This window comes from Rissa tridactyla, chromosome 10 (genome assembly GCF_028500815.1).
Source record: "Rissa tridactyla isolate bRisTri1 chromosome 10, bRisTri1.patW.cur.20221130, whole genome shotgun sequence".
Classification (NCBI taxonomy): Eukaryota; Metazoa; Chordata; class Aves; order Charadriiformes; family Laridae; genus Rissa; species Rissa tridactyla.
Window position 1 is genome coordinate 12,369,125 of NC_071475.1, and position 288,358 is coordinate 12,657,482.

At 40.8% G+C, this 288,358-nt stretch overlaps 1 protein-coding gene and 2 long non-coding RNA genes across 4 annotated transcripts in view; 2 read left to right on the top strand and 1 right to left on the bottom strand.

The window, feature by feature from the left end:
* The first annotated feature begins 21,334 nt into the window (after positions 1–21,334).
* LOC128915794 (uncharacterized) lies at positions 21,335–197,208 on the top strand. 2 transcript variants are annotated; one of them, XR_008468753.1, is made up of 11 exons: positions 21,335–21,452; positions 61,043–61,267; positions 164,302–164,497; positions 184,233–184,325; positions 192,767–192,866; positions 194,093–194,214; positions 194,487–195,006; positions 195,118–195,221; positions 195,413–195,464; positions 196,142–196,659; positions 197,194–197,208. It is a non-coding gene; the product is annotated as an uncharacterized LOC128915794 (long non-coding RNA). The 2 variants fall into 2 exon arrangements; XR_008468752.1 differs by having other exon boundaries at positions 194,093–195,006.
* Positions 197,209–197,862: 654 nt separating this feature from the next.
* Positions 197,863–288,358, bottom strand: part of LOC128915792 (contactin-3-like) — a 113,483-nt gene continuing 22,987 nt past the window's right edge. Inside the window, exons 2-21 of the mRNA XM_054216568.1 lie at positions 281,092–281,226; positions 252,206–252,301; positions 239,013–239,216; positions 238,592–238,694; positions 237,403–237,587; positions 229,257–229,393; positions 226,837–226,966; positions 225,483–225,633; positions 215,366–215,493; positions 213,752–213,927; positions 209,916–210,033; positions 208,853–209,011; positions 208,597–208,746; positions 207,748–207,818; positions 206,626–206,860; positions 206,335–206,450; positions 205,199–205,385; positions 201,816–201,928; positions 200,152–200,320; positions 197,863–199,581 (exon numbers count right to left, since the gene is read on the bottom strand). Coding sequence (XP_054072543.1) covers positions 199,481–199,581; positions 200,152–200,320; positions 201,816–201,928; positions 205,199–205,385; positions 206,335–206,450; positions 206,626–206,860; positions 207,748–207,818; positions 208,597–208,746; positions 208,853–209,011; positions 209,916–210,033; positions 213,752–213,927; positions 215,366–215,493; positions 225,483–225,633; positions 226,837–226,966; positions 229,257–229,393; positions 237,403–237,587; positions 238,592–238,694; positions 239,013–239,216; positions 252,206–252,301; positions 281,092–281,146 — 2,784 coding nt within the window. The 5' untranslated portion in view covers positions 281,147–281,226 and the 3' untranslated portion in view covers positions 197,863–199,480. The remainder of the gene's footprint in view (positions 199,582–200,151; positions 200,321–201,815; positions 201,929–205,198; positions 205,386–206,334; positions 206,451–206,625; positions 206,861–207,747; positions 207,819–208,596; positions 208,747–208,852; positions 209,012–209,915; positions 210,034–213,751; positions 213,928–215,365; positions 215,494–225,482; positions 225,634–226,836; positions 226,967–229,256; positions 229,394–237,402; positions 237,588–238,591; positions 238,695–239,012; positions 239,217–252,205; positions 252,302–281,091; positions 281,227–288,358) is intronic.
* Positions 206,366–213,754, top strand: LOC128915795 (uncharacterized). The gene is made up of 3 exons (XR_008468754.1): positions 206,366–206,588; positions 206,688–207,085; positions 213,641–213,754. It is a non-coding gene; the product is annotated as an uncharacterized LOC128915795 (long non-coding RNA).

Consider the following 288,358-nt stretch of genomic DNA (forward strand, 5'->3'; position numbering starts at 1 on the left):
TTCCCCTGGTCTTTCCCAGCTGTTTTTTGGCATTGATCTAATACTTCCCCAATGAGCAGTTAGCATTTTTGTGACATTAAACATAGTGGGGAGGTTGTGTTTCTACATATGAATAAAGTGACTGCTCTGATTTTTGGAAGAAAATATGTTCAGTGTTCTTCTTCAACAGAAATTGCTGCTCCAGAGTGTGCTTCTTAAGCACGTGGTTTCTTATGGTCTTTCAGGGTTGTCTGTGGCTTCTCCAAAGGAAATTAGGTACTCTTAGTATTTCAATTCAGACCACTCAAAATACATAGCATATGACACTTTGGTTTTCCACCGATATCAGTAGGCTTTGGGTCAGGCTCATAATATTCTACATAACATTTAAACAGATTACCTGAAGTGTTTTTCAATATACCTGAGTGCTAAAGAAGAGATATCTATGACAGCTGTCTACGGAGTGAGGAATTTTGGTTATTTGGTTATATGGTTGTACAGTCATGCAAATCTTACTTGTCTTATGAAACAGTTTGCATTCATTTCACCAACGGTTCTTTTCTCTTTTCTTCCCTATAAGTCATTTCTAAATAACATGACCCTAAGAAAGACTGACAAGACCTAATAAGCACAAGTTTTGTGCTGTTTGCTTAATGCTGATTGTTTCATTGTAGTGGTATTGCAGTCATGAAGCTCATCACCTGCTTATCTGAAACCTGCGACTTTGGGAAGCACAAGAATCATTATGCAGAATCAGGCCTCTAGTTGGACTGATAAAATCTTGGTAATGCATTGTTGCTTTAGCAGGGCAGGCAAAACCCACGGTACAATTTGCAAAGCTTGTTGTGTTTTGGGGACAAATATTTCCAGGAAGTATTACAGGCTCTTCAAATCCATTTCTCCATTTCATATAATCGGTAGAAATGAACTTGTACCATTTTTATAGCTCTAGTAGATGTCATAAAAAATGTTCCAGGTAGATCTTATTATGATCTTAACACAACATTGAAAGGGACTGTCTCTTATCAGATATAATGAGCTCTTCTTGCTAGAATACTTCTACACTCAAAAATGGCACTTAGATTTGGACTATGCGATGTGAAACTAGATAAAGTCTCTATGGACAGAGCATTCATCACTCTGGTATCTGCTGGATGGCCTCTTTTTGTAAAACATTTGAACTATGAGAGTGAAAGTCATCGCAATATTTTGTGTATTCAATATGTTTTCTATTAGGAACATTTTACGCCACTAATGTAGAATTAGTAAATTCTACATTAAACTTATGTTATTAAGACCTGTGTTGTATTTCTAGGCAAATACATATTAGTATGACGTCACGCTGTGCAGTACAAGTTGCTCTGTGCATACCCAATTGAAATTCATTCATGATTTCCAAAGGCAAATACATCAGTGGTCAATGTCAGATGACATCAGATGCTCAAGCAATCATCTACCACCACAGTTAGCAGGGTGGCTGGTTTCTCTTCAGATAACTAGTGAGCTGTCTGTTTTCTAGCTCATTTTCAACAATTGTGAGGGGAGGAGGGGAAGGGAAATCTGATGCATTGATACTCACTGCAGATTTTTGATGGAAATGCATATAAATATAGTACTATGTTCTTGCTCTTACTGTACAGGAGGTGCGTTTTAGGATTCAAAGATTTTTAAATGAGGAAGACATAAACAAAGGAAATGTTATTATCCCTGACCAAGATTTAGCAAATGAAAACTCTTGCTACTCTTACTGGTGTTAGTGGAAAGCTGCTGCTGCTCTTGACCCCTTTCGCTGTGCTTCCTCTGCTGTTGCCTTGGACTGTACCAAGTTATCGTGTTTTATGAGTATTTTGAGGAGTATTTTGTGAACTTCAGCTGACAATAGGGCTGAGTCATATAGACATAAATACACTGACGTTACTGCAAAGAAATCAGGTGCTCAATTCATTCAACGACATAGAAACTGAAAGTGGGGAGATTGAGATTAGATATTAGGAAGAAATTCTTTACTGTGAGGGTGGTTGTATTAGTAAGAATATATGTCTAGAAGTTATAAGAAAAGTTCAGACTATAAAAAGTGTATGTAAAACAAGAACATATAAGAGCAAGTCAGAAGAAAACAGAGTTAATAAATAGAGACTGAAAAATTACAAATTGTTGTAACTGTAATGCGGTGCTTAAAATGAGAGGTCAGGGTGGAGTCCCTCTCTGTAAGTAGTATCTGCAGACTCATACAGAATCATTATGAAGAAGAATTACTGTTGATTTTAAAATGACTACTACCAATTTATGCTCTGTTTTTGCAGTCTTTTTTTGGTGACTTGCTTATTTGTTTTTAGTACTGATTAATTAGAGAGGAACCATAATAAAACAGGCTTCAAGGCTCAACTTTTGAGTTCCTTAAATCAATCTAGAGAGACCATTGCTCCAAATAAACCTAGCTGTATAAATATACTATTGTATAAATGTTTGAGAGATAGTATTGGACTGGAACAATATCCCAGACATTACTTCTAAGATTTATTGTCTGGGAGTCTGAATAATATTCTGTAGAATCTTTATTATCAGAATCAGGCCATGATCCACTTTACTTTAATTGGCTGGCAACATGCTCTGCAGCATGTTATTCTTGCTATCTACTTAATCCTAGCAAGAATAAACCAGTCTCTGGAAACAGCAGTCTTATGAAAGAAAACATTAGATTTTATATAAACCAGACTTAGGGCTCATAGAGAAGGGCACCCTTGTCCTCGCTAGACTAAGTAGTTGCATGAATAACCCGTGCCAGCATACGGAGCACCTTTGTTGTCTTTGTTCCGTGATGAGCTGAAATGAGACGTCAAAGTTCATTTGTCTCCTGCTGTGCACAAGTCAAGGAAAGAAGCACCTTTTTGTGCTACTGGCAATATTTGAATGTCCCTGGGCTTTAAGCAGCACAATGTATTCTGCAGCAGTCACTGTGTGTTTCTTGTTCAAGGTTGATTTAGTCCACTTTAGTTGGCTGTTTGCATGTTTTGACTTTTTAATGTATTCATTGTCAACGTACAGCTGAGAAAAAGATCCAGGTTGCAGATGACATTGGGATGCCTAAATAAGAAGACAAAGTGTTCTGTACTGCCACAGGGCGATGGCAACTGTGTGAGTTCACAGTTAGTTTTCACATTTCACATAAATGAGTTTACATTTAGATCCTTCCGTAGGGAGCTGTTTGGCATCCTTGTATAAACAAGGCCTTCCTTGCCCAGAATGGGCTTCTATCCCAACCTCAGCAGGCATCTTACAAAATGTGAAGAAGTCCAAACCATCTGTGTGAAGGACCTGCATCCCCGTAGAGCTTTGCTTTCCTTGCCTACACCTTTACTATCATTTATGCTGCTGCCAAAACACCTGAAAGGTTTCAGTGCCAGAATTTCTCCAAAAGCGGTTGAGGAGTCCCTGCTACTCCCAGACACACACACACCCCCCCCCCCCCCTCCATAGAATCATAGAATTGTTGCGGTTGGAAGAGACCTAAGATCGTCAAGTCCAACCACTAACCTAGTGCTGCCAATTTACCACTAAACCACGTCCCTCAGCACCATGTCTACCCATCTTTTAAGTACCTCCAGGGATGGCAACTCAACCACTTCCCTGGCAGCCTGTTCCAATGCTTGATAACCCTTTCAGTGAAGAAATATTTCCTAATATCCAATCTAAACCTCCCTTGGTGCAACTTGAGCCTGTTTCCCCTTGTCCTGTCGCCTGTTACTTGGGAAAAGAGACCAACCCCACCTCACTACAACCATCTGCAAATACCTTCAGGATGGTGGAGAGCAGGCTGCAGAATGTTGCGGATCCTGCTGTCTTGTTAGCAGCAAGCAGTAGAAGCGGGGCTCAGCGTGCTGCGGCACAGACCCATCCTCTACTGGTGCTTTGGAAATGGGCTGTGTAGGGCTACTTGCCCTCACGGGTAGCAGGTGGCCATATCTTCTCAGTATTTGTTAACCATGAGAACATTGGAAACCAAATGATGACTGGTGATGGGTCGGAGTTCCTCTAACTTGTTAAGTAATTTTGTTATTTAATAATTAACTGGATAGACTTGCCCTAAGGAAAAAAACCTGTATGACCAATTTTTTTTAATGGAAAAAAAATACAGTTGCCAGGAAACGATAGCATTAATTTGATGAGGATGCCCTTAGCTGATGTATTTTAGGTGGATTGAACAGTGGGAGGCAGGTAGGAAGATAAAAAAAAAAAAGTAAGTTAAAACAGTTCACAGCGCACAAATTATGGTATTTCAGAATCCAGTCTGGAGTCTGCAAGTGGTTAGTCCTGTGTAGTGCTTCCCACGAAAGACTGAAGGAATTGTTCTACTTGTGTGAAATCCTAGGGCTTTTAGTAAAAGGCCTAAGCAGGGTAGGACCTCGCACAATATGTATTGTTCTTAATACTAGTCAAATAAGAATTTTATGTGACAACTGCAGACTATTTTCATTTGGACTCAGAAACCATTTTGTTCATAGAAATGAATAGCAAACCACGATAGACATCTCTTGAGTAATTTAGTAGAAACTTCTCACTAAAACTTTCCTGAGAAATGCTTTCCAACTGGACCTGCCTGTGGTTGCTAATGAATGCACCAACTGTGCTTAGGTGCTTGTAGTGCAGTTCAGGTCCTTCTGTCGCCAAAGGAAACAAATGCGTTGTCATTTATCGAAGGTAACGGTCCACCCAATTACTACTTCTGAGTGTGCTCGTGGAGATATCCTGTGATTCGTGAAACACTTAGAAACCGCAAGTATTCTGGTTATCTTGTCCAGTGGTCGTATACAAGCTTTGTGTAAATACACATGTATTCCTTCCTAAACTCTTTGCGGTGTGGTAGGGAGTTATTTATAACTGGGTTGGATGTTGTATCATTGTCCAAATAACTGATTTGTTTGGAGTGGCAAAATCTTTTAAGGCAAAGTAATTTTCCATCTATTATTGGACCAACTGATTTAGTTAGAAAGAACACGAAGTTTTCTGGCACACAAGCCGTTTTCTAAAGGATTTTGTGGGATTCTTCAGGGGTTCTTCAATGACATGAAGAATGAATTATGTGTCCCAAATCTGTGTATTTTTTCGCTGTATCATTTAGTTTACTAAACATTATTACATCCTACAGACCTTGCCTCTCTTCTATTCTTGGAAACATTGCAACTTGAACTCATAAACCTTCACTTGGGAATTGCTAAACCTCACATTACGTATCTTATTCTTTGTAGAATTTTAAAGGAATCCCTGGAGTCCTACTTGCCATGTTTTCATAATGTTTAAATCTGATTTGTTGTAAAATTCTCCAGAGCTTAATTGAAAGAGTTTTAAATTGGGTGGAGAGAAGATCAGGGATTTACTTTTAAATATATCCTGGAAGTTGCTTTATTTCCTCATAACGAACACAGAAAATTGTGGTTGGACACGAGCCTGATTTTGCAAACGAAGGCGCCTTCAGCTGAGTCTGGTAACAAGTTTCTGAGCTGGTGTTTAGTGACCACGACGATTAGAGATAGCATAAAAGATCAATTTGATTTGCCAGTCATTTTTTGGAATTCCCTGTCTGATGCTTAAAAATATGTCTTGGAGTAACTTTTTTTTTTTTTTTTAAATACCTTCAAGTCCTCAGTAGTTTGAAACTTAGTTGGACTCAGAGTTACTCCGAAGGTGTCTGGGATAACAGAGGTTCATGCTTATGGGTTAAACCTGAATGTGAACACAACTTACTTGAAAAACTGATTTATTTCCAGAAGATATCCCTCTCCTCCATTTGGAAATGATATTTCAACCAAAATCAAGTTGATACACTTTAATTTGGAGGAGAAAAACCCCAATATTTTAGTAATGTAATTTTCCAAATAAAGCATTTAGATATTTTAAAATTAAATGTGAGGACAAGATGGCTTGTTCTTATGGGAAATTCTTTTGAAAGTTTTGAAAATTCAGGATTTCTTAAAAATAAACAGTGAAACATAGCATCTGAACATATTTTCTTTTTCTCTGAAAACACTGATGTTTTATTATATAACTCCAGTTGTAAGTAGGAAGAAAAAAAAAAAAAACCAAACCAGAAAAAAACCAGAAACTGTCAAAACAGCCTAGAAATGGAAAAGTCAGTGTCCTGCCCATCTGAGGGTTCCCTGGAGGAATTCTGTTCCTCCTCTGCTGGTGGAAGTCTCTGGCCACTTCACTGACATCATGACAGTAGACAGCAGTGGCACAGAGAAGAATGGTCACAGTCTGGTTCCCCTTCAGGGTATCCAAGAAAACAATTTATACCCACAGCTGTGTCAGAAGGGAAATAGCCACAAGGGTCAAATTCACTTGCAAAGCAGCAGTAATGATGAGGTCTGCATGTGGTTGTGTTCTGGAACTATTTGGAAATATATTCTGGAATTTAGAAACAACTAATCGTATTATTTTCTTTAGTCTCACAATCTACCTTTATCTAAAGTTGTAGCAAGGCTATATCCACTGAAGGAACGTAAACAAGCATCGCGCTTGTAAAGCATGGTGCTTGCTAGAAACAGTAACACCAGGATCAAGGCTGCCCATGATAGTGCACAGATCCACCTCACTGTGCAGTTTATCTTGAAAGGGGTCAGTTAAATGGTTGAGTAAAAATCACTTTTCTGTTTTAAGTGGAACCTGGTTATGTTAAAGTGAACCAAGTCATTATGCTCAGAAGTTTTCCCCCATGCAATAAGACATTCAGAGATAGATCGTATGGTTGCAAAGAACATCAAATGATGTGTGGAACTCTATTACGTTTTATGTTGGCTGTGTGATGCTTTACTGTATTCAAATGTGCTTGTGGGTTGTTGGGTTTTTTTTCTTTTTTAATCTGAGACAAATGCGTGGTCACCGCAGCATGGCACACACAAGTCACAGAAAGCTGTCACCCATTTCCCAAGCTACTAATGCTAGAGGAAAGCTAGAATTACAGGGATATTTAAGGACGTTCCTTTTAAAAATAGTAAGACACTACATGGAATTCATCTGCAGAGGCAGCTTACTAAATTCTTAGAGAACTTTCCTCACATCAGAAAATCAAATGTATGTGGACACAGATGTGTGCTAAACTGTATAATCAGGGTAGTTTACATCGTGGTATTTAATACACCAGTGAACCAATGATCATATATGTTCTGCTAATTTCCTCTTGAGCTACGACTAACATCATAAGCCTAACTGAGATCTGAAAAATGTAGCAGTAATTTCAGAAAAGCTTCCAATTTTATCCTTCTTTGTTGCTTGGTAACAATAGTTCTAGCCCAAATAAAACCTGAAAATTAATTTTTTTTAATCAGAAAATAAAAAAGACCACTCTAGAAATAATCCAGACCTCCTTGCATAACTTCATTGGTTTTCCCCAAATGCTGCAGGGAAAAAACTCCATCTCTGGCATATTCCAGTGGAAAATGTTTGCGGAGTTTGCATGGGACGTAAATTAAAGCGGGAGAAAGTCATAGGAAAGCTGACAGCAACTCAGTCTGTTTTAAAGAAAACAAAGTGAAAGTCAGTGGGAGCCTGGCTGCCCTGGAATGCCTGCCCCAGTTGTGAACTGTGAAATCCAGATGGTTTTCCTCCCCGAACGGGGAGCGCTGCCGCAGCCTGGCCAGGGCTCACCAGCACTGATACCTGTGCCCCCCGCCGGACCCCCAGCTGGACCGCTGCGGCCTGAGTCCCGGTTGTGCCTGGAGCCCTGAGGTTTCAGCAGCAGGCAGGAGAAGCAGCGATGTCCCTGCTTCCGTGGCGGGAAGAGGAGGAGAAGTGCAATTTTAAATGTAATAGTAGCTGTATTGAAATATTCCAGTTATTTAATAGAGGCAAATGTCCTGTGCTCTGCAAAAGGCTATTTCTGTTCAGTAGTAATACAGACTTTCCTGTGTTGCCAGCATGGTTAAGCTTACTTGGACATAACATCTAAAAGGAGATGATTCAGACTTCTCCGGTATCAGTAACTGGATTATAATCACATTGTTTATTTTGGGCCATCCTAAGGCAGCATCGCTCCAAGTGCAGAATCTGCTTGTTGGAATCACCGAGTTCAAAGGACGGAGGGGCAGGTTCTGCCAGAGGGCGGGCGGAGAGACCAGGGTGTGCTGCACGTACGGATCTCTCGATCCATAGTGGCAAACTGCACGTGTGATTGGGACATAAATGCATCATTGTTTTCAGACTCATGTTAAAATCCCAGTGTATGTCCTCTTTACTGACAGGGAGAGGGAGAGAAGGAGGTAGCTTCCTAATTTTGGAGCCCTCTAAAATGTTAATGGCGCTCATATCATAACTGAAAATTAAAGAACATGCTTGGAGGACTCACTGCCTTCTGCCATTGCCATGACTGCCATGGGCTGCAGTGCTGCAAGGTCACATCTGATGCTGGAGATCTTCCAGTATTTTTTCTGAGGTGTTGATGTTCATCAGCTTTCAAGGGCAGGGTGGCATGTTTAATGATAATGGAAATGTCTAATACTAGTGCTTTTGCTAGCTATCTCTTGCATGCCTTAGTTCCAACCCATCCATCAAGATTAACTAGAATTTATGATGTTCAGCTTCCTTTCAAGAGGTGTCATTAAAGGCATATAACCATTTATAAGATTTATTTATTCACCTCAAGGATCCTGGAAAGATGTGCAAGCTCAAAGAATGCACACATAACTTGATTTGGGATGGGATGAAGGCTACAGCTTATCAGAAACTTTGCTTAATGAAGAAAAAATACCAGCCCAGGGTACCATTCTACCCGACATCAGTCTCCCTCTAAGGCAGATGCTATCTGGTCCTGATGTAGCTGTGTTTATACAACTGCTTTTAACGCAAATTTGATTGCCACCAGGATACTTGGAATATGCTCAGTGCTGCCAGCAGCACGTCTTTAACTTTAACTGTGATGAATCTCTTCTCAGAATTTGATCCATGGTCTCCCTGCCCTGCCTAGCTCGTACCCAGGAAGGGATGCAGAATCCGAGAAACATCTCTGGTTCATTTCGGTAGTGAACATGTACCAGAACTGATGCTTCTGTAAATGTTACACTTATGATATACAGTGTGCTACAGAGACGATTTGCACATGCTCGATAAATCCATCAGTCTCTGTTGACCTTCGCATACATCACAGCCTGGCAGTCCCAGAGGCGCTGTGCTCATTACAGGTGCACGGTGGAGTTGATCCATATGTGGTCCGACAGGGCTGCTTGACATCTGGAAGTGCCAGATAAATTTACAAAATCCTCTGTTTTTTTTCCCCAGCGACGTTTGTGGGTGGGAACGTGGGATGTTGCATCATTCATTCGTTCATACGTACACTTGTAAGTAGAGCCTAAGGCGGCAAATATGTTAGAATAAAACAAGAGTTTAGCTAGAATTTCTGAAGTATTTCCTTTGAAGGGAATTAAGGAAATGGAGTATTAGTAGCTGCTTCCTTTGTTTCCAAAACTTCGTAGAGGACTGAATTTAATACGAGATGCTTGAGTAATATCACGACTTCTTAGCTCTCTTAAGGAACTCTGCAAATAAAATGTGGTGAAGTCATGGAATGTTTAATGTCTCCATGACTGAGTGGAACATTCTCTAGTAGCATTTAGGTTCTTCAAACCAGATCATGGCATTGGGAAAATTAAGTCAGGCCCTTAGTGATACTGTTGATATTCTCGAGTTTGAAAATCCACATACCTGAGTAAAATTTTGGCAAACTTACACAGTGTCTGCATCAAGACCTCGAGGCAGTCGCCTGGAGCCCATACGTAAATTATTAAATACTACATGTAATGGAACCCACTATTCTTGGAACACGAAGCAGCAGCTAAATGGAAACTTTGGCTATTACCATATTCATGTTTCACGCTAAAGTATTTTCAAGATCAAAGTTCTGTTATTAAAACAATGGGCATAAAAATAACAAAATAACTTTTTGTAAAACAAACAGATTCTTTGTATCTGAGAGGCTTTTCACAGAAATCTTTATTTTGAAATGGTAATACGTTACAGATTTCTTTGCTGTACTACTTTGATTCATTCATTAAAATATTTTTAATTTTGGCATGTTGCAAAGGTCTAAATAAAAGCATTTTAGTTACATAAATACAGACTCTGTGGACTCAACAGTAATATAGTAGGTTTGGAAAACTGTCATTTATTCTGAAAATATACAAAGACCAAACCACAGACAGAATTTTCTCTGCATTGTAAACATTCTCACAGTACGGGTATAAATATCCCTTCTTTGATTCATTGCATGCCAGGTCTTCAAGTAAAGAGATAGAAAAAGAAGCTAAAGAAAAGGGATTATAAATTTACCAAGACGCTTAAAGGCAGTGAAAGCCAAACAAGAAAAGAGCTTACAAAGTTTTAAGACACTGTATACAGACAGGACCATAAAATTATAATAACAATACTAGATAATATACTCTCATATTTACATCACTTCCATCTGCCAAGATCCCCTCAAGCTGCTGGTGTATTTAAGAAGTTGTGGTGGTGGCTGTATGCAGAGATCACTGTGTCTGCTGGGGCCTGGGCAGAGCTGGGCAACTGTTCCATCTCCGAGGGAAGTCTAAGGACAGTTTAACAGGGTCGGTGAAGAACCTTCTCCAATTTGCTGCATGGAGTGTGTGCGTTTGCAGTATGAAATGTTTCAAGTCCAGGTTACCAATTCTTATTATTCCGTAGCAAAAGTTTCCCCCTCCTTCCTTTTGAGGTTTTTGCTGTCCAATTTCTGTTAGGCTTTAGGGACCATCTTGTCTGATATCCTTCCTCCAACAGTGCAAAGTGCCACTTGCTTTGCAGGAAAGGACACCCACCAGTTGGCAAATGGTGGGGTGTCTTTCCAAGGCAGAAGATTTTCCTAACTTTGGTCATGCAGTGCATACCAGGAAGCGTGAGCATTTTTAAGCTGATTACCTTAAGCTTACCTGATGTGGCGGCAGATGGTCTCGTTGTCTAGACCCATATCCAGTTGCTGATTTGCAATACCATTAATATCTCTAATCCTCCTCTGTCTTGCAGCAAAGAGCTTGGTGTTTGGTGTCCTGAAGTACTTTTGTTGTTCAAGGGTTAACATGCATATGTAGATTCCTCCTCCTATGAACCAAAACCTTTTTTAAGGAGAGGGTAGAGATCTGGGCAGTTGTCCTTTCCCCCAGGCCACACCACCCACAAGAAGCAGGGTCCATTGGGTCCAGCCTTTTGGCTTCCCCACCCAGGAGAAGGTCCTTGGACCGTGGGGAGGGGGCAGCTGAGGGTCCGGGCTCCCTGCGGGGCTGCTAAGCAGGGCTGCTGAATAATGCTTCGTTTTAAATGTTAATGTATGTAAATTTTGGTGGGTCTAAAGCAAATTTAGGCTTCAGAAACTAATGATTTTTGGCGCCTTTTCTTTTTTCCTTTTAAAAGCACGTTTTCATTGTCTTAAAGATGTTTAAAAATGCATCGTTTTATGCCCAGTAAAGCAAATCCTGAAGCCTTTCTCAAGCTGAACTCCTCTTAGGAGACGACTTTGCCTTTTTCCTGGCAGAGCTCCCAGTGCCTTGATAGCAGTTTTATCTGAGTAAAGCCCTGCGTATTTGCATGACACTGAAGAGCTAAAATTATCTCTAAATGGAGCAAAAAAATTGCCAATATGTATTGTTCTAAGAAAAATTGCTCTTTGGTTGGCCCGGAGGGGACATATTGTAAATATGATTTAAACATGTCTCTGCTACTACTGTCTGATCTTATCATCAGATGTTGCTGTGGAATTTATCTATGCAGACCCTAGAAAAGAAAACAGATTGAGAACATTAGCTTATGCTGTGAGAAAATATCTCCAACTTGCTTCGTCTGGCACAAAAAAAACCCAACCCAACCGACCCCGCATTAGAAATATGCCATAAAAAGGGAAACAAACATTAAAATGCTGTCTATCTACTTTTATCACTCTGAACTTAAAATGTAAGTGCTGCTTATTGATTCTTTGATGTCAGGAAAGTGACATTTTTCTCCAGTCCTGTCTGACTGTTGTGATGAACTTCAGGTTTTCATCCGTCTTCCTGACACTAACGGTACAACATGCCTCTGAGCAGAATCACTGCCTGGAATCTGATTACAATAGAGAAGAAGCAAGCACTTCTCAGGGTTCTTTATGTTAAAAATCTTGTATTTGTCCAATAAATCATGTCATCTCACAGACTGGTCTAGAGAGAGGCTGACTTTTTGTCAGTAGAATTTTTTTTCAGCGTAAGCTAGCAGCGTATCACACTATATATGTTATGATTGGGTTTTTTGAGGAGCAGCTCAAAATGCTCAGTAATACAGCACTGGGAAGTGAAGATGACAAGGCCTATAAATGTCTGAAATTAAATGCAGTTTAAGAACTGGAGTGTGTTATCAGGAGGTCACAATTAGTTTTGCAGGGCCAAAACTTTTTACATTTTGTCATTTTCTAAGCTCTGAAACATGAAGAAGTCCTGGAACATGCTGTGTATTGAGAATAATATTTTCATTTTAAAGTTGTTTCAAATGACTCAAGGAAAGATAGGAAGATGATTGGATATGAAGGAATATTTACAAAAATCTGGCAAGATTACTAGCATGTCTTTTATTTAATTCATACCTTAGGGTATCTCTTTATAGATACCAAAGATATGATTTCATAGGCAAAGTGCCTAGGACAGTTAATATTATTTCTATGGTTTGCAGCAACATCAAAGGCAGGATGGTGAGAATTTCAGTACGGACACACTGTGGATCTCAGAGAGTTGATACGCATGACAGTCCACTCTGTCATGTCATCATACTACATGGCCTCGCTGTGTATCAACGCTAACATAAGTCTGCCAGTACTTGTCTGCAGTCAAACCACCCGCTGGAGTGGAGACATCCTACTGGGGAAGCAAACTGAGATCCATCCTGAATGCCAGTTCTCATTAAACATTTAATGAAGATAAATGGAAGGAAAAAAATGGGTATTTTTCCTGGTTCTTTTTGCATTGAAAGATACTTGGCCATGTCCATCCCCAGCCTGTATGTTGTACAACAATCCATAGGGAAAAGAATCTGTTGCTGCTCAAAATGTTCTGATGAGGCAAATACTGTGCTTGGAGGAGGGACTAGTGACCCTAAAAAAATAAGTCTGGGACCTGGGACTTGGATGTAGTCCCAATTTTGCCGCTTGCCTGCTAGGTGACCACTGGAATCTAGGTTGAGGCTATACAGTCTTCAGGCTCATTTCCTGATTTTAGCCTAGACACAACTGATACAGAAGAAATAGAAATAAATAACCTGGCCTTGTCTTCCCCATTAGTTATCTGTTTCAAAGATACCAGTTTGGTGAAAAGTGTTACCTCTCCATCCCATCCTTCTCATTATTTACATGGACAGCCCTTATGGTTGCATAGTCTCACGCAGATGAACCTAATCAGTCAATTCATCAATCAATAATACCAGAGCATCCTGTATACGGAGAAGAGACGGGACTGGAGACCGTGTGAGATCTGCAGGTACATGGTTAGTGCTCTGCAAGGCAGCTGAGTGGCAGGGTGGTGGGTGCGACATGTAGGCTTCAGACAGATGTGGGAATGAACGAAAACACAGGCTGGAACGTGTTTTAGACTTTAGACTTCAAACTGTGAGACAGGAGAGGTTACAAGGAGCTTCTCTGACTAGAATTGTGGAATTTAGGGAAAAGCTTAGCAGAAGTTGGCATGGTTAGAAAAAAAATAAATTTCACCTACAGGAGCTCTGAGTAAGAGTATAATAAAAAATAGAGCTGAAGGTACATGACTATGTGAAGAACAATAAATGAATGAATGAAAAGTCCTTACAGATTCTCTGTAGTCCTTATACTTTTATAGGAAAATATTTATGGTTGAAGGAGTCTTGCACTTGTGTAAATAGAAGTTTCCATATGGTAAGAATACTTAAAAAGGAGTGAGGTTTGTCTATTTTGTATTATCTCGGCTGCTTTTTTGGCTTCTGTATCTGCTGCTGATGCATTTTCTAACTCATCTTTTTTTCTGACTTTATTCAGAGACAAAGGTGGGATGCAGCAAGTACATTATAAGGAGGAAAATGATTTTGGAGTGCTTCCCAAAAGTGCTATTATTTTAAGCAAAACTTGTATGATCAAACATTTGTAAAAAATCTATCATCCTAAAACATTCATGTTTTGGTAATGTATGTTTTCTGCTCTTTTCTCATTTTCACTGTTTTACTTCAGGAAAATGGCAGAAATCAGTGAAGTTCTTGTTATTTCCTCCCAGAGAATAATCAAACAGACTAAATGGCAATGGCAAGAAAATTTCATATACAGCAACAGTTAGTATATAGGCATTGAAAAATCTACATTCCCTAAATTCTGATTTGAAGTTATTTTGTTTCTATGAAGGTAGTTTAAGAAAGAGTAAGAATAAACTTATTTAAGTTTATCCCCACTGAGAGTAGTTTTCAAGTCAGTGATAGTCAGTAGCTGTATATACCTACGCTCTTTTAGTCCAATTATTTTGTGTATTTTGAAACGCAGAGCTTAGATACAGTATATCTCAATAAATACCATTAGAAATGTCCTTTCTTTTACCCTTGTGCCTCTTTTGGAGCAGACTGAAGAATACCAGTGATGGGGATGTGTCATTTTGCCTTTTGTTTTTCTGACTATTTGAATTCCAAACAGAACATGACAAGGGCAAACTACACTTTTGAACTCTGACCTCTACTTTAAATTGAATGCAAAGTCTAAATATCTTCCTCTTTGACTGTATCCAAAGAGAGGTTTGTCAGAGACATCTTATAACCTTGTGGCTCCAAGGGTATCCTCTATTAATTAAAAAAAGTTTTCTGAAGAAGTTCTGACTCAGTAGAATAGACAGGGGGCAAATGTGGAGAAGAAAGGCACATTGTTCCAGTAGACAAAGACAGGGTATCAATTTTCATAAATCTGCATTCCCAAGACAACTGTTCAAATCTGGTAAAAGGTCCATTTCTTTGAACTTACATACCAGAAAGCTTTTATTCCTCTGCTCCGCAGCAGACAAGAGTACAGGTTAACTGTGGCTCATCACTGTTACGCTTTAGATGATTCGGTGAGAAATTCTTTAGTTTAATGATGGAAGGTACTACCTAGTTCAAGAAAAAATAAAAAAGAGAAAGAATGAAAGGGTTACCTGTGGTGCTAGACAATGTTTTAGAAGATTCACTTTCTCTAAATTTTCAAACTCCGGCTTTTAAACTTCGTGGTTTAAATTCCTAGGTGTTATAATTAAGGATTTAACATTACTAAAAAAAATGCATATTTATTCCTGGAATAGCCCGTACCAAAATTTTAATGATGAGTGTCCTGGCTAGTCTAAAAATCATTTGGTTTGGAGTTCTTTTTGCTATTTCTTCTCTCTCTGAGACTAAATGATAGTATAAAATAGACATTATTTAACCACAGCAGAAAAGAGATTCAGGGTCTCAGCTTCTGTTATTTGGTACTGTGGTATGAAGCTGTCTTTCACTGCACACAGTTTAGAGAATAACGGTGTTTACACCAGTTTACAAGTTCTCAGCAGCATTGCATTAGAATTATGTGCTGGCCACTCATGCAGAATAAGCATATTTCACCAATTATTCCCAGTGCTTGTGAAGTACAAACATTTGCCTCAGTATTTACTCCAATATTTTTTGCTTATTTTTGTTAAAGAGCTTCTGCACTGAGTGAAAAGAGGCCTTAGGTACCTACATTCATATAAGAAAAGCAGTGCATCATCTAAAAAAAAAAAAAAAGTAAACAAAGGGTTGAAGAAAAGAATTAATTCCTAGACTGAAATTCTTTTTGTCTCATGTAATGCTTGTTTGGTGTTTGTGCAGCGCCTTCTTTCTTCTTCTGGGTCCTTGGGTACAGAGATAATAGGAGAAGGTTTTAGGTAGTGGAGTAACTACAGTGTGTAGAGGACTATGAAGACAGCAAAAGGTATTACTTCTGCAGTAATATACAATGACGTCCTAAAGCCCTTATCCTTCTGTTTACCTTCTAGTTTTCAGTCCTTTTTTTGTTTTTAATGTTTTCAAGCCTTTTCCCACCATCAGGAGGGCTAGGAGTATACTTTCCTACAAATGATAGAGTCCTGGCACAATCACAGCAATTCCATGACTGGGACTAGAAGACAGAAAATCCATCAAGATCAGAGCTATAATTGAGATCTCTAGATACAAGTTTGTCAGTGTCAGGACAGAAAACTGCCAGGAGCAATGCTGGGGTTCATAGGATGAAGAGGCAGGCAGAGCCTCAGCAGAAGTTAGAACACCAAGAACTTAATTTATAAATTTCCTGATCTGAGTTTATGGACTACAGAAATACTTGCATAAAGTGAATGCAGCAAACCCATGCAAGGAATGCAACCTGTAAAAAACAAAACAAAAACAAAAGCAAAACACATCTAAAACAAACTGCTGAGATTTAAAAATACAAATCCCTTCCCTCCTTCCTTTCTTCTCTTTTTCTCTTCCTTAACTACTTGCCCCTCTAAGAGCTTTCTCCTCACTATTCAGATGGTGGTTCTGCCAGACTGTAGCAATGTCTGTCTTGGGAACCTGAAAGAAGCTGAAATCATATCACCTTTGCATCAGGTGATAGGTGTGTGCATCTAAAAGTGTCCTTTTCTTCTATAGCTACAGGCAGTTAGACCAAGTAAATTGTTTCGTGTTTTTTAGACGTGTTTGAAATGAACACAAAATCATATACCCAGCTTCTTTTGAAATGAATGTAAAGGCCTGCAGAGGAAAAAAGAGCGTGCCAACTCATTTTAAATTGCAGTGTTTGTTTATAGGAATATATATATATACACACATGCATTTACGATTTAAAGACAATTTGATAAATAGAGTAACTGATCAGTCTTTACTGTTTTAAATAGGAGAAGCGTCTTTGAATTAATGACATTTTGAGCAATTACAGAATCAGCTAATTAAACCCAGTGTCCATAAAATGATTTGCTATCAGTAATAGTTATACTCTGAATGTGTATTCCTGTCCCGCAGTGTTGATAATTGCAGATGCTCTTTTTCAAGGATAAAAGGGCACATTAGTGTGGTGTAGCTAAAATTACACTTCTCACCACTTTAGCCATTTGTCCTTTGATCCTCGTATCATCACAGACCTTTGTACAGCACTTTGGGGAATCAGCTTAATTCTCAGAAATTCTTGGGCACTTACTCTTCTGCTTTTTCACATACATTTTAAAGTTTCTTCAATTGCATCCTATCACTGTCTTACAGCCTCTGCTTATCTGAAAAATCTAAAGAAACTTTTGACGGATAAATTCTGTTCCTTGTGGTGCAATCTGCACATTGGTGCCCTAATTCGTGCTGTTGCTCCCCTTGACTTGCGTAAGAACTAAACTACTTGAACTCTTGCACAGGATACTCAGCAGTGATCAAAACCTAAATAGACTGTCAGTTCAAAAGGTTCGTCATTTCCTTGGAAAGAATTTAAATTAAAAAAATAAAGAAGACTATAACCCAGGTAATGTCTGGATGATAGAAAAGATTTGGAATATTCCACAGGAAAGAAGAAACTCCGAAGCAGAGGATTTATATTGTCTGGCTGAACTGTTTGTATGTGGAATTATTATAAATGTTTTTCATCAATAGGAAGAGTTGAAATATGGAATTAACTCTTAATGAATTGGAGACGGGTATGCACTCCCAAGTGGAGAATGTAACCTAAGCTACAGTGGCCCTTTAATCTTCAGGTTCATAAAATAAGTAATGTGTTCCTGACTTCACATACTAGGTCATCTGAAAGGCAACGGTTATTATGTTTTTCATTAGGAAAGACTGAGGGAGATAAAGACTAAGTGAGATAAAGGAGATTCATAGGACTTCCTAGGCTTTAAACAAACACGTAACTGATTTGTTAAGGGAATATCTATTTCTTTCTGGACAAAGCAATAAAACCCCAGTTAGGGGAAGGGGAAGCATTGGTCTCAGGAAGCATAAGATGTGTGAAATGGGAAGGTTTCCAGTATAAGAAGGTGAAAGATAAGGGTGTGCATGGTTGCCAATTATTTTAATGTGCTATTGGATTTCATTATGTGTTATGCTATATATAATACGTACTGATGGGTTATTAAAGTAGCAGGAGGCTTGCTGGCAGATCTAGGCTATATTTATGGTGTGGTTTGCATAGAGAAGGCACTAGATAAGGTGCAGTAAATAACAGATAAATTAGACTGTAAGAAAGAAAGGTCATTCATGTCATTTGTTGCCCAAGGACTTGGTATAAACGGATGGCCAGGGCTGGCACTGCGCAAAAGGCAAAGGGAATAGCCGGGGAGAAGTTAGAGCGAGACTCCAGGCTGCTCGAGGAGTGTGGGAAACCCAGCGGTCTGGAACAAAGGATCTTATAAGTATCACAGCAACTGTTGTTGTAGTTTGTGCTCGCTGTATTTGCTGAGGATGGTCAGTTCAGGGCTGACACAACTGGTTACAGATTTTATCTTCATCCATACACAAGGTCGCCTGGGCAGAAATCCCAGGCTCTTTGCAAAAACTGGTATTTTTAGCTTTTCTCCATTTCTCAGGGCAACGTGCTGGTAACTCTCTGTGTCCTCCTGGACCGGTGTGAGGTTAGCAGGGTTGGGTTTAGTGCCCTTCTTCCCTTCCTTCTCGCCACTCCCTGCTGCTCCATCTGACAGCTGTGGTTTGGTTCTGAATATGGGAACCACCTGGCAAACAAAGCCTCTAACACCCACCATTGTCTTCCCGAGGACAATACATCACAAATATGTTGAGTGGGTCAGAGAGGGAGCTTCGCTTCCAGACAAACACAGACACAATTGAAATGTTGAAGACTTGTCAGAAAACCTCATGGGTCTTTAGCACAGCCCTTTTCTTGGCCAGAAGTGATTCTAAATGTCTGTGTCTGACATCCAAGCCGTGTTAGAATGGCAGCTGTAAACAGGGACATAAAATTGGATTTCAAGGAGAGCTCTGTTCTGGGGGGTCTGCTGGAATCCCGCTGAACCCAAGCTCAGTGCATGCCACAAGCCCTAAGAAAGGGTGATTTCAAATCTGAGAAACTCTAATATAAGGGAGAAAAGAACTTGAAGGAGTCTGTCTTTTGTCTTTGAAAATGCATGGCACAATTTTTTTGTGTCAAATATTTCCTTCCAGCTGTTGTTAAGGAAAAGAAACTGAGGCGGTATGAGTTGAAGCCACGGCAGATGCAGATGGCTGGTGTCTCTCAAGCTGAGCATCCAAATTAGAAGTCCATGGTGAAGGCATAGCTCTGATCCCTGAGTGCTCACCAGCACGATTGATTGAGAAAGCAGAGAAATAACTATGGTAGTAAAGAGATTTGACAGAGAAGGGTTAGCGTATGGGTAAAAGAAGAGAGAAACTGTGGGGTGATGTAGAAGTGTCTATTTAAATATTGCCACGAGGTCCACTTCACAGTTTGGTCATGCATATGAGCTCAAAACTGACTGTCAGCTCAATGCGAGTATCTGTCAGCAGCACAGTCCTCACTGTTCCGGCAGACTGAACGACAGGCAGGACTGTTAAAAGCAACCTGTGATGGCTGTGGAAAAGTGTCCGTTCAAATTACATGATATTAACCTGTTTCTTTATCATTTACATTTATGGAATTGAATTATGAGAAATATTTATCACAGATGACTCAGGTTGTCACGGTCTCGTTAAAAAAAGGCTTAAATGACTTACCACAGTAACTGGTATTTACAGAATGGAAGAGTTATGAAAATCCATATTTTTTCAAGTGAGGCTTCCTGTGCATGATTTTGGAGATACGCTTTCCGTGTTTACAGAAAACTTAAGTTTTAGAGAGTGATTTCATAATTCCCAAGGAGAACAACAACATCACGCTTCTGTCCAAGGGGAAATGGATCAAAGGGGTTTTGTTTAGAGAGACGTTACATTTCTTCACATCACTTCCAGTTGTTGCCGGGCTGTTGTTGCCACATCATCACTCCTAGATGTGCATCAGGCTTGGAATGTCATTAAACTTTGTGTTGTGGCTTGCAAAAATGTATTCTGCTTTCTGCTCTGTGTGGAGGGGAGGGGTAATTTTTCTGAGTCCATTAAAAGTGTGCTCAAAATGATATGAAGAGGTTTTCAAAATGCAACATTTATACAGAAGTGAAAAGCATGATCAGAGTGGCTCTTTCTGTCTGTCTTAGGTTGTAGAAGCTTTATGTTTCCCTGAAATAGGGCAAATCTTACTGCTGTGTGAAATATATCCTACCTAACTGATGTACAAAGGCTTTCTTTTGCAGAGGTGTTAGAGAAATCCTGAAGGAAATGCTAACGGTGTGGCCCTCCCTCTGCCCCAGCTCCAGACCATTAGTCACAGCAGTGGTATGCAGCTTGCACAGGGAGTTGGACTGGCTGGATCTGCGTAACCACAGAGTCTCTGGCCTGCCTGGGGCTTTTCTGTCTCCAATACGTACTGGCAGTATGTGCCAGCCTGTTCGGGAGCCAGCTTGGAGTTGCAGCTGTATGATGTGGGAGTCTCTTCAATTGGTGAGCAGCGTTGCTGGACTCGAGGGGTAGGAAGGCTTTGGAGCAGGTTTTGCCCTGCGCAATTTGTTCCGAAGACCAGGTCGGTTGAGCAAAGATGCTGCCAAGGCTGCAGGACTGCCTGCCTCATGTGCTTGTTCCATACGAATTTCACAGCGGCAGCATTGCTGGCTTTTGCTTCTTTCTTCACAATATAAAAAAAAAAAGCTTTACAAGGCTGTTATGGAGGGATTCTGGCTTGTAGGTGAGCTAGAGAGCTGCCTGTCTGGAGAGGGACTAGAGGCTGCCGGTGCTCCGCTGGATGCAGCTAAACAGTCAAAGCAAAACTAATATTTATCCTTTAAAAGCTGTGAGTCGGTTTAATGGAAGTTGCAAGCAGCATTCAGGTTATGAGAAACAGGATAAACCATGAGGTCATGCATTGTCCTGAGTTTTGCTATGAGTGCAGTAAAAGCACATTTTTTAAAATGAAGTAGTGATGATTTCTCCTTTTATCGTCAATGGAAAAATCTTTTAAAAACTGGACAACAGTATGTTTTGTTTGCTGCTTGTTTCACAAAACCTTAGACTATTTTGGGAGGCCAATAAAGATTCACTGACGTCAAAATGGAATATTAAAGGCAGATGTTTCTGGTTAGCTTATTTATCCCTAACCACTTTTCCTGATTTTTTTTTTTTTTGAGATAAGTCTAGACTAGACAGAGCACATTTCTGAAGTGTACTTTTAAACTGATCAGTTGTTTATTCAACAGTTTCCAGAATAAGACTATCAATTTTATTTCCTCTACCTACTATCATTGTTAATTAGATCAGTGTGTGGCATTTTGATAAGCCAACAGTATTACTGTGCTTGATCCAGAAAAAAAATCTCTTCCATAACAATTATCACAAACATTATTAGATACAGATGCAGTGTGCCACCGGTATGAAAAATTAAACATCTGGAGAAGATGGATGTTCAGGTAAGTGATACAAAAGAGCTTTAAGATTTAGATAAAGCAACAAGATTAATGTGTATGAAGAATTTTGTCTCTGTGAACTATTTTTGGTTCATCCCCTGCCCTAACCCCGAATATACTGTACACAGAGTAGTTTCTCAGAGGAGGCAAACTCAGGGTTGGATGTAACAGCACTGTTGCTTCAGATGAGGGTGAGAAAAGCTGTGTAGCAGCACAATGCAGCTCTCCACAGCACCCAGACTCTGCAGCAGCCAGCGCTGATAGGAGAAGAAATATTGCTCCATTAGCTCTCATGGTAAATATGCTCTGGATCGGGAAAGCAATAAATATAAATATAGACATTGGTTGCTGGAACCAGTCTGGTCCACTTGCAGAAGTAAAAGCACTCAAGACTGCTTCCAGTTATGCCACCTTTTTTTTAGGCAACTGGTATGGTCCTGTCTACATTTCTTTTCCACCAGAAAATAGATATTGCCTCCAACAGAGGTTACAAGAGATTAAGGCAGCAGACGGAGGGGATGACAGACTGCATACTTTGCCTTTGCTTGAGGAGATGAGGATCAGCTGTTGCAGACTTAAATCTGTGTCACTGCCTCTGCTGTCCCACTACACAGCCCTTCCCTCTGCTGGGAGACTGCCGCAGGGCCCCAGGACAGCTGTGGCTCCTGGGCAGCGGGAAGAGCTGTTCTGCATCAGGGGGATGAGGAGGAGGGAAGGGCTGGAGGATGGAAAGTAAGAGCAAACAGGATAGGCACGTCCTCCCTCTGCTCACACTGCAGCCTTCCTGAAACACCTCTGACTGTTCATGGTCATCTTCGCATCCTTTAGCAGCCATCCGTTCCTCCTCAATGCCTTTCTTTATCTGCATCCCCAGCCTCTCCATCTACTTCAAATCTCACTGGCCTCTCCCAGTCTTTCTTACCCCTTTCACCTTCCCCAGGAAAAACCCACTGTCAACCAGATTTTGTGATCCTTTACCTCAAGCCCTCTATACCCACCTCCCACCCCAGAATTTGGTCTGAATTTTGGACATATTGCTGAGCAGCCTCAGCACTGCTTCTCTCCTCAAAGCCTCTTTACTCACAACTTCCTGACATTTCCCACTTCTCAGCTGCTCCTGCCCATCTTCACCTCCTTCGATTCCTGCTGGCTCTTCACTGTCTTTTCTTCTCGCTCTGTCCCCAGACCTGATCTGTGACCAGCACAAAATTAAACTTAGCCAATATTTCTGGGAAACCTTTAATTAGCTTTGGGAATAGAAACAACAGTGTCAACCTCAGACTAGCCAAGGATCCTTCCGCAGTTGGCTCTAGCACTGCTCGTCTTGCCAGCATGCTACAACAGCACCCTGGATTTGGCTGAGGATACGGCTTGGTCATGAGGTTTTTGACCTTTTTTCCTGCCTAACTTAATGCTATTTTTAAAACTCTGCCAGGATTTTTTTTTTTCCCTTTGACAGCTGGATTTGGCTTAGTATTTCTGTATGATTCCATAACATCTTTTTGCAGTATTATCGTATTACTTATTTTCATTTTTAGCCTAGGGCTTCATTTGAGGGCGCTGAAGGAGTTGTTGTAATAACTAACATTCCACCAGATGTGTAGCACAATAGCCAATAGCTTCAGACAAATCTTTTTATGGTTTTTCTATAATAATAAAACAATAAACTTTCAGTTTATGTGAAGACACATTAATGTAACTTTCCACATGTAATTCAGCTTACAGGAATCTTAAACCTTCGAGAAAATAATGCTTAAGTAGATTACCATGAGCCTTACTGGACATTTAAGGGAATATATTTATTAAAATGTACTTTGGTCATGAGAATATGCTTGACTTTAAACAAGTAATTGAAACCATATCGGACCGGACCCTGCCAGCCTTGTGCTGTTGGACTGAGCCTTATTCTAACTGAAATCGAGAGGTGACTTCTGGAGTCAGCGATTATTTTATCTGAATTTGGGTGCCAGATCTGGGTCTGTTATTTAGACAACTGCATATTAAGAATTATTTGATTATGTGGAATGTAGGCAGTTGTGTCTAGACATGACCTACATAATTCAGGTGATGTTATGTTCTCACAGGACTTACTCATTGCTTTGCTACGAGCTCATTGTATGGGGTCTCTGCTACCCCATGAGCAAACTGGGAACCAGTCTGTGGCTCTCAATCACAAGCTTTGTCCAATTTTCCCTAGTTCAAGGGTGCATCTGCTGTTTTAGGAGTGGGTAATACACACTGTCTAATTTAGGTACCCCAAAAAACAGATAGAAGGGAGTTTTCTTTAGACAGTGATTCATATCTCCTGCCCTGATCTGCTTTCTGAAGATGCTCAACTTTCCCCTGAGCATACAGGAGAGGAGACAAGTTTCTCTTGGGTGCCTAAATGAAATGGAGCCATACTCTTCCTTCCATTTACCCTCTTTACCTTCCCATCCCTTGGCACATTTTACTCCTTAAATGCTAGGAAATTGCCCCTCAAAACCTGCTACTTTACAGCCCTGGACATCCTCTGCTCCTTGGTTCTGACCTCTGCTTGCTCCACACCATGTTCAGGTCAGGGAGTGCCCATTGGTCATGACCTTCCTGCTGCTATTGCTGAAATCTTCCCTTTTTTGTCTGAATGCATTGGGTGTGAGGGGGGAGAAATTCAAGAGCCTCAGAGGGGCTACCCCCCCCTAACTATAGTATAGGACAATAAAAAAGCACCGTATCGCTGCAGCGTGGTCCTGCGGTCCTGCATCGCTTGAGTGAAAACAATGAGGATTTTTGATCTCTAGAACTGAGAGTTGTTGAAAAAGGTGTTGTTATATTAGGAGTTGTAGAAACCTGATGGGAACGTCTTCACAGGTAGACTTAACTTAAAGATCAACTGGAATGCTAATATTATATGGTAAATACATTTTTTCTAGGCTGCCTGCATGCTCACTGTCATTAATCCCATCCAAACAGCCCCACTAAGAGTGTATTCCAACTTCACAACTAAATGCTTAAAAATCTAGAAAGCAAGAGCCATGTTAGGGTTTTCCATGCGATCAGTGCTTCCCTGTTGTGTGTGTGTGCATATAGAGTTTGGGATCGTGCTAGAAAATGACAGGTGGAGTTAGGGCTACAGTTCCTGCTAAAACACTCTGCAAATACTAAGACAGAAACTGAAGGAAGAAATCCTATTTACCACCCTCAATATCTAATAGTCTAAGTGTCTTCCTGAATTAAAGAGTAAAGAGGTCTTCCTAACCCACTAGAGTGCATTTGCATGGAGCCAGGATAAGAGGTGCCGACTTATCTTTAACTAGCAACTAGTCAGAATACTGCACAGCCTGTTTTCTTTTATTCATTGTGCTGTTAGCTAACTGATGAGTTTTCAGCTTAATCATGTAGCAAACACAGACAGTACATACAGGGTTATACTAATTTGAGGTTTATCTTTAACCAGTATATTATCTGTAGATGAGAAAACATTGTTGAAGTTATGCTCTATATAAATGCTTTGATACTTTCTTGGAGTCTTTAATTTAAGCTTTTCCATTTCTCAGAACAAAGGGACTAATTTTAATTATACAGCAGGCAGGATTGTGGTTCTGTATGCAGAAGCGGAGAGACTAGACATTCCCCGAGTAACTGAAAAGGCCACGCAGGCTCTCCCATGTTTCCAAGAAGAAACCCTTTGTATTTAGCAGTGATCCCAAAGCCCTTTGTGGAATAAGCAAATTAACGGTCGTCTTTTGGTGCCTGGCCTGCATCTCTTGTCTGCTGGAAGATTTCTTAGATCCACGTGAAGGCAAATCAGTGTGAGACACTGAAGTGTTTGTGAGAGATCTTCACCTTGCCACTCTCCTGCAATCTGAGCAAAATACTGTGTTTCTGTGTCCACCTTTCCCCACCCGCCCTTTGGCTTATTTCACCATTTCATTGGGTGGGTCACCAAATGGGAAGTGTTTTCTGTGAATTATTATTTTATATTTTTTAAAATATTTGATGCCGCTTTTTTGTTCTTTGAGCTTTTATCATAATCTAGGGGGTCAGCTCATACATGTCTGTATCAGCAGAGTGAGCTGATGGCGATTCCTTTCTGTTGGGATCTTTTTGAGCAAATTGTCCACACTGCATATGGGTAGCGTCCACCTGAGTTGTTGTAGGGCTGTAAGTGTTCTACTCTTACACCTCTATCACTTTTGCTTCTCTTAGTCCTCCAGTCCAAGAGACTGCCTCTGCTCAAGCAGGACCGTCCTTTTCAGTATTACTCCAATTTTGTAGCTCTCTTTTTTTTCATATTAGAAATGCCAGAATCTGGAAACAGTCTACTGGAGCAACAAAGAAGCTTTGATTGCAGTAAAGCTTGGGCAAAATATATAGCATGAAATGATGGGATGATCCAAATAAGTGGGAATTTTGCCATTGGCTCCAACAGAGAAAAGATTTCACGCTTGCTTAAGTTTGAAATCTGAAAAGCTGAAGCAAGTGAAAATGCCGTGAAAGCTACTGGGAGAAAAAACCCCACACTTAAAAGGGCTAATTTTCTTTGAAGCTCATTTCTTGATAGCTAAAGAGGTTCTTGGATGAACATCAGGATCTCCAAATAAGTAGAAGTTGGGCTTGGTAGGGGAAGTTTCTTCCAACAAACATAAAAGAGCTTGGATAGCAGAATGTGGACCTTTTCTACTCTGTTTGTTGATCATTTAAAATTTCAGTTGATTCCCCCACCCTATTTTCTTACCTTGAGCTCTTCTAAAAGGACCAAATGTCAAAGGTCGGTGCTTGTAAAGAAATAATGTAAATGCACAGTTACTCCATTGAAATCCAATATCATTTCCTTGAGAGCAGAATTTGGTTTTACTTTCTAATCCGTCATGTCAAATTCTTTGGCACTCGCACATAAATAATCACTCCCAGGCAGTTGTTAAAAATGGGCACTGCACGAAATATTTGCTTATCCAATACTTCCACAAAGCCTTCTATTCAGCTGTAAATTATTAGGGAAGAAGAACGGATATGATTAGCTATGATACCCATTTCAGCTCAGTTGTTGCTCTTATTTCATATAGTCTTGCTCGCCCTCCAAATCTGAAGGCCCTTCAGCTTCTTGCCTGCTTTGTACAGCTTGTCCTCATGATTTTTCATGCAGGATCCATCTCTTTTACTACCAGTAGTTCAGATAAGGAAAACATACGTTGTTTTTCTGTTAGCTGTAGAATGCTTCATCATCCCTGAAACACCTTAGAAAAGGTCTTCCAGTTTGTATTGACGCAACTAACCCATAGTCTCCCAGGTTCTTGTTTAGTGGGGGAGCCAAGGCTGCATCCAGGAAAGATGTGCTGTCTTGCTATTAGGAACTGGTTCATTAAAGCAATTCTGTTTGGATCATGTTTCCAGCCTGGGGCTTTGCTCAGGCTCAGCTTTTCAGGTAGCGCTGCTCAACAGGAGCTGCAGACTGGGTGGCATTTCTGCATGAGGAGGCATCTGTCTTGTCTGACCATCTCATTTCAGGAAGGGGCTGTGTGTGGATAACCCAGCTTACACCCAGCAGCTTCTCTGGTCTCTCTGATTCCTCCTGTGTGAACTGATTTTGATGTAGGGTGCTTGGTAAACCTGTGTCAGAATGCAGTAGTTTTAACCTAACTAGATTGAAAATGGAAGAGATTTTATACTTCCTTCTTCCACTCCTAATTATGTAAATTTAAAGAGAAAGTTTTGGGGTTTGTTTTCTGGATAACTTTAAATAAATCTTTTTTCTCCATGTTCCTTCCCTCTTCAGGGTGAGTATGAGGGAGTGCTGTCTGTTCTTTCAGATTTACCAAGAAAAATTATTTGGTCTGTTTAGGTGGGTACTTTTTATCCCCAAACTGGCCTGTTTGATGACTCCTCCTTAAAATTAATCGTGTTCTCTCTGTTTTCTCCATTCCCATCAGTTCTGCATATTCCTATTTCCCCTGTAGACTTCATCACCATCCACCCTGTCCCTGTAGCATCAGCTTTGCTCATTCTTGGGCTTGGGCTGCAGGAGCAGGAAGAATTCCTTCTCTTCCCCCAGAGTCAGCAGAGGAATATATGGCAGCCCAGTTCCCTTCTTATTCTTTCAAACCAGTCAGGATGGAGAGAAGGAGAGAGGGAGCTGGGGGTAGAGGAGGAGCCTGAGGAGCTACTCCCTGTGCTTGAAATCTGATCCTATTTATCTGCTGATCTTTCTCCATCTCCATTCCCCCTCCTTCCTTGTCAGACTGGTATTGGGTTACTGATGGGAGCAAAGAGAGCATTGCCTGCTTTTGGGAACTTGCAATTGCTTCCATCCTGGGAAGCAGGCGCTAGGATAAACAGCTTGTCAGAAAGGTTGGATGACGTTTCCCTTAGCTTGGCTAAAATTTCTGAGAAAGTTGGAGGTTCTCGTGTGATTGGGAGAGCAGCTCTTGCCCTGGCCAAAATCTACTGCTTCCCAAAAATTCACGAGACTTGGCAACCTGGGTAATGGAACACAAGTGTTAAAAGAATGAAGGCTGGTGCTGTGTTACACACGTGTTGAGTCTATGTGATGATCCCTTCTGGCTTTGAAATCTGGGAGTCACTGGGTAATTGCAAGGACACAGCCATTTGTCTGCAAGCACGGCTGGTGCTCACCAGCTCTCTCGAGTCAGAGTCAACAGAGCATGAGGAGCAGAACTGGGGCAGAAACGTCTCAAGATCCTTTCAGACCTCTAGAGTCTTAACACTGCTGTTAGCCGTAGTTTTAAAATGCCTCTAGCATTCTCATATATATATATCGTATAAATCTACAGTTTTATAAGTGTTTCAGACCAGCTGGCCTGTTCTCCGGTGTACGTTTTGCTCCAGTTGTGAATTTAACTGAAAGCCATGAAGCCGTGCTGGAACAGAGGGTTCTATTTCACAGGAGTTTACTATGATTTCAAATCACGTTCTATTCCAAAATGAGGATGTAACACAGTTTTGGATACTTGTGGCATGAACTTTTGGGGGGAAGCATTATTTTAAGGCAACAGAAACTTTTTGGTTTAATATAATTTTGGTCTGAAATTGATTTTTCTGGTTTATGTTGTGTAACATAAGATTAAAAGGACTGAAAAAATGCATTTCAAAACAGAAAAGTTACACTCAAAGGAAGTCTGAATGTTCAGTCTCAACCTAAGCCCTATTCCAGCTTTTTTCTAAACACAGTGTCACTGAAACTGACACATTTCTGCAAACATTTTGGATTCAAGGAAACCAAATTTCCTCCTGGAAGAATGTTCTGCTGGAAAACTTCTCACCATCTCCATCTCGCGTTACTTGGCAGATTTCACATTAGACGTTGCTTGTTCCCCTAGCCCTATTTAATACTTTTCTTGGAAGTCTTGCCAACTTTTCAACCCAAATGTGGAGAACTATAACATGTGATGAAATTCACATCAATACTGCTCAATAAAAACCTCCTGAACGCAGTCAGTTTGTCTGTGGCAAGTCACAGCTGAAGGATTGGAGCCCTGTATTCAGGTAGTTGAAGGCAGAAGGCTCCTTGCATCATGCCCCACAACACATCCAAGGAGTATGTTTTATGGCACAACAGTATGTGCCCCACTGTATTTTGAGTACTGCTCATTGTGCAAGCATTTCTTTCAAACCTGTCCGTGCAAGGAGGCTTCTAGGCTATTTAGAATAATGTTAAACTCTGGAGAGCATGTAGAAAATGTTTCAGTAATATGGCTACTTCAACTCAGACAGGTGGTAAACCAATGACTAAAATCTAGATCTAGTCACTCTGTAATAACAGCAGCCCTTGTGCTTTTGGGACATAATCTGTTGGTTGGTCTCTTCACCTGTGTTATTTTCACATCATTAGTCTGTCTTCTTACATAGTAATTAAACTTTTGTCTTCGCAGTAAGCCACCTATTGTAAACTAAAGTTGATCCCCGTCATTGCAGTGAAGACTATGCTTAAGCAAGAAAGCCTTTCTCCTCCTTCCTGGCAAGTTGGAGATGTGGAATGAGCAGAGGTGAACAGGGAAGTCTGCCTTTCCCTGGTCTAGGGTAGACCCGACTTGTGCGTATGGACTTCAGTCTGTGTAAGAGATTGTCCCGCTCGTGTGATGATCTCAGCACAACGTCTCTTTCTAGATCTACATTCTTCACAGTCACCTCTGCCCCGGCTCCTGCAGCCGCTCTCTCATCACAAGGACAGACCTCCTTTGACTTTGGTGGTCCCTGCATATCCCTTGCAAAATTCAAATCAGCTGGCACTCTTTAAGCATGCCGTTAACACACACAAGCTATGAAAGATTAAAGGGAACTCACGTTCCTCCTCTCCACATGAAAAGGGTTTGTAAACTCTTTCAATGCCTATTCTTTTTATACTCGTGGTAAGGAAATAAAGCTGACTCAAATAGTTTTCCAAGATCTAAGAAAGAGGGCTCGGGGTTATTTTGCACCCTGCCTTGGCTAAGATAGCTAATAACTCTGATTTCACAATATGCAGTGTTATGAGAGAGCCACAGAGAGCTGTTGTCAGGGAAGTGCAAAGAAATACAGGAGACTTCAAGAGACACCTTGGAGCAGAGCTGTGAGCTTCTCAGCTGCTTCTTAGCAGCACTGGGAGTGAAATTCTGCTGTGAGTGTTAATGTCATCACCTCCACAGACTTCGCGTATTGTAAAGTGACACTTCCTGGAGCACTGGGTGTAGTTGTCTGCCTCCATTTGGGCTTTTAGGTGTTTGCTTTCTGTTTTTTCTTCAGCTTTGAAGTCATGTTTTTGATAGCTGATACATTTTGGAGGCCTTTGGGTGAGCAGGACCAAGCAAGAAGAAGAATAGACCTTACAAGGCCTCTCTAAACTGCTAGATATAAAATATAATTGTCGATGTGAGCACAGGCTGTATCCAAGCCCTGATGATGAGCGCATCTCTGAGGCGGACACACAGCAGCATCCTCGGTGCTGGTTGTCGAATGTCCTTTGGCTCTGTAGCCCGGTCCACACTGCAAATTAACGTGCTGTCGTGTGCTGAGCCATTACCCTGTAAATGCAGCATCGGGAGTCATACAGACATCAATAGCAGCTTTGGTGCATGTCCGTAGCTTGTGTACATTCGTTGTGATTTTGCGTATGGGTACGCATACGCACAGGGATTTGTGGCTAAAGGGCCACTGCTGTAAATCCTCTTCTACAGGGAAAGCCTAGGTGCAAATGTGCTCCTCAAAACTCTCTTTAGATTCAAACTGGAGCTCACATCTGAACTTCAAAGCTAAATGCAGTGTGTCTTGTTTAAAGGAAACTTTTCAAGTTGATTGTTAAGCAAAATTAATCCCCCCACTGTGTCTTTTTGTGGGTTGAAACCAAAGGCTCTTGCAGCAAAATGGTTGAAGTTTTTAATCCCTTTTTAGAAAAGTAACTTTTGTAGACCAAACAGGAAAAAAAAAAAAAGAGGAAATGTAAGATGATTAAACAGGATTCTGCTCTTTTCCCCTAGTGTTCAACATTTGCTGTTTCTGTTAGGTCATCAGCCACCATGAAACCAACATTTAACTTACAGACTGATTGCAGCAGCTGGGTGAAGCCCTGCTCATAACCTCAGAAACCAAACTAGAAAAAATACCATTCCAGATGAACTTAGTTTAATTTGCGCAGTATATTTGTAACGGAACACGGTATTGCAGATGGGCATTGAAGTTCAAAATTTCATCTGCATTAGATAAGGGAAGAAAGTGCTACTTTATACAACAGAAACTATTCTGTGTTTAATTCAATAAATTGTAATCATGTGTAGTATATTTGTGTTCACAACAAACGTCCCAGATATCCTGGAGAGAAAAACATAAAAGGCTCCATGTCTTTTAGCTTTAGAGTTGTTAATCTTTTTGAATTCATTTGTTTGGTTTCACTTAGTGTAGCACTTAGTGTATTTAGAGCATGACAGTTGGTTCACTGAGCGTGACTCTCTTGGGTCACAGCAAACAGTGTTTTTCTAGTTGTAAGAAAAATCCCATCTGTCCCTGGAAGATAGGTTTTGTCCGGTGTAGTAGGAAAAAACCCCTCTTTTCTTGCTTGTGTTGTTGCAAGTCTCCTAGACATCAGTACATATGCCAGCAGTTGGGTCATTTTGTTGTTGCAGTTTCTGAGCACCTCTGTGTTTATTTAAATAAAAACAAATTGAAGCACAACTGAAACCCTGATTGAAGTAGGTAGTGGTGAGGGGACTGAGGTGGAGAGGGATGTTGCAGAAGGTATGTTCGTGAGCCATTGGGGATTTAAATCCTGGCCTGAACTGCTGCTGTTAGGACTGCTGGACCATTTTGTTTCTTGTGGCTGGGCAAAATCGGGTGGTGATCTCTTGTTATTCATCTTGGAAGGGGAATGGGGCTGGAGGAGACAGATGGGAACTTTTCTCTGTATTATTCCAAGAGAGTAAAAATATACAGGCTCTTTTCCTGTGTGCTGGCTATTGGACAGGAGACACCAAAAAGTCTTAGCAAGTCCCTAAAATGTGTCCCCTGTCTTATTGATCCTTTCCAGGGGACCCATCTAGTGAAATTGTCCTTTGCCACTCATCCTTGCAAATCATGCAATAGAGTGGCCTGCAGATGGAGGGTTATACTGACGGCTCTGTGCGAGCTACCTTGTATGAAAAGAGAAATGCTGAAGTTATGACTACCTGTGGGCTTTGGTAGCTGCGCTGTGGTTTGCAGAACAAGCTTGCTAAAGGCAGGAGAGCCCTGACAGCGGGGTGGATGGCAGTCTGAGCTCCCTGCAGAGCCTCATCCCTGCGGAGGCAGAGGGGAGATGCTGAGGGCACAGTCCAGTGGGGAGGGATCACCCGAGCTCTGCTCTTGAGGCTCAGCATCCAGCAGCTGCTGCTGAAAGCCTGGCCATGCACTGAAACCCCTTGAATATCTGACAGAGAGGTATAAGAGCTAAGCTGTCTTGGAAATCTCCTCCGAAGACTCTTCCTGCCCTGGCTCTGTTAGAGGCTGAGGTCAGTGTTGGGCTGCTGGACTCTCTGGCTCTTTCATTAAAGTGAAGATTTCTGCAATTAGGATGATTCCAAATATTTCTATTTGCCTCATGTGCTTTTCATTATTTGTTGTTTATTTTCCTGCATGAAACACATTGATATTGTTAAGCTGCTTATGGCAGGAAACATTTGCATGAACAAATATTTTGCTAGTTGTGCTCCGATCAGGAAATCACCCAGCAGGGATATTGTTTTTAGTTGCTCTCACTCTCTCTTTTTAGGAACTAATTCGGAGCTCCATTACCCAGCATGGGGCACGAGTCATTGGCATTTCAGTGAGAAATTTCTAATGATAACTGAGTAGCAGTTGGCTTTCTATTGAAAGTCATTGAAACATCCCACCTGTCACAGCAAATTTACACATTCATATGCTAAAACGCTCTGAATCAGCTGGTGTTATGTTTCCTTTCTGAGCCAGACTGTTTGCCTCTCACTCGCACTGAGTAGCAGATACTTCCTCCAGTGTTTCCACTGGGGTAAATATGACTAGGTGAGTGAGCGCTTACAAGCTGGTCCTCAGTGATTTGGTCTTTCAGATGTGACATGAGGCAGAAGTTCACCACCTGGACGTGGTGCCCTAGGGTAGAAGGGCAAAATGCTAGTGTTTCTGTGCAAACCTTGAATCCAGTGTTGATTGTAGGACTGATTGTGGTGAGGTCTCTGTGCTCATACTATGGCTCGGGTTTTCAAGAATACCCAGACACATTTCCAATTGACTTAGTAACATGCATATAATTTTCAAAAGGCGTTCCTGAGTCTGGTGCCTAAGACATTGCACCCTTCACCCTGTGCAAAGGCGTCTGGCCTGCCAGGCACCTACATCGTCTCCCTGCACATCCCGAAGTGGTCAGGGTAGCTAGAAAGTTGTGGCCAAAATAATGCATCTTCCTCCTATGCAGGGCTAATTCCTCATGGCGAGGCTCCTTTCAGTGTTGTCACAGGCTTCCTGGGCTAGAGCTGGGCTACGTCTAGCCCTGCTGGCCTATGGGCAGGGGCCATACGTGTCTGTCTGCACCCCACAGTGTAGTCGAAACTTTTTTGAGCCGGGTCTGAGCCTCTAGGCCTCTGAGGGGCTGCAGTGCTTTCACTGTGAATAAACTTCTTCATAACTTTGAGCCCGCCAGCCTTTTGCTTGGTGCTCAGCATCTGCAGGATCAGTCGCTGTCTAACACCCCAGACAAAGTTACTGCCTCTCCCGTTCGCTGTGAGGTGACCAAAGGCTGATGTGGTCCTGTGGGCACCATCTGGGGTTGCTGTCCTGTAGTTTATCTGCTTTATTCTGGAAAACCTCATCCCAGAGAAGCAGAGCACCGCATGTCAGTGACTCTGCCCAGCACATGAGCCTGTGGGTCCCCATCTCCCCAGTACTGTGTTAGTGATTATTAAACAAAATGGCTATTTCAGTATTAAGGATTTCGACTGTAGCCACCTGACGGAGGATGGGCTCACAACATGAATGATGACTAATTGAGCAGCGGATGTGTAATTTGTCATTATTAAGGCCACATTTGTGCTGGCAGCTGCTGTTGGTGGAGGCTGGGCTGAGGCTGGAGGCAGTCGTGGATCCAACACTGCCACCTTCCGATAACCCAGCGGAACGGGACGGACAGCTTCGGGTCCCCTTGGGATGCCAGACCCTGCCGATCACATCCTGAGACACAAGGGAACACGCTTCAGGGGAGCTGCTCTGCCCGCTCTCATGGGACTTTCGTGTTCCTGCAGTTCCCCAGATCAGACATTACCTTTCTTAAATCTTGTGTCCTGCAGCATGTTAGCACGCACAGGCATTTGGTGTTAACTTGTGAGGAAAAAGAATAGTTTTAAGCCTTTCTGTGATAATATTAGGCATACATTTCAAATGTTTCTGTTGAAGAACTGTATCAGGGGATATTGTTGATACACAAAATGTAGTTCCACATTGTTGTGGTTTAACCCCAGCCAGCAACTAGGACCATGCAGCCGCTCGCTCGCTCCCCCCAGCTGGGATAGGGGAGAGAATTGGAAGAGTAAAACTGAGAAAACTTGTGGATTGAGATAAAAACAGTTCAATTAGTAAATCAAAAGCTGCACACACAGCAAAGCAAAACAAGGGATTCATTCACTGCAGGTGTTCAGCCATCTCCAGGAAAGCAGGGCTCCATCATGCGTAACGGTGACTTAGGAAGACAAATGCCATCACTCCAACTGTCCCCCTCCTTTCTTTCTTCTTCCCCCAGCTTTATATGATGACCATGACATCACATGGCATGGTGGAATATCCCTTTGGTCAGTCGGGGTCAGCTGTCCCTGCCGTGTCTCCTCCCAATGTCTTGCCCCTCAACAGTGTGAGGGGCAGAAAAGGCCTTGATTTGCTTAGTAACAACTGAAAACACCAGTGTGCTATCAACACCGTTCGCATTCCAAATCCAAAACATAGCACTATACCGTCTGCTAGTAAGAAAGTCAACTCTGTCCCAGCTGAAACCATGACGCACATATAAATCAGTTTGGATGCATTGAAAAGTCATTGAATAAGACAAAACAGTTATAATGAAAAGGTAAAATAGGTTAAAGTGGGAAATTTTCATCAATTTGCATGCTGTTGAGATAAACTGCTCTGTTGTTCTAGGGCAGACTGGGCAGTGGCTGATATTTCTTAGGGCTAAATTTCAGCATCAAATAAAAAGACCAGCTGAGAAATGTTTGAGCCTTAATAGATAATACAGCCTGGAAGGCATTCTTGTTGCATCCTAGGTGATGTACATTGATAAACGGAAGAACTTTGTACTGTTAGTGTTGGTAGATCCTCAGAGGAGATGTTCTCTGAGGAACTGTGATGGTGTGGAGTAAGGACCTTCTGATTTGATGCTGGCTGAGTAATGCTGACATGAGAAGCATTAACCTGCATTGGCTTCCATATGTGCGAGGCCTCTAAAGAGGTGGTTATACATATGTGCTTTTGCACATGGATCCGCTAATCTAAAGATACCTATGCAAGCATTAGCATTTGAGAGCGTATGTAAATTTATGACATTCCCCAAAGGATTTGGATTCTATAAATTTAAAATACTGGCAGGCTGGGACAAATATAATCCAGCATCCATATGTTTCCTGGTATATAAAAAAGAAAATAAGCATCTTTTCTTTACACCCACACAATGAAAATTCAAGCCACTAAACCATCTCTTTCCCATTTGAAGAACAGCAATTCATTTGATATCTTCTGCACTCATTAGGCTTCTGGGACGAGCAGAGCTAGTGCAGCGTTAATTAGTCCTTAAGACTACAAGCGAGATCAGAACAGTGTGTGAAATAGGGAAGAGGACGGAGTGGTTTATCTTTGTGTTGCACTGCTCTCTTCCCAGCCTACTCCTTGCTGTCACTCAAAGGATGGTGCTCCCATTCTTCCTGAGAAGATTCCTCTTCCACTCAGTCCTCTCTTCTATTCCTCCCCTAACCTTCCCGCTCTGTGTCAGCTTCAGATATGGTCTGGTTGCATAATGAGTTGGTTCAGTCTTTTCCACTCTTTTAGATGAGTAGCAATGGTCTGTCTACGCCGGCTACACGTGAGGAGGAACAAAAAAATAGGGGTGGTAGCAGGATACTAAATTTTCAGACAAAATAAGCCGAAACTCTGAAATGAAACAGCAACCTCAGCAGGTTTTTTCATAATCTCACATTTTGCTTACATTTTCCTGACTCTCTGGTACCTGCACTGTTCTCTGTCTTGTCCTACTATTGATGTCCATTCACTGAGGTCCCTTTCTCGTCACATTACCTGTGAACATCTTGGCTTTGCTTACAAGGTGCTGTTGAGGCCCGTTGTAGCCTGTCCAGTTGGTCATTTCACTGTCATTACCGAAGGGCTGACTCCCAAATGTGGATGGTCCACGATGCCCATCTCTGTCCTGTGCTGATTGGATTTACATTTGCATTTTTCTTCATGCTTATGGAGGAACTTCTCTCGTACGTTCACGAAGTGCATATGTTCCTTCCAAACTTCCATAAAACTCCTGTGGTTGTTTGATACGCATCAAAAATCTAAAGATTATACTGAGGCAGGCTTGGCTGGATGATCATGGTTACCTTGAACGCCCCCCTGGCTTGCCTGTAACCCTAGTTTCTCTCTCTTGTCTTGTTTTAATTGCAAACCGCCTCAGGGTGGGTTGTGTCTTCATGTCTTTGTACAGTAGGTCAAAGCACTTGACCAGAGCTTACAGGTCCTGCGGTAGTAGGACTAATAAGAACGTTCTGGAGGTCTGACAATATTTAAAAGGGTGTCTTTGGACACAAAACATCTCTAAAATTGTTTTCGGAACAGCAGGATTTTGCCTCTCATGTTTGCTTTTAGATCATTAAGTTCTTTTGAAATATTTACTGTGTTTTGGAGTGATTGAATGAAAGGATTTTGTTTGAGTCTGTTTTTCCCTTCAGAGCACGGTGCTATTAAAGCTGCTTGTGTAAGGCCAGACGTTGCCATTGAGGAAGGCAGTGCAGAGCTCAATTAGCGAAGCAGAGCCGTTACATATTGCACCTCCTCCCTGAAGTGCTCTATAGGTGAGCATGAAGTTTGAAGGGCTGGCTCTTGGGTGTGGGTTTTAAAAGACAATAGATGGTTCATCCCTGGAGTTTAAAAAGGGCTTGGCTGCATTTTTCACCGCTCTGGAAAGGAAGGTTGCAATGCTTTCCCATAACTGTAGCCTTCAAAGTTTACACAATATGAAGCAATATTAGCAAAGCCAATGTGATGTCAACGTTATAATCTTGTTGGGGTTTAAATTTTTGTATTTTCTGGTATTCTCATGCTTGAAAATAGGCACTTAATTACTTTGTGGGAGTGTTAGGAGGACGGTGGGACAGAGAGGATTAAATGTTTATCCTAAGATGACTATTTGATGATATCTCTGACATGAATTGCCCAAGCACAAGGGAGTGCTCTGATCTCTGCCCATGAGGCAACGATCTGAGAAAGACTGTCCACAACTGGAGAGGTCTATTGCTTTTGGCTATTGAGATTCAGTCATATCACAAGGGAACTGGTTAGGGAGAGAACATCACTGGCATAGTGTGTTTCTCATGGCATCAGTGCTGTGAAAAGCTCCTAGAAGTTGTATGTCTCTGAGCATCTTTATGTGATTCAGATACACACAATCCTTACAAATACTTATTCCATATTTACACAATATTTACACACAATTTTTTTCTTAGCAAAACGTTTGTTCTTTCACACAAGAATTTTCAAGGACTGCAGTGAAAGTGCACATTGCTGTAATCTGTTTTGCTAAATAAGACTTGCCCGATACTGAGTAAGATTCAGTTAGAAAGTGAATACACCATGATAGCTGCTGCACAGGCAGTTATGACCAACCATCTGCCAAGGGCTGCCCTCCAGCTCCTTCACGGATTTGAAATTCAAATCACTTGGATGGCCCTTACTGCTGTTATTCATCCAAAAACCTCAAAACCCCCAATCCGCATCTATCCATCTTTGAAATTATGAGGGGTGTATTGGTCTGGGAAGGGGAAAGAAATACCCTGAAATAGCACTGAAGGGAGCTGTTACGTGCAGCGGGTAGAGCCAGGATATTTGCTCCTCGCTCTCTGTCCTCAGCTCACCTCCTGTGGAGGGCTCTGGAGCATCAGCAACAGGCAGTAGCAGCATATTTTTGAAATTACTGTTTTTTGCTGCCATTCCTAGGCCTAGTTGCCATTGCTCATCGGATTATCTGCTACAGAAAGGCATGGTTCTACAAAAAATATAGACATTTGTGTAACTACAGCTGACTGCACTTGCTGGCCTAAGCCAGATGCAAAAGGATGTTTAAAGGCATGAGACTTAAGCACTGAAATTGGGCCTAAATGTTGCTTTGGGACTTTGAAAATTTGACTTAAGTTTCTAAGGCACTTGGGCATTATTGAACACATTCCCTTGGAGCTGTATGAATTCTGTTTCTGGCCAGCTTTGTATTTAATTTTCAGATGGTGGTTGGAACATGTATTACTGTGACCTGAAAAAAAAGAATCACATTAAGTAATGATGGGGGCACTGGGGCTGTTTTTCTTGCTGTATGCCAGAAGGTGTTTGAATAAATTGACAGCATATTTTCTTATTGTTCTTCATCTTGATTTATTTCCATTCTTGAACTTTCCCCCTTTGGAGAATCCAGTTATAGGTTTCCCTCCTGAGCTGTACAGAGAGCCAGCCTTCTATGAGTGGTCTCTAAACATATGTCAACAGATTGAATCACTGTTTTTTTCCATTTGTGTGGAACAGATAAGACAAATAGAGGTTACTCTGAAATACTAGATTTTGGAAAGAGGAGGGGAAAAAATTTAGAACAAAGACCACCCAAAATATTTTCAAGTTCAAGATTCCAGTGAAAACAAACACAACAAAAATTATGTGCTTCTGATTAGTTGCATAAATTAGCCTGTATTGTTCCTCTTTCCAGGCCAAATGATTTATTGTTTTATCCCACACAATGTTAAATGTAAATTGGAAATGTGTAAAATTACATTTGACTGCGGAGCACACAATATGTACTCAGCTGGTAAGCAAAGTTAGCCCCATATGTTCTATACATTACAGGTACATAGTTACAGTGTTATGGCATGAAATGCCAGCTGTTAGGCCATGATATGAACAATCTGCAGATTGAGAGCTATCAAATGTATAAATCTGTGACAACTGAATAATGAACATATTGAAAAGATTGGGACATCAGTAGACCAGCTGTAGGGTGCCCAACTGGTCAATTTTCCTGTTTGCTGCATCATAAAAGCAAGTTATATTCCTGACTTCAGAAAGAATAGGGCCAGATCTGCAAAGTAAAGAAAACTTCTGGGGAATTAGGTACCAAAATCCAGAGTGGGACCCTCAAGTCTCCACCTGCACGTCCTCCTGCCCGCTTCAGACACCCAAAGCTTTTGCTGCCCTGGGCTCCTGGCTGAAAAAGGGCAATGCCGGTTCCCTTCCCGCACCGCCTGTGTGGGTAAAAGGATGGAGGGCAGCTCCCAGAACAGCTTGGCCAAGATAAGTGTTTTGCTGCTGAGTTTGTGAATCCAGACTGGCTTTAGGATTTAGGGAATTTTGCCTCTAGGAGTTAGGATGCAGCCTAGTTCAGGAGAGGCTTCAGCCAGTTCCCACTGGAGCAAAACTGGGGCTCTGGTGTGTGCAACAGACTGTCACATGCTACTCGAAGCCATTCAAAAAAGCAGAGGGCATATAGAAAAGTGAAATTCATTACTCAGTATGCAGCTGTCACATCATATGCTTTGAGTTTTAACTTCATATTTCTTTTGTATTTGAACACAAACCACTGTCATTCTGGTGGAGGCAGTCTTGTTGTACCACCTCTCATAATCTTTGTTTAACCTTGAACATCAGGAGTTCATGATGTAGCGTTATGGGGGGGTGTGCATGTATATATGTACATACCCGTGTACATATGTGTGTACATTTGTTAGTGGTAGCTGAACAAGTCCTGCTATTACAACACTACTGCACAGCACCTGCATTTATGCAGAATGTTTACTGATGGATGACAGTTTTCAAAACATTTCTCTTTCCCACGTATTGAATTTGTGCTGTATTTATTTATTTACTATATAATTTGTGCCTCTTCCAAGTCATTCTGTCTCACATTTTCCTTATCGGTGTCAGTTGTAGTCAATTACTTGTGTAAAAAGATTGAGGACCTAATTTATGGCATGATGACATACAGTAGATACACTGCTCCCATTAGAACCTGATGAAACCTCTCTATTAATTTTCTCAGTGTGCCAAGTCAAGTCACAGAGGGTAGACCTTTGATGAATAAAGCATATTTTCTTACTTAGCTCCATTCCTAACTAGCTCAACTTCTAGAAATAACATTGGTTGGCCAATGAAAACACTTCTTTGATAGTGGTAGGAATTTAAGATAAAAAACAGCTGGGTAAGTTTTTTTAGACGAAAGGAAACAACTTTGAACTCTGCAGACAATGTAGTTTAAACCCAAACAGATGTGGTTTAATCTTGTTTTTGATCCTCTCGTAGATTTTCTTTTAAAATGCATGCATGTGCACAGAAATGATGACTTTCAGATGTCTTGACATAATTTGCTAGAGTATCACCTTGGTGCATAAATCTTCTATGCCAAATACTTCATGTCTTTGAACATGGACTGAAAGGTACCAGAGAGAATTTATGTCCTTCTTTTGGTGCTATCCTGCAACTGTGTAAAAGAAACAGTATCAACATACGAATGTAAAGTCTGTAAACTGAGAAACTCAGATGTGTTTTTCTGGTTCCCAATAAATCTTTTTACCGTGAGGGCTTAAAGTAACTCTAAGACAGTATCAGACTCATTCCAAATTAGCAGACCCCTTTGATCTGAGCCCAGCCCTATCTTACTTCGATAGCTGTTAGTCACATCTGGCATTTTCATATGCTAATTTCCCTCTCCTTTCCCTGTATATTAACAAAAGTGGAAGTAAACATATAAACAGACTTCTTTTCAATAGATAATCAACTTTTGATATACATGTGGTAGTGACACTGTCTTTCAGCACATGTTCCAATCACCATTAAACTTCAAAGCTCTGAGCAATCAAGACCTGCTTCTTCCCTGCAGCTGAATCAGAGGATTGAATACAAGAGGGCTGGCTACAGATGCAACTCTACACAGATGTGAGAATCTCTTGCTCCCAGTCTCCTTTCCTTACTAAAATCAGAGAGGTGGGATGGAAAAGGTTCAGAGCTGCAGGAGGAGAAGACCAGGAGGCAGCCAGCATAAAGAACAGCCTCTTTTCTGCTTGGCAGAAGTGAAGAGTACTCCAAAAATAAAAAAAGATGATATGGTGCTACCTTAAACTGAGGTTCAAGAGCTGAAGCACGTACCACTGATAGCTGCGAAGAAGAGTAACTTACAATTTTGCAAACAGGTACATATTTTTAGTGAGTCTTGTATTTGGCCCCCAGGTCTCAAAGATATTTAGGCCTTTCACACATGCTAAGCCCAAGGGGAATTAGTCATTCAAATGCCTTTTGAGTGTCTGAGCCTTGCTGTGTTTTCCTAAAGTCTTTGTTTCTGGGATGAAGATATTATATGACACTCAGCAAGGGAAAATTTTGTTTGTCTAATCTTCAGGGTGGAAGGAAAAATATTGAAGATGTAATGCAAATGTATATTAAAAAAACCCCCAAACCCTAGAAAAAAACCAAATTAATTATCTTCAAACAGACAAACAAATTTTCATCATTCTTTTGGGGGAGTTGATTTGTGATTTTAGAACAGAATGTTAATGCTGTGCATTTCCCATGTCTTCAGCATGTTGCAATAAGTACGTGTATAAGTGACCTTCCCTGCAGAGCCCGAGAGAGCTCGAGGCTCGTCCTGTGGCTGGGATGTGTTGGTGCTGTCTTGTCAGCAGAGCTCTGAAATTAGCCAGGCTTTTCCTGCTTCACCTCCTCTAACGCAGTCACTCAGAGTGCAGGGATCTGGAGGTTGGTCTTTTTAAAGCTAGAGATAAAGCCATCGCATGATTTCTTACAAGATTAAAAACATAGCTTGTAATAGAATAAATACAGCCAGATATCCTGGCTTTTTACCATGACCTAAGCAATTGTTGTTTTAGCAGATACCAGGAAACTATTAGTAACCCATTCTCACTGCCTGGTGGAAAAATGGGTAAAGCTGCTTTAGATCTAACTCTTGAAGCTCATCTGGACTCGCATGTTATTACCTACCTTGCCAGAGGAGGCACCTGCTGCTGCTCCATTTCTTTCCAAATCTTCAGGGTGGCACTGTATTTTGTCAATATTTTCTTCTTCTTTTTTTCTCTGACAGAAATAAGAGTTTTTTGTATACAAACGGATCTATTTTTAAGTGATCTTTTAAAATTAATCTATTGAGACATTTCACTGGTCCTTTTTTATAAAGATCTTTGCCTTATCTGCTACACAGGGTGTGGGTTACAGAAAATGCTCGCTGCAGAGAGCTGACAGTCCAGGCAGCCAAGTGGCACCCATTGCCTTCTGTGCGCAGACGTGGAAATACTTGGCGTATGGGATCTTGTGAATAAACGCTCCAGATTCACACAACAAGCTGATATTGTAGCTGGACTTTGTAAAGCATGGCCCTGCGGTGCATGTGTGAGGCTGCCAAAATACCCTTGGGTCAGCAAGGGTCAGGTCTCAAGAAGGACGTGGCTCCATGCCTGGCGTATGTGGAAAACATTGTGTTCAATGATGCTGTATCTCCAGAGATCCAACCATCCTTTTTACCCTGTGTACCTGCAAATACAAGAGCAGATGTGCAAAGAGCTTGAGACTTGTTCTAGTTTCTGACTTCTTGCTTACGGTCTCCATTTGTGCCGCACAGGAGCAGTGTGTTGTATTAGGCACTTTTCACAGCATCTTCCAAAAGTGCCAAAACGCCAGTGAATGTCACGCACCCCAAATTCAACATCACACACCTGAGAGGCCACATAGCTCTTGTGTGCGCTCCTCCGCTTGCACTTTCATTTGAGCTCCATCGCTCCACAACCAGAGCAAGAGTGAAATGTTATTTTGGCAGCACCAAGAAGAGCTGATTGACAGGCAGGTGGAAAAGGAGGCAGTAATGAATGGCAAGAGCAGTCATTTGCACAGATGACTACAGAAAACCTGTAATCAATTAATAATTTGCATGTTCAGAATAAAGATGAGTTGAGCAGTAAATTATTAACAGCAGTCTAATACTTCAGCTAGATGGTAGCAGATAATTTGCTATGCTTACATTAGTAAATAACTGAGGTAGTCAGGGTACATCAAAATCCCAAACTGTTGCAGTGGAATCTAAAACGTACCTATTCACCTTGAACAAAACTTCTCTATTGGCATTGCTCTTTTTGAGGAAAAAGACTTTTTTCCATTAAAGAAAGTTTTTATGGATTATCTATCTTTTACCCAAAGTTCTTGCTTTTCAGAAAAAGGAAAAGAATCCAGAAACCTTCAGACTTCCCCCCACATCATTGTTCCCCCAAAAGTCAAAATAAAATAAATTAAAAAAAAAGTATTTGAATTTTGATAGCCCCCCTGGAATTTTCTGAATGAATTCTTTAAATCTGCTCTCATGTGCTTCATCTGCATAGACATATAGTGTAAAGTGCCACTACACTCGATAGTTGCATCTGTGAAGCATCCTGCCGTCCTTGTCTTAAAGTCTGGGATAAATCTCATGTGGACATCAGTAAGGCTAATCCTAGACCTTTCATTTTCTTAGAGGTGGACAAGTTGTCAGTCATCTGCAACAAATGTTGTCTAGTAGCACAAATACAACTTATGCTTTTTTTTTTATTAAAAGCTGTGTAGAAATTGCAGGAGATTTAATTTTATGACAGGTATGAAAAGTCAATAAAAAGTACTCTAGGTGAGTAAGGAATAGGATTTCAAGTCACAGATTTTCTTCTTTTTTTTTTTTCATTTTCAGGGCCATTTCCCTTATTCTGCTGGTTTTCGGGTAATTCAGTTTTGTGAGGCATACTGTAAAAGCATAAAAATTGGGATTTATGAAATAATATCTGAAGCATTTAACTATTAAGCAGCTGCTGGCTCTATATAGCAACATTAGTATATGAAGGGAGCAACTTGGTCAGTATTATGGTTGAAAGACATGGTTATGATTATAATTCATGTATCACATCTACTTGAAATTGGTGCTTTAAAGTTTGTCTCTTCATCTGCAGGCAACACTTCGCTTGTGCATTGTGTTCTTAAGTTTTTTAATGGTTACACAATGTTATGACAAGGATACCAAGAGATGCTGGAATAGTTTGAGCAGCCAAATGGTGAGATCGGCGAATGAAGTCCTGGGATTGGGATACAACAAGCTACTGCTTTTCTGATAACAAGTATTTATCCTCCATTCTTTGCTTTTAATTCCGCTCTTCCCTGCCAGCTAATCAGAGCCAGCAGAACATGTTCTCTCTGATATAAAGGGCATCAGGAATTGCATTTCACCGGTGCAAATTTCTCTAGCAGAACTTTCCAGTCCCTGCCATGCCCTCAGGGAGCTTTGCTGCTGCAACACGTGGTCCCGTGCATCCTGTTATAGTCACATTAGGATAATTCTTGGCTTCAGTGAGAGCTAAGCTAGCCCTTACACTTCATAACTGGTTAAAAAGTGTGTGTCTATATATATATCTGCATCCTCATTTTCAGGTGATGGTGATTATGTTACAGAGGCAGAATTCCAGATTCATCCTTTTCCTACTTTCAATCTTTTTTAAAGACAGGAACTTTAGCCCACCTCATTATCCATCATTTACAGACTTCTCTCTCCTAGGGATGCTCTCTGGATGACGTTAGCATGGGTAAATTAGCACGCTGCAACCTGGGGGATGCAAGCCATATCAGGCCTGCTTATTTTTAAAGGTAATTAGTTACCCTTTGTAAATGTTGAGGGGAGAGAATTTCTGTAATTTTACGGAATTGCTCTTGATTTGTATTGTTGTTAGCTAAATGAGTGAGCTCACTGTCTGACATCGCCTTGTCTTGCTGTTGTCATGGTTCACATCGCCTTGTATTACACATTTGGCCCGGGCATCATTCCTGTTGCTGGCTGGTAGCATGGAGCGTCTGGAAAACTGTCTCGCCAGGGTATTTGCAAGCTCCACCGTCCCTGGGTGACACAATGCTGGCACTGCCAGCTGCATCTCCTGCTGTCTGCCCCAATGGGAGGGACACAAAGAATGGAGCCTGCAGGGGCTGGGTTGGTATCCGTGTTCCTGGAAATCTGGCTGGCTCTAGCTTTTGTGTGGATAGCTGCAGTTGTGTCTGGAGTATTTGTGTTTGTCCAGTACAGATGCAGTATTTGCAAAATGGGAGAACATGAACAGCGTTACAGAACCAGTATTTCCTGGTTTTAGCAGTCAGCTGCGGGGATTTTTAAACTTAGAGGCCTTTTATGATAAAGGTATTGAGTTAAAGAGCAAATCTGAGATATCTGCTTGGTGATGGCGATGCTTCTGTGTGCTTCTCTGCGGTGCATTTTATGCTGTGTTTTAAACATTGTTTCTCTCTCCTTCATTTCCTACTTGTTGGGAAAGACGTTTTTTGGCAGGAAGTTGTAAAAGAGGTTTAGGATGTACAATTTGGTTTTAGTTCAGAACTTTCTTATGATTCAGAGAAGTCTGAAGCAGGGGTAAAATTTTAATAAGCTCCTAAGTGACTTGGGAGACAAAATGGTGTTGTGATAGTCACTACGGCTATTTTTAGGGTGCTAGCTTGTGCCATGCGCTCACATTGCATTCACCGATGCAGTCAGTGTGAAACAACCATCCTTCTTCATGGGTGCTGTCACTGCGTATATGCGTGAGATACATTTCCCTGCTCTCTAATATTTAGTGTTTAATGGTCTATTAGTTTATCAGATTGACAAGAAAAATCTCATACCCTGGAAATGTTTATTCCAGATGTTAAGGCAGCTAAGTTGCATTGCTTTACTTTTACTGATAACATTTGACACAATTTTATGTTGAGCTAAGGAATGTCAAGTAATTACTTGCTGCTGTGGTGATAACATTTGAGAAAATTCTAATAATATTACGGGATAAAGACTCCAATATGCTTCACAATGTTTCTTTTTCTCTGTGGAAACTTTGGGATTTTTTTTCTGCCTTTAAATTCTTTTTTCTCTAAATATGTAGTCAAAATTGTTTGTCCGTATATATCCCTTTAGACAAAATACTTCTATGGGTTGTGGTTGTTTTTAATAGCAGATGTTGCAACAGACCTCTGGAGATGCAGGTACGAACCCACTTATCACCAGTGCATTAATTCAGTTGTTTCTAGAGCAACAACCCAGATCAATTTTGCTGCTGGAAACTGAACGTGTGAAATACTTTGGATGTAAAAGTGCTTAGAAGGGGCAGGAGGAGCAAACGAAGAGAGGTGCTCTCTCTCCCTGCACTGAGAGGGCTGGAATGACTCAGGACCCAGAGTTAACTCAAAACTGGCTAAGGGTAGGGTTAAATATCCTACTTTTTTGTCAGCTATGAGATTTGAGATGGAGCCCTACAGCACTGGTCTCAGTTTCTGGTCTCTGAGTCTTGTGCCATAACCACTGGGAACAGGGCTGCCCGACTGTGTAAGTTAATTCGATTGGTTACAGTCAGCCTATATTTTAAAAGCAGCAAAAGGTTAAATCAGAAAGTGTTGGGAAATCATCAGATGTGATTCTAGGGAAACAGAGGAGTCAAAATGCAGTCAGTGAGGACTGTAACCCGCAGCCAAGGCTTCTGGCAGGAGCCCTGCCTCCCGCCCAGCTGCCGATGTAGAATCTGTCACTTGGGGTGAAGGAGCATCAAATCATGTTCATTAGGCTGGAGCATGAAGTCAGAGAGGCACTCCTCCGCCCAAAGAGCTCTTACTACTCCTGTGATTAGTGAGTGTAATTAGAAAGTCTGTGTTCACTGGAAGGAAACTGCTTTGGTCTACGCTCCGGTATGGATTCAACTGAAAACCAAAACGTCATCGTGTTTTGACTAATTGCTGTTGAAACTTTTCAGCAAAATGTCAAAACTTGAAGTGAGACCAAATCAGAAAATTAAAGTACAGTAAGTACATGGCTGGTATTTTTAAAAAAATAATCAGATGGATAGATCTAAGGGAAAAGAAATTACCAAACACAGTTGCTTGGGTTCCATAAAATGAAATTCAAGTTCAGTATATTAAAAAACATGTGGACTGTATTTGAAAACATTTTATACAAAGGTCTGAGAGCAAAAATGGGAAAGATGTGGCTGCAGATAAGCTCTCATGTTCAGAACGAAGCATAGGTCATGGATCAGGCATGAAAAAGGAAAACTAAAGGCAGGATCAAGTGTATGATAGACTCCAGTAGGTCTCAGAGAACTCACAGAGTATTTGTTCCCAAACTCGGTGAAGGAAGGGCTCCTGTCAGCCTCGGTGGACTTTAATTCAGGACTGCACTGAACAAGGTTTATGGGAGAGGCAGTTACCATTCTCAGATTCTGCTCATTCAGAGGATGCTGGAAATTCCAGAGCTGACTGTCAGCAAAAGGTACCTCAGCAACATTTTCTGGTTGCAGTAGTGAGACAGTCAATTAAAGCTCTTGAGTTTTGACTGCTAGCTTAAGTGGAGACAATATTTTCTTTCTCTTAGTGGTCTGCATAGATGGTATATGCTGGGTCAATGGTACATATCTGAACACAAAGCTCTGATTCTGGTTGGTGTCTCTGCAGATCAAGTTTTTAGAGCTAACCATGAGCCTAAAAATGAAGGTAGAAACCTGGCGTTTTCAAAAGTACATCTCCTACTTTGGTACCAGGTGGGTAACAAAGTTTATCCTGGGCAGTTTTCTTGTAACTCCTTAAAGGTTAATGAAATGTAGCTCTCAGTATAACTAACAGTTTAATGTGAAACAATTGGAGGGAATTAATCCTGTGACTGACTGTCTGCTGGAGCCAGGGAGGGGCATTTCAGACAGTCTTTGCTGCTGAAGGCTGGTCCCTAAGGATCCTTTCTGTTAGCCCTTTGTTCACACTCCTCTTCTCCAATATCTGCCAGGACGGCTGGTATTTTTTATTCCTTTGCTTTACACCTGTTTTGTGTTAACAACCAGCAAAAGCTGAAGCATGACGAAGAGAATTTGTCATATTATTGTGGTTCTGACACCCCCGAGGTAGGATGCTGATCAATCATGTATGGGTGGGTGGCTCGTCAGATCGCACAGCCTGTGCACACCTACCTTGCTGCTGAAAGCAAGTTAAAATCATCATTGATTTGCAGGTGAATTAAGGAACGTAATAGCATTCCCTTGCTGAAAGCTAGAAAGTGGCCTGTGAGCAAACGTGGTTGGATGGTTTCGGTGGGCTGCTTTCGACGTCCCCATTTCTTTTGGTTTTATAACTTGAGGAAGGGAAGAACATTTCAGGTACCACCTGGGACCTTCACTTGCATTTAGGTCAGGAAGTGGGAACCAGTGGGAAAAAAACCAGTTTGCACTGGTCACAGTATTTCCAAAGGAAGAGATCCCCAGGCAAACAGAAACAGTTCCTGCCGTGTAATTGTTTTTTCCTCGAAAAAAAGCATGTCTTCTTAAAGACTTCATTCAGTACTGCTTTCAGATAAGAGCTGACCCTGCTCTTGCTGATATTGTCTGCAAATTACATAATTTTAATAACTAATACTGAAAACAGTATTACTGTACTTGTGTTTCTCACAAATGAACTATTGTCTATAGGTGACTGAAAGGTAGGTCAGGAAATGTAAGGGAAGGACTCTGTGCCACTTTAGTTTTGTTTTTTTAGAAGTCAGCACAATTTCCATCTGATGTGAATTACATTGTAGGCTTTATACATTTTTGTTCAAAACTAGCAGTACTAAAAAATTTGATTCTAGCAGATTCTTATCTTATTTTTTCCACGTGCATTATAGTCTCCCATTTACTGAAGGAAACGTGGAAGGATTTAAAGAAAATTGTTTAAGAGGGAATAAATAATATTCATGAGCTGCCTTCTGTCCTGTAGAGGAGACGGAGAATGCCAAGATTCCAGACTAATTCTTAGAAATAACTGATCAGCATCACAGTCTGCCTTGCAAATGATTTCTCCTGCAGCAACTGAAAATGGGAAAACTGTGTGGGAGCAACAAGAACAGGAAGCTGCTGTAGCATGAGACAGGACAGGTATTTGGAGTTTTCTGCTTCAGAAGTAGTCGCATGTGTTGAGCTGAGCTGCTGAATTTGGGTTACAGCTGAGCATTTTGTTGTGCTGTTTAAATTACATCAGTGTAATTTACCAAGTTTTAGTGTGGTTACCAATCTAAGTGAACACTTGTACTTTGCAAATCCACGTAGGCAAGTCTTTGCAAATTATAGACTTCTTAAATCTCTTTTTGTTGCTGTGTATGTTCAAGTGCTACATATTCCTGGTGCAAAGAAAAAAGTTAGAGTGTGTAAAATCCTAACACTTTCACACATTAAGAATACGGTATTTCAGCAATTGATTCTGAGTTGGGAAAAAACTTGAAACGTTAGCATTTGTCACAGAATAGAAAGTTCTAGGCTATCATGATGCCTTAGAAGAGCCCAAATCCCGGTGCTGTGTGCCCACTCCATCTATGCGCCAAGCTCCTTGGGTGCACTGGGGTCTTCATGAGAGAATCCCCCAAGGGAGACGTGACGGGTGGTACCTTGTCTGGTCCGTCTGGCGTGGGGGACCTGCCTTGGGAGCACACAAGGTAATGCAGGTCAGCTGCTGCTGCTCCGGTGGGCAAAAATTAACCAGGTGCTGGACTCCCACAGCTGCAGGAGATGATGAGGATGACGAGGAGCTGGCCGGGCCACACCCCACCGCTTGGGTCTGGGCAGCATTGGGGCTGAGCTGCTCTGAGGGCTCTGTGTCCTGTTGCAGAATGCTGTGAGAGTTTGATACTTCTTTTTGTCTCCAGTATGGCAGGTTTATTTATTTCTCTGGATGCTGGTCTCGTCCTTGTGGCTGGGTGAGTACAAGGCTTTTGTGTGCTGTGGGTGTTGTGTGAGCAGGCTGCCTTGGGGTGGCATGGAGATGCCAGTATAAGAATGAGCAGTGTCTTTGTTTTAAGAGGAAAAAGTCCTCAAAGGGCTCCAAGTATTAACTCTTCCGTAAGCCTAGCATTGATTCCAGTTGTGCAGAATATATTCTTGCAGATCTGGAGTGAGAGAATATTACTAATTAATGTTTAAATACCTTTCTCTACAAGTACTCCGAAATTGCTCTTTCAGCACAGAGTAACTGAACAATTCCAGGATTTGATATCTAAAGGTCTTTCAGCTCTAGGAGTAATATTAGTAAAACCTCTTTCCTTTCTTTCAGAAGTATTTAAAGGGGAAACTTCTGGGTTTAGGGTTGAGAATCTCTTACAGGTACAGGCCTGAAATCTGGCTGTTCTTGGTCTTAAGCCAGTGCAACGTTTTTGGGGGAAATAGCTTTTCTATTCAATGGAAACTGCTGGTTTTCTCTGAGGAAAATAGGAATGATTTTCTTTCTATGCTGGAGTGTTTGAGCCCTAAATACAATAAGAAAACATTTCACATCTAATCTCTGTAAAAACATAATTATCAGCTTTATAATAGTACTTCATGCTGCCCACGTGGATGGTGATGTAATTGGAAAGGACTGATCCAGAAGAAGAGGGGATTTAGTAAAGATACTTTTAGACTTAGCACTACTAAATGTGGCTCCTCTGCTCCACTGTTGTGCTCAGGGGTGCTCACAGCTGGCTCGTTTGGAGACCACGATCAGCACAGACAGGAAGGTCTCACATTTGCTCTTGAAAAATCTCCTGCCCCAGATGTGGACCCTATATAACCAGAGAGCAAAGAGAGGAGCTGTAACTCGCTGTGATTTTTCTGGAAAATCAAATTGTATGGCTATAGATCGTGCAACAGGGAAGTACTGAATAGTTTGTTTGTTTTGGACCAAAGGGCTATCTCACCCTGTCCCAGCCTGTCTCCATTCCATGACCCCTCTCATCCCTGCCAGGAGGCATCCTGGGTGCGCAACCCCCCAAACAGCATTTGTCTCCCCAGCCTCCCCAGGCCCTTGCAACACAAATACTTGACATCACATCCACAGGCTTCTCTTGTCTTTTACTGTGCCCCCTTCTCTCCCTGCATACCCTTGCCAGGTGTTTTCTGCTCAGCTGCAGAAGACCCTGTCAAGGGAGGGAGCGGTAATCTCTCTGGGTGGTGGGTCTGGAGCCAAAGGACCCAAGGGCTTTTGCTCCTCAAGGAGAGGTTTTGATCAATGTTATTGCAATTGATTAAGGAAATGGGTCAGGTCTTGTTTCACAGGTCTGGGGTTGTGTTTACAAGGAGCAGTGTTTGAGTATGTTGTCTGTTACAATAACCGGTGTCACTTGGTGAGGTGAACTTATATGAAGCCTGTTGGGAGGGAGCAAAATTCAGCAAGAAATGATTTACTTGGAAGCAATGCCTGAGTTTAGGACCAAAAGGGTTATGGAAGTGCAAGTATTTAACTGGAGTATCTTCTGTAGAAGAGTGTGGGAGAATGACAGAAGTGTGGGCCACAGGCTTAGTTTTTTTTCTAAAGCCTAAGAGCATATAGGTTATCATTATCACTTGTCAATCCAGAGCTGATTAAACATGGAGAAAATGTTACTAGGCTGATGCAAGCTCTTTATCCAGCACACACTTAAATGGCTTTCTTGGAATGACATACAGAGCTCTTAATAACACTGCGTATGTCTTATTTGGGAGAAATCTGAAGAACCACATCTGAAAATCCAGAGAGGGTGTATCCATCAGTGGAGGAAAATGTATTCTTTGGTTTGCTGGTATTTCTTGGATTTGATTGTTGCGAAGAAGAACAAGCACTGAAAAACTTCTTCCACTTCTCTGCTCTCGGCTGAGAAGCAAGAGCTGTGGTATGCAAAAATCAGAGCATGCAAGTGTATTGAAATTGGAAAGATACTTCTATCCAGATCTGAAGAAGCATTTGGCTGCACTTAGCAATTTTTACGTGCCTCAGCGTGACCACACAAGCTATTCTGTCACTTAAAGATTGAGTGTGGAGCTGGGATCCTCCTGCTGCTGCTGTAGCAGAGACAAAGGGTGTTATAAACAGAAAAACACTCTGCTGCAATTTCTTGTGGCCAACGTCAACATGAGGAGATGTAAACAAGAAGGAAATAAGGTACCAAGAAACCTTTTCAAATTGAAATGCCACAAGACTTTTGCCTGTTAGCTATGCTCTGCGTACGCCTAATGAGGAGACAGCCATGTCTATTTTCAGCCCAATCAGTGAGTCTAGGACTCTCAAGATGATTAGAGCTTGGGTGTATTGCAGGCATGGTCGAGCAGAGGAGGGGGGCTGGAGGGAGTGTTGTGGTGGGCAGTGCCCAGAGTTGCTGGCATCCCAGATGAGAGTGGCTGGGTGTGGGTGACACATTGTGGGTGTCAGGGCTCTGGAGGAATGTGAAATGTGGGAGAGGATTTCTGGCTTGTGTTTGCAGCTTGCTGTGACATGTTGTTAGGAGTGCTCTGCTCTGTGAGAACACAGCGGTGACAATTGTGTTATTCTGGCTCAAATCTTGTTGATCTTAACAGCAACAATGCCGAGAAGCTCTTATTGCTGTTATTCTATTATTTCCTCCCTGTGGCTCTGTGACAGCAAACTTTTGTCATGTATCTCTTCAATGTGGGAACCATCTTCTTGCGTAGAGCAGCAGGGAGGATGTGCCCGGTGCTGCCACAGTGGGATCTGTCTGTTTGACTGCAGACTCTCATCAGGACGATCTGTAATGTAGTAAGAAGTTATAGAACGCTTGGTAGAGGTGGAAAGGAGCTTTCCCCTTCCTTTATTGCTGACCTGTATCAGGTAACTCATGAGTGCTTGAGCTAGGCTGGCTCCCTGGTAGCTCCCAGGCAAGACATGTCTTTTCCTCCAGTCTTCTCCCTCCTGATACATGCACTTTTCAAGGTCTGCCGTTTGCCTTGCGCTGGAAGATGCTGACTGTTCCCAGTTGGTGTGCTGCTCTTCCCTTGTTTTGCTCCTTTTTTAGTGCAAGGAGTGTTGTGCAACCACCAGTCAATTTGGTTTCTTGTGTCCTTGTTAAAGAGGAGACCTTGGCTTGTAAATATTCATCTCTGAGGTATGATTATGCCTTAGACCACAGTGGGTCCAGATGTCTTCCTGTAATATATTTTGGCAGGACTGAGTTGATCAATGAAGCTAGAAGCATGAGAAGGAAAACTCTGGGAAACTCCTATGCTGCACTTTTAAAGTATCTCATCTAAATTAATATTTCTGAAACGTGTCTGTTTAAATTTAGTCCCAGGGGAGAAAATGTGCTGATGCTTATGAGTAGTCTGATTTCCCTCTCGAGCTCAGCAAGACTCTGTGCCAGTGAAGGGCAGCAAGAAGTTTTGAACAGAGGAACTAGAAGCTTAATGTTTCTAGCTGTTGAATGAACGAATTGGACCATGGAGGAAATGACTGAAGGATGGACTATCAGCACCTGAAAAGTCCTTCAGCATATTCTAATCTGTCCCTTTAAAAAGTGCTGTGCTGTTGTAATGAGTTCTTGAGGTAATGACTTTTTAATGTATTTAAGGGAAACAAGACCACTCTGATTAGCTGTAGCTTTATTTTCAAAAGCAGTTATGATTACTGAAATATTGCCAGTATGTCATGAATCACTCAGTTCTGTGGCCAAGGTCTCACAGGCTTGCTACATAGCTGTTAATTTTAGTGGTTAGGCTTCAAAATTTCTTTCCTGTTTTGAGGCAGTTTGGCAGCTAAACCAAGTTGTCCCGGTTTGGGGTACAGCAGTGCCATGTTTGGCTCAGGAGAGGCCTGGGCCCACACTCGTTGCCGTGGCAACTGGGGTCAGCTGACCCGGTGTTACCCATGGAGGGATCACACCTGTGGGGAGGGGGGACAGGTCAGGTGACCCAAACTGACCAATCGGGTGCTCCATCCCCTCTGCCATGATCGGTATAAAAGCTGAGGGAGCGACGGGGTCAGGGTGGCTGTGCTGGTTTGAGGTAAAACAGAACCAACTTCCTGTTCAGTAGTTTTACTTCTTAGCTAGGCCTCTTCTAACTCTCTGAAGTTAACAGAATGTTGTGCTGAAAACTGTTCGTTCTCAGAGTGATAAGACCAATGTTTACAGTTAGTGCCAAGAAATGGTACGCAGAGAGGCTCTTGCTTATACTTATGGGTATAACAACCTAGGTCAGCTAATTTCATTATTTGCCCAGTTGGAAGGTTGGAAATGGAAAAGTGTAGAGGGGTCCCACCTGCAGGAAGGAGCGGACATTACAGGTGACCCAAAATTGACCAACAGGGGTATTCCATCCCATCTGCCCCATGCTCAGTATAAAAGCTGAGGGATCAAAGGGGTCAGCCTGCTTTCTTCAATGGCCAATGTCCAAAGAGGACCCCGTCTGTTCATCTACCAATGTCCTGGTAGCATCAATGTAAAGACCATGAGATCCTGTATCTGCCAGTGGCTGTAGTGCTGGGAAAGGGGGTGCTGTGAGCACTGAGGAGGCCAAGGCACAGCATTATGTGGGTGCTGGGACTGGGGTTGGTGGTTCTGCCTCTGCACTGTCCTGTGGTCCATCCCTGTTAGCTGTACTGGCTGATAGGTCCCTGCAGCTGTACAGTCTGAAGACTTGACAAAACATGCCTTTTTTTTTTTTTTTCTGCTTGGATCACTTTGAAGATCCTGTTCATCACAAGCCCCTAAGAATTCCTGTTGGAGAAATATCCCCAGGAGTAATATATTTGTAGGGGAATCTACAGAGCAGTCTCTGCCTTGTGGAGAAGTGCACTGGAGCGTGTTCTCTGATAATTCCCTTCAGCAAAACCATGTATCTTGCCACAAAAATCTGCCATTGGATGTCGGTGCTCCAGGAGGTGTACTGAGCCTTCAAAAAGCTGCTGGTGAACTTAATTGCCAGTGGAAATCCTTCATAGTTGGGCTGTAGCTTTTTCAGGATTGTTATCAAGGGAAGTTCTCTTTCCCGTTTTGTTCTGTATTTAAGTATGTACGACACAGTTGGCCTAAAGACACAAAATGGAGATCTGCTAAATGTTGTGTCAGCACGTGTAAAGTTAAAGGCCAGTTGAATGGCTTGGTGTGAAGTCTTTAATGCTGTCAGTGTGCTGATGTTGGAGACCTCACTGCATGTTGGACTGAATTTTCTGAAGTGACCAGTGCCTGCAGAAAGACATGATGCAAGTTCTGGTTTCTTGAAGGTGGATACATCCTTTTAAAAGATGTTTCAAGCTAAACATGCCATTTAAACCACCTGGAATGCTAATTTTCAATTTCTTCTGCCTGGTGGGGGCACATGAGTGACTCTACACCTGCACTGCTTGACAACGACACAGTGGAGGTAAAATACCTCATTATGAGTTAAAAGATTAGTCACTCTGCAAAATCTTTGCAGTTAAATGCTATCTAGATAGAAATATCAGCTGAACTTTAATTCCAAAGGTGGGCACTGCTTCATTATTTGAAGATGTTTGCTATTTTGTTGTGATCAATATGAGTCATGCTTTTCATGAGTCTTCATATTCTGCAGTTCTGAGTGCAGTGCTGGGTGTGTATTTTGTTGTCAATCTCCTTTAACTCATTTTATGTTCTCCAGCATTAATGTTTTCATGTCAAAATTTTCTAAATCTAATCCAGCACAGCCTCTGGAAAATAATTGTTTAAATTGATGGTTTTGAACAAAATAAATCATAAATCAGTACATAATCTTTGAAACCTCTTTTCATCTAGAAAGTTTTGGTACTTGGTTTGTTGTTGGGGTTGTTTTGTTTTTTTTTTTTTTTTTCCTGCGGAATGTTATTATAGAGCATAGATTAGAAATACGCAAGAAGACCATGCCACCTGCAGGTGCTGGAGAGAGGGTGCATTTCTCAGCAGTGTCCAGTGTTGGCAAACCTGTGGAGCTGCCTCTCACAGCGCTCTGCGGGTGATCAAAGTTGCTCGTTTTTTCTTTTGTACTTCAGCAAGTGAAAGGTATGAAATATAATAGAGGTTGTTCTTCCATAATCCCTGAGTTAACTAGTCTTGACTAAATGTAAGTGCAAATGGCTCGGATGGGGCAGGATCGGTGGAGTATAGTTTTCCTTTTTGTCCCCTTCACAGAAAGCAGCATGTGTGGCTCTCGGTCTGAGGTCCCCCATAGGCCAAACCCCTGACGCTGTGGTATATTGGCATGTGTATTAACTGGTGTTCCTCTCTTATTAAGAGGCTGATGTCTTACAGTCTGAGAGGTAAAAAGATGGAGCTGTGTTTCTGCTGGGGGTGAGCTGGCACATAGCTCAGTGAAGCTAGACAGGGTTCTGTCTGCTCACTGTCAAATTTGTTGCTAGATGGAGCTACCCTCAGCCTGAACCCCAAACTTGTCAGGTTGCAAAGCCAGCATAGTAGTGTCGCTGGATGCCAAGCTTATTTTCACGTTTGAAGCTGCTTACCAGTAAACCTTGAAAACAGTGACGAAGAACATGGATGGGAAATGACTTAAGGAGAACAAAACAAATGGAAGACAGCGTGTGTTGCTAATTCCCTGCCATTCTGATTTCTGAAGTAATTTTTCATCCATGAGCTACATGGTCAAATACAGCAGCAAACCAGGAGTGTACATTCTGGCTTGTGGGCATGTTAAATACTGGGAATTGACATTATGTCATTGCTGCTACAGGTCCTTCATTTAGAATCGTTGCGCTGTAGCTTGGGGAGCGCCTCTGGAGTTGGGTAGTTCATCATAAATTGTAATTGCATAAAGATGATCTGAAGTAGCTCCCCAGACTCAATTTCCGCTCGTAATTGGGAGATGAGAAAAGACTCAGAACAATTATCTGATATTAATTACGTCAAAGACTTTTTGGATTCTCCTTGTCTTTAAAGTCTCAATTCTTAACATGACCAGGGAGCTTTGTGCAGGGAAAGGGGGAGAGAAAAGGTAACTCGCTCTTTCAGCAGTTCTAGTCAGAAGCTGACTTGTGCACCTCAAAGAACATCCTTTAGCAGCTTTAGCTCTTGAAGTCTCATGATCTCCAAATATCGCATTGGTGTATTAGGTCAGCAGCAACTGGGCCTGAAGCTTGATGCTGGACTTTCTGGAGAAGAAAGCAGAGGGCTCAGAGTTGAGCATGTGATGGGTGTCTTGCTGGGCATTCACAGAATCCAGTGTGGTCCTGTCTACTTATGCCTCTAAGAAAATTTAATCTCTTCACTTAAATGTTTATGCACGGTGGGCTGAAAACTATTAGCAGGTATGGAAAATTCAACCCTTGAAACAAAGTAGCTGTACCATACCCACTTCAGTGGAAGAAGAGTATTCCACAGCTGTGACTTTTATTGGATAATTTATGCTGGGAGGATAAGAAGGGAGATGCGTTTTTAGTATGGTATGGGCACCTCTAGTGTACTAAAGCTTTGAGTTCTATTTTTGCAGAAAAAGTCTGTATAAAACGTAACTATTCTTGCAGATGAGACTGGACAATAATTAAAATCTTATTTTGGTAGCTGTCGTAGTTTAGCCTCAGACGGCAACAAAGAACCACGTGCCGCTCGCTCGCGCCTTCCTAATACAGGAAGAATCGTAAGAAAAGGCAAGACTCTTGGGTTGAGACAAAGGCAGTTTAACAGAACAGCAAAGGGAACAGGCAAACAACAACAACAACACGGATAGGGGAATATACAAACGCGATTACGGAACCGCCGCTCCCCCGCCGCTCGCCGGCCGGACCCAGGACGCCCCAGCCCGCTTTTAAGCAGCAACTTCCTGCCCCCTCCCCCGGCAGCTCAGGGTGGGCGTGGCTCACATGGCATGGAATACCAGGAAAAATTAACCCTATCCCCACCGGAACCAGGACAGTAGCATGCTTTCATAATGTATGAGGATGTCAAGTAGGAGAAATTTTAACATAACTATGCCCTGATAATACACTTTCTACACTAACTGCTATTTGCGGTTACAAAGTCCTGTGCACTGGGCGGCAGCGAAGAGTTCCACTAATTCCAGAAAAGTCCTGGTTCAGAGAGCTCTCTGCTGCAGGTGTGTTATGCATGGGATGCACAGTGTATCTTCTGGGCTAATGCAGACTGTTCCCGTACTCTGATGGTTCTGCTTTTTCCTTGCCCTTTCTGATGTTTAGCTTTGTGGCAGCTGTGGTATGGGATGGCAAGGGAAAAGAGGAATTAGTAGTCCCTACACCAAGGAACTAATCTGTAATCTGCAAGGGCAACATCTTTCTTTCTGCCTTGTGGCAGAGGGTGTAAAGCCCGCTGGAGGATATCTATGGTTTGATGTAAAGCTGGAGCAAGCCTGCAGCCAAAAATGGACGTTGGTAACAACTCATGGTGTGGACGAAGGTCACAAAGTTGAGTTTTCTTGGATTTTTCACACTATGGTTCAGTCTCTAGTGGGCGTAAGCACTGAGTTGGTGTTTCAGCCTCCCAGCCTGTGGGGTATAAAATTTAGTTGCTTTTGTTTCTTGATGCCTGTTTTCATGAATGCTGTCAGCATGTAGTATGCTATGCTTGTCCCTCAGATTTACTGGAATCTAGGCAAAGGCTTCCATGCTATCAGAAGAGGACAGACAGAGATAAAATGTGATTGAATATCAACCTTGTTTTCTTAGTAATCCAGGCAGGGCAAGTGGAAGTAGTCAAAAATAAATACCTCCCTTGCAGTGCTCCTGTTTGATCAAGCATCCCAGTGTCTGTGGGGCTGCAAAGAGAAACTGTCTTCTGAGGGTACCATGAATAATGGCACTCGCATTCTTTTAAAGCAGGGTAATAATATGGAGTATTTATTGTATTTGCTTGAATGCTCAAAAATTGTTTTGCCTGAAAGCTATACTCGGCCTGGCCCCTGGAGGGCACCAACAGCCAACATTACATGTTTTTCACTGGTCTTGTAGCTATTGCTCACTGACATCCAGGGCTATGAAGATGGCAAATACATTCCCATGTATGGATTAAATTGAACTTGCTTTGCCTTGCATAATTTGGAAATTCAAAAGACCAATTTCTTAGTGTAATTGAAAACCGCTACATTTCAGGCTTATTCATTGAATCAGTATTTCCAGTTAGAATTCAAATTAATCTTTCTACCTTTAAACAAGATAACGAGGGTGTAGTTATATTTACTCAGCCTTTTAACAATCAGGTTCAGTGTAGCTGTGTATGATTAACTACACGTACACAATTGCACAAGGTTAGTATGGGCATGACTCAAGTCATAAGGGGAAATTCATCTCTTAAGGCTGAAAATCTGAACCGACAGTTCAACACTCAGCGTAATGCCTGAGTCCCTGTGGAAGGGAAGAGTAGACAGGAGGAGGAGGAAGGCAAAATGACCAGCCCTACATAAGAGCCCTGTCAGCTTGTGTATCCTTCCCTCTGGATTTTGTTTTGAAATTCAGCCTGGAGTCCTTTTGCTTTAAAGTTGCATTAATGCAACTTTACCGAATTACTTCCAACACCTGTCAAAAAGAGACATGACATCTGAGTGTGTTTGTGGAGCACATCTGTCTGTGTGGACAGGTCAGCCGGAAACACAAGGTTGAGGTTTGTGCATGGAAACATTTATCTGGAGTGTGCCCTGCTCTGCATCACAGACATCTGATGTGGTGGTGGGTAAATTGGGTGGAAATATCCCTAATTCTGTGGCATACCAATAGATGAGTTTTAAGAGCTCACCTCTTTGACCGGTACCATCCTAAGTTCAGGCATCAAACTGAGACTTTTTATGAGTTTGATCTTTGGAGGGGCTTGGACTGACTCTTATCTTCATAGATTGTGTAACGAGGCAGAGCTGCTGAAGTTCAGGGAAATGAAACCAGACCCACAAAAATGTTCAAGTTTTGGTAACAGAAGGCTTTTCAGTCTCAGTAGTACAAGGCCCGGAGGCTTAATGTTGAAAGGCATCAAACAAGTCTGCAGAAAACAAAGCAAGGGAGCAGCTGGTTGCAGGCTTTGGTGGATTCTCTGTGACTTACAACATCCAAATGGAGATCAGATACCTTTTTGAAAGCTCAGTTCTAATTCCAAGAGTAATTATGGGAAGTCCAATCTGCCCTATGTTATGCAGGAAGACAATATAAAGAATGTGGCTTGGTTGTTTTTTTTTTTTAATGCATTAATATGAAAGGGAAGTTGCACAAGGTTACATCAGGCAGATTTGAGGGCAGATGCTGTTCTGCTGCCCTGCCTTTCTGCAATAAGGTGCTGAACAAGTCTGTGTGCTCTGCAGCCGTTTTCTCGGCACCTTATGTGGGACTGGGGTTTTGTGATGCTGAAAACTTGCAGTTTGCCCAATAGCTCAGAGGCACGGTGGATAGATGGGCACCCCGGTTTTCACTGCAGGCTGACCTGCAGGGAGGCAGATGCCTCATACTATGGTTCTGATGGCAATGTGTGTTGGTGAATGTGAGAAGTTTCAGGGGATTTTTAATTTTTTGAGGGGATGGAAGTAAAAAGACTGTCAATGGAAACAATTGACACTCAGCACAGTTTAACTGCAGTGGGCTTGTTGTCTGTGACAGCGTGCCTATAATCCACGTGAGCTGATGCTCTTTCATGCTGGGGAGGCAAAGTTGTGTTTCCTTGTGTTTGCAGTAGTTTAAGACTGCACATAGGCAGCTGGTGCACAGTAACTGCTTAAGCTGTGCTTACTTGATTTCTGTATGAGTGTGAGGTTGCATACAGAGGGCACCCTGCAAAATAAATGTTGTTAATAACTAGTTGTTACAGCATCATGAGCAGCAGCCGTACAGAGATACCCTGCGGTGGGGTTTTAGGTGCGTGTTTGCGTTGCATAGTCACACCTTCTTAGCTGAATCTGGCCTGCCAGCTGGCTTATGCAAACGGGCATGAGGCAGTTTTCTACCAGGTTTCTGCTTTGTGCTCTATCAAGCAATCTATGGGTCGTACTTCATTAGCTGAAATTTGCATTCTCATTTATACTTGTGCAAAAAGTAAGCGAGTATTCAATTTTACATGTTTACATTTAAACACTGATGTAATATAATACGCTAAAGAAGGGTGAAGTACTTCTTTGTTGGCTGCTATGCTAATTGTCCTCCCTGTCATTCATTTACAGGTCTGGACTGGGTTACCTCTGCATCTATATCTGTTGCAATGTCAGCAAGCACAAGCCATGATGGCGCACAGATTATTTTAATTTGTGCTTGGGACTGCCTTTGGCTCTCTGAATAAAAAAGCATCTTTAAGTGCTCCCTGCCTCTGCTGAACTGAGTGCTCCTGATTTCCAGCTCTGCAGTGCACGTAGGCACTTGGCCGGCAGGATCAGAGCTGGGCCTACAAGGTAAGTGTGCGCAAATTTATAATGAGGTCATAAAATTCATGTAAGTTCTTCTTTGCCTGTCCGGCATCTCAAATTGGACCATGGATTTGATATTTCAAGTAGTAGCATCACTCCGCTGTTGAACTAGCATGGCGATGTTGGGTGGGATTTGTTAGTTCTGGCATTTTCCCTGTGGGACGTGACTCTATCAAGGGAAATCTGTGTTTTGGATGTGAGAAGAGAAGAAAATAGAATTTGCTTGGGCAATCCCACAAGCAGTCCGTGTGCTACTGTTAACTGTTACGGATTAAGTAGAGAGTCACCTATCCCTAATCCATCTCCTGAATGATTCTGCTGTGCCCAGCATAAACCAGAAAGAGAAGAGGTTGTGTCCTAATATACTTTTCACGACAGAGCAGCCATTGAGCTTGCTGTGTGAAATCCTCCCCTTGAGTTACTAAGGGTTTTATTCTGGATGGCATTCTGCATATGTTTTTCAGTCACAGACTGGAATAATTCCAGGGAAGATGCTCTGTTCTGTTGCCTAATTAATAATACATCTCTTTAAAAAATAAATAAAAAATCAATGCACATTTAACTGATAAGCTAGAGCAGCTTCAAAAGCACTGTTTCAGTCCATGAGCTGCATAATACAGTGCTGTGTTACTCTGAAAATCCTAACTAGAACAAAACTTTGGATGTGTGAGTTTGCATTATGTTTCTTAAGTAGTTGAATGGTTTAATGTATTGACTTTTTTTTTTTTCCTTCTTGGAGGATGAAAAATACAAAGCACAGTAGCTTAGTGAGTTAAGTGAACTAGTGAAGGTAAAAAACCCTCCTCCTTTCCCTTTCTGAAAGGGATTTGTAACTACAAGGAAACCTGCAGCAGCAAGGGGAAGCCGTAAAGCTGCTGCCCAGCACTACCTCAGCCTCAACCAGCTGCTAGTCAACAAGCTGCTCTGGAAAGCACCTTACGTGACCGTTCCCTTCTGTTGAGGAATGCAGAGTAAAATAAGGTGCAAAACTAGGATTTGGGATGGATTTTTTTATCTATTGCTATTACTGTCACTGTACAACACTGGCCAATGCTTTTCATTGTGCAGTTTCTCATAATGAGGTAGGAACTGTGCTTTTGGCATGAACTTGTGTCATTGTTACTTCAGCTGATTCTCATAAAAGCTGCTCACACCTTGTTTTGTAATGCTTAACTTTACTGGAGGAGAAGAAAAATTCATTATTGCAAAGCCCAAATAACTATGAAAAGCCCAGTTGTTTTTTGATTCGTTAGTGGCAGTTATTCCTCACCAATATGGAGTGTTGACGTGAGGAAAGTAAATGACATAGGTGTGGAGTCCTAATGTGAGCATCCCCAACAGACAAAGTTTCTTCTTGTTTGTTGTCTTTTTGTGTGCATGTGGTTTTGATTTTGCTTTGGTTGGTGTTTTGTTTTTTTTTATTTGTTTTTTGGGGTGTTTTGACAAATCCGCTTTTTGCTCCTTACTGTGTCAGGGAAGGGAAAAGGTGAGGTGATGGAAAGGCTCTTGCTTGTTTGTGCCGCAGTCTCTTACTGCTGCTCTGGCTGCCCGACCTGGTGCTCTGTGCGAATCTCCCAACCTCTTTTTCCAAAGAGCTATGCCTAAAAAGTCCCAGGGCACAGGGGATTTCCCACACTCTGTTTTTCACATGATTTGGGGATAGCGACCAGGACAAAAAAAGGTCAAACAGTTGTCTTCTCTGATGCTGAAGAGTGTACTTCAGGGGTGTAGCTGTAAGCAGCTGAGCAACACCAGGTACCACTTGTGGTACAGTAGCATTGGGGATTTAAGGCTTGGGCTATGATGAGATCAAAATACATGTTTTGCAACACAAACGAGGATTGCTTTGATGAAAGCTGAGGCTTTAATTTAATTTGCATGGGATCTAGATGTGTGTTGCCTGTGTGATGTTGCCTGTGTCTAGATGTTGCCTGTGTGATCGAAACAGATTGAGTTGTAAATAGGTTCACAGAGAAACTGAGCCATGCCAAGTGAAAGGAGCTCAGCTTGTGGGCTCAGAGAAAGGACTTAATCCTAACCCGTAGCAGGAGCGTGCGGGGCATGGTGCAGGCAGCTTTTCATCTTCTGGTCTTCAGTCATGATCTTTGAAAGCTTGTAGACAGTTCAGCTCTGTTATATTTTTGCTTGGGGGTAGAGGTAATGGAGAGGTAACTGCATGCTACGCAAGATACAGAAATGTCCTGTGGTGCTGTATATGCCTCGGGAGCAGGAGGACTGCTTTGATTTGGTTGTACCTGAAGTGCTCTCATGGTCTATCATAATGTAAGTTGATTTTATCGCCAGTTAACAAACAAAACTCAATCATCTTGATGATGTCCAAAAAGAATATATTAGGAGTCACAGAGGCCATTGATTTAGGAAACTCTAAAACCCGTCTCTTCCCAGTGTCTGATTTATTAAGAGAGTTCAGATTGCAGATGTTCAGAAGCACAGGTGGTCAGTGTATGCACAGGACAAGAATCATTAGGAGGATAGATTCTTTAAAGTCATTGCCAGCATTTTCTAAAATACTTTTCTTGAACAAATGACTTATTTAATAAAGATATTCAATCTCCATATTGCTATGAACTAGATCTCATAAAAGCCAAAGATTCATTTTTCAGTAATCCGGTTCATGGGAGCCTTCTGGCTATATTAAAGGTGAGAATTAACTTGCTCAGCCAGTAAGTTAATTGATCCTTATGGGTCCCTTCCAACTCAAGATATTCTATGGTTCTATATTAAGCAAGAGTGATTTGGGAGCCTTGCCAGTAAATGACTTGGAGGAGAACTTGCATTTAAATTCTCCAAATTGGTGTTTAAACTCTTTATTTGTTTCCCTGATATCTCTCAGGTTGGGTACCAAGCTATGTTAGTTAAACCTTTATCACCTCTGCAAAAATTAAGTCTTTCCACTGGACAACTTAAAAGAGTTAAAGATGTCTGCATTTCAAGGGCGCTTTTAACAGGTGTATCTTTGCTGAAATGGTCCTTAGTACAATTGCAATGCAGATAATCTACCACCCACCCTTCAGAAATGGCTTCTAAACTGAATAATGGAAGTTACCCCCCACTTCTGTGCGTGTTCCCAGCTCCTTAAATATGGTGATTGCAACAGCAGGGAAACCAATAGCTCTGTGGTACCCAAAAAGGACATTTATCTCGTACTGGGCATGAGTTCCTAAAAAATGTTGGAAACAGCGTTTTTAGTTATGAAATCCAGTTCCTGATTTTGTGAGCAACTGCATAACAGAATCATGGTAAAATAATCTGGAAGGATGTTGGAGAGGTCATGTAACTCATCCATCAGCCCCAAGGCAGGATCAACTATATATTAATCCTGACAGATATTTATTCAATGTGTTCTGAAAGATCTCCAATGGTACAAAGACGCTCAGCTAATCTATTCTGTCTCCTCATCCCTGCCATTAGAAAGGTTTTCTTAAAGTTTACCCTGAATCTTGTAATTAGTAAAGAAAACAGAGTAACTTGTCTTATCTGTCACAGGTGTGGAAAAAAGATTATATTCTACTCTATGTATATGAAGACTTTGAGGTCCCCCGTGAGTTGTCTTCTCTTTAGGGTACACAGCCCCTAACGTTTTTAATCTTCCTTCATGTCACGCTTTGCAAATCTCCGATTAGCCTCATTGCACTCCTGTTACTCTCTCAATTAGTCTGTATCTCTCCATCTAGAATATCTTTCTAGTGTCTAAAATAGCATCCATCACCTGCTTTTGATTCAGTAACAGCGTTTGAAATATGTTTCCTATCAAGCTTAAAGTAAACAAGTACTATTATTAAAATATTATTTCCTCCAACTGGGAGATTAGTATTCCATAGTAACAGAAGTCCTGGATAAAATTAAACCTAATACTAAATATTAGTTTGGAAAAGAATGTGCATTTTAAAATGAAATTGGGGTTCTAAAGCAGGCTTTAACAATATCCGATCTTAATATTTTTCCTGAGTGATTCGGACCCAAAGGGCTTCGGTCTTTGACCTTTTTAAACTGACATTTCCCTACCCCCTTTACCTGTTTGCTCTTCTGTGAATACCCAGTGTTTCAGTCATGATTGCTATTTTTGTGTGTGTGTGTTTCAGTTCTTTATAATAAGTTCCAGGTCTCACAGCCAGTCTGTGAGCACTTTATTGTTGTGGAATACATTTGCTCTTATTTGCACACACTCTATGACATGACAACTTATTTCATGACCATGACGTTTGTTGCTGATTTTTCCCACATGAAACTTCTGCAGAGCTGTGGTTTTTTTGGTTGTTTTTTTTTTTTTTTTTTAACTTTCCTCCTGCAATTAAAGCCTGCATCTTAGTTACTGCCTTTTATTTCTTTTGAACTCATCAGGGGAGGATTATAATCAGATAATATTTGAAATTACAATCTTGTCTAAGACCAAACATAAAAATGTGAGGTAGTCGTCACCTTAGATTAGCATTCCAAAGCTGATAAGTAGACAGGCCAAATAATCTATGCTCATTTCTGAGCAACAATTTAGGATTCTGGGGAATCAGATATTGCACTAAGCAGCTTTGAGGAAATAAGACTCAGTTAATCAAGGTGGGAGAATAAAGCTGCAACAGCAGAAGCTGGAGATATTTGCTAGTCAATCGCAGCTGAGGAATGCACGTACTCTTCATCCTGCTGGAAAATTAGGGGTGTGCAGAGATAGAACTGGCAATGATAAAATGTAGGTAAACATTTGGGATTAAAGGAGACCATTTGATCCCTTAAAACCAGTCCAGAAGGCTCCACAAAACCTCTGACTCTTGCCTGGTAAGCCTCCCCATGTGCCTGGTGTGGGCACAGTAACAAACTCCACATCTTTAGCATGAAAGTAGAAAAAAAAAGAAAATCGTGATGTGCCAGAGGGAAAGCAAGAAATAGGAAGCTCTTGCTGGTGTCTTGAACTACTGAATTAGCAGCAAATTTGCGAGCTAAAAAAAGTCCAGCTGGTGCTAAGAAATTTGGTTGCTTTCTGGACTTCAAAGCCTCCACCAGCCTGTCCAGGGAGGATAATTCCTTCTATGAGCAGTCCGTTTAACTCCCGAGTGCATGAGCGAGACAGGCTAAGTGAGCTCCTGACAGAGATATTTTATTTTTTTTTTTCTTGCATTCAGTTTCTGAATGTTGAATAGTTTGGGTTTAAAGTGAGAGAACACCTTTTTGAAAGGTTTTTATGGAAATTTCTTCTGTATCAGGGCCAGAGAGAAACTTTTCTGCATGGTGGTTGCAGAAGGAAATGACCATGAGAGTTACAGCTGAAGGAAATTTGCTTTATTACCTATGCCATGGTTATTTTCTCAGAAACTTTGTTCTTCAGGATGCGTGCCGGGGGCTTCTCCTAGAAAAGGTTTTGTTTCGAGCATGGCTTGATCTTTCTTGGTAAATCCCTTCTGTTGTGGGCCTGTTGTGAAGGAGGGAGAGTGGGGTTTAATTAAATGGGCTACAACAGTCTGCGTTGCAGTTAGCAATGCTCCAAAGCAGGCAAGGAGAAAGAAATTGTAGGCAGACATTGGGCTCAAAGTCTTATGTTTAGGAAATGTGGTGCACCGTATTACCCTTGCTTTGCATGTCTGCATGGGCAAGAAGGTGCTGAAGTCGGTAAAATTTTGGCTAATTTTTTTAACAGTGAGTCTTCCGAAATTGCTTCATCTTTATGCAAGCTGGCTTTCTGAAGTGTTGGCATTCCGTGACATTCTGCACATTATGCTAAATTCAGCAGGGTTTTTTTTCATGTTGAAGTTGAGCTACAATAATTTCTGAGGTCTGTGGCTTGTTTCAATTATTTACTTCTGTAAAAAGATTTTTATAAATCCTCCTTTCTCTTTCATATTATTAACTTTCTTGTCAAACTTTTATTTAAACTGCAGAGACAAAGATGGATCTTTCCTTTATAGCTCTGCAAAGTTAGATTTACTTCTTTGACCTGTTTCAGTGTGATTGAAAGCTAATCCGTCTCCTTTTTATTGGCTTTTGGTAAAGCATGTATTTCTTTGTTTCCCTTTTTCATTCGGCATTGTCTTGTGAAAATATGTAACTTCACTTCAAGCTGTAAAAAATTACCCTCCTACAGGAAAGAAAAAAAAGACAACCGTTAATCCAATCCAAGACAAGGTTTATGTCTTTAATTAGCTTCTTGGATTGTATTCATGTATGATTCAAATAAAATGAACTATGAGCAATAATAAAAGTACCGTGGTCACCTCTGACCTTGCAGAGAAGAATGGTAAAGCTGGAAAGCTTTTTTGGCTCAACATCAGTGACAACTACTTGAGTTTGTCTGTCTTTGGAGCTAACTTCTTGCCATAAAGAGCATGTAAGTGCTCCCACTGCAGTTAACTTACTTGGCCAAGGGCTTTATTTGGCTTGTGGGCTGTTAACTCCAAAGACTGATATTTTAAATAGTATTGCACTCCATAATTAGACCTTTCAGTGCTCTGATCCTTAAGTATATGTTTCCAATCCCTCTGCAAGAGTTATTTACTATTGTTTTTTAACACACTTAAAGACATAAAATAGCTTTTGTGTTATGCTACAGTTTTAATATTACTATTTATAGAGGTTGTTAGTGTTTTGCCTTACTTAAGTTGGATGATCCTGTAATCATCCATAGTATTATATTAGGCAGAGAAAATTTTGCCCCATATATATGTCATTCTTTTTGCTTCCAAAGAGCTGAATGAGCATGAGGGTTATATCCAGGGATATTGATCCGGGGACTGATTTTGATAGAAGGTGCTGACTCCCAGCAGCAACCCAAAATTGATCAGCGTTTCCTTCTTTCCACGGGGAAGCGTCTCCGTGGTGTCTCTTGACCCTTTACAGCAGGGCCAGCGCTTCAAAGGCATGTTGCCAGACATAATATATTGCTAGTTGCAACGGGTTTGCGGAGTTGCAGGTAGGGAACAGCAATAAAATCTGCACGCTTACTTATTGCAGTAGCTAAATTTACCAAGATGTTTTGTTGCATTGTCTATTAAATGTAGCAATTGTAACTTTTTAATGGCTTCCACTATATCGGAGTGCAAATAACTACTGTTGTCACTTTTTGCTAGACTTCAGGGATATAATACCATTTCCCTGGCATGCAAGGGGCAGGTTCAGGTGCCCCCATACAGCATATGCAGTGTATAGAGACTTTCAGAGCAGTATTTCCTCTCGCTTGTCAGAGTGTGTTGTTGGAGACAAAATAAGTGACTATACCTTGCTGGTTTTGTGGCAACCTTGCTGTGAACCAGAATTAAGAAAGGCCCCATGAGGGCAGATTAAAATAATCCTAGACCCGTGTTAGGTTCTGCGGGGAAGCCAGACTACGGAAGGCTCAAATACAGCATAAAGTCAAGGTTTGTACTATTAAAAGCGTGATAGAGCAGTGCAGTGTATAGCTAATATTCGCTGCTGCTCTATTGCTGAATGTATGGAATTGCATTACAAACAACAGAATTGTAAACAGAGTAGAAAAAATGCTGCTAAAATTAGCAGCTCTTCAACCTGCCAGATAGTGATAGAAAAATCTTCAAAAGACCTGTGTTTCACAGTGTTTTGAACATGGTCATGGAGTTCTGTAGTTCATATTTTTGGGCTGAAAGCATATGGATACATATTTTCATTGATGTTCCTGTTCATTCTTTAGGCATATTTTGCTCTGGTGTTACTGAGATTTAATAATGCAGTCCTGATATTCATTAAACATGCTCTTTTTATATGGGCTTTAAAAAATAGATGTAAATGGCTAATTAATAATGGTTATTTAGCACGTTCACCTTATTTATGAAATCATAATTTATTTTGATGCATTTGTTACAGTGCTGTTTACCTGTAAAACTGTATTTCAGTCACCTGCTGAGCAAACAGTCTACCAACAAAAAGTCTCCAAAACCAACCAAAAAACCCCAAAGGTCCTGTTTAGACAGGCATGTTGATGTAGAAGGCATCTGAGTGCTACAGTAACCTCCACCCTGAAATCAAATGGTTAGATAATATAACCTTGAAGAGCTGAAAAGTATTTCAGAGCACAGATGCACGTTTCCAAATGAAAAGTTTGGTTCAGAAAGCAGTTATGACAAAGTTCAGCATCCAAGGTTAATGCACGAATGTTGAGGCAGTCATGGGGTAAGTGGAAATTTCAGCTTGGTGAAACAGAAGGCTAAGGAAATAAAGAAAAGAAGGGAACTGGTCAGAAATGGATGACAGAAGAACATAAATATAAAAAAAAAAATCAAAAAGAATGTGTATGGATTAAAGCTACAAAGGGAGTTCAGTATTTTACTGGCTAAAAATGCCCCAACAAATAGAGAATTATTTTCTACAGTCCTTGAACTGCATTGTCTAGCTGTGGAATAATAGTGATCATCCACATACTTTATTAGATCAAGTGTTAATTTGTGCTCTGCCTTCACACAGATTACCACTGAAAAGGAAGATACCCATGGAAAAAATTCCCTGATTAAAAATCTGGTCATCCCTCAGAACGATGCCATAATTTGCCATAATTCACATGGTGTTGCACTGGGAACACGCTAAGGGCATAAATATCTTTATTTGTTGTGGTGTAAGCATACACATTTGTGTTTTAATGAATGTACTGTAGGGGTCACATCCATAAGGTGACGTGGTTAATAGGTTAGTATGATCAGTCTGTTCAGCCTAATGGACTTCAGGGAAAGGTTGAAGTGATGTGGGTAGTGATTTGAGGACATCAGTTAGTTCCTGTTTTCCTTAAGGCCACTAACTTGATATGATCTTTGCCACTTCAAAACTACACAACCACCTCTTTTCTCTTATGTTTGTGTCTGTCTTGTTTGTACTGCTTAATGCCTCTAGGTGAAGGAGCACTGAGTTAGTAAAATATTTGGGGTGAGGGTAAAGAAAATATTCTTTCAAAGTTGGTAGGGTGTGAAATTTCTCAAAGGTAGAGGGGGCTTTTCTCTGTGTACCAAATCTAAAATTTTACCAGTCTCTGTTACTTGTCAAGAGTTATCTTTTGGGATATCATTTTAATAAATTTATGGGCTGGGACTCAACAATGCCAAGTACTACATAGGGACACAGTAGTGAGGCTTGTCCCCAGACTTCATAATCCCAAGTATAAGAAAAAGCAACAGACGGATACAGATTTAGGAGAGGAAAAGAAACAACAGTGCAGTTCTGGGTGTGATGATTCAGCATCCTAACTGTCACCTTCTCTGACATGGAAGAGTTTTGAGTAGGGACTCAAATTTTGGGGGTGTGTAGGGGAAGCTCTGCCCAAGTATTAAGGTAGTATGGAAGGTAGTCCACATAAAGGTGGTACTTTGAAATCTATTAATTAGGAGATGTTGGTGGATAGGTTCATGGGGCAAAGACAAACTGACTACTGGCTGAAGACTTGCAAGTTAGGGACTGACCATCAAAGGCCTTGAAAATTGTCTCCATTGGCAGATGCTGTTTGAGAAGAAGAGGCTTTGCTTCAGCTTAGATTTACATGCTTTTAAAAGAGGGAAGAGCTGTTTTTGAGATAACGTGTTAATTGAGCAATACGGGCATGGGCAAACCGATAAATCCTTGAGTTCAGCAAAGACAGGCTTTACTGTAATGCTTATGAATTGGGGGGAAAAATGCCTCCTGATTACTGAGGTTGAGGGACAGTTAGTTATATTAACAGGTGAAAATCAGTTTTTTTTTTTTTAATTGACTAACCTCTGCCTTTCTATATAGTGGTGCATTGCACTGTAGTCAGATCACCAGCATGTTGACTAATATGATTTGGAATTGCCTTGACTTTCTGATTTGATGGCTCGGGAAGCAAAATATCGTAGCAAAAATTAATATAAATAAAAATGGCTGACTAGGAAGAGTAAATAAAGAAAATGAATGCAGCCAGATATAGCGAGTCTTTGATCATAGATTACAAAGATATTTCAGTGCATATAAATGTAAAGAGTAATGATGTCTTTGAAGAGTTTGTAACACAAAAGTCCGTGTACATCACAAAGTATAAAGGATAGAGAAAGGTAAAGGATTAAGAAAGGAAAAGATAAGACTTTGTGCATCATTAATGAAAGATGAGGAATAGAAAGACAAATGAAAAATTTCACTGCATAGAATGATGACTTTGATTCTTTCTTTTACTGATCTGTTGGCATAACACAATATGGGGATTTAATGAAGAGAACAAAGGCACAAAACTACTGTATGTGTATCACAAAGCGTGGGGAAATGGTGGCAACTGTTTCCAATGTGAAAAGGAGCCAAGAAGAGCCTATTAAAATGTGATGCGTATAAAATGAACCATGAATCAGAGCTGAAATCAACTGTGCTATAGGAAAACGAGAACAGCAAGCGGCAGCGTTGGTGTCTCTTATAGGACAGTTTTCCCAGTGGATGGGCAAAGGGGAGGCCAATTTAGAGTGTTCGCTGACACGGGCTGTGAGCCTGAGCCCTTCTAGAGGGAATATCTGCCAGGAAGACGACTGCTGGCAGAAGGTGTGCTGGAGAGGGGGAGCTACCCTTCCTCGTTTCTACAAAATGCAGAGATGCAGAAATCTAGAGATACAGCCCTATGCGTGGTGCCACGTGAGCTGGGTTGGGTTTTGGTACTGGGGCTCACCTGGATCTGCTCCAAGACCAGCCTTTTCCTTATTCCCACAGTGCTGCATTCCGTGCCAGAAAGTTTCTAGACATACAGATATCTATACTTATGTTTCTGCTTCCTTTGGACTGTCAAAAGTAACAAAAAAAAATGCGGAAGGCCTGCTCCTTGCTTTTTTTAACTCGGTATACTCCCAACCCACTCTTTCAGTCGTCTTACATGTTACTACGTTGCAGAGATCGTGCCCAGATGATAATTTAGCAGTGGCAGTGGGCTCCTCTCCCCTATATGATGTGCTACCTTAGAAACACATTTACTTTTCGGTTGTCTCACAGCAGGTCTTTTTTTCTCTCTGGGGCAACTTTGTAAAACAAGATTTGATGAATTTTGCTGCCTGTTTATTGCCAGCTCTAATCTTTTCTCTGAGGAGCTTTACTGCTCCTGCTTGAGCCAGGCAATGGGAGAAGTCTCTCTCTCACTTTTTTTTTTTTAAATCTGTATGAATCATTGGTGGAATCAATAGAATTTAATCCAAAACTTCTGCTGAAGGGTTTAAGGAGTCTATAAAACACATACAGCATGCAAAAAAAAAAAAAAAAAAAAAAAGAAAAAGAAAAAAAGCACCAAGACCCTTCTGACTGCCTGAGATACGAAGGGGGCTGGGTTGCCAGCTCCATCCGAGACAGTAGCTGCTCTAAGCCGGTGCTGAGTAGAGGCTGAGTTCAATTCTGGTCCACTTCTCCAGCTCGCACGAGACTGGAAAGAGCTCCACCAAGCTCAAGTAACATGGGGGTCTGTGTAAGTACCTTGTTGTTAGGATGTTTTTACCTCGCGGTGTGGGCTAGGATTTGGCAGCCAACTGCCTGCTCTCCTCTCTCTTTTAGGAGATTCATCTGGCTGTAGCTGTAAGTAATCATCAGAGGGCTTGAATTTCCAGAATATGAAGTTCACTGCATAACAAATGAGTAGCCTTAATAACTACTTTCTGCTTTTAATATCTAGCACATGGAAACGTAAGTCCATAGTAACGTGAGCTATTCCATATAGTTGTTAGGAGTTTTAGGAATACATATGGCTTAGCTGTAGGCACTGAGTTAAAGGAGTTGTGAAATGCCATCTGCCTGCTTGTATTGTGTATTCTAAAACAGCAAACAAGCTCGTACTTGGTTTTGCTGAGGTTTATCTCATTGCTTGGGGGTCTTTTTTCTTCTTCCAATAGTTTTGTTTGTGTTTTTTTTTTTTTTTTTTTTAACTCCATCTTCAAGCTTTTGCTTTCAGCTTTGGTCTTGGTCGTATCTAAAAGCAAACATTAAAGGTATGTGGACAAGGTACTATTGCATCCAGTGTACTTTAAGGCACACATTTTGAAGTTATTTTTAAATACAATATGTAACAAGTATTTTACTGTGAAACATGAACAAAATTTAGTATCTTTTGTACAGAAACTTTTTCTTTTATAAGTTGCAGAAAAATCGTACAACTGTGCTGCATTGCATCAGCACATATGTTTTGTGAATTAAAAAGTATACTTTCTGTGATGATCTCCCATCTGCTGCTACCTCTGATAAATTTAATGCTGGCTCCTGAATACTGAAACACGAGGATGCTTTACTCTGGCATGTGCTTGACAAGTAGATCTTGTGTCTCACACACTGACCCTCTTGCGGATGATTACTCATGAAATATGTAAACAATAGGAGGTTTGGTGAAGTCCAACAGGCAAAAGGAAACATGTTTTATTTGTATTTTAGGGATTAAAAAAACCATAAAAAACCTTTTTTTTTTTTTTCTGCTAGCCTATGCAATAATGTCTCTCCTGTATTAATTTATATTAAAGCAAATTTTTTAGCAGCTCGCTAGGTAGGCAGATGATAAAGTTTACAGCTAGTGAAGAGATCTCGCTTTTCCATTTGCTGTTAAATCACTGCAAAGCTATCACGGATGACTGCAAAATACAACTGATGGGGGTAATTTGCTCCCCACTGGTTTTATGGGTATCCGATCCACCTCCTGGCACCAGGCCGAGAGCAGGGAAGGGTGAACTGCAAGTCCCTGGAGAGGAGAATGGAACCAGTGTGGAATTGTGCTGGAACGAGTCCCACTTGTGGGGAAATGCTGCAATGTTGGTGTATGCTCTCCAGTACAGGAGAAAAGATAATGTAATTAAAAAAAAAAATTCAGTTAATATTTTGAATATACAGATTTAAAATTTGTTTCGTTCTCATCCTTCCTCCTTAAAATTGTTAGATTATTTGATTCCCTTAGTCCATTTCCAATTTGCAGAGGCCCCATTGCCACCTTCATTTTAAGGCAATTTTGTCTTACAAAATCTGGAATAATTCCATGGAGTTTCTGCAGAAGTCAAATCTTGCTCTGGTTTTGGAATGTTAAATAGCTGCTGCTTTGGGTTTTGGTTTGGCCAAAGTAATGAAATCAAATATTTCAAGTATTTTGCTGATGGCAGAGGAGCAGCTCCAGCACTTCTGCCACTGGGCTGCGCAGTATTCTGGGGAGATTGGTGCTTCCATTCTGGGCAATACTTCAGCCAAGAGCAGCAACTGTCCTAAAACATCTCTGATGATCTATGATGGCAGAGAAAATCCACTGTTATTTTTCACTTCTAAAAGCTGAGCAGTTCACCCCTGCAAACGTGGTTATGGATCGAAAATGACGGTGCTCAGGACACAGCTGGATCAAGCATATGATTTCATTGTGTCTCTATTTCCTTGCTTCTCCATTATCATGCACTTCTCCAGACATTTAATAACTTGTGGGCTGATTGTAAAGTGATTGCAAAATAGAACAAGCAGGTGGTTTTGACGGCACTTTGAGCTCATTTTAAACTCCCTTCCTGTAGCTGCAAGCGAACGCAGAGCACAAAGCAGAGCCGAATCAGGGCCCCAAACGTATATTTTATTATAGGAGTTTATTTTTAACGTGTATCAAAATTAAAATAATATTTTTATATTCCAATATCACTGAAAATTCCTGTAATATGATGAACAGCATGATGACTTATTCAGGAAGGTTCAAGGTATTTAAGACATCCCCATTATTGTCCTATAGCATCTTTTCTCCTCAAAATGCTGCACGAAAGTGCATCCACAGGGTCGGTGCTGGGCTCTGACCTACAACTCTGGGCAAATGAATAAAATGTAATGCCCATGAAAAAAAAGCCATGAAGGAAGTCCTTTTTCCTTCAAGTATTCCACTTGATGAGCAGCATGCAAGAGGTGAATTAGTACTGTGAGGAGAAGTATGGCACATCATCATAAACACGCTGTTTTCTCACTGCTGGGAGATGGTGTTTTGAAAACTGTAGCTGAAAATAGCTTAGGGCAAGGCCATAAAAGTTACTAAAAAGTCCAGTGGTCTCTTTTTTGAGAAGTGATTATGGTTAATTGGCAGGACTAACCAGAGAATAAAAAGATTCCCTTTAATCTCTCAACTCCTATTAACTGGAAATCATCAAAGTAAGGAAATCCCTATAAGTAAGTGTTGTCTTGTCTATGTCAATATCTCCAAGCATGGTATTGTCCATAGCTATTTGTCTAGAAAGGTATGCAGAAGCAGTGGAGAACTGGATACATATGGGTGCAAAAAATTACTTTGCTTTCAGCAGCCTGAAGATCAGTAAATAGAAAATAGTCATTTGGGAAGTACGTGTAAGGTGAAAATATTGAACATGTGTGGTAAATCGGTATCAATGGAACTGAAACACTAGAAAAAAACCTCCAAAATACCTTCCTTTCCTGAAAATAATGATGGTAGCTTCGGGAAATCATATAGCTTAAGGGAAATTCATCTGAAAAAGGTTTCAATCCTGGGCAGGCATCAATAACATCAGGAATTTCACGTGCTTTAAAGGAGTGACTTTAAAAAAGAAATCCTCTTAATAGACTTATCTTTCAGTGGGCAGAGGAGACAAAGGCTGTAACTCAAACAGCGTGGGAATGCACATTATTACCTTTCAAAAGATTTAGGCGCTCTCTACTGTAGCGTTTCTGCTGATACAGCTCTCGGGCAGGTACAATGTATGCCACCAAATGTTACCTGTTTATCACGTCCTTCATAGCTTAGTCCATGCTGTTTGAAAAGATGACAAAGGAATTTTATTTTTGTACGGTTATGACTGTCAGTGGTCTTGGCAATACAGTGCGTTTGCTGGTGCTTGTGGGTATCTGGTTTTCTCCATGAAAGGGCAGAGGATGCAACTACCTGGTAGAGGTTGGTAGGGGAGGCTGAGGCCTAGTTACCACTGGTATATGGTATTTGGGTCAACTATAATAAACATATCTGTGCTGGGCATACAGTTCTGTACTTCTTGCAGAAGATACCTATGTAGTATTTTTGTTATTCCAGCAAAGCCAGGCAATTGAGAGTTCCTAAATAAACTGAAAAGCCTGGGACAAGTAGACAGTCTTTGTACATGACAATGCCTGAAATGGGTTTTGGATGCTCAGAAGCACTGCTGAAGGTGACGTGCGAGATGTGTTTTGCTGGGCTTGGGGAGAATTTCAAATAGGACTTTTTTTTTTTTTTAAGTCCTGTTAGAAAAAAGGTTATGCTGGGTAACCACACGGATAATCCACCGTGACTACTTCAGTCTGGCACAGACTGGTGTGAATCTCCAGAGGTGAGTATGTTGGTGCATAGACTGAAAGCTGTGAAGGGGCAGTTATTGTAATTGAAAGGGCTTTGCAATGCCTCCTGACTCAGGGGGTACCATTAGTATTACCTTTCACCATCCAAACAGGTCTTCTTTCACTGATTTCACCATTCCCTTTTCTTCCAGCCACTAATGTAAGAAAGGTGAACTGTATTTTAGAGAGGCATCTGGGAGAACTGGATGCTAATGCTATAAAATGTTCTGTTACAAGTTGGTTTTCAAATGACGTAGCATCTGCAACAGGCCTTTTTTTAAAAAAAAAAAAAAGAAAAAAAGGCGAAAACCCCTCTGATAATTTTACTGCAAAATGGATACTTCATCTCTATGGAGAATAAAAGTGTCATTGATCTCTATGATAAATTGTATCTTGGTGTCTGAAAATATAGACCTTGGGTTTTTTCATTATAAGGATGACCTTGCCTCTATTGTAAATCAAAAGTAACCAGGGATTTGTGGCTCTTATAAGATCTGCGGAGGGGGGAAAAAATTACTCTGGAGCTGCAGCCCTTTTTTGGAACTGAAGGTAAAGGCAGAGCTTCTCAGTTTCATCAGGTTTACATCGGGATGGATTTCACTCTCTGTTGGATGGATGCTGTGTACTTCCCACTTTCCAAAGGATGAGATGAAAAGGAGGAGCAACAGGGGGAGAATTTGGTCTCTCATCAGGAGGGGGTAGAGAAGTTGTGATTCTTCTATAATCAGAAGAATTTCCAGAAACTTTATTCAGCCAGGGTTTGTGTGCCAGCTGTCTGCTGGTGAGTGGTCTTTCTGTTTATTCATCAATACTGCAGTGGTACTCAAAGCTTGATAATACAAAGCATTTCTCACTTCACTCCTTTTAGACTTTGAATTAAAAACTGAACAGCATTACTTAATTTAATTTTATAAATGGAGGAAAAAAAGCACATATAGTCTTAAGAATTAAATGGTTTTAAATTGTAGCAAATTTCAGAGCACAACCCAGGAGCACAAAACTGATGCTAAAGAGATCACCCTTTGAACTGGAGCCCTAATTGGAAAACCAGCATGTTGTGTGCTAAACAATGCTAGCTATTTTACTTATCGCTTTCCAGTCCGTTATCTCTGATCTCAACTGAACAGTGTTTTGCCTGTCCTGTTTCTCAAATGGAAACTAAAGCAAAGGGAGCCCGTCCCAAAGACGGATAGTGGTTAGAGCTGGGATGGATTACAGACAGATGACTCCTCCCGGTGCCATGGGGCAATGCTTTAGTGGACACTACAGGTCTGGTTTGGAAGCCCTTTGTGTAAGGAACAGTAAGGAGAAAACAATCCTGGAAACAGTTTGCATCATTGGAAGGAAACCTCTTGTCTCAAAAAATACTGATGTGAGAGTAAAATCTTCAATAGTTTCAACCAGAACGTCACCAGTATTAAAACGTAATCATTTTCCAAATGGTGGAGGTGGCTGATCATCAAGCTGTGTTAGAGTTTGATGTTGGCATTAAACTTTGCTGTAGGAAGTTTGAGAACTGCTGGTGTGTGCTTTTTGCCAGCAGTACCAGATAAATGTCTATCGAGTGTGCGCCTCACAACTACGGAGAGAGCAATGGAGACAAAAAAGACTGGGGTTATTCCTTTAGTTCCCTTCTCGGGATGTGGGGCATCTTTGATACATGCATATAAGCCTTTTCCCTAGTCTCCATTAGTGCAATGTCGCATGGTATATGGTGTGGCCCTTCCTACTGTGCACCACCCAGCCACAGTCTTACTAGATGTTTTTAGAGTTAAGTCCTGGTAGATAATCTAAGTTTAAGTAGGAGAGGAGTTGGTACTGGCCGATCTTCTATACCTAGCACTATTCCCATCTAGTTCCCTTGAGATGGCTAAGGTTTAAGCCAGTGTCAAGCTTTAGGGGCTAATAGGTCAGGTAGGAGCTTCCTATTAGGAAGTTAGACATGAATTAGACCTGCTTGAGGAGACACCAGTGCCTGTCCATCTTTCCCATGCAGTTTTTCCCAAAGTCGGAAAAAAATGCAACTCTCAAATTATTGGCCTTGAAATGTTTTCTTTATTTCAAATTGCTTTTTTTTTTTCTTTTTTTAGCTGAATGTGGAGACAAAGTCAGTTCTCTGATGCTGGACTACCTTATTCATGAGACCGACTTTTTGCTTCCTTCACGTTCCTCCTGTCATCTTTAAGGACGTTTCCTATTTCTATTATAGAAGATGGTCCTACAGACATCACTGCTTATCTATCCAGTGTGCTGAGTAAGGCAGGATCTTAAAATTGAAGATCCTGTTCATGTAATTAAAGACCATATCATTATGCACAGGCACAAGGGGGCAAATTAAGGTTGCACAGTCAATCTTAATTCTGGCATTTCCAACTTTCAAGTGCTTGACTTTGCGTCTTTAACAACAAGGAGAGAATGTAGAATGTGATTGCTGCTACTCTCTCTGCCATAACCCCTTACCTATGTTAGAGGAAGTTGGATTTCTCTAATAAACACTGAGGTGGTCACGCTTTGTAGGGAAGTTGTGTGGTGACTTTACAACGCAATGTTCTTTTAAAATACACCTTTTCTGCTTGTTTTGGGGGTTCAGTTCCAGATACCTGACCTTCCACAGGGCGGACACGTGCAGTTTCTTTACAAATCTTGGCTTTCAAACTGTACCAGCTAGTTTTTTGGTTCAGTAATTTAAAATTCTCATATCAGGAATGCTTTCTTCTTGTGCCACTACTGTTTCACTGGGAAGTTATTTTTGTATTTCAGTATCCTTCAGAGCTGCCAAAAATACTTCTGTGTAGTAAGAAAGGAGTGAAGATGCAGTGAACCTTGATTTATGCAACTCCTCGTACAAAATGCCTCAGTTGAAGGGGAAAAATATGTCCCAAGCTACACCAGAAATCATGGAGAGCTTTGCAAGCAATTTAGGTTATTATACTGTGCCCGGTATTATATTGCTATAATATTACTAATATTGCTTCAGAGTCTGCACAAGCACTGTCCCTAGAAAAGAATCTTAGAATGGTTTGGGTTGGAAGGGACCTTAAAGATCATCTAGTTCCAGCCCCCCTGCCCTGGGCAGGGACACCTCCCAGTAGACCAGCTTGCTCAAAGCCCCATCCAACCTGATCTTGAACATTTCCATGGAAGGGGCATCCACAGCTTCTCTGGGCAACCTAAGAAATGGGGGGTTCTTGCCAGCTGCTGCAGTGTTGTAGTAGCAAGGTTGCTGTTGGCATCACAGGAGGATGCAGTTGGCTCATATGAGCTCATGGCATGAGCGATGCCCTCTGTTAAATGCAGGGAGTGGGGGCACCGATGTGTCTAAATCATACTGTATCATACCTGCCTAGAGAAAGATTATTCCTACCACTACAAGCGTGTCCAGTATTTGTTTGTGGTTTTGGACCCAAAATACAGAATGTCTAAAGAGAAACAACACTACTTTATATTCAACAGGCATTTTTATTTCTCTTTCAATATGCTTTTGAGCTGGAAGATTGGGCTGTACCAAGAATCTTGGCAACGGCCTCAGAGCAGAAATGGCTCATCGTTTTACAGGCCCTGACTGCAGCAAGGGTTTTTAAAGCGCTATTAAAGGCAAATGGCAGTGCAGGGCAAAATGCGTTCCAGTCAGTAACTCTATTTACAAAGAAGACTAACACATTGTTCTTTGAGAGTTATACGATATATCACAATAAAAAGAATAACAGTCAAACAGGAAACCCTTTCATTGACAGTTGATGATGTAATCTGGGAAACAAGCTGTGTTGCTCATCCTTTGATTACATTAAAAAGGCCAGAAGATTTGTCCTTCAGGAGCTGGAGGAGTCTGTCTGTCGTTAAGCTGGTTAATGTTAATAAGACATATATTGTTCATACACAGATCACAAACTTCTTACCTTGAATGAGAAAAGCCACGTCTCCTCTGGTATTCTCCTGTTTACAAGATCCTGGCCCCTTGGGAATGATCTGAGTTCTTTCAGCGTTTAACTCTGCAGGGTGACTTCCCTGCTCCTAGTCAAGATGCAGGACTGGGAGTATCGAGTGAATATTTTTTTTGTTTAGGGGTGTTGTTGAGAGGTGAACAGGCTGGTAGAATGGGATGTAACATCCTTGCGCCTGGGTGTGGAAATGAGTAAAGTTTAGGGCTTGAGGACAAAAGAAATGTCAGGAGGCAACACTGTTAGAGTGGTTAAGGCCCTTTAAGAAAAGAATTCTACCCCTTCAGTGGTAGTTTGCATTTATGATGATGTCATATCAAAATCTCATTTGATGAAAACTTATTAACTCATTGCTGAAGGAAGGAATATTTTATAGGATTTGCATTTAACTCTTTTTTTACAGAAGGATTTTTTGTTATTGAATGGCAACGTTTCTTTTGGCTTGGTCTTGAAATGCTGGAATTTTAAACCATTTCTTTGAAAAATACAGCAAACTAACTCAGAGTTTATCATCTTACTGGGAAAAATACTCCAGTGCGTGTTGGAATGCTTATCTGTATAAGCTAATCAGCTAGTCATTGTAATTTTGGTTGATGGTTATGGCAGCTTCATAATAACATACTTTTATTAGGTTTTCTATCTGTGGGATCATATGCTCAAGTAGCTGTCTTCAAAAAACTTGTCATACGGAGTAACCACTGCACCTGTGTCAGTTTGTTGTTCAGAGCCTTTTAAGAATATTGGAATAGATTTTTAGAAGACAATTGAATAGCTAACCTCCAGAGTACAGTGAAATAACTTTATTAGGCATTATAAGTAGTGCTATTGAGTTTGTTTTGTCTCTCTTATTAAATCAGTTCAGTTAGCTGTCTGTTTTGAATCCCTATAGTTATTAAATCCTCATTCTAGAGCAGAACCAATCTTGTATTAGCAAGACTACAAATGAAGTTTCAACAGTCTAAAGCAGAGACGCTGTTGGCTGAACTAAAGGTATAATTAGGTTCCTTGTGGCTGAAGGCTGTTTAGCATCAAGCCTGGTTTGCCGTCTGGGACTGATGCAGGGAATTCCCGTTACAGCTGGGACCCTCCTTGTGAGTGGCCCCAGCACAGTGACCAACACTCACGTCCCATTAACTGCTGGCTGCAGAAGCGACCACTGAAACTACTGGCAGTTCGCATTGGTTGAAGCAGCCAGACCAGGAAATTATCCTGGTAATCGTGAACAGAAATTTCCCTCAGAAGAGTGATCTGTTCTTTCAAATTCAAAAGACTCGCTGCATTTTATCAGGCTAACAGCCAGGGGTCTCTCTGGTGGGTGGCTGTTCGCCTCTGAGATACCTTCTGAACACTGATTCCAAAATGTGCCAGCTCAAGATGTAGTAGTATAACAGAGAACTTTGTTGTGGTTGTTGGACCTGCCTGTGCTTTAACGTGGTGTCAGCAGTCTCTTTAAGTTGGTTGTGAGAAATGTGGGAAGGAAGCGCATTGGAGGATCCAGAGGACGTTTGACTTCTGCAGCTTGGATGAATTAGAGGTTCAGGAGTTTCTTGTGGAGCAGCTTTTGGCAACCCCTCTCCTGCACTGCAGGTTATTTCACATGCAGGACGTTTGTGCAGTGGATGTGGGAATACTGAAGGATCATTGCTGGTTATTGAATATACAGGGCAGCCTTTTAATGAGGCTGCGATGTTAGTTAGGAAGTTTGGACTAGTAATTTCTTTTGTGTTTTAGAGTAACTTCAGGAGTTTAAATCCCATGTTTTTTAGGAAAGTACTGTAGAGCAAGTTGAATTTCCTTTATTGAATGAAATCATTTTTCCCTTGGAAACTAAATGTAACAAGAATTTAATAATTCATGAATTGAGCTTCAACATCTTTTAAATAATAGATAGACTGTCATGCCAAGTTCAGCTGAAAACTTACAGAGCATACGTTTTTATGTTTTACTTTGACATTTCAAAGAATTACAGAACTACAAACATTTATTTTGTATTTTTGCTCATTGCAATATTTTATTCCTTTCAGGCTGATTTAAGAAATAAAAGCAACAGTTTAAAAAAAAAAAAGTAACTAGCTTCAGTTTCTGATGGAAAAAGAGACTAGAAGGGAGAGAAGCCCAAGGTACACATTCATAAATGATTCACTGGACTTTTGGCTGACAGATAGAACAGTTTCATAATAACTTTGTTTATTATTTTTCTTATCAGTGAATCAAATGTTAAATAGCTCTACTGGAAAGTGCTGTAAAGTTGACTAATAATTACATCTCTGTCACCTCTGCTATCTTTGTCCTTTTAAAAATAATCAGACTGGATTTATTTTAGTGGTTATTTCTCCCTCCTCTATAAAACAGAAATGATTTCCAGAAGATGTGGCAAGCTGCAGCAGCGGTGTGTCATTTTGTGGTATTTTTGGATATGAGGAGTATGGGTAGCCACTTGCTTAAAGCGAAAGGAACCCAAAAGTTGTCCCTGCTGCTGACTTTCAGTGTGACTTTGAGCCCTGTTGCGTTACACTGCTGGACACGAAGTGTCCCAGGAGAGGTGGGGAGGAACCCCATCTTGGCGTGTGTTCGCCGCTGTCCCTCTGCCATGTGTCATAAAATTCTGTGTGTCTTATTTGCAGGGATATGGTCGTGGCAGGCAGACCAGGGTTAGCTGTTTGGGGTTATAGCACTGTTTCCTAAGGTGTGTGTGCAGCTCTGTGTTGAGTGGTGTCCTCAGGTTCTAACCAGCACTGAATCTGCAGGTCAGTTTTGGCCAAACAAAGCGGGAGGTAGAGCTTTCAGAGAATTTAAACTCCTACAGTTTTTCATGAACCTAATTGTCTACGATTTCTCTGCTCTTTTCCATATGTGCTCGTGGTCAGGCAGGAACCTAAAACAAAGGCTCAGCCTATTAGACTACAGATAATCTACAGCTGAAGATGATGCTGTAAGTGTTTGCTGCAGGTGTATCAATCCAGAAGAAAAACTCAAACCAGAACACAAAACTTGTTAGGTCTTAGAGCATCCAACACAGCATCACAAACCCATGAGGCTTCACTTGTTCTGTGATTTGTGAACCTACTTTGTAATATCAATTCAGTGGAGGAGCAACTGGCTCCAAAGTGATGGATTGCCTCATCTACCTTGGCAAGACCTTCTGAAATCCATGGAAAGACTACTCCGGATTTCATGCATAGGTAGCCTCTTCTCTGTCATTTTGGAAAATTCTTCAAGTGCCAGAAATGGAAAGAATATTTTCCTGCTTTTATTCCCACGAATGTGCATCTTTCCCACTCCCCCTTTGTCTATGCAACGGAAGTCGATGCTGAATATGGAACAATAATAGGTTATTTTTTAATTAGTTGCAGTGAAATGTATCTTACAGGATGTCCTAGTGTGTGAATACTGTTTGTTAGAGGTTTGAAGGTTTTTAAATGGATGGTGTTGATCTGTTCTTTTGCAGCAAATGAAGAATCGGGCGATAGGGGTTTGTTTGAAGAGATGTAGTTGCCTTTCTGGACAGTTATTTATGAAAGACCTTGGATATTTCTAGTAATAATTTATGATTATTATTTTAGATTTACTTTTTAAATTTTCCTGCTCTGCGTGCAGCACTGAAGAAGCAGAGGAGTAAGAAGTACTTAAGAATGCAATGCGGATTATTCAAAGTGGGTAGATATTTTTTCACTGTACCTATGCCTTTGTCTCATACTATTTACAACCTATGAACTTGTGTCTTATTAGTCAAATGGGAACAATCAAAATTTTAAGGGAATCGTTATCTTTCAACTAGATATTACAAGCGTAGAAAGATAACACTGGCACTTACAGGGTATTAACTGGCAAAAATCAGTTGAAACTTCAGTGTGATAAATGTTCCCACGTGTGAAATTACAGTGAATCTACATTCAATTCCAGCTTGTTCAGCTCCATGGAAATAGTTTGGTAATCTGGGTCGTTATTTGCAATAACTCATCAAGCTGATAATAGTGTTTATTGTGCCATATGTTGTCACTTAAGTCTCAAACTGTAACTTTCACCATTTCATTGAAGGGGAAATACATTAATATTAAAATCAGAAGAGCTTGGGTTCTCTTTCCTTTCTTTTAGGAACTTGAACCTGTTTCTTGGAAGTCTCCAAAAACGTACAAGGAATAGGAAAATTCCTGTCAGCTACCTTTTGCACCAAGTGGGGCTGATCTCACCTGGTTCTTTTTGTAGAGAAAGGACAGTAGTAGTTAATTTTTCATTTGGAGCTAATAAATAAGGCTTTTCTCTCCATTGGTCGTAGGTTGGAGCCCTGAGAGAAGAGCTGGCTAAGTTAAGTTCCCAGCTCCATTACAGGTTGGGCTCTGAGCCCATGAGAAACCTCACAGTTAGAAGGAAGGAGGCACAATCTGCCCTGGCTGGGTATTTTTAGCACGGTTTTACCTGAACGCTCAGGTTGTTATCAATAGTCTTTGTAGCACAATTATACCCAGAAACATAATTTCTGGCAAAGATTTATTGTACAAAAAGCTATAACACTTCATTATTAAAAGGTAGTCTCTGCCCCAAAAGTTTTCTAGCTAAGTAGTTTGAGACTCAGATTGTGTGATTTGGCATATTATCATTTTGTTCTCCTTTGTTATGCTATTTGAAAGCTGTGCCTCTGTGTTCCTTTCTGATGATTTCTTTCTAAAAGATTTTTACAAAAGAAAAGTTTTCCCTCAGTCAGTCTTTTATCAAGCACCTTTTCACACAGGATGTTTCCTTTTCTCATTGGGAACGTTGCAAGCAACTTAATCCCAAGGGGAAAAGAGTGCTAATATTCAGTGGTGGAAGAAAATAATTTGAATGTGACAGTGCAGTGGTGGGAACATTTTGATTAAAAATGCAAGAATATTCAATCATTCTATCTAGCAGACCATATGTACATGAAAAGCCTATCTTCATTCTTATCATTCTGGGTGCTCATTTTCAACGGGGTGATTGATTGGCAAGATTCCTATTTCTACACCTTTCATCTATCTTCAGTACTTTCATAAATGTTGAATTAAGCAGTTTTTATGAAACTTATCATAAACTGGAGTGTTCATTGAAAGTGACTGTGACAAAGTGGATTCCCCTACTCTTGAACTTCAACAGCAATATTGCACAATACATTTATTTCTGCCTGGTTAAAAGCATAGATTTTTTTTTTTTTTCCTCCTTACGCATTTTTCGCCTTAAGAAAAATTATAGAGAGAGGAAGACTGAAGGACTTTTGAGAAAAGGAAAAGACTTTTCAAGTGTCTTGGACTGAAAATCTTGCTCCTTATTCTCAGCTGTGGAAAGCAAGGCTACTGCCTTTGTAAAGTTGATTTCTTTATTTTGTTCTTAATACCTTTTTGTTTGGTGCATTCCCTCTACAATTGCCTTTTTATCTAGAAGATATACTTTGAAGCCTTTTTGTGTCTTGGATTCTTCTGTGACTTTGGAACTAGTGCAGTCTTAGGGTTTGTGCAGGTTATTTTTGCTTAATCTTGCAGTGTAAATATCCCATATCAGCACAAAACCATTGCTGGAAAAAATGAAAAAGTTGCTAATACTTGTGACTGATGTTGGGCTTTAGGAAGTGAAGATGACCTCTCTGCAGATCTGTAGCTGGACAGAACTGCTGACAGCTTCTTGCGGCTGACAAATTTCCTCTGGGGTGACCCTCATGAATCTTCCCATGTTAGAACTTGATTTGGCTAATTGCCCACTTCCCCCACAACGATGAGAATCCACAGTCGTGTTCAAATGCTTGGCATTATCAGGCAGTTCGTTTGCTCTGGAGGTGTTGGAGCCACATTGCATCACACCTGCTGGCACTTCTGGTATGGCGATATTCCATTAACTATCTTCCAAATTGGGTTTATATTTTTCCTGGAAAAAAAAAGATATATAAATGTTTGATTTATGGGAACACATGGAACTTGCAGATGTATCGGTGTCATCGCTTCCCCCAGTAACTGAATTAAATGGCTGGAAAAGGACAATCAAGGTGGCTGTCACATGCCATTGCATGGAAGTTAGTACAACATCTGCTTTGCCTGCTGTTTCAGAAATCACTGGTGCATATTATAATCGGGAATAGAATCTCTATGACTTTTTTCTTTTTATTGGTGAAGACTGTGCATAGGAAATGTTTAAATTCTGCTGAGAATAGCCTTTTGTAAGTTATGGCAGCAGGTTGATATTTCTACCCTGTTCAGAATTTAAGTTACAAGAAGCTTGGAAAAAGGGTGTTTCTCTCACTCTGACTTTTATCTTTTCATCGTTTGTCTGAGCACCTAATGCTTTTCACCTCTTGCTCTTGGGAGTGCCACCATTCATTGCCTGATTAGTATTTTTGATACATACACTGAGTTAATTGTAAGTATAATCACTGGAAGCAGTTGGTGTTTTGCTGTTGTAATTTTGTATTTTCTCAAAGAACCATTAGAGGCGGATGCGATATAAACCGCTAGTTAAAAGCGGTATGATGCATGGGCCTTCTGGAGGCATGAGGGAAAACTAGCTATTGGTAGCAGAACTTCCAGTTAGAAGCATTTATGTTGCTTCCCTTAGGGAGTATGATGTGAGGGTAAAACTTTTATACTATCAGGTGCTTGTAAGCAATTCTCCATCTGGGACTTTAAATTGGAATAGCTCTATTATTCATTTGTACCCCAGAACACCTTGGATAATCATCTGCATCTTCTTCTAGCTGTGAGTGGTCAGACACACATGTGCTGCTGGTGAAAACACAGTGGAAAATGCTGCTTGCTGGACTTGCAGACCACATGTTGTGTTTCTTGTACTGCCAGATGCTTTCTGTATCATCTTGGGCAATCTGTTGCTGATAAAATGATTTTAGATACCATTAATGCACTGCACACATTGACAATTTTTAAGTGACTTGTTACAGAGATGACTTATATATTGGAGTTTGCAGCCATGATTTGGGACATGACTCCAGGTGTGTGACAGAGGTGGAGGGAAGGTGTCAAACCTCTGTCGTCCCTGCCCTGGAGGAGCAGTTCAGAAACTGAATGGTCGTGTAAAAGCAGGAGCACAATTGCCACCTCCTTTTTCTGTGCTTATGTAGGCATTGGTTTATGTATGCACTTGGTGTACAGATTTTCCAGCAGCCTGGCGTGCCTATGCTCTCAGGTAGGCTTATAGCAACGGCAGAGGATGTGCACTGATAGCATTAGGCCAAATCATATTTGCTGTATTCACTTGACTGCATGAGTAGCGTTTGGGGATAAACTCTGCTTCAAGTGTGTTTTTTATCATGTTGTGTTTCATTGTTTGGACAGTAGTGCAGTGAATGAATCGGTCAGTACGTTTTTGACTCAAGGAGCGAAACAGATCCTATTAGCGACTGCGTCTATTTAATACCATAGCTGGGCACTGGGGGGAGGTGGCACTGACTATTTAGCTGTTGCCTTTGACCTATTGCAGGCTGTCTTGCTGTTTTCTCATTATCCTAAATTGCATTTGGTAGATTGATGAGCAGCAACTGGAAAAGAAGCGAATTCACCGTGCATTGGATTAGGCTGCCCCGATGACCGCAGGGCTGCCGACAGTGTGGTGCAGGCAGCCAGGGTACGCAGCAGCGTGTGATTAACTGATGAACAAGGTCCCCACGTTGTCAGTTAAGTCAACTGTAAAGTCAAAGAGCCCAATTCAGCCTTTGGGTGGAAGTACTCTTGACTATAGTAAACCAGCGACTGCTAACACCAGGGTTGTGCAGCAAAAGGAGTTTTAGGAGAATTAAGTTGTACTAAGCTTATCAGCACCACAATTTCTGGTTTTCTGAGAGTACTGCCAGTGGCTGCATAAAGTGTCTCTCACAGCAAGTGCCTTTGAATTATTTATAACTGACTCGATTTGAAATCCTAGAATATGAGCGTTTTCCAGCCTAAAATTAGGCTAAACGGTAGTTTCTCCTCAAGCCCTTGCTGGTTATTAGAAGTTGTTGCTGATCACCAGTCCCAATGTGTTATACCCAGTTGTTACCCCCTTCTCATAGGCTCACCCAAACACAGGACATCTTACAGCAGCTGGCTGGGCTGCAGGCCCCTAGTCAGGCTCTTCTAATCTGTAAAATTAGTACTTTGGTGTGGTTGTCGTGTCTGCATGACATCCTTCACCAGGGCTCACTGGTGTGACTGTGAGCAGAGTCGGTCCCAATGCAGAGCCAGCCTGGCCCCACCTAGGGCACAGAAAGCTTGAGTTGGTGACTAGGAATGTCAGTGGTGACCTGGAGGGTTTTGGGACACATTGGTATCACACTCCGAGTGGCTGTAGGCAAGTTATAAGTATGCTCAGAAGTACTTCTGTGTTGTGCTGTGCTGGGCAGTAACTGTGGCTGGAAAACGTTCTCGGCTGCACGCAAATCAAAAGGTAATGAAATACTGAGTGCTGTGTATCAGCCTCCTGCCTTGAAGAGATGAGCGCCTGATGCTTGTTGAACGGTTGGTTTCCTTCATGAATACTGACTCAGTTCATGTTTTTACTTACCTTGTGGGTGAGGATGCATTTCTGAGCCTATTAGCTTATGAACTGAAATTAATTTGGGAGTTTATCTTTTACTGAGTTTAGTACTGCAACATCAAATAATTTTTCTTGCAATTTAGCTTAACATTGATTCCTCATTTAGTTAAAAATTTGAAATCTTACAAGCTACACAAGAAATTAGGTTCTTAATGACTGTTTTATTCAATTATTATAGAGATACTCGTCCTATCATAGTTAATGTTCCATTTTGAAATTGGCTTGAGAGGGAGTGTAAAATATTACTTTTCTCTCCAAGTCTCCAGTATTCTCATGAGTAATATCCTCACATGACTTTTTAATGCAATTTTTAACCATGTTGGATTTCCTTTGTACAGTTTTATTTCATTTTGTTTCAGAATTTGAACCAAGAAATTATTAAAATGCAGGTGAAATTGGATTTTAAAAGCTTTTATTTATTTTTTTTACAAAGATTTCTTCTTACAAAGTTTTTAGCACTTTTTCCAAAAATTCATTTTAACAAAACTTCAGTGCTGCTTGTCTTAGAAAAAAAAAAAAAGCCTCAACTTCTTTGTTATTTGTCAAGCAGCACTAGCAGAAACTTAATGGTTATTGTAATCCTTTTTGTTGATGGATAACATTCTTTAACAGCAATTGATTTACAGCAAACTGATAGATAAATCTGACAGATGTAATCCAGCAAAGAGTTTTCAAGGGGGGGGAAGAGGGGATTTTAGGATAATTTTTAGACATCATTCATCATGACTGAAAGCTAGTGGCCAGTAGTTAGATGAAGAGACAACATTTCTAGACTTTGCTTTCCAGTTTTCTCACAACAGATTATTAATATGCTTTTTCTGACAAAAGGGAAAGATTTAATCACGTAATGAGAGGAGGTATTGATGAGGAGAAGGCCCTAGGAAAATGGAAACATATGCAATGAGAGAAAATGGAAACACGTTTCGGAGAACTGCATTGGCATCTGCTTACTTTGCAGTCTAAGAAGTGACTTCCACTTAAATAGTCAGACTGTACAATAGGATCTAATTCAAATAAATACTGAGCATTAAGGTGACAGCTTAAGTGCTTTATATTTGGTGATAGTGGGCACTGCTAAGAATGTAGCTTCTTTTTAACGGTAACTAGCAAAGTGTTGTAGCAGAACTTGAAATCTTTGCAATACAATAAATAAACAAACTGCTTTGCAGTGTGATGCATCAGGGAAGATCCTTCACACCCAAGGTGTGACTCCTGTATTGCCACCTGTAGACAAAGAAACAGGCAAATTATCCATGTAAAGGTGGTAAGAAGGGAAGGGGTGGGTCTAGAGAGTTTGATTAAACCCATAGACCAAGGTATGTGGTGGTGTATTTCAAATAGTTTCCAGGTAGTACTAGAAATACAGCATTGAGTGTTACTTTGGACAAAATGAGCAAGAAGTGTCCTTGGATGTGTAAGCCACGGGGGTGTCAAAGGGGAGCCTGGGCAGGTGGAAACCCGGGTGAAAGGCTGTGGAGATGATCGTAGCTGAACAGTGGGGCAGTTTCTGGCATTTCCATTCTTCTGTCCTTCCTGCATCACCATTAATTATTCTTAGCTCCACAGGTCAAGCTCTCTCTGGTACATTCCAGTCTAATACACACGTCAAGTTTATCCTTTCCATAACTGCACAGGAAATTTGGTGTGGCTGCACGGCTTTTTGGCCTTCTTTGGATGGGGAGAAAGGGTGTGTTTTTTGTTTTGTTGCCTTTTTTTTCCCCCTGTCCTATGAAGCATACTTTGCAATATGATGCACGTCTGGAGTAGCATCTCTCTGTTCTGTCTGCCGAAAGCCTCCTGGCATTCTGAACACCTGGAGAGCTGAGTCCTGTGGGTTTGTAACCCAGCTGACAGCTTGAGCACAGAGAGTCTGCAATTAAAAATTCACTGTTGATTGCAAATTAGGGTCCGCTGGATGACTCAAAATTACAGGCATCTTCCTACCTGATCAAATGCTTTGAAACAGTCATTTGTCTGCTGAATCAAAAGTCATTTGTCCATTGTGATTACGCTCCATCAGAGTGATTTCTGTGCTGGAGATGAAGACCTTGCAGAACCATCCACGTGGAGAACAGAAAAATGGAGCTGCAACGAGTGCCTGAAAATGCAGGTCTGCATGTGCAAAATGGTTGTTGCACACTGAGTCGCACTAATACCTATTTGTGCATCTGAGCATGAACTATAAATGTTAAAAATTCTTCTGATTTTTCTCATTGTTTTTCTTGTGCCCTTCTTTAAATTATCTTCTGTGTTCTCTTTACGTACTGTCTACAAGTGCTGTGTATTTAGCTCCTACCAAAAGAATCAGCTCTGAATCTCTGATTGATGAAACATCTTCACTTCAGTTTTGTCCTTTAGTTCTTGTCCTAAAAGGTATAACTGTTGCTAAAGAAAATGTCTGTTTAGTTTCATTTAATTAGGACAAAAGCCAACCTTTTATACTCTTTTTGTGTGCAAAGGCTGTGTAGGTTGTCCGTTCCACCTATCGAATTCTGGCTCCAGTACATCTATGCTATCCAACGAAATTCTTTTGAGAGAGAGAATTACTAAGTAACACCAATTAAGACAAAGCAATGAAGACAAAAAGATAAATAAATGTATGCCGTCATTCATTGTGAGTGAAATCCTAAGAACTTCTAGCTCTAGACTGGTCAAATATCTTATGGAACGTAGTATTTTGACACACATGCTTTAATCTGCTGTATTCTGTTCTTCCAGAATTATTGCTTCTAAGTTCTCGTTGCTTATAAAATAGAACTTGGAATTTGGCTTATTTTTCTATAGTACCTTTTTCTGTCTTCTAGAATTTATAAAGAAACTCGAGTGGTTGATGCATTGACTTGACTGCTATCCCACAGTTTTTAAAAGCTCCTTCAATTGCAGGTAGCGATGTTAGTTCATTGTGTTCAGATCACATGCAATGAGCCAAGGCTTTTTAAATAGAAGGCTTACTGCTGGCCCATTGATTTAATACATCTTTTACTGTGGAGTGTTACCTTGGTCACCAAGGTGGCTTCGACTAGGCTTACCTGTGTGGGAGTTGTGAGATAGCAAACGTTTTTATAACGGCTTATGTGGCAATTAATATTAAAGACTGCATGCAATTATCCCATCCTTAGTTCTGAAGAAATTAATACACATTGTTGAAAAGCGCTTAGGAATAGGAAGGTAAAAAGTGGCTTTTTTTTTTTCCTCTTCGATTTGCAGAACTTGGCGCATGGGCAGCTTGCTTTCTCCTACCTGGTTTTATTTCAGATGGAAGTTGAATGATTCTGTTCATTTCTTCACATGTTATTTCTCTGATATGCAGAAGTTGGCTATTGCGTGGCAATACCCAGCAGAAATGCACATACATATTTGATTATGTATTTCTTTCCATCTATACAGGGCAAAATAAAGGCAGTGAATGGCAGGACGACAACGAAGTGGTGTTCTCTATTTTAAGAATAAATGTTGTATAGCTTCTCTGAATGAAAAGTGGTCACAGGGAAAAGGTGGAGAAGTGGTGGGAGTAGCACTGGAACTGCAGGGGATGTGCAATGCAGAGGAAAAGTTGAACAACCGACAATATAGATCTGAACATCATCAGTAAAAAGTTATGTTTTCTTTAGTAGCAAAGATTCTCGGCGTTTTATCTTAATTTCCCAAGTTGTAATGTAGAAACAATAATGCCTGTATCTTATACATGTTGGGGTGGATCCATGGAGCTATTCCTTTAAAGTTCATCACAGTTTACTTTGAGTAAACTGTTTACTTTGAGTAAACTGTTCGTTACAGTCAAAATACTGTTGAAGTTAAGTTGTTTGTTTAGATCAGTGTAATGTCTCTGCTTCTCTGGGTAAACCAGCTTACTGTGAAGTTTCCTTCTTGTATACCCAGAGTTCTCAGTCTGGCAGAAGAATTTAAATCTGAAGTCTGAAATTAATCTGAGTGCTCTGTTCTGTATCCTGTGAAGAGTCATAATGTGCTTAAATATTTACCAGCACCAAACACGGTACACAATAATTCAATAATCAATACGTACTGTAGGGATACCAACTCTTTAATTTACTGCATATATACGTTGAATAGGATGACAGTGTGCTTTGTCTTTTACTTTGCTTTAGTACAATAACCTTTAAACCCTGGCTTATTTGTTCAAAATAAATCCAAGTCTTTCTTTTTTTGTCAGTAACCTGCTTTATTTAACAGACACTTCCTATTTCTAGTCTCTTTGCTGGCGTTTATCTGCTTGCAAATGGATTTATTATCAAGTAATCCTAGTTTTGAACAAAATGTCTTTTGCTATCTCAAAAACCCAGGCTATTCTGTGTTTGCTCTTCTACCAATTAAGTAAAGTGAGTCAATGAAAGCCTTTTTCAGAGCATCATCCAAGTAGGTTGTGTAGAATGAAATTCTGATGGCTGCTCCGTAGCTAAAGCAGGTGGTGTATAATGGCTTATTTGAACATAGGGATTGGGAGAAGCAGGGAGGATGGATATTTCTGGCAGTAAATTCCTTTACTCTTTTTCTGCCTCTTTTCCAGCAAGCTATTCCATCCCATACGTGTCTGGTTTGCTGCAGCAAAAGACTTCTACAAATAAGATGGAAAATTTATAGTCAGCTGAAGCAGACCTAAGATCATGGTGATGCCAGTAAGGGTAGCTCCTCAGTCTTGCTGCAGCCTCTGCGCTAATGACTGTGGCCACACAATGAATTGTATTTAGTTGCTGTGTTCCCATTCGGAAAGGGTTGATGTTTTAAATACAGTAGTAAAACAATGACAACAAAAAAGATTTTTTTGCAGGGTTTGTTTGCTACCAGGTTAGTATTGTATGAAGTTGTGTGGTGACTGTACTCTGACAAAGGGTCACCATCATTGGATGGTGTATCAAGCAAATATAAGACTGTGGGTACTTAATTCATTCTGCCTTTTGCGTTTAACCGTGACCTCCTTCAACCTCAGGATTCATCACTATTCACAGAGATGGAAGCACCTCATTTCCATAACAGCACCTTTCTCCATATATGAGTTGTTGGTATTTACATGTAGCTATAACAGCTGAATAATTGTAAACAGGACTAAGCAGATAAGAAAACTACCAGCCCTTTATTCATAAAGTGGTTTAAGGAACTGCATCTTTTACCTGGGATAAATATAAAAGTAATGCTGGCCTGATAGCTCTGATACTGCAGATCTTTATGTCAAAAGGTTAAGAGTGAGAGACAGAAGATAAACTGAAGTTTATCTTAACAAAGAGATGAACAAACATCACCTCCAGGAGAATCTCAATTTAATTCTTTTTCAACACCTGGGCTGATATTTCTCTTTCTCTTACATACACAGGGAATACTCCATAGATCTGCTTTAGTTTGGATAGTATTTTTTTGGATGCAGGTATTACGTGTTTAGGTGCGTGAGAATGTTACTGAACTCTCTGAGGGAGGTGAATTCCTGGTAAATGCCTCAGCATGCAGCTAACTTAGCTGTACTGCCTGCCTTGATTTAGCTTTCAGAAAGGTAACGAGCATTTAAGACTTGTGAAAGGTGCAATAGAAATTGCTCAGTCCTCCTTTTTTATGCTTTCCTGGCTAGCATGATGATAGGAATGTCACCAAATGAAAGCTCCTGCAGATAAATTCGAAACCAATGAAAGAAAAGCCATGCTAATCTAGGGGCAATAGTTACAACTTCACAACAGGTTTAAGGGAAAGCCAAACAAATGTGAAATAAAGACATCTGAATTTGGGTCTGCTCATTGGGAATGAAGGCTGGTAAAACCAGTTTTTGCCTGTCTGTACCCTGGAGTACTGTATATACTGGTGTCTGAGTGCACACATTTCCCAACATACACACTTGCTTTCCATAGGATGGGAAGTTCTCTGTCATGTAAAGGAATGCAAGGAAGGCATAGAAAAAGGTAGAGCAAAGGCGGGATGTGTTTGAGCTTGTGGTTTTGTGGAGTTGAGGTTTGTTGTGTGTTTGTTTTTTTTTTTAATTTTTTTAAAAATGAGATTCATAGCTCTAGAACTTGGGGACTGACCAAAACATCAGTGAAATGTGGTGCTCAACAGCAAGGAGCTTTCTGGCGCTGGTCCTTGACAGTGTGCACAATGACAGCTATTTCAGAAAGCAGTTGACGGCCTAAATGTGTTATGCTGCTGTACATCTGCATTTCTGCAGCTAACAATCTCCTGTGTCCGTTCATGCCTGCTGGTTCTTGCCTAAGTTGTTTTGTGTGCACCTGCAATGAACAAGATCTTTCCAAGCTTTTGAATAGTCTCAGCTTCAGCAAATTAAAGGGTGATAATGTCTAATCAGCACCGCAGAAGTTGTTCACTGCTGCTCTTTGTGTTCATGTTAAGAACATAACTGAGGGAAATATTCCTCTTCAGTCTTTTTTGGAGTGAACAGGACACTATCTTCTAATGAACCTTTACTTACGTGATGATCATGATGTATCACTACAACATCTTACTTCTGAAAGAATAGTAAAGATGTGTAGGATGTGCTCAGGTAATTGTGAGGAAAGACAGTCAAGAATCCTAAATGAATCCCAACATAAATAGATCATATCATGAACTGTAAGATATGGTGACTGGGATGACATTGCGCTCCCAGAGTAAGTCAGAGGTGGGCCTGAAAGGAGTGGATGCTTCTGGCATCCTCTCACAGAAGCCACCCCTGCAATCCAGCCAGACCCAATGTACCAACATTTAAATAGTTTTCAAAAAATCTCACTTGCCTGGAGTGCAGGAGGAGAAGTCAGATGAGGGAACTGGCACGCTGGAAAGATCTGCCGGTAAAGTGGCAGGTGGGCCAATAAAGAATTGGGGATGAGCTCACAGTGTGCTGGTCCAGGGCCTGGAGAATTACGTGATGAGGAGGAGAGAAATGAATATTTTATCACTATTCATCACTATTATGGCAACATGAAAAGGCAAAGAAAGAAGTGGAGAGTGGTAGGTTGGGAACAAGTGATGTTCCTTTAGTGGTGCTGTGGGTTTGCTCTGATGAATCTGTCTTGCGTCTCACCCAAAGAAAAGAAGTTGGCTAATGACGTGCTTTGCAGATGGATCAGTGCTGGCACCTAAACAACTCTATATCTGGTACACAGGTGTTTGATTTTGTTTTTGTTAACGAGCCAATAGCAGGCAGATTTAGGGAAAATGGACCACAGTTACTGTGTAGAGACAGAGTTTCTCTCAGTGCTTGTAATCTAACTCCACCATATGTTCAGTGTATGAGCCCAAGCCATGACACATCTTCCAGTCAGTGGGCCAAACTCGCATCTGGTGAAAGAGAAGGGTGAAACTACACCTACCAGTGTTACTCAACCCAATGCATCACTTTGAGTTCTGTTTTGCTTAGTTGAGTTAAGCAAACACCTCTGACAATTCTCCCTGATTATTCGTCCTGTCACGAACTCCTGTCCCTTTTGTTGCTGCTTGTGTGCTTTCCAGAAAACACTCCTCACAGCAGATGTTTGCTAATGCAGAAAGTGTTAGAGAAATAGCTGTGAAAAGTAGTTTTCAGTATGGTTTTTTTTCCATACCAGGTGCTGTTATTGAATATGAGGATTAAGCAAAGAAGTCGCTAGATTTGGGAAAGCCTTCAGGTCTACCTAAAATTAAATGCTGCTAGGGTATTAACTGTAAATTTTCTGTAAGAACAAATCAATGCAGCATGTGCCAGAAAACCTAACACAGGTGCCAATGCAAGGAAATCTGTTGATGGGCAGTGGAGGGGATAACAAATTGAAGCAACATGTATGTACTCCACTGGATTAAGAATATATAAACTAAGAATTCGTTGCTGAAACCATTCATGAAACTATAATGAGAGGAATATTAGTAAAAATCCATGTGCCTTTTTAGGCCAATTTGTAAGAAGCAAGCATAGGATAATAAGTTGAAAAACGTTTAGGATAACATTAAATGAGTAATAGATAGGCTGTCTGTTCTTTCCCTTATCTACTGATGATTGCAGGTAGACTTTGTTAAAAAAATTGCAGGCAACACAATACTACTGAGTTTTTCCATCTATAATACCTCCAGAAAGTTCTCAACTGCATGTTCTCTCTACAAGAAATATTTTCTTATAGGAGCTTCTTGAGTGCTGGAGAGAAGACAGCGAGTCCTTCTGGTTAATCACCCTGTTCTCCTTGGGTTGTGGTTTTCTTTTTTTACTTCCCATCCCTAGTTCTTTGCCCTTTTGTAGGAAGGGTTCTTTCTTGGTCAGTTTGTCACAATTGGAAATGAAATAATGGAAATACAATGCATCACAGGTGTATCTTACATTGCTGTGGAACAAACTGTTTCAGTGTCCATAGTAGTCACCACTGAATCTTCTTGTCTTCTATTCACCACTGATTTACAATGCAGCTAATGCCTCCCTCCAGGCTGCTGAGGAACTATTAAAATCCATGCAAAACCACACAGTTTTTCTAAAAACACGCAGTTTGAGTCATAAGGGATTATAAGAAAATGGCATGTTGATTCTTTTCTTTGGTGGTGTAAACAGAGAGGGGGAGAAATATAGCTGTGTATACTGAAGTCACACATGGTGCTCCAGGGAGAATGGAAAGGGGTTGCAGTAACAAGTCTGGGCAAACCCTGTTAAGAATGACCAGAAAAAGGTGTTCTAAGAAATTCAGACTTCAACAGTTCTCATCTCTAAGGCTTTTATCTTGCTTTTGCAAGTGTTATTTTATCTTGAATCATCATAGCTTACTGGGAAGGTATTGTAGTGTAGGAGTTAAGGGATGTGCGATCTGTGTTAAAGTTGTATTTATGATTATGTTCTGAACTAATATCTTAAGCTTTTATGAGACAAAATGGCATTTATGAATAATTCATTCATGACATAGTAATCTGTACTATAGCAATTTCTTCCCAAGAGTTATTTGGAAGAGCTATTGACAATATGAAAATTAATGTTAACAAAAGGACATCAATAGAGATAGGTTGAAGAGACAGGGAGGTCTGCATATAGCCCCTTGGGAGTATCTTGGGATTTATAGTTTTTTCTTACTTTCATTAATTTGAATATTGTCAAGAATATGAAATGTACTTTATATTCCTCAAAAACCCCACCCCTTAAATACATTCTGAAATTTGAATGCAGTACTGTATCCCAGGTGTGCCAGCTTCACACCAGGTTGCCTGTAGCAGATTCACAAAAGGACCAAGTTGCTAAAAGTGGGAATTACTTGGAATATCTTTGTCTAAATTCAAAATTAGCACTTGGGAGCAAGATTTGGTAATGAGACATAGTTCCCCAAACACGTCGATTCAATGGCAGTAGCAGTCAAAAAAGCAAATTAAACGCTAGAAATTATTAGGCCAGAATTAACAACAAAAGAGATTTTACTCAGTGGCATAATGATGGTTTGGATTTTTCTTCTGTATCTTGAATGTTGTGTGAAGTGCTGGTCCTTTCTTCTGAAAAAGAATATAGAATTCAAAATGTTCAAGGAAGGACACAGGTATAAAATGGCTCCTGTATAAGGAAAAAGTAGGACATGCACAAATACTACTTTTTTTTCCCCTACATGGACTGAGTGGGTGGTAATCAAATATTTGCTGTTTATTCTAGTGCAAGAATAGAGGCCTTGAAACAACAGTACTAAGATCCAGGATCAAAATGAACGAAAGGAGGCAGCTCTTCAGTTAATAGTTAAAGCTGTTGACCTCCTTGCTGAAGAGTGTTGTGGGTGCTGTGCTAAGAGTTAAAATAGTTTTGGTCAAGGACTGGGCAAATATATGGAAGAGAAATGCATCGAATGTTCCTGAATATACAGAAACACCCACTTTACATCCCGCAAGCCAGCTGTTGGCTGGCAGAGTACTGGAGAAGTATTATATAAACTTACCATAGCCATCTTTTTTCCTAGCAGTTTGCGCATAACCACAATAAAAATACTGTTAAGTGGACTTTTGCTCTGACCGCTATGTTTTTATATCTATATAGTTGATGAAATCAGTAGACTAGTTAGCACCGAAGCCCTGAAAGCATCCATTTATTCCTCTCTCCATTCTAATGAGCTCATGCCAAGTTGCAGTTTTACTGTTTGCTCTTCCTGAGGATCTGCTACAGACAGTTATTCATCAGTATTTCCCCTCTGTTTTTATGGTCACAATCCCATGTCCTGTATAAAAAATTATCCATCGGAGAGGGATTGTGGTTAGACGAGGGGAGTCTGTGAGCTGTGACTCAGCGTGGGGACACGGCTCTGGCAGGCAGTTTGCTTATCTGGAAGAGACGCCACTGGAGTTGCCTGGGTGTGATGGAGGGCAGAGAGTTTCTTGATCTAGGAACTCTTCTTCTACGTTAGGTAATGCCAGAGATCAGTGGCTTTGGTGGCTCTACGTTACACATTGCACCTCAGCTGAAGTCGCAAGGCTGACTTTGAGATGAATAATAGAATCCCAGGTTGGAAGGGACCTCAAGGATCGTCTAGTCCAACCTTTCTTGGGGAAAAGCACGGTCTAGCCAAGATGGCCCAGCATCCTGTCCAGCTGGATCTTTATAGTGTCCAATGATGGGGAATCCACCACTTCCCTGGGGAGATTATTCCGATGGCTGATCTCATTGTGAAACATTTTCCTCTTGTGTCCTATTGGAATCTTGCCAGGAGTAACTTGTACCCATCATCCCTCGTCTTTTCCATGTGACTGCTTGTAAAAAGGGATTCTCCATCTTCTTTGTAGCCACCCTTTAAATACTGGAACGTGGTATGCTTTGACTGTTTTAATTTATTTCCACTTTCCCTTTATGTCACTGCACGCTGGGTGTTAGCGGACACCGAGACGCTTTTTGTCTCCTTTTCTTCATAACATGTTGCCAAAACAAGCTGGAGAGTGAGTGAGAGTCAGATTCCATGTTAAAGCCTTGATTCAGTATCCATTTAAATTCACTTTGCTCAGACCTACTTTTCCGAGTCGGAGTTTACAGTTCTTGCTGGAGTCATGCTGATTCGAGAGAGGGTTTCAAATCCAGCTCTGGTCTTCTGTGTTACTACAGGTGCCAGAGTCCAGGAGTCCAGAGTTACTACAGGAGTCCAGGGAGATTCCCTATGTAGACAATAAGGAAAACAGACACTTGGAAACTTTCTGAAAACTTTGTGGAAGTGTTTGGATGGGCAGATGAAGGGGATGGATGTGCAGCCTGTGCCTATGCTAACCTGCCATTGGGAGAGCTGTCTGTGGCTGTATCGCTGCCCAAGGGGCTGTTCGGGGAGTCAGCAATAGGTGTAATAGTCTGGCACAGTATGGCTGCCTGAACTGGGGAAAGGGCTTTCCTAGACCCTGGTGCAGCTCAGGACTGGAAAAAAAATTTAGTCTTCCCCCCCGCCCCCCCAAATGCAATGTTCCATTCTCTCTGGAGAGCCTGCTGCTGGCTGTCATGAGCTTGCTCCTGTGCTGCCTCTGCTCTGCACTCTCTGGATGCAAATCGGTTTCAGATGTAGAGCGTGCAGCTCCGTTAGCGGCAGGAGGAGCCGGAGGGGGGAAGCGCTGCTGGGGAGCCCTGTGGTTCCCCATGCTCTCTGTGCATCTCTGCAGGTCCTGCGCAGCCCAGCACCGGAGCGGAGACAGCCTCTGCCGCCAGGCAGCCCTGTAAATAGACCCGTAAAGGCTGAGCAGGGGCTGTCACCCTGCATTTACAAGTCACAGGTCTAGATGTTGCCTCCCAGTGAAGTCATGTGTGCTGTGGCATCCAATTTAGCCAATGCCAAGCACATCCCAAATCCTGCCTTAGTATTTTCCTTCTAGTTGACAGTTGTTTCCTTTATTATGTGGCCACTCATGAGGGAGCTATTTCATCGGGATTTCAAATGTCTTGCTTGTAAAAAACTGCAACTTTTCCTATATGCAGGAGATAGTGTGTTTTATTCCTCTTGTGCTGTTTCATTTTTCCCAAACTAAGCACTTTGCTTCAAAAGGGTGTCCTTGTAAATCTTTGTCCTTTTAAATTCAAAGGTCAATGATACTTTCTATATGCAAATTCAGTTGTTAAATGTATTGCACATTACTACTCCTGGCAGATGGGAAAAACTGCAAATTTATCATGGTGATGGCTTCAGGAACAAAGTAAGTAATTATAGACACAGTATGACAACTAACGACAGCCTCTTTTATTCTCTAGTGTTTTCAGTAGCCTTTCATATGAAAGAAGAGAAATAGAAGGTTACCTTAGCTGTGTGTCTAAATCGAAGCCAACATTACCAGAAACTGTACTATACAGCCTTTATTATTACCCATTAGAATGCAATTTAGCTTCTGGACCCTTAATAAAACTCCTCCTGGAGATGCATTAATAAATACAAGTTTATTTGGTGTTAAACTCTGCTTTTGTTTCTTGGGCACCTTAAGGAATTATAGGTGTTGGAAGGAAAAGATTCTGCTGAAAGAATTTTTTTCTAGTCCTATTTTGTATAATCCATGCCAATACTCAAAAAAAGGTATTTTATAAAGTGGCCAGTTTGTTTTTATGATGATGATAGTGGCTATGAGTTCTACATGGTCGCAGCTCCACTGTGCCAGGTGTAGCATTAAGTGCAGCAGATCGCAACCCAAATATGTAGGTTACTAAAGAGGAAGAGAAATGGAGGCTTGCAGTCCTCTTGGTACAGGTGGAGACTTTGGTAGGGCACCATGTTTGGAGGGAACAGAAAGCGACAGCAGATCCAAATTTCTCCATGAGAATGTGGACCTGGTCAGCATCACCCAGCCTTCCTGCTGCTGGGCTGAACTGGTTGCTTCACTTAAAGCCCTTGATAGCAGATGCCTGGGGGCATATTGTGTTCCCATGTCTCCTGTCTGCACCCTCTCAGTTCAGGGTTGAGCTTCAGTTATCCTTGTAAACTCAACCATATTTTCTCACCAGCTTGCAGTCAGTTACTATATATTGATCCTTAGTGAATGGAGTGATCTGCGCTCCAAATGACTAATTAAATATGCCATAAATCTGCAAGGGAATGAGTACTTCAAGTGAAAGAATTCCTTTTTATGTAATTAAAAAAAAATCTTTTTAAAAAATCATGTTCTAACCACAAGTGATTGAAACATAGTTTGAAGTTATTTTACCACTGGAAGAACTGTATAAACTACTGTGCAGTGATGTATACAGAGCTACGGAGATTGCCAAAGCTTCAGAGGTCAAAAGTCCAGTGGATAATATTCATAAACAGCCAAAGGAAAATACGTAATGGGCTAACTCGTCGTGTACCTCAGATGTCACTTTTCTAATGTTTTGGGAAAATCGAACTAATTCCAATCCCGCTAACGTTATTGGAGAAGATATCAGGTCATGCTTTCCTGGACGTAGCTGAACAACCCATTTTTGGACACAGGCAGAGAGGTTAAATACAAAATAAATGTGCATTGGGAAGCCGTAAACTGGCCAGGTCAGGTTCTAACAGTAACTCACTGGAGGCAGCAAAATAGCAGAACACGGCCTGCGGAGCTTGCCAGTGCCGAGCAGAGGAGCAGATACCTCCTTGGTGATCGAGGCAGCTGAAGGTCAAGCTTATACTTGGCCTGTGTGAGCTCGTAGCCTGGAGCCTGTGCAGATCATTGGTTTCACAACACCCAAATCCTCCGGACAAGATATAAAACTGGAGTTCTGGCAGTGCTTATCAGCCCACCTTACTTTCTTTGGGGATATTGCCCGTTTTATACCAGCTAAGAATTTAACCTGGCCAGGACAAAAAAGAGATTTTTCTGCCATAAAAGCCTGCTGATGCTGTCTTACCCTGTGATGACTAGTGCAAACTTCACAGGGAAATAATGATGCACAGTTGCCTGTCCTGCCTCTCCTTGCACAATTAATTCAGGTGGGCAGGTATTTTGCTTCCTCCCCTAGGAGGAGGCACTGATAACAGAAGATTAACCCTGCTCTATTTAAATTATAGCTGGCAAGCAAAATGCCTTGTCCCTCCCCAGACAGAGGGAAGGATCTTCGGGGGAATAAACTGTCTGCTATTTAATGGCTGCAAGTTGCCAGGACTATTCTCCAGCAGGCCAGAGACTCCTTTGATACCAGTCTGGTACTGATTTATTACTGAGGTGAGGTACGTGGTCTATGTATCTTCTGACTGCAATGAGGCTTTTCTTAAATGTCTGAAAACAAAATACTGCCCACATCCCACAGTGCTACGTCGGGTGCCCCTCCTCCTCCTCCCCTCCAGCAGCAGAGTAACGACCGTCTCCTTTCACGTGCTGAAACAAAACTCAGTTCCTAAACTCACACAGATGCGCTCTAGAGGTTTGAGGGACTCCCTGTATCTGCTATTTGGATACCCGTTATATAAAAATTATACCGGCCATTATTCTAAAAGTCATTGAACATTGCTGTAGATACAAAGACAGACTTAGGTAAACAAACAATATGTCTATAAATGACATATAATCAATAATTTAAAAACCTTTATACACCTTTGTTGAGAAAAAAATGAAATAAGAAAGATTAGGCCATTTCTCGGCAAGTCCCTGTGACATGGTCTGTATAGCACTGGTCTTTAATTGTGATTTACTGAACAATACCTGAGTTCAGTGACCCTCAAACTTGTGCCATCACCAAAAAGGGGAGACACTTGTGATCTCTTGGCAGGTTCAATGAGAGGACAGGAGGTACAGGCACACTGCCATGCACACCCGACTCCAGCGCCTTTTGGGACATGGCATAACCTCAGCAATGAGAGGAATCAGATGTCTCGTTCCCAGGAATGTGACTTGTCTGAGGCGCAATCACTCCAGGCATATGCTGGTAGATAATTTTCTCCAGCACAGTGAGCTCCCTGAAAATACCTCATCTGAAGAATAGCTTTATATTGCCATTCTAGATGCTCTCTAATTTTTTCCAGTATTCATCTTACACTAATCTTTTCCACTCAGATGTGTGGGAAATGACCGCAATCTTTCTTTCACATAGTTTTTCTTCAGTTAATCATTTGTCTTGAGCAACTGGTGCTGCAATATTATGAGGCTTAGGGTAAAATCCCAAATGCTAATTCATGAATGGTAAGATTTCCATCAGGTTTGCAGTTGATTATTGGAGAGATTCAGTAAGTGTTTTGTATCCAAAGCCATGAGTTGTCTTTTTTTTTTTTTTTTTTAAACTGTATGATCCGGGTCCTCAAGAACAAAAAATAATAAACCCATCCTTTCAAATAATGTGATAATAGGTGAAAGCTATTAACTATTGACAGGCTATTTTGGACCTGCTTATGCCTTGGTTGTCTTCTCCATTTTCAGAACCTCTCATAAGGAAGGTTTGGTGCTTAATCGGAGCACAGGTGTAATCTTGCATAAATTGTGTTGCAATACAAAGTCAACACTCACCGAATAAGCTTACTCTGACTTACAGATTCAGGTTGGCAATGCATTTAACAGCCAGGTTTACAGTGCAGTAAATATATGTAAATAATTTTCTAGGACCTGGAATGGCATTAAAATTTGAGGCATGCAGAAAATCCCAGACAGCTCTTAAAATGAAACTGTTTCTCCTAGTAATACATGATTAAAAATGTGAAATTCACAGCTTCAGAATACAGTGATGCAGGCCTGGAAGAACTTGTGTGTAGAAAAACCTGTCAAAGTGTCCTCTTCAGTTCAGGAATGTAATGGCGACTGCAGCTGCATCTTAGTTAAAGTCAGTTGACTTCAGTGCTCGGTGGTGGCATTCTGGGCCCTGCATACAATCCCCAGCAAATACATTCAGAAATATACTTAAGTAATACAAATAAATTAATTACATGAAAATGGATAAATTTATAATAAATAATATGAATTAAGTATAAATATGCAAAGTATGACAAGTAGAAATTTAGAATATAAATAATTAAAGTTTTTGTGAATAGGTACTTCTCTTATTTTTGTTTGAATGTTCAAAAAAATACCTGATATTCTAACAAAGTCATGGCTATTCCATTAGCTTCATTAGATTGTGGTGATTTTATCCAGTTCAAAAGGCCATAGGGTAGAGACCAGGGTATTTCTGCTGCTATATCAGCTGTTATGATCTATTATCTTTTTGCTCCCTTGTCTGGCTTGGGAGATTTCTGTCTTTTCAGTGACATTTCAGGGCCCATTTTAGTCGATGTGTAAGTGTAGAACTCCCAATGACTGATGCATTTTTGTTACGAAATGTCATGGCTTCAGTGGGAGTTTTAGTTGAGTATAGATTACAGGATCAGGCTGTCTAAAGCCAAACAGCATTTCCAGAAATATTTACAAAACGATAGAGAATTTAGGAGGGTAGCTGAGCCCCGGCTGTGGATGTTAGTGCTGCCCCTTGGCTAAATAAAAGCCACTCCTTCATTTCTGTGTCACCTCCTTTCCCCTGTGTCATGTAATGGATAATGTCACATATGGTCAGAATGCCCTATGAACATAATGGTCTTTGCTGTTTTGGAGGGGTTAAAGGTTGAGGAGCTATTACAGGTGCTGCTTTCTCTTTGAAATTTCTTTGGGAAGTGAAATAACGATGGAAGGAAATGTCAAATTTTCCAAAGTGAAATTCCGATGCTGCGCAGCAACAGTGGCTTTGATTTTAATCACAAAGATTCTAAAATGAAAACAGAGCTTTGAAGTTTGGGAAAATATTAACATTTGCTCTCCTGTTTCTTCACGAGCATGACTTTGTACGTCCAGACTTAAAAGCTTTATTGCCACACACAAATCCCCTGTAAAGTGGGTGAGTGTAACTGTGACGATGCTCTTATGCTAAACAGGTTGAAATACAGCTTTTAAAAAATGACCGTACGTGAAAGACAGTTTCCCCCCCCCAAAAAAACCCTTTCTGAACAAAGTGAATGCTGTTCCATCTCATAAAGACAGATGATTGACATTATGTAGTGCATGAAATTTTTCTTTTCAGAATGATGACATTTTATAATAAAAGTAGAGATAATGCTGGGAGCTAGTAATTACACTATATACTCCCCCAACAAAAAAGATCCATTGGGGAAAGAAATGAAACAATATGTCTTTACAAAGAATGCAATTAAGTAAAGCTAGATTAGAGAAACCACTGAGGATAAGCGACATGCCTTATTATCTCAAATGTGTAAATTTAATTTTCTTTTTTCCTAATAATTCTTATTTCCCCAGCATTTTTCTCACTCCATGGAGATCAACTTGCAACAGCTTCATTTTCCTATTGATCTATTTAATATTTTTCCATTGTGCATAATAAAACACTAAACAGAATTTGCTATCAATGTGCGAACAGCTTTTCTTTCTCAGAAAAGAAAGAGATAATATTGTTGCAAAAATCTTCTCCCTGGGGTAGATGATGACATTAATGTTTCTGTTAGGGGAGGAGTGGCTCAAAATTAAATCTTGAAATTACCAGTATTTATCAGAGCCACTCACAGAAGTAGAGGGGGGAAAGGTGAAATGGCTGAGTAAATATCATCATCTCTGCATCTCTAAAGGCAACGCTAAAAAGGCATTAAAATAAGGATGGAAAGACTCCCTTTAGGAATATTTATCAGAGGTGCTTCATCTTGGTGGCAAATCTAAGGCAATACATGCATGGCAATATCTGTTGATGTGAAGAGTTTCTTAATAACAGGTTAGGTTTTCTAAAAGTGATATTTTATACCTGGGGCAAAGAATATCTGTTTTTATAAGTGAAAGGATGTATTGTAGATTAGTTCTGCGCAACTGGACAAGGAAAGGAGTAGCACTGTCTGCTAAATAAACCACTTTTAGGTTAGAATTCTGTTAATGCCCTTTCCTTGGTAAAAAGCAATTGCACCCAAAGCGTTTCTGAAAAAGCATAGAAATAGGGTTTGTGTTAAGTGGGAATGTGTCAGAAATTATGTCCTAATCAGTACTGCTCACAGCAAAGTCAGGTTGCGGGAAGGTTTAAAGATTCTGCCCCGACTGTATTCAAAGACCTACATGTGTGTGTTACCGTTTTCGGTATCTTCGGAAACAGTAATTTTTATTTATAGTAGTTGTATTCTGTAAAAGTGAGATATAAAGGAAGAAAGATTTTTCTTCCTACCTACTTGATGAATCGGTAGAATATAGTCATAGCTCTGATTGTATTGTCTGGAAGCACTTTGAGCTCTGGAGTGAGCCCCTGTGCTGCTGCGGGCAGATATAATTGTTACGTTTCTGGACTTTGAGTAAGGAATAAATTTTACATTTGACTACAGTATTTTTCATTGTATTCATTACGCGGGATTGTTAGAGAGGAGGAAAATTGTGTTGTTGGAATTCATCTTGCTTAGCTTTAGCTGTCCAAGATGTAGGCATCTGGGCAAAGCTGGCCATCTATGCTTCCTCTGTGAGTAATGGAGAAAGAGGAAGCTCCGAAGGGGGAGATTCCCTAATGCCTTTGCTATCAGTCTTCACAATGTGATGAATTGTTACTGGAGAAAACCACTGAAGGCATATAGGAACTGGAGAGGCATCTAACCACTACTCTGCACTATATACCATGACTTTTAGATGACTGAAGGTAGGTGATGTGAGTCCTGTCTCCTGTGACTTAGAGCTCTTACAAACATCAAACAGACCTTGACCGAATATTTGTAATTTGAAAATTATCGATGGATCAAAATTCATTTCCCGCTGAAACAGGTGAAATATTTTGAATGATGAATCCTACTGAGAACATGGAAACCTGTGCATGGTCAATTCTTGAACAGGAAAAGGGTAAAAAGGGTTCAATAAATTACTGGTAGGGAGTTCTTCCCTGATTGGTATTTGATATTAGTGTCCTTGAGGAAGGTCTTGTCCAAAAGGGCCGATGATGAGAGGTGATGACTTCCTGCCATTACTGTACTTGTGTCATGAAAATGTCTGATATAACAGATGAGTCTTGTACTTAAGTTTATTGCCATTGAGTAGGTAATAGCAGCACAAACGATAATGATTTCATTCATGATGTGTGCATCAATTGCACAAGGTACGTTTCCCTGTTCTTCCATTTATCTAGGAATAGTTTTGGTACAGGGACTTCTGCTAATTATGAATGGTGCGTGTTCAGGAATGTTAGCCATGAATCTTGGCACTGAAAGGATAAGAGAAGACTTTATAAATGAGATTCATTTAGGCAGCATGTCATCAAATGACCTGATAAGTAGGGACTCATCTGGATAATGATTAGGTTTTATGTACTATTACAAGGATTGATTTACTAGAAAGGCAATGAGCAAAAAATCATATCTACAGAAGATTTTATCTGGCTGAGCAAAATTACCTGATGAGATATGCAGATCCAAGCCAGGCTTAATTTTCTGAAAGGGCAAGATTTTGACTCTTCATCCAACATGTGTATTTTATGTTATGAATAGCTCCACTTATTTTGATCAAGTTATTTAAAGAGGAAAATTATATTAGTTTCCACAAAAGTATCTGACTACCTTCAGTAACAAAATTCAGTGCCCAACTAAAGGGACTTCTTCTGCTCAGTAGTCACGTTTCTGGCAGTGGTCTTGTAATAACTTTAGTGAAATTCTTTAGAATGTAATCTTACGCACGTGAAAGTCAAAGGCAAAATTTTCACTGATTGTAATTCTGTATGATGTGGGCCTTAATTTATAACCTCAGGAAATCTCCCATTTAGGTAAGCAGTTAGTATTATCATAATGCATAGATTTTGGAGGTACAAGTTTGGGTGTAGGTGACCCACTAATTCATTACTGATCAGCTTTCACTTTCTTCAATTTCATAACAGAGTGAGCAAAAGTTTCTCCGTTTTCTTTTTTTTTTGTTCCAGAGTCAGAAAAAAATGGCATTGTTTCCTTTCAGCTGACTTTGGAGAAGTTTTATTAACTTTTTTCTTTCACGTTTGTCCTTCATCATCTGAAAATATGCTAGTGTAAAGAAGAGCTGAGTGAGAATTAAACAGTCTCTGCACTTGGAATTTTCAAAGGTAGAAGAAAAGACAACTTATTTCGATGCACAGAAAATTGCAGTAATGTGGCACGTCCTTCAGATTAGATTCTGTTTCTTTAAGAGGCACCGATGTCTGTTAGGGAGGCTATGCCGTAGTCTTTCTGTCTTCAGGAATCTTGCAAATTCAGAACTGCTAACTTCTGTCTGATTCCAAGTCTCTTGTAAGAAATTTGGCTTATATCGTTACAATAGTGTGTAATAATGGAGTGTGCATAATTTGAAGTTTATTTTTCACTTACATTATAGACTGATCTGATGTAACCTGGATGTATAAACTTCCATTAGCAAACGCTGGTTCCCAGATTAAAATGATAGTGTATACAAAGTTCTAATATTCAGAACGTTTATACATCAAAGTGGCCTCGTTCTTTTTGCGCACTGCTTAATGAGACTTTCTTTGGAAATCATGGATATGAATGTGAATCCCATGCAAAAATATATACATAGAAAATCCCCCAAGTATTCAACTGGTTGCTGCATGGCTGCACTCTGAGGAACTGGTTCAATAAAATACCCCTTCTTTTTGGAACAAAGTCCACAGTTTCTTTTTATATTACTTTATTTTGGAAGATCTGCATGCACGAATTCTGCAGTTTGTCAGATTTATGATTGCGCTTGGCAGAATTATACAAGGAATTATTTCAGTAGTGTGTAGGTTGTGATGAATCATATTCGTGCAAACTTCCTGGGCAATCTCTTTAAAACGAAAGCCAGATCTGAGGTGGAGCGTGTGTCTTTCAATGCATTCAAGTAAATAGGTATTTTAGAAATTAAATCTTATTACTGAATTATTCATATGGGATGGGAGATTTATATTTCTGCTACTGCTGACCACTCCGTCTTTTTCTCTCCTTTTTCATTTCCCCATTTTTCTCCCTAACTTTGCCCTGTGCTAGCATGACTATTTATAAGAAGGGTGATTGCCTTCCCATTTCCCACATCGTGTTGTTACCTCTGTAATTTGAGTTTATCACAACCATCTGAGCTGTATGACACATTTTATGGTACTGAGCAACCACCCCTGGAGGGAGAGGGCTTTTCCATCATGCTCTTGGATTTTTGAACAGTTTTATAACAGTTTTGGATTAGTAAGGCTATAGTATGTACTAACATATAAGAAAACTCCCTGTTGTGTGTACTGTTTCCCTCAGCTATGATGCTGAATTCAATTCTACAAGCCAGGAAGGAAACACTGAGAATGAGAATAGGATCATTGCAGGATTGTGCTGCCTGCTGTAGTGGTAGGGTAAAGGTTCAAACCCGCTCTGGCTGGGGGGAAAGGTGAGGCAAACATTTAGGCTTGACAATCGGTGTGGTTTTGTTTTCTTTCTGCTCTTTTTTTTCTTTTTTTTAAACACGATTTGATCTAAACTCTTTTGTGGGAGTGAAGACCATTTCTGGATTGCATTAAAAAACCTTAATTCAATAAATGCCAACTGAAATAATTGATAGTGAAGTTTTTCCAAGGCTTTAGAATGTGAGCTCAGTCCCTGAATTGCTGTTTCTGTTGGATTTAGTATTGCCTTTGCCGTCTCATTTGCTTCAGTTCAACTCTTTACTGTGTAGAGTTCTGGAAAAGCTGCCTTGTGTTATGATAATGCTCTTTTTTTTTTTTTTCCCCCTTGCAAAAAGCTGAAAGAGGCATGATTAATTTGAAAGGATAAGATTTGTTTCAACTTAGCAGATGTATTTGAGACCACTTGTAAAACTACTTAGAGGCCTTGAATGGAAATGGCTGTTGCAAAGATTCTTTGTATTTAAAATATAAGCCTAGACAGATATTAATAATGAAAAAGGCCAATAAATGACCTTTTCTTCACTTTTATAAAGTAAATGCAGTATTGAATTTTTCATCTGTTGTTTTCTTTTGAAATGTGAAAGATCACACAAATGAAAGCAGGTGAATTAGATTATATTCTCTACAGACACAACCTTGATGCTGTAGCAGCGTTTGGATACACCAGAATTATTTTTTCATTTATTCTGTATATTTTCTTGATCTCCACGCAGTATTACTGCTACACATTTTCATGAGCAATATTTGAATATGATGTAATTTTATTCATTTTTACAAATGTAATAACATTTTTTTTTTTGTTCTCTCTAAGCTTTCTGTGCTGTCGTGCCCGTAGTCTGAAGGAGTTCATTTGTCATGTGGTCAATGGGGCACGATTCTCCAATCATCCTGATATAAATCATGAGCAACCCTAGAAAAGAAATAAGTTTGTGGCTAGCAAAATATGGTGTCTATAATGCTATTGCCTTATAATTAAAAAACATAAATCCATGTATTGAGTGGTTGCCTGGTTAAATTTCAGTAGTGGGGAGGTGCTGGGTGGGATCCTGAGCAGCATGAGAGCAAGCGAGCAAGCAGAAGGAAAGGGACATGGATTCGGCTGGTGCGAATCATAGAATAGTTTGGGTTGGAAGGGACCTTTAAAAGTCTTCTAGTCCAACCCCCCTGCAATGAGCAGGGACATCTTCAACTAGATCAGGTGGCTCAGAGCCCCGTCCAACCTGACCTGGAATGTTTCCAGGGATGGGGCACCCACCACCTCTCTGGGCAACCTGGGCCACTGTTTCACCACCCACATTGCAAAAAATTTCTTCCCTATATCTAGGCTGATATAAGGTATCTTTTTTTAGAAATCCACCGGGGTCCTTTTGGTCAGTACAGTTTTACGCTTCCCTGAATTGTTGGCCTTAGAGATTTACTTCTGAAACTTGTATTATTTGTAACATGATTTGCAAACTGCTAAGTGATAAGATTTTACAGTCTCAGGCACTGCACCTGCCTTAACAAATTCATCTTTGCAGCACTCCACTGAGGGGAGGGAACAAACGTAAAGGAGGAGCAGCAAAATCCGTGGTACTTTGGCTAATGAAATGAGTTTTAGTCTCGCGGAATAAGTTATAGTAAGAAGTGGAGGTTGGAGGGAACTAAGCCTTGCCTAGTGACGGGGTTTATGGCCGCATGCCTGCGCCTTGGCTTTGTTGCAGCCTTCAGCCTGTTTTGTGTTGTGTTTGCGATATACGGCACGGACCCAGGAGCTGATGGGATTTGTATCAAGGTGAGAAAGCAAAGCATTTTAAGTAGTGATTTCCCATGGAGGTGGGCTGAGTTGGCCAAAGTAGAAATTGTGTCTCTGCCTGGTGCACTGCAAGGGACTGAGTTGTCTTAAAAACACTCCAACTCCCCCCAGATAACCCACAGTGCTGGTGGGGCAGCCTTGGGATGCTGGGTTGCGACCTGAGCCCAGGCAGCCGTGCTTCCCAGAATTGCAAGGCTCACGTTTGAGAGATTAATAGGCTCTTGTGTTTTCTATCAACTCTTTCCCCAATATAGGGCAGGGTATTTTTCCCTGTTCTAACTCATTATACAGTAGTTTGCTTAGCTTTTAGCTCTTTTCATTGCTTAGTTCCTTTCCGAGACGTTAAAATGCTCATTAGCATTGCTTTCTTCCTCTGACATGTCTGAGCTTGGCAATTCCTGTGGGCATCCCGCCAGCCCCACTGTCAGAGGCAAAACCCTCTGGGGAAGGAGCAGGCGGGCGGGAAGCCTCTTTCCAAGCTTGTCATGCCGTTTCTGCAGTCCCCGTCTCGCGGTTCGTGGCTCCTCGGAGCTGTGTGTGCAGCATGTGGTTTGCTGACAAGCGCTGGTCAATAGGTGAGGAGCTTGGATGCCCTTGCTGAGAGGTGCTGAAGAGAAACGGACACCCAGCGAGTGACTGTGCATGAAAGCTAGAGCTTACCGAGGAAAAAGAAAAAAACTACAGAAAGGACATGCGGAGTGCCCATGCTACCAGTCTTGAAGCCTAAAGTCTTCTGAAGGGCAGCGTATAACCACAAGTTTAAAGCATGCACCCTGCAGTGCACGGAAAGGCTGTATCACGAGCTGATGCTACTCTCACTGCCCCTCCTGCAAACCAACAATACACAGCCCTGTGATTTTTATTTGTTGTCTTTTTAATTTTTTTTTTTATATATTTTAAAGCTGCAGGTTCTGAACTATGGGAGCATTGTGGTTCACATTTACAAATAAAATCCAGTGTGCAATAATTCTTTGCTGGCAGCAGGAGCAAGAAGTCAGCCTCCTGAGCCTGCACTTGGGCAGAGCGTTGCATAAATTTCGGGGAATCAGCATCGCTGCAGATGCATGAAACAGCGTGAGGGGCCGATTTCTTCTTTTCTTTGAGTTTAAATCTTGTGTCATTAATGGGGAAACAAAATGAGGTAGAGAAATTTAACATGACAAACACTAGAGCAAAGCAACTCAGCCATCAGGTCTCATGGTCATCTTAGGATCTTGCAGGACCTGGGCTTGACTTTCCAACAGGTGAGGGAGGTATTCTGCAATCAAAGCAAAAAAACATTTCCGAGTGTCCCTCTAGTGATGGCTGAGAAAAGCTTTATCAAGGTACACAATCTAAATAAAATGAGAAGTGCTTATTGCAGTTGACCACAGAAATACATGACTCCAAACTCAAATGAAGCCAACGAAATGACTCCCTAAGCTTTTTGTTCGATTTCTGCCTCCCACACACCCCCAACACTACATAGTAACTTCCCAAGTTTTAATAAACGCATGCCAGTATCTTTGTTTACAGCAGATGATTAGATCCCCTGCTGTAAGCTCCACTGTCTGTGGTAAGTCTGCAGAGACCAGTATTTGCAAATTTATTGCCTCTCTATTTACTTGTAGGTAAAATATTCTCCAGTGATTCATCCCATTACTAGAGAATGCTTTTCCAAATAAACTGCATTTTGCTTCCTAAAATTTAATTCCTTATTTCATATTCCTATTGTTTGCTTAGTTTATGCTCTTTATCAAATGGCTTTCTGCAGGTTTCTTATAACCTTGAACTTTCATGTCCTCTGATATAACTCATGCATTTCCATCAGCATGAGAGAGTGCACTTTGCATCTCTTGTGCTCTCTCTGCTGGTTGCAACCCAGGGAGGGATTCTGTATGCCATTACACGTATTACATTTGTCAGAAAATACTAATAGGAAACTAAAACTCGAGCATTGCAAGTGGTGCTGATATATAAGCAGAATGGGTAGAACTTCTTTTTGTTCTAAATCCCAGCACCAGCAGAACATTAACTTGTTGACAGTCAGCTGATTCAGCTCATTCACAGTGTCAAGGAGAGCCTGAAAACAAGAGGTCTACTTGAGCAGTTTAACGGTGCAGACAAAGTGTTTTTATTTATATTAGTGTGGTATTTTGAGTTCCAGTCCAGACCTTACTTCTAAGGAGCTTCAAAGCTAGAGCAAAAAAACCCCAGTTCTTGCTTCAGAAAGTTTATAGTTTTATCAGAAGATAAGAGACATACAGATTGTAATGCACAACAGAAACCATAAAGTAAGCGTGATCTCTGCAGTTTCACAGATGTAAAGTATTTTAAAGAAAGCTTTGTGTGGACACAGATATTATTTGCTTAAAGGTAACGGCTTCTTTTTCTTTGCAACTTAAATAGACTCCTTTTCTTGGAAATGTGGTAGATTAAAAAAAAATAATTCACATGAATTTTTTGGAGTATCTTAGGTTGAAAGAAAAGCTCATTTATTATGGCTGCGCTTAAAATTTTTCTAGTTATTGTCAAGAGATAAAGTATCTATTGTATTATGCACTATCAAATATCTATTTATATGATTACAAATGCTGCTGATGGTTCTGAATATCAGCAAATGATTATTATGATGCTTATCTCATCTTGGGATAACAGCACAGACCTGCTGTTGAAGTGTAACCAAAAGGTGGTGGAGGCTGCGGTGCTGCTGTGGTCTTGGCTACGTGCCTGCATAGCACTCGGAAGAACTCCGTGGAGCTTGCGGCATACTTGGGTGACATTCTCCTCCCTTTGCCATTAGAAATAAATTGCCAGAATACAGTATAACATTTCTAACACCTTGCTGAAAAACAAAGCTCTTTATTCCCTGTTAGTTCTTACTGCTTTGAACTTTAAAAAAGATGTAAGCGACTATATTGCTGTGATAAATGACCTCAGACCTAGCTTTACGATGACTGAATTATTGGAGGAGAACAAAGTGGTGGGAGGAGGATTCCAGCAGACCTTGTCCAAATGACTGCCCTTCAGTTCTGCTGTGGTACATAGCTGCTTGGTGTGGGTGGGAACTGGAGAGCCTCCGCGTGGTAATGGAAAACTCAGGAAACAATACATTTGATTATTTTTTTTTTTTTTTCCAGGCAGACCTTCTGATTAAAAATTATGAGTTGAAATGCTGTTGTTATTTCAGAATATGGAAAGCGTTTGGTTTTTTTGGTTGTTTTGTTGTGTTGTTGGGGTTTTGGTTTTTTTTTTTTTTTTGTGAAACCAAGACTTCCTTTTAATTGGAGGGATTGTATAATGATATGTGAAAATCTTCAAAAATTCATTGCAAATGTATTGCCCAGGTCCCATGGAAAGGTCCATGCAGAGAAAACACATTAATGCTCCGTGCGTTTATTTGGCTTTCTGTGTTAGGATTAGTCCCATTAGCTCTGGTGAGATAAGTGGGGAAGCATATGGAGAATTGGCGTCTCAGCTGGAATCAAATGAATTTATGAACATTCATAGCCTCAGCAATGGGACTGAACTTTCATTTTTACTGTGGCTTATTTATGCTATCCTATCTGTAAAAAGAAAAGCAAAGCAAAAAAGGGAGCTTTAGACTGCCTGTACTATGGTGCAGCTGCTGGGAGTTCTCAGTGCTGCCTGGTGCTGTACCCTGGACACCGTAATTGAGTTGGAGTTGTTTGTTGTGAATGTTTGAGGCAAGTTACAAACTTTCAAAGTCATGATTCTGACCAAAAAAAAAAAAAAAAGGAACCTTTCCTAAGCTCACAGCAGCCAATTCTGTCATTCTTTTCTCCATTCACTTAATGCTGCAAGATAAAACTGTACTTTTAACATCGGCATTAGCATACTCCTACATCCTCTTTCATCTCATGCATAATCAATCTACTTAGCCACCAATAGCAGAAATGAAAAAGCAAAAGCTTTAACTTAAGGAAACGATAACAACACACCAGCACCAGCTATAATCAGATCGTTGCAGTGATTTGTGCAAATAATGATATTCTCCACCTTGCCCAGAGCAAACTCCCTTAACTTGGAATCGTGTTCTTCGTACTACACAAGAAGTAATTGAATGTCCAAATGTTTTGTCAGTAGTAGCTGTACAACTATAAAGAGACCAATTGTAAAGCATTGTGAATCCTTCCACTTCTGATGAATGCTTCCACCAAGCCTATAAGCAAAATGAACCCAATGCAAAGAACAGAAAACTAAATATATATCTCTCCTGTACGTGCTGCCAGTGCTGTCTTTGCAGCTGCTGTTTTACGGAGACAAAAGGAGGCTTGAGCGAAGTTGTACTTGTTGGCAGTGTATCATAACATGGAAGTGATGCTTCTGGGAGGACAGAACTGTTTTGAGACACTAGCCAACATTATGACATTTCCTTTTATTGAGAGCATCTGCTATCGAGGTGGTACCCAGCCTACATTTGTTGATTTCTGCGGGATTTGTAGTTGCTCAGCAGATCCTTAGGATCAAAGCCAAATTTTTCAAAGTTTAGATCAAATGAGTTAGACTCCAAAGCTAAAACGTTGACATTAATTTCTTAAGCAACACATTTGATACTATTATGCTTGCTGAAGTATGTAATGGCAGTGGGACAAAAAGGGCTATGCATATTCTCATTGTCATTGCAGTTAAACTAAAGAGAGGGGGTCCAAAGGCTCTTTTTCTGGATTATTTCTAAGAAGAAAAGACTTAAATGAACAAAAATGGTAGCTGTAGAAAAAAATATTTATAGCTTTTCATGGTAGTATTGTCATTTTGGTGCCTAAGAAAATTGTGATGTTATTTATTCCCAGCATTTATCTTCAAGCATTCATGTTTTTTGATGAGATATCCCGATGGGGAACTAATGGTCTTATAAGGAGCAATATAAAAACCTTAGAATAAGTACTGAGCTGAACCCCACAGTACAGATGTGATGCTTTACTTGAATGAAAACAGGAAATAGCTCCGAAGATCTTTATTGTGCATCTAGCTGGAAGCACGCACTTAGCTGGCTTGTTTCCTGGGTAACAGAACCTGCCAGTCACAGCATCCAAACCAGGACGGGGCACGCTGCCTGTGCCAAATGCAGGTTCTCTGGTCTTGGGAGGGTACAAAAAGTTCTGTATCCTGAAAAGCTTCTGAGCTAATGAAGTCCTTACCTACGCGTATTGGTTTGCAGCTCTCCTCTCTCTAGGGAAATACATTTCTGAAAAGCTACAGTACAAGCGTAGATGCTCCAAGATCTGTTGAGGACAAAAAGACGCTGGGATGTCTGTGGTTCCAGGTGCAGATGCTCTTTGCAGTATAACAAGTAGCTAGGAAAAGGGGAAAACAGAAGGATGATGATAGCACCCTGCTATTCATCCATTATGTGTATCTTGTGAGACTGTCTCCAAGGAGGATAGAAGAACTGCAGGAAGGCCAAAGGACTGATTTGTTATTGCTCTCCTCGCACTGCCATCTGTTGCTTTCTTTTTACAGAATGAAAGGGAAGAATTCACAGTTATTTTTCCCTCTAAGTACTGTATTACACCGACCATGAGCAGGATAATTGAAGTATCAGAATACGCTACTCATAAATTGCCGTATTAGACCACTGTGCAAATAAAGCAGCTGGATTTCTCTTCTGATTAAGGTGCAACATGATAGCATTAGCCAGGGTTCATAGTAGAATGAAAATTTAGATAAGAATGATAGATAGTTATTGAAACTTGTAATTCTTGAAAATTTCTCAAGGTGCCATAACACATTGTGGAGAGAGCCATAGAGCATGTATCATTTTACCTGCAGGAAAATTTAGCCTGTGTCTTAAGTATTGCTGATACTGTCATATCTGTAGGTTTCCCATTGCTTTCTGGCACAATTGGACCATTGAAGTCCCTGTAATGCTCCTGTTTACTCTGGCACAGAAGTCATTTGGTGGTGTTGCTTATCTCACTTGGACGAGCGTCATGAGTCACAACAGGGAACAACCCTCTGTGGCATAAATGTCTCTATAGTGGCCTTGTTTGCAGGTATAGCTTGTAACTGCAGAGAAGTCCTTTGGGAGCGATTTTATTTCAGTTATACTTGCCCTGGCCCTTCTTAATTTTTCAGGGCAAATAAAGAATAAGGACTGGGTTATATTTTACATTTATTCTTTCCACTTTTGTTTGTCTAAGTGTCATTAGAGGAAGTGCCTTATCCGATACTGTTCTCGTTCTGGTAGAAACAGTGAGCGTGTGTGGTTTTGGCAGGCAAAGCTGCTCCGACTATCAGGGCAAACTGCAGGTGCTATTGGCGAATGTTTTTCTACAACTGATGACTGGTATCGAGAGATTTAACGCGAAGATCCTTCCCTGTGCACCATAAAGTTGTGGCTCTGATGAAGAGAACACTGCCAGGGCTGAGGCTGAAGGGAGAAGGCCTTGCATTTATTGTACAGCCCTCTTCTTGTTTCAAAAAGTTAAATGGGGCTAGAGAAGGGGTACAGGACTAAGGGCAATCTTCAGCGTATTAATTAAATTATGAGTTAGGTGTTCTCTCCAGCCTGCATCTTCCTACTGCATAGCAACAGCCTTTTCCACAGCACAGGATCCGCTTTTCTCCTTGTGTGCTCTTTGTGTTGAAAATGAACAGTATTTTCATGCAACAATGCAACCATATATAGGACTGAATAACAACATTGGCAAATCACACTGCTGAGTGTATTCAACCCCTGAATAAAGCCTCACTTGTTATCAAAGGGATAGAAAATTGGGAGCTGTTTGGCTAGAACAGGCGCCGATGCTGGGCAACCGCACGCTGTTTCTTTGTCCTTACTAAGCAAAATGCTTTTTGTACAGTGGGAGCTTTGCCTGAATGAGGACTGCAGCATCCAGACATCCTGAGCACAAGGGGAATTTGTAAAAGCTGCAGATGCCTCTGGTCCCAGCACCCAAAGGCACAATAGTTGCTCCTGCATGTTTTAATTTTGTTAATTAATAATTGAATAAGCTTTTATAGTAGCTCCGGGACGCTGGAGCACTTCAGATCTCCCTATCACGTGAAATGACGAAGTTCCCCAGGCTGGGTTTGAAACTGGTGGTGTGGGGAGAGCACAGCTGTATTCGGTACAGGCTCTCCTGGTGGAGCCCAGCTGTACGTGCTCGGAAAGCCTCGTCCGCTTTCAGGCTTGCTCAGGGCTATCTATGGCTTTGAGGCAGCGCAACATTTGCAAAGCAGGGTATGCCATGGGCAGCCAGCATGCCCGTGCTGCAATAGCGTGTTTGCTCCGTCAGAGAGGGCACAGCCTGTCCCCGTGTCCTCCTGCGTGGGCAGGACTCGGGAGGGCGCGAGATCCTCATCCTGCGACCCGCGTGGTCTTGGTGCCTTTGGCAGAGGAGGAGATGTTCAGCGTGATTTACACTGCTTTTGTTATCGATCTGTACTGAACAGGTGGATGTAGGAACAGAGACACAGATATGGCAGGAGGAGGTGCAAGAAAGGGAGTGTTTCATCTAGACTGACCCATGCCTCACCGCAGCATGCACGGTGAGAGCCACCTTTCTGGTGCGAACCAGTGGTTTAAACTGTCTTTAGTGGAGATTAGGGGTCTAAAGCCTCTTAGGTTCAACACAGGTGTGATGACAGCACCTACAGCAGCTCAGCGGACAAGTAATTATCAGCCCCTAACTTCTTTACAACCCTCATATCCTGGGTTTTGCATAATTTTTGTTACCAGATAATGAATTGTGCTGTGCAGAGTGGATTCTGACGTACCTGAAGGGTCTAGCAGTTTGTGATTTCCTACAGCATTAAACCATAGCAACAAACTGGCGCTTAATGTAGATTTTAGTTTTATTAGCTTCCTTCCACACTTCAAGAAACAAGCGTATTGACTAACATAAATCAGAGTTTGGAGACTTTTAAAATGTATCTGTTCTCCAGTCTCCCCTATTGGCGGGGGGGGAGGGCACGGGGAGAAGACAATTTCTTGCAAAATATAGCTAGTAGAAGATGGAGGAAAATAAATGTGATCTTCTCCAAGTCCGCGGGAAAGATTCACAGCATTAATAATGAGGCTGTTCCTCCTGAGGGCACCCTGCGTGGTATCCCCTCTCCTCCACCGTCTCCACAGTGGCTGTTGAGTGTTGTGTGTGTTCTCCATCACCAAGTGTTTTCAGGGGTGGAGCTTCCTACACCAATGATAACATCATTAATCTTCCCGATTTTAGGGAAGAGTCTAGCAAAAAAACCTTTGTGCAACAGCCCCAAACCGGCATCATTAATCAGTGATCATTTCAAGGTATTAATTAGAGCTCTGGGCTTTTTGCCTAGAAAACATACTTCAAGGCATTTTTTCCACCAATAAAGTAAGTAGTCTCCATTAAAGGGCAATTAACAGAGAGACAAAACCAGGGAAGTGCTCCATCTGATTCATCAACCCCATAAACAAGGTGCTGCCACCATTTCCTTCAGCCTTAGATGAAAAAAGACTTATGAATGCCTCTATTATCTGTATCATCTGTTATGGAAATCTGGAGATGCTTTACCTGTTGAAATTTAGATTTTCTTTTTTTTTTTTGTCCTGTATTTGTTACATGCAATAAAAAAAGCCCTTTGTGTTATTTATTCAGGGTTTCTCAAAACATTTTAATTATGTGAATAGAGAGAGGGTTTTAGGGAAAACGCAGAGTTCACAGTCAAACAATCCTACTGAAGTCTCTTACATGCTATTAGAGAAGGACTGCTGTGCATTTTAATTGTGTTCACCATACTAACAAACCTGAATTTCTTTTAAACTAAGAAGTGGCAGCACTTTTTGTCAGCCAAGCCTCCACAGGCCATCAGAGATCCTTTGAATTCAATTATTTTCTTCTGTATTAGGAAGAACTAAAACCCAATTGCTCAGAAGTTGTTTCAAAAAGGTTGGGGTTTTTTTTTTGTGTGTGTGTGTCTGTTCAGACCTCCTGCATAAAAATATATGCTCCAGAGTAAAAAAAAAAAAAGCAGAAACTTAAGGGAGATGGGGAAAACCAGGGATGTTGCTGCTCAGATGCTCTGAGCGGTGTCACTCCCGTCCTGTTCCCCTGACACGGCTGCGGGTGCATCCTCATCCTCCATGGAAACCTCAGCAGAAGGTGAGGCTGTGTCCTGCGCTCTGCACAGCGCTGGATTGCAGAAATGTTTTGTCCAACCTATTTTATCAGAGTTTCAGGCAGCTGTGAAAGTATTCATCTGAGCCTAACATTTCTCTGCTTCTCAAGTAACTTCACCCTTGAGACTGTCTCAATATGTTATTGGCAGACACTGCAGTTGCACTCGCAGCAGAAAAGCTAGAAGCGAAGTGGGGAGTAGAGTTCGTTGGTTTTTCCCTTTGGGAACCCCTATGCATAAGCTACTTCATGGTAATGTACATTAAAAACCCAAATTAGCTTTGCTGAGGAGCGAAGAGTATCCTGGGTTTGAACTCAGTAGATTTCCCCCAGAGGAAAGCAGAGGCCAGGTCTGGAGCGATGGGTGGAAGAGAAACTTCTGTATCAGCAGTGGGATTTATCTGGTAAATGAAGTATACCAGCCATCTGTGCATACAAGCAGACAAATTTCACAGGTGCCCTGGTTCTGATCTTTAAACTCCCGCATTTCTTCTTGAACATCAGCTTCTTTGCATGTGTTGAAAGTGCTTCCATCTAGACAGGGTTGAATTGGTCATTGTTGAGGAGACAGCTCTGCGATGTTCCTAAATTAGTTGATCTAAATTAGCATCGCTGTGATTTTGCACGCTGCTCCCTCTCAGTGGTTGCATATTGATTTTCCGGATTTTATTCAGCATCTCCTAATTCAAACCTTTGCAGTGGGCAACGAGCCTGGCTGTCTAACTCCTCAGCACTGGGAATCGCCACCTGAAACCCAAGCAGTTCTGTACCCAGATGGGTCCAAGAGGTATTTTTTTGTTCAAGTTTTGATCTGTCCAAAAGGGACTAGGAGTGCACTCTTGAGGGTCACAGAATCATAGAATCTTGAAGATCTTTGGTTGGTCCCCACTTACCGTGCTTTGGCTGACATTACACAGCTGTTTCCAAGTGTAAAAGCTCCAGATTCCTTTTGAATGAAACAAAACCAGAAGAATTTTAACTGCTAACAGGCGTTTGGGTCATGGAATTACACTATAATGTAAGATCCCTGGAACAGGTACTGCATGGCTGCTTGGATGCACTGTACCACCAACTGCTTTGCTCTGTAGATCTACCCCGTTACGCTGCGCTGCTTCCTGAGATAGATGCAGCCCCTGAGACTCTCCAAAGAGCCCTTTGGTTTTGGGGGCACGTGACAGAGTACTGAGTGTCCTTCAAGGCAATGGAAACAAAGTAGTTCAGGATGTTGTAAGCATGAATTAAATTCTGTCCTATAACTTCACTGAACATGAAAGAAGAGTCTGTCCTCTGTGCCATGATCCTAGAATCCTCCTAGAATCATAGAATTGGGTTGGAAGGGACCTTAAAGATCACCTAGTTCCAACCCCCTGCCACGGGCAGGGACACCTCCCACTAGACCAGGTTGCTCCAAGCCCCGTCCAACCTGGCCTTGAACCCCTCCAGGGATGGGGCAGCCACAGCTTCTCTGGGCAGCCTGGGCCCGGGGCTCACCACCCTCACAGCAAAGAACTTCTTCCTAATATCTAATCTAAATTTCCCCTCTTTAGTTGAAAGCCATTACCCCTCATCCTATCACTACGCTCCCTGATAAAGAGTCCCTCCCCATCTTTCCTGCAGGCCCCCTCTAAGTACTGGAAGGGGCTCTAAAGTCTCCCTGGAGCCTTCTCTTCTCCAGGCTGAACACCCCCAACTCTCTAAGCCTGTCCTCATAGCGGAGGGACTCCAGCCCTTACAGCATTTTTGTGGCCCTCCTCCGTACTCGCTCCAGCAGGTCCCTGTCCTTCTTATGTTGGGGCCCCCAGAGCTAGATGTAGGACTGCAGGTGGGGTTTCACGAGAGTGGAGTAGAGACCCCACTTAAATGATGTCTGCAAAGGGGACACAAATGCTTAGTTTGGTGGCAAGTATATAAAGTATACATCACTCTGTGGCTTTTCAGCGAGTGGAAGCAATATGAAAAGATCGTGGTGCATATTCTTAAGGGATCATTTTTCTTCTAGCAAGAAGATTTACTTCACACAAAATGAATCTGGATATTACTTGTTATTGGAAAATGAATATAATGTTTAGTATGAATCATCTTCGCCTGTTATCTGACAGATGCCAATCATTTTTTTTGTCCTTGTTCAAAATGAAGTAGAAGGGAAACTAATGTAGTGATTACTTTCCTCTAAACGTGGAAACATCTGGCTGCACCTTGTTTCACTTGGATTAGGACACGATCATCCAAATAAGACTGGGGGAGCGTTTGAGTCTGTCCTTCCCAAACGCAGGCAAATGTAGCCCCCCACGCTGCGCTCTCTTAGCTCTCATCCGATTTGCTCGATTGACGTGTTCGAGTCTCAACATGCGATCCTGAGGGAGGGAAAGGCAGATCACCGCTATGACAGAGTTGCTTTGACTCGGAGTTGTCTCTGATTGGTTGTACGTATCATCTCTGTGTCCTTCACTGTCTCCTCTTGCCCATTTCTGTAGACATTGTGTGGTGTATGTGTTTGCCTGCACTCTTGTAAGGGAAAGAAGTAGCATCTCGTTGTACTCTTGCTGATGAGCAAACACCTTCATTTGTCACTATGTCATTTTGACAAAACATTGGAAATTGCATAAATGCACTTGCAGACCCCAGCCTGGCTCTGCAGTACACCTAAGTTCTCATGACTTTTCCTGTAAATGACTTCCTAAAATTAAAACATGAAGATGCATTAGCATTTTAGAGGATTTTTCTTAATGTATCGTGGTTACCCTTGTTATATTTGCTCAATTTAATTAAGGTTGTGATTATTCAGACCGTCCCACTGCAGATTTCTTCTTTTGCAGAGTAAAATTGATGGAGGGCTTTCTTGTCTTCAGGAAAAAAATGGCTGGATACAGCATGTCATATTGATTCCATAACGCATGATTTGTCTCCTAATCATTTTTTTTCCCTCCTGGTCCCCAGTAGGTACTGCAGGGATCTGGTATGATTAAGATTGGCTGGCTGTCATACAAGAGTTATTAAAGGAAAAAAGGAAAAAAGTCATTTTCTGATCATAGGATTAAATTTTAATGGTGAAAAGAAAATGAAGTCGTGGGTAACAATTTAGGACCTTTTTGAAAAAACACGGTTCAGAGATATTTAATAATAAATAACAGTATAAATAAGTATATGGGCTATTTCTCATACAGAGCAAATTCACTGACATTGTGCTTGGCAGGAGGGAAGGGGGATTGCACAGCCAGAAACCCACCTGAACCTGGGTATCTCACAGTGAATCGACTCCTATCCTGCATTCCATTATGTTGACGTTTCTACAACTGCATTTCAAATATACGGCAAAGTTTTATTTGGCAGTAAGTCTCTGGATGTTTAATGGAAGAAAACCATACTTGCGAGTTTTCCAACAGGAGTCAGAGGTTTGACAAACATCAGCTTTATTTATAAATAGATCTCTAGGACAAAAATGATGGCCCCTACTTGGAAAAGTGTCTTAAATTACCACGATGGATAGTGGTGAGCAATGCATAGTGCAGCATTTTCTGCAAGATTGTTCTCTAGATAAAGCTGCAGCAGACAATGTATCACCAGACGGGCTGCCTTGCTTCCCTAAAGAGTCTGGGATTTGCTCTCTAATCTCTTCCCGCAGGACTATTTGCTAGATGCTTTTTCTTTACAAAATAGATTAATAAGTCCACAGTGGAGCTCCCTTTTGTGCATCTGTCCTATATTCAAAATACATTCACTGGAATTGGTGAGAAAATTGAAGTTAAATCATCCCTGTGTGACCATTAAGATTACTGCTGCATTTTGGGCATTTTTAAAACATACCTCTTGTTCTTCCCTTTCCATCCCCGCTGGAAGGTCTTTTAAACTAAGATTTTGAGATCTGTCTCAGGGCTTTAGAAAGCTGTAGATTACTTGCTGTCGGGATGTGAAGGCTACAGGTACAGAAGAAATTGCTTTTTAGGCTAACACAAATACTGGCCCTGTGTTATGTTCTTTGTAGAAATTGTGTACAATAGATAGAAGCAGTGAGAGGAGCTCAGCATGTCAGGAAGGCGAAGTTACAAACAGTAAAGGCAGCTAAAATGCAAATGAGTGGAAAGCGCTGGAAGTGAGATGCTGTAGTGGACTATGGAAATCACACTGACAGATCAAAAAGAGACTGAACCAGGCATGAGGAAGTAAAGTTTAGCTGAAGAACAAACATACCGGTTGACAAGAGGGAATTGCTTAGAAACACAAAGGAAAAAACCACAGTGAAGAGCAGAGACCCCTGGTTCAATGAAAGGCTGTTAAGGACTTCTTTTTGCATGAACGATAGGGGAAGTTGTAAAGTGGTTGCATGGGTGGCTTAAGCGGTGGTGTGAAACAATCCCCGTGTTAAAGTGAGCAGATATATGAAATTATTTATGTTGTTAGTGGTCTGTAGAGCTGGGAGAAATTCTTTTCCCTGTGAGATGCGCCTTTGCCAACTGAAAAGCGATCTGTTTCTCTATAGCAGTGTACTGTGTGTTTTGTAGTGGGAATAAAGGGACTGACTTTGCACAGGGGTCATGTAAATACAGAATCCAGGTGAAGTTCAGGCATCCATCTGTTCAGCTCCACATATTGCAATATGCCCCTGAAACCAATGGAAATTCAAACTCATTCCTAACATGAACGTGCAAGTCCTTAGCCGGAATATGGGATGGCTAGTTGCTATGTTGAGTAAGCTATAACTGCCACTGAAATTTGGAATTGAAACTAATTTCTGACTTCTTTCCACTAACTCCTTAAAAAAATTCACAATTCATCAACCTGGTGTTTATTAGCACATGCATGGAAGGAGATACCAGTGGACAGAGAACTTTGCTTTTGAAAAGTGTGTTGCAGTTTGCACCTAATGAGAAGACTCTGGAGGGAGCAATTAATATCTTTGATCAACGGCTTGGAGTTGTGTTTGCCTCCTCTTTTGCTGGAGAAGGGAAGAGTCTCTTGATTGGCTCTACCCAACCTATCCTGTCTATAGGCAGCTTCTTTCCTGCGAGGTCTTCCAAAGATGCCTGCAGCTGTAAGAAATACACAAAGAAGTAAATCTGAGCCAAACATATGAAAAAAGCATGGTGTTACCCACACCATGTTGCTGTTCACTGTTACTGCCCAGGAACCAAAGGAGGTTGGAGACTGATGTGCAAGTAGTTAATTTATAAAAATAATTTTTAAAAAAAATAGTCCTGAGGGAGAAAAAGTGAGAATAACTTCTTTCCTTTAAAGAAGGAGGGGTGCTGCATACTCATTCTCTAAATGTAGGTCCCTCTTTATACTCTTGCTTACTGTGATTTTTTTTTCCTGGAAAGTGCCTTTGGGCTAAAAAGAGACTCTTTGCTTCAGGTCTATGCTACTTCCCTCTGCAGGTTCTAAAAGCCTTTTATAGTTTTCTTGAGCATACAATATCAGAAGTTTTTATTAAAAGAAACATTATTTGGGAGTATCCACAAGTGTACATCTTTTAAAACAGCTTTTAAAAAGATATGAAAAGCTTTTAAAATATTTAATGTTTCTACACCTGGTAATGAAATTCCAAATGGACTGAACCATTTCAAAGCTTGCAGCGCATCGCACCGCCTACCCTGCCAATTTTGCTTGTAGATGTTTCTAAATCCAATAGCCTCCACAGTGCTTTTGGTTCTTTGGTGATTAGCTCCAGTAACATAAAACTTCTACAGAGAATCTCTGAAGCAGTTTGCTTCTGTGCAGCTCTTCAGTGCGTCAGCTTTTCGTATGTCAGCATTTAAATGGCTCAAAATTCTTGTTCATTCTTAAAGGAAAGAATGACCTGCTTTGCTTCACTGCAATGCTCGTTAGTTGTGTAGCTCTGTCAGTTCTGCCAGGAATATTTACAAACCAAATCACATCTGCTTTGCTACTATCAATCAACAGATGATGAAAAAAGGATCATTGCATCTATTTACTAAAAACTAATTAGAAGGGCAATTAGAAGATTTATTGGATTTTCACCTATACTTGTACTTTCTCTCTGCAGTTTTAATAATATCCTCTGGCTCTTCATTTTTAACAACGAGGACAACTGAAGGCTTATGAAAAAGATACGATCAGCCTATGGGACTTCCTGGTACATTTTGTTTTCTATTTAGCTACATTATAATTGCATTATCACACCAGCCATGTCACTGTACTGGGTCCCAAAGTTATTGTCCTGTCCCAAAGGAAATGCCGTCTAAATACACAAAAGGAACAGCACATGAAAAGTGAGGACATGATTGTCCCCATCGCAGGGCTAAGAAAGCTGATGCATAAGGAGAATAAGGATGTTCTTAAGCCATATAGTGGGGCATTGTGCAGGTTTCTCAGCTAATTTCACAATACTCTGGTCCAAACAAGCCCCCAGTTTAGGTCCGCCCATCAGCCCCATGTGTGGACCTTGGCAAATAAATTCAGTTCCTTGCCAGCTATGATGTTCCTTCCCAGTCTTCTCAAGGTCTGGGCTTGGCACTTGTAGAGTGAACTCATGACTGTACAAATCAGTGTAACTCTGCCTTTAATGATTTGCCTTGATTGACTTGTAACTTCTTGAATACTGGTACAAGAATGCATTAAAGGCTGTGCTGGGGGTGGTTATCAAACCCAGATAAAAGTTTTGACCTAATGTCTCAATCTCAAGAATGTCCTCCTTATCCCTGTACGACAGCAGACAGTTTCTTGGGTATGGGATTCCTGTATGTCTTCCTAAACGTTTGCTGCCCAATCAAGATCACAGGAAACAGAAATAAAATAATCTAATTTAAACATTAATATTTGTAGGATATTATACCTAAAAATGTTTATCTACTAAATCTTATGCAAGGCAAAGTAGTTCGTGCAGTCAGTGGGTTTCATGCTTCAGTGTGTTCCAGCTGTGGTGTCTCGTCATGGTGGATGTCCTGGCTGTTTAAGGCAGCGTCTTTTTGTCTCATGCACATCCAGCAGACGCTCAATTCTGATCAGACATAGGGAAGCACATCAGCCTTACCTACTTAAAACTGAGACAAACTCCAGCTCCCTGCTGGTGTAAATTGAACTACTGCTTCGAAAATTGCAGAGGGGCATGCATTTACACCAGCAAAGAAATTGGCTCCTCAGCCAAACATCGTGTGACTTCGATAGTCTAGACAAGGGGAGAAGATCAAGAAAAATTACCGGAAGTAAGCAGTTTTGTAGCTGAACTTAACTCTTTGTTGCTGGCTGACTAAAATTGCCCACTAACATGTTTGATTTTCACATTCACATGATAAACATTTAGTTCCAAGGGCTCTGGTTGCTCACCATGGGCTTGGCTTGCACTGGCGCTGTTTCCACTAATGTCAGCCATCTCCACATCAGCCACAAACTGCCTTTTTACAGGTATTCCGGTATTACAAGTTGACACTCAGGCTGTATGATTAGCCACCTAAATTCCATGCTATTTTTTCCTGTTTTGTAATCGGATTACTGTAATATTAACAAATAAAAGCAGGAGCTGAACAACAATAAAGCTTTAATACGAAATGAGCAGAGAGGGAAGAGAACATCAGCAGGCAAGAGATTTAAAAATATAAAAATGCTAAACTGATTTGTTTCCTCTCCCCAGCTGGAGCATTGTGTTAACACCCGTTCCCAGATGACGAGTCTCGTGGCACCGTGGTACAGCTTCCATTTTGAACAAGGGAGAAAAGCGGAAACTCAGAAACCAGGGAAAGTTAGACTTTCTGGATTTTGATTTCAAGCTTTACGCTCAGAGAGGGAAGCTTCCCCCCCTCCCCTCCCCACCTTAATGTAGTGACACGAACTTGTTCTTGTTTTATGCAGAACAAGACTTTTAGAAGTCTCACTTGATTAATGTGCCCGGTGCCTGGCTGAGATGTCGCACTGCCGTCTGCTGTGCGAATTGCCGCTGCTGCGTGGACACAGCTATTAGAGTGGAAAGACTTGCATTGAGCTTCTATCTCAACATTTATTCATGCGCACATGAACACCCTTGAAAGTAGATATAAGTATTTTATGAAAACAAGCAAATTATGAATGGGGTTTAACATTTGGCAGCAGTTATTCGCTACTCTTTCCTTCTGTGTAATCAATCTGAGTTGACCAAGCAGGCTGACACAGACGCAGTTTCTCTGTTCTCGACATTGTACAGGCAGCAAAATGATCACCCTTGGCCTCAAACACTTGCAGTCTAGTGTGAGTGGACCTAAAACCACTTACTAAAGTATGGATGACACTTTATTGCTCATAAATTGACAATCTCAGAGCAAAGATGCTGAGATAGTGTTTTTGGTGGGATTTTTATTGCCTCCCAAGGAATATGCTCTTTCCACCATGGGAATGAATGATGGTGCTGGCAAATTACTCCCATTTTTCATGGGTAAGCAGAGACTTTCCTATTCAGCAATTCCTGAATTAACTGTGAGGTTCTTTACAGTCCTTAAAACAATAAGCATATACCCAAAAAGAGAAAAACTGTCTATGTCCAGGTTAAGTACTCGTCTGTACGTGTGTGCAGGTATAAGATCCTGTGTACTACCTGTTCTCTAGTGAGCACAGTAACGACATCTGACATGCAGAATGTTTACATAGCCCAGGAAAAGGTGTAGGGAAAGGGGAGCAGCGGAGCTCTGCTCTCCCACGGCATCGGGGAGCTTCCCTTGGATGCATTGACTGAGCAGGATGAGGTGTGAATGGACTGTCCTAGGAGTGAAGACCTCTGGAAACTTCCTGGCCTTTTGCACCATATGAAAAGTGTGCTTGCTTTGTTTGCCTCCAGTGCTGTAAACCCAGAAGCATATTCCTGCAGAAGCTCCAAGTATTACCAATTTTCCACTTACCCAATTCCCTGCTGTCACAAAGGTCAGAGTGAAAGCATCACCTTTCTCTCAGTGGCACATTACAGTCTCCATAGGGTAGATAGTATTGGAGAATATGTTGTGATCTGTGCTATCAGGAGTGCAGAGGGAGGTGTTTTGTACACTCTTTAGCATTGAATTTTTATTATGGTGGTGTTCTGCAGAGAATGGGGACAGCCTTCAGGAATATGGGCATGAGTAAGGCCAGGAGAGCTCAAAGCAAGAAATACAGGATGGACCTTGATGTCAGCTCTCGCTAAAGTTTGTGAGAGATCAGCAGTGAATTTTGGATTTGAGTTCCCTCCTATTGGCATGAATGAAGTTCCTCCATCCTTTTCTTAGGAAGAATGGTTAATGTGCATTGTTGAGTGTTGGTCATGTTAAATTAACAATTTGCCAAACGTGGCTTATGCCAAGGTTTCCCACGAAACTTTCTCATGAGATGGACCTATGGTTTTTGTTGTTGTTTGTTTGTTTTAATAATCATTTCACATTATTTAAAACTGCTTTCATATTCCTGCTAAACAAAACTTCAGCATAACTGGAAAGGGTTGAGAATTGAAGAGGGCTGATGAATTATCAAACATGCAACAAGAGGAGATGGCAGAAGAAAAGCTAAACCGTTCGACACAGACCTGCCATATAGATCAGTGCGGCTGCAGGAACTGAGATTTCTGTTAATTTAATGAGCATTGCATTGGTCCATGTTTGTTATAGATTATTTTTCCATGGTCCTTTGCATTAGTTATTAAAATCTCTCTCCACAGGCAGTCTGTTTTATCTTGGTTCGGTGCCTGGCTCGTAGAGACTAGTTTCCAGAAGCAGAAGAGGGTAACAGACCATTTAGAGTGGATCTTGCATTATAATCTCTTAAATGAGATAATTTAACAGAATATTGATCCCATATTGTGAACTTATTGTGGCCTATTGAATATGAACCACTGGGAGGCTGTAATTTAGTTGGAGAATTCTTCAAATAGACTATCATTTCTTTTCTGTTCTTGCTGACAAAATGAGCTCAATAGAAATATTTCTAACTTGGATTATGTAGACTGGTGGTGGATAAGTCATCAGTCCTGGTTTTATTTTAAATGTAGAGATGATTAAACATAAGACTTCTAATATTTTCAACTTTACAGCAGTAGTTGCAGTTTTCCCCTTTATTACTAAGCTCTTCTGATATTTAAATTTGAGGATGTTTCAAACCCTTTCCCTCAGAAGCATCTTTCCTGCGGTGTCGTGAATGCTGGGCCACTGTTGATAACTATACACTAAAACCACTGCATAGTTAATTTATTTAAAATGAAATTTTAAAGAGTTCATTTTATTAGTCTTGCTTTTTAATGTAACGCGATTTTATAGAATAAGAGATAATCTATCGCCACTGCTGCAGATTTCTGGAATGTGGATGCTTTTTATCTTCCAGGATTTAATTTAAGCTTGATTTAAAACATAAAAACATTTTCTCAGTTCCCCCCCCCCACTGCAGTTCGATTTCTATTTTTATCATCAGAGCATGATTTCAATGAAGAAATTAAGGAATACTTTCACTATTAGCATGTAAAACAGAAGAATCAGATGGTAACAGCTTTCTAAGCTCAGTGTGCTTTGCAAAAAAAGCGGGCAGGAAGGGAGAATTTATTCCTGTTTTTCTTATTGATATATAAAATAACTTGATTTTTAAAAAGTATTACCATTTTGTCCAGAGAAATCATGTCATTTCTTTCCCTAGAGGACAGATGTTACAGTATTGTGATCACAAATGGATCTTAATCCTAAATAGATGAGAGAGGAAAAGATACTTCATGCTTTTCTAAATAGCTGATTTGGATAACTAAGCATTTGTTCTCACTGAAAGATTCAGCAATTTATTTTCTATTTATTAAGAGGATGAAAAAAATCACTTGTAAAAAGATGTCTAGTCTTCCAACCAGTCCTCTAGGAAAAGTAGCAAAAATGAAGTTTGAAAGTCTTAATGCTGGTCTAAGATTAAAACCATTACATTATAAATACATTCTTTAAGGATAATCTAATACATTACAGAGAAGCAAAGAAGTAAGCTTCATTTTTTGTTTCTCAGTGACCTTTTATTTCAGATCTTACCTGGAACATCTAATTAGGATGTTTTTTCAATTTTTTCAGTTGTAAAGACAAGTTGTTTAGTTATGCAAAATTTAATACAGGAATCTAGTAACTGAGGAATTTAACTGGAGATGGAGTCAATGGTTTTTGAGGTGTCCTGGTTAAATTCTATATCATGGTGACTCTTCAGCCTTTTTACTTGCCAACAATGTTTCTTGTATTTTAGGGCAATTGCTCCTAATTTCAAAAACCTAGCAATGGTCTGAAATTTCAGAGGGCCATGTATCAACCCAATACAATGGTGTGTTGTGGTTGCTAGAAAATGATTATGGATGAGGAAATGATATGCAGTAACGACTTCATAGAAGAAAAGAGCGCAGCAGTCCTAGGCAGGAAGCAGCAAACCCTCTGGAGATCTTTAATACCTCTTGGGCTTCTTTAATGAAATCCAGTCTTGTCAATAGCAGATAAATGCTCCACACGGAGCAGGGGATAATGCTGAGGAGATGGGTCTTTAAACCCAGCATGACACTGGAGACAGCTACTGGGCATTTGCGATATTATTGGTAAATATTTAAGGAAGTGTATAATGTATGTTAATGTTATTTCACTTTTCTTATGTAATACTTTCTTATAAGAAAAGCAAAGCTGCTGACTTTCTGATCCCCATAGTGCCATGCAATCTAAAAGATAGCTGGCTGTTTGACTAGAGGAAGGTTGCTAGCAAGGGTTTCATCCTTCCACCAGCACCAACCAAGACATATCAGGAGAAATAAATATATTAATAATATATATGAATAATAATTAGCATGTTCTTGTTTTGACTTGTTGTAGGAATAAATACCAAACTCAAGACTTTCTACAAAGAATACTTTACTATTTCCCAATAAATCAGGTCCTTTAACTGAAGCATCTTAGATGGTCACAACAGCTCTGCTAGTTCACGGGCAGACAAAAGCAAGAATGTAGCCGTGACTCCCACGTATAAAAAGTACTTTGTAATGAAATTTGGTTTTATGCATAAAGCTTGCTGGAAGTTTAACAGTTACCTTTGTAATTGTTGCTTTGATTTAATTGTTAATCTTATACCCACATAAAAAAAAAGACACTCTTCTCTTTCATTTTTGCCATGATCATATTCTCAAGCTGTTTCTCATTGTGTCTATTCACGACAGACCAGATTGTCCCTGGAGTGAGCCCGCAGAAGCCACCTGCATTACAAAATGAATGAATTGAGCTCAAGCAGTCTAATCTTTCTAATAACTTTTCTGTATCAGGGACAGGAGAATCTGTAAAGATATCGATCCAGCAGAATGGTACATTATTAACTTGCAGTGATGGCCTTTGTGACTGACAAGATAGTTGTAATAAGCAAATACTTATCAGTGATCAGCAGGATGAAGGAAAGAGACATCAGGACCAACAACCCGGCCCCAGCCAGGAAATGGGATTTCAGCCCCTATTCCCATAAGGTCCATTATGTGGATGTGTCACATATTATGTACCGTGAATGCTGTAGCTTGAGCACGGGTAGTTACTTTCTGTTCCGGAATACCTCCGTACAGTGATAAATGTAGATGGATAAGACGTTATCATCTACAACTGCTTTACCTTGGTAGCTGCTCCTATGCCGCTTATAGGATCTCCTTTTCTAGCTGATGTGGCCTTTTCTAATTTCTGGTTCTGTTCTTGATTTATATCCTCTAATATTTTTTTTTTTTTTGAGAACAAAAAAGAGGTGTTACGCCTTGAATCTGAGAACTGATTGCCTCCAGTTTCATGTTTCCTCGGGGTGTTCTGTACATTTGTTCATTGCAAAATGAGGAAAGAAAACACAACAAAAATCTATTTGGAACAGCATAAGAAACATTGTCCACATGACCCCTGTAAAGGTGGCAATGTTTCAATCTGAAATGTATTGCAGACTATAAAAATTATGAAGAGGTGAACTACGCCTGTAGTATTGTGTGCCACCTGTGCATGCGGTAGTAAATGTTGACCTCCTTACTCTATAAAGATAAGAATTTCAGCTATATTCGTGGATGGTGAGGAATGATGTGCTCATAACCGTATCCCTGTAATAGGGAGCACACAGTTCATATTGAGCCTACCGCGGCAGAGCCCTCTCCCAGTCTTGGAGCTCTCAGATGCTATCGTAGCACAAGCCATGCTTTCACATGTGCAAACTGTGCACACGCTACAGAAATGGAAGTCAGACTTTGTAGGAACTAGTAATAAAAGGGAAATAAACCCAAGATGGTAGTTAATCATCCATTTATTCAACTTGGATAATTCCAGTAGTTGAAGATGAGATCTACAGCTGGCGTGAATTAAGAACCTCTCTTTGGAGAGCGTTTACACTAATGCTGGAGCTAATCAAGGAAATTAACTCTTACCTTAGCTAGCAAGTGTAAATCAGGAGCCCGGTTCTGTTGCTGGTTGCTCGTGTAGCCTCATCTTAAAAAAGGATGTTTGCTTTGGTCTAAATGAAGGAGGCTTCTCTGGGAGGAAACCAGTTGAGGTGTTCCACAAAGCCACAGAGAGCTGAGCTGAGCGACTTCCTGGGGGAGGGAGCATGGAGCAAGATGCTGTAGCCTTCCTGTTAGGAATTTACGTTGATGATGGTGAGTTTAACAGTATCAAAGTGTACCCATCGCCAATAGCAAGGGTCTTGTAAAACGAATGCTGGTAGTCAGAATATTTGGAGAAAATGAAGGTTTGGTGAGAGGTTGCTAAATTAACAAATATTTATAATATGCTTTCCCCACTGCCACTAATTTTCCTTCCCCTGGTTATAAATATGCAGGTAATAATAATTTTCTGCATCTGAGGATGGAATAATTAGCAGCCTGAAGGCAGCTTTCAGGGCTCAGAATAATGGGACCTGTCTCCCAGGTCAGAATAGCCAACTGCCAGCATGGGAGTGATTTATTTCTGCAAAGCAAAGCTGTTTCCGTGGGCTTGCTGTGTTTGCAGAGAGAAAGATGCCCTGATGGTACCCAGTCTCACCCCGTGTCCTGCCCTTTTCTCACGTGTGTCCCATGTCATGGGTCTCCCAAACAGTTACGAGTTACATTTAGAGGTGAGCATTGCCCAGTGTGTGTGTTTAGCAATAAGATTACGTGTGTGCTATTAATCTTGTTATTTTGGTACGTTAATACACTGAGTAAGGTAGTCTTTCAAGCTCACTGAAAAATACTGAGTAAATCCTAGGTAAGGAGCAAGTGTGGGTGTACCATAACTCTGACATTTTCTCCAGTCTCTGGCATTTTGTCCATTTCTATATATCATCACCATGACTACAGTGGTAATGTCTAAGAGAACTCCAATGTAAATCTGACAGCACCTCCTTAGCGGTACTTAAAATCATGTAATTAAGAAAAGGCTGCTGATTGAGGAGGTTAGAGCTGCCTTGCAGAAGATTACAGCACATTTCATGATTAACAATCAGAACATTCTTTTTGAAACCTCTGCCTAATTTAGCAGACTAAGGTTTCAGCTGAGAATAAGACTCTGCTCTTAATGCTGCAAAGAGGAGGGAGAACGGTAATTTCCCACCATTTTCACTGCTTTCCTGGTGTTTACTCCAGTGTCAGTCTTCATTCTGATTTTGCTCTCCCGATTAACTGACTTAACTAAAGTACTGAAAAGGCAAAAAGGTCAACGCTGTTGATCATTGCACTATAATTCACTTCAGTCTCTTGGCAGTTTATAATTAGGATGAAGGAATAGTATAAAAACAACTCATTTAAGTGACAAAAACTCTGCACCCATCAGTTGATGTGCCAAAATTAATCTTTTCTCTTTGCTTACCTAAAATTATAGGTTGGTTTCAGAGATAAACTTGTGTTTACTTACTGGCAAACACATTTCTATGAAACTGTGTAGTTAAACTATTTATGAGGAAGAAAAGGAATTCATATTTGGCATATAGGGATATTATTTAGAGTCTTAAATAGAATATGTTGTTATTTCATACGAATCATTTAAGGCAGGTCATAGCGCTGGAAGGGGTCCTGATAGACGGTTCCTGTGTTAAGTTATCCAGGGTGTGATGGAATTTTCTTGTGAAATCTGCTGGTTTTGAGACCACTCTCAGTGAGAGGACAGTGACGCTGTAAAGAAATTCAATTTCTCTTTCCCCTCTGCAGCAGCACAGACATTTACAGATGGGATCTAGGGAAATCTGTAGTTTGTAGACAAAGTGAGGTCTTCTAGAGGAATTTTTAATGTGACATTGTGGCAGGGGTAAGTAAGGTCCTTAACCGTGACATAGTTTTGTGCCAGATACTTTTATCTTCCTTTCTGTCCCTTTTTGATATATTATTTGTGTTGTTCTGGTTGCATTCCCTAGGCTTTGTTGTCTTCCTTTCCAACCATGAAGATTCTGTGATCTATATATCTGTAAAAGAGAATAACTATAAAAATTGCCTACCTTTTTTTCTTGGCAGCCATCAAGAAAAACTTTGCTACTTCTTAACTCTCGCTGCCTTCCATGTTAACTTGAGACTGCATCAACCTCCAGATATCTCTGGGGAGTCTTTAGCTTTTTCTCCATCACTTGGTAGAGTGCCCGTATGTTGTGAGTTACAGAAAAGAGAGAATTTTCCTGTTGTCTTAATTCCTTTCTGTATATCCCAACTAAAAATATTTTTTGGGGCTATATATACTATGTAAGTGTGTGCTAGGGACTGCAGAGAAGCTGAAAGTGTTGCATATAAGGTTTTAAAAAATGCTTTCTATTTTCTAAAAGCAATAATTCACAGAATAAATACTAACTGTACAAGAACAAAAGCCCTGAGAAAAAGGAGAGACAAAACACATACAGCCATGGAACTGAGACTTCTTGTCCCCAGACCCCTTGAGGGAACAGGTTTTGTACACAGACTTCATCTTAAGTTTGTAATGAATACTCATTTCAATTGCTCTTCCTTTTGGCTCTAGCACGCACAGTTTTTGCGATATTGTAAGGATTTTTGCTTTCACGTGGCAGTTAATAATTGTCAACGGTCTTGGAGAAAATCAGCGAGTTTTGCCCCCACAAGACTACACAGTGCAGTACGGACTGACGTTTCCAAGTCCTTTAAGAATGGGAAATGCACTGTGTTAACAGCTTTATTCTCCTATTGCAAAATTCAGGGTGCTTTGTGCAGAAAATTAAAATTACAAAATAAATTCCTGAACCTAGAAGCCTGGTTTGGGTGTAAATATTATTGAAAAAGTACTGTATCTAAGTCTGCATATCCCAGTTGTGGAAAAGATGATGATGAATCTGACTTTTTCTTAAAACTCTTGGGGAAGTGCTGGCATAGATATCATTATTAGCATATGTTAAACCAGAGCGAAAAATATTCTTTACATAAGCAGCTACTGCTGGAGTGATCAAATATCTCCATCGCTGCAGGTCAGAATGTGCCAATTAACACGAATATTCAAGTATTAAATCACTCCCAGTGAAAGGCAAAAGGTTTACGGAAAATGTGGGCTCTGTCATGTATCTATCCACCAGCCGAGCTAAATGACAAGATGATATGCGGTCCGAAGGAATTATTGACTCAAAAGATAAGCACGTGAAGTAGGTATTTTAAATTCAAGTCTGCAATTAACTTACCTCAAAATGATGTTATGGGATTTATATTACCAGAGGGTTGTTGGGATAAAAGCTGAAATTTTACTACTGAGCAGGCATCATTCAGGTACATATTTAATCTGAAGAGCAAAACACTTCAGAGTCTGGAATTCAGATGCTTGTGATAAAATAAAGGAAAAGGAGCTGCAAAACAGGGTATGATATAGGCGTTATCTAATTTTGTGTGCTTTGAGAAGCTGAGAGGAACCATTGTGTATTGTCAAGTTTTTTACAAAAAGTTCCTTACTATGAACAAGCCCATACTTTTAATGTAAAAACAGATAGAGATATGGCTGTAACTCCAAATTATGCAAGTTCCTTTCATACAAGGCTTTCAGTCCTTTTTGGAGCAGAAAATCCTGATGCTTCTATCTGCTATTTGGGTTACTCTGTGCAACCATAACTCTGTTCCCATGTATGATACAGGCTTCAATTTCAGCATATACTGTTTCATCCTCTTCCGTTCTGTGTGTTGCGTTTATTGGCACCATTCGATATTTGTCCTTTATCTCCTTCATTCAGAGAGCTAGATGCCAGGGAATCTGAAAATACCCCACCGGTACTACAAGGGGGAATGGAACCCTTGTGCTTCTGCTGCTTCAGTCTCTGTAGGAGGATGAAGGGCAGGAGATTAGAGCCATGTTGCATGCAAAGGAGAATCAAATGAGATGCCAGTTTCAGGGTGACAGAGCTGGTGTTGAGTTCCCTTTGCTTAACAACCGGAATGGGGTGTGCAAGGCGTTAAACGAACTCTGCTGTTGAGTGCACCTTGCTCAGTAGCATAGCCACGTACATAGTTTAATGAACTATGGGAGGCTGAGAGGCTCTGGAACACCTTTCCCACCCAGCTGGGCGTTACCTGGCTGTTGAGACAAATGCTGGTGCGGTCGGACCTCTTTGCAGCATTTTCTGCAGGCTGTCCAGGCACGCAGCCTGGGCTGCCTGTGATTTGATGACTACGTTTCCAGTGGGGTTTCTTTCGAAGTAGTATTTTTAGCTGTGGCGAAGGCTGTATTGAAATGGCTACCATTGGTTTTGTAAAGCAAATTGAATTTAGGTTCCAAACCAGGAAATCATTTGAAGGCACAGAAATAGTTCCGTCGTGCGCAATGGTTTTGTGTGTTAGTTACACACAGGCAAAAAATGCTTTGCTTACTCAAGGCTTTAATGTAAGTTAGGTCAGAAAAATCAGTTGTAACAACATATTGTATTTTTGCTCATGGCATCTACTTTTTATATACTTTTACATTCCCACCTGTACCCAAGAAGAGCTGGATGGAAATTGGACCTCCCAGAATATGGGAAAAGCTATAATTTTGCATGATTTTCCCATACAACGACCCTAATTGCCTCTTGAAAAACAAATTATCTTCAAACTCTAGCCTTACTTCAGGCCACTGAACATGGATGAACCTGTAACGTTTTTCCCAATGTTGCCTTATTAGTGATATTATCCCAGAGTTTAAAAAAACTTGATATTTTCAGAGTTGAAAATTGCAGTATTCTGTTTCAGAGGTGTTGAAATGTTGTTTTATGACACTAGTAAATAGCTCATTGCAGTTTTTAAACAAGATGTGAATTCTGACGTGTTTCTGTGGTACTTCTGTTTTGATTAGTCAGAATTATCCAACACAAAAAGTATTCTGCCAGGAAGTTTTTGATCGCCCTGTTCTGCAGTTCTTTAAGTATAATTTTTCATTCATCTGACTCCCGTTAGCCCTGCAGCTTAATCTTCGGATTTGTGCATCTCACGCAAGAGTGGCTGTCTTTGAAGTATTTTTATTTTCAGATGGGATGTCAGCCAGCCTGTCCTGCAGTTCCTAGGTCAATTGGTGAGAAATGTGATTTCTGACCTATAGGTGCGTCTCTCAGAAGAATAGCCCAGGGACTAGGAAAGTAGGGAATGGGATTTTAAGCTATTTTTAGGCTTCCAGAACTACTTTTCTGATTGGAAGTTAGAATAACCCTGAATATGACGGCTCCGGTCCCCAACATGCTTCATCCTTCCTCTGTTTCTTTCATGATGCTCATGAGGGGCTGGTCACGGTTGTTTCACCGGCTCTGTCCCACTGTGGGATATCCTTTATGTCTAAGTGAATCCTGAGAACAAATCAAGCCCTCATTATAGCCAATGTGTCAAAATTTTGCCAGAAACCTGATCCCCAAATCGTCTTCCTCATTCAACCAAGCCTGATCTGATATGATATTTTCAAGTTTCTTATCTTAGTTATGTTCTGAATTGTTTCTCTAGGTACTTTCTTACTCCATATTGTTACAGACAGTTAGCTCTGAAATGTGGATGAAATAACCCTTCTGGAATAGATGTGTAAGTTTAAATATTATATGCCTGTTTGACTCACATTTTTATGTAGAACAGCTCACAGGGTATGCTTTTATTTTTTTAATTATTCCCAGCCAGTTTCCAGTGTGCTCCAAGTGTGCTTTAAAAGGTGTACTTGTGTAAGGAGTGTATGGAATAGCATGTTCCAGAAAGAGTGTATGGATTTGGATGCTTGCGAGAGCGAAACAAAAGCTTCTGAAAATATACAAAAATCCAGATATGTTGAAAGGCAGAGTCAGAACTGAGAATTGAGCCAGGCACAGACACTGTTAGGGGGTGCTCAGACACTGTAAGGGATGCTCAGATTTTCTTTTTATAGCTGTGAATTTCTGAAATTTATTTAAATTGATATGAAATCTGTAGCATTTACAGTTGGAGGCTTTGTTGATCCTTGAAATAGCGATGTTCTGTAGCTTGTTACTCATCTAGAAATAGCTAAAGTGGCTTTCTGGGTACAAATATCGGTCATCTGTATGCTTATGGACAGTCTGTCTTGCTTCGATGAAAGTTTATGGCTGCTGACCCGATTGTTCAGCTTTCAAGTAAACATAGTATACATATTTTTTCCTAGTATAGGAAATGTCCTTTACGTATGCTTGCTAGAGAGAAAAAGAAAAATGTCTTTTAGTCTGTGGCTGCAGAGGATGACCAGATGAGGAGCTCTTGCCCATCAGCTGAGTGGCTGTAACTGTGAGCACATGCTCTGCGCCCCTTTGGTTATTTAATAAAATATGTCAATCTGATATTTCTTGAATTGCATAACTATATGCTGACAAGGGCAAAACAACAGTTGTATTTCTTTGGGACTTTCCCCATAGGTGTTCACCAGTTAAACTGTTTTAAAGCAACAGTTTCCTTGACTTTGCTGTGATCCCAACATTGTTAGTATCATCTTCACCACCCCCCATCATAGATCAGATTTAGGTTATAACTCTGGTACTTAAGGGATTTTTATGATGCTATTCAGTAGTGCAAGCAAAATGCCATAGCATTTCCTGTTTCTTGCAGATCCCTTGTGGAGATGAATTGATCATGCTTTAATTGGGACTCCGCTTTCTGATCACATGCCCATAGTAATCCATTTTTTCTTTACCTCACCAACAGATTACCTGTCAGTCAGGATTACCTCTAAAAATATCTATTATTTTGTTGTACTATGATTGAATTCAGTAGTACTACGCATACACAGCTCTGTTTACTTTTTTATTTTAATGATCACTCTTGGATTCAGCACGTCTCGTGTCATTTGAAGATACTGCCTTTGTTCTGTCAGTTGCTGGCCTTCTACTCCCAGCTCCATTTTTTTATATGTATTTTTATGCATGGGTCAGTAAACTCTTCTTTTTGTCGTTAGTCTTTGCAAGTAAAAATCTTAAGGAAGTTTAAGGTCATTTTTGCAAACAGTTCCAGCTGCAGAAGGAAGTAAAGTACTCCCTTCCTCCTAAATTATGCCTATATTCCAGGTATTTTATTAGTGATAATCTGATTGAAAGTCTGATACATTATGTTTAAAATGGCCCATCAGAAGTAAAGAAATAAGCTTGGCATTTTGCAGTTTGTCTGTTGAGTCCAGTGACTGAGGTGTAGGGTTGCTCCTTAGGGTGGTGTTAGGGCTGGAAACATCATCCCAGCCTCCGGTTTGCTCTGGGAGGTCTGTGTCAACAGCAAGGTACACGTCCTCTGGTTTTAGACGGTATATTAGCACGTCGTTTGCATCTGCAGCTAACTGGAAGCAACACGTTCAGTGCCCGATTCAAAATCTAACACCACAGTTGCAGAAATCAGGCAATGTTTTTCCATCAGTTTCTGCTCCATTCTTCACCATAAATTGGAAACTAAATAACATTTCCTTTCTTTATTTTTTTACCCACCGAAGTAGGTCTTGTCCAAAACCTCATTAGCTGTCACATCTGCTGTGTCTCTAGGAAGTACTTAACATTTCCGGGGCCTGGAGGCTCATCGCCAGTAGTCCGGTTTGTGCTGAGAAGGGATTAGCAGGTAGGACTGGGGAGTGGAAACACTTTGCCAACTTCTTTGGCCTTGCAAAACTGGGTGGTCAGTGACTCACAGCGAGAGGGTGGGACAAGCTGCTGGTGGGGCTTCTCCTGGCCACACCAGCACCAGAGACGCTTTGCCTGGTTTACTTGATTTTGGAGCTTCCTGCTTCAGCTGATGTCCTCCTCATCATCTCTGTAAGGGCTCTCCGGACTTACATTGAAAATGTGTAAATGGGTTGTTAGTGTATTAAAATTGCACTGAAAGGGGAATGAATTAACTCCATGAAGACATCTTGCATCCCTTGACCTGGCTCCTGCTTAAGGGTGAACTGCTGCAGACTGTTTTGGGGACCAAGTACATAGAGAGACTTGAAAGATCTTGGCAACAGCAAAGCAGGAAACTGCAGTTTGCTTGTGAATGACCTTTCATTACACTCCCTGTGGAGCCTCAGCCTGGCCCTCTCCACACTGCTGTTTTAGCCAGGTGTTAGCAAAAAAACCCCCTTGCTTATTGCTAAGTGGCTATTTCCAACCACTGCCATTGAGTCAAGATGGGGGGTGGTTTTCTGCATGAATTTTGTGAGGGCTGGTGAAGCTGCTCAGGAAAAAAAACAACACCCAGCAGCCACCTGGGTATCTTTTTCTCAACTTTTCCTCCTATCTTTTTAGTAATAATCTCAAAGAAAGCTCATTGAAGGATCAGAAATATTGAATTAAAGAGATAATGCTAAAGTAGGTTGTTGATTACAAGCTAGCATAGAATTGAAAGGAGCATTGTATGAAATTATTGTCCGAGTTTCAATTCTCTTTCCCCAAAATGTCTCATTAAAAGCATGGTTTTTTGGTTACCATGCATTTTTTTCCCTCAAGATTCCCAGCCTCCTGCGAGTGTTCCCGTGGGGATGTGATAGCAGAGCTGTGGTCTGGGTTTGCATCTCACGGAGGCAGGACTCAGTGCTGCTGTGGGAGGATTAGATGGTAAAGCCAAATACTCTGCCTGTGTGGAGGATGCTCTCCTACACCTTTTGTACGTGAACAGTTTGGACAATTGGCAAAAGACAAAGATTTAATATTCTTTCAGAGGCAGTTACTTAGAGGGCTGGTAATAATACTCATAAGTCTGTGAAGTAAATGGCTTTTAAAAAGATGGAGTTTCAAAACTTTTTTTAAGAGTTATATTTTTGTCTTGCATCTCTGTATGCTCACGTGGCAGGGTGCCCATGGGGTGAGAAGTCACAGGATGCCCTGTGTCAGGGTATGGTCCAGAACCAGCTGGAAGCTGCAGGCACCAGAAGGGAGTGGAGAGCAGCTGCATTGTCCATGCTGAAAAGGTTGAGAGAAGCATCAAAACTGTAGGGATTGCTGTGCAAACTGCAACTCCAGTGCTGTAACACTTGCTTGTCACTAGAAAAGCAGTTTCTGCTTGTACGTAGTGGTTTTTCAGACTGGCTTGATGAAATATGTTTCCCCAAAAGTGTTGCCCATGAAAAAAACCCCACATTTGCAAATGTTACACAGCAGGAATGCTGTTCCAGAAGTGCCCTGTGTCTGTTTCTTCAAGAGAGTGTGTCCAGGTTCAGTCTGATACAACTTCATAGCAATATCTAAATTCCTAAAAGGCTTACATGGTCTTCTCTATGGTAGAAGCATAAAGATGAGGGATGAGTTAATCAGTGAGTTGCTAATTTACGTTTAATCAATAACATCCTTAATAAGTCACATGTTATCAAAGCAAACCCCATAAATTGCTATGCTATACTCCGTTACTATCTACAGCAATCAACATAAATGCTGTTAATAAAATAGATGGAAATTTTATTATCATGTCTTGAAATAAGCTTGTATTCACCTCTGGCTTGAGTTATTTCTATTGTCTTCAATTGATATGATAATAGAGACTCTTTTCAAGACCTTTGCATCAGGCTTTTATTTCAGACTGGAAGGTGAATTTAATTGACACTTTCCTGATACTCAGACTTGCCCCATCCACGTGGCTTACACATGAATTTTCAATTCAATTTCAACCTCAAATGGGAACAGCCACAAATCCAAATACCTTGCTGAAGCTGCACAAAATGAATTATGTGGATAACAATATTTCATCAGGCTTGGAACTCGTCCGTGTTTTGTCCAAAGCAGTAAAACTGTGTAAATGAATTGCTAAGTCACTGTAATATTAATGACTTCTATCTCATCCTTTAACAGCAGGATGACGGGGGACAGAGGAGAGAATTGCCTCTCACCTTGGTGGAATTTTTCTTTTATTTCAGCCTCCAAACAAATATTTCTAAAAAATGTATCCTTCATAGGATTAAGTAATTTCAAATATTTTCTATCAAAGTTTTTTGTAAAATACGAGAGAGCAATATGATTTGGGGGAACAGCCTCTGCATCTTGGGATCTGTCTCCTTCCTTGATGTAAGATACTTTTGGACTGGGTTACCAGTGGAACCTGGTGAGGCTCAGATGTGGCAGCTACCCAGGCTCCTTGAGCTAAACTTGCTGCCATTTGCCCATTAAAACCTGCCAAAAAGCAAATGGGAGCAGCCAGGCTGTTCCCACCATGGGGATCACCATGGCTGCTGGAGTCAGAAGATCACTCAGGCTGGGATAACTGCCTCTTCTAAAGGATTTTTGTTTGCTGGGGTACAGGAGGGTGGTGGTATGTCCAGAGTTAGACTCATGCAGTGGAGCCTCATCTGGGCTTCCAAACCACTCCTGTTTTGGCTCTACTGACAGCGTGGCAAGATACCTTGGGATGGTCTGGAGCAGGATCTGCCTTATGGTGAATATTTCTGAATTTCAGAGAGGTGGGAAGGAGGAACAGCACGGGAGAAACCAGTAGAATAAAAGACCCAGCCTTGCTCGCCCAGCACGCTGGGCTCTGCAGGCGCACAGGTTTGGGGTGGAAAGCACCCCCATTTCTGTGGCAATGGGGATGGTTCCTGCAGGCAAGGGGGAGCAGGAGGCTGTGGCCTTCTTGCTTTGTAATCTGATGTAAGAAAAGCAACGTAAGAGTCCATCAGAGCTGAGTTCATGAGTGCTTTGGCAGAGGAGTCCCCCAAGTGGCCTCATGGTGAGAGCTAGTCCCCTCCAACCTTCTGCTCCCTGGATTTTCTGTTCTTTGTGGGCTTTATTCAAACCTTGTGACTACTCCTGGCTGCAGCGGGCTTTGGGTCATTGTTCGGGGTCTCTCGCAACCTTTGCGTTGAGCCAGAAGCTTTGGTCAGCTCTGCCACAATCGACTGTCTTGGCCGTGAACACCAACACTCTTTTTCTGTGTTTATTGTCCTTTAATTTCTCCTGCTCCATCCAGCCGGCCCCAGTCACTCCTGTTAGCACTACAATTCCTCCCTGCTTTGAGCAGCTTTGCCATACAAGCTTCAGAAACAAGCTAACTACAAAATGGAAAAAAAAAAAAAGGGAAAAGAAAATAAAAACACCCTCCTGATATTTTAAAGCATTTTGATCTTGTTTTTCTTCAGCTGCAGTTTCAGGTTATTGTAACAAAATAGTCTGGAATACCTGCGTGTAGGCTGGAATAGTCAGAAACTCTCCACATTTGCTTCTTGCCATGCTAAGAGCAGAGGAAGTGTTAGCCTTGGTTTCTGGGGGAGCAGAGCTCAGTCCGGACTCTGAGCTTTTGAAATTTGTAGCATTAAACCCCTCCTTGGGGCATATTCACTGGATCTTGGCAGACTGCCTTGTTGTAGTAGCTCACTCAGCAGCTTGATGTCTATGTCTTGTGCAGCATGCAATGGCATGCTATGATAAGTAAGAATGCTGTTGCAAAGATGGTTTCCTTTAGCTATATGTTTCAAAACCTTGTATCATCAATAATCATTTTTTCCTGCTTTTTCTGTTCAGTTCTAAATTCAATAAGGCTTCTACATCCAGGGGTCCAGTCTGACCAGCACGTGATTCTACATCAGACAAATTTCAGTTGTCTGCACATCCCTTTTCCAGACAATTTTCTGGATTAACTGAAATCGTTTGGGTTGAAATTTTTTGAGAATGCGGCTTCATGTATTTTCTAGGAATTCCTATCAATGTTTTCTTGATGCTTCATGAAAATATTTCATCACTAGATTCCCAGCCTGGTTTCTAAGGTCTGTGTACAGTGAGGGCTGTGATGTAACAGCAACATAGAGTTTTGAATGTAGAATGCAGAATCTGGGTTTATGGTGGAAAAAGGTGATGTTACTTATAAATGTTAAGCTCCAAGTATTTTCAGCTCTTGCATTATAAACTTATATTGACAGCTAAGTGGATTGCAGTTGTGTAAATGAAGATGTATTCAACCCAGTTTTGTTTCTGTCAGCCCACTTATCACACAACCTTAGGGCATAGATGAGAGTATTCAAATATGATGTAGGGGATGTCATTCTAAATCTGGAATTTGCGGTGGGAATCCTGCTGCCACCTGCTGTCAGCCAAGAAATCGTTTGTTTCTTTTTGCGGCACATGCAAAATTGCTATTCTGACCTATTTTTAAAAAGTTAAAACTTTTAATTTCCAAATTTTTACTTATGCTAACCATCAAATTTCAAGCTCTTTGCATTTTCTCCCTCAAGACGACATTAGTTTCATAACTGCTATTTCTGATTTGTTTTCTTATCATAACAGGTCTGTTGAACATCTGTTTGGCATTTCATTTTTAATATTTCCATAAAATGCAAGTGTGGGTAAATTGCAGGGTGTTATGTTGATGGCTTGCATTTATTGTAGGCGGGATTTGGGGAAGTGGAAGGCTCATCAGCAAGTGAATTTGAGTACATCATTTTGTATCCCAAAGCATTTAAACATGGACTTTAAAGCAGACAGATGCTGATAGAGATGGAGCACTTTGAACATGACTCAGAAATGTTTCCATCTGCAGTTCTCTTCTGGGTGGGAGCATCGGCAGAGCAAGTGTGGGAGCCTCTGGGGCAGAAGTACGAGCGGTTGTTGTGATGAGCGGCATCTCGTGTCAAGTTTTTAGAAGCAGGTAGTTGATGTATGAGCTGAAGGGTAACTCTGGTACCTTTTATTTCAGGCATCAAGTTAAAGTGCGAATAGGAATCTGTGCATACGCAGCTGAGAGCACCCGAGTTGCTCAACTACAGAGGGTATTAATGTAACTTTTAAGTTTCACTTTCAAACATGATCCTGGTGACTTTGCCTGTTTAAAAAGGTCTTGCTGAATTAGATCAGTATAGATACACTTTCAAAACTCTCCTCCACTTGGACCAGTTATGCTATGAAAGTTTGTGCAGGAGGTGCAGGTCCCCTGAACAGGCATAAGCTGTAACAGGGAGAGTGCTCTTACGCTGTAAGAAGCTCATGTTAGAGCTCTGCTCTGGCTTCACTTTTATGTCGTTACAAACCACATCTTTCTAATGAAAACTGCTAGACAGTGGTGGTTTTAAAACTAGACCAAGTCTAGCTATATCAAAATTAAGACTCCTGGATCCTGCTTCACTTATTTTTGAAGATAGAAGTTATGTTCCTCAGGCATGTAAGTAATTTTGAAATCGTCACCTGAGGTCAGTAAATCTGCAGAAAAACATAGCCCTGGGTTTCTTTACAGTCCAGCACTAGCAGGACATGATGCCAGTTGGAGCTGGTCAGAATTTCTTTCGCTGCCTGCCCTTTGTATGGAAAGGTAATTCTGCCCAAATCCCACTTTCCTGGCAAAATAATGATAAATAGCACAAGAAAGTTCTGCATCCTCTTAGGAGGGGAAAAATGTTTAGATAAACTTCAGGTAATTTTTGGCAGTGGTCCGAATACCATGAAAAGCTCCTTGGCATGCCTGACGAAACCCATGATCAGTTATCCAGCAGAAGAGGGGTGCCTGAAGCTTCGTGGCTGTAGAGCATTTTTAGAGAGATGCCAGAGCTGGTGGATGTCTGACAGGCTTGAGTCACATTCGGTCCACAGAAAGTTGCCTTCTTGATGTCTGTTTTGAAATATTTCTATTAATCCTGCGAGGCCTCTTGCTAGAGTTGAGGGGCATTTCATCCTGCGGGCTGAAGGGTTTCCATCCCTGGCTGGGACTGATGCTCCTGGCTGGTACTGCCGCTACCCAGCAAAGATCTGTGCTGGTGGGTCATTGTCCATCAGCAGTGCTCATGAGACAGCTCTTCTTGATGAAGAGCTCTTCTTGAGCTCTTTTTCTTTACACTAGGGTGGTGGGACACTGGCCCAGATTGCCCAGAGAAGCTGTGGCTGCCCCATCCCTGGAGGTGTTCAAGGCCAGGCTGGACGGGGCTTGGAGCAACCTGGTCTGGTGGCAGGTGTCCCTGCCCGTGGCAGAGGGTTGGAACTAGGTGATTTTTAAGGTCCCTTCCAACCCAAACAATTCTATGAGTCCATGATTCTCAGCAGCAGCTGGCAGCTGCCTGTAGAGGGGGATTTTTTTTTTCTTTGTTTGTTTTGTTATGATGCATTAGCAGCGTTTGGTTAAATTTCTTTTGTCTAACGTTGTTGTTAATCATTGTTTTCAGAATGACATTGCAGCTGTCCTGCCGTGCTGTTGTGGGTGCTGTGTGCTCCCACTAATGGCACTGATCACACTGCTGCCAGCACCGTGTTTGCTAACTAATGACACCAAGGGGCTTTTTCTTGCATATAGGAAAGTGGATCTTTATGGAGAGATACAAACGTAGCTGCAATTGCATGCAGATTGCATCCTCGGAACTCCTCTCTTCAGTGTTTAGTTTCTGAAAAGTCTTGACCTGCCTGTAGGACTGACTCACAGGAGAAAAACTGCAGCAGCAGTGATCCAAGGAGCAGCAGGAGTCAAGGCTATTAATTTCATGTGTGCAATGGTTACCTGTTACTCAGTACAGAGGTCTCTTGCCACAGCCCTCGTTGCCTTTGAGTTTCAGCTTTCCTGCCCTTTGCCGTGGTACCACCTCAGGTGGCAGCGGGAATGCAGCTTCAACAGCCTGTCTTCATGTACTGCTTAAAAATAACTCATTTACCATAAATGATACGTGCTACTGTTTGGGTACCACTGCTCTAGGAGATAGTACTAATTACAATTCATCAATATATTTTGCCATATATTTTCACGTGACAAGATATCTAAAGGCAGAAATGGCATATCTAAAATAAAATGAGGTTTAGCTGAGCCTGGTGGCGTGCAGGGGGTACGTAATCTGTGCAGATCTCCACTGGGTAGACTGAAGAAGTCTGAGTACAGGCAGTATTTAGATTTAATACATCGTTACTGCTAATGAGCAGTTATCACTGTTAAATGATCACCTGCTCCCGTTCAGGAATTGTGCACCTGTAGCTAACTGGCACACTTTGCTTAAGCTGCTTAAGTTTGCTGCACTTAAGTTCAGCTGCTGAATTTGCTTAAGCTGCTTCAGGTTTACATCTCGGTGAAAGCAGTATGTGGTTCCTAGTGTCTTCCTCATTTTGAACAGTAACAGCAGATCCCTGCGCCAAACACCTGGCCTTACATTCCTCTGGTGCTAAATAGGTTGAGTTCATCGGTCACAGGCATATAGTGTGTTGAAGCTGTAATGTGTGCTTTAGTATTCACGTGTCTCTGGTCAGACAGTGCCTAAGGCCTGCCATATAAAGCTGGGCTTACTTTTGGCTTTTCACACTAGTATCAAGGAGCGCTTATTCTATCTTTTAAACAAAGAAGTAGTACATAAATCCAGGAGATGAAAAGGGCATGTGATAACAAGTGAGATTCAGCATTGGCTTTATCTGCGAGGCTGATGCGTGTATGCGTGTGTGTATGTCCCGTTCTGCTCATAGCATCAGTCACTGTTCTGAGCAGGACATCAGCATGTACCTATACTGGAGATTTTAAGCTAGCATGAACTGCAAAGTGCTGCAAATCTGTATTGAATTCTTCTTTTAGGCAGTATAGGCCTGATCTAGAGCTCCTTGAAGCCATTGAAAAGACTTTGACTTGAGCAGATTTGGATGAGACCCTGAAATCTGGAAGAGCTAAGTTCCATTGTATAGTTATCCTAACAAGTAACGCTGAAATGAAAGAATTCTGCCAGTGTTATAGATGAAAGGTACTATTTAAACAGCGAAAGGATCTTCCTTCTCGTTGCCTTTTTTGCTCTGATTTCTGATGGTCACTATAGCAACAGGAACCAAAGAGATGAAGAACTGGAAAACATGCACTTCACTATGACAAGTTCAATTTACAGCCAGCTCAGCAACGTAACAAATCTATGTCATACTTAATGAGAATCTATGCAGCAGGTAACGAATCAGCGTAAGATTGTGAGATGCTATGAGGTAGGGAAACCTGAGTTTGACTGTGTATATTAATGAGTCTTGCTCATTAAAGAGACCGGGATGAATTGAAACATTATAATTAAGCCTGGACTTGTGTCAAAGCGGCCCTGGTCTGTCATAGATAATATGAATTTTACATTTCATTTTTTTTTAAGTCACCTGGTTTTGAGATGATGGAGCTCTCTGGGTATGGCAGCAATAGGGATGCGGGGCACTGGGCTGCAGCCTCGGCACGGACCCCACCTCGCGCTCGGAGGAGGATCCATGTGAGTGCATCGGCAGTCTGGATCCCAGTGGGATCATGGGCATTTCAAAAAGCAATTCATTTATACATACAACTAGAATGTAAAAACGTAGCTCAAAGGCATCGCTTGGTTCGAAGACGAAGGCAAGTACAATGGGTGCCTGTGAGTGCTGGGGCAGCCGCAAACCCCCAGTGTTGGGAACATGGCAGGACAATGTAAACCGTGGGATTAAGAATTTGGTCACACTTGAAAAATCTGGCTTAATTTTTTTTCTTTTTGCATTTGTCATACTTCAATTCATCTTGCAAATTTAAATGGGAAGCCCTTTAGCATAGGAGCTGTGTCTTGCTTCAGTAGCTAAGCTCTCATTCGGTACTTGGCCACAAGTAGGCGGTTGGCCCTCACTTCCTAAGTAGCTGGTGGGTATTTAGGTGCTTTCCCACGTTGGGACTATGTTGTGTGACTGGCAGAAGGACTGTCATCATATCAGGGCTGCTGATGCACAGCAGCTATGGGGAGACGTAAATTGGCATCAGTGAGTAGCTCTAAGAACGTGCTGCACCCTCGTCCCTTCACCGTCCTGCAGTGACAATGGCGGGATGCGCAGGGAGTCCTGAGTATCTCCCGCTCGGAGCTGAGCCTGCAGCTCTCCTTCCGCAGGGCCTGCGTGGACGTGGCTTTCAGCTGGCAGTTGTATGAATATTCTCCTCAGATTTAGGCTTTCTGTGTAGTCACAGTCTGATTCCATGTAATTTTTGTTTAATGCTTTGTTTCAGATAGTGTTTGTAAACTTTATATTCTGTTTTGGCGTCCAGAAGAAATAGCAGCAAAGTAATTTGGGTTCTACAGAAAACGTCTGCAGGCCAGCAAAAGGAAAAGTAGCTCTTGCAGGGTACCTGCTAAAGAATCACAGCACACGAGCTTTTAAAAATGCTGTGAAATAATATGCTTGCCTGGTTACTAAAGCTATTTGTGTTGGAATTGCTATTAAAATATTGAGTTAAAGTGTACATAAGCCATTTTTATTCCTTTTTATACTAAGCAAGTTGAAGTGATACAATTGGAATGATTTTTTGTTTCCATTTTGCTAACTGCTGAGGATATGGCATTCGCAATGACAGGGTATTTATTATTGTACTATTATGCACAGGCCAAAAATATGCTGGGAAGACATTGCCTTATGCTGCGCTGGGGGACAGGCCGGAATGGTAGATTGCCTGTGATTTTTTGGGATACACAGTAGAACTATTGTAGGCTTCGGTAGAAAATGGTTCTGTTGAAAGAAAATCAGGTGTTTGGGTTGTAGGGGGGACACAACCCCAGCCTGTGCCCTGGCAGCACAGAGGTACCTGCATCTTTGAGCGTGGGATCCCCCGGCTGTGCTGAGACCACTTCCCCTGTGGGGTCGTTATTACAGGAGGGGACTATTTTATTAATTATCTGTGTTTCTGCCCCCAGCACCACTGTTAAGTGCAACATTTAGCCTTTTCAGCAAACTGCTGTGTGCACATAAATCCATTGACCTATGGCTTTGTGTGGGAGCTGGGGGGCTGAGATTGTGCCTGTCACACTCGGCTGCCCGGGATCAGTCTCCACTGGCAGTTGGTACCTGGAAAAAGTGCTGTGGATGTTCCCATTCCTGTTACGTCCTTGCCTTTTGCAGTGGTCACAGGTACTGAGCAGGTCACCCATCCATTGCTCTCAGGGCTGTGGGAGGGTGTCCACATGTGCTGGTCTTTGCAGAGTGACTCAGAAGCGTTACGAAAGGTGGGCTAAAGCACGAAAAAGTCAACAGTTGTTGGATCATGGAAGGAAAAAAACACCCTCAGATAGCAAGGCTATCTGAGCTGTTTATTTGCATGATATATAAGGCTTAATTTCATACTGGTTACTGTGTAAAAAAGATCTCACCCAATAACCTTTTATTCCTTTATTCTTCTTTTTTCTTTCTTTTTTTTTTTTTTCCCCCTGCAAACCTACTGATTTTCACTTTGCTGATTAGGCCATTTTGTGCATTTTTGACTGTTCTCTCCAACACATCTCTCCTGTGTGTCCAACCCCCTTTTCCTCTCTCTGTCTCCGTGTACTCCCCATTGCGAATGCGAGCACTACAGATCAAGAGGACAATCAGCTGGAGAACAATATGACAGCAGGTGGGTATTATTCTCTCCCCTCAGCTGTGACTCAAATATGTGTCAGTCACCAAACAAAAACCTGTTTCAGCTTAGAGGCGAAAATAGATTGGTACACGGGTAAATCGGCAACAATAGATTTTTATTTTTTTTTTCCCCTCCACAAATCTGTATTTTTTTCTAATGCTGCTTTTATGAATCTGACTTCTAGCAGCTGTAACTTCTGTTCCTGGTGAATGTACATAGATTTTGTTCAACTAGATCAAGCAGTAATTACTGTGATGGAGCAGTTCAATACTGTACCGGGTTATGCATGCTGTTAATATTATGCCTTAGTAGTAGGACTGTGCTTGTCTTTATGGGGTGAGGAGTATAATCGGAAGATGGGAGAAGATGACTGTGTCAGAACAGGGTTAGACCAAAAAAGGTTTAAAAGACTTGCCAGGAAAGCAAGTTTGCCTTCAAACCATCAGTCTATCACACATGAGGACCTGGGTGAACTGGATCAACCTAATCCCACGTATAGCCTCTCCCTTGCTGTCTTAACACTGTCATAATTTTAACAAATGCTGAACTCTTTCCTCTGGAACTGTTGCTGGTCAGAAGATGCACACTGTTGTCACGGTGCATTTTGTCTTTGACGTTGGATGGGGCAGGAGGCAATAGCATCCCACCATCCCACTGCAGTGTCTGGCACCACTGTGTCCATGAACATTACTCCCCTGTATCTGCGCTTTGTGACTTGGCTTCTTTTCATTTCCATGCCTTGTTTGTCCATGCAAATGGTACTGTCTCTCTGACATTCTGGTCTTTTCTTTCTGCCCGTATCTGTGCAACCTGCTTTTCCCCTTATGTTTGGATGACAGTGACCCCTTCTTGGGAACACCCACCGTGTCAACCTCCCTGTCCCGCTCAGTGGAGCTGCCAAGGTGCTTTTCACTCTGGCTGCCCTTATCACCTCATCTCTACTTGCTCGCATTTTCCACTCCAACACACTTGGACTCCTTATTCTCCCTTTCATTTATCTTCAAAACTCTTCTCTTGTCTATTTTAATCATAGAATTTATCACATCTGCCTCCCCTTTCTCCCTCTTCATCAGTGCTGCTGCTTTTCTCCCATAGAAGGCTTTATACGTTGCTCACAAATGCTTCTCTTGGAATTAATAGCTTGATTTCCTTCCTCCTCTCTAGTCCATGCCCTGGTGAATATTTGTTGATTTTACCTTATCTAAGGAGCATTTGATGTACATAAATAATCACCGGAGCATGGATTGAGACCCCATGCCTCCCCTTTCCTGGATGAATGTTCTGGAGAGGGACCAGACGATGAAGATAAAAAAAAATAAAAATTCACTCTGAATGGCAGAACAAATCTTCAGTTATCCTTTACAAAGTGAAATAGCTTCAGTACAGCCTGCAGGCTGGCGGCGAGGGCTGTCTTTTGGGAAACAGAAGGTATTTTGAGTCCAGCAGTAGAAAATAGAGCACGGAGCCCAAATTGCCGAGCTATTAGGTGAAGTCAGCTCTGCTGTCCTGTCTTGCCTCCGCTGTAACATGCCACTGATCCCTTTCCCTCTTCTCATGTTTTAAAGAAAGGTCTTTTCTCTGTGATACGAGGGGTTGGTTCAGACCTGCGTATCCTGAATGGAGCAGTTGGCTCCATATGCTCCACATCCAACATCTAAACCTCTTTCCCTGCTCAGCGTTTCCTCCTGGCTAAGCAGGCATCTCCTGCAGGTCAAGTTTTTTGGATCCCAGCTGTCCCTGTACAAGGCCTGTGTATTCTCTTGAATGAGTGGCTCAGGGCTGCAAAGCCCCGGGGAGAGCCCAGGTGGCCGAGTGTGTGTGGTGCAGTTCCTCCTCTGGGACAGCCAAGACCCGGATCCAGTCTGGATCCAGTTCATGTTCTGGATTCGGGGGACACTTAATACCATCTGGAGCCTCATGGCTGTGGATCACAGAATTGTAGATGACGGTGTTTCCTGCATTACAGTAATGTTAGTCAGGTTAATTGCCTGGGTGGGTCTTAGCTTCTGGCTCTTGACTCCAAGGACCCAGCACAGGGCTGGGCACCCGGAGGCTTTTTCAGTGTCATCTGCTTGGTAATGGCAATGCTGCCTCTCCCCACACACCCGGCCTCACGTCAGTCGCTGTGTGGTCTTTGCCTGGTGTCCCTTTCCCCTCCCGGGACCAAACCCTGTTACTACTTTAAATCTGCAAGGGGGTAAGGAAGATTTCAGCTGCAGGGTCTGGACGTTAAGGCAGAGGCGCTCGTGGCTGGAGCCACACACATTGTTTTGAAGATCCACCTTCCGCTATCCTCTGTCTTCTGCTCTTATCTCTGCTTGACATTTTCGCTTTCCTCCATTGTGATCCTCAGCCTAAAATAATTGAAAAGCAATATAAACTGTCTTATTTGTCTTTGTCCAAGAGTACCAGCTTATTCTACCTTTAAATTCTCTGAGGACTTGAGGACAAATTTTTTCACAATACTCCTTTTTTTTTGGGTGAGCAGTATAAAGTTTTCTAATGTATATAAAACTTTTGATTGCTTTCTGCACTCTCAAAACAGACCATCATGCAACCCTCCAATCTTTCGCTTCTTTATGGGATATCATCTTGTGGCTCTTCCATTTTAAGGATTATTTTTAAAGCAAGTGCTCCTTCTCTGCTGTACTTTCATCTTGCCAAAAGCTCGCTGCATCTTCTCTATGCCTCAGGCTCAGGACTTGGCATACCTTGTTTTTCTGTGATACCTTTTTTGGATCAAAGTAACTTCATCTTTAAAAATGGAATAGGTACTGAATTTGTTTTATTTTTATTAAGAGAATTAAAAAGTAGTAATCCCAGCAAAAAAAATCTAGATGGCACATTGCAGCTGAGTTATGCCCAATGTCAAGATTTTGAATTTTTGTTCCATTTCAGGTAGAAAGAATCCAAAATGTCAAATTCTCACGGAATGAGAAAAGCTTTTGGATATTTCTTTCTGAAAAAACACTTTACTAATTACTTGTATGTTTTACTTTCCTTGATCTTTTGTTTATATCAGCAATATGTTAACAGAAACTGGCGTCGTTTTTTGTTTGTTCTTGAACCTTGTCTCTAGTTTTAGCAAGGAATTTTAAATCATATATATATATATCTTGGCATCTTTGGTGCTCTGTAGTAAACAGCTTTATAATATTTTCCAAAGTAAATTGCCTTCTTACTAAAAATGGAACAATTTGGGGTATCATACCTCAAGGTTTTTTTTGGTTTGTGGTTTTTTTTCTTCATTTGCCCCTGGCTTTTATTGCATGAAAATACAAAACTCCAGGCTGACAGGGGATGAAGCTGGAGCAGTGGTTACTGTCCCTACCTCTCCCACCAGGTTTGGAAACCTCAGGAAGCTCCCTAAAAACTAAAATAAAAAATAATCCCAAATAGGTACCACTAAAAAAAAAAAAAAACCCAAAAAGAAAAAAACTCCCGAACTACCCAAAAAAGCCTTCTTGATCTTCAGCCTTCTTTCCTCCATCCAAACCTGTGAAGAGCTGATAAATCTCGCACAGTTTCTAGATGCCGAGTTTGACGAAGGAAGGAGCCGTGAGAACCTGCATCCTCACCAGCTCCTAGAAGTATGTGTACACTGCCGGTCTCTTACAGATTGCTATTTTTTTCTTTTGGTTTTTTATTTAGAGATGGCTAAGCAGGATCTTTGCCCCATAAAGAACATGTTAAAAAGAGAAGCTGAAAATGAGCCAGGGAGCTATGAAGTGGAATAGCAAAATGGTGAGGTTTGTTAAGCACAAATAAAAGTACTTAGGAGTGCAGGAAGAAGACAACTATGTAAAATCAATCATTCAATCAACCAAACTACCATGTGCTTTAATGGCATTCATTTAGTCACTTAATAAAACCGTAAAATTAACAACTCAAATAATAAGTAAGTCGGCTCGAACAAGTGAGTTTTCAGCAGGAACATGGATAGCTAAAATAAGTTCAGCACAACAATGTGTCGCAGCTGTGAACAACCCAGCCTGAGAAGTGATGTCTCTAACCCTTGAGTTGCTGGGAACTGGCAGTTACACTGGTCTGCATGGAGCCTCACAAACCACGGATATACATGTTTTGTGGGTTCAGAAGAGGAAGCAGCTGTGGAAATGGTGTGAGCTGTAAGGAAGGACGCAAGAGAAGGGCTGGAGGTCCCTGGGCACACCGAGAGCAAAGCCCAGAGGTGCAGAGCCATGGCTTTGCATGGTGCATTCATTGCATGGTGCAGGTTTGGTCCCAGGCCCATGTGCATGTGGGGTGCGGGGTGAGCGTGAGAGAGCAATAGGCATGTGGGATCAGCCACATTAGCAGGCTTCTCTGTGCTGTGCGTCGTGAAGACTGTTTAAAACTGGCTCAAAAAGCGGCTCGGATCCAAGAGAACAAAAGGTATTTTGGCTACTCTGCTTGGCATATGCTCCTGCGCGGGGTCACAAAAAGCCTGGAGGCTGGACAGGAAGAGGTTGCAGTGATCTAAAGCCAGAGTTTAAAAAGAGGAGAGGGAAGAAGGGACGGCTTTTAGCACAAAGTGGATTTGGTCAAAGTGGGGATACTGGTGGGAGCGAACAGAGGAGGAGTGGAGATAACCTTTGGTGAATTTCCTTTGGTGCAGGGGAGCCTTTGAAACTGGCCAGACGGTTGTGCTGCCAACTTCCATAATGTATGTTTGAGCCCTGCAATACCTTGCATTTTCTTAACTCCCGTGTTCTCTGACTGATGTGATTGGGTGGGAAATCGGTGTTATTTTTAAGCATGTTTTTAACTCTCATACTAGGCAAAAACCTGAACAAGGTAGTCTAAAGCCAGAAGGCAAATTTAGAGAAACTGAAAAGAATTTAGCTAAAATTCTCCTAATTTGGGGGCTTTATTCATGTTTTTTTAAATAGTTTTTTTTAGTTTTTAATTTCACCACTTGGTCTTTATGCAGCCCTCCTGTTTTACCCATGCAACATCCATTCGACTGTAATTATAGTCGTGTTGTTTAGTTTTCATACACCCCCTCAGACATTCTTTTGGCAAGGGGAATTTTAAATATAAAGCGAGAGTTAATCAGCAGCCAGATTGAAGTATTGCGGAAAGATATCGAAACTGCTTGATATTTGTAAGAACTCTGGTGGCTGCTTTATGTGCATTTTATACCATGCTGTGCTTGATGACCTTGTAATGATGAAGGCTGAAGGGAAACGGGGACTGAATCATCACTTGTGAGACTGATGGTTTCAGCGGAGGCTGATGCTCTGAGCACAGTCACGGAGAAATAGCTGTTGTTCAAAGGTCAGTATGTGGGTTTGGCACGAGGCCCAAATACCTCAAAACATCTGCAAAGCTGCTGTGATCGCCGCTGATCAGCGGGACAAGGGAAGAGGTGTGGGGATCTGGAGCCAAATGTGGTCCTTTGCAGCCGCTTTGCCCTCGCGTGGCTGCGTTTCTGAGAGCCCTGCTACTCCCACCCACTGCTCTGAGGATGTCCCAGGTGTGACGTTAACTAGAAACTGTGTCATTAGCTGATCAGAGTTGGGATTACTGCAGAAATTGAAATCAAAGGCAGGGGTGTGTGTTGTGTTACAGTGGGGAGTTGAGGAAATGGGTCCCAAATCCCAGTGGAGGTTCAGGCACCCAACCCCAGCTGATCTACAGGTAGGTCCCAACCCCTCTGTGAGAGCAAAGCATTATCCCTAGATGCTCTGCCTGTAATTTTCTCATGAGCACATGGCATTTAGAATTACCCATGTGGGTAATGAGGGTAATGAGACACTCAGGTACCAAATGGAGCTCAGTCTCATAAACCAGCCCTTGATTCTGGCATCTTTGGGAGCTTTATGTTGCCAAGTGCCACACTCCCCCACATCAAGTGAAATGGCTGTTTTATCCTGGACCGCAGGCGGCAGCCTCGACCTTTCCTGGCATCCAACATGTTCCCAGCATTTTTCAGATCTCTCCCTTGAGCTGCCAAAATTGTCTGATAACATGATGCTGCCTCCAAACTCTGCCATGCAGATGAGTTTCCAGCCTCCCAGGTGCCTGCCTGAAGGCTGTACTGTCCTTCCTGGTGCCAACTTCTCCATCCCCTAGCCCTGAAGTCCAAAACCCTCCCGTTGCTTCCTGAAGCCCCATGCAGGGAAAGCTTTGCACGTGCTGAGCCCTTTGTCTCCGACACAACCCAACACAGGCAGCAGGGCGGGCATTTGGGCAGGGGGATGTATTGCTGGTGCAGCAGGGCGGACCTGGCAGCATCCCAGGGAGAAAGTGAGGGCAGGGAATTGGGAAGAGAGTCCCCACAGCTGCCAGCGATGTGCCCGGAGGGAGACCAGCTGCTCCGATGGGCAGCTGCTGGGGAAGGAGTCCAAGTCCCAGACAGCCCCTGGGAAAGGCAAAGATGCATCACCCTGAAGGGTCATCTGTGGTGATGCTGGCTACTCTCTGGCTTTGAGGTAAAAACAGCCTGTTTTTCCTGTTTTTCAAAAGATACCTGAAATAGTTTGGACACTCGCTTATATACATAGCTTTTAGCTGCTCTGGATACTGTGGCTTAATTACTCTGGATTACACTGTTAAGTAATTAGAGCTATCTTGTTTACTAGCAAATTTTTTGTTTGTTGCTCCAGGGGGATTTGTTTTATATTAAATTAAGTACCCAGGGCAAGTAGCATCCAAATGCCAGCAAAGAATTGGTTTTGTTTGGTTTGCCTCTGGGCGGTTTTGAGATGTTTCCAGAATGGACACTACTAACTGTCTCTTGGTTTAAAATCCCTCTTTCCCAAAACAGAAGCTTGCTTGCTTTTTTTTTTTTTTAATGTTTTCTCTTTAATTCTGTGTTGCCTGAACTGTACTTGGAGATACTTCCAAGCTGAAGCTTGACTTAAAATCTTTGACTTTACCCCTGCACTACTTGGATAACATGCGATGAGATTTGCTTCCCCCTTGGGATGTGTGTTGTTGGTTCTTCTATCAATATATCCAGTTGACTAGTTCGTTGTGTTTTGGGATCACTATTGCAGGCGCAACTGCTCAGAATTGCTTTGATGAGATTTGTGGGGAACAGAGGAAGGTAAAGGGAAGGCCAGGAGTCAAATCGTAATAGTCAAAATTGTTTTTTATGAAGGTTGTGGGTGGAGAGGAGAGTCCTGCTCCCACCTCACTGCCCTTGCAGGACGGTGTCCCTCTGCGCCATTGGGGTGGTCTTGCTTGTGTTAGTAATTGATTGTGGGGAATGGATGAGTTAGGGCATAGGGAGGTGATTATGTGGCAGAGCAATTCTGTATTGGTGCCCTGGTAGGGGCTCCCCATGTTTTCATGGAGCTCTGCGTGCACTTCCTCTTCGGGCTGGGGTCACAAACCTTTGCCTTCACTTCCCTGCTCCTGAAGGACATTGGGCTCCTTCAGCCTCCTCCCATCCTTATGCAGAATTAGAGCAGTCATTAAAATATTAATATTTTTTGAAGAACCCAATTTTTTGTCACCCAGGCAGCTCTAACTACAGCTCTCTGTTGACAAAAGCTGTACAAATATATTTTGTCAAGAATGTATTTTATTTTAGAGAAAAAACAATGCAAGAAAAAGAGTTGTCTCCAGAAAGGCTTGTGTCCCTCACTTACAATGATCTGTGCAGAAAACAATGTAAGAATAATGTGTCCACCCTTTTCTGCTAAGGTCAGAAGCTGGGCTTTTATAGCAGGCGCAATAAATGAATCAAAGACATAATATTGACGTAGTGGAATAGGAACAAAAATATTGCAATACCATGTAAGACCTCCTTTCCCTTGCAGTGGCCAGCACCAGCTGCTTCTGAGAAAAACATGGGGGAATCTATAGGGGATTTTTTTTTTCTCCTCCCACATGGAAATGTGTGTCACCTATTTTTTTTTTTTTCAGTCCTCTGCAGTATCTATTTAGATGCCTGGGAAGGGGGAGAAAGGCATGTCCTACTCTGTTAAGACTTGGCAGGGAGTTGAGAGTTTTATAAGCAATGTGCTTACTCACTCAATTATTTGTAGCCCGGTATTACCAGGCTGCTTTGCTTTATTTAATGTATGATACTGACTCCTTCCCCATCCAGCTGTGAAGCTGCTCTCTGGTGGAGCTGGGCTTGTGGGGCTTTGCTGGGAGGAGCTGCCGTCTCCAGGCTGCTGCCAAATGGCAAGAGCACTGCCAATTAGGTACCAGTGATAACTCTTCCTTGTCCCCTTGAAAGAATTTTCCTACTCTCAGGTGTAGTTTTCTGGGTTCTGGATCCCACTGATGTAGTTGTTAGAGCTCCCGAGCAAAGTCCTGGAGAATTATTGTGGCTCTGCTGAGCTGGGATAACTGATTGCCTGTGTCCTCTGCCCGTGACAAATACAGGCTCGTACCCCAGTGAAATACGTTCATGCTAACACATTTTTCTTAATTTGCATTGGGCTAAAAGTGGTGGTACAGGCAGCTTAGTGAAATGTAGTTGCTTGTTAATCCATGGCAGCTTAATCATGTGTCTGGGCACTAGCTGTACTGGTTGGGTAATTTACCATGGCAGATATTTGTTGCGTTTATGGTTTTCAGACAACTGATGCTGTTTAGCTGGAAGATAAACATTTCAAAACCACACAATGATTTAGGAGCCGTGGGCAAAATGTACGGGAGTTGGGTATCTAAACTCGTTTAAAGATCTTGCTGCATATTCCTATTTCTAAAATGTGGCAGCGGGCCAGTTTTCATAGATATTTAAATACTGACAGATGCACTCCGAATAAAAATCCTACTAGGTGATTATCTGCATCCTTAGACTTCTAAATACTTTTGTATATCTAGCATTTAAAAGCTTAATTTTCCAGTCCTCTTTATTTGAAATCATTTAATGAGTCCACGTTCCTTTTAACAACTTAAGATCTTAGTTCATACAGGTATTTCTGAAAAAAAGGTTAAATATCATAATCATCAGGAAAAGACCTTAAAATTGTATTTATTTGAATGGGCTTTTTGAAAACAGTTCCCCTTTCTGTAGTAGAGAAATTCTTAAAAGTACATCTGTGTAGAGCAATACTGAGAAATAAAGAACGTTTCTGCCAACTTCGTGGCAAAATGAACAACGTCTGCTTTTTCCCTAGAGGTAAAGAGCAGAGATGTGCGAGCTTGGGTGCTGTCTTAGGGCTCTCCAGTGCCAACGGATCCACCACTGGAAAGTTGCCGTGGACAGAACTGGGATGAGGGTGATGCCCCCCTGGGATGCTGGTGGTGGAGGTGCACCGCTGCGCTGCCCAGAGCTGCCGAAATGGCCAAGGCTGGACCCGCTCTTGCGAAAAGTTTTCTTTGCGTTTGGTGCCAAGAGGAGGATTTGCTCCAGAGAGGCGAAAAAACCTGAAGTTGGAGAAACCCAAGTGTTTTGGGCTGGATGGTTTTACACGTCTTTTCTGATTGGTGGGGTTGGGAAAGGGCTGTCTTTGACACCATGCTATAAACTCCTGCACAGCCCTGTCTGTGAATTGCAGTAGATTGTTACTAACACTAAGCAGAGAGAAATGTGACTTTTTTATTGTTGTTTATTTTTTAATCAACCCTGTGTTAAGCCTGTGCATACCTCTGTCATCAGAGACCCTCTTCCTTTTGCACTTAGTGGCATTTCTGCTGCCAACCTGAAGATTGACTGTACAGGGCTGGCATTTTTCCAGCGTCAGTTTTTCTTCTTGTCAGCTTTTCTCTTTTTTCTTTCTTCCTTTTTTTTTTTTTCCCCTCTTTGGTGACAATATTTCTCTGTTTAGCTTCTATCCACGCTAGACTCTTCCATGCTGAAAACCCTGCGCAGGGACTTTGCTGCGCATGCTAAGGAGAGATAGCAAAGCATGCTTGAAAGTGGCTTTAAATACTCAAACACATGGGAGACATTAGCTAGCAAAGGAGACGTTTTACTGTAAAGTAATCTACAGTTCAGTGAATTTATGGAAAAAAATTTGCCTGTAAGTGAGGCTGGAAAAGGTATAAAAGCGAAGGAGGGGTTTGCCAGGGGAAAAGTGCATAAAATGGCTACTCTGGGGAAGGCAGAGCGTGAGGTAGCAGCGCAGCAGGACGGGGTGAGGGAAATACACACCTGTGCCCCTATTTAGTCGCGTCTATTAGATGTATCTTTAGCACCATTTTGCTTTTTATTCCTCTAGGTCACGCAAAGATCTTCTGCTCAGTGGAGTGGGAGCTGTGGGAGGGCAAGGGCTGGCAGGTGATTAGTGTCCTGTGCAGCGAAGCAGGGTCCGTACCAGCGCTGCCCACTGGAGATGGGCTGGTAGAGAGCCAGGGGTGATGCACAAGCTAAGTCAGGAACGACAGACGCGAGGACACAAGGCACAGATTTTCTGCTTTATTTCGTTACACATTCATACATCAGTGCCATTCATTCATATATCAGGGTCCAGGCACTTCTTTTTTTCCTTTATAACAGCTATAGCAGTGTTTGCTGTTGGGCTGGTAGCCCAGGCAGCTCAGATCTTCATGGCTTCTGATGCCTCTGCCAGTAGACTGAAGGATGCTTGTACGTCCTGCTGACTGAGCAGTCACGCACCGCTCATGGTGTCCACACACACACATACTTACTCCTGAGCACGCTCCATCCTTCAGGCTTGACCCTAGGTTTCCTGCAGCAGAGTCTCAGGCGTTGGATTTTATAAAATAATTAATTTAATTGAAAGGTACAGCAGCAAAAACAGCCCTGGCTGGGTGCCTCCAAAGAGACAGACCCCCAACAAAGAAATCCCTGGGCAATGCTACCCTTGTGATCTACACACCCACCCCTCATTGGCCCTTCACGTGCTGTCCACACATCTTTTAGTGCAATGCTGATTTTTGGTTTGGGGTCTTCTAACATCTTATTGGATTCTTTTTCTGTGTCCAGGCAGGCAGGCTCTTATCTTGTTGATTTTCTGTTTCAGCCGGGGGTTGGAGCCTCCCTGCCTTCTGGTTTCCATTCCTTGTGCACCTGCCCTTGTTGGCAGAATGTGGAGAACCGAAGAGTCCTGGGCTTGGGAGAAACACTGCCAAAACATCAGTGTGACATCAAACACTTTTCCACGCTAAAAGACTGAACACAGCACTGTACCAGCTGCTAGGAAAATTACTAAGAAGAATAACTTTCTCACAGCCTAAAGGCTTCAGCAAATCTAGCTACTCGTGCTAAGTAAAGCGAGGCAAACAGCATCTCCTTCCTGTTGTGTTGTTTGTATGGCAGACTTGGGACTTGGACAAGATCTGGACAGAGGATCTAGCTCCTGTGTAGGTCCTGGATGTGGGAGGCTTTTAGGGTCTGTTGTGTCCGCAGGGCTGGAGCGTGTCTGGCTTTTCTGCAGCCCGAGCCTGAGCTGCTGTCCTGGCACAGGGTTTGCAGCTTGCGCATCGTCAGCTGGAATGGAAACCTGATGTCCTCACCACGTGCAGACCACCGACCGCGGGGACAGCAGCTAGAAATGATAATAAGGCATCTAGGGGAAATGGAAAATGGGAGCACCTTTCAGGTTTTAAAGATGAAAGGTCTGAATACCGCTTGTTCCCGAGTTTTTCTACCTGCGTCAGACAAAGTAGCGAGCAGGCTGACAGCCTGAGCTCAGAAGACACTGTGAGCTGTCAGCATGTTAATTCACTCAGCCAGAAAAAAAAAAGAAAAAAAAGAAAGTCTGGCTTGGACGTTTACCTCAGACCTTTCTGACTTTGCTTTATTCCGCAGGGCAGCCTGTCCGGAGCTGCACGGTGCTGGTTCAGGCTCAGCGTGAGCAGCTGCGGCTCTCCTGTCTTGACAGAGTTCGTGTTTCCCCGTGATCAGATTTGGCCCCGTCTCCCCCAGCGCCGTGCCGTATGATAGCTGCAGGCGGGAGACATGCTGTTTAGATGACACCGAGTTGTTTTCTACGAAAGGCGCTGTGGTAAGTGCTAGCAGCTTTATTGGATGAAATTAAATGTATATCATCCTAAATGATGACGGTTTGTAGATCTTTACTTTGGCACGTTATGGAATTTATGGGGTGTAAAACAATTTCAGAATCGACAGCGCAGAGATCAGAAAACACTATCGTACGTTTGGAAATGCAAAGCGACGTGCGAGCGTTGTGCTGGGAGAGGTGCTGCCGGCGCCTTCCCCAGCTGTGAGGGAAAGCGGAATTGTTGTGGCAAATGGTGATAGCCCCGGTGCTCTGCCAGCTCGCCAGTGGAGCAGCTTGGTCAGTGCCTGTGAATCACCCACTGAATGATTCAGCTTTTAATTGGGTGCAAGTGCTTAATAGCCCTATATGGTTATGTAAATGTCATGTAAACAGAATCAAACTCCAGTAATTGGAGGGAGCAGCAGCAGCAGCTATGATTAGATCGGTTTACATCCAAACAAATAATTGCCTGAGCGCTGGCTTAGTGAGTTCACACCCCGCTCGCGGGGTTTGCACATCCAGTGGGTTTCGGTATTTGCAGCCACGGTGGTTGATGGCAGCTGGGTCTGCTCCCAGGTCCTCCTTCCCCATCTAGTTCTCCCTCTTACAAAGCCAGCATTGGGGATAGCGTTCCTCTGTCGGACACACACAGACCTATTCTGGACCCAGATGCTGGAAAAGTGAAGTTTGCAGCCCTTTGGAGAGCCTGGTTGTCTCCTCCATGCTGCTGTTCCTCATTTGGAGGACAGGGAGGGGGCTGCCCTCACCGGGGAGCCAAGGGATCCCGGGGCAGGCGTGCTGGGGGGGCTGAGGCTGGGACACCAATGTACGCTGTGTCCGGGTCAATTCCTGTCTAGTTTTAACACCCATTCATTCACCTCTTGCCTTTCCAGATTCCTTCTTGGCCTTGTCTCTGTAATTTAGGGGAGAAAAACAATTATAAACTGATGGAAGACGGTCTTTGGGGGATGAGGTCTCTGCTGCAGGTGCTCCTGAGGGTGGGAATTTCTCTCTTGCACTTGGTTTAGTTGATAAAGTAATGGGTTCCCTCTAGTACTGCATGGGTGATCTATTTTAAAACTACGGGAACTTTCCATTTCCAAAATTGGCAATAAAATATTTGAAGTGTGGCAATTTATGGAAAAATGGGAGTGTTTAATCCAGACATCGAGAACTGTCAGCAGTATATTGAAATATTGGGCTGGTATTTTCCTGCAGATAAGGCTATAGATAAGGACAAGGATAAATTGATTTTCCTTAGTCTGTGACAGTAAAACCTCCTTTCTCTGGAAGACTTTCTGACACTCTCAGAAACTTGGAGATAAAGGAAGGCTTGCAAAATAACTCGGCGGAGTCCTTTCTCCCCAGATCCCAGCAGATGGGAGTGGGTGATGAGGATAAGGAGGAAGGGTGAAACCAGCGGTGCGTGCATGGCAGAATGGAAAAGATTTAAAAAACTACTGATTTGGGAATGTCCGTGGAATTACGATGTGGATATTTTGGCATTAATAGAGAATTCAAAGACAGTTGCTGGCGGAAAGAAAATAGCCCAAACCGGTAAAATTAGCAACAGTAGAAGAAGCAGCAGAGATTTTAAAAGCGGGCACTTGGGAAGCAGGGACAATAAAACTCAGTAAACAAAATGCAAAGCTGTTTGGAAGGTGGTTAGGCTCTGGAGAGATGTTTCCACTGTGGAAAGGCTCATTCTGCATCTGTTTTTGCATTTAAAATGGCCCAGGGCAAGATTCAGAGGAGGATTTAAGCGTTGCAGCTTAGTTGAGTGCAGCAGAATTTAAGCCTTTGTGGAAAGCGCATCCTCACTTGGAGCCTGGAACTGCCTGCTGGATGTGGGTCAGTTTTCTTTAGACTTATTACATTTAATTGTAATATACGAATGAACAGATCTCATGTTTTCCATGGCTGTGCTATAGATCACCTTCAGTCTTCCACTCTCAGTAGAAGGGAGTCTGGAAAAAAGGAATTACTGCATTTATTGTTCAGCTTTACCTCACTTTCAGCAGGTGTAAGTGACAGCCAGCCCGACTGGAGCTCTTCCTGAGTGAAATCTCAGCTCAGAGTTTTCTTTTCTCCAAATGCTCCGTTACTGCCAGAATTTACCTTGGAGAAGCAGCTGAAGAGCAGCTTCTTTCAACTTTTGGCAGTAAATAGGTTCCCATGTGCAGATTCTTCAGTGAAAATAAATTGTTCTAGTAGAAAGTTCTACAAGAAACTAAGTTGGTGTTACATGTGGATGAAGTATTCTTTTTTCTTTTTTACCCCGTTTTACGCCACGTAAGGAAGAAGCTACCACCCGAACGTGCAAATTAAAATGCTTTACATGTATATTTTTCATGGTGGCCTTTAGTTGCTTTTTCCTTTTCTAGAATGAATGCTTTCACCTCTTCTCTACCCCAATATCTGCATTTGCATTTCGTTTCCCAGGACCAGCTGCCCAAACCATATCCCAGACCTTGCTACCCTCGGTCGTGCAGAACAGAGTCTGGATTCCTGAACTGTCCCATCCATTCCACTGAGGCAGTTTATAGTTGCAAGAAAAGTCTATATTTTCCCTGCCCATCCAATTACCTTTGTGCAGAAAATAGCTTTTTTCTAAAGTCTTTAAAATAAATTAGTGTAATACTTTGGTTGGGTTTTGTTTTTTAAAGCTGTCAGCTTTAGGATTTAGAAAGAAACGCAGAGCTTATTCTTTTCCAACAAATTGTTCTAGTGACAAACCAGTAGTTACAGCCCATAATGAATTATTCTCCAAGAAATCATGGACATAGTCTGCTTTCTTGGTGGTATATATGGAGTTTAATGGCTCAGTTGTTTAAAATTATTTGCATGGATACACAACTGTATGTGTAGCGCAGTTGTATCGGTGGATGTCTAATGAGGATTGCCAGGTGTTTCTATAGGCGGTTGCAGCATGAACTGACTGCTCTTGGGTGCTGGACAGCAAGGTTGATCCTCTCTTTGCCTTCATCCATCCTTACTTTAACATGTTTACTTCTGATTGATGACGTATTCCAGAACATTAGCTCTAAATCCATCACTTTCTCTGAATCCCTGCTGCTGCCTGGAGCCCCTTTCAAGGCTCCTCACCCTGCACTTCTCCAGACACCAGCGTGCTTAAAGAGGACTTTCATGACGCGTTGCAGGAGCCCTTGAGCATGTAGTGAGGAGGTAAAACACCATGTTCTCGCCTTTGCTTCAAGGTTCATTTCTGTAAGGTTGTGGCTTGGTTGTCGCTGTGGCCTCCAGCCAGTACCTCACGCCTCTGAGTGTTTCCTTAAGAGCATTCTTCACCTACAGGTAAAAAAAAGTCTAAATTTATTAATTTCTAAGGCTTTGCTGTCAAGAGGAAGGGACCCCACTTCACCCTCTGAGTGTCTGGCTGCAGGACCAGCTGATGTCAAAGAGGTTTGATCCCTACATTGAAAGTGGCTTAACCATTCTGGGTTACAGACGGGTCCAGTGAACTTCACAGCGATTCTGCTGTTGGAAATGGTATATTGCCTACTCTGAAAAATCCATAGCTGATCACATTTACAATTTAATTACTTGTTATTTTGTTAAGAATTAGTTAAGTTGCTTGAGAATAATGTACTTAAATTGCATTACAAGCATGGTTTTGGCACTGATTCTGAGGTCTTTATTTATGTAGCTGAATAGTTTCCTTGAATTTAATCAATTGTTTGCCTGAGCACAAATGTGAGTTTTGCAGGATCAAACCCCGTATTTTTGTTGTAGGCTTTAGAACTGTGACATTGCTGTATGTGTTGCATGACAGCTGTCATTTTTGTATTAATAGCATAATGTATTGAGAGCTTTGATATAAACACTGTAATTGATGTGTTTATGACAAAGAATTGTAGCATTCAGTGCTGGAGGGTTTAGCACTGCGTCTGAGCAGCAATTCTCTAACGTTCCCATTTATTTCTCCCACACTCGTGTTTACCTTGTTTGCCCACATCCTGAAATGTCGAGAGCAGCACACCTCAATGCAGGCCACTGTGCCTAACAAGGCGAGATTTAGCTAATAAGAATAAAAGCAAATTCTTGGGCGGAGGGGAGGTCTGAGCTTGATGCTACAATTTTCCTTCTGAATCAAGGGGTTTCCAAACTGATTTTTCTGATGCTGTGATGTCAAAGGATATTTCAACATGCCTTTCGAATAAGGCATTGCTGGCTGGTGTCTCTGTGTGGACCCTGGAGTGACTTAGTGTGGCAGAGCTGTGGAGGCTGCAGTGTCCCAGTGAATGGCTGGTGTTCTAGTGGAATGGCAGGAGGGTGAGACCTGGGTAGGACACAACACATCGATCGCCTTTTAAGTGCCGTTGAGAGTGGATGTGTGGGGAAAGCAGGGTCAGGAAGGAGAACATTGCATTTGCTGTAGTCACAGCTCATATCTGACATGGATGGAGGCTCAGGGTTGCTCCCCGACTCCTCAGTTGCCATGCCGGTTAAACACATGCTGTTACGTGAAACGGGGCCAAGCGGTTTTGGCAGAAGATAAACCCCCTTGCGTTCTAACACTCCTCACCGAGGTGGGAGGCTAGGTGCGGCTAGGTTTAAATTCTGAGTGATGCCCAATTCAACACTATCAGTCCAATCGCGTTTAATATGTATTAAACTATTACGATTTGGATACACTAATAGTGGACTGCACCTTCAGTCTAGTCGTGCTCCTGAACTAGCACGGCCTCTCTGTAGTTTTGGTCGCGTTCAGTGAGAAAGCGAAACGACTAGCTACTTAAACAGTGCAGTTTATTTAAACAACAGATATACAGGTTCTTTAGGATTGCCGGTGATAAATACCCTGTCTGCAAAGCACGTGCAAATAAAGATATTGCTAAGTATACAAACGCACGACAAAATTATAAATGATACAGCCTGGCTATAAATGTAGGGTAGAGATTCTCTAGAGAAATTTCTAAGTCCCCGAGAAAGCGCTCGGTGTAATCGAAGTCTTACCCAAAGGCGTCCCTATGGGGGGGAAGAAAGGCTCAGCCCGTCGACTGATCCCGGAAATCAGCGGTGGAATTCTTCGCGATGGTGTCTTCCCTGACATCCCCCCTCTCTTGGGCTATTTTTATATTATTTTTTTATCTTCAAAGTGGAGTTTGAGTGACTTTAGTCATACGTACTTTTATTATGATTAATGTATTCAAGGAGGAGTGTTCACCCCTCGGGGGCGGATAGCCTCCGGGATGGAGGTGTGTTTTGGTACATTGTGGTGAGCAAAGTTCGCACAAAAGGACAGCATTTCATCAACATTTGACGAAATGTTGGCTCGGGTAGCGTGTAGGCCGCTTATCAGTTCCGTAGTACCATCTCGTCCCCATATCTGCTATTCGTCACAAGGGAAGGCCACGGAACAAGCGTGTTCCGTTCCATCCCTCGTGTAGTTTCGCAAACAACCTTGTACAGGGAATCACAGATGTTGCATTCTTCGTGTGCCAGCTGCGGCTGTATTCTACCTCAGAAGCCTCTTGATTTTATGACTTTCCTTAATGTGTGAACAATGCTGTATTTTTGTATTCTTGGCCAATTTAGTAATTATTCCACACATGCCTATCTCTCCAGAGCCTCTAGATCCCAGGGATGGGAGGCAAGTCAGCCTGATGGGCAGTGAGGGCAGAATGGCAACTTGAGATGATTTAGGAAGCTGCTTCTGGCCACCCCGTATCAGAGAGTTGCCACTTTGCAGTTGAGACAATGGTGTAACTGCTTGAGGGATGCAATAGCCAGCAGCAGCAGCCAGCGGCATTCCTGGCACAGCCCAGGAAGGCAGCTGAGGCAAAGTGCTTCTACAGTTCATCTGAATTCTTCATATGAAGTGGCAGTTCAAAAGCGATTAGCATCCCTGCCAGAGCTTGGCTGCAGCGGTGAGGAGGGCACCGCCGGGGAGGTGACAGGTCTGCTGTCTGTCCGTGCCCACTAAGCAGTCACCAGGCTCACAGGGAGGAGCTGTAGCCCACTGCCACCGTCCCCAAGTAACCAGAGCCCAATTACAGAGTGCTCCTGCTGTGCTCCATCCCAGCATCGTTGCACAAGCAGATATCAGGGATGTCCCCCTCTCCCTCGCCAGGAGTGGGAAAGTGGCCAAGAGGAGCAGAGAAATGTGTAGAGATTTGACAGTACATGACTTCCCAAACGCACTGGGCAGTGTAACCACGCTCAGTTCTCCTAATTGCGTATAGTCTCTGGCACTCCTTCCAAAGAAGTGTATTTCCAAACAGGGGCTCACGGTCAGTGGTACCATCTGTTGGAAAGGGCATTAGCTCCATTCGCGTGCCCTCATGCCTAATTTGCACATGCAAAATAGGGACCCGGTTGCACATATGCTACCGCAGGTGAGACTCTGCCTTTAGCTTTCTGAAAATGAAGCCACAAATGGCTGACAAGTCTTGATGGTTCTCCAAAAGATGCGCTCTGCGTTCGCGCCCTCTCAGTGCTGGGACTGGGGAGTGCTCCTGGTTCGAAGGGAGCGTTGCTGCTACAGCCAGCCCAGCGTTACACAGCATCGCTCCTGCGCCTGACCGCAAACCTGGGGTTCTTGTTGAAAGCAACGTCAATCAAAATTGCTGGTTTCTGTAGTGTTGTGACACCTACAGATCTATTTGGAAATAATTTACTGACATGCACGTGTAGGTTCCTAACTCAGAAGGGAGCAAAAGAAGGAACAGAAAATTGCCTTTGTGCTGGATTTAATATTTACATCTCAGACTTTGCCAAATAGGTTTGTTATTTATAGCAATAGCAGCAGTAATATTCATCAGTTGCCATGGACATACTAAGCTCACCAAATACAACAGTGAACCACAATCTGCACGGGAGTCATTTTAAAATGCTCTCATGCTGAGCAAATAGTTTGTATTAAATTTAAGAGTAAAATGCTAGGTTTCTCTAGTGCCATTTCTGGGATTTCAGATATAAAAATGGAAATACTTTATTGGAAATTTAATGGGAAGAGCAGTGTGGTATACAAGAACCCTACAGAACTTATTGTCACCAGGCAGCATTCAGGATCACAATTTATTGTGCTTAAAAAACAGAATATATAATGAGAACATCTAGAATTCCATTAATAAGGATATATTTTTGAAGAGCTGAAAAACTAGATGGAAAATAAAATTTTGTAAGTTAACTCTTAATGAAAGCACATTTGGGGGCCAGTTCCTGCCTTTTGTGTTGTTGGCATCTTTATTTGAAGCGGTCGGCCAGCGTGACTGACGTGGGAGAGTAATCATGCATGCAGACTGCTGCTCTGATCAAATCCTCCTGTTCTGCATTTGGGGAAGCAATTCTCCTTGCTGAAATGCTAGACCTCCAAAATATTGCTAGAGATGCAAATTTTTCTTTGTTGGGATAATTTGGGGAAAGAGAAGACAGAGCAATTATCCAGGACTTTATAGGCAGAGCCCGTGAGAAGGGTTAAATCTGGGCAGGGAGATCTCAGTAGATATTTTCTGGTTATCCACTGAACCTGGCCTTCCACTTCCCCAGCCCAAAGAACAAATCCAGCAGTAAAAGAACAGCTGAAAGCTGTCAGGCTTTAATACCTATAGATAAGGTCATTCCTTAGGGGAGACTTGCTCAAATGCATAATAATATAAGCAGGAACTGTAAAAGACACTGAGATATATTAGAAGATAAAATAAAGCAGGCTGAAGTTCAAACACAGGAAGATCTAAGCTTTATGTGGTGGAAGGTAAAATATTTCCACAGATAAGTGGAGGCTCTTCAGTGAGGGCCTGTTAGAAAGACCTGGGAGGCTGGTTAAATCTTTGGGGATGAGAGTTTGAAGACTTATATGATACAGATAATGGAAGAGGTGGGTTGTGAGAGGGGGCTCATCAGAGGTAAAAAAACACCTGTAGGAGCGGGTCTGAAGCCAAACTCCCCTGCTACAGGGGTCTTGGGGGCTGAAAGGGGCAGGAGGGACCAAAGCATCACTTTGGCCAAGTGGAGGAGCTGCAGGTAACTGAGCGGCTCCCCAAGAGCAACCTTAAAAAAAATAAGAAGCCTCCTATTAAAGTGGAGACTCAGTTGTGCTGTGGGGCAGGCACTGAAGGACAGGCTGTCTCTGGGGCGCTGGGATTGTTTTCCAGTGTAGTTTGCAATATTTTTTACTAAAATTGAGAAAGTTTGAACTGGATTGGGGATAAAAATACCTCTTTTGAAGGGATTCTTCTACTGAGCCTTTTTGGACTAATGTTGTTACTTTGTTGTTGTCGCTTTTTGTTTTTAACTTGAGGTTTTTTTAATGCAGCGTGATACTGCAAATCCCCTCAGTGGGACTATATTTTGGTGTGAGCCTGGTCTGAAAGCTGTGGCTGAGAACAGCACGTGGTTTGATAACGTGTCGATACATCCACCTCCAGTGGGAAATGAGTCTAGTGCTCACTGGTTTTAGCTGGGAGGCCTTAGTTAAACCCCATCAGCACGGCGGGTGTGTGTCTGAAGCAAACTCTAGCACTGGATTTTCATACTGTCTTAGTGGGTTCATCCTTTTTCGTGGCTCGGATCAGATCACGTTAGCGCTCACCTGAGTGTTGCAAGGCTGTGTTCTTGACCGTATTGAACAGCCTTTTGTATTTCATCTGGTATTTGCGCAGAGGATGAGAAATGCCAGCCCACGGTGGTGGGAACAGGGCTCAGCATCGCTGGCAGGGCTGGAAGCGTTTGCTTTCAGGGGGCAGGATTGTGTGGGGGCAGTGGGTGAGAGTGCCAGGAGTTTGCGGTCAGGACATAAGAACCATTTTTGGGGAGGAATCTACTGATTTTGGACAGAGCTGAAGGCTGCCAGAACCTCTCAGCACTGGCATCGGAGTGGGTTATGCTTTAGGAACACAGTAAAGGAAGAATTCAAGCATCAGTCCTGCCAATGAAATACCTATGCTTAGTTTAATATTGTAAAATTTTAATGGTTTTATGGTTCAAGAGACAAAAGTGATTATGAGCTGGACTCGGTGAAAATGAGCTTCTTAAATGTAATATTGCAAATGCAATTGCAGAGTAGGGAGTGTTACAGCCTGTTAATAAAACTTTTGGTGCTGGCTAAGTGCTGGAGTGGCGTTTGCATCTTGCAGATTGCTCATGTTTCTCTCCGAGCTCTTGCCTGCTGCCAAAACCACCCGGGAGCCCGTCCTGCCGTAATGGTTTTCTCTTCTCTTCTTCTTTACCTGAATGGAGGCTTGACAGTTCTCAAATAGACTTAGATATACTGCAGATATTTTATAGTTTTAGCATGTATTGTTGTGCACAATGTGTAATTGTATTTACTTGCCGGCAATAAAGAGGTTGTAGGAAAGAAAAAACCCCACATTACTGCTATATTCTCTTCCTTTTCATACAGTGTGGTGTGGGAGAGATTACTTTCCCGAGATAAAATTGCAACATATGAAATCCCACACTGAGCATTTCAATGCATTTTTCTTACAGGAAAAACAAATACGAACAAGTCTGGGAGCAAAACTCACTCTTGCTTTTGTTCACTTTGCTTTTTCTTTGTGTGTCTTTCATTTACAAACTTCTGCCAGGCAAAAGGGATGTGCAAAGTGAAAAGGAGGGAGAACTGTTAAAAATAATGGCTTACATGCTCTTAAAATCTGTTACGGTTTTAGTCCTTCAAATACTGTTCCTCCTTCTTGAAGTGTAGGGCAATGTGACTAAAGAAACTCTCAGGATTGTTTCTAATCATCAGAGCTATGGCATTAGTGAAACAAGGAGAAAACACAGTGTAAATGATCCCTCCGCTGCATCTTGTGAAAACGTCCTGCTGCATTTCAGGATGTCTTCATGCAGCTGAAGACTCCAGCAGGACAAGTTTCCCTCCCTTGAGACGGTCTGTAGCTTTTCTTTCCAAATACGAGTAGGTTTTATCTAGAAAAAGCACACTTTTGACTCCAATTTTAGAGCTCACCTAATTTCAACTATCCTGCAGTGTTTAGCTTAGCTTTCTGAAGGCAAGGAAACCCCAGATATGTGGAATTTAGTAAAAATTGGTCCTGTATAAGCAGAGATGCTCTGACTCTAAAAAACCCCAAGATTTATTGAAACCTCTCTGGCAGTAGTGGAGTCGGCAGTGAGATCCCTGTGCGTGCTGCTATTTTAGCCTAGCACAACAACGATGTTTCGTATTCAGAACGCTTAGCTCCAGTTATTGCAGAGAAGTCGGGGAATTATCATTTGCAGATAAATCTTGTATCTAAATTGTACTTCTTGGTTGCTAATTTTACTAATTAAAATATCTATCACCCATGCATGGCCTCAGACTGATTTAGAATAGGAAGATGACTGTCTTTAATTTAATGAGGAGTTGTACATGAGCTGCAGATTCTTATTCGAATGGCTGTGGCGTAATTTATCACTGTGTTAGGGCCAGAATGTTCCAGCGCTGGAGAGATGTTAAATGTGTACAGAGTGCATTCGGACAATAATGCAAATTCTTACAGAAGTGTGTGGTCAGGCCATTGCTGAGCCATAGGGTGCCGTTCTACAATGGAGGAACCTACGTTGATAGGCCAAGGGGTAATGGTTTTAAACTAAAAAAAGGTAGATTTAGATGAGATATAAGGAAGAAATTTTTTACAGTAAGGTTGGTGAGGTGCTGGCCCAGGTTGCCCAGAGAGGTGGTCGATGCCCCATCCCTGGAAACATTCAACGTCAGGTTGGACGGGGCTCTGCGCCACCTGATCTAGTTGAAGATGTCCCTGCTCATGGCAGGGGGGTTGGACTAGATGGCCTTTAAAGGTCCCTTCCAACCCAAACCATTCTGTGATTCTAATTCATACATTTGCTTTGGAGCTTCAGACAGTGAGACCATAAAATGTACAAAGCGGTGTTTGCCTACAGCATTGCAGTTTGAGTATCAATGTTTTTACATGGAACTTCTCGTCAGATTTCTGTTTGCGTATCTTGTTGGGGAGGAGGGAGCGGAGGAGAGAGGCTGTCAGGAGCTGAACAGCACAAGATGTTGCAGACGTCGGTGGGAGTCCTCTGCAGGAGATGTGGCTTTGTGGGAAGCATGACTTCGCTTTCCCCGCACAGGAGCGGGGCAGAGGTGTAAGATGCCGTTCATCTCGGGAACAGGACATAGTTGGCACGATGGGGAGGAGGCCACTCCATCTCCCAGTGGGGATTTCCACGTGGGATGCCTGCCTTCATGCCCTTGCTGGCGTTAGGCACCAGGAAATCTGTTTTCTGCTCTGCCTCTGCTTTTGAATGGGAAACAGCATTCCCTGCTCACTAATGTGCATCATCAGTCTTTCAAAGATGCTTGATTTCTGTTTGATTCTTAATTATTATAATAGTTAAGGCACTTAACATGCTTTAGTGATTTACTTCACTTAATTGGATGTAGTGATTAGAATATCTTTTATATTACCCTCACTGCAGTTTTAATTTAAGATTATAATCTCATGGTTCTTTTCAGCTCCTCTAGCTTTCATTTAGATACTGCTTTTTCTTTTCTGATTTCATTTTGTTTATTCGTTTTTCCTGCTGATTCAGTAAACATACTGCTAGGATGATTTCTCAGGAAACCTGAGTGTGGTTATAAATTCTTTCATTTAGTGCAGACACTAATGAATTAAAAAAAAAAATAATGAAAATGATGCATGAGACCATACTCAGCCTCTGGAGTTGTCTGTTGCTTTTTGCAGTCATTTATTAGAATAAAAAAAATAATAAAAAAGAAATTATTCTCTTGATGGGGCCTAGAGGGAACATATGATATACGGAGATGGAAAATGATAGTGTAACGTCTTCTTTGTGCGTGTTGTGTCCTGCCTTAGTAGATGGGTGATGTACAGATGAAGATTTTAGACCCAGTGTGTGAGATTTTGGTGTTATTAACCCAGTGTAGGAATTGCTTTGGCAAAGGGAATCGAAGCCTGAGGCTGTAGGTTCATTCCCTGCTGCCCTGTGCTGGGGGCACCAGTGCAGGCACTGGGGAGGAAGATGGAGAGGAGAAGGTGCTGGGAGCTGGGCTGAAAAACCTAATCCTGTGTAATTTGAGAAATGAGCAAGCACTTCTCCATAGGGACAGTGGTGGATTCTCCAAATTAGTTTGAAATGTAGAGTAGCATGTTCTTTTTTTCCTCTTGGTGATGCACAAAATCACACAGATAATCCAGCTGGCCTGTCACTGTAGAAATGTATAGTATCTGTATTTTGTCTCCTTTATAGCACCAAATCTGCAGTGTCCTCCATCACTCTCAGTGCTCCTTTCAAAGGGGAAAGGCCCACACAGATACAGGCACGCACGTGACACTCAGAGGATTTACAGGTCCAGCAGGAGAGAAGCAGTTGCTTTGGAAGAAATTCCCATTTGCGATTAGGCTAAGAAAGCCCAGGGATCCATTTTACAGGCTTTTCTGTGCTAGGAGGTTTGGCCACCTGAAATACATGGAAGTAGTAAAGCACTTTATCTGCTTTCTCTTCTCTTCACCCGCACAGATGCTGCTATTGCAGCACCAGGAATGTGGTTGGTTTGAATTATGAAAAAGAGCTACCATTACTAAAAAAAACTATCCTTATCATTGAAACGTAAGAGTGATCCTGTTCACGCAGAATAAAGGGTTAGGTTCCCAGTGCAGTGCCCCTAATCCTGCCCAAGAGTGCCTGCTCAGAGAAGAAGAAACAGGGCTCATCACCCACTGCGTCCCTCCAGCTCCTGTGCCGGTGGTGCCTGGGGCTGGAGACCAGCTCGAAACGAAGGGCTTCTTCCTTTTTCTGGCCAAGACAACTAATTAGGTGAAAGCCATGGGTACATGCAGGGCTTCAGAAACAGTCTTTGATGAATTAGTTATTCAGCCCGCCCCATCGCACTCGCGTGCCACTGCACTGTGTCACCTTCCTGGGCCGTGTGAATGCACCTTCCCGCCCAGATCCTGGTGCCTTTAATCGCTGTGAATTGAACTTTATCCTGGGAAGCGTCCCAGTGAAATCAGTTACGTTTTGTGCAGAGCAAGGCACTGCTAAACACGACTGCGAGTTCCAGAGCCTGGCTCTGGGTGACCACGGCATCTGCTCTGACCGTTCTGGAGCATCACAGCGCGGGAAACAGAGACTGTCACTGCATTAACATGAAATATTAAAATGGCTCCAGTGTTTGGAACTGCCAAGTATCGGGCCTATAACACATGTCCTAAAGCAGTCAAACTGTTGTTTCAAGTACACAAAATATTAACAAATCATTGGTTACTTAAACAGAATCGTTTAGGGCTCATGTGGCTAATGAGGAAGAAAAAACCGAACTGAGCACTTCTTTTCAGTTTTACAGAGACGTATGAGATCAGCTGTTCTTAGGAAGCTATCAGTGTACATACCTCGTTAGCTCCCTTGTGTAAAATTCCTTATCTGCATTTTATTAGTCTTTCATTAATTAAAGGTACAGAATTCAGTATTTTTGTAGCTGTTCTCTCAGCATGAAATTTGGCTAATTCTGCTATTGGAAACAAAGCTCAAAGACTGAAGTTTATTCTTATTGTGTTCTTTCGGTTATTTATTTCATATTGCTGTCATGCGTGGATGAATTTATGTGATGCTCTGATGACCTTTAGAAATTCTTCTGATTAAATGCTGTTCTACTTCATTATGACATTTCTGTACTTGTACTACCAGATTTGATGTGTACAGCTTAATAACACAACCAGACATGAATGCTAATAACTTTACAATTCATTGCATTGCTATTTTTTAATGTAGATGAATTTTAAAGCAAGTTTCTCTTGCTGCAGGCTTACATGAATCATATAAATTAGAAGGTAACAAAAGAACATATTAGCATTTGTTAGCCTGGATGCACAAATTTTGTAGTAACCATTTTAATATGTACTACAACTTTTCCAGCCTCAAGTTGAATATGTACTACAACTTTTCACCCTCGATTTTTCAACCAACATCATAATTGAATTGGTTTCCTTCTTGCCTAAGGATAATGATTTTTACACTGATGGAATCGTTATTAGATTCTAAGGATTATACTGATGTTGCCTGTTTTACATACAGCTAAAAAAAAAATTAAAGTTATTCAACTGTAAGATACTTTTACACAAAAGGCTACTGTAAGTCTGAGATAGATGAACTAATTATTATGTTTAGAGTTGTTGTTAATATCCAGCATCCATAACGGGAGCAAACTTCTTGAAGTAGCTCTGTGAGTGGGTGTCGAGCGCTTTTGAAAACCCAGCCCCGTTGTGTGTCCTTGAAGTCTGGCAGGTGGTGACTTGCTGTTGCTGTCGTGGAGCTGATGCTGGGAAAGCATGTGTTCAGCGAGGCAGGAGATGGCTCCCTACAGATCCTCATAGAAATTACTCAAAAACCTCTGAATCTACAGACGCATCCTCTGGTAGTGGGACAAGAAGCAGAGGGAAGGTGGAAGTGGGGAAAAAGAAGTTGTTACCTTGGGGTTCAAGTGCCTTTACTTGGCAGGGATCTAGTTATCATTTCAGTTTGTGTTTGGAAGATCTGCCCATGTTCCACCACACCTTCCTGAGTGTTAAAACAATATTTTGGCTGGTCCAGAATAGGTGAGAACCTATTCTCATGGTTCTCATGCTCATCTGCATCTACCATTTTCCATCTGCGCATCCAAGCACTGCTTCTTGGATGTATGGAGGGAAAAGACAGTCCAGGTTAAGCAGAAATGATAAATTTCTGCTATCCTGAAAAAACATCAACATTTCATGGGCAATTACACTTCAGGCTGCAGAAATAGCTGCTGAATTAATTGATTTTACACTTACTTCCTGAGGTGCTGAGTGGGTGTTGGTTGGAGCGGACATGTCAAAATAACATCTTCAAAAGTCTCAGTGATACAAAACATTTACCTATACCCATTGAGTAATCAACGATTAGAATACGATATAAATATCTGAAACCTTTAATTGGACAAAAAAGCAAGAAAAACTTTATTATTGCTTTTAAATATATTAAACATTTTTTGCAAGTTTTACTTGTCAAATATGGAAGTGTCTGGAACTGAAATTAAGCAAGTAGTCACTCTCTGACTTCCTTAAAGCTGGAGGTTAACCTAAATTGAAAAAATATGTTAAAATCATATTTCTTAAGCATCCATTTTAAATCATAGGTGAGAGACCAGTCAGCATAACTCCAATCAACTGCTCTTCCGCATGATTTTAAAAAGCCTTCATGCTTCATTACTGTGGATGGATGTCACTTGTAAGGTCACGGAACATGATTGCTTTCCCACACTTATTCTTCAGTCAGTTTTATTCACTATAGAAAACAAGAGTAAGGAGCAGCTCTGATTTTAAACTTGCACTTACTCAACTAATTGTATACAGAGTGATCAATATGTGAAATCAAATGCTGTGTCCATGGTGCATTAAGACATTATCAAACTATTGTGCTTCTTGGCTACTTTAATATGCCTTGAGATATAGCACACCACTTATATGTGGTTCAATAGTTTCTTTAAGCTGAGATGTAAACGTGTCTTCAAAAAAAAAAAAAGGCCCACCTAAAGCTAATAGAGCTGCATTGAATTCATCTCAAATACATGTTAAATTTTCTTGCCACCATTACCCTTTTCCTTTGGAAACTTCGGAGTGTTCTTGGCTAATAATAAAAATAAGGAAAAAAAACCCTGCAAAAACAAACTAAGAAAACTCAGTGGCCCATCTACTTTCAGCCTTTTGCTCTTTGTCCTGGGTATTCACAGCAAAGGAGACAAAATCCCATCAAGCTTTCTTTTCAGCATTGCATGGTGCTTTACACTGTTTCCTATGCTTGAGTTTTTGCCTGTGACAACAAAACAAAGTAATTAAGGTGGTTCTAGCAAAGCTAAATCAAGACAATAGCAGGAGACAAGATCTCTGGATTACAACCCAGGCTCTGCGACTGATTTATTGAACAACCTGTGCTAAATTGTTTAACCTATTTGCTGATGATTCCCTGCCTTTAAAGGGAAGGCATTAAGCCTCACCTACCCGTAGCATCACTCACAGCGCTTGTTGACTTGTATTTGTGAGGTGCTTTTGAAACGCGATGCTCTGTAATGTTGTGATGAAATGTGGCTGTGCTGAGACACAAGAGCATGCAGGGTGGAATCGGTCCTGGCTTGGCTTTGCAGGTGTTGCTGGCAAGTCCTCTTCTCTCCCCATCATGAGAATAGGGGACTTGGACTCCCTGTCGGTTCATGCCAGTAGCCGTATGACGTGGTGTGACCTGCTGTCTTCCTCGTCAAGGAGACAGCCCCAGGTGAGCACCTCCTCTCATCATGGCTGAAAGTGACGTATTTGGGCAACCCAAGGAAAACGTGTCCTTGCCATGGACAGAAACGTCCCTAGCAAATCTTGGGGCTATTTCCAGCCTCTTGATTGTGTTGATATGGACCTGGCTCATCTTCTATGAGGACGGAGTGACACTGCGGTGACGAGCCACTGGTGAGGTGCCAGTGAGCTTCACCAGGGGGTGAATTCACCCACTGTCTTTTAGTTCAAGGTCTAAATCTGTGTCTGCGTGGATTCTGGGTGCAGAGGAGGTGACAAGGCACAGCTCCCCGGCCCTGGTGTCTCTGCTGCTTGTATCATTTTCATGACTGGCATCAGCTTTGGGTTTTTGCTCCCCAGAGCTTGAATTCTTCTAAAAATTGTCGATATTTCTGTAGATCTCTAGAGAAAGAGTAAAATCTGTTGTTGTTGCAGTAAAACCTCATTATAGACTTGGTGTTACATTTCACAAGGGACCGGTTTGTGAAGCATCTGTTATTGCTCTGTCGGAGAAGGTGGAGAGCAGAACTGCAGAGAAGCTTTAAGTTGAGTTTGGGGGATCAGGCATAATTGGCAAGTTGCTGAAGACTTGCCATGTACAACAATTAAAGGGCTGCTGTCAAAGGCCAAGCAGGCATAAAAATGTACCTTCCTCACCTGCTGTCCCCTCTGGTGAGTTCATCTTAATTTTCAACATTTGATGGAGAATTGAATTTTGAGATGGAAAAGGGAATGTCTTATTTTATCAAGACCTTGGTATCTCTTAGTGCTCTTCTGCGGGTACCCCAGTCTGTGCGAGCATGAGAGGAAAGGAGCTGGGTCCTTGATGTATGGCTCGATCTCCTACATTATCATAAGGTCTCTCTAAGGGATATGCTGACAGCAGGAGAGGGCAGGCTGCGTAAGAGGCTATATCCCTTATTGTCTGATGTCAACAACCAAATGTGCTGTATCACTGGGTTCACCTATAGCCACGACTCGAATTTCCACTGGGAGAGAAGCTCATCTGGGTAGGGATTATCAGGGTAAATATAGAGGTTTCCAGGATGGACTTTCTGGGCAAATGTCAGAAGATTTCTGGGAAGGGAGCACTTGAATTTCTTCTGCTTTGATAGCTATAAAGCCTCAGAAATGTAAGGAAATGTGGAACACAAGCTTGGAGATGATCTTGTCCTTGGCACAAGTTTTCCCAATGGGGAGAGGTATCAAGTATATCTAACAGGCAGATGTTATTCTAAGGACACATGTCAACATTTGGCAGACCCAAGCTCTAAAAGTGTTTCTGTGTTGCTGTGACTGTAGTGTAGACATGCGTTAGCTTTGAAGGAGCCGGCTGGGATCCTGCGAGCAGGGCTGAGCTCGGTGCAGTTGCAAAGTCCATCTGAGAAGCTGAGATGGTAGTGTTTTAGCCATTCAGCCACTATCAGAACGGTAGTGTTTTAGCCATTTCTCTATCCTACAGCTGTACGTTTGGGCAGAGAGAGTGCTGTCACTAGCCAAAACTAATTTAAAACTGTGCAGAGCTGAGACAGATCTCTCTCAGGGGACTGACTACGCGATCTATCCTGTAGCTCTCTACCCACCAGGCCAAACTGTGCCTCGAATGATTTGGATGCGTTCTGGTGGACTTGATAATCTCTCTCTTCCCAAAGAAAAGGAATAGGGATCAGCAGTTACAAAAAGACAGCTAGAAGAAAATGTTTATTTTTCCGTTATTTTCTTTTTAAACATCATTTCTTTTGGTGCACGTGTTAATATTGACAAGCGTATTTTATAATTTGCAAATGCACATTAGGTGGGGATGGTGCATTGGTTTTTAATGTTTAATGCACATAGTTTAGATGGCATGCATTAATCATATTCCTATTGCCTTTGTTATGATAATGGGAGAAATAAGCTCTTGGTTTGGTTTTTTTATTAAAAAAAGAAGAAAACGAGTTAGACTTTTTTTAAGATGTATTATATATCAGCAGCTAATGAAGAGGAAATAATGATGATTCTGCACTGTAATATGTACTAGAACACTAATTAGACTATAGCAGAACTGCTTACAGATGTCTTTTAAACACCTGCTTGGTAATTTTCAGCCCCATGCGTTACTCCATTTAACAATGCATGCATGATGAGAAGACAGAGTTAAGACTGAAATATGATATGAAACGCAGTGCTCATCAGCCTTAGGTTTTGTCTTTTGTTAGTCCAGCTTTATATGCGTTTAAGAAAAGGTTAATGCAGATGGTCACTGAGTAGCCCTTTTTGTGCGCTGGGCTTTCTGTTGCCTGTGGCAGGTAAAGGAAAAGGAGGCAAGTTGTTTTCTGACTTCTTTGTGACCATACCAAGGCATTATGGTTTCAGGGCAAGAATTCCCAATTCAGACTGTTGTCTTGCATGTATATTAGCCCAGAATGGTATGTATTGTACCCCCAACATTTGCTTATCATTGATTTAGTTCTGTGTGTGTGTTTGTGAGACCATTAAAAGCTGTGCATCTAGAAATAATGTTGGCCTTAATTTTTAAAGCTATGTTTTGAAGTCGTCGTCTTTTACTGTAATAAGAAACCATGAATGTTTCTACTCTATGTCTTATTTGCTTTTACATTGTTGTCCATTATGTAAATAATTGAATTATAAAAATGAATAACAAATGTGGAGCCCTCAACCTAATAGCCTACAATGAGAATAATAAAAAATCCTCATTATAAAAGTAGTTCCCATAGTTCTGTGATGGGCCAGGGCTTCATTTGTAGGCTTTGAACTTGCACTAAAGGAACTAGATATTGTTGATAACTTGTTCATAAGAACGCCAGTCCTAAGATAGCAAGTGCTTGCTTTGCATTTTCATACACAAAACATTTCTAAGCTGCTCCCCTATTACAGTACTCTGCAGTGAAAACTGTTGGCATAAGAACATTTATAGTTCTGCACATTTTGTACTATCTAATTTTAAACTTTGTGTGCATGGCGGTACCCCACAGGGGAGCCAAGCTTACGGACGTGGCCACAGTTTCCTTACCTGGTTTCTGAATGAAGCCCAGTCTCAGGACATGTTTGCGTGGGACAATTTCATTTGTTTAGGCTGGAGCACATTGGCTAGGGTTTGGATGGTCCCTGCCTTTCACACAGCAGAACAGCATATATGCTGTTATTTTCAGTTTAAGACTTAGTGGCTCCTTTGTTAAAGGCTGCTGAATTTTAGTGTTTTCATTCCAAATGATAAATGGTTGTTTAAACCGATGTTACAAAATTGCCGTAGAAAATCAAGGATGTACAAATATTTTAGCAGTCTCAGACTAATGTATGGTTCAGTTCAGCGCTGGTTCAGTTTGTGATTTTTTTTTGTTAAGCTTCTGTAATAGATTAATGACTCCTGGTGAAGTTTTGTTTGTTGGTTATACAGTGTTGAGCCTTATTGACAGTGACTCCTCAGTATTCCCCAAATACTGAGTCTCTGTGGTGCTTCAGCTTCTTTTTTCTCACTCTTCTTTCCAAAGGCAATCTTCCCTGACCACACCATTAATGTGTTGTAAGATATGGAGCCGTTTGTGCCTGAAAGCCTGAGCAGACCCCAAATGAGCATGCTAAAGGTGAGCAACTCTGATTCAAAGCTTTTTAGAATTTTTTTTTTTATCTTGAAAATGAAGATTTTCAACTGATGCTCTAAATCCTGAGATAGTTACACATTTAAATGCAGTATGACCACATTTCTCATAAAAGAACACATTTAAAGGTAATATGCAATATTTCTATTTTATAGGTGTGTCAGAGAGAATTTTTTCTCTATTTCAAAATTTGTGGTACTATCTGCAATTTTATATAACCCCGTTTCAGGTGGCTATTGTGAGCTACAAATGTTTCTATCCTGTACGTAAGATCAGTTTAGTCTTACATCCAGGGATGCTGCTTTATGTAACTTCTGCTCTGTACCCTAAACGTAGCAGTAAAGCTTGGGGAACTTAATGTGACACACACAAGGGGGATATGGTTGGAAAGGAGAAGAGTTCTTGGGAAGTTCAGCGGTTTGCATTGGTAGCATTTGAGTCCCAGAATGGTAACAGATTTATGACCTGCCCATGGACCAGGTGAGAGGTAAGAGATGAATACCAAGGGGTGCAAAGCAGCATCAGGTGCCATAAGCCAGCATCATGACCGGGTGTGGATTTGTTGGGGAGAGAGATGGGAAAAGGAGAATCTCTTTTCCTCTTCCTCCCTCCTCAGCGTGTGGTTTGATCCAGGCCGTGGTCCTGTGCTACATGGTGGGTGTACAGTTGGACTCCTGGAGGCAGACACACGGAATCTTTCAAGGTGCTTTGGGGCTGGGAGGGGTCTCTGGTGCTGGGTGACAGAGCAAACCTCCGAGACTTCGCAGTGTCAAATACGGTCATGGACAGATGCCCAGGGGACTGTGATAATGGAAGAAGATGCCTTTGAGTAGGAGCTTTACAGGCAGAGAGTAACAGAAAAGTTGCTCCAAGTGTAAGACCAAGGGATTTACCTAGATACAGCAAGAAGCTAAAAAAACCCTAAACCCCCAAGCAATTTTGTCACGTTCATCATCAGGATAAGTAGTGGTCTCAGCACACCAGGTGCCTCAGCACCGTCAGCGCTTGTGGAGGCAGCAGAGCAAAGCATAAATGCATTCGTGCAAGGGAACCAGGAGGCCAGAACCTGAGTCTTCCAAAGCCCCAGGTGGCTGTTTTGCCTTGCTAAGCAAGTCTGCTCGCTTGGTGACACCAGCTGTGTCTACCCACTACCCCTGCGTAACGCTGGCGGTCCCCATGAGAGTACCTGCTGTCAGACCTGATCTCAGCCTTCTGTGAAGCACTGAAATAGTACATGGAGGATTTCTTGAGTAAGGCATGCTCATCTTTAAAATAGTATTCTTCTGAGTTTAGGCCCTTTCCTTCAGGTATGTGAGAAACTGCCCCTTGGTACCATGAGAGGATGAAGAGGGAGGGGAAAGAGGGCATCTTGAAACAGGTCTTTTTAAGTCCCACTATGTGCAGTTGTGTTGGGAAGTCTGAGGGGTTTCTCCCTTCCTTGTGGCTTCAGGATTCGTGCTCCATCTCCAGAGAAGATGGGACCATGGGCTGTCTCACCAGTGTGTGTGAGATAAATGACCAGCCCATAATACCCCTCTGGAGAGTATCTACTCCTTTCTGGAGTTGAATCAGTCTCTCCAGGGGTCCTTCCCTACTGACTCCCAGTGCATTTGAGGTGAATCCAAAGATCTTAGCTTATAGATGAGCTTCTGCTCATCTCTGTCAGCAGTATGTGTAGGCATAAGCCGTATCAATCTAATCACAAACACAAACAAACCAGCAATTGTTTGAGTCCTGTATACATCGGCAGGCAAAAGCAAGCCCTCTGCTCTTTCTAGTCTGCATGCATGTAATTTTTCTGCAGCCTTCGTCAGCACCAGGAATTCAATAGCTGAGACCAACATTTATGTCAGTGAATCCAGTGTGTAGGTCTGCCCCTTTCCTGACTATTCAAATACGCAGCCACATCAGTGTTTCTCATGTGGAGGGCAGTGACAAGGGTCATAATTTTATTCTTTATCTCCCACTTCACCTGCTCCTGAATGCCGAAGAAAGGGAGGAAACGGCATATTGGGGAGCGTGGTGGTGTTGATGACAACATTGCAGTGCTCGACCATTCATCAGGGCGTCATGGGAGGATGAGGAGGAGGGAGGAGCACAGCTGAGCGTCTGTGTCCTGCAGCCCTGGGTGGTGGTGGTGAGGTGGAAGAGGTGGTACTGCCCGTGCTGGTGGGAGGGAGGCGGTGGGCGTTAGCCCTGCTCACCCCTCCAGCCGCACGGCACAAAGCCGGAGGGCAGAATTTTCATGTCAGGTAGGAAAGCTTCAGCCTGGTCAAAAAAATAAGTTTGATTTCTGAAAATCAGAAAGGTTAAAATGGAGTTTAAATGTCTTGAACTTCCCTCAGGGCTGTGTTTTGTGAAAAGGACAGTGGGGTTTGTTCAGTTGCTTTCTGCTCGCGCTGCATTTACATGCCTAAAATGATTCAGCTGTCGTAGCCCTGACAAGTGCTAAAAAGCTCTTGTTAAGGTCATCGATATCAGAGAATTGTCTCTCATACAACATCCCAGTGTATCAGGGCCACCGTCACTGGGAACGGGGGCCGATGTCAGACACTGTTTGCTACAGATGGGAGTGTGACCCCCGACGTCCCGGCACGGCTGAGCCCGCGCTTGTCTCCCCTCTCTTCCAAAAGAGAGCGTGTAACGCTGCTCCAACTGAATGCAGAGAGCTCTAAACATGCCTGACCTTTAAATTTTAGCTGAAGCTAAAAGATCTGCGGCTAACTGAAAATCTGGGATTGCTTTCATGTGTCTCGAGCATTCAGGGAATCGATGTAGCTTAACATGCAAATGCAGGGCTTCCTGCAGAACAGCGCTGCTTTTCAAGATCTCTCATTTCACGCTGTTACCACTCCATGCCCTGCTGTTTCTATGAAAAGAGCCTCTCTGAGGAAAAGTTTCCCACAGACAGAAATCCAACTGATGTGGTTAAAAAAACCCCAACATTCCCAACAACATATAGTTTAATTTTTAAAATGTGTGGTGTCCATCCACAACCTGGCAATCAGCATCTTCTCGGCTGCTGGTGTTTAGAAAACGGCCAGCTGCTCCCTCAGTTTTCTGTGTCTATACTTTAGATAGAATCAGAGAACGGTTTGGGTTGGAAGGGACCTTAAAGATCATCCAGTTCAGCCCCCTGCCCCGGGCAGGGACACCTCCCACCAGACCAGGTTGCTCAAAGCCCCGTCCAACCTGGCCTTGAACACCTCCAGGGATGGGGCAGCCACAGCTTCTCTGGGCAGCCTGGGCCAGGGGCTCACCACCCTCACAGCAAAGAATTCCTTTCTATTATCTAACCTAAATCTCCCCCTTTCGGTTTAAAACCATTCCCCCTTGTTCTATGTCTCCAATCCCTGATCAAGAGTCGCTCCTCATCTTTCCTCTAGGCCCCTTTAGGTCCTGGAAGGCTGCTGTAAGGTCTCCCTGGAGCCTTCTCTTCTCAAATGTTGGTCCTCATCTATTAAAGCAAGACGATCCTGAAGTTGGGAGCCAGGAGTCCTGCCCTGACGTAGGTGTGTGGAGGAAGATTTTCCCTCTGTGAACAGCAATGCTCCAGTGCCTTTTGGCATGTTCATTTGCGCATCTGTTTTCTCTGTGTACGAGTTACTGTGCTCCCATAACTTAGGTTTTCTGCACATATAGAGAAATAGATGTCCAAACACTTCTTTTCCTTATCACTAATGAAAAATGCCTGTAGGGCCCATGCACAGCAGCTGTCTGGCAGGTCCCTTCCCTGGTGGTTCCAGGTGTGACACGCCACCGGCAGATTCCATTTACTGCAGTAATGTTTATTTGGTGCACTTCAAATACCTTCCTTGAGCCACCTGGATGTCATCATCTTCTGTCTTTAAAGCAACGTATGATGCATTATTGATGGGTGAAATACAGAAAATGTTTAACATTTCTCTAATACCTTTCATTCTTATTCTCTCCTAATTTCAAGTATTTCCCGTTCTGTGCCACTACCATATAATTCAACATTTTAAGCATATTGTTCCTCACAGTGTCTGCTTATATTTTTGAGCTTGTCTGGTTATTTTGACAACAAGAGACATCATAAATTATGTAAGCAATTTCTCTCCTTACAAGCTGGTCCCAGCCCTGTGCTGCCCCGATAAGAGCAGCGAGACAGAAGCTGCTTTAGTGATGGCAGGACTCGTGTGACTGCACTTCAGCTGCGCTGTGACCAGAGAGTAGAGCACATGGTGCGTTGGAAATGAATTGAAACTGCATAGAATAGGGGAAAAAAACCAAGTCTAAGCCTGGTTGTGGTCTGAGATTACTCTGAGATTTGGGAAGGGTGGTTTGTGTCGATTTAGCCTTGAAGCTGTGGCTGTGACCATGCCCTGGGCTGTGTGTGTTGGAGCCTAGTGAGGACATCAATCTGGGTCTAGATATCATGGTACCTTCACCTCTAAAAGCATCCTAGATGCGGAGCTGGGAGTTCAGGCAGCTGTGGGCAGTGGTGGTTGTAAGAGAGGACTCTAATCTGTGAGGCTTCAAGAAAATCAGATACTGAGTTAAAACCCCTTGGGCAGGGGGAGGGTCCTGAACCTGTCCCACACTTTCTAGTGCATACTCCAATTAAGTAGGAAAGTGGCCACGAGCAGCAGCATCTCGGTTCTTACTTGAATTCAAAGAAGAGCAAGAGTCCTGCTGTTTTCCTGAAGGGGGAAGGGAGGTGCTGGGTAGCGATGCTGGGTAGAAGACTCCTTGTCTTGTTACCTGGGCTTTTATTAGACTCCACCATGATGTTTGTATTCAGAGGTCAGCCTCCTGACCCTTTTCCGTATAAACAATCGTTATGGACTAATTGATAATCTTGAGGCCTGGCAGCAGTTATCCAAGGCAGATGGCCACTGCTGGGAAACCTCTGCCTCTGATAGCTCCAAAACATGACATAAGTCTCATCTTTTCAAGAAAGCCTTTACCAGATGGGTCTAATTTAAAACATGGCCTTTCTCATTTCTTCCTAGAGTAACGGCAGAAGTAACTAGAAGTAACGGCAGAATGGATAGCTCTGCTCCTCTGAGGGCAGGCAGAAGTGGGTGTTTGATATTGAAACATTCATGGGTTTGGTTATGATGCATCGGTGAGGAGAGATGATGAACTCATTAGAATAAATATCAATAAACGTATTGAACTTCCCATTATTCTGAATTTACTAGAGCTGGCCAAAAAGAGGCCAGTTCTTGAGAAATATGTTGGGAAAAATGTCTCTTTTATCTCATTTTTATTACTGCTCTGCAATGACCAACCCTAGGTCAATTTGCATTATTTCTCATCAGTCCTATTAGTAGACTGCTGCCAAAATTTGTGGTCACAGCTGGGGAGCTCAGAGAGCAGCTCAGAAGATGAGGTTGAAATGAAGCTTTCCTCTTGCTTTCTGGGGGCTGCCTGCATCAATCTGATTGTTTCTGGCAGGCGTTTCCCAGTCAATAGTCAGGTTTGTCATTTGATGTTTGAACTTTTGGCTTATTTAGCTGAGCTCCTTGTGGTCCTTGGTTTGCTGCTCAGAGGAGGCGTCAGCCCCAGGCCGTGGTGGGATACTGTACTCTGTTTTCTGCCTGTGCATGAAAATGGCTCTGAGAGATTCCTCTCCTTCCAGCAGGAAACCCTGGAAGCTCTGGATCTTTTCAGTTAGACGCATTACAAACTGTGCTGATTGCCAGCCTTGTCTCTCTTCTCTTAACATGAGCTATAAAATAGCTCTTCTCCTCCCTTCCCCAATTGAACTGAAAATGGCCTATTTTTATATGCTTTTTACAGGCGTGTCTACATGGTAGAAATTAGGAGTTCTAGCTTATCTTGTGTTATGTAAATATTTCTGTGCTTCTAGAATAAAGTTTTTCTTTGCCTTTGATCCAGCTTTCTTGTAGTTAGTTTAACCTTCAGAAAGAGTCACAAGAGATTCTTGGAGATTGCCAATGGCATTATTCCTGAGGAAAACTGGAGAGAGAAAAGAAAACTTAAAATTACTGATATAAACAGCTCATTTAGAAATGGATAGCTAACTAAAGGAAAAGGTTGTCTTTTGGTGTATTTTTAAGCACGTTTTTTGCTTAAAATAGCTGGGAGCGAATGTAAAAATAGCATTTGCCATGTTTGCATAGTGTTACATGACAAAAGTGGTGCTTTTCCGGCAGCCTGGGAGGTGGCTGTGCCCTGGCCCTGCGCTGGGGGCAGCAGCTCCAAATCCTGTGCCCCGGGCTGTGGTGGAGGGACAGGGAATGACCAGCTGCGGGGCTGGGTCTGTGGCTTTCCCCCAGCACAGACCACCAAACGGTGGGGCCCGTCACCAGTGTCCCATACGATCCCTGTCAGCTGTAGTTGTTGAACAGTGTCAACGGAGAAAAGGAACAGTCTGAGTCTGGTTAGAGATGATTTTCTCAACAAACGGATGCTCCTGGTGGATTACTTTTCTTAAAATGTTAATTATGTTTCTTTAGAAGTATGCTGAGAGGCGATGCAGCTCAGGTGGGGAGGAGGCAGCCAGAGACCCAGGAGAAGTTGCAGTCGCTGGTGTATTTTGCTCATTAACCTCCTAAGTGGAGGTGGCAGTTTGAAATCCTGCCCATGCATTTTGCCTACAAACACTGAAATGGATCTTGAACTTCGTATATGCTAATGCCAACGGTCATGGGGCAAAGTGGTGGCCCCACATAGGGACATGGTTTAGTGGTGGACTTGGCAGTGCTAGGTTAACGGTTGGACTCGATGATCTTAAAGGTCCTAAATGATTCTATAGGAGCATATGCATACAATGGAAAAGCAGTAGGTGTGGCTGGAATTAGACGAGTCCGGCTCCTGGGGTTAAGTGGTGCAGTCAGCTGTGGGTTTGTGGCTGAACTGTGCCCTTTTTAGTGCCAACCGCTCTAAGGGTGAGGCTGGAGCTCGGTCGTGCCCATGGAGACAAGAATGGGTCAGTGTAGTTGGAAGGGACGAGTGTGCCCACTGCACCGTTGTGAGGGGCTGTGTGCCGACACGGCTTCGCTCTGTCCCCTGCTACGCCCCAAGGATGCAAATGGGGACCACTGCAAGGGCCCCTCGGTGCAGAAGCCCCTCTGTGCTCTGTGTTTGTCCAGGCTGTGCTGTGGCTTTGCCCAGGAAAGCAGTTGAGTCGCCGTCCCTGGAGGTATCTAAAAGACATGTGGCTGTGGTGCTGAGGGGCATGGGTTAGCGGTAACTTGGCAGTGCTGGCTTAACGGTTGGACTTGGTGATCTTAAAGGTCTCTTCCAACCACAACAATTCTATGATTCTCCGGGCTCGTTCTCTGCCCACTGCACGGGGTTCCCACCAGTGCCAGAGTCGCCAACTCTGACATTTCTCCAGCTCGGCAGCGTGGGCCTGTCTTCCGACAGGCTGTGCGGAACACGGGAGGGACTTCACCCTGATCCCACGCCTGGTTAATGAAATACTTTCAATGGTGTCAAGTACTGCTGGGTTAAAACCCAAACCCGAAACCAGGTAATCAAAGATCTTTAGGGATGATGTCAACCTTGGAGAATATGAATGAGTGGAAAATACTCTAAAATTGTGCTTGGGTTGATAGACAAAGATTAATATTCATTGTAAATGAAAGAGAAGCAACACTTTGCATAGTTCATAAATGAGAAAGCTTCCTAGAGAAAATTAAGAAGATTTTACTGGAATTATTTTTATCCTTCCATACCTTTGTGTCTGGAATTTTAGCTGATTGCTTTGGACTGTACTGGTGGGGAGGGTGAACAGCCTTTCCAAAAGAAAATTTGAGAACAACTTCAAACGCCCACAAGAAGAGGTTGACTCTAGTCTTCACCTGTTGCATAGAGATTTATAATTAGGATCACTACTAGAGCGAGGAAAAGAAGCAGTCTGTAGTTAAAAAATGTTTAATTAAAGGTTAAAAATGATTGTACAGAACATATAATAGTAGAGACTTTGTTATTTGGCACTATTTTGGGCAGAAATAACGATAGCAGAAGGTCTGGCTGAACTCATGCTTCTGTGCTGATGACCGGGACTATCAGCCTGATTTCCTGTCTGGAGAAAAAGGATACGGGAGATTTATGTAGGTCTTGTGTATGTGTTTGCGGGGATGCTGCTAGTACCTCTTTGAAAAAAGAGGGCGTATATTTTAACAAATAAACCAGTGACAATGGTAACAAAGTCATGGGTGTGAAGGCAAGAAGGAACCACCGCGATCCACCACTTTGAGCGTCTGCCTGATGCCTTCTGGTAACTCCTCTGGAACCCGCAGTCAGAAATAAAACTTGGCTGAGCTTTGTTCTGCGTCTTCCTCTCCTTGTTCAGAAGGGCTGATCCATCAAAGTCTGCTGAAACTGGGGTAGGGGGTTCATTACCCTTGGATCAGGCCCTCAGCGCTGGATAATCTGATTGCTTAAAAATAGATAATTAATGGCGCTTTATTTTTCATGTTTCCAAGGCAACACAAAACCCCACGACATTGTTTTCCAGTACATGAGCAGAAGCTTTTGGCTGTGGCAGAAGAGTTCCCCTCTGTCTCATATGAAGCTGCTGTAAAGGTACCAAAGCCATATTTTCTGTCGTTATAGTCGATTTATGTCCTATATCCAAAAAGTAATGACGATCAGATGCAGTTGATGAAATGATCTGTTCTCACTGCAGACGAACTCGTTCACTCAGCTGAGAGCTCTGCTGTTGAAATAGATAATTTGTGTTGTGACAAGTGTAACTTTAAATGCCTCGGTTTGGTGGCAATGTTAGGAAGTGTGACAAAAATTAAATTATTTGTCTGCTTTAACCATGGCTCTCCTTGGATTGCTAATGAGAGAAATTCTTGTTAAATACACGTCCTTTTTGATAGACTCCTTTTACAGGTCCTCAGTTGGGAAAATGATTTATTATTTGTATTATAAAGGGCATGAAAGAGAGGGCTTTCCCTTATTTTCTCTGCCTCGTTTCTTTTTATGTCTTTAGCTGATGTAACAGGTCATTGCTTGTGTTCCAGCATAAAACGGAAAGATCCCCTAAAATGAAATCACCAGGGTGAGCAATCCCGATGAATGCCTTTCCTGCCTGTCGATATTCCTTTGAAATTAATGGGCAGGGGGAGCTCATTTAGGTGCTCGAACCTCAGGGGAGCGTTGGCAGCACCTTCCCTGGAGGTGACAAAGAAGAATCAATCTGCACTTCTATTTAGGGCTGCAGAGCGAGGAGTTCAGAGGGCCTAAAATAAGTCCCGACATGGGCTTTGAAGTACCCGCCTCATGCTGCAGCTCCACGGCAGGTGGGGAGAACACCAGGGCCCCCCGAGTCCCGGGGCGGGAGGATGCTGCTGCGTTAAGGGCTCGGGGAGAGCTTTCATTCAAAGGAAGCATTTTAATGTTTGCATTTTTATTAATGGCCAGTTGGTTTGGTGGCTGGTTTTAGGTCCCACCTTTGACCAAGGGTGTGCAAACCCTCCCCTTGTGCTGCTGGAGGGTGCCAGCCCTGCACCCTCAGCAATGGAGGGGGGGAAGCGACTCTGTGTCCCTTCTCCTCTGGCAGCTGGGTCATTCTGCATCCCGGGGGAGTGGGATTTGGGAGGCTGGAGAAGCTGAGCTGGCAGCAAGGAGCTGGACTCTCTCAAAAGGGGCTCTTTCCTGATGGACAATTCTGGGATGTCCCCTTGTCCTAGGAGTTGCTTTGAGTTTAAATTATCATGGGCTGAATTAATAAGGGAACATCTCGAAGTTGCATCCTGTCTATTGGCTCCTAACCGGGATGCTTTTGATTCTTCCTTTTTCAGCATTTCCCAATGCCTTGATGTTCTCCCACCCAAAGGGAATTAATCGCCGAGATGGAATGAAGAGCACAGCCCAGACAGCAGGCATGGTCCAGACCTCACGGGACTAATTATGCTCTTAAAGGGTAAGAAAATAATCTTAGGTACATTGGGAAGAAAGTGTGTTAGTAATGCTACATAGGATTACTGGCGCGTCTCCCATACTTGTGCATTTCATAAAAAAAAAAAAGATACTTCTCAATCTCAAAAAGATCAGCAAGGAGCTCAAGAAAAGAAATTTAATAGCAAATGAGTTTATCAAGTTTTCTTGACCCTTAGAGATGGGAAGAAAACAAAGGAAAGATGCACATGAAGGTCTTGTGAAATTCTAATACGAAACACTCTCATGCACAAACAGAAAAGTCTCAAAACAGAGAGAGTTCAAAACCAAAGCAAATGAAGAGCATGGTATGAATTACAATAAGAGCCATCGCAGACAGTGCAACGTGGCGGTTAAAGCTGATGAAGAGGACCCATGACGGGGAAGGCGAGTGTCTGTTTATAGAAATATCAAACTGTTGGGGAGGGGAACTTTTTGATGCCCCTAACAAGAGGCAGGACAGGAGTCAGAGGACTGGCAATACTGTCAGTAAAACATGAAAATAGACTCAAAACTGGTGACAGGCTGGGGTTATTATAGACTCTCAACTGTCTGTATTTGTGGAAAGTATACTTATGTGCAGACATACATGTGTACGCCGAGGGTGTCTCCTGGAGATAGACGGGGGACACGCTGGCCTTTGGGAGAGATGCCAAGGGAGCATCTGCCTCCACCTCCTTGTCCTGCGGCCAGTGCTTTGATGGAGCGACCGGTCCCACCGACACAAACAAGGTGTCCGCATCCTGGTCTGACCTTGGGAAAGGCTTCCAAGCCGAAGGTGAGCCATGAATAGCTCCCATAGGCGCAGGGTGTAGCAGCCGCCGCTTGCTGAGGCTGGCGAAATAGCTGTTCAGCTTGGAAAAAGACAAATATCTGTCCTTTTTTCTAGGCTATACCTCCCGCATCCCGGTGAGACCCAAGCTGTACGCGCACTGGGAAGGCACCTAAGAACTGCGAAGAAAAGTCTTTGCAGAAAAGCTCTTTCCCAAGAGGGTAAGTCTGATAGTTGGAGATAGAGATAAGTGGTGTCCCACCTCCCACCCATCATGTTGCAGCCTGCACTATATATGCATCAGATTTAAAGAAAAGTAGTGCCTCTTTTTATCAAGCAGGCTTAATAGAACAACAATAACGTACATTCAGTTATATCTCTACTAAACATATCCTTTTTTATTGCTTTTCAGGAGTTCAGAGCATTAGCATAAAACAATCGAGGAGGTTGTTTCTCCTAAGAGAGTAGGTGCCTGTTTACAAACTCATTTTATTTTCACAATATTCCATTGTTATTTATTTCAGACAGAAAGCTGTCAGATTAATGCACTCCCTCATGCAGGACAGCTTGCTTTATTGCCTGTTATTAAGACATAACATATATAACCTGACAGGCACTGCCCACGTCTGCATTCTGCCACTGAAAGGCAAATTAAGTAGAAAATGGAGATCTCCAATATTTCTTAGGGCTAAAGTGATATTAGTTTTTAAACTCATTTTGTATTCATAGAGGATCCTGCGTGTTCGCAATGTATCCGACAGAGTAAACCGTCCAAAGAAAAAGGCTTTTTTAAAAATTCGTATATTAGTTACCTCTGAGAAATTCAGACTGCGGAAGTACAGGAGTTACCAAGTCCCCTCATATAAAGGGTGCCACGTTACACAGGTGTTACAGGAAACCCTTCAGAAAACAAACTTTGGGGGAATAGTGGTTAAAGGTTTAAAACCTTTAAACCTAAAATAACCTAACAAATGGTCCTCACCCCCCAGATCTCCAAATCCCAAACCCCAGCACTCCCATCACCCCCAGTACCGGCTCCCACCAAAGGCCATCACAGCTTCCAAGAGGCAGCACGTGCCGTTGCAAACGTATTTTTTTTTTTAAGCTGTATCAAATTTGTTTTTCTTTGGTGTGCATCCAGGTGGTGGCAGGACTGGTTTGTGTCCTTTCTCCTCGTCACCATGACCCTTCGAGTCACGGTCCGAACCATCCCAGCGAGTGGCGGGGGCTCCCCTGCCCTGCTCCCCCAGCTTGGAGGAACACAGCTACCGCTTTGGAAAGGGTCTTGAAAAGAATACGCTCTACAATGGCGGTTTCCTAAAAACTACAACTCAACCCTACTATTCTGTCTCACTGGATTTCAAATAATAGCAATTATAAGGGATAAAGTGCTGCTATTTTTGGTGCAAGTACAAGTGAAATGGCAGAAACACCTTCCCCAGCACCCGCAGTTCCAGGCATACAAGCAATGTTGTTCCCGTTTTTTATTATCATTGATTTTTTTTCTTTCTTTTTTAAATTTTCCTCCCCAGGAGTGAATTGCTGAACTTGGTTAGTGTCAGAAGCTGCTCTGGAAAAGCCTGCAAGAGGTGGGCAGGTGCAGGGACCTGTCACATTATCCCGTACTGGCTCTTCACCTTTTCCTCCTGTACTTTCCAAGTAAGAACTTTTTTTTCAGCTCTCCCTGGATAATTAAGTCAGTTTTATTACTGAAATAAACATTGACTGTATTAACACAACATGAGGAACAAACAGAAGTCAATTTAAAGGAAGACGAATCTGAACACTGGGGGAAATACAGAGCAAGGCAGGTGTCCCCATTGAACCATCTGAAAGGGAAAACTTGATTTACTATAGAAAAATTCCTTCAGTTTTGCCTCTTGTGTCTACACTTGTAAACATGTTGGAATTACTATTAACCCTTACTGCAGCATCTGGATTAGCTCCCTATTAACGCAGGTAGAAGCCATGCTTTAAAAGCTTAAAATATGTAGTTCTGTTTTGCCCACGTTCCCAGTGAGGAGGTTTTACTGCTTCAAAGTCTCTGGCTTTATGGGAAGCCGCGGTACGTACGGAATAGGCAATTTGCAGGGAGAACAAGCCACGCAATTTAATGCTAAATAGTGATATAGTAAACAAATTATTATAAAGAACTAACTCTTCTTCAATATATTTTTTTTTTCTTTGTTTCAGAGGCAAGGAAAGAGGCTAATTGGACAGAGGGGAAACCAAGCCGGGAAGGGAAGGGGCTTTGTGTCTGTGGTGCCGCAAACCTGCACCACGGCAGAGCTGGAGCTGGGAAGCTGCAGCAGAACCTCGGGTCCCTGCCCCGATTTCTGCAGATTTCTGGGTATACGTGTTAGAATTTCCGTCTCAGGGCAGCAAAGCTACTGTGAGGGAAACCACTCCTCTCCTGCCACGGCAAGAGAAATACTACGAAGAACGCAGGTGAGGATTTTTAGATGCAGTAAATCCCTGTGTGCGCAAATATATAATACAGACAAGCAATACTACTTTGAAATATTCTGGTATCCCTCAATGTAATAAATATTTTATTAGAGTAATAGAAAAAAATGCATACAGATAACCATAGGATACACACACAACTGGAAGTTTAAGGATAAATTTCAAACTTTTCAATATGAAACAAGGTACTCGGTACATATCTCATGGAGATATATAACTAGAAATTAAATAATACAATGTAATCGCGTGAAAAATGGCAATACAGGAACATGGACTAGAATTTTGTGAAACAAGAATAGAAAGATTCACCCTTTGTTGCATGAAACATATCTATATACTTACTAGTAACACCTGGTTTTCCATCTCCCACCCGCCCCCCCATTTGCAAGTGTCTGAAAACATCACTGGTTAGCCACATTGAAAAGCAACTAGCCATTTATAACTATATATGTACAGTATATACAGATCTTGCTTACTTCAACAGTTAGCACATACTTTCATCTGGATGTAATACTAATAAGGTAATTTGCTATTTGAATGCATATCAAGGTATTTTTTTCTACAGTGCTACCATAATTTCATTAATCCTGGTTCTCTCCCTTTATTTTTCTGTGTGTTGTAATAACACTGTGAGATGAAAAAAAAAAACCAAAACATTTAAAAAGGATCTGCTTTATGTCACATGAACACTTGCTCTACCGCGTGCGTGGGCAGCTCTCAAAGGTGGCTGAAAGGCTGATTTGAGTAAAGTCACATGTACCGGGTTTAACGTATCTTTAATATATTGCTATGAAAGAAAGCACAGATTTCTCTATAATAGCAAGCCTGAAGTGTCTTTGTGTAATTCGTTTATTATAACCTATAGTATTGCCATAAATGTACCAGAATCATATGACAGTACCGGGGTGCATTGGAGTGCCAGACCAGGTGACAGTTTTGAATCGGTTAAAGAGCAGCAGGAAGGAGAATTATGAATGTAACACTGAATTAAGGACGAGTTATAGCGCAGTGCAGTAGACAAAAGAGCAAGCTAATCTGGGGCTGTGTATCTGGAAGCACCACAAGGTAGGGAGGTGGTAGCAGTCCCCTTTCGTAAGGCCATGGTGCAACCGCATTTCAATAACGCTTACAGCGGCGCACTTCTGTTAGTGGAACACACTGACCGGAGTTCAGAGAAGGGCAACAAAAATGATCCTGAAGGTGGGAGAACTCGGTTATGAATAAACAACCTGATTAAGAAATATAAGGTGGGGATATAAGGAAATTAACTTCTAAATCTATTGCTGGAGAGGAAGGGTAGGTGTTTGAAAAGGTACATAAACGTACGCTGTGATAAAACAGAGAGCCGCCTTTGAAACACGGCTGGGAAATCATTTCTTAAGAGTGGAAGCCCGGCCTCTTGGACACCCCAACGTGGGCGGTGCAAAACTAACATCCAGACTGTGACTCTCTCTACCTTCCAGCTTTGATTTCTTGCTAGATTTATAATAACTTCTATAAAGGGCAGTAAGAAAACTGATCCAAGCCTACCGGATTATGACACCGACTTAAGAATGGCCGCTTGGTCGACATGTTATCATCCTACTGAAATGCCACGTCTCTGATTTCATCTTTCGCATGTAGAATGTTATCGTAACAACGCAGAACATACCCCAAAGAATTCAGTGTCGCTGCAAAAATGGAGTTTCTCTCTGAGCTAAGCTCTTCCTCGGAACTCTGATCCCAGTGCCATTGCTCTCCCTCTCTCTTACATTGTATCTGACGTATGTAATATGTAAACTCCTTTGGTTCAAGTATTAAGGCATTTTAGTTTCCTTTTTAAAGGATTTGCTAAACTTTATACGATATTTTTTACTTCAACCTACAGTGAAATATAAAGAATTTAAAAACACTTCAGGATAGAAGAAAAACATGCATTAACCACTGCAGTTTTTTTTTTTTTTTTTAAAAAAAGCACTTTTCTGTAGTAACCGATTCTTTTTTTTTTCCTTTGCCAGCAAATGAAAATGTATCATCACAACACTGAATTAAGAATCAAGGAAAGTATTGTTGGTAAGAAGCTGGATGCACTGAAGATATTCAAGACTGAAGGACCAGAACCTCTCGCATCCATACCTGCGACAAATGAAAAAGGTCAGGATTAAATGAAAGCATGAGTCAAATTATTACTCTTCCTCGATGCTAAGCAAAAATTACTGTAAATTATTATTTCTGACAAGCAATTAAAATTCACAAAAGTACACTAAATATTTTAAAACTACAGAAATGTATTGCAAAATGCTGACACTGTACAAATGGTCTTTACTTTCAAGGTAATAATAAAAAAAAAAAGAAAAGTAAAAAAATCTAACGTTTTTAATACTGATTTACATGGTAATTTACCAGTTCAATAGAATGAAGTTTGTCATGTGTAAGGGCATGAAGACTGTTAATTGCTTTTCTTTTTATTACGTTATTACCATATAACATAGAAGCATTAATTCTTTTTTCTCCCCATCTGTAAGGACTCAGTTCCTGCAAAGACAAGCTGTGACAACCGCTGGGTGTCAACTGCAAAGTCAGTAATGATTCATAAGGCAGGGACGTGTCTCTTTATACCGTGGCTGGTATAAAGGAGGTTCTGATAGTGGCTGGGGACCCTGCATAAACACGTGGCAAAATAATAGTGATTCGGCTTCAACTTACTGGCTAGTCTGGGAATCACGATCTGGTCGCTGCTAGTGCCGTCTCCACCATCAGTTGTTGCTTTTACTTCTATAATGTAATCTTCGTTAAACTGGAGCAGAAGTTCAGCGGTTGTCTTGTCCGTGTTCAGCACGTTCATGTCGCTCTGGCTGCTGGTCCTGTACAAAACCTGCCACACAAGCAAACAGCTGAAATGCGTCATCTCTTCCACGAGGACCTGCCCTGCAATTTTTATATGTGTTCCCTGGAAACAAGGTTTCAGTCTTTAAAAAACTCTGATGAGAGAAAAGATCTGATTTTTTTTCAGTTAATATTATAGGGCAGAATTACATTTAAAGAAAGAAAGTAACATCGATCAAGCTCTTTTATTCCAGCTTTCATCTAAAATGGCACAATGTATAATGATAACAAATGAGTAATATATTCTATTGAGTACGTCAATAATGTATTGTTCTATAAATTATCCCATCATTTGCAATCTGTCATTATCTAGATCAACTGCTTATGCCAGTACATGGTTTGGGAAGGAGAGAACTAATCAAAATTACAGACTGTGTTGGAAGATGTTCTGCAAGTGCTGAGTGATTATTGTGTCATGAAACCTAACAGCGTTTGCTGGGGTCCTGCGTTTTAAGGAACGGGAGGTAGAGCTATGGCTGCTCTGGCATTTTCAGTGTCATTTGTTGGCTCTTCCCTTCCTGGCAAACCAACTTTTGTTAACCGTACTGCCCTTGCCTTCTGTGATAAAAAAGACCCCCTAAGTGCTTTACTTCAGTAAAATTAACCAGCTTTAATCAAAATTCGGTTTATCCTTGTATACTCAGCAACGTTTGTTACCCTCAGGGGAACCCAAAATTGTGGGAGACAGAGTATGCTAGTTTGGAACTCTTCATGGTAAGTTTTTAGGTCAGCTACTATCTATGAAACTAGGTGGCTTATCTAAGCTGTAAACATGTATTTCTTGCCAATACACCTCAGAACACGGCACAGTCAGGTCTTCAGCATAAATCTTTTATGCAGGAATATATCATGTGGGGTCCAGCTGTACGCTGCTCATTGAGAACATCCTCAGATATTCTCTTAAACATACTTAAGATATATGACATTTAAATACTTGGCCATTTGTGCGCTGATCAGATTTAGAGCAGCTGTAGTAATGTAGTTTCTATCAAGCCAATGAGCATGTCCCACAGTAGGCAAGAAGAAAAAGGTTTAAGAATATCAGTTTGATGTTATGTGATACGAATAAAATATACCTGGCCAGCAATGGAAACTATATCCATCAGCTAAATCTTGGATTATTTGCTTTCTTTCCAAATGTTATACATTGGGATAAGTTTTTTATGTTTATAATAAGTATTATATATGTTATAACATCCAAGTGTTATACATTTGGACAAGGGGGATTCCAAGAGCTGGCAGCAATGCCTGCAGTCCTGGCTCTGTCTGCTTGAGCAGGAAAAGGCTTTTAGTGAACCATTAATGGTAAGAGCACCACGGTTTATGAGACACGGTTAGAACATGATTTAAATCTATAAAAAGGAGACACTACTGAAATGGTTTAGATGTTTTGTGCATCTTCTGAACTTACTGCCTTGCAAATCAACAAGAAAAGGCAAACACTGGATTGCTTTCAGGTATGTCACTGGCCTGTTTTCACTTACCTTATACCCGGTCACCTCGGACTCGTTCTCCATAGCTCTGACTTCCTCCCAGCTGAGGATTACTCTGGAGTCGGTGACATTCCACATAACGTTTCCTGGCGGTTGACTGGGTGCTTCAAACACATAATAAAAGCATGACTTTAATGTAATTGGCATTAGTGATTTATTCTACAGTAGGAAATAATAGTTCAGGTAATTGACTGTCATTACGTGTTGGATGCAAAAGCAACTCCAGTGCAGCCTCGTCGCTTGTACACTTTATGGTTCAGCGACTAAATTGGAAAAACAGAAAGAAGGAAAAATAGAATGGCACATAAATGTTATTTCTGAAGTTGCATTATCTGTTGATGGTCCTTCATTAAATACAGCCGAACAAAAGCATGTGTCTTGGGACACGGGTGATCAATTAGAGCAAATTCTAATGAAACCAATGATGGTAACAGACGATTTCTGGTTTTAGTGTATTGCCAAGAATAAGCAAATACTTCACAATAGATTATTTATTAGACAAATTTAGCCTTAGTCAATATTCAAATCTACACGCTATGCTGATTTACTTTTACATGTTTGTAACGTAAAAATATTTGACAGGTTTTTTTTGTTCTTTTAACTCAAGGTGTGATTTTGAACCGCAGTCTGTACCAGTTCTGTATCTGCAGCTGGAACAATAGTGGGATTCGGCCAAGGAAATCTACTGTGGTTTTTTTGTTCATTAACAATCTGAGACTGTTATTTTCAAAAGGAGCAGTATGCTTTTGGCTGTACGCTTTAATATATCTTGAAACTGCCAAGCTTTCAGGGAAGGTGAAGGTAAGTACAAACCTCTTAAGATGCCTCAAGTTGGTTTCCCAGAAAATGGGTCACGCAGTGACACAATCAACGATTAAAATCTTTTCTAAATGTGTTAAGGAAAACAATTTACTGTTGCTGTCACCTAGTGGAGGCAACTGCTGCTTAGGTGGACTGTGCTACACTTTGATGCTGAAGGTTCCAGTATTAAACACTGACAGTGGTTTTAAACACTCCCGGGCATGTGCTTATGGGATTTTTTTTTTCCCGTCTTGTATTTTCAAACTCTTTCACACAGGTAGCTCCCTGCCTTCTTTCTGCGAGCAGTCAGATCAAAACCCACCTGAATTATACTTCTTAACACAATCTAGACGCAAAAATGTAAGAACAAGACATAAAAGAATTATGCTAAAGTCAAACCACCACTCACAGGTAAGTTTTTGCAGTATTGGCCTTGTTCTATATACTAAATAGGTTTTTAACTGATGCACTAATAGTCACTTTTTGTAAATGTAAGAGATTGTTTTACTCCTGAGAATTAAATATTACAGCATATATATGAATAGTTTTCACACTCAGATATTAAAGCTGAATTTCAAAAGAAATGAGTCATTCTTTTAAATCCACAACAAAATAATCTTCATTTTTTCAGATGCCATATTAATAATTATATATAAAACCCAGTAAGCCTCTATCTACCACTTGACTTATGGAAGTGATTCAGAAGGCTCCAGTTCACTTCAGATACCAAAATTTCCAGTAATCTTCAGTGTTCAGAACTGCAGAACGTAATTTATAGTAGGTCAGATCCTGAACCACCATGTCATGTAAGTCCATGTCCAAATCAGCTACATGGATTTCTCTGAGACTCCTCAGATGCTTCAGGTTGGTGAGGTACACTAGTATTTCTCTGAATTAGAAACGATGGACAGAACATTTTCTTGTACTTTAAGACCTTCTCAATATGAAATAATTGTAACATCTCGCCTTATAAACTTAGGCAAGTCTTCCCCAGTTATTTGCCATTTTACATAGCAGTATTTTAGAAAACAACACTACACTTGTTATATTGGGCTAGGAACACGAATGCTTATTTCAAATATAAAAGCAGAGACACTTTTACGGTCAAAGACAAACACTGAATTTTCAATCTTGAAATATATTGCCAACTGAAGTTAAGTATTTGTGTTTCCTGATATGGTTAATACTAAGAAGCATCGTGTAGGTCACGTGGTGAATGTAAAGGCAAAGGTGCATGGACATCCTTTGCAGTGAAAAACACATCAATCACAAATATTCAAGTTAAGGTAGAAATTGGGATTGATCAAATGAAAAATCAGTTTCTGCTGCAGCGGTACAGAGAATTATTTGTCTTAGTTAATTCAACTAGTAGCAGAATCCTTCTGACTGACGTTACACTGTACTGCAGTGGTTTTGCTCTCTTTAGTCACTAGCAAGATACGTGGACATAACACAACTAATTTTTCTTTTTAATTATTTCAAATAGCAGCCTTGTTGACTAAGGGCCTGATGCAGATCCTGTTCAAATCAGTGGGATCAGGTGCTTGTCCAGCTCTCGTTCACACATCCTAAAGGCAGCGTTCACTAAAAAAGGACTGAAAAATCCCTGACCAGGCTGGCACAACCTCTAGTGAGCAGCCAGTAGCTACAAGGATGATTAATTAGGAAGACCTTTCCATCACATGTTAGGTACAGGCTACAGACAGTGAGTTACCGCTGATCAGCCAGTTCACGGTAACTATGCACGTAATATATTTAAACTTTAGCAAATATGTTAATCTAAGTTGGCTTAGTCGTCAGTGACAGAGAGGGACACTTGTTTCTGCATATAATAGTTTCTGATAAACTAGCTTATTTCATAATATTGATGATGTGACTACTTTTGGTAGAAGGATGTTAAATGACTATTCCAGGGAATTTGACCTTTCGGACAGATTTAATTGTACATTCTTGTGAGTCCGACAGAAATACTTCAAGACTGATGACTGATTCTGAGTTGTATTACAACACAAGAGCATACTAAAAATATTTCCATTTGTAGAAAAATTAGTGCACCCTTTTGACAAGCTGTTCTCCAGCTTAATTTCTCCTTTTAATAGTAAAGTGGCCTCTTGAGTAATTTGTTCAAGGGGAAACAATGGACATGAAGGATTGTTTTGCATGAATTGTATAAGGATCATTGCATTTCAAAAGCCATGCCCTAGAGAACTTATAAATATGTTATAAAACCCTGAAAAATTCAACAAGTTGCTGTGGTTTTCCTTCCAAATAACAGAAATTTTTCTTTTAGCATTCTTCCAGTCACTAGAAGAATAATAATGGTTTGATGCGGAAATTATAAATCTAACTGCAGCTCCACCGGCACAACTGAGTTTTACTTACTCATCCCACTAAAGTAGCAGAGGGTAGAAAATGGAAGATCTATACTCGATTTAATTGTGTAACTCCTCTAGTCTGTATGAAAATTTAGGTCATTTATGCGTATTGTGATTCCCAGTAATGTGCCTATTTTTCATTTCCCTGCAAGTGCTACCACACCATTGTCTCTCCCCACTTTAAATTCAGGTACTTACGTGTCTTTTTTGTGGTAGCATTTACTGTGGCACTAAAGGGACCTGCTCCAGCGCTGTTGTAAGCACGGACAGCTGTGTAGTATGCTAAGTTGCTCTTCAAGCCTGTTATTCTTATTGATGTCTCATTCCCTGCAGCTTTGACTCTGTTTGAAGACTCTTCTTTTCCCCCATTATTCCAGTACCTAACCTAGGAGATATGAAACAAAACCATTTAAAATCTTGCATGGAACGGACTGTTCACCCACAGCATTGCATTTGACTCTTTTAAGTGCATTTTTTTTTCTCAGCTGAAAAAGGCAGAAATACATTAAAGTTTCAAAAATATGTTTACTCTGTAAAAAATAATTCTTATCCTTCTGCCTTTCACGCTTGCTCCTGTTTTTAGTGTGACTGTAGGAAAAAGGGAACCAAAATATTAGATCTTGCTTGAATTAAAAAATGACAAGATGAAAATCATTACTTCATCTAAAAAGTAAAGAAGTTAAACTCAGAAAACTGTATCATAGAAAATGGTTTCTTTGGAAGTAAATGTAATTCTGAAAAATATGTCTGTTTGAAAATACTGTTAGACAGACACATGACTATCTGCACAGGAAGCAAAACGCAATTTTACTGCGTTCTTCATTTTCAAAGGTACTTAGAAGAAAATATCCTTTTTGGTGTAGGTGGGCCAGAAAGCAAGATGTGCAGTAATCTTTTGTAAATTAGGTATTTCTAGAGCCTAACACTATAGCTGTTTGCTTTGATTTTCAAATATTTTTGTGAAAAAATTCAGTTTAACAGAATCTTGATTTCTGAATAGCTGGAAAATTTCTGGGGAGAAGGACTGGGCTGAGAGATCACTTGTGTCTTCAGTCCCAAGTCCTGCAGCCCATCAGCGGAGGGTCTTGCAGAACGTCCTCCCCACAGAACACTTGATACAGGCCCAGACCTAGTGCCAAACGCCACAGCTATCAGTTGTCCCTGGAAAGGAACCGCAATGACAACATTCCCCATACTCTAGGGTCCTGCAGAAGTGAAACACGCATTGGGTTAAATGCTCAGCTGCGCTCTGGCCATCAGCCTGCACCAGCCTTCTGGGTCACGGCCCAGACACTCTCCCACAAGACATGGGAGTGTATTTTAAATGCATTTACCTCGTAACCCAGTAACCTTCCGCTACTCATCTTCCAGGGAATGGCTGTCCAGGAGACCTCGATGACAGAGGATGACAGACTTGTCGCAGACACCCCAGAGGGTGCTATGCTTGGCTCTGCATTTGGAAATCAATAAATGAGAGAGCAGCAGCATTGGTGACTGTGGAAATAAACACGTCCATGATCAAGTGATCTCATTTCTATTAACTGTGGCTACATTCTCTGATGAAACATCTCATGTTTAATATCCGAAGGTAACTCAGTCAATCTGGAGATAACTCAATCACATACCTTCTTCAGCTGAAAAAACTGTGGTTACTGAACTAAATGGCCCTTCTCCTTTATTGTTGTAGACACCAACTTTGACTTCATATGGGGAAAAGGGCAAGATGCTTTCATTCCTGAAGACGTATCTTGGTGTGTCAGGAGAGGTGACCACAGTCTGGATCCATGTTGTGGTGCCAAAGGGGCGGAAAGCAACGACATAGCCAAATCCTTCTCCGTTTTGTAATTCTTCAGGGATGGGCTGTGAGAAAAGCAACAGACAACAGAAGTCTGGGATGCTCCATACAGCATGGGACACGTTTTGCAGGAAGAAGGTACCAACAGACTAAAGTATGCGACTGTAACCAGGTTCTGGTACTGAATTTGGGATCATTCCATCAGCAAGTTAACTCTGGTACAGCAGAGGAAAACATGTTGCTTCGAACCTATTCTAAGGTTTGCACTTGAGGAAGAGAACAATTTTCAGGTATATGCCTTGTTTTCTACTAAGTTTTAAGACACTCTTCAGTAAATACAGTATTTTTTTTTTCAATTTCACAATTCATAGTTCATAAAAAATTAAAAATTGCTTAGTCAACTATTACAGAATCCAATACTGCCTTTGTACAGTGGCTTACACCATCCTCTGATGTGATTATGATTTGGTAACCACAAGAGTAGTCAATGTTAACTGACAGTATGTTAATATTTTTTCACTCATTAAAAAGGGGATACATAATATAAAGTAGTGTCTGATTGTTTGTATTGGCTAGTACACACATCCAGAGTTAATGGTAGGAAAGCAAGAACTGCAAATTTGCACTGAAAAGCATCATTCTTGGGCTCAACCTTTGAGGAACACGCTTTCCTCTTCCCCTGCCCTCCTGCCCCCTTTTTAGCGTTAACATTTGTTTGAGAACAGAAGCAATTTCAGACAAACGAACTAAATTTCCTACTGATTGCCGTCTAGCACAGTAACACATGAAAGCAAACGAGGGAAGGCAAATTGTGCGCAGCTCACATTACAGAATGTTACCCAGCACATATACATCCTAGATGAGAAGCTCCTGCAGCCAGGGAAATTCATCTTTTAAGAGTTTGAATGAAAACAATCATTCTCTGAAGAAAATTGCTTGCCAGAAAACTTACATCCCATGTTATGACCAGTTCAGACCTGCTGCCTCCTCCCCCACTGACTTCAGATGGGGGAATTTCAGGAGCTGTGAAAAGGGAACATACAGCTGTTCACGCGGGTAGGTGCAAGAGAAGACATCATACACCATTAACCTCATGCTCTGAATGAAGCTGACCCGGTTGCATTCATATCGCTTTGGCAACTCAAAGCACATTTTTTTGAGGCAGGGTGGGCAGTTTTGGAAAGCCCCAGCCCCTCCCTGCATTCACCCTCCTGTTTGCCATTCCAGGGGCAGGCTGATGTTTGTCTGCGCAGCTGAAGACCCTCACTGGCTTGCAGACTGAACCCTGTATGCTAATATTTATGAACTTCTAAGAATTGGAGGCATGCTTCACTTTTTTTTTTTTAAAATAGGGCTAACCTATGCAGACGTCTTAGACAAGGGAGTTATTCCAAGTAAACTCCCGGGGTTTTAATTGACGTGCTCTTCTGAGCCACATGCTTGTTACATGGAAGGTGTACGCTGATCAAACACTAGGAATGAAAAAAACCCCTGTCAAAATTAACCTCTTTCCATCCATTAGTACCTTCAGCCTCTGCAGCACTGCCTGAACTGACAGACTTTGGCATACTAAATACAGTTTAAAGGTATTTAGATGTTACGCTTCTGTGATCTTCAGTAATGCAACACAAACTGTCCCACAGCTAAATGGAAAAATCAGGAACAAACTAACTATAGGCTTTTATATTTGATGGTGATTCCAAGCTTGTCTGCAAAGAGCCAAGGATATGAATGCTCCTTTTTTTTTTTTGGTTAATATTCAAGACTGTTGAATTAAAAACAAATAGAAGAACCCACTAACCTGCCTCTTCAGTTCTTACTTTTTCTGAGGGTAAACTAGGTTCTCCACCTCCTATTTTGTTACTGGCAACTACACGAAATTCATATTCAACCCAAGGATTTAAATCCACTACTGTGGTTGTGAATGTTTTTCCATCGATCACGTCTGGAACTATTACAAACGAAAAGAAAGAAAGAAAAAAAAAAAAGAAACTAAGAACACAGTGTCCCTGGTCAAAAACATTTCAACAGAGCCTGTAACAAGAATTGTGTTTTACCTGTTGTAACTCGCTGCCAGCCAACTGAAAAGGGCGTCCTTGCTTGTATGGTGTAGGCGGTTACTGGGCTGTGATTATCCGTACCTTCTTGCCAGGAGATCTGAGCCGTGGTATCAGTTATTTCATCCACTTTCACATGTTCGGGGGGCCCAGGTGAGCCTAGAATCAGATTGAAAAATATGCAGGGTTTTTGTAAAGTCAGTACCCTGGAAATCCCTAACATGGCAGTATGGATTCCCACCTTAGCGCTGTGGGAGGAAGAAAACAATTCAGCTCGGAATAAGAACACTTGTAATTATTATTTTACATTCACTAAACTTAACTCTGATAATCTAATTCTGAAATACTCAACTGCAGCACAGATGACAAGGTTTTGTGGCGGTTTTTTTTTTAAGGACCTTTGTTCAGCACAATCCCTCTATCTTTCTAATGTCTTTTACTTTAGTCCTCAATGTCCTCTTTTAATCTACTAATACATCGCTGTAGTCTGCCAATTTGTTATCTACAGCTGTTTTACTGTACAATGCACTCTAGTAATTTTTCAGCACAACATCTGATCGGCGCTCCAAGCCGCGGTTCAGTCAGGCGAGCTTTCTGCTGCCTTCTGGAAAATCCTGATTCTGGGCATCCTGGCAAAAAATGCTCATTTTTTTTTTTTGTCTCATCTGCACCAGTAAAGGGAGTTGAAATAACCCTCATTCCCTCTTGGCAGTGACTTGAACGACTGTCTGTGAGAAAAGAGGTGAAGTCAAGAGAGATTGTAGGGGTTTTTTTTGTGTGTGTATGGTTGGACTCGATGATCTCAAAGGTCCCTTCCAACCATGAAGATTCTATGATTCTATGATTCTAAGATTTATTATATCCTTCAGCTCTTAATTTCTCTGTGAAAAATTAAGTTTCATCCAAAAATTGAGCTAAAATTCTCCCTAAGTACAAGGTAGAATTACATAATTCAAGTCAGAGATGAACTGGGTTTTGTAATCTACAGTATCAGTTGCTTCTGTAATCTACAATACACCAAAGTTAGAAAATATGATTCATGGTAACTGAAGCTGAAATTTACCTCGTACGATAAGGTCGGCTGCAGACGCCACGCTATCCACATCTGTCTTCACCATACAAACGTATTTTCCACTGTGTTTCAGCTGGATGTTTCTAATCATTAAATCTCCTGATGCACTCTGTTGAAATACAAAGTTCTTATTAATGTCAATGTACTACCTTGTAATTTAATATTAAGATTGCTATTTGTAAATGGAAACGAAATCAACCAAAAATGGTGAAGATAAAGTTGCTCAAAAATTGCGCTGGCAGACAGCCTGCACATTATTACCCACAGCTGCTCCGCGGAAATTGTCTGTAAGCATTTTTCCTAATAAACACGAGGCAGTGTCCCTCTTGTACGGGACAAGTAAGCTACAACATGGTTGGCTCCTACTGGGAATGTACCTCCTGACTGCTAGTAGTCATGAAGAAAGTCAGCGCCCTGTGACCAACCCTTCGTCTCAAAGCCCTAAGAAAGAGAAGAACGTGGTTTCTGTGGCCATTAACCAATTTGTTTTCTTGACAGACTTTATAAGTCTAGTTATCACAGATTTTTAAGGAGTTCAGATGTGTAAATGACAAAGCTGGATTTGCTCCGTTCTACAGATTATTACGAGCACACTTTCATTTTGAGGTTGTACTACTTGGGCTAAATTCCCCATTTTACAAGTCTAAGTTCTATTCTGTGTTCGTCATTCCGTATTTGATCTTTTTTTTCCCCATTGGTCTCTCTCATAGCACAGCCCATGGTTGATCTGAATCAAGGGAAACGTAATTAAAACTTGAGTGATAACTGTAACTTCATATCATGTTCAGGCTCCTTGTATACCATTTGTTTTCTACGTCACTGAGTAGAGCACTTGATACTAAACTTTTTGTAGCCAGTGTCACTTCAAAAAATCTCCTCTTCCTGTCAGCTGAATTACTACTTTAACCCAGGTCACATCTTTTTTTCCAGGTGAAAAATCTCTCGGTCAGACTGCAATTTTTAAAAGTTTGGGTTTATTTGTTTGGTTTTTTTTTTTTTGATTTCTGGAGAAGCAGTGTTTCATTTGAGGACAGAACCCTATTTTGTGGATATTTTCAGCCACCTGGCCCTAAGATGGATTCTTACTCACACAACAGTTGGGGAGAAAGGGGAAGACATGATTCTGGAGTTTATTTTAGAATAATTAATTATTTAGGAAGAAAGAAACAATCTTTCCAAATTGCTGGGCATTATGTCTCACTTTACTCAACACGAGCTGACACCAATTCTGTCTGCTTCCCTTCCATGCGCGACACGATGCACAATGCCTGGTCTTCTGTGAAAACACAGCTGTAAGCATTTGCAGGACAATTCAACATCAGAAGTTGAGTCGAAAGCAATCTAAAATTGATCTACTTGATTGGAAGTGGATATTCAGGGAATGACCAACAATAGCAGCGCATACTCATAGGCAAACCGTGTTCTATATGAACTTATTTTAGTAAACTACATTTAAAATATCTCAACAAAGGGGACTGTCAAATAGAATAATTTTACTTGAAATAAAAAAAACCACTGAAAAATTAACACTACATTTGAATTATTTGTGGATATTTTGGGTAAGAATCCCAAAGTACTGGGGAAAACACAGAAAGCTGCAGGAGCAAAAAGCTCCCCTGTAGAAGGCACTCTCCCCTCCCAGGCTCTGCAGACCATCAGCAATATCCACATTCTTGCCTACCCAGATTAAATCTTTGCCAGCGTGGACAAGTCCAGATGACAGTAAGGTCACCTTCCTTCCTCCACGCTACACAGAATACAAATAAAGAGTGGTCCATGCAGTATGAACAGCTGCTGAAATTGCTTTTGCTTCTCCTGACTGCGTAACGGTCTCGCCCATTGCTGGGCTCTGTAAGCAGGTGATACCCCAACAGTTTAGAGGCAAGCTGTTCAAAATTTTGGAATCTGCTTGGTTTGCCATACTCTTTGTATAAGTCATCTGTCTACCAAAAAAAAAAGAGCAGTAAGGCAGTGTTACATCCTATATTTTTCTAACCATCTGGAAGACCAGGTGGTGGTCCCATAACGTTCCCACTACTACACGTCGGAGACCTCAGGCACGTGTGACAGGGACTTCCAAGACATCGTTACACAGAAATCTATCCATTCAAAAATTATTTTCCTTTTGCCGTGTTTATGACCGTCTGAAGTTATTTTTGCACAGCTATTTTCATTTAACAAATACACACTGCAACTACTGGAAGGCTTAGAACATATTTATGCTGTCTTATTTACTTACCACGGCCCACATATAACTCCAGGTGAAATTCTTCCACTGACCTTAATGTGATAGAAAGCCCATAAAATATTTTCGTGGACCTCTTGGTAACCTGTGAAGTTTTCTACTAACAAGCTTCAATCCCTCTTGACACAAATAGGAGTTTAAAAGAAAACACCTAAATGTCTGTATTTTATAAAACCCCCTCATTTTGTCCCTTATGAGAAATTTCCAAGTAGAACGTTCTAGATTCAGAGTTACGACTTAGCCAATAATCATCCTGGATTTTTCTTCATCACTAAATGAACTTTTTCTGAAAAATATTTCGATGCTTTTTTCCTCAGATGGGAAAAAAAAAACAAAGACACCTAAACAAGGCTTTGATTTGGAATTATACCTGTGTTTGTTTTAGGAAAAAGATGTAATTTTTAATGAGAAAAAAATGCTGCATTTTCCAATCAGCTTATGAAGCCTTCATTGAGCCAGTAAAACTGTCAGATTCAGGTTTTGATATGTTTTAACCTTTCCTTTCTAATATTACTATTGTATATACAACCAGAGTACAGCTGGGGGGAAATATTACTAAATAAATAAAGTCCGTGTAGCAATACTGGAAGGTAACGGGCTATGAAATCGGAGCATTCCCATTACAGCATGACAGATGGTCAGTTCGTAATTCTCAAAACATTTCTGTGCAAATGTACATGATATATGAAGATCTCATGGCTCCTACAAGGAAATCTCATCATCTCCACATGCACTTGTATTTAATCAATTGCAAACTGCAGAACAATCTGTGTGTTTGGCGCCTACTGATTAAATGCTAAATCTCCCGAGGTTTTACAGGCAAAAAGAAAAAAGTTAGGTGCTGAAACGTTGCAGTGTCACAGGCAGTAGTGTCTAACCCACAGCCATTTCTCTGCAGCAGGAGATCTGGCAAGAATATATGAAAGGAAACTTTATGAAGGCTTATAATGGGCAGTTTCATGCTGATGCTCAGCTGCTTGTTTTATTATCGCTTGGCCTTGGCTCGCACTGTAATAAGGCCTTTTGCTGTAATTGATTTCATTCTCCCGATACATCCTTCATCTGTCTTAATGCTTTACTTTTCATGTTTTGATTAGAAGGCTAAATTCTAAAAACAATTAACGTCACCATCCCCGTTCCCCACTCCCCAGCGGCATCTCTGCATCCTGCATAGGAAATACTGAAAGAGATCCATGGCTTCTCACCCGGGGAGGCTCAGGCAGCATGTTGAGGGATACACTAGGGATAAAAGTGCAGGAAAAATAAGGATAGATGGGATATTTTGTTTGGCTGGGGCTCACAAAGTCTGAGGCAAGTTCCTCAATCTACCATTGCTGTATTTCATGTGATCTTGGGAAAGTCACATAGGGTCAGGTGCAGAAACAGAAGTGGGCACTTGCAATACTTCAGGTCTAAAATCTAAGGTGATGTGCAGTAAACTATCTCAATGACTGATTTCCCTCCAACACAGAAGAAAATTCTACATGCTCAGAAGAGAAGAAACATCCTAATTTCACCCTGTTGAAAAAAGAAAACAAGCAAACCTGGCTGTGCTGCAGAAGACAAGGTGTTTGCAACTTACCCCTCCAACCTTCTCAAAATGAGAAGCATCTTTCTGGAAATCGGTGAGCGTTCCATTGAAATACCAGGTGAAGCTGATGTCCAGTATAGGATCGTGCTGAACCTGGCAAGGCAAAACGACACTTTCTCCGACAGTGACGTCCATGTTGGAAGGTGCCAGAATGATCCTGGTTGGCTCTGTTGAGAGCAGAAATATCAGTTACTGGATTCCTGTATTGCTGAGCTTTGCTCACTACTAATATTCTACCACGTTCTTCAAATCTGATTAATGACAGTCACTTCAAATTATGCAGCTGGACTGTAAATGCTGCTGCCCGACCCCTCTTGTTGGAGCATTGTGTCCTTGCACATTTACCAGTGGGAGCTACTCGACACTGAAAAGGTAAATGTTAACCTGCTGCGGACAGGCCAATATACTTTACAAAGCTAAATGCACTGCAACCCACAGCAATGAAATTACCGTTCAAGAGCGTGTGTGGTTCTCAGCAATAACACTCATGTTTTGGAGCAGGAAGCTGTAGTAGCAGCCACTGGGAAGATTAAGAGGTGGGAGTGAGAGAAGGAGCTAATAAAATCTGGAAACTAGAGGAAATCTACATAGAGTAGAATGCAGTGGATATTTGGGTCCATGTATCATATAGAATATAAATAGTGTCATTAAGAACAGCTGCTTGTTATTCCAGAATCACAGTAATGGAAAAAAATCTCAAGTACTGTAAGTACTGTAAAAATAAAATTTAATTCTAGAAATCCTTTGTATGTAATTCTATTATTTGTATATAAAGGGACATGAATCATTTAGGAGCACAGACTGAAAATGTGAAGCTGTTAATTCACTGAACAAGATAATTCCATTTGGATCTATGATATATATACGATATGTAATGCAGTAGGATATTAGATAATTCTGAGTTTGGAAAAAATCTTTCAGATATTCCAATCTTTAAAAAAGAATGTCACATTCTTCAGATAAACGTCACAAACTACTGGTCCTTTTAATCCAGTATCTCAGACAGCAGCTAGTAATGGATGACTGACTTAGAGGAAGGGGCAAGAACTTTTTTTACAACAATTATTTATCCTATTTGCTTTTGAAAGACTGTATTCTACTGCCCGTGGTGTCCCTGAACGCTCCTGCAGCTGGAGTTTCTACCACATATTTTCCATAAGCAAACAGCACATAGTTCCTTAGGGCTAAACAGATTTTGGACTGGAATATAAAATTACCTCACAATTTTTTTTTTGACTGCCATGTTTTTTTCCTCAACAAATTAAAAAACCCCCCAAAGTTAAAGGCATAATTGCACTGATTTAATATTTAGATAAGTGAGAGAAGGGAGATGAGTGTTCAGAACTCTCTCACATCTGAGAAATATCTTTGTCAAAGACAGAAAATCCCAGTCTGTTTCCTCTCAACTGAAAAAAAGATGTATAGCAAATATTCTTTTATTTTTTTTATACTGTTAAATATTTAACTTCTCACACTCTTTACTTTCTACCACATTAGCACTTTTTACTAAGCAAACTCGGACTCCGCATCTTTGCAGACTTCTGTTGCAGAGTTTGTAATTCAGTGTACGTCACCTCTCAGATGACCCTCGGCCACCTCACCAACCTGTAACTATTAAGTTTGTTGAGCCACTGGCTGTTCCAAACTGGTTTGTTGCCAGGCACGTGTAGCTTCCAGCATCAGCTTTGGTCACATTGGCTATTCTTAGTCCTCCATCCTTTAGTAACATGATTCTAAAAAATCACGAAGAGATTTTAAAAGTTCCAGTGTTGTTTTGTAGACAGAATGCTTTAATACTCATACTGTTACCGTTGAAAATTTTGTGGCCGTAGACTGACAATATACAACAAGTTTGAACCCATCTGTATATTACTTATCATTTTGGACACCGATGTTCAAGGTACGTATGTGTGCATATGTATGTTTGTGGGTGTGAGAGAGAGAAATCCCATGTTAACTCCATCTTTTTCATCTGCAAATTGAAACTAGAAGAATTTTCAACTGTATTATGTTGTTTACCTCATGCAGTCTTGCACGGTAACTTTGAAATAACTGTCTATCATTATTGTGATGATGGAATAGGACTTTTCACAAGCAATCCACATTTTGCATGTCTCAGGATTCACCGATACAAACCACAGATACAAACCTACCAGACACTGCACTGGCATCAACACCTCATTTGAACAACTGCCTCTCCAGAGGAGGATTCAGCAAGTATAAACTCAGTATTTCTTTAGAAAGCAAACCCAGACTTCACACTGCTCCAGTTCCGTCTCAGTTCATCACCCACACTGAGCAGGAGTGACCTGCAGACATGGTAAGGGTATGCCTTGTGGAAGGACTTGAAGGAAAGAAAATTCCCTCTACCCCACACAAACTCCACCAGTGAAAATCACACCTAATGGCCAGATAGGGTGGAACAAAACAGAAAGATGTGTATAAAAGATGTGGACAAAAGACAACTTGCATTACTGATAGAGACAGCAGAGCACCAGCATCCCAACAGCAGAGGTGACATCCTGGACACCAGCACTGGCGGGATGTAAAGGTGAGGCTAATTTGACTCCCTCTTTCCCTATTTCTAGTCCTCCCATCTGTCATATCCTTAGATGCAGGACCTTCTGCCAGGTCTTCCCTAAGATAACCTGGAGCAGCTATATAACTAACTGCATATAAAATGTATATAATATAATAATAAAAAAGTAAACAACATTCACCTGATAATGCCTAATTCTAGCTCTGATCACATCAATCCATTTCCAAGGCACCAAACAAATCACAGCGAGCCCATTCTGCCGGCTCCCTAAGCCCCCTGGCTAGCAGGTATTTTGGAAATTCCCCAAACACCCACAATCTAAATACACAGAATCAACAGACCAACAAGCAACGTTAACACTCCAGGCGAACCTCTAACCGCATTAGTTGGAGTCTTACACAGTTGTCAGAGTAAGTAGCAGCTGAGGAGACGACAAATGTCCTGAAACTTAACGTTGCTATCTTCCCATTCTCAAAAACATTACGAGAATTTTGCCTTCTCACTTGCACGTACTTCATTATTAACCTGCTTCTTTATTCAGTACAAAATTAACTAAATACACACACACCTCCCTGCTGCTCTTTTTAACATATTTGAGGCAAATTAGTATCAACGGATCTTCATCATTTGTCCCAACTTAGATTTAGTTCTCTGAAGTTAAATACATACTAAAAGAAGTAGCTGGAGAATTCTGATGGGTTAGGTGGGGATTGGGATCACTTGGGATCTTCTCAAAACTTGTCCCACGCGTGGGATCAGCAGGATGCTCACTTGAAAAAACAGGTTCCTTGCTCTTCTGGCATTCAGGTGCTGTTTCTAACAGCTCAGTGCGAGCAATTCTCCGTGTGAAGCCCTGCACGTGCAATGGTGGCTGAGGAAGGGGAACGCAAGCTGCAGGGGAAGGGAAGCCTGTAAAGACTTCCAGGACTGAGGGCAGGCACAGCTAAGCTGCACCTGCTGATCACACCACCTCGCATTCAACTGCATTGCCAAAATAAAAGTTGGCCCTTAAAAGGTATATGCTTCAGTAAACTGCACAGTCATTAATTATTTATATTGATTTATATTATAAATAATACAGTGGGTTGGGTGGGTTTTTTAAGCAATTTGTCTGAAACCGTATTTTGGAGAATAATTAAGTTGGTAAATAAGGGCAGCAGAATGCAACTTTGGCATTTCACGGGTTCGGTGAACTTATCCCTCACCCTTAACTCCTCTGATCCTCCAAACCCACGCTCACCAGTCGCAGACCATGGCGGCGGGAGTCTCTCATGGCTCTGCAGTTCTGCTGCTCCTTTCCCTCAGCAGCAAGTTCACCTCATCCTCAAGGCCACACGGAGACCCCTTTTTCAATGCCTGAAAGCAGGAGTCTGGATTCCTTCCACAGCTGCACTCATATTACACAGCTCTTTACAATGAAACATACTCTAGAAATGAGCACAACTTTTAATTGTTTTTCGTAATTATTCTGAATTGCCTTTTCTATTCTTTTAAAAAAGGACATCTTCTTAAAAAATGGGCAACACTCATTGCTGCAGCTGAAATACATTTCCTTTGGGCAAAGGTGATACAATAATGAAACGAACAGATGCAAATTATAAGTGATAACAAGTCACCTTGTTAAAATGACAGACAAAAGCATCTTATGTGGGGGAGAAGAGAGTTATAAATAGACAGACAGTTAAATCAGTTTACATCTGGAGGTAACCATCTTCCCATCTCCCCAAGTGCACTGAGGAGCCTAAGCCAACGTGGTGGTGTTTGAGGTGTACTTGTAAAGAGGGTGGTGCTTCATCAGCGCCAGCACCGCTGACCTCCCTCAGACTCATTAACTTGCTTTGGAAAATTCCTACCTAATATTTGACTGCACTTTATATTAGATGGGATGCTTATAATTAATTACGTCTTCCAATACGGTTTATAGGTATTTTAAATGTGTTAAAGATGTGATTAATACATTTTATAGGTATATAAATGTATATAATGACATATAAAAATATATAATGACATCAATAAAAGGTGTTAAAATATATCAATTATGGTTGCAAGCAAGCTATTGAAACGTTGGACTAGCTCTCTGCATATTTTGCATATATTGCATCGTCTACTTTGAAGCAAATTCCAGTAGAAAAGCTGCAAACCCAAATAAAAATGCAACAGTGTTGACAAAGCCTCAGATCAAACAAAGGAAAAAAACAGGATTAGCGTATAAACCAGAAAATGTCTATTGTTTAATTAAAATGAATCACTTTCAGTGCTCTGAGCTATCTCCAAGTCTAGCTTGCCTTAAAATAATTAAGCAATAGGCTTATTAAAACCAAGACATAATTAAGAATCATTTTTTTTCCCCAGAATTAAAAAAAAAAAAACCAAAACCAACCAACAAATCAATTCCAGAAAAAAATTATTGTAAAAACAAAATCTTTGCTGGTAAACTAAAAAGAGAAACTCTTTAGTTTTTCAACTGCAGAACAGTAAACACAGCGCAGCCTATGAAACCACTAAAGCCAGAAACTAAAGCTGTACCCCTTCCTCCTGAAACACTGGACAAATTAAAACTTTTAGTATACTTAAAATTATTAGATATTCAGACGTGATAAAAGCAAAGGTACGGTGGCTGGACGGCTGCGAGGAAGCAATCTGAATCTCTAACACAGAAAAATAACACAAGCTTTGGCGTTCCCTGTATCTACAAGAGTTTTTCCAATACGTTTTGCCAAAGGCCAGCAATTTTTAAAGTGAATTCCATTTTCAACAGCCTGCACACTTTTGACGCACTGGCAAATGGCAGAAAATTTTAGCCCTGTAAAACAGAGATAACTGGTGGAGTAATGCTGGAACTGGTGGAAAACCCATTTGCACAACTGGAGACTGATTTAGGACCTGTTTGGTCATCAGATCAAAACATCATTGACAAAATCATCATCCCTCGCTAACTCTTAAGCAAAATTGGGGGACATCAATCTTTGAGAAGATTCTTTTTTTCCAGTAGTCAAAAGGATGGCATTAAAACACCCCAACTAACCAAACCTACAACACGCAAATGTCTTAACTCATGCCCACGCTCTTTGACCGAGGTCAACAGAATGGAGAGAGGGATTAACCAACTTCAGGACTTGAGGGTTCCTGACTTGAGGGGGCCCATGTTGGCAAAACTATGAGAGTCTTCCTGTGCCACCCAGACTAGGAGCACGTTTGGTGTTACAGATCTTCCAGACAGCTGAGGGACTTCAATGGAGTTGCAGTCTCCATCAATTCTGCCCAGTGTGTCAGGTTTTACTCATGAGACCATAATTTGTTATTAGTTACCTTAGTCATAATCAACCATAGAGAAAACCAACTGTGAAATGAGCATGTGTAGTTTTCATACTGATATTTTACTATTGTTACAGATTGCATCAAATTTTCATATTTTCAGATATTGACATACAAATCATGTGGGACTAGAGGACAAGTCGTGCTCCAGGATGCCAATCCAAGGTCAGACAACTTCAGTATCTGTAATGTAAGAGTATTCAAGCTGTTCTGCATCCACTGTCCCCAGAGCTACTTGCTTAGAGAGCTGGGACAGTATTCTCTATAGGTTTGTAGAGTATTTACCTTACTCACCCAAATCCTGTTAAATCGACCTGTTGGTGTACTGTAACCACACACACAACTAAGGGCCAGAATATGCCTCAGGATCCAAAACCATAAGGCTGCCACCTGAAACTTGGTGTCATTAATGAAACTGTTAATGAATGCGAATTTGTTCATCCTCCTGTGACAATGCCTTATTACTAAAATGGCAGACATAATCACACTAAGCAATCACTGCTTTTCTCTTTGTCAGATTATTCAGCAGAAAAGCCAACTATTTTGGATCCTTATTGATATGATAATAAACATAAACATACTGCTTTCCAGTTCGTAACACTTCAGTACAAAGGAACAGCGGAAAAGTGGGTCAAAACTGCCTTTTTATGTATCAATCAAATTCCAACTAAATTAAACCAGATTAATCAAGAAGAAAGTCAGAGGAAAAAAACCCCAAACTCCTATTGAAGTACTGGTAAGTAAATGCATTACTTTCCACATGACAGCATTTCAAACTTTAATGCAAAATGAAATAAAAATACTTAATTCAAACTGTAAGGAAGATAAAACCAATAACTGATACTTCTAAGAATCATGCAACATTTTATTGGGAATTATTTCTCTTCTTTTCTTTCCCCCTTAATTTGACATCACTTGGCCACAGTTTAAGATGCTAAAACTGGAGTTTTTTAAGAGAATTGCATTGGAATGGCTTTTAGTCAAGTTACAGTTTGCAGCATCTTTTTGTCTTTTTCTAGTCTTGTTAAATCTAGAAATATCTAGGAATAAAGGCGGATTTGTTTACACGTGAAACACTGTTACACATGATTTCAGAATTCCTAGTATTAATCTGTTTCCAGTCAGGTATTTGAGCCAGGAGCACAGGAACCACTACAACCAACATGCAGCAACTGTATAGTACTATGTATCAATTAAAAATCATATAAATTATATCATATAAAAATCATAAAAAATAATAAAATTTTATAAATTTAAAGAAGTCTTTAAAGGGTTTATCTATGTTGCAGCATACTTTGGTATGTCTTCTGTTTTTGATAAGACAAACTAGCATCAAGTGCATTTAACCTTGGTTAAACGTCTGATCCTCCTCTTTTTTGGAGGATAAAAGAAAAATAAAAGCACATCCATGTGGAGATGGAGGTGTCTCAGGCCAGCTTTTCAACACAGAAGAAGGTACATGAAGGCAACTACAGTTCGCATCCTCCGTGCTCTCCACCTGGAGACCCTGGGAACTATGGTCTGCTATCAGCAGATGCTGCTCCAGATTCATCTGGAATAAACAAAACCTAGCTGTGGCTTAATAGCTACAGATAATATATATGTTAGAGAAAATTTTTAAAGGTCTTACGAGATGGTTGGCAAAGAACAGCCTGAGTGAGTACAACTGCTCCCAGTGCGATGGTTCATACTATAAATGTAATACAGGGTGAAAACTGACCCGTGCCAGGTAATCAGGTACCCTGCGTACCTCACCTGACAGTCATTAAAAACAAGAGGATTCTTGCTAATTCTTGACTGTTTTGCTCATTGCATCACCCCAAATTATTTATTTCCAAGGTCCAAAACTGCATTCTGGTGGGAAGCATTTTTTCCTTCAGTACCCAATTAATTTAATTTTCCTTTTCTTTCTTTCTGCATGTTCGACAGTGACACCTATGCTTTCAGTTCTCTCTGCATTCCACTGCTTTTCACTGTCTAGCTCTCTTCATTCCAGATATTCTAGGAAAAAAAAATCACATACTTTGCAAAACTAACAAGAAGCAAGATAGTATTCTTCAACGTTGAGCGATTTCTCAGTCCAGAGCCCATGAATCCATTTTGAATTATATTTTCTTCCCTCCACAAAACATATCATATTCAGCTCGTTTAATTAAAATTTACTGAGTCATTATCCAAATCTTGTACATACTGAAAACACAGCACCATTTAAAAATAAATTAAGAATACAAGTAGAAGTGTCATCAAAATGAATATCTTTCAGGCTTTACTAAAGTAATGCAGTCAGTATCTCCAGCGAAACACAAATTCTCTTATGACAAAATACTAGGAAAACATTGAAGTTAATATTAGAGTATTTGTGCTTTATTTTTATTATTCAAATGGCAGTTTTCTTAAAACATACCGATTCTGTCCATGTTGCTGCATCTTATGTGACATTTTTACCTTTACAGTTTTCATTGAGGACTAGTTCTACCGTCATGCCAAGCCATGTTTGGACTCTGAGCCTTCCAGAAAAAACTTCCTAAGCCCTCTAAGACTTCCAGAGAGTTTGGGTACAGCCCAAATTAGCATGGTCTAACCTTGGTATCTATACCAGAGTGCTGGTGGAGCGTGCTGGCACATCCTCAGAAGAGGACATGCTCCAACATTGTGTACTTTTACATGAAAAACGAAAGATTACACTGTCCCCATTCCCTAACAACGCTGAAAAACTCTGCTACACCCCAAGCAGACCTACCAAAACCAACAAGAACACGGTTTTTTATCCAGGGCAAATAGATTTGTGAAACTATACGTGTACTTATCCATGTGGAATATACCACAAGGGCTGTTCCCTTGTAGGAGCTGACTTATGGAGATGAAATAACTTGCTGCACTCTCTGAAGACCCTGCTTGCTCTTTACAAGCAAATGGGATCTGTAAGGGAGGGGAGTCTCAGTCTCCATCACACTTAGTCTCTGTCCATCTCTCCTAAGGAGCGCTCTGTGAGCCTCAACCCTACTGTAGGTCTGAGCTCCAAACGTCATTAAGCTCATTCTGCCACCCCTGCCCCTCCTAAGTAAACAGCATGCTGGACCTCCGTGTCCAGCATTACCCCTTTCGGGAACACATTCCTCCCTTTTCCTGCAATTAAAAAAGCCACCCTCCCCAACAGGCTTCTCCATTAGAAATGTAGTTAATGGTTGAAAAATGTACTGCTAATTGGAAACCCTTTCCTGAATTGCAACAATTGTAGAACTGCAAGAAATTTATGAATTGCAATTATTCATAGCGGACGGTAATGAACTGCAGTGCTTTCTGCAAAGAATCGTGTTTCTGCTTTTCTCTGAAGGCGAGTGTACTTCATTTAGATTAATTCAGGATTATTGGCTTGTTATTATGTTTCCTCCGTAAGCCATTTACAGTGTGCTGTCAAAAATACAGTAGGAGACACTTTGGCCTATATTTTGGAAATACCCGCACTTTTCAGAACTAAAAGCCATAATTTATATTCATAAATCTAAGCAGGCAGCATTTTCAGGAACTGAACATTACTTTCTTTAGGCTGGTACCATCACCACAAATGAAACTGGTGGGTACTAATTTTGAAGGGCAACCCAAAGCAACCATTAAGACCAGATCTGGTCATTCATTCAGACAGAAAGTTGACAAAGCGATGCAGAAGTGGTGGCTGGAATGCTCTTCTCCCAGACACGTGTGGAGCCCTGCAAGGTCCCTGCGTGCCCAGCAGCTCTGAATATCATGCGCTGAACCTACACAGGTTAGCTGCAGGCTGATGGCAAGAGGTAGGCAGGAACGGGAAGGATGCCATTCTTCCTGCCTGCCTTTTTATAGAACTGGTATGGGGACAAAATCTAAGAATTTTCCTAAATGGAGAATATCAGGTGCTATGCATTTATGTACATACTTTACAAAAGTGACCATAAAAACAAGAACAATTCAGAATCATCAAAAAGCAACAGGCTTCACATGAGTTTTAGAGATTGTTGTGGCCCTGTGTTATTTATCTGTACGATATTATGTCATTACAAGATGATGGGAGGTTTCACGTAGAAATAAAAACCAACTAGGCTTATTTTGAATGAGTTTTTGCTTGCTTGCTTGCAGGCTTGCCGCTAGCTAGTGAGTCTGTGGTACTACGTCAAGCTCCATAATGACAGATGCCTTATCTTCTGCCAAATTGCCACATTTGACAACGCTTAACACTTGAACACATGAAAACTTTTGTGTTCCCTGTGAAGAAAGAGCCAGAGGTACACAGATCAAGATGACAGGGAGCGTCCAAACCTTTTGGGTGCAAAGGAGAGAGCTCTGGACTTACAATGGAGCAAGTAATGGTCTCGATCGCAGCCTCTGAAAGTTTTGACTTATCTGGTAGCATGTTCTGCATTTAGAAATTTCAAAAGAAAACGCCGACGTGGTGTTTTACAGGAACAGGACTATAAGAATTTCACCTGGTTCAGAAATACCTTCCCAACAACAGGCTAAGCTTTGTACGACCTAACACAAAGACCTAGAGGAGCAGGGGTACATCCATGAAATCACAACACACTGCCAAAGCAATCCTCCTTCAAAAACAAAACGTTCATTTTCCTCACTCTCTTGTCTGGACTTTTGGACACTTCAGGGGTACCACTGTCCCCAGATTCCCCTGCTAAGTACAGGGTGATACCAGAGTGCTGCCAGAGGAACACTCACAGTCATCCTGTCCTCTGCTCCCAGGCAAATCCTGGGACTTTGTGTGGCTGTTGCTGTGACTACAGTCTGTTGCCAACTAAGCTACTCCAGCACCCAGCTGCAGAAAGGCTGACCTCAGGGCAAACTAAACTCCCAAATAGTTATTTTGCTCCTAGGAGGTTTTGCAGCCTGTACTGAGTGCTGAAGTACGGCAACTGGAATGTCCTAAGTATCAAACTGCCTAGCTTCATGCTAAATCAGATATTTATCTTAATTACACCTTTCATCCAAAGGTTTTTTTTTTCCTGTCCCAGTTCACACCCTGAAACTCCCAGTCCATGCAAATATTGAAAGGTAAAACAGAAAGCTTGAAAAAGCAATAATCCCTAACGCTGGAGAGCTGCAAAGCAAGGAGCGACTCCAGAGTGCAGAGCTGTATGCTTCTGTGTAGTCTCTTTACACAATTTTATCAGTAGACTTTTGCAATTCTAGTTTATGACTAATTCAATAGACTTTTAATGCTTATTGCTGGAAAAAAATGTTTACATGTTGTTGGAAGTCGACAGCTGAGGATATAGGTGAATCACAGACTCTCCACTGAGAATTACTAACACCAAAACACATTCATTACCATGTAAACACTAAAGCAATGGTGACATACATTACCATTGGTAGATAAAGTTTATGGTTGCTTGAAAAGAAGCTGAAAGTGTATTTTCATTTTTTTTTCCTGTTTTCATCTACTATTCTGGACCTTCCAATTATTAAATTTTTTTTTTTCCTCTCTCAGCCACGTTATCGCCATGGCTGTAATATGCCTCATCTGCCTCCTTGCTACCATTTTCAGAGTATTTTGTTGAAAGCTTTTAACATTGTTTAATAGGCCTTGCCTTTCCAGTTTTCTATCAGTACCTGGTTCTCTCTAAATCAGGCCAAATTCAACATCAAACCGAAAATAAAATCTGTCCCTTGACCTTAAAGAAAGCAATATGCATGTACTCTCAGTGCTCGGATACAATAATTGAACCAAACAATTCCCCCAGCTCGCCAGACTTCTGAGAGAGTTTACAACTACGTGGATCTACATATATTGTGGAACCGTTCTATGATTCCATGACACTATTGCATAAAAAGACATCAACAAGCTTTTTGTAAGATTAAAACAAATAAACCAATGTAACTTGATACCTTTCATTTTCGTGTAGCTGCTCACCTCCCTTCTTCCAGGAGCATTTGGCCTTAGGGGAAGCTTTGGGTTTGCATTCAAAATCAACTGTGCTGCCTATTTGAACCTGGATCAGTTTCTTCATCGGATTCTTGGAAAAATCTGGAGCAGAAGCTAAAACAGAAGGGATAGGAACAGTTAAATAAAGCACCTTTATTTATATTACTGATACTACTATTTAGCACTTACATGACACTTCTCGGATTCCAAATGTAATTAAAAACATGAATTAGTTCAAACGGATCTTTTATTGGACAATTATGTGTTTCTCCTCCTTAAACTGGTACAAAAGTAAAGGTCTCAGCTATGCAGAGTAGGTCACCTAAGGAAGCATGGCCAGAAGATCACATGGGCTTCACCTGAGCTGAAGCTCATGGAACCCAACGAGCGTTAAGCACATGCCTAACTTTACACCTTGCTGAATGTGAGCGTACATGACTTGTCTAAGTCCAGGGAGGGCCGACAACACCAGCAGTCTCATTAAAACTCAAGGAGCTGGTTGGCTTCTAGTTTCGTGTGAGAATGCACGTCAGATCGGATATGTTAGATGACACAAAATTACAGCACAGCTCATTCTGAATGGCTACAGTTTGCATTAACTAACAGTTAAAAAAAGGCATAATGAACTTTAAAAGGGAATTCAGTATTTTAGGAGACCAAGGCTGAGGGAGCAGCCTGCTGATTGACTGCAGTCTTAACAACAGAAAAGGAGTAACTCATCCCCAAAACACGCTGCTCTTACAGGCTTAGTTTTGAAATCGGTGCACACTGGAGGTAGAAATCGCACAAGTGTATGAGTGTGTTAAGGCAGCCACACGTTCAGGTTTCCCTCAAGCAAACAGTTGTCGCTATTTCAGACTCAAGCACACACCATTGGAATGCCAATCCCTTGTCCCCTCGATGGAGAAAGGCTGCACGCAGGAGCAGCCTATTGCGTTTAAATGACAGGGCTCCCCTGGGAGCCGAAGGTCGGGGCAGCTCCTGATGTGCTGAGCCAGTGCTGCCTCCAGACCACGGGAGCCGTTTTCATCTTCGGCCCCGTGTCCTAGCCCCCATCTCTGCTCTTCCCCTAATTAATAATTTAGCTGTGTTCTGTTTTAAAGCAATGAGTGATTGGGCTGCAAATCCTCTGGAAGCAGATGAGTCAATTCCTTGGCACTGCAGATAAAGATAGTAGGTCGACAAAAATGTTTATTTCAGTGACAGCATCCAAGCGAGTTAAATTTGAGATCGCGACGAGGTGGAATACGAGGCAGGTGGAGGGGGCGCGGGGAGGGAGAATGAGGTTTGTGTTTTAGTGCAAAAGGAAAATCTTACCTACGACCCTGAGCTCCGCACTCGAATAGATGACACCATGTTTATTTTCAGCTATGCACTGGTATCTGCCAGAATCTGTCAGATTTAGATTTGATATTGTAAGTGCACCATTTTCAATTTGGATCCTTCCCTGAATATTAAGAAAAATATCTTTATTGATGATATATTGCCTGTGAAAAATTTAAAATAAGTAAGACATATAAATAAGAGAGCATAAATAGAATAATTGGGGTAAATGTAACAGCATAATCATGAGAACAATTCTAAAATAAGTGACATGACCACATCACGGTATGGTAATGGTGATCAAATATGGAGCCTTGGCAACACGGTGTATGAAATCGATTCTTCAAACTTGCTCAGTTTCACAGAGGCTTTGCAATCTCAAATACCCTCGTATTTCCCCAGAAATATGGACAAAATCCTCCTTGGCTCTTCATGACAGACCGGAGTATCCAAACTATACAGATGGCACTGGCATTTTGTACTATTTAGAGATTTCACACATGCCATTTGCTAATGAGCTCTCTGCAATACCATGCAGAAAAAATTCCAACAGTCATTAAACAGAAGATACATATTTAAGTGCCTTAGAGACGACAAAGCTACTGAAGTATAGGGATCTTCTCACCTTGCTTATTCTTGGAAAGTTATATGAATTACGATAAGAAGTGACTAACTGGAAGGATGGAGTGGCAGGAACTGGTGAAAAAACAAACCAGTGAGAAAGACAAAAACCAAAGGAGCTTCTCTTTTTGGGAAAACCAGACAAACAATAACGAATAAAAGAACAAACTATACACTCAAAAACATTTTCTGGTATTTTTAATTATTTATCTGGAGGTGGCTCACCAGGCCTAAGGCAATGGCACTCACTCTCAGCCTTTTCTCAAGGGCATGTACTTCCAGTGGGTGGCCCCACTGCAGGGTGACTCTGGCTATCTATGGGCCGCCAGGATGGCTCGGCTCAGCTCCTTCCTTGACAGGTCCCCTCCTGGTTTATTGCAAGGTTCTCAGGCAGTTAGAGAAAGGACAAAAGCAGTCCCAAAGAGGAACAAGCTTGAGCCTCCATGTCCTGATCCTCTCTCTACCATCCCAAGCTGCTCTCCTTACAAACCATTTGTTTATGGAGAAGGGGAGCTAAGCAGAACAACCCCAGCAAGAGATTTTTGTGGTGGAGACCCACCATGAAGAAGGATTATTGCAGTACAGCAGCTGCAGACAACTGATCACAATACACACAGAAGTCCCATTCTGATATCTCCTCAGCGCTGGCTTTCGAAGAGTCAGTTTTATAGTTTACAGCTTAAATATTTGAGAGTAATTCACACTTATGCCCTTACACCACGCCAAAAGACAGGACACCAATGCTCAAAAGTGGAGAAATTGGAAGACTGAATGAGAGAAGGTATTTTTGTACTTACTGAGGTAAAAAAGTACATTACCTTAGTTATATTGCGTGATATGGTAACAATGCCCTTAAATCACTGAGATGAGAGTTTTTGTACTCCCTCACTTAACCTGTCCACAAAACACTGCCAGTCCTTTTAGTGAGCGTGTAACTACAGTACTCTGAATGGTAAGAAATGTTTTTCAGTGCTTAGATCATTTTTCATAGCCATCCACTGAATTCACTTGAGCAGTCGCTCTCCTTCAACTGTGAGTGCCAACGTTGTGCACAATGCATTGGCCAAGAGCAAAATACCTTCCTGCAATGGGATTGTGCCCATAGTTTATATTCCTAATTACCTGAACCAGGCGGTTTTCCCAATGAAGCAGTGAGAATTAAAATCAATATGGGTATCACATGTTTCTCCGTGTTTCTGACCTGGGAGACCACATATCTCATCTTCTAAGTACAAAGTATTTTCCTTGTCACTGAATCATTACTTTCCATTAATCTGCTTGTAAAAACTTGTATTAAAGCAAATACCTACGTTAAATTACTGTTTATATTTCATACTTTGCATCAAGTAATGGTGACCTATGAAATTTTAGGATTTTCGACTTTTTGTCAAGAATCTTAAATATATTTTCTCATTACCTTTAATGAAATGCCCATAGCAAGTATTACAAAATAATTTAAGTTCTCTATCCCTCATTTATGGTTCTTAAAGTATAATTTTAATTAAACTTCCTTCTCCAGCCTTTTCTGACATACTGATTTTCTATAGAAAAGCAATTTTCTATCATTGCTTTTAAATCTCCTTTTAGCTGGAACGTTTTTGTACAACTTAATTTGTCTTTGTGTTTCTGGTATTGCAGCTTTTGAAGTTTCCATCTGGAGACTCTTGACAAACATAAGGAAACAAGTATCAAATATTTCTCTTGACTAATTACATGGACTTTTGCGAATTCTCACACTTACATGAATTATTGTGAATTTTACATAGCATCATGTTTTCAAAACGGAATGTTACCTCTATTGACAGTTGGTCTCCATTCTTCAGCCACCTATACGACGGTTTGGGCTTCCCACTTGCTCTGCAATCCCAGTACAAGGTGTCCTCTACAGCAACTTCAATATCTTTTATCGTCTGGACCCAGTGAGGTTTCGCTACAGATGAAATACAGATCAACAACAAAGACTCTAATAAGTTATTGTTCCATATGAAAATCAAAGGGTTATTTTCCGCAGTACTCATCAGTTTCCTGCATGGACTGGTTTGTACCACCAGGGATTCTCACTGGTTCTGCTTCAAGTCACCTAATGAAAGAAATTATTCACTCTTCCTTTTATACCTTTTTACTACAAGCAGTAAACCAAAAGAAAATTGAGATTACAGATCACTAAAGCTGAACTAGTGAAACCAATATTAAAATCACTGATGATTAAACAACACAACTTTGAAATTGAGGTAAATGTAAGATAAAGAAATCCGTGGTGATACTGGAATTAAATAACTGACATAGCTAAATCATCAAATTAATACTGAAGAGAATACTTTAAGTCCTAAAAACCCAGTAATGGTATGTCAGCCTTTGTTCTAAATACCATTTGAATTGTTTTCTAATGCTAGTCAGTTCTTAACTGGATGAATACATGGATGAGACTGTTTTTGAAAGCCTTAGTATTAGCACAGCATTTTGGTGATGCAAACCAGAATATGGCCTTAAGAAAGACCATAAAAATCACTAATTTTTGGAAATTTTTTGATGTATTAATACCTTATATCCTTCGAAATTACCTAGTATACAATTAAATTACCTAGTATACAATTAAAACTGTAAAGATAAGAGTTTAAAACATCTCTTACAGCTTTCATAGAGTAAAAAAAAAAAGCTCACTTGGCGAATAAACATCGCTGCATGAAAGACAACAGTTTATTCCTTTAGTGCTATTTTGCACTAAAGAAAGACATTTCTTTGAATGTATTCAATTTAATAGAAAGTTTCTAATCTCAATATATGCTATTTTTCCAAGAAAAGGTAAATTCTGGACATTGCGTATGGAGAAAACTGATAAAAACCAGGATGAAACTTGGTTGCAAATATATAGCTAAGGGCAAAAGAATTTTCCAGAGTCAATTTGATTACCTTAAAGATTTTCCTAAACTGGTAATTTAGGAAACTCTCATAACACACCTTATCAAAACAACTAGGAAAACAAAAGGCCCTGGTGATACAGCAAAATATTACTATTTAATAGATGAGTTTTGGAAGCACAGGAGGTCAGATTAATTCCTGTTGAACTTCCTATTACAATGGAGTTACAGCACCAATTAATTCAGACCAGGGAAATTAATGACTCGCCGATGGCCACAAGGGAAGTCTGCAGCAGAGCTGAGAGCTGAACCTGTTCCATCGCCATAGGCACAAGACCAGCAGACCAACGCTGGGATGAGGTTTGGTATTCATTTCATTAAAAAAGATTTATTCTTTTCTAGCATAGAAATTTTCTCTCCGTCCTATATTCTGCAACACAGCAATAAGATCTCAACATGATCATGTACTGCACCATCCCTTTATGATAACAAGGATTAATACTATTTATGATTTATATACACATACTTAGGATTAACTTCTCACAGAAGAACTTTCTACAATGTATTCATTGAGATATTAACTTAGGAGGTTTTGGAATTCAACCAGTATTTCCTGATAGTGAAACCTTCTGTTATTTCTTTTGTTTTGCACATCCCTTATGTCCCATGAGGATCAATGCCTTTCACTGATTTAGGGATGATATATTTTTTACACTTTCTTCATCAAGGTCAGCTCTAGAAGACAGGATAACCTGATCTTCATGTCAGGGAAATGTACTACCTTACTCGGTTAAATCTTGAAAGTTAATGTTGCAACACTGGAATTCAAGAAAAAGCCATTGCTTTATCTCACATTGTCATTTGGCGTATTTGCCCCACATGTGTCAAGGGGATGAAAGCTCAGGGCTCCATGTCGGTGCGCTTCCTGCACTTCACATACCTAAAAATTTATGCAACAAGCAACAGTGCTTGAATTATTTATGGATCCATACACGTGCAATGTTTCACATCTGCTGCCTATCTCCATTTGAAAGTAGGTTAAATATAGTCTATTTTCAAGCTCAAGATCTTGGATTCAGTTCCGTTAATAAGAAAAACATTGTCTATATCACAAATCTTCACCTTGGGAGCCTTCATGTCAGAGAGTCTCCATAGGAGGGTTTCCCAAATCCCCACGGTAGCTATGATAAACTGAGTCTATTTGGAAAGCATGGGAGCAAGACATCCACTCAAACCAAAAATGAACAGAACAGAACTTCCTAAGCCACAATGTGAGAAATTTGTAGTGCTTGTTCATTCGCAAGAGAGTTTTGATGTAGACTTTAGTGATTTTATTGAGGAAGGATCTTTTTCTCTTCAAATTACTGATGAAGGAATTCAGCAGAAAGAAAAATACCCTTTTCAATCTGCTACATCTCAAAGTCCTTAAAGTCGGCTGTAAAAGTATTAGAAACTCTTTGAAAAAGAGCAATTGAACTAACCAGTTCAAAATTGAAAAGGCGGCTAAACAAGGGCAATTCTGGCTGGGAATATTCCACTGAACACTCTGAATTTTGGCCAAGGTAAAGATGGTCCACGTTGCAGCAGCTGAGAAAAGCACAGACAGAAGGTCGTATATCAGTAGACCTACACACCCTCTCGAAACATAAGCATGGACTTACCAAGCCCAAGACCGCCATTTTTACTGAGCTGTGCCTGACTGTACCCAAATGATTCTGAATATACAGCTTTATTCCTCTTGAGGTCTAGTCACTGTTAGGCAAATGTTACCTGCTTAGAACATCTGGTTCCACCACCACTACCACATCTGTGCTCCTGAAGGAACACTAATGACTTGGTAACAAAGCCTCGTTCTCTCATGGAGCTACTGCATTGGCTTGGTGTATAACTTAGATCTTCCTGGGGAGACACAACTCCTTCCTCCTTAAGCAAGGAATAGGCAAGCAGGCAACCTATTTTCATTGAGATGAAAAAAAGACAATGAGCTGAAAGTTGAGAGGTTGGAAGTTAATTTTAACGGAGTTTGTAGTGCAGGGTTTGTGACTGTGACAGGAATCTGCATTGTGTGATAGCATTAAGAATTCTTAGGAACTTGCTGTGCAATCTTCATGAAAGATTCATATGAAGTTCCCTTAGGACGAAAGACTTGTAAGTAACTGATTTTCTAAAGAAGGTTAGCCGTCAGCCTCATGGTCAGTCACTTGGAAAGGCAACAGCCTGTATTTTGCTTCAGTTGCTTTTGCCTAAAATATTCCTTGCAATACTCGTGGTCCCACAGGCAAGAAGTGATACAAGTGTGTAACTTCATAAAATTTATCCCAGTGAGAAGACTCAGTCATCTTTTTTTTTGGTGGCTATGATCACCCTTTTCTTCCAGCTAATTAGGCCAGGCAAGCCTTCCTGAAGAAAACAACTGTTGCTTCATTACATTCTAGGGCACCCCTGTAAACCATAAGGAAAGGAAGAACCATTTTTTTTAGACCTTTAAGAAACCCTTTGCGATGACTGTTCTGGGGATTGATATGAATGAAGACCAGCTGCAATGAGTGACTGCAACCAAACTCTTGGAAGCAATGGCTGAAGAAGCTGACACTTTTCAGAAGCTGTGCTGAGATCTAATTTGTAAATAGTTTGTGGGGTATCACACATGATGCATGTCAACACCTATTTTTATATATTATTTCCTTCAGAATAGGAGACCCCAATGAAAATCTCCTTTTATTTCTGTAAGCCATCAGAATAGCATGAAGGAAAGGCAGAGTTTCAGGCTGATGGCTTTTGTCTAGACACTGCGCTCTCCCAGGGAGTACAGAGGTCTGCCATGCCTCTGTTTGGAGAGAGAAGACTATGGGAAGCTCTTCCAGAACAGTCCCTAATTGGGGCTCGCACATGAGATGCAGTCTGCTTATACACATATCGTTACTTTGAAATTTACAGTATGAAAGCTGGGCTGGAAATCTCCTTTGAAAATACCTTTGGCTAGCTCAGCAGTTGGGCAATAAATCAGAGGCAAAAGGAACTTTCCCTAGTTCAAGAGAAAGCAGCTCTGAAGCATACCGGGAAAAAAACTAACCAGAAAATGTAACCTTCATTTTTCTAGGTAATATATCTGAAAGTCAAGGTATGACATTCATACTGAAGCCAACAGCAGTGATGAACCTTATTTTATCTCAAAACTGCAAGTGACTTCAAGCATGAATAACTTTTTCCTGATAAAACAAGTGGGCCTAGAGAAGCATTGAACACATCCCTGAAGATGTCCATTATTTGACATTCATTCAAAAATAAAAATGCTCTCAAGGAACAGGTAACTGCTCCATCATCAGGGAAAGTTTTAATATGTAAAAATGACGAACGATTTGTCTCTGTAAGTAAGGCAATTAAACTATTAAATAGCATTGACAATTAGACTCTAGGTTGACCAAACTCAGCAACTCCTTGATATTATTTAGTCATTTATAGTTTTGCAGTTAAGGTTTGAAGACATCTCAATGAACAAGAGAGAATCAGGCTATCAGACAAAAGGTTTAACAGTGAGGCTCTTCCACATATACGAATAATGTAGTTTCAGGATAATTTTCGTGGTACATTTTTACCAAAGTAATTAGCAAAATATACAACTATTTTTTGATATATGAAAAAATTACGTATAGTCTATGTATTACTGGGGGATTCGCCTTTGCTATCACAGACCATCACTGCAGAGCAAAAGGAGAACAGCAGCAGAATTTTTGCTCCCTGTTAAACATTGTACCTTGGTACTGTCTAACATGAGTTCTGTTAAATCAGCATGTGCTAATTAAGAATATATTTTCTTCAATTATACTTCAAATTAATTGCTTTACATATCTCTACCATGTTACATTACACCCTAAAATACAAAATGTAATTGTTTCATTTCTTCTTATTTTTCCATGCCATGAAACGTCTGTCGTCTTCTATTACCTCTTTATGGAAAGGGCTAATAGTGATGACAAATGAATATACTAATAAAATGAAAGCAAGTTATTTATATATTCAAAGTTAGATAATCTTGTCCTATTTTTAGCACATTCTGAACTCCCCTGAGGAGAAAACCAGCATTAATCAAATGTTGGAACTGTACAAATGACAATAAACTGAACATTTGATGATGAGCTTTCCTTGATAAAATCCTTCATGAGAAAAAAGGAAGTTTAATAGTCTGTTAGTAATGTTATGAAAGAACCCAGAATATCTGTTTTAGAGTATCTATTTTAATTATCGACCTCAACTATGGGTTGAGAGTTATATTTAAAACCCACAATAAATTAAAAAAGCAGACCCATTTTATTTTTCATGAAGAAAGGTACAGATGTGCACAGAATTTCTAAACCAAACATATTTGTAAGCATTCTTGAGAAAATGACTATGGGCATGATTAAAGTTGAGCTGACGTTCGAGTGCTTTGTGGTTTCAAGACACGTTATTGTGTGTTGTATTGAGTCTCTCCATTATTGGAAGAAGAGGCAGGCTAGCATAGAAAAGATAAGTGATTTTTTTTTAGTCAAACAATTTATGCACTGAAAAACCCAGTTTTCAGATTTCGAATTTTACAGTTTGAGCTCATAAAACAAATTAGGAGAAAGGAGTGTTTTGCTTCATAGCAGAGCAATGAAATGTTTCAAGCTTTTGCTTAGGACTAGCTTTATGTTTCACTTACCAAACATCATTTAAAGCTGCAAAGAAAGGAATACCTTCTATTTTTCAGTCCTGTGGAAAAATTTTGTCTTCCCCCCCCCTCCCCAAGATTTATTTTTCACATCATTTGACTATGACAACTTTGAAAACGTTAACCCCAATTCTTCTCATACTCTTTTTTAGATAACCCAGAAACCTGCTTTGTTCTGCTAAGAGGAAAATAAATGTTGTAACTGTTGAAATAAAAAGGCACTTGTCTGCTTGCAATACTTATATTTTTCTATATACGAGTAGCAGACACATCTTACACTTCTACCAATAAAGCGTTTTAACAGCAGCCAGCATCCACTAACATTACCACACAGATTTGTGTCATCTTCGCCAGCATTGGTACTTTCTGGCAGACAGATATTTTTTACTCGAAGTCTTCAGTATATTGCGTTAGTTTCCCCCAAATCCTCATCTGCTTTTAGAACAACTTCCTTAAATATTGATCTTTTTATTGGGAGACTGAGCGGCATATGGTTAGATTCTTTACCAGACAGATTTCTGAGCTTTGATATCAGGCACAGTGGCAAGCCATCAGAAGACATTATCTTCAGTTATAGAATATTATTAATCTACAAACAGAATCAAAATCCTCCAAATTATCAACATGTGTTAAAATAATCCTATCCTGAATACAGACTTCTTGGCATTCTATCCGCAACAACAAAGCAAGTAACAAAATAAGAAAGATTACTTAAATCTACTTAATTCTGCAGAATGGGTTTCATTAAGCAGAACAAATGAAACGAAACAGCTGGAGTACCATTAATGCCATTACAGGTCTCATTATTCTTTTTAGGCTAAACATCCGTATTAGGGATGAATCTAATATAGGCAGACATTTATACTGGAATATGAACTCTATTTGAGGGTTCAAATCCCCTTCTGGATTTGTAATGAAAATGTTCACACTGATTTACTTGTGACAAAACTGCAACTCGCTTGCTTTTATTGATTAGCAACATCCTTTATTTCAGCTCTTTGTCCTTTAATGAGCAAAACATAACTTGGGAAGCAGGTCAAATATCTCAAGATTGCCACTATCGCAATTACATTACAAGGACTAATGAACAAATCCACTCTATTTTGTACGTAGTTTACATTGATACATCTTACAACTGCCCTGATTTAAAACTGGAGTAGGAACACTGAGCCAAACCGATGTAAAAACCACAACTTGTCTGAAACTTTCAAGTAGCAAATAAAAGTCACTTTATAAAAATCAAATGCATGGTGCCAAGTTTGCAATGACAGGTGGCACTGGCAGATGAAGCATCTCAGATATTGTGCTCCATGTTATTCATAGAATTTCTCAAAATGTCTTCATTACAACTAGTATATGGAAAATTCAGGTTGCTCAAAATCCCCTGTCCAACCTAACCTTGAACATTTCCAGTGATGGGGCATTGATTCAGTGTAACTATTAATTTGTAAGTTGGTGGCGGGGGGATAAGTCTCTTCCTTCCTCCTTATAAAGTCTGTTGTGCCTCAAATTAAAATCTTCATTGACTAAAATGTACATTGCAGCACTCGGTGTGTTCCAGTCAACAGCCGCTTCCCATACAGAAGCAGCAAACAGAAAGAACCTTTACTCGAAGTCGCAGAGTAGCTGTGCTTTATGCTTGTTTATACAACTTTAAAAAAAATCTTTGCTTAAATATTCCTACATTCCAAGCCAGTCTGAAACACTCTTTAAATTGCCATTTTCCTAAAGAAAATTATATTTGCTGAGATCTGGCTTTAACAAAAATTGTCAATTACCACTTTGTTGCAAATCACTCTAGCTTTGAAACACCACCAATGTGCTTTACCGATATTCATTTCACTCTATCGCTTTAAATGCACAAGAGACTCTGTCTGTTTCCAGCTATTAAATTTCATATTATGTCATTTCCTATACTGGATTATATTCTTTCATTTATTTACTCATTTTAAAATAAAATTGGCTGTTTTAAAAGCAAAGGATTGACAATATCCATCAGTAATCTCCTAAAGCAAGATAAAATTTGCATTTCCTGTAAATGTGAGGCCTAAATGATCCCCCAAATAAATCCAATTGACTGAAAATCTAAGGTTTCACCAATGGACCAATAAGAAATTTTTAAAAAAAAAGGCCTTCCATCATAGAAAAATAAGTACAAGCACTTTCTACACTAGTCTTAGCAACCCTTTTGAGCCTGGACATTTATTACAACTGTTACGCAAAAAACCTGGTGCAGAAGTTCTCATTCTCCACGAGTAGTTAAGATGCCACGGATTTTTACGCACAAATGCTTGATGGTATTGCAGAAGCTGTAATCCCCAAAATACCTTAGAGTGGTTTATATTTAATATGTAAGAAAGTTGGGAGAGAAGGAGAAAGGAAGGTTCCTACCATAGTAAGTGAGACGTCCTCTTGCAATGTTTTTTCCTCTTGAGTTTTCAGTAATACATTCGTACAGCCCTGCGTCCTCCTGCTGGAAATTAGGTATTTCAATCATGCCATTGGATTTCCTCAGCTTTATTTTACTTGGAAATGGCAGACCATCGGTTCTTCTCCAGTTAATCTGAGGCACGGGGCTAAAAAGAAAATAATGTGATTTTAAACAGCTTTGCTTAAAGTACTTGATTGTCAAAATTAGATACTTAAACTAATACATAATAATACTCAGAAGTGACTAAAAGCTTGTGTTAAAAGTGGTATTCATACTGTAGATGACAGATGGTCAGACACTATGGCAACTGATTTGCATGTACCGTTCTGTTTCATACGCTATTATTTGTGGTACCAAATTTTTCATTAATATCTATGTGAATGTCCAATGAGTGTAAAATTTCTTGTAAATCAGCACTGACCTCCCCTGAAGACGGGGTGAGATTTACCAGTGACTGCCATGGAAGGAGAATCAAGGCAAGTCTTTTGAAATTCTCATCCTAGAACAGCCATTCATTCTTGGATTTTAAAACTTTCACTCACCTAGCCGGGGAACCAGAGCAATAACATGTGATTAAGTTATCAATCACATACTTAAAATCATGAACACCTGACAAAGCTGTCTGCAAATAAACTGCAAAGTGGTAAGTAAATACATTTACAGAAACATAAATGCTTTCTCAGATCATTTGTGAAAGAGAAAAGATATCAATTGTGTGTGAAATATCATTCAGAAGGGGAATGCATTTTAATCTTTATTTCAGCTATAAAGAAAGAACAGCATTATTAAAGCATCAAGTACATTTAACAGTAAAATTCAGACAAAATTCTCGCTGACTTCAACATTTTCTTCTACGCAGACAAAGCAGAGCTAGGTCAAAGTATATATGCAAAACTGCACTGATCTTATTCAAGATAATTTGAAATTAAATGTAGATTCCTGTGTTGCCAAAATATACATTTTAATTCTAAACAAAATCAAAAATTACTCCAAAACTCTTTGCCCTCATATTCCAAGGCAATAATTGCGATGACCAAAATAGGGTCTGTAGAAAACACTACCAAAACGACTGCCAGAACTCCCCATCTGTTATGCAGATGAACCCTAATGTGCTTCAACCTACAGGCATGGGTGAAGTCAAAAACTTACTTTCCTAGTGCAAAGCATTCCAGCTTCACAGTTGAGCCTTTAGCTGCAGGAAGTGTCTCAGGAAACTGAACTTCTATTTTGGGTTCATATTCTCCCATCACACCTACATAAGACAATTGAAAAAGGCAATTTTTAATTTTTAAAGCCTTTTTTTTTTCTCTCTCTCGCATTACATCACATCAAATTCAAAACCAAGTTTATTTATTTTGTGCTCCACATACAAAGAGAAGCACAGGGACCTGCCAGTGCAATCACTGTCAGACTCAGGAGAGGAAGAGGAGCGTGCAGCACAAAATAGTTTCTCTTCTTATAAAGCAATCAATATTCTGAGAATCCATAAAATGTTACATTGTTAAGAGACAAAAACATTCACTGACGACTAGATGTGTTATTTATTCACGGTGCAGAAGGGAAGCCATACCATCTGTGCGCAGCACTAGAGGAGTCGGTGACCCAAGAACTTGGCTGTTGGTCACAGTGCTGGTTACAACGCAAGTGTAATTCCCTACATCCGATGGCTCCACTTTGGCTATGTAGAGGTGACCGGTCTCTTGAGACACAAATCGCCGACTGTCCTCTTGTACAAATGATGGATATTCATTGAAGATCCAAGCAAACGACAATTCTAGTTGGGAATAAAAAAGAAATAAAGGTGTTTGGTAGGGCCTTCTGCTTTTTTTTTTTCTTCAAATAGAAGTTTATGTTATTATTGTATTGTATTTTCAATACTGTATTATATACAATTACTATATTATGTAACAACTGAGAGCCAATGATGGAGAGAAATAAATTTAAAAAGGTACCAGAAACAAGCAAAACCAAAAAAGGGCAAAACTAACCATTTTTCCACCAAAGCCATATCTTCTCCAGCAGAAGAAAAAGGTGAAAGGAATTCAAAGTGCCTTGTGCGGCACTTAATGGGAAGGAGAGGAGACAGTAAAAATGAGACCAAACTTTGCTAAAACGGAAACATTATTCATTTAGTAGCTACTTTACAACTCAGGTACTTAGCAGACAGAAACAGCACAGGTGTATGGAAGTGAAAGGAATGTTAAAAGAAGCATAAATTCCTATTAGAGCTCAACACATAGCAAACCCAGGTTTTTTCATAGAAAAATCCATTAAAATGCCATAAAGAAATCTCTATGTGAAATGGCAAAGTAGCCCTCACTACCATTCATTATGGTAACTCAAAAGGAAAAACACACTTCAAAAGATAAACTAAGAGATTTGGCAAAAACTGCAGCATGATTTGTTTTTTCTGAACACCACTCTGAGCTCCATGTGTCCAATTTTAATTGGCAAAAACCCCTTCCTGTGCAAGGGCATGTGCTTGTCTCATTTGTATCCTACAGAATCAAAGGAAATTAATTTTTAATGGTTTTCCAGGCAAGAAATAATTTTTCACCCAAGTGCCGCTCAGCTGAAAGTTTATAAAAAGATTACAGCTTCTGCAAGTGCTAATTAGAGACAATTACAGCTTGATTGACCTGCCTTCATGCTAAAATATCTTGTAGCATTTGCACTGCCCCTACAAGATGGAGATCATCCCTTTTTGCACAGGTTTAATATGAAAGTGCGTAAATTTGGATGCAGTCATGGAACGGAGAGTAGGCATTTTCATAACCCTCATCATTGAGTACAAATATGCACCCAGGAAAGCGCTAAGCCAACAGGACAATTTAACACAAGATAAGATTGTGCAGATGAGAAAACATTCAATAAATGAAATTATTAAAATATTTATGGACTGGCTAATGCAAAAAGGGCATCAAATGAAATGGCTTATCATAATTGCATTTAATTTTCTTCTATCAATATTTAAAATCCTGCCATTAACATAACTTTGCAGGAGCGGTGTGTATGAACAATTAACGGTCTCAGGACTTTTCTCAAGAGTTAAACTTTTGTCGTACTTGGAAATATTTATTGTTGAAAACAGCTATCTACCCTTCTGGACCCACAGCATGTCTCCTCAGGTGACACAATGGTTATCTCTAAAAGTTCCTTCTTACATAATGTGAGAGGTGTCATTAATTTATGATAAGGAAGGCCAACAAGGATTTGCCAAGACAAGACAGGGTAGTTAGTGAACTGTGATCTGCCTTGACTTCAGCAAGACTTTCGAGATGCGCCACAAGAGTCTTGTACACAACCCAAAGAATATTCGTACAGTCAAGAAAAAAAACATTCTGTACAGCTATTCTTCCATCTTCCAACACAAGTACCAAGACGTAGGTGTCAAGGGCTTGCTGTTGAATTGAGAGGGCTTGTTGAGAAAGCATCACACAGCAAGGAGGTGGCATCTATGCACTGTTCTGGCTCTGGTTTGGCACTACTCAATATCTATTAGCCACTTCAAATAGAAAAAATAAAATAAAAAATAATTTTAGAAAAGAAAAAAAAAAAGAAAGAGTACACCTGAAGAGTCTGAAGGGGACTACAACCTCTTTAACAGCAAAGATTATGTGATCTTGCTAAGTAAAGCATAATTCCATTTCTACACAGGAGCTGGATGAAGAGAGCGACCACAAGGCTGAGGGAAAGGCTGTAGGCCACACTAGGTATCAATCAGGAACTGTAAGAAAAAAACCCCAAACAACTACATTTTCAGCTCTGCGTCAAACTCAGGAATCCACAAGACACAAAGTGTTGGAAGCCAGGCTTTATTGGTTCTGGTACTTATCAAGCTACTTGTTTTCCTCAGCTCAAAATATTATTTTATTCTTTAAAAAAAAAAGAAAAGAAAAAGAAAAAAGGCATTATTCAAAACATTCAAAGGGGACGGACAGTTCTGGATACACAACAGGAAAATAAGCAGCTTGATTTCATTCTTATTATATTGGGTTAAGTCAAGAGTAAACTCATTGAAATCAGTCATTATGATTATGAAAGCCACAAAAAGTGTATTCCAGTTTAATTGGATCCTTCAACAGCCTACGAAAAAGCACTCCTAGAAACCTAATTTCCCATTCAATGTATATTTTCATCGACTCTCTTAAAAAAGGAGCAGGGTGTTTCCTTACCAGTGCCCCACAGCCAATACCTCATTTTATATTTATTGTACTTTACAAAATCGTATTCTTATTTTCCAAAAAAATTCATATTAAACAACTTGTTCTGTGATTTATTATGTTTACACCATTTGCGTCTTGCTGATCCTAGGGCACCTCAAGGGACACAAACTCACTCCCTTTCTGTCAATTACAAGTTTTCAGTTGATTTTCTGTTATAAATGGAAGTAATATGTCTCTCCTGGGCTTCCTCAGAGATCTAAGCCTTTGCTTTCCAATACATTTTTTCCTTATTTGGCAACTGTGCATGGATAAGGTATTGGAAATTACAGTTATTACTCAATTTTTATTTGTTTACTACATCTTGGTTGGCTTCTCCCCTTTATTTTGCATTATTTGATTATTATTTACTATGCAGTCTACAAGCCACAACATGCTCAGCATGCTCATACTGTTCTAGGTGCTCTGGGCATCTAATTGTTCTATTAAAAATAGCTCACAAAATTGCCTGTCATTTTTAAACTTAGATTTTTACAAAATTCAACAATTTAATCAGTACCGTTGACTATATGCCACAGTCATTTCCTTGAAAAACATACCTTCCTTTCCTAGGGAACAAAAGTTTAATATTGCTCAAGGAAGATAAAGGAATAAGCCCCACATATTTAGTAGTTTTTAATTAGGTTCAAAGTTAGACCTTAAACTCACGTACATGCTTTTGAAAAGATTACTTTTAATTACATTACACATTTCCGCTAAGAAAGGCTGCAACACATCAGTGAAAGGCCGCAACACATCAGTGAAAGGCCGCAACACATCAGTGAAAGGCCATGGAATGAAACCAGGGCAATTTTATTTCTTGTAAACAGGTAACAGTAGTTGTGGGAATCCAATATTATAAATTATTTCAGGAAGCCAGCAAAGCAAAAGTTTGGAAAAAAATAATAATAAAAAAAGGGCATATAGACCTATGGCCGAAAGGAGAAGGATAATTCATAAAGTTTATTTTACACACTAAACGCTCAGATTGTGAAGGTTTCTGCTCATCATCTCTGCTCATCATTCCCCACCATCTCTCGTTCTTTTTGTTCAATTCTCCTCTCTCATCACCTCTCCCATGCATCTGCTAAATATATATCCACTAGCCCTATAATGCACACCTGAGATTTCTAAAACAGCCAAAAGTAAATGATGTGAACAATATTGGTCTGAAACAGATTTAAACACATAAGTTCAGAACTGACTGGATTTCTATTAGTGAAGCGGATGTTTCCATAGATAATCCTGAAAAGAAACAAAAATACTTGATTTTGAGTGGATCAATCTGACTAAACAGTAGTTAGAGATTTTATGCTGTTTCTTGTTTGGTTTTTTGTTTTGTTTTTTTAAAAAGAATTTTCATGTCAATCATTGATACCCAAAAATCTGTAGCATTTCATACAGTTCTCCAATTCAGACTTTACAATATTCTGTAATAGAGATACAATGGGAAGCTGAAATATCCTGGTATTTCCCTCTTCCACTAGCACTCTGCCTAACCTGCAGGATGGTATATGGCTTTTAAAAAACTGTGTGCAAGAAAGTAGTCAGACTAAATTTAGCAATGACAGAAACTGTAATTAGAGACATGGAAATTTGTAGCAACCAGCTATTTTGAATTATCTACCTTAGAGTTAAAAGTAATGGGAAAGTAACACTGATTTTGAGAGGATAACGACAGGTTCCATAATTAAGAAAGAAACCAATTAGCTCATCATTTGGCCCAGTTTCAGCTCCAACTGTGAACAAATGACAGAAAGTGGAGAAAAGCCTCTCACTTGGTGGATAAGCATCACTCGGGAAGGAGAAGGCTCCCGGGGCACAGCCCCGATGCCACTGGGGACAGTCACATGCAGAAATGTCCCTTTGTCAACAGTTTTGAGGACTGCTCTGTACCGCCGTCTGCATGGGAACACCTGGGAGAGCGCTAACAAATTATTTACAAGTAGGAAATTAATCTGCATGAGTTAAAGTGGATTAAACTCCCAGAGGAAGCTCTTAACCTAGACATAAACTGTCCTTAGTTCACTGCAGCCTAATCCCTAGAGGATCGCGCTGCTCTGGGTTTAGGTCACTGTACTTGGGGGTGCGAGTGCCCCTGGGGGTGATAATGCATTTTCTCTTACATACACTACCTTCAAACTTCTCATTAACTACTTTATGCCACTTAGTTCACCACCTCAAGTAGTCCCTCCTTCCTTGGGCAAATCAGCAGCAAGGCTGATCCTGGTGCCTGGAATTTAGCCAAAATAAAGAGGTAATGCTTTATCTCTGCCATAAAATAAAGCGTATCTTTTCCATTTTTTTTTTGGCAAACATTAAAGGTTGTTTTACAAATAAAAATCTTATGCACGGTAGGCGTAAGACAAGGTTTTTATGTATTCCAATATGGGATTCCCCAACTCTACGTAAATTGGATATTATAATGTCTTTAGGTACCACTGTCAAAAATGATATCGTTTTGACAATGAAAAAACTCCTTAGAATTTTATTTGAAATAAACTGTACATCATTTCAGAGTTTTAGGGTATATTCTTGAGCACATTAAATGCCCAGAAACTGAAAAACTGTCTTAAGTGTCTTCATCTGGGAAAAACAAAACAAAACTCAGACTGTGTATTACCAAGGGGCATTATGAATTGTTTGCATACAAGTAGTTGTACCGCTAATAATGCAAAATTCTTTAGCTGTTTACAGAAGCTGCAATCACACTTCAGAGTACAGTCTATCTATAGACTGTAGGTTGGTAGTGTACTTTTTGTTAATGTTTTCTATGTAAAAATAATGACAATTACAAACCCAACCTCTATAACAGGGCTTGAATTGTGGCCACCAGGAGTAAGGAGAGACGATGAGTATCTGGTTAAAATAGTTGTAACATTTTCCCAACGTGGGGAAAAAAGTCTGGAGATTTAGAAATGGTTGTAAATCCCCTCCAAACTCTTTAGAATAACTCCCTTCTTTTGGGTGAAGATTGTTTTGCCTATACAAAATGTAAATTCCATGACGGGAATCTGAGTCCAGCTACAAAAGTGAAGAACATATCCCAAGAAACTCATTTTATTCCAGAATATAATGAAAACACCGTGATTTGAAACTAATGTATACCATTAATCTTTTTGGCATAAAAGGTGAATTATTTCGTAGATAAAATATAAAAGATCAATTTTCAGCATGCGGTGCAGGTAATTAGGCATGCAACTTCTGTGTATGGAATAACCCAAAACAATGAGAGCCGTGCTAGAGACCTATGTAATATCTTACAACTTCAATCTACACATTTAATGAGAATATTGAAATGTTTCAGCTGAAATTGCAAGGTTCCTACTTCAGGCTGACACCTAATTTTCTTTTTTAAACAGAATATGGTCAGAGTCCACCTATTTTCGGGTTTTGAAATGAGCTACTGGGATGTAAAAAAAATAAAGTGCAATTCCTTAAATATAGTTGCAGCATGAATTATATTTTTCTCTGCTGCCCTCCCACCTACAGCACAACCGTGGACTGGCCAAGTTACCTTGGCACGGCTGCCACAGGTGACAAATCCCACTGAAGGTCTGTCTTTCTCCATACTTGACGATTTGTAGAATTTTTCTAAGTCTTTCAAAGCAGCATCAAAAGCAAAGCACGCCATTGTAATTAAAACCTAAACATTTCTAAGCTCATCCTTGGGAAACACAGATGTTCAAGACTGGCAGCGTTAATTCTTTATTAACACCAGAAAGAACTCATGTTAAGTACATTTCTGAGTGGCACTCCACTGGAGAAGCAGCTGGGCAGCATGGCCTTGCCGTCTGTCTGTCTGTCTTCCCCTCCCGTCACACTGGGGTTTGACCATTAGCTAGTGTTAAGTTTCAAACCAAATGTGACCTTGTAATATAAAAGTGCTCCTGAACTGGCAGGTTAAATGTTCCTTGGTGCTGAGAAGGAAATCCAGATGCTAATGGGAGAGTCTAACAAAACGCTTTTCTACATTTGGGTTCCACTGCTGAATAAAAACCCAATTCCGCTCCCCCTGTAGCTGGGCAGGATGATGGATTAGTTTCTCTTTATCACATTTCTGAACTAATTGTTTCAGACTAGCTGTGTCATTCAAACTGCACTGGCTCCCATCAAGTTGTTCGTGCCCTGGAAGTATGCAGAAAAGTAAGAAACTGCTTTAGGAAGCAATATTTAAATACATACCCATTAGCCATATCCATTTCAAATGACAAATTGTTCTTTTAATCACCTCCCTAGAACTTTACATTTAATTGCTCAGAGCATTTCTAACAACTCTGTTGTGCTTTTCAATAGTTGAAAGTATTTTAAATTGCTTCCTGCCTATAATAATTCTGAGGATAAAAAGATGATAGTTTAGCTTATTGCTCAACTAAAATACATCTGATTTCTTCTGAATGTTAAATATTAGGGAGATAAACTACAGGAAACTAAAGGAAATACCCAAGAGTAAATTTTCAAAGGAACATACTAATGTTTATAGGTTGAAGTAGTAATTACTGACAAACTTCACTTAGTAGCCTTGCGCTCATTTAGGAGAAGGTATTTGGTAAGCCTCTGTGAAAAACAAAAATTAATTTCAGTACTCTTGTTAAATAGCGTAATGATCAGCTATGACTGTGTGCTGGGACTGCAGCCATCTCCCTCCTGTCTCTCCCTAATCAATTATCTTATTTCCAACGAAAAACTCAAGTATTTTAGTAGAGAAGATAATAAAGAGCTGGAGGAGAAAAACCCCACAGTAACAATTTAGGGATAAAAATAATCTTGGTAGAAGGCCAAACACAGTTATTTTCTCCAATTTTCTCCTTTTCCCAGGGATACCCGAGATACCCAGGACTAAGGGAAAGGGCTTGACCTGAACTTTTTTCTTGTAACTTGGTTTTTCCTAATTCACCTCTCCCTCTTTCTTTCCATCCCCGCTTCTTCCAACAAACACCCCACCACCAAGAAGCATATTCATTCTCCCATTAAAACGCTCTTGTCCCATACTGCTGCCTCTTCCAGTTTATCCCAGTTCAGGGCTAACGAGAGCAGGTATCAGCAATAAAGTGCACATCCCATAGTCTTTCAAGGTCTCCTGGAGTGCCCACATACATTTTGCTAATGAAACTTCTGCAGTATTAGCCCCACCAAAGTCTGCTCTACTCTTTGCTCTCTCCCACAACAGCCCACATTATACACGCTACTACCATATGTACTAACATCTTAACGAATCTCTAGTGGAAACCAATTATACTGCAGCCAGCAGGAGCCGAACCAATCTTATGCAAAACTCCTCCTTGGGCTACAGATGATGCTCCCCCTCACTGCACGGACTATGGGTTCTGACATGCTCTCTCACCCCACTAACGAAAAGAATAACCTAGCTTTAAAACACTGAGATTTAAAAATACTGGGTTTTTTTTCTGATTTGTATACCTGAGAATGCTATTTTTAAAAAATATAAATACTTCTATATGAATGATTGAAAGCTAGAACCTTTCCTCAAAAACAAAATGATAAAAAGCTGCAATATTCCCGTAATAATTTTGCAATGGATATTCGAGATGCAGTGCAAAATTTATGAGCGCCAGTATTACTGATCATAGATGTTTCCAGGCTCTACTGACTACCTGGCTATGAAGCTATCTAACCTTCATGAGCTAGATACATCTCTTAAACTAAGACTTACAAAAGGCATAGAAGACCATATAACTAAGAAATAAAACAGAAGTACTAATATATATATATACACACACATATATATATACGTTCAGTGCCATTGATGTGCATAATGAAACATGGAGCTAAAGAGTTCTGTAAGAACCCGTAGTGATGCCGTGCTTGTCCAGTTTGCCCTTTCTCAAACTGGAATCATGAATCATTTGCTAAAAGTTTTTTAGGTCAGTTATAACCTCGACGCTAGCTTAAAAACAAGTCCTGTAAAGTAGCTGCAGATGTTGCAAAAATATATAAATAAGGATATACTAATTTTAGTGTGGTTTACTTCAGCCTGGAACACAGCTTTATCAAAATAAAAAGTGCTTTAGAAAGACTGCATTTGATAAAGTGCAAGACAGAGAGCGTCTCTCTAGCACTAGTTTGTTACTGGTGGTGAAAATAATGCTCTGACAGGCAGAAATCACTGTAAAATCCAGCTGTGGATGTCTATGATTGTCTCTCATATGGACAAATACAAGGGTCTCTCGGGTATCATTTGACTTCAAACTGTCAGCTGAAATTTGTGCAGATGATGATGATGACACCAGCAGGACTATCGCAAAATATATTTTTAAATAAAAATACCATTTCTCCTTGGCAGATTGAGAACAGCTCGAGAACACTATGGAACCATTTTTAAGGCCAGTGCTTTTATAATATTCAACATGCTGTTCTCCTTAGAATGCATTTTTGTGCAAAACCCACATAATGTGCCTACTGGAAGTGTGATTTACTGCTCACGTCCAGATGAGCTTCATCCTCAATCTGCAACAGCAAAAAGTAGAGGTGCAAAAGCAGGATGGTTTCCACCTCCTGCAAACACAGGGATGGGCAGTAGAAAAAAACCCTGCCATATTCTGGAGTTCTATCAGACTTTGGTACTGCTTTGTTTTAAGGGTATGAAATGTTCCAGAGCCAAATGAGTAAAATGAATTCAACTTACAGTTCTCTGAAAAATAACATGTTGATATTCAAGAGTCGCAGAAAATAAATAATCAAAGCATCAAAATATTTCTGGCATGTAAGATGCTTTCCATGCCATGCTATCCATGAAGCACAGTCTTGCTGGAACTTGCAGGTCTCCAAATGGCAATACAAGAGACATGAGCAAAAAATTGCAAGTCTAAACACTAATTTGCCACCGACATGACATTATTCACTGAACAGTTTGTCGTACCAAGCAGCAAGCAATAAAACTGGGATCTATTTTTCCATGATCTAATATCATTTCAAACCAGCATATCACAACTTTAAAATAATACGATATAAGCTATTGATCCGTAACCTACAAATATGGTCTCATTTATCGATTAAATCTAGATTTATCATGGCATGATAATAACATGGAGAACGTACTCTTGCTACTTTATTTATGTAGAAATATCCTTGCCATATTGCATGAAATAGGAACACATATCACATGAGGATAATCACGAATATAAGACAAGCAGAATTTCCTTGCAATTTCCAAGTGACAGCTTGTCGGCTCCACAACATTCTTGCCATTTACTTACGTTCTCATGGGTTATGGTCATATTCCACATACTAACAAGATAATGGAGTATATCCACCAACAAAAGTAATGTCTAGTTCTTCCAGGCAAGCCCAAGTTCCCTGAAAAGTCTGAGTAACCATCAAGCAAATCTTTACCTCTACCATTAAAAAAAATAATCTTTTTCTCACTGTACAAAGCAGCCCTGAAACCACCCCAGACAACATAAAAGGACTATGCCTCATCGCTCTCTCCTCTCCCGAAGAGCAGGATATACCTCATAAACTAGGACCGTTTCTGAAATCTAAAAATCAATGTCAGATTAGTAAAACTGGCTGTACTAAACAAATATAAATCACAATATCTATCAAATAGAAATATTAGCTAAACACAAGCTACATCATAATCAAGATACACACACAGCAGTAACAGTAGGTAAAGCCCTAAAGGAACTTGTGGATTTGCTTTACTTGGGGCTTTGTCGCTCCTTAGATACCGATTTTGGAACAAAATCAATAGTAGATAAAAATAATTTTTAGATCTCCATATGTCTAGTTTTTTCCATTCTTGGCAGAATGGAAAAAATTAGCATCGCATGAATGTTTTTTAACCAGCTGCACGTTAAGTGTGTCCAATATTAAGTTTTGTATGTTGAGATGTTTGTTATATCGACAGTCCTTTAAAACGACCAAAGACACAACAGTAACACAGTGAAAAGTCAAAATAGCTGTGGAGTTCAGTAGAATGTAATGGTTATAACAACTGAAAAAGATAGCAGGAGATCTACATAAATCAATTTTAGATGTCATTTTACCTTTTGATTATGTGGGGGAGAGGATTTACTGATCTGTGGAAAAAAGCAGGGTACTTTAACAGATTCCCTGCAACAGAATTAAAGTTATGTACAGAAGTATGGTCATGCAGAATGATGACAGATGACCATCTTAATTACCCAAAAATCACTGCTCAATTATAATACAACTTATATTATCTAACATCAATTAGTAAAATATTTGGGGGAAAGTCTTTACACACACAGTCATTTATTGAATCTCCCATTCAGTAAATCTCAATCAAGACTGCTAAAAAAGGGAATGCCAAAAACGGAAAATGCACTAACTCTAAAGAAAATACTGGAGTGGTTTGTGATACAGCTTGTGTTTAATGACAGAAATATAAAACTGATCTTGAGCACTGTCTTCCTCCCCCTGTACGCCAACAGCCATCACAGAAACAAAGCTAAAATACCAGCTCAGCCTACGAGCCGATGTGTATGAAATTAATTGGAGTGTCGTTGTTGGTTTAAATGGTAGACGTCCATACCCTGACGGAACTGGAACTGCAGACTTCAAAAGGACAAAAGTACAGTTAACTGCAGGAACAATTTGCTCCCCATTGAAAGGAGATATGGATATTACTTATGTAAATATCTGTGGTTAAGATAAGCAAAGTAAAAAGCCAAATCGTAGAAGGGGAGCAATTTCCTTTTTCCATACTATGACCTGGTTATTTCTTTTGGAATGAACATTGGTTTCTATTATAACTGGAATGCTGTATATGGAGGAATAATCACAGTTTAATCAAGTCTCTTCTTGAAGGCTACTTACAGAGAACATAAGAAATAAGCGCAAATCCCCATCAAGCTAGCAAGAACTTAGAAACTGCACGACATGGCAGAACACAAAAGAACAATATTTCGGGGGCTAAGGGGGAAGAGGAAACATGGTATTTGAGAAGATTTTTAGAATTAGTGTTGTCTGAAATTATTTGATAGCTCAATGCAGCAAATACAGAATAAAAAAAAAGAGTAATAAATCAGATCACCAATCTGGAAATGGCTGAACAGCCCTCAGCACCCTCAGGCCAGGTCAGCTGTTCCGAAACCATCCCTGCTATTCCTAACAAACTACTTCTGCTTAATGGATGGATATTTTATCTAAGACTTACTGACCTGCATCCTACCGTGCCAGATCTAGAGGCACTGTATGCTTGATGTCACTGTGATATAGGTTTATTTTAGTGTAGAAAAAAGAGGAAGGACTTTCTCCACCTTGCTCTATGACTCCTGAAAACTTTAATGGTTAACCCTCCAAGTCTCAGACAAATCCAAGGATTTAAAATAATTCTGGGACCAATTCTCAATTTCATTTGATCATTCAGGGAGCCCTCAGCTCTCTCTTTTTTGCATGAATCACACAAATAGCGTGGGGGGGTGTCAATCATAACCCATCTGGTGACTGCAAAAGAAATTCTCATCTCTTCCACATGTTGATTTGACCCACCGTTCTTAGCAATATGAGCATGTTTTGTATCACCTCCTGTTTAACACTGCAAACAAACATTCCAAGACGCGGTGCAGAGGCGACCACCTCTGTCCGTATCCCCATGCACAGGACGCGAGTATAAGAAGGCTAGGGTAATTCAGACTTTGGACTGCATATAGAAGCAAAATTTAATCATTCTAATTCTTATAGATAGCTAGGAGAATGACCCATTTTCTCAGCAGCTGAAAAGACAAAGCTGTTGTAAGGCTATAAAGATGATTTAAGAGTATGTATCAGTTTAGACAGAAAAATTCTACAAGCTCACACAGTTGTAAAATTGCCACTTTATGGCTGTGTCTGCTTGGACTCTGCCAAATTTAAGAGGCCAGTATACCCATATTATTGTATTCAATGTTTAGCTTATATTACCTTGTCTTTGCAATCAAACCTAATGCTTAACATCACAGCCCTTCAATAATGAGACTCCATATCAATTAAAAACAAATAAAACCAGTTACTTTCCAATATTACTTGAGGCTCAATACCAATTAGTCAAAGACTGAAGATGCAGAATGAATGATAAAACATACTTCCAACTTTTGGTCCACCAAGAATCCATACATCCAGTTTTCTCTCCTGCCTCGAGACAGCAGTGTTTTAAATTATGCCAGCATCATTACATTACACTATCAAATGTCTTGATTGCAAGAAAACAGGCAGATACCAGCATAATGAATCTATTCTTTGCAATTGTCTAGTCATTGAGAAAACCAGATTCATTGAGGCTCAGCAATTGTGAAATTGGGCAGAATTTAACTCCAGAAGATACTCAATTAATTACTGGAAATATCATAAAAATCAGACATGTTAACTGCACAGAAATTACTAGGAGCTAGAAAGGGATTTCAAGATAAAAGTAAATCCTCCTAAGTACTTCCCTCCCCCTCTTCTGGTTGTGTTTTCTTCCTCTCTATATTTACTTCAGAAACCAGGCTTCATTCTTGCTCTCTGTGAAGGATCTCTCCTCTGCCTTCCCAGGGAGATATTCCACCCTACAGTCAATAAGCCCTGGTGGAAGCATGAAGCCCGGACGGTCCCTTACCTCCCGCCCGGGGGGCTGGTCCACAGAGCAGCACGACTCCCTGTCCCTCGCGAACCGACACTGCGCTTCTCATCTTCGTCCTGGAGTTTTCAAGATCTGTTTTTGAAAGAAAGGTGAGCTGGATATTAGGAAATGGAAAAGACTACATACACAGGAGTTCCAAGTTCTCCAACCCTGACATCAAACCTCTTAGTAGGCAACTAAATTTGGGGACTGCAGTGAATCAGCTGCAAAAGGAATGGGGCTGTTCAACAGGAGGGAGGATGACAGATTTAGGACTGAAGTGAACTAATTTACAAGAATATAATTAAACAGATCCTATGGCTAATTTTGTTCTTATGCTAGGCTTGAGCTACTCTAATTTTGATAACCAAAAAGGAGTCATAAGCATAACTTAAAAATAGGTCTTTAATCCACCATTTCTTCCCAAATGGAGGCTCTGGTGAAAACAGCATCAAGATTCTACTGAGCTCTTCTAACCAACCATAAAATAATGCTAATAACACAGCTAATCTGAAAACAGATATGCATCTTTTCAAATAGAAAAGAAACCCCTCGACCATCTCCCTGCAGTAGAATCCCTGGTAACATTGCTGAGCTCTGGGGAGGGCAACCACTTTGCACCTCGGGGTATGGACCCAGTGCTTTGCTCTACCGGGCTTCAGGTCCTCTCTGAGCTTTTAAAGCTCCTTAAGAGGGGAAACAACTGCTACAGAGTATACATAAACGCAAAATTGCAGAGCAGCAGCACTTTATCAGAAATTTATATTAACTTTCCCTCTAACTGGTGACTAAAGATCCAAAAAAAGTGTAGCTTCATTATATCCTTGAATTAAGCTAGATATAATATTCAATACAAACTAAGATTGACGTTCTACACTAAGAAAGGTTTTTCCATGAATAAACCATACATTTTTCCATAATAAAACCAAAGACAATTAAAAAAAAAAATTGCTTATAACCTTAAAAAGGATACTAACACAGTCTTTAAAATAAGTCTGTCTTCATAACCAAGCATAATAGGAGTCGTAAGTTGACCAACAGTAGCGATTTCCCAAAATATAATATTTTTTAATATTGAAGAGCAACAGCTGTTACAGTCAGAACACTGAGCAAGAGTGATTAGAATTTCAGTGCTTCATTTAAAAAAATACATTTATGGCGACAATAAGATACTGTTCTATTATTCTTTGCTACTGCACATAAATCTCATAGAAAAGTTTCTTAAAAGGACTATTTTTGGCTTTCCAGCTGAATTTCCATGCAGATACACGTCAGGGTCTATGTCTTCACTCACACAGTAAGTCTGGATCTATCAGCTGGTCCTTCACAAAAGAGGAGACACACTATTCTACACTAGAATGAAAACGCTCTGTAATTTGGATTTTTAAATTTACAGGAAAAAAATATCTGTTTTAAATTTAAAATTATTTTAGACCAAGTTTTGCCCTCTTTCATCACAACCACCACGAGACATAAATTTTATGCGATACCTATAATTTCTGTAATTAAGATGAACTGCTTTATCACTGCTTTCAAAGCACGTGTATTCATTTACTGCACACACAGACATTCGGAAACTCCGTTGCCTTTGGGCTGCCCGACACAGCGCACGAGCAGGATGGGATTAGGCTGGAAGGACCCAGGGAAGGGAGGTGACCTGGGGGACACGGAGGCATTGGGAAAGGCTCGTCCCCCTTACCCGCAGGTACCCAGCAGGACCCATGGCAGCTCTGCAGTTTGAGCTGTTGCAATGTTGTACCGCAGAAGTTATTAATCACTGATTGCAGATGAAGACCGCTGTCACAGGGGAATAGTTTTTTTGGTAACGAGAAGCAATGCAGAATCCACCAGAAAATGAAGAATATGAGCCACACGAAAGAATAATTTTTCATTAATTAGCAGGAAGCTCTCCATCCTACCTTCTAGAGCAGTTTAAGTGCCAGGCTAATCACACAGCTGCAGAAATATCATCACCTAATTCATTTATACACATGTATATTCTCTTTACACATTGTCTGGCACCACTTTGAAAATAATTAAAAATCACTATGAAAAATAGTAATAGTTCTTTATTAACACTATGGAATGAAGTCCAAACGTCTGACCTTGGAAAGTACTCACTGCTTATATACGAGGTTCTGGTCGGATTATCATCCACCTGTGTAGCATATTCAGAGTGGTGAAGCTCAAAGCCAGTCCCGTTTGGTGGAATATCAGGGCAGATTGGTTTGGGGTGGGTTTTTTTTTTTTGTTTGGTTGGTTTTGTTTTGATAAAGCCAGTATCCTAACAGCAATAACACTAGGGAGTAGTGCTGTATCTTCCAGGAGAACTTGCTATTACAAGAAATCATTGGGAAGGAACATTAAGTTCTCAGAAAACTGACAGGGTAAATAAAATTCTGTAAAAGGTGGGCAAATAATGGAAAAAAATGTTTACTTTTACAGATCGATTTGTATCTCTGAAATCAGAGGCTCTTATCCTGCTGAAATGTCTTAATAGATGAAATATAACTGGAAATGAAGAATGAAGATAAGAACAGGACAGAAGATGGTTTTGAGAAGCGATGACTCAGAGCAGGAGGCACTGTTCAGTGCCCCATGGGATGACAATATCCCATTGTTTTGTTTGAAAGAAAAGGGCAGAAAAAGATATAAAGTATTTCTGTGTTCTGTCTGTTGATCTATGGATTGTCTTATTTATCATCAGATTTTTTTAAAAGTTTATCTACTTTCTCAAATTGGTCACCAAAATGAAGTGTTTTAATTAGTTTCTCTTGTCTACGGCTTTTTACTTCTTACTCGCCTTTATTATGATTCATTATGCCCCACTTTTATTTCCTTTCATCTGAAATGCTACCATTCCAGTAGGAAAGGAGCAACTTCATTACTCAACTCTAGCAGGCAAAGTCTCTAATCGTAACGCTGAAAATATTTTGGTAAAAGCATTACAAAAGCCTGGCTACACAAGGAAGAAAAAAATTCAACTTAAAACCAATCTAGAACTGCGTAATTTACAGAGTAAATGTTTTTATTGCCTATTTATAGTTTCCTATATAGAAGAAAGTTTAAAATTAGCAACTGAGACCTTTCTGACTCCTGAAACAGCATTTTCTTCTCCCTTCCCATGCTAATACATATATTGGCCTCATTGCTTTAGCACCAAGTACATAAAGTTACATCAACTGAAATACACATGCCACTGCAATAAAATGGAGCAAGAAAATGTAATTCAGCTTTATTGAAAAGTCTTTTATTCTGCCTGAAAACGAGAACAATGAAACGTGTTCTTGCACATACAAACAGCAAGGATATGAAAACTGCATATTCCATTGGGTTCTCTCCTTCCATTTAATAATCTAAGTTTTAAGTCTCAAGCATGTTGCAATGAAAGATTTCAAAACACGGAGTAAAAGTAACAAGAAAATAATTTCCCCGGCCTCTGCTCTGGAAGAACATTATTATGCATTTGGAACAGAAGCATATAAAAGTTCACGTGATACCCGGTTATTAAAAGACATGGACTGGTACATTCACAGGGGGGAGAAAATACGCTACCTGAAGCGCCTGTAGAAGGTAAAACAGATCTTGTTCTCACCTGATGTCAACACGTGAAAAAGAATTAAAAAAAAAAAAAAAATTTATCTTCATCTGCAGAAGGTACGTCTGTTGGCCACATTCATTGTGGTTCACTGCAAGTACTGTCCAAAATTATTTTTAATTGGTTTAGTGATGGTTTTTGTCAGTGTTAGGTTGATAGTTGGTCTAGATGATCTGAAAGATCCCTTCCAACCTAGGCAATTCTACAATTCTATAAAGTGTTTCTTGTTTCTGTTATCTTGCGTAATCAAGAAAGGTAAGCAAACAGATCATGCAATATCGGATTAAATATTACACCTATGCTTTAAAAGGACATAGGACACCATGTTATGAAAGATCCAGAGAATTTTTGATGACAAAGCTGCTCCAGACACACAACTCGTAGCTTGTGACAGCACTGAGTTGTATCACATTATGCCAAGAAACCTGTGGGATGTTTCACCCCTAGTCACATGTGTCTGTACACAGGATCTGCATAAGATTCGTAGAGGCTGCTGGAAATTAAAAAATAAAAATTAGAAGGTGGTATAAAGTAGTGCACAGGACACATTCACTCCCTGGAGAGGATCAGGATGCAGTAGGCTTCCAAGTCCAAGTCCCATGACACCCGAACATCTTATTACGCTTACATCAATTGATATTTATTGTCAACACATGTTTATTAGCAATTCTACCATGTTTTGATAACTGCAGAACAAGGGTTCATGCTCTACAAACATAATTGTCCCTTAAGAGCCACAAAAATATTTATTCCATTACTTCATTAGGCTCATTATTATTCAAAGCAGCAGAACTTGTTAAACATTCTTTATGTGTAATTCTGTACTGGTAGGATGTTCGAGTACCTAAATGAGTCAGACAACCAAATCTTAACTGTTTTCTTGAATAGGTAATTCTGAAGTGGGGACTTTGTTCTATGTCAGCACATAATGAAGTACTAATTCACAAGCAGCTCGCCCTGGTAAAAGTCACATTATTAAAAAAAAAAATATGAAATACCAGTCTTTTGGCTCTTAAGAAAAAAATAACAGCCTCAGCGTGTTGTAATAGCTATGTTGGTAATGACAACTGCTGGAGAAAACAGAGTAAGACAAATTTGTTTCTTTAAGAAGAACAAACTTCACTACCACCACCTAAATCACTTATGTGCATAAGCAAACCTTCTTCCCCACCACTCAATACCCCAAACTTGGCTATACCGAGGCACTTCCGTAACCTTGTATTTTGCACTATAGGCAGGTATCAGACACTGAGTATATATTTGGCATAATTTTAAGCTTCTTGTATCTGCTCAACAGAATAGCTGGCATACACGGTCTGTAAACCTGTGCGTGCTGCCTGCAGACATAGAGCGCTTGGGAAAAGCTGCACATGGAGCAAGTGTGACTTTCTCCTGCCTTCTCTGGGTTTCAGATCAAGCCTGGGAGGCCCAAAATTATCTCCATAATCATCAATTATTGTTGGAGGTAGAAAGGAGAGAGGAGAAAAATGTTAACAGTGCAAAAGTGAACATTACTCAAAGCACGCAAAGAATCGGGGTGATTTGTCATTCCAGAACAGATTCACAGGCTGCTAGGGAACCATCTCCAACAGCTTCATTTTTGTCAGGCTGGTGTTACAGGGAAATCATATAATTTCACGGCAACCTCTACAAAAGCTGTTAATGCTGTGACACACTCCTGAACTTCCAGTTTATAGTACGACATTTATCTGGTAACAGTACAGCAGGTTACACACACATGCTATAGAGTATTTTTAAATCCCCGTTTTGCTAGGAGGGGAGCAGCTGCGGTGCTGGTGACGTTCTCCTGCAGCCCAGGACAGCGGCGTTGCTCCTCCAGGCTGAGACCTGGCCCTGATGCCTGGCAGGTAACAGCCCCATCACATAAAACCACCACTACCCTGGCCATTTCATGCCCTGAAGGCTCCAGGACAGGGCAAGCAGAAAGGACCTCCCACCTTCAAGGAAATTTTTATTCATAACCCAAAGCACTACTTAGACAACTCTATAAGTTCTTAGTTAGAAATATTGCCCCCATCTCCGCTCTTGTTACATTATCCTCACACAGCAAAGGCCATCCGAGTCTGTATCACGCATCCATAGAAATATTGCTAATAAAACACAGCAAACTTCTTTGTAGAGCAAGCACATGAGGGTAAAGACCCTGCAGGTTGTTTCCATTGCATGAAACATAAAACCTACCAAGTGAGTTGTGCAGGGGCTGCTGGGGCCAGTTGCAGTGAACACCACCAAACAACAGCATGAAAAACCCCAAACATATTTACCAAACTCTCAAACCCTTAGATCACTTGGGGTGCTGCAAAAAATGACACAGGAAAGAATTAAACACTCTTACATCAATTAAACAAGAATAATTTAAGAGGCATACACCAAATTCTGTGTTCTATAGACACAAATAGGAAAAGCTAAAAAAGAAATTGGCAGGGATGTATCGAGTATAGTGAATATGGAAAGAGGTAGAAGAGTCTGCAGTAATGAGGGAGAAGGAGGGACAGAGAGAGATGAGATGCTTCTGTGGGCTATGTGGAACAGAGGGAAGAAACCAGAGGCAGCAGAATCAAAAAGCAGTAGAGGAATATTAATAGCATAAAAGTTGAGTCAACATCTAATGAGCAGGGATATCAGTGTTTTTTTTTTTTTATACACGCTTTGCATTGGCAAAAAGGCACAGATAGAACTGGAAAAACAGTGTTGTAAGAGAAATGAATGTTTTGAAGGAAAGACATTCTCCAACAAATATTTCAAGAAACACTCCTTCCATAAATTCCTATTATCTGGGAATTATCACTGAACTCAAGGCAAACACAGCACTGAACAAAGCAATTCAAGTAATTTAAGAAATATCCCAGGAGGGAAGGATGTTTGCTCAAGGAAATTATCCTACAGTCGAGTTCTCAGATGCAACACAGATTTGACCCCCTCAAGCTTTCCTAAACCAAACCCTAAGAATATCTTGACAGTCAATAAAGCACCTCCATCACTAACAGCTTGTCACCACAAAGTGGGTTTAGTGGTGAAGAACATCAGGCTACTGACGTTCCGATAAACAGAAGGACAAATGCTTTGCCAGATCTAGGTCTAGTTACCTGAAGGTTTGTTTATTTATTAACTAAGTAGCCGTGTTTCCAAGATGACTTTCCTCAATTAAAAAAAAAAAAAAAAAAAAAGAAAATCATCCTCCAACAGTTCATTTTTGAAGCACTGAAAGCATCCTGATGACAATGTTTTTTTTTTTTTCCCCTGACACTGACTTCACTCCTTTATCTTTCCAAAGACAGCCACCTTCCTTAGACAAATGGACTGATCCTCCCACAAATATTACAAAATATAGCTGGGTTGTCACCAGAAAGTATCGCTAGGATACGGGTAACCAAAACCTGTCCTCCTTCCCATCTCACTTGCTATGGAGCACCTGGCAAAAAGCCCCACTGCTTTGATTAGGGCCATGTGGACTATAACAGATGTAATGATGACAAATAACAGATACAGCAGATGAGTAAGTGTCCTATCGACAGATGTCTTACCACAGCTGCTGCTTCACATGTAAAAATACACTAACTTGTTAGCCAGCATAAAAATCCAATATTCACAGACCTTCAAAATATTTATAATTCTCACCAAAATATGTGTCCTACCTGGGTTAAGCAAAACAATACGAAATGCACAAGTTCATATAGAGCTGCAAACATAATAAGGAATGCTGTTAACTCCAACACAGCTAATTAAAAACACTGCCCCTGGAGGAAACGGTACCATCTTTACGGAGCTGCTCCAGATCTCCAGAGCGAGCCTCCAGCTCTCACAGCCGATGGATGACCACCTCTTTGAGGATCAGGCTCTCCAAAGCTCTGCAACCATGAGACTGCGTTTCTTGCCCTCCTTAAAACTCTGAAGTAGCTTTATCTGTTTCTCTCTGTCTGTTTACCACCAGCTTTGCGGCCAGCAGGCACATGCAATGAAACAAGCCATCTCCCCATCCATGAGCTACAATACCGGAGTAACTTGCCACCAAGAAGAGAGTAAACCTTAACCCATCACCTATCCTGCCAAAATCACCTGTGCCATTTTCTTTTCCAGAATCGGCTGGGTTTTATTTCTAGCTCCACCTGCTGCTTGGTATATTTAACTTGACATGTTGGGGAGTCTGAAGAGCTAACGCTAACAGGTTTTTTTGTTTGGTTGGTTGGGTTTTTTTTTTTTTAATTATTTTTTTTATTTTCATAATTCTCCAGTATACTGTTTCTCAACCTAAAACCAGATGGGTTTGTCAAGTACATTATGCCTTAACTCTTCAGTTTAATAAAACAAGTACAAGGGAACTTAAAGAGGATGACTATTTCCATGTAAGTGATATCAGTAACCTACTTGAAGCAAGCCATACAGTGGACAGAGTACAAGCACAGAAATTAGTATTGTATCAAGAACGTTATTTACAGAGGAATTCAGAGGAAATTAGAACTTTTAATTTCATTATCAGAGTTACCAGTAGATGAAAAATGCAGAGGTAGAAATAAAAGTAATACATTTTCATGGTAGCACATTTCCCTGGTTCGCGTAGAGGAAGAACAGTTATTTTACCGTATTAACTATTCACATAACAATTTTAAGAAAGAGGTAAGTGAATTTTCACATCTGACAAATAATATAACTCAGACTTACTATTCTGCATATGGCATATGGTACTGACATTAATTGCCTCTGTGATGTCCAAATCTAACATTTCTGAAACAGGGATATAATATACTCTTCCTTGGGTGCTCCTCTACAACTGCAGCAGTATCTAGCTGAGTGGAAAGATGTTGCCACAACATAAAACAGATTCTGGAAAATTGCTGCAAACATTTATGACTATAAATCTCTTAGGTTACTAGCTGGGGTGAGACTACATTAACAGGCTCAGGAGGACAGGATAGATAAGAAAAATTATCTATTTCTATCCAGCCACCATACAGCAACACTGAAGTCGTACCTTAATGGACGTTCAGGAGCACATCAAAGCAAACCAGAATATATTTTGTTCGCTTCCTTTACAGTTGCTAGAAGTGACTAAAGCAGATGGTCTGCAGTTACTTTCTTACAGAGTTTGGGGAACAGGGACGCTCTTGCCACGATGTCATTTGCAGCTGACAAGCAAAACTAGTATTTTTTTACTGCAGATAAGGCAGAAAAAAGAAAAGTAAAAAACCACATCATTTTGATGCTGACAGTAGAGATGTTTAAAATAATAAAAAATTGCCAGGTTCACATAAAAACACAAAACCAAAAAGATCTATCTTAATCTCTAGGAGACTGGACATTGTGCGGTCTAAATGGTAGAATAATTTCTTGAATACTGAAGATGAAGGTCAAATGATGACAAGTTTCCCATGAAGCTGTATCTCCAACCTGTGCACAAGTTCTTAAAAAAATTATTTAGTCAAAGTCTAAAAAAAGCCATTACTTAATCTAATTCAGTATTCTTGTGCAAACATATTACTCTGTAGTCCCTAATAAAGTTAAAAGAACATACTGAGCTTGCAAGCTCTATTTGCAGTTAGAAAATGCCAGAATTACGGTTGCCTAAGATCACAAATATTGGCCAAGAAAAAAACCCAAAAAAGTAAGATTTTGGCACCAAGGTTTGGGACGGGAGCATGTGTTGGGCCCTGTTGACCGGGGGCACACTGCAGCTGGTGAAAGCACTGAGGGACACCAGGAAGCCACTGAAGCCACCAGGAAGGTTATGAACACAGCTCCTCATGAAGCAGCCATCCACACCGAAACCCCCAGCTACAGAGAGCCCCAGTACCAATGGCATGGTCTCCCATGGGGTCTAGGATGCTTTGGCTTGAGATGCAGTTCCTACGTGTTTCTGTCGTTTCTCGCACACCTTTCTGCTTGTTCTCCCTTCTCCTCAACAGCTTCCCCTTCAGTCCTTGCTTCCCCACCAGTTACAGCCTCCTCAACCTTTATCAACACTTGGGAGCAGCATGTTCCTCAACTTTTCTTAAAATACCTGTATCTGCAGTCTCATAAACCTCATTCTGCCAAACCCTCACTCCTTCATTATGATCATGATATTCATTACAATCAATCAAATTCTTCTATCTCCTCCCTCTTCTTTTAATCCAGAGGCAATTCACAGTTTTCGCTGCCAGGGTCTGAACTCAAGACAGACCGTCTCATCTCAACAGCAATGCCAGGCTCCGTTAGGTGAGTGTTACAGAGAAATAGCAACAAACAGCAAGCATGGGGAGCAATCAAGAGTTTGGGCATATTAGTAAGTCTCCACGTGTAGGGGAAGACCTAGAAAGGTATTTTCTTGCCTACACCTAAGGTACAGGGAGGAGATGCTGCAGGGAACCTGGGAATCAGAATTTGATGGAGCCATTTCTTAAACAGCAAAGACAAAGACAAAGAGTCAATTCAACCAAAACAGCCTAAAGGCCATCGGGTCTCATTTTGGACCTGCTCAGTATGGGGAGCTGATAATTCATGTCAGAGTTTCCTGCTATTAGAGCAGCCAGTTTCTTGTCTTATCTGGAAACCTCTCCTATCCTCAAGTGCTGCTGAGTATATTTAATTAGTTTTCAAGAGTCTGAATGTGGAATGTGTCAAATTATTTTGCAACTATGATGAGCTGCAGCAGGCATTGAGTGCACGGCAGCTCTCGCTGAGCACGGGCTTCAAGCTCCTGGTGGCTCATTTAAGGAAACCTGATGAGCTGAGATCCCTCCAGTTGCTCCAACACACACAGCCAGACTCACTACAGCAGTTCTACTTATCTAGGCTGAAATACGTTTGCACTGTAAGCAACTTCCTTATACGTGTACCTTCCTATCTAAAGGCTCACAGCAGTCAATAAAAGAAATCATTTAGAGCAGAATGAAGGCACACGGGAGAAGTAACCACTGCCGCCACCCGCAAGGCTGGCGCTGGCTTTGCAGCAGCTCTCAGCAGCATGCTGCCTTCTCGCTTTCCTATCGCATTTGCACAGGAGTTTCTCCTGGTATCATTTTCTTAGGTAGGAGAAACCCAAAAGCTGAAGCCAGATAAATTAAAGTTAGAATTGAAACTGTGGACAGTTCAGAAGCAGCAATAAGTTACTATATACTGGATATAGGTTTAATACCAAGGTTATCGAGTAAAACTGTATTGCAATATCCAGGAGATAGATCATCTAACAGTTCCTTCTGATCCTTCATCTTAGAAAGACAGGAATAACCTATGGCATAGCTTATTTTCTCAAGTCTGAAGTACTGTAAGCGCTACCTTTTATTCTACCAAAGAACTGCTCTGTACCTACCAGCTACACAAACACACGCTAATCAGCCTGACCACAACTACAGACAAAGTCTACCTACTGCAATTAAGCCAAATTTCATTTGCTCTGTCACACATCTACTGCCGCCCCTCATATCCTCTAGAAAATCAGAATGGCCTTCTCAGTACATGTGCCAGAGCTTCAGCCTGGTTACAAAACCTCTCTTCCAATATTAATCATTGCTCTGACCCAGATATAACAGACATTTAAAAAACAAGCAGTATAATCCCCATGCAGATAACAAATCCCATGTTTTGGTTTATAAAAGCAAGAACAATAATCATTACGCAATTAAACAGAGGGGTAAATAGATGATAAAATTGCATTTGGTCTCACTCAGAATGAATTGGTATCTGATACCGCGTCGTCTGGAGGAAGAACAGGAGAGCCTTGCAAGCATGACATGGAATAAATTAAATTCATTACACAAAGCAGTGATTTGTGATAAGAACTCACCCTAACTTCATCTACTGGGACACCTTATATAGTGAGAAATCAATAGGTGTGTGGCAGACAAGTACCACAGGGTGCCTAAGTGTCTTGCTTTCAACTGAAAACAGTTGCAATAGCAGCCCTTTTCCAGGCTCTGGACAAACATCATCTTCTCACCGACATTGCGATGCGAGAAATCGGTTTTATTTTTGCCATGGAGTCAGTAAATACTGGAGTCTGGAAGTATGTTTAGGTCCCACAGTTTAGACACAAAGATCAGATTCTCTAGACAATGTGTTCAGTAAAGAAGGATTTATTGTGAGGCAAAAAGGCTTCTAAAAGAAAGAAGATAGTAATTCCACTGAATCCCCATGTGAAAAGCTGGGGGAAAGAAAAATACAGGATGGATAAGACAAGAACTGGCTTAAAGAGAAGCTACAGTTACTTTTGAATGGAAGCGAACAAAAGAGTTATACACAAAGATGAAAGGGTAAATAAGAGTAGCATATGTTAAGAGCTGAAGTGATGAAATAGTAAGAAGAAAAATGCTAGATTTTGTTAACCAAAGAAACTGAACATTCAAAAAAATTCTTCTGAAAAGAATATGAAATAAAACCAGAAAGAGATACATATTAAGAAATCAGAGGTTCAAAAATAGCTGAATGCAAAGGATTGTGAACAACTGATAAGGAAATGCAAGACAATTATTAATATCAGATTGTTAATAATCAAAAGCATTGTATCATACATCTTGGTACTCGGGGAGTGATGAGGCTTACTGGCAAATAGCGAACAGAGTTCAGAGAGCAGATGAGAACCTGTAGCAGCATAGAACCAGTCTCTAAACCAAGAAACCCAATAAATCACCAACTCATTTGATTGTTTAACTTCACTACTGGGTAAAATACTATTACATATAGTAGAAGTAATCAATATAAAAGCACTAGGAAAATACAAGTCATTAGACATTACAATGATGACAAGTTCGTAAAGAAAAACTGCACTCCATGACATGTTGGCTGCCGCCTTACATGCTGGGGTTTTGCATAGATGTCCCCAGACACCAGTTTCAGCCCATCCTCTCCAAGCTTTCCTTCTCTGCATCAGCTCTGCAAGATCACAAGGCTATCTACGCTGTCTGCAAGGTGCTAATGTAACGCAAACATTATTATGAAGTTGAGGGAGGGAGGTTGGTTGTTTTCTGAAATGGTACCACTCGTATATGGCAAATGTCTATGGACAAAACATGATTAAACCTAGATCTTCAGTTATTCCCATACGTCATTAACATTTAAACGTGGTTTAGCTGGTTTTGGGTAAAGAGGTTTTGACTTGCTCATTTCTATAGTGAGTGGTATCAGAAAAAAAAATAATCTGTATAAGCTTTTAGTAAAAAGCTACAAAAATAGAAGTGCCAAGGAAATAAATGAAGGCATTTGAAATTCAAGTGGTAAAAAGGCCTTCCAGCTAACTGGGGAGTTCATCTTTCCAGTCTGCTCCATCCTCCAAAAGCTAGTCCAAACAGATTATCCACCAGAGCACTTTCTTCTTTGCTCTTCTTGCAGCACGAGAGTGAAAAAAGAAAATGCAGGGATCATTTGAGAACATTAACCTCCTTGGAAGAGAAGGGAAGGAAACAAGATCTTTAGAGAATTGCATTCTGTCTGCCTCCGCAGTAATGGCATTACACTTGAATGAATGCAAAATTATGTGGAAGACTGTTAGTTTACTGAAGGGTCAAAGAGATGACAGCTGTGGCAGGCAGCAGTAAACCTTTAATATGCTGTGATGTACCAATGTGCACATCCTTCAGTGGGTGAATAAGTGTGGCTGAACAAGGGATTACACCTGAGCAAGCAACTGCATAGATTAATAAATTCAGCATCAGACCATTCAACAGCAGAGGCTGTGGGAGGGGAGAAAAACTACTGCCCAGAAATACCTACCTGTTCTTCTGCCACTCCGTTTATAAAAACAAATACAATTCCAGTGCTAAAGAAGAAAGTTTAATAGATGGAGACTTGAACATAAGAAGAAAAACCCCAAACACAGTGGGACCTTCCACCTTTTTGTTGGTATCTAAGCAGAATCGTTAAGTGACAGATGCTCTATGTGCAGATTGATCTCCAGCCTAAGCCAAATTGCTCCACATAGGGTGATGTAATCCTAAAAAGTATATCGTTAACTACAATTTAATAAAAAGCCACAGGCTGAAAAAATACAGTTTCGTAAAAAAGAAAGAAGATCTCTCACTGCACAGGGCTGAGAGAGGTAATAACAGGAAAATAAAAAAAAACAAAACAGGTACTGCATCTCTTCTCGTAAGTAGGGAGAATTTCCTTCGTTATTAAATGAGACTCCACACAATTCACAGCCCGTGCTCTCTGTCACCGCTCACTATCATATTCTACTAGAAACACTTCAGTAAATACATTATCGACACAAAAATAAAGACAGAAGCAATGCAGTGTAATAGGAGTATTCTGCAAGTTCCATCGCTTTAGTATTAAGATACCTCCTTTGCTTAGCAAATAGCCGTACTGACAATAAACATCAGGAAGCAAAGGAGGCAGGTTGGCAGCAAACTGGAGCCCTGAAAAAGTAAGAAGATACACAGAGAAGACATTTCAACAGCTATTCTCAATCCTGCCTAACCCTGACATTTATTGTGTTGCAGCCATGGGTGACTTACAGTTAAAACTTACTATATATTTATATATTCATTGAGTGTCAGTAAAATTTGGTTCATCACAAGACAACTGCGCCTGTTATACAGCTTTTAGCAACATCATTTTTTCCTATTTCAGAACTTGTTGCTGTAAAATGCATTCAGAATTATTATTTATGTACTTGATTCAGTTTCAGGAGGCTCCAAATCCAATAGTTTTATTAGCCATGAAGGGTGAAGTACAACACAGATAACACAGATGTGTTTATGTTGACTGAAAAGTTTTATGTTTGATTTTGTAAGTTGTAAAACTACAGTTGAAAGATCAAAGGATAAAATTCCTACTGAACACCCCTATTAACTTCAATGGGATTTAGATCAGGTCATTAATGTGGTATTACTGTAATGTGGATGCTTTTAAGTGTTATCTTACTATTATCTGTAGTACGCTAAATGGGCTAACAAGACCCCATTAGGGTAACTCTGACAAACAAAACAAGGGCCAAAATTCTTTCCCTGGCAACGATTTGCTTTGATTTTTCAGTGAATATAAGCTGTTTTCCCAAATAAGCCATATACTAGAGGTTTAGGAACAGTCCTTAAGTGCAAGGAAAGTCAGCACTCTTCTCAAAAAAAAAAATCTGCAAGAATTAAAACAAAAACATTTTTTGTTTCGAGCTTCACTGGGCAGGGGAGGTACAGGAAATGCCAAAATTATTAGTTATTTATGAAAATTCTTACACCTACAGAAGTGAAGCTAGCACTTCAAAAGGCTCCTGTTAAAAAGTCTCAGAATTTTGGCATAAAGTCTAAGTATCTAAAAATATAATGGATCAAATTGGTTCAATTTTTTTAAGATTTAATCTTTTTAAAACTTTTAGGTTTTAAAAGCCTTGAAAAAGCCCACAAACAACCCCCCCAACTAAAAAAACTTCCCCCCAAACCCCACCACCAAACCACTGAAAAAAGCCCCAAACTTATAATGTAAGAACTAGACTGTCATGTGCTAAATAATTTCAGCAAACAAATTATTGCTGTCCAAAGACCATCTAAGTTAGCAAAACTAATGTTTAAGTCAAAAATAATTATTGCCAAAACGTAGATAGCTATTAGAGAAATGAAAGTGTGTATTATGAAGATGAAGCGTGAATAGGCTAATAAACAAACAGCCCATTCCTCACCCACTGACCGTAAATACGCTTTGAATGCACCCACAAAGCTGGGTAGCAAAGCTGCTCCCAGCAAGACTCTGACAGTAACTAACAAAAGGTGGTGGATAACCAAAAGCAGGTGAACAACAAGGCGCAGTCAAAACTTTGGTTCGAGAACATCCTTATTTCTTAGTGTCAGCACTAACACTGCCGCCACTGGGTTACATCTCTGGTTCTCAGGAAGATGCAGTCATCAGGACTGAGGGAGCAGACAGTTAAATCATCCCCGTTACAGCTATGGAAGAAAAATTTGGATTCAGATCAATTTACATAACCGTCTTCCATTGCACTTCAGTTCAGACGCTTATTATATTAAGCAAGTCCAATCAAGTGAAATATTTAATATGAGAAAAAGATGTACAGAGACGAAGCAACAGCTGCTTTTTTCAACCTCATCTAATGCCTTAAAACGGCCAGCAGATGCACCTAAGAGAGGATGGGAACCCTTTTGTACAAACCGGTTTTACACTCTGACCTAGGGCCTCACCCCTGTGATACGGAGGATTCAGAGACCCTCCCCCAGTCGGGATGTTCCCAGCTGCGGAGCTGTGGGCCACCAACACGCAGAAGGGCTGGACACAAAGACGGGGGTCAACACAGCCCCCAGCTAAACCTCTGCTTGCACCCAACTTCCTCTTAAGAGATTCCAAGTTACATGAGGAGTAAAATCACGGCAAGACTTATCTTAAGGCTTTTCTTCAGTTATAGCCATAATGTTGCAGCTCATTAAGTCCGTATTTTTGGATGGGCGTGTAGGTTGGCTTTACAACTTTTTCGAAAAGTTTTGCCCAGACAACCTACTAAAACAGTGTGAAAACTTTAGTCCTCATGGAAAAAAACACACTGAAAAACAATGCAATAAATAGCTTTGTGTAAGAAAAAAAATTTGGATTTTTTTTTAATATATCCAAAATATTCTTTCCCTTATTTCCTGTACCCCAGGAAGTCTGTGCTCTCTCTCCTTACCATACTCCTCTCCTTCATAAGCTATTCATGTGAAAGCTTTGAAAGATAGCTTTGAAAGATAGTAAGAGACAAACAGATTTGCATTAAAAAAAGATAAGGTTGCTATAGGAATAAGACAAAAACTGTTACTTAATCCAACATAAAAAGGATGAGAACTGGAGAGAACTCAAATGGAATTGAAACTGTCACCCCAACCGATAAGGTTATGTTCTGCAACAACTGCTTTTTCTCCCTCATTTACTCTATGCTTTTATGTAATTTCATTTTCCCTTCAGATACTATTTACAGAATAGAATAGTTCAAGTTAAGATCCAAAAAAAATTAAAAAAAAAAAAGTTCAGCCATGTAATTTTCATTCTTTAAACTACAGTCTATGGTTTGCAATAAAGTTTTGCATAGGCTAGTAAGTAAAATCAGATTTATTTTTTTCCACAGCTGCAATCAAAGGCAGTCCTTATAAATTTTGAAGGCAGAAGTCACACTGCTCCCCCCCCCCCGCCAAAAAAAAAAAGTCAAGGCACCATTAATGTCAGTAGTTTATCTCAAAAAACACTGGCTCTTATCAGAGCTTGCTAAAATCGCTTCCCAGGTGGCACAAAACATCACAGGAAGGAATGAATCCAACCCATTTTTGAGCGGTTGATACAGGATAAGTGTTCCTTCACATTCTGAAAAATGTAGGGAAAATGCATTTCCTTCCGTCACATATCCCCATAGCTGACTCATTAAATAACATGCCGTATGATATCCCTACACAGGGAACCTTAAAAACGAGAAATGTGATGAAACCTTAAAAGACCTAATTCATAACATCTCTACCCATGGATGATCTCTGGCAACATGAAAACCAGAAAGCAACCTGGAATGAACTACTTAAAGAATTTCTTGAACACATGGCAAGAGCTTTTAAAGATTGGTTCTTATTTACGCTTTAGCTCTTCCAAGCTATGCAAAAGCCTCCCAAAAAATGACCAAGGAGCAGACCTGAAGCTCCTTGAAGGTGCCATGGCAAGATTTGTTAGTGTACATTCACACCAGTGTGAATCAAATCCTGTATGTGGTACGAAGGCTGTTAGTGTCACAATCCACCTGTTATCTTCAATATCATAAAATTTGCCATTCAGCTGTTTACCAACAGCAATACCTTTATCTGCCACCTCTGAAGTATGGGAGAATCCTTAACTGCATCTGACATTGAACTATTTGGGGATTTTTTCTATATTGCTTTCAGAGTTATAATTAGTTGTATGAGGAACCAGGATAAAATATACACTAATTATCCTTGACTATGCAAATTAAGCTGTTTTTCATTCAGGTTTAAAACATTTTGAAGTTCTCATTGCACAACAACAGCCAAAGGCAAATGAATGCTCCATTTCTCTTTGCAGTCCTTTGCCTCTTGCCGCAAAGCACCCGAAGATGCACTGAGTTATTCTGCAATGTACGCACCTCCTGTGCAAGGCGCGAGTCGCAGTGCACTGGGGACAAGGTGGCACTTCCAGCCTCTCCCGTCTGCAATGGTGGAGGAGTGGCACAGCAGTTGTGAAGTTTTCTGCTTATTTAAAATAATCTCCTGACATACTCTATTGCCTCTACTTAACAAAAATGATGCTAACCCACCAATTCCTCACACTTGTTTTAACAAAGTGACACGAGATGGAACAAACGCCAGTGTGTATTTAGAACAATACAGAAAGTCTCCCATTTGTGACTTTTCGCAGACCCTTGCAAGGGTCATTATGCTTTTTCTTGGCAATTTGAATGGAAACTTCTGACTCACCTGCACAAGGTAAGAGCCATCACAGTTTAAACCCAGATCTCCTCAAAACCCACAGCCCCGCGCCCTTTGCATTAGGCTGTTGCAGGTTTCTCATTTTACACCACAGGGAAACATCCAGTTGGCTTCAGTAAACAGAGTTCCCTACTGTGTATCATTGCGTACAGTTACTCCCCTTCTTCACTAAGGTTTTCTCTCCTCCTCTTTTGTATTAAAACACTACAGATACTTCTAGTGGCCGGTTCAAATAAACTGGTTTCTACATTCAAATGTTTTTCCACTGAGTTTGCAGTCCCTGAATATCTGACCCTTGACTATGCAAGAGTAAATGTCAACCAAGCACAAACACACTCTCCTACGCCTCATCTTTGTCTTCCAAGAAAGCCAGCAGCACGTTTCTAGAAAAAAGGTCTACTTTTCTGCTAAGAGGCCTGTGTTTGAAATGCTGTGACTTTGTTACAAGACTCCTAAAAAGTTGGCAAAAAAGTCATAACCATTTATTCCATCCAAGAAGGAAAAAACATCATGCAGCATTAAACAGCTATATTTTAATATTCTGTTTAGAGTTATGGAAATTTGGTTCATTTTAGCATCAATAAGTTCTGATTGTGCTAATCAGACAAGAATATAAATGAGCTTTTATTTGCTTAGGTTTTCAAACATGTATAGCAATATGGTTGAGGTTAAGCTTTTGCTTTCCAACCTTGTATTATTTTTTTTACTGAAAACCAAGTGTGAAAATTGTGTTCTGATCCCTGATAAATAGTGATCTTTGAAATCTCAACACTGATATGTACATCCTGTATTGGAAAAGTTAAAGGCTAGTATTACCTCATTTGTTATTAAACAAGAAACTGAAAGGTTAATTATGGCAAAAATCAAGCTTTTGTCCAAGAGGCTAGCAGCAGCACATTAAATATTACCAAAAATTAAAAATCTAAAGCATTAATTTTGAACATAATCATTAAGAACAACAAAATCAGAACAGTTTCTTCTGGAAGGCTTTGTAAAATACAAAATAAAGTATTTATTTTCAGTTCTGTTGTTTTTCCTGAACATCTGCCAAATTATTCAGCTTTAGATTTCAACCGCAATGGACCTTCCCTGTTTGTCAACTGTCATTTGCAAATGCTTTAATATGTTTTTTCACACCCCCCCCCAATGTCCTGAGCTGCCCAAGTGAAGGGCTGATACAGCTTACGCTCTGCACAGAAAACCTCCCGAAGTCTTTTTCCCTTGTGTTCCCTCCTCAATGTCTTTTACCTTTCTGCTTGCACAGAAAAGGGTTTCCCCTCGTCCGCCTTGGTATTTCCATAGCATGACTCACATGCAGATCTCCAGCCTTCATAAAGCAATGAGTTGATAAAGCAATGAGCACCACTAATCTCTTTTGTAGGTAAGAAATAGCAGATAAAAGATAGTACCCAAAACCCTGGGAATTATCACAGTAGATGAGATTACTTATCCATCTTGGTCATCATTTATTCTTCAGCAATAGCCAACGATAGATACTTCAAAAGGTGGTTTAATCAATGAAGACAGCTGAACAGAAAGCCTGGGATGCTTCTGTCCAGTTTGCTATCAAAAGACAGAAGAAACAATAGGATGGCTATTCAGGTAACAAGTGAAAGCTTTATCTTCATTTTATTACACAAACCAGCAGAAGAAAAGCAAAACAGCCAAACTCTGAGCTTTTATCTCTTCAGTAGGGACAGCCTGGCAAGTAAAGAAGAATGACTTTAATAGCTGCTGCTGGGGGACAGGGAAGAGGAGATAAGCTGATGCTTTGAGAGAGAAGAAAGAGGGACCCCAGCTCACTGCGAGCGGATGCCAGCCTCTCCTCAGGGCAGCTCCTAGTGTTCCCCACACCACCTTGGGATAGGAGGGAGGAGCAGCCTGGTGTTGGGGTGGAAGGCAGCTGTCTTGCAACAACTTCCAAGACCTCGCTGCTTCTGAAACTCGAGAGTTGCTAATGTTGGACCATACTAACCCAAAAAGCAGCTGTGGAAAGACTCCAGTCCTACCCTCATCACGCAGCAGGCGTGCTACGTGCTAAGGAACAGCTACTTTCTCCAAGGTGTCCAAGACAGGAGACGGAAGTCATACAACAAATAAGTAGTCATATACTAAATACAAGGCAATGATCTGTCTCCCAAGCAAATCAGCAAATAGAAGTCCTAAGACAGTGGGAGTTATCACCATTCTTATTAAATAAATATTTAGGCTGTAGATTTGAATAAGTATTCTGTTAGGAGTTACTATTCAATGCACCCAAGCTCCATAACCTTTTACAAAAACACCCAAAACACTGGAATTACTTGCTATATGGTAATGCATTTTAAACTGCACTAGGCAGAAGAACTGTGTAAATACAGATGTACAGCCTTCATACTCAGTAATATTCGCAATAACAAAATTTTATTGTAGGATAAAACACTTTAAAATTTCTTCCCAGCAATTTATGTAAAAATTAGAATTGCCACTACCCAAAATTTCTCCATTCAAATGTCATAAAGTCTGTGATAAGTTTAATTAATGAAGATAAAGACAGGAGTTGTCTTGTTTAAATGAAGCATTAATTGTTTGGAGGTGAGGATTCAGCTTTAAGGGTAGACAGTGTCACAGCGTCTGCAGCGCAAAGTAGCTGCTTTTCAAGAGAAGGTTTTCTTCAGCTTGGAAGGTGAACTATAAACAGATGACACCCTTCAGAGGTATTTAAGGTCTCTTTTCAAAAAGAGTTTCAGTATCACTGCACTTTCTATACTTAAGGAATTAAATGTTGTAACTGACAGAGTATGCCTGCCATCAAAATGCAGGGTCTGTAAATCCACTGAACTTGGAGAAACTCCATTAAGTCATTGACAGTCTTTTCATTGACTTGGACCACCCTGGGTTTATATATAACTAACAAGAAAAAACAGGGGATCCAGATAAAGATGACTATATTTATTCCCTCAGTTCCAAGTGAATGCATTAGATTATCCTCTATTGCTGTTCACCACCTTATGGCAATACTGATGAAAAACGAAAACAAGCCCTAAAAATCCTCTCGAAATGGGTGTGCTCCATTGGTAGGCTGAAAACAGAAAAGCTCACAATGCTAAGCACAAGTGTGCAAGACTACTATAGCTGTATCAAAAGCAAGAGCAGCAGCAGGAAGGCAGAGAGGCAGAGGCAAGATTTACACTGGTTCACAGGAAGAAGAGAAACTGGTCTCCAGTAAGCCACCACCGTCTATCAGTTCATAAGCAAAATACACCAGCAGCAAGGCAAATTTCTTGCCTCCCGGAGCTCAAATACCAGGTTCTTTGCTGTATCCTTTATCCACCATAACAGAGGAGTAGTTAGGCTTGATAGTAAGTTGTGGTTAATGCAAAGGGATATCCAGTGTGTGCCTTTTCAGATTTACAGCAGCAGTTCTGCTTTCTGGTAACAGATCTGTATGAAGCACCCATGACATCAAAAAACTCATAGAACAGCCGAACTCTAAAATTGGTTCCTCATTTTCTAACTAATTCAATAAGCAAACAAAATTTTCTATCAGTATAATGAATCTTGTTAGCAATCTACAAGCAATCCAAGTTAAACAATTCTGACAGTCATTATTGGCATAGATTCATTTTAACATTACAACTATACATGTATAACGTACAAAAAGGATATTACTATTAATATGCAAACCCATTATGCATTAAGATACAGACTGGCTCTGTCTGAATGCTGTAACTCGTAGCAAAAACTGGATTTTAACAAGAGCAGTGCCATAGTAGTAAGTGATGATAAGTATTTTTATTTTTTTTTTTCCCTACAAGTGGATTCTCACCCATACAGAAACTCCTCACCGAAGACTAAATCAAAATTATTGCAAGTCCTTAAGAGCTATATCTGGTTTTTTTTGCACAGGTTATTGCTGGCATTCTGCCAGCGTCCAAGAAGCCTATGCTAAGAATTACACATTTATGACTGCAAATATACTCCTACACAGGATTAGTTTCAATACAAGAATTCACCAGAAACATGAGTTATTTCTTCATCTACATTAAATCAACAATATGTTGATGTTGGGTACGCCCCTTGTTTTCAAGAAATAATGAAGAAAAAGAAAAGGCACTCTCATGCCTTCAAAAGACGTTTAGCCACAAGGAAACAGCATCTCACTACATCAGCGCATACCAAGAGGAAGATAACAGGTGCACCCATGGATATTGGGTGGGGAAACTGAGCTTTTAAAACAGACAGACTGCACATATAAATGCAAGGTAGCACAGGTTGGGACTACATTCATTACTGTGGTCAGATGCTACAGCAGCACTCCAAAAAAAAAAACAAAAAACAAAACCACCCAAACAAAACCACAAACATATTCCAGACTGATGGGAAAACATATGTATTACCGCATCTGTAAACCCGGTAGATGAGAAAGGTACTGGCTTTATGGAGCAGCGGCTTGGTAAGGATTTGACAAAAATTGAAGCCTGCCTCCAATTATAGTGGATGCCAGAATGAAAAGGAGTATTGATCACTTGTCTCATTGATCTTACTGGATCCTGATATTTGGGATCCAGGGCAAGTGCAATGGTATTAAAAAGTAGACCCATAACACGCTCTGTTTTCAGTAGGATCCTCTTTCTGCCCCTCCAAATCAATATGGGACAGAAGATGTGGGGTAAAAAACAGGAGCCTGACTGAGATCCAAGCAAGCCACTCACCCACCATCTCATAAAATGTTATTCCAGGTGTATAGAGCCAAGCTTTTCTACTTTCCTTGTGGCACGATTTAATAGCAACAATAAATCAGTAAGGACATGGGAGGTTTGTTTTCATGCTCTTTGGAAAATGAAGAATCATGCCTTCCAATTTCGTAAGTCCCCTAAACTTAATACTAATAAAGAGAAAAGCTATGGATCTGATACATGACATTGCTGAGCCTGAGGGTTTAACGGAGTTTTTTCTGTATTAGACTTAAAAGAAAAAAACAAAATTGAAAAGTGAAAACACCTGAATTGACACAAAGAAATACATATAAAATGGTCTAGTTTTAAACTCAAATGGACTATTAAATAAGAAATTAGAACAAAAACCTCCCTATTGGCAATTTCAGTGTAAAGGGACAGAATAGGAACCAAGACTCAATATCCAAATAGTTTCCGTATGTTCCAATAGATTCTTTTTTTCCCCCCTTTTTTTTTTTAGCCAAGACTTGTAATGGCTGGATGAAAAAGTGAGTTTAAGGGAATTTTTTTGTTTTGCCCTATTTAGATAAAGTGCAGTCAAGGTCGTGTTAGGAGACACTGACTGTGGTGGCAACAAGTTAGAAGCTTAGCAGAGAAAGTTAGTCCAAGTGGATTCTACAGGCCTCACCCTGGACATGCTGTTTGAAATGTGCCCTTTCATCTCCTGAAGAACAACAGTTTCATGCATTTACACACACAGTTCTCCTGTTTCATTTCTTTGAACTTTCTCTTTATTCACAGCTTTCTTCCCCCTTCAAACATCCTTCAAGAGCTGTTTTTGCTCTTAATTCTCAGGAGAAACTTTAATAAGATACCTTTCCAGGAAGAACAGAGCAGTTGTTTTTAGCAGTATAAACCAGCTGAAAACAGCAGAAAATTAGGAGAAAGCAGAAGAAACTAATGCCTGTGCTCACCCCGGCGCTGCTGTGAACGGCTAGGTGAGCAAAGGCGCAGACTTGTGCTGGCTGGGGGCAGCTCTCCCCACAGCGCATCCTCCTGCTCTCCAGCCCAGCAGTGCAATGAACGGCAGCAGGAAAGTGAAGCCAAAATTAGCAAGAGGGGTAACAAAAGCCAGCTGCCATGCAAACCGCAGAGAAGCAGTTTACACACTTATGTGATAGGTGTTCACCTTAATTATCTGAGATGTTCATCATATTGACCAGTCACTGCAATAGCAGCACATCACAGTCTGCAGCTCACCGATCCTCCCATGTTCTGGAAATGAGGGAGCTGCTGTCCAGTTCACCAAAAGAGGATCAGGAATCAGCTGTGTCACTTGGGAGGGGTGGAAGTAGATACAAGAGTCAGGAGAAGTTGTAACACAGCTGAAATCAATTCATGACTTCACCACAGATCACAGCTTAGTTTTGTTCTTTAACTGTTCGTGTTGGTTTGCATATTTTATTCATTTTTATCTTTGAAGTTGTTCTTTGGAGTAATTTAAACATAGTAACAGTAAAGTATGTGTTTTGAAGTTCCTTTCCTAACAAGGTAGATGTTTTGAAACTCCATATATGTATATTTAATGCCAAATAATCATCTTTTTGCTCCCTTCGGTAAATGGACAAACAGACCGCAGGATCATTAGTCATACAGATATCAGCATACATCAATAAACAAAAACCCAAGGGCCTTTTATTTTTTTTTTTTTCATTAGATATGCTTACATCCCCACTTTGATGAACTGTGAAGATTCACATAGGATAAACAAAAAGCAATTCAATATAGGACACTGCACTAAGGGAACTAGTTTGAAATACATTATCTGTAAGGACAGAGAGTGTCAAGGTTTATAAGCCAAGATCAGCAGCATCTCCATTTCTGTAGCTGTGATGTTATTTCATAACATTGAACTGCAGACAAGTCTTGAAAGAACTGTCTTTTTGCTTATAAGCAGAGCACAAAAATATTGCTTTCTACAGAGCCAGAATATCTGTGGATCTATGTTAGCGATAGGTTAAAAGTAACACTCTCAGAACTGTTTAACAACTTGTTTTACATTCACAGTGTGCTCTTACTAAAATCCATCTTGAAATAAACTCACCTACAGGATTCCCAAGCGGATTTTAGAAGCACACCGTTCCAAAGGTCTACCAATAACATTCAAGCAATTGAAGCAAACAGATAATGTTAGCATCAAACGCATGCCCAGCCTCCAAACAGTAGAAATGTATGTCAGGATCGAGACCTGCGGAGCTGATAAGATGGGTTAGGCAACTGGAAATGCTCAATTCAGGCTGTTCAGCAAGTTATGCCTGGCTCAAACTCTTGTCTCTGCAAGTGCTGACTAACTCCAAACAACATTCTCAATGACTGCAATATAACCATGTTAAGTCAGGGATATATATCAATTATGGGTACTCCAGGCTTCCAAGCAACCCTGCTCCATCAAATCATCTGGCATTTCGCAATGTGAAAAACAGCGTATTGCTTGACTTCTTGATGGTTCTCCATTCTGCCAACTCCCCATGGCTACTAAACTGACATTTAGGACATATCCTAATTGAAGGGAGATGAACTGAAAAACATGCAAAGAGGGGCTAACAGGATGCACACGGAAAGAGAAGAGTCTTACAAGGCCATAATAATTTGCACTTTAAAATACAAGCAACGTTTTCCTTGTTACTGCAATGGCCTTTGGAAACTAAGTATTTTACTAGTAGAGTAATTAGCTGAATGACAAACATTTCTCTATTAGCAAACTCAATGACAGTCAACGCCAACTTGACTATTGAAAATATTGAACTTTGAGAGATGTGAATCGACGAATTTGCAGTGAACATCATCCCTTTCATACTGTGTCTCTTTCTGCGGTAACATTTGCATATAAACACACATCTATTATTAGATTTTTTCCAGCAAGTCATTTGGTAGACCTGGTGTTAATATGGTTTAACATAAGAAACCTTCCCATTCATCCTGAATCCTTAAGGTTACCTTCTTCATAGGCAGTAAAAACAAAACCTGCTTTCATCTAAGTTGCTTTTAAATATGACCCAAAAGAACTGAGATGACATGAAATAAAAATGTAAGAAAGATTAAAGGATAAAAAAGTCCTTCAACAGATGGGTGAGAAATCTTTCATCCTTGTAGAAGGAGGTTATGTACTTCTCCACACAAACCACTGCCAAGGCCAAAGTGATCTGAGAGGAGCTTTGAGGGTGTCACACCAATAGCTCTACAGATGTTGCCGCTCATGCTCCAAGTATTTATTTGCAGGACTCCAACCGGTGATGTTTACAGCTTTCTCCACATTACTGCTCATGTTATAAAACACCACCAGTGCCTGGGAGACCAGGAGAACCCTCTGCTACTTAAGAGTCAGCGACCCTCCTTGGTCTGAATGTTACCTTATGTGTTACCTCAAAGGTTTTTTTTCCTACTTAAAAAAGAGCGTATTTGAATTCAGCACATCAATCCAGAAGATTTGCATGCTTTGCAATTTAAAAAGATTCAACTTCAATAAGGGTAAAATGATTGTTGTTTTTCAAAAGAACATTTTACTGCGTGTTATCTATGAATGAAGTATTGGGATGTTTTAGCCTTCTGCTCTTGTACTAGATGTATCTCAGATATTTATTACGATTCAAAGGATAACTATTAAATTGTATAAATGTAACACAAAACTATAGCAAGATACAGTTATTAGTCCCTATCTTTCTTACCTTATATCAACTGAAAAACCTTTGAGGAAGAAATAATTTTTAACAGACTAAAAACTAGGCTTTTTTTTTTAGCTTCAATACTCGTTTAACATAACTCTGAACATAATGAAATTGATTCATTCTACTATGAATAATATGCATGATGCCAGTCACCAATGCAAGTGATTTATTGCATGAAAATTATTCATACATTTAAGTATTGCAATGTAGGAAATCAAAACCAGTGAGACTACACTTTGCAAAACATTTAGCTAGCTAATAACTTTTAATGGTTGGATTTTACCTCTTTTTTCCCCCACCACAGTATCCTCCATTACATCAACTAATCACTTTTAAAAAATGATTTGGCTTAGTCTATCTTTTAACTAGCAAATAATATATCTCATTTGAATCACAACTGTACTGAACAGTAATCAGAAACCCAGAGTTACATATGAGAGATTCATAAGTCCATACACACATTCTGCAACAAGAAGTCATTTTTCTGACATTTATAATGTCAAATTTTGCCAATTCAGATGTGGTAGTGGCTAATCGCCCTTACAAGTAATTCCTCAAAGATAATACAGACTTAGCAGTAGGCATTGCAGAGAGTGGACTTACATCCTTCAAGCCGTTTTAAGACTAAAACCACATTTTCAACTTCAGGTATTTCCAGATGCCCAAAAGAGAGGCAGAGTCTGGAGGAAATGCTCCACTTTCCAGCTAATGCAGGATGCTCTGAACTTCACCCTCCTGCCCCATGCAGCATCGCTGCCGCACGCATTTGCTGCCAAAACGGAAGAGCTGGAAGTGCAAGCGCAGCATCGAGCAATGCCACAAAACACTACCCCTAATCCTCCTGTAGGGAAACAGCTCCCTGCTTCCTTCTCCCTCGCTGTTTTGGGAGTCACACTTATTTACATGGCTTATACCACAGCAGTGGTATGGGCCAGACTGACACTGGTAAAGCACGGACCCAACAGCAAGATGGTATCTACTCAAGAATATTATTAAAAAGGTAGCTTTGCTCCGAGCAGTTTAAAGGGGAGAAAAGCAAAGCCCCTCTTATTTCAACCAGTAATTCTGTCTAAGTCTTGTATGATTGTTTCAGTGTCAGAAATGCCCAAGACCTCTTTCAGAAAGCAATCTGTAAAGTAGTCCTGCAGGAAAAATAATTTATATTTTTAAGTCTCTCAGGATTTTCTTTTTCTGTAGAAAAATGTTTGGATTTGGCAGAGACAATATTGGCACCTTTCATTTTACAGACTGGTTTAACAACATGGCTTCACTTTCTTTAAAGTTTTTGACTAAGGCAAAAGCAAATCATGGCCTTCTGAATCCCTGTATAAAGCTAAATCCACATACCTTACTCACAGCTATTTTTTCAGTGCACCTCATGCAGGAATTCAATCCTCCTGAGGGCTGCCAGAACATAAGCACCGGTTACAGGAGGATGGGGGATGAGAGAGGAGGCTGGCACAGCACACGCTGCACTATCAGCATAAGCAATCACAGATGGGTGACTGCATAGGCAAGCCACAGCATCAAGGTCTCTCTCTATCCATCCCTGCTTTACAGTTGTTGCAAAGAAACACATCTATTCACAACAGACCCACGCTATAAACCATTTGATGTACATGTTTCAATTAAAGCACATGCATATATGCTATCCTCCTTCCCAAAGTAGCGCTAACCATTCTGTAGGGCATGCACACCAGTAATTTAGGCACTATCAGCTGTGCCTGCCCTTTGCAACCCTGGTGATGCCAACATGCACCAAAATCACCAAGAGTCAACCCCTGAGGACAAAAACAGGAGCCTCATCTCTGCCTCACACGCACCCTGGCATTACTAGGGATGCTCAAGCTGAATGCATGCTGAACAAAGATCTCCAAGAAGAGCGAGGGACTTCTGCTGCTGCTGCTATAAGCATTGACCTCGATAAGGTAAAGGAAAATTACTCAGAAGAGCTTAAGAGGCGGGAGAGAGAAGACCTGAAAAGCAGCCCAAGTTCCAAACACTGAGAATTAGCTGGGATATTGTCTGGTGGCGTAGGAAAAGCAAACCTCTGAACTGCTGAACTGGTGCAGTGATAACCTAGTGCTACTCCTCAGGAATAAACCGATTCTAAAGTAAACAAAGGTTTGACAAAAGCAGCAGCAATCATCACTAGTAACAGCAAGAATTTAAAGTTTCCACTTAAAGGAAAATTCATATTGCAGCTATTAAATCAGCATACCACAATGTATGCATTACTAATAACATCCTTGATGCAGGCAAATATCTTCTGCTGGCTTTGAAAGCACAGCCCTAAATAGTAACTTTGGAGGAAAAAGGTTACTTTCATTCTTTCTCTGTTAACATTTTGTATTATTTAAGATATGTATTGCATGCTTGGTTTCTAAATTCCATGTGACATTTGCATTTCAGAGCCTCTGTGGGTCTATTCAAGTGCAGTTCAAAACTGGAATATAGAGACTTATGCGTAGCTCTAAACTGGAAGTTAGAGATTACTGTATATTGTTACCTCCGAGACAGCCAACAAATGATACCAGGAACAGCTGTTTCCACAGCAGCAGCATCTTCAGTCACCTAAATTCAGTAATTCTGGTTCAGTCTCAGGTGAACTGTATGTTTAGTCTTCCAGGTGGTAAGGTTTAGCCTGTTAAAAGAACAAACATAAAATTGAATCCTGTGATGATCCCTGACAACCGGCTTCCTTGTTAATGCACTTTTGAATAAATACAAAGTTGCCAGATCCTCTATGGTTCCTCCTCTTTCCTATGACTTGACCTTCAAAAGAAAGGTACATACATGTATCACATTTAGGTATGTATATGAGGTGTGCAGTAGGAGCAGAGCTGACAGGTAGGCTGATTTCGTGGTTCCTACTTCTCACCAACCTCCAGCATTTGTTTATTTGTAAGAAACAGCAGTTTTAAAGGACGAGAGAGTACATGAGATACAATCATACCCGAAGTACAGTAGCCTAATGCATTTGTTACAAGAACAGCTTGCATTACACTTGCCTTGTTTGCACTGTGCTAGCAACAATCTGAACATGTGCAGTAACCGATTTAATTAAAGCCATGTCTAACCAATTCCTTTTTTCTTGTTTGTTTGTTTTCCATACTAGATCTGCACTTGATAAGTATAACAGCATTGCAGAAGTCTAAAGAGGAAAATCTAGCAACCAAAAAACACACCAGTGAGCACACCACACTCAAGTGCATCAGGTGTAATGAGATGCTATGAAATGATTTGCCAGCTTCCATTTCTATCTTTGTTACTGGGCAGATGATAAATGGTTTGCCAAGGTCTACTAGCCTGGGTATGACATTGTCATTTTGCTTCTATTTTTTTTTTTTCCTAAAAAAGAGCTTTACAGTAAGTTGTCTGAAGTTGTATGACATCTGTGGTCTTTATATTTTGTTTGTGTCACTTCCATGGCCTCCACTTTCTGCAGAGGAAGGGCAGCTGGGCAAGACTGGAGGTTCTGCAGTACAGAGACCAGACCGAATGGCTCCTTCTGGAATTAGTCTACAGATCAATACACAGAAATATTAAGGTCAAGAAAGCAACCATTAATTCTGAGGGGCCAAATCTGAGACGTCTGAACTTGTTTTTTTCCATGTGGACTCTATTTAACTTTACAGTTGAAAATTGTTAATACTTCTGTAAATCAGGTGTGTGAATTTCAAGCTAAACACGCCAGAAGAGACGATACAGATGGTCCCCTCTGACACATCCCCACCCTGTGATTTGCTAGGAGAATTTAATCTCCCCAAAAAAAACACTGCATGGCCCTTTGCCACAAGATCCGTATCTTTGCACATCCCACGATCCCGGCTCACGCAGGGTATCCGCTATCAGCTGACAGCGGCATCCTCTCCTCCGTACTGTCAGAGGCATTGCTTTCTCTTTGCGCCCCCCCCCCCCCGCCCCCTTTTCTACAACAGAAAATAAGCAAAACCAAAACCTCACCTTTTTATCAAGCAATACATATTGGTCATTCCCTGCCCTGTGTTTCCAAAGGCCATCTGCAAAGCCTTTATCCATGGATAGGAAGGTTATCCATGGACAGCCACAGACCAGCGGCAGGACAACCAAACCCCCATCCAGGGCACAGCCCCAGCCATGCTGCTCGAGGACCTGATGGCCATGGGCAAGGCTGAAGCCACAGCTGTGCCAGTGCCACTCCACCCTGGCACAGGAGTGTCTCAGGATACCCCCTGTTTTGGGCTGCAATGCTAAATCCTGCCTAAGCATGACCATCCTAGCCCTTGGAAACCAGTGGTTTTGTAACAGTAACGTTTGCCCTGAGAAGTGAGGATAGCTGGAAGGGAAGGAAGGGGAGGAGGTAGAGTAGGAATACTAAAATAGGTCACTCTTACATGTCAGCTTTCTTGCAGTCTTACAAGGAAGAAAAAAAAGATGGAAAAGCTAAATTAATTTGATTTTGTTCTTTAAGTGCTCTAGGCAAAGCAGAACATGATATCCATTTCAGGCCAGAAAAAAAGTGCTTTGGTAGAAGCTAAAAAAATTGAAAAGTTTTATATGTGGGTATAAAAATCACAAAAATACATCCCAACCTCTGCCTGCATTGTATTTTAATAAATTTGAATATCTAAGAGAGAATGGTAGTTACCAGCTAGCTAACCTTGTAAGATTTAAATTACTTTAAATGCTTTATTTTCTCTCTGTCCTGTAAGATTTTGCTAATCTAGGATCTATTCCTGAATGCTCCAAATTTCGTTTTTAAAACATAAGTATTACTGTTCAAATTCATAGCTTGAAGACAGATAAACATATCCTTATGCTCAATAACAGGTCAGTTCTTTACAAAGGAAGATACAAATTCATACACATACCAATTTAACACCAAGCACACACCAAAGTATAAAATTCTTAAAGTTTTTCTTCAGTTCATTGTTGAGCAATAGCCTTCCCATTAAAGACAAGCAGCCAAAAGGAGGTTTTCCCTGCTGACCATAGGCTCCCTGCTCTCCCCTTCGACACCAGGGTAACCTCTGCCAAGTCAGATGATGATTTTAGGCTTTTTACAGACCCTCAGTGAGTATTTGTCACCAGAGTAAGATTTTTGCTTAGAAATTGCTCCACGGATCAAGTATGAGCACCACTCCAGCTCAGCTTTACAGTAATCTTTAAAAAAAAAAAAGCTATTGTATTAATCTGAAAATTAGACCCCCATCACAGGTAACAGACTAAAATCCATTATATTTGACAGGTTGCAGTGAGTTATTTTTCATAATATCCATATTCCTATTATCTAGCACATGGAAATAATCTGCATGAAAGCTACTCACTGCCAATGCAGGGATTCAAAATCAGGTGACAACGTTGAGCATCTTTGTCACCTTCAATCTTCTAGATAACCCTGGTTGTTTTTCAGATCATCCACACTCAGAAAGAGGAGAGGAAGATTACAAAAACAAGTCTCAGCTCCTTGCCATTTGATTGTAGTGTTTCAAATATGTCACATCTTTGAAGTGAAGAGTAATGTAATATAAATGGCAAAGAATAATTTTACCTCCCCCTCCTTTTCCAGAAGCAAAGGGGCAGATTCACAACATCATTTTGGTGCTTTTGGTAATAAATGGACTTCAATTACCACCACAGAAAATCAGCACTTTGTATGTAAAGGCCGGAAAGAATAAAGACAAGCAGCACCTGCTGTGATTGGAAAAAATGGTAAAGAAACAAAAGCGAGCAATACTCGTATAATATGTAAAAGGAAATATATTTGTATTTTTAAAATTAGAAAGCTTCCTAGTATTAGATAGTGCTCTGGTTTCAGGAGAAGATGAACATATTTCAAACAGTAAGAAAGGAAACCTGTGAAGTGGTGCGAACACACCAGGAAAAAACCAACAGATTTAATTTCTTTATTATACATTTCTTTGACTTTCAGAGATAAGTAAACTCTCATGAGCTCCTCTGAGAAGTCTGCTGAAGGCAACCACAGGATAAGTGAGAAAAAACACGACCAGCCAAACAAATTACATGGAATGAAAAGCACACATAAAAAAATCAACTTGATTTTTCTTCCTTCAAAATTAGCTTTCCAAAACCTATGAACTTTCAGATCATAATATAGCAAGTGATAGACAAGAAAGAGATAGAAAGTTTGGGAAAGGTTCAAGAGTCAGTAATTTTATTCAGTGACTGTAATTTTTACTACCCAGCCCCGAGTGTAAAATGCAGTAGTTCCCCAAAGGTGAAATTTTTATTTCTATATATAGAAATGGAACTTGTCAGATCTGGCTGACAAGTTCAAGTTAAACTTTGAGTTTGAGCTGGAGGAATTTGCAGCGTCACCGAGTCTAAATTAGTCAGGAATTCCTGGAACTCAGGAGACTGAGAACTTATTTTTCTGTATTGATCACAAACCACAAAATAAACTGATGTACTGACACTAGAGGTCAGCATATCTTTTCCAAGGGAAAGAATTATTACAAACTCATCTTGATGAATTGTGAGATTAACAGTCTAGTTAATGATAAATTCATCTCCATGGGGCACCATAAAAACGAGATGTGCTGATTAGTGTGGAATACGCCTCAACAACTTGAAGAAACCCATTTCTAGTTTGAGGGGAAAAAAAAAAAAACAAAACTGAAAACATCCATTTCTCATTTCCTTCAAAATGAAATTACTTGCTGTGAAAAATTACCTAGCGTGCTTTGTTTCAATGAGGAATACCTACATGGCGGACTCTTACCTTCCACATCACTGAACTAAGCCTCTGTCTCTTACAGTCCATATTCTAAGACTGATGGGAACGAGCACCATGATGAAAATATGCTTTAGAAAAGTGTGTAGTTAGCACACAAGCTCAGAAAAAAAAAAAAAACCAACAAAAACCCACCAACAAAAAACCACCCCCAACCTTTCAAAGATGCTACGATCATAGGCTTTGAAAATGCAAAATACAATAAAAATCTGTAAGAGCACTATGTTTGCACATAATTTATCAAGCTGGCCTTTCTGTCACACTAGCTAATTTCTAGACTTTGTTTCGATACCAAGATAGTCCAGTTCACTGGGATCTGTCTCTGTTGAGATAAATCCAAGACTAAAGGCATATGGAAGTATCAAGTCAAAGGCAGACCTATCCAATGCCAGAGCTGACCATAATTTTTTTATTTTTTATTTAATTTTTAAATCAAGTTTATATCTTTTATTTGTTCCATTGACACAGACATGGTGCCAGCTCAAGATGAGAGCTCAGAAGGGATCTGTCACTTGAAGTAGATAGTTAATTCAACTCTGACATCATCCAACAGGCAAATCTACAGATTAAAGGTATCCAAGAAATTTAACGTTAGAGATTGGAAAGGCTTTGAAAAAAACAAAAGGCAGAGAAACTATTGAGTGTTACAGAAACAGTACTGGCAGCATACTTCTGAAAGAAATGCAAATACTTCTAATACACCTGAAAGACTGTAAATAAATAAGAACCTACCAGTTAAAAGCTAAAAACCACTGACAAAGAATAGAGTTAAAAACCTGCTAAGCAATATGGTAGCTTGTTCCAAAGTAAGGTTTAAAATGGTGCTCCAAGGAAAATCGTGGTTGCTCTGAGTCCTTTGGGGTCTCATTAGATCTTTGTTCCACAGCTGCATGGTAGCACCACTCATTAGGAAGCAGCCTTTGCAGGCAGCAGTTGTGAGGCTGCCTGTGGCTCTTCCTCAGCCTTCCTCTCCCTACAGGGATACCAACAATAGACAAATCATCCTGATGAAGTTGGACTGTAAGTGCAAAAAGGAGGAAGAAAGTTTTAGAGAAACTTCACCATTACCAAGCACTAAGTAGGATTAAAGTAATCTCCAGTGTGTCATTAGCAGAGACTTAGTTAAAAGCATCATTTTAAACAAAATGATTTTACAAAAGCTTAAAGTAGAAAAACTAGCAACTGTTCTGTGGAGAGTTTTATTACAACTTTTCTTATCTCACTGCATTTATTGACTCTTCCAGCCACTGTCCCCTGTTTTACCTTTGCACTTGATTTAAATCTCTCCAGTGCATGGACCACACGGGTGGTTCTGGTTTACAGAGCATCTTCCTCTACGCTGGTCCCTCCTTCTCCCATTGCAACACAGAACATTTGTAGTAATTAGATGCCTGCTCTCCCTGTATACTCATCTTTCTACAGTGTCACAGAGCATCTCTACTTTATACCTCTTACTCATCACTACATTAAGATCTTCTCTGAATATACCAACAGGTTTACTGACCTCTGTACCTGCAGTTCTTCCATTTAAGAGCTACAACCATTAAGGAAAGCACTAACTCAGCTAAGCCTTTTACTACAGGGAGTTATTCCATGTCAACAAAAGCAGTGAAGTTGCAAAAAGAAAATAATTAAGGAATGACATTTATCTTAAAGTCCTCAGGAATCCTACTTTATTTTAAGACCACCATCTTCCACAACTCCATATCAACAAACTAAGTGCCTCTCTAAATCTAGCCAGAGGTCTTTGCTTTGCACCACCTGTGGCGACAGCACACCTCAATCAATTTTGGGACACCCATGGGAACACTTCACAAAAGAGCCAGCTTTGCATTTGCCCTAAGTTTACCAGGATCTCTTCCAATTCTTCCAATTTAATCACTTATGTGAGACAATTTAAAATTAGTAAGTCTTTTAAGCAATAGTAACTCCAGACCCAGCATACATGGAAGACTTAATCTGGACGCAGTGAATCAAGTTTGATGATACGTTTAGCTACTGTCACTAAAAACTAAATTATGCCTATTTTTGGTTTTAGTATAGTGAAGGTGTTACACTACTAGAGTAGGTTAGTTTTCCAAATTCAAAATATAGTTATTAAAAAGATAATTATATTTCTCTTTTCTACATTACTTAGGAAACATCCACACATTGGTAAATACCAAAGTTCATGAGACAAAACAGATCTGGACAAGAGTTCACTCTTGAGACCTTAAAACTTATCTCCGTACTGTTTGCTTTTTTTGTCCAGCCAGTCATGGCTTGTGATTAACCAGTTTATGAGAAACAAAACAAAAATAGTTTGTTTTCTTTCCATAATATTTTGAAAAGTTTTAGTTACAGAAGCTGCTTGTATCAAAAACAAACAAGACTTCTACTCACAGAATAAACAGAATTAAGACACCTATTAGACAAAACACCTGCTATGACAATATTAACCACACAGGCATCAGCCAAGGCATTTGATTTCAAGTGAAAAGAGGATGGTTCCGATAAGGATGCAAGAGCGGATTCTGTCCTTGCTGCCGAGGGATGGCTCTCGAGCCGAGGAACAGACTTGAGGTTTGCTGCAGTGTCCATCTGCATAGACTGTGTGTGCCCTGGTTACCATCAAGTGCTCTTCCAGTTTCCAAGTAAAATCTTATCTTCGGTGCTGAAATCAGGAAAGGGCACTTTTATAGCACACAAAGACTTTCAGGCTGCAACTTCTTGGCAAAAATTACTTACCTACAGTAATCAGGAATCTTGTCTATTTAGCACAAAGAAAAGTTTGAAATTCCCTACAAGTGTTACTATAATTTAAAATATATAATTCATACTCAGCAGCAATTGCCAAAAGCTAACTTCTGCTGCTACTTTAAATACCTCCATTTATTACCATTATACAGATCATTCCTCTATACTTCAGTAGATTATTAAATGCCTTCCCAACCCATGCTACAGAACGTCAGTGCAACAGCCTCTTGCATTTCAAAACCCTATGATTAACGTACTGTAATGTTAAAATTGCAATGCACCCTTGATGACACAACCCGCGCTC